Below are 276538 nucleotides of genomic sequence, written 5' to 3' on the forward strand. Positions count from 1 at the left end.
CTCTCTCTCTCTCTCGTTGAGATTATTCTTTTGAGATCTTTGTGTGTCTTCCTGCCTTTTCTACTATCGGTATTGATTAAGTTTATCCTTGTTTTTTATTTTCTTAATGCTTGTTAGGTAGGATTGTTTATCACAGAGCTTAGAGTAATGGCTCCTGCTAAAGGTACCTCATTTCTCATGGAACTGATATATTTTGTATAATACCCAGAAAAGGAAGGAAAAAAAGAATGTGGGTTTCATAGCTTTCTCATTCTTCTAATTTTCTTTTTCTTTATTGGTATTGGTTCTTTTGATTGTTCAAGTGTTTGATGTTTGAATGCTAGGCTTGATTGGTTGGGCAATTTCATATCTCCCTATAGATTACTCGTCCAAAAGGAGGATTTTTTCTCTTCTTCTCCCAAAAACTATGCCCTCTCTCAACCCAGACCCCTGTTTGCCTCTTATTCTCCGTGTCTCACCCTTATTTTTGGGGCTGCCTCTTAGCTTGTTGTTCTGATTTTGGCTAGATCTCCCACCTTTAGACCATTGTTGTATGTGTTCTTGATGAGGTTTGGTGGTAGATCTTGGTAAATCTCCTTCGGATCTATTTTCTGTGGAGGTGTAGCTGTTTGATCTAGGTAGGTCTAGGTATATCTTCCATCATATGGTATTGTGGGATCGTTAGTTCCATCATAGGTAGAAGGAAGTTTTTTATTAGGGTAATTTACATGTGGCAAGGCTTGACTGGTTATTTGAAATTGGTACCATGTACCTTTCGCACCTGATAGGACTCCAAAAGGTTGAATACTCATATAAAACCACATTATCTCCCCTCGCGTTTCTCTCTGTCTCTCTCCTCCCTTCGTTTCCTAACCCGAGCCGCAACACTGCCTTTCTTCATGTCTTTCTCTCTTTCTCTTTCTCTTTCTCTCTCTCTCTCTCTCTCTCTCTCTCTCTCTCTCTCGCTGAGATTATTCTTTTGAGATCTTTGTGTGTCTTCATGCCTTTTCTACTATGGGTATTGATTAAGTTCATCGTTTGTTGGAGAGGAAAATTTCGGGTATTCCAACAAGTAATCTCGTAATCAATGTTGAGAAGCCGGACACCATCTTCGATTGCCATCAGTGAAGGAGAGGGGTACCTGTAAGAATACACTCCGACGCTCAAGTCAGTATGAGTACAATCGTAGGAGAGTTTAGAATATTGTACCTCATTTTCTCCACTCCTCGGGATGTTGTGTTAATTGGCCTTTTATAGGCAGTGGAGTCTTGGGCTCCAACTCCCACATTCCACATTTTTCTCCATGACTCAGGATAATGGATGTCATGTTACTTGATTTTCTCCATTCCCCCAAGTTTAGGATGCATGAGTAATGGGTTATTGCTTATGGAGTAAAATTTGCTCCCACACATGCCCTTTTTTCTCTCTTCAGTCACTGTTTGTTCTCGGGTGTGGAGAGAGAAAATGTTCATTGTGGGAATTCGTTCCATGTGAGATTTCAAGAGGTGTCAAGTAATATAATAAATACATTTGTTAACTAATGAACATGAGGAAATATAAATTTTGGAATTTAGAAGCAAACAAAGTTTGTTACCTTTTGACCACAATTAAGCAAAGATTCCTGAGTAAAGCATCACGTTGAGAAATTATTGATCCACAAGTCCTTGAGTTGTGATATGTATCGTCAAATTTGGTGAACTTTGGTTGGGATCGGCAAAGGATCCAATTGATTAGGATCAACTAAGGATCCGATTGATGGGCTCCAGAAGATTGATAACTTCGAGATGATGTAAGGATTGGCATGGATCCGATTAATTGCCTTAAGGGGATTGGTAACCCCAGGGTGATGTAGGGATCGGCATGGACTCAATTGATTGCCCTTAGAGGATTGGTAACCTTAGGGTGATGTTGGGATCGGCATGGATCCAATTGATTTCCCTTAGGGGATTGGTAACCCCACGGTGATGTAGGGATCAACATGGACCCAATTGATCGCCCCAAGAGGATTGGTAACCTCAGGGTGATGTGGGGATCAACATGGATCCAATTGATTGCCCCAAGGGGGATGGTAACCCCTAAGGTGATGTAGAGATCTTCATGGATTCAATTGATTGTCTCTAGAGGATTGGTAACCTCAAGGTGATGTTGGGATCAACATGGATCCAATTGATTGCCCTCAGGGGATTGGTAACCCCCAGGGTGATGTAGGGATCGACATGGACCCAATTGATTGCCCCAAGAGGATTGGTAACCTCAGGGTGATGTTGGGATCATCATGGATCAAATTGATTGCCCCAAGGGGGGTGGTAACCCTGAGGTGATGTAGGGATTAGCATGGACCCAATTAATCGCCCCTTGAGGATTGGTAACCTCAGGGTGATTTTGAGATCAGCATAGATCCAATTGATTGCCCTCAAGGGATTGGTAACCCCCCGGGTGATGTAGGGATGGCATGGACCCAATTAATCACCCGATTCGCCTTAAGAGGATTGGTAACCTCAGGATGATGTTGGGAACAACATGGATCCAATTGATTGCCCCCAGGGGATTGGTAACCCTGAGGTGATGTAGGGATCAGCATGGACCCAATTAATCGCCCCTAGAGGATTGGTAACCTCAAGGTGATTTTGAGATCAGCATAGATCCAATTGATTGCCCTTAAGGGATTGGTAACCCCCCGGGTGATGTAGGGATGGCATGGACCCAATTAATCACCCGATTCGCCTTAAGAGGATTGGTAACCTCAGGATGATGTTGGGAACAACATGGATCCAATTGATTGCCCCAAGGGGATTGGTAACCCCTGGGTGATGTAGGGACCGGCATGGACCCAATCGATTGCCCCAAGAGGATTGGTAACCTCAGGGTGATGTTGGGATCGACATGGATCCAATTGATTGTCCACTGGGGATTGGTAACCCCCGGGGTGATGTAGGGATCGACATGGACCCAATTGATCGCCCCAAGAGGATTGGTAACCTCAAGGTAATGTTGGGATCAGCATGGATCCAATTGATTTTCACCAGAGGATTGGTAACCTCCGGGTGATGTAGGGATCGGCATGGACCCAATTGATTGCCCCAAGAGGATTGGTAACCTCAGGGTGATGTTGGGATCGGCATGAATCCAATTGAATGTCTCCAGGGGATTGGTAACCCCCGGGTGATGTAAGGATTTGCATGGACCCAATTGATTGCCTCAAGAGGATTGGTAATCTTAAGGTTATTAGGAGAATGTATTTGTTCAATTTATAATTTGAATTATCTAAGCACTCTTAGGCTTACCTTCTCATTCTTAATGATAGGACTCCATATCATGTATCCCGAAAGGACATGTCATCTCCTCCATGCTGGATAAACACCAAGAAATTAATACAATTAATCGGACAGATTACAAATCAGTTTTTTATTTGTTTAATTTATTTTACATGTGGCAAGGCTTGACTGGTTATTTGAAATTGGTGCCATGTACCTTCCTAACCCTAGCTGCAACACTGCCTCTCTTCATGTCTCTCTCTCTCTCTCTCTCTCTCTCTCTCTCTCTCTCTCTCTCGCTGAGATTATTATTTTGAGATCTTTGTGTGTCTTCCTACCTTTTCTACTATCGGTATTGATTAAGTTTATCCTTGTTTTCTATTTTTTTTTTAATGCTTGTCAGGTAGGATTGTTTATCACAGAGCTTAGAGTAATGACTCCTGCTAAAGGTACCTCATTTCTCATGGAACTGATATATTTTGTATAATACCCAGAAAAGGAAGAAAAAAAAGAATGTGGGTTTCATAGCTTTCTTGTTCTTCTAATTTTCTTTTTGTTTATTGGTATTAGTTCTTTTGATTGTTCAAGTGTTTGATGTTTGAATGTTGGGCTTGATTGGTTGGGCAATTTCATATCTCCCTATAGAAAACTCGTCCAAAAGGAGGCTTTTTTCTCTTCTTCTCCCAAAAACTATGCCCTCTCTCAACCTAGACCCATGTCTGCCTCTTATTCTCCGTGTCTCACCCTTATTTTTTGGGGCTGCCTCTTAGCTTGTTGTTATGATTTTGGCTAGATCTCCCACCTTTGGACCATTGTTGTATGTGTTCTTGATGAGGTTTGGTGGTAGATCTTGGTAGATCTCCTTTGGATCTATTTTCTGTGGAGGTGTAGTTGTTGGATCTAGGTAGGTCTAGGTAGATCTTCCATCATATGGTATTGTGGGATCATGAGTTCCATCATAGGTAGAAGGAAGTTTTTTATTAGGGTAATTTACATGTGGCAAGGCTTGACTGGTTATTTGAAATTGGTACCTTGTACCTTCCGCACCTGATAGGACTCCAAAAGGTTGAATACTCATATAAAACCATATTCTCTCTCCCTCACATTTCTCTCTATCTCTCTCCTCCCTTCATTTCCTAACCCTAGCCGCAACACTGCCTTTCTTCATGTCTCTCTCTCTCTCTCTTTCTCTCTCTCTCTCGCTGAGATTATTCTGTTGAGATCTTTGTGTGTCTTCATGCCTTTTCTACTATCGGTATTGATTAAGTTTATCTTTTGTTGAAGCGGAAAATTTCGGGTATTCCAACAAGTAATCTCGTAATCAATGTGGAGAAGCCGGACACCATCTTCGATTGCCATCAGTGAAGGAGGGGGTACCTGTAAGAATACACTCCGACGCTCAAGTCAGTATGAGTATAATCACATGAGAGTTTAGAATATTGTACCTCATTTTCTCCTCGCCTCGGGATGTTGTGTTAATTGGCCTTTTATAGGCAATGGAGTCTTGAGCTCCAACTCCCACATTCCTCATTTTTCTCCATGACTTAGGATAATGGATGTCATGTTACTTAATTTTCTCCATTCCCCCAAGTTTAGTATGCATGAGTAGTGGGTTATTGCTTATGGAGTAAAATTTGCTCCCACACATGCCCCTTTTTCTCTCTTCAGACACAGTTTGTTCTCGGGTGTGGAGAGAGAAAATATTCATTGTGGGAATTCGTTCCATGTGAGATTTCAAGAGGTGTCAAGTAATATAATAAATACATTTGTTAACTAAGGAACATGAGGAAATATAAATTTTGGAATTTAGAAGCAAACTAAGTTTGTTACCTTTTGACCACGGTTAAGCAAAGATTCATGAGTAAAGCATCGCCTTGAGAAATCATTGATCCACAAGTCCTTAAGTTGTGATATGTATTGTCAAATTTGGTGAACTTTGGTTGGGATCGGCAAAGGATTCAATTGATTAGGATCAACTAAGGATCCGATTGATGGGCTATAGAAGATTGATAACTTCGAGATGATGTAAGGATTGGCATGGATCAGATTGATGGTTCCTAGAGGATTGATAACCCTAGGGTGATGTAGGGATCGACATGGACCCAATTGTTCGCCCTCAGAGGATTGGTAACCTCGGGGTGATGTTGGGATCGGCATGGATCCAATTAATTGAAACTAGGGGATTGGTAACCCCAGGGTAATGTAGGGATCAACATGGACCCAATTGATCACTCCAGAGGATTGGTAACCTCATGGTGATGTTGGGATCGACATGGATTCAATTGATTGCCCTAAGGAGATTGGTAACCCCTGGGTTGATGTAGGGATCGGCATGGACCCAATTGATCGCCCCTAGAGGATTGGTAACCTCAAGGTGATGTTGGGATCAGAATGGATCCAATTAATTGCCCTCAGGGGATTGGTAACCCCCGGGTGATGTAGAGATCAGAATGGACCCAATTGATTGCCGCAAGAGGATTGGTAACCTCAGGGTGATGTTGGGATCGGCATGGATCCAATTGATTGCCTCCAGGGGATTGGTAACCCCCGGGGTGATGTAGGGATCGGCATGGACCCAATTGATTGCCCCAAGAGGATTGGTAACCTCAGGGTGATGTTGGGATCGGCATGAATCCAATAATATGTTTAGGTATTGATATGAACCAAAATAGTTTGTGGAGTTCTGAGGCATACCGTATTCGTTGTGCTTTGATAATGACTAAGTCGTCGTCCAAGCACCAGCTCGTGGAGTGTCTTGGCTTTGGCACACACTTCTCCTTATCTTCGATTTATCATCAACTTACTTAGTTGATTTTTGTTGGCCTTTGAAATATAATTTGGATATGCTTCCTGTTTGCAAACCTTGTTTGACATTCTCATTACACCTGCCTATGTCACGCTGAGTTTCAAATCGTATAAACATATTTTTGTCAATTATCAAAATCATATATCGTGGTGACTAAAGAGGCATAGAATACAATTTTCTTAGATTTGTAATTAGTTTTCATGCAAATTGGAAAATGACCTTAGGGTTAACCAAATGAATATAAAAATGAGACATTTAAAATGTCTTCCACGAGATGAACAATTAATTTTTGCTGGACTCAAATTGGGTGCATAAGCACCTCATGAATTTACGATTATCATTGCATTAGTGTAGAAAAACATTACATTAATTAAGAATTTCAAGAAATATAATAGTTGAGCTAGTCCATACATGTAGAAGCTAACTATACATAACTTCAATGATAGACTTAAGCAATAATATACATAGCGGAGGGAGTAAACCATTGCATTGGCAAATATTTGGCAGAAGTTGTTGTTCACATAGCTAACGTCATATAGAAGTCTTTTAAAAAGAAACACAGTCAGAGTAAAGCGTATCTCGACTTGGAGACCAGCCAAGTTACTTGCACTAGGCATATGTAAAAATCGTTTCACTTCTTACTGTAGCAATTAGTAGAATTCAATTTAACTATAATTTTATTTAGGCAAAAGCCAAGTTAATTGACTAGATGCATAGTCTTTGAACATCTTTCAATGAATATAAAGGTTCCGAATCATGTTAAACTGCACCTGACATAGGCATCTAATTGGTATGCACATAAGTAAATAATAAAACATGTCTGTTAATGACCATTAGAAATATGTGAAATCGTATTATGTGAAAGTCAAAGTGGATGGGTTTAGATTTCTTATCTTGCTTTGAGAGATGTTGAGTGAGTGGCTTGCATCGGTTATAGTAGTGGCATGATTTTCCTTCCTTTTGGGTCTGCATCAATAAGAACTAGTTTTGCAGATACTCAATAAGATTATCAAGCAATGCCGCATCAGAATTGGTGGGGTATGTTCAATTGCAATATATATGCGCAGGGTTTAGAAGAAATAATATAGTAAATTAGAGTCAAAAGCTAATACTTGATCGAGTAGGCAACCAAATATCTTGTTTTTCATTTTTTTTTTTGGACGAAAGGCAACCAAATATCTTAGGAAGTCTTAGGCAAGACAATAGGCACATATATATTCTATTAAATTCAACTAGAAGTCCCAAAGTCATTAGCATATGCTGGAACTACATAAGAATGGCACAATTTAACTAAAAAGCTAGAAAACAGGAAATAAAAAAGGCAAAAATAAATCCAAACTGAAATACATATGCGTAGCCAAAAAGAGTGTTGCTAAATGTTTGGGCTATCCCACTTGAATTGGACTTATCGGAAAAACTGAACAAGAGGTAACTATGAGAAAGAACTCCAATTGTGATTTAAACAACCCACAATAAAAGCAACTTTGTCGTACAGTATGCATCTAGTTTCCTAGACGTAACATACATTTTCCATGCTTATATATATAATTTTAATTTGTGGATCATAAAAAGAGAAAAGCAAAAATTCTCTGCTTGGGGTTCAGCCCGTTGACCCTAGCTAAGTTACTGTCTGCAAAGCAATAAATATAGGATGGTCCTATGATGAAAGAACGACGGACTTCGTGCCTGTGCCTATAAGCATATTCTTCTTAAGCATACAAGCATTACCCTAAAGCAAATATAAAAGGCATATGAAATCAAATTCTTTCATAATGAAATGGTGTGGTTACTCCAATGCAGTGTAGTAAATCACATAAAATTGATTAAGCTTGAACGTCTAATGCAATATGCATTTGTAGGATGCATTCAGATTTCAAAGAAACAGATTTTATGCACCATGTAAATTAATGGCTCAACGTGTTTCTCTTTTTGTCAAAGAGGAACTAAGAAGTCCATTTAATTCTAAACTGATCAAAATGAATGAGATGGTGCTTATCTGTGTAGTATAAATTTGGCATTCTGGCTCCTCATTTTCAAGAGATGCAGTTTATTCTGCTGCTATTCCTCTCCCTTTGAGTTTCCCTGTTCTCCTGGCGTCTTTGTTCGTTTAGAAATCACAACACCCCATTGTAGTCGGACAAGTGTGCACATATGAGGACAACATTTCAACCAACAATTGCATCATGTATTTTGAGATAATAAAGGATCTAAGCAGCCAAAACATGTTAATTGTGTCCCGGTTTTTGGTAGAGAATCAAGTGAGATACAAAAAGATATCATTTGAAGCATTTAACCGCTTGCCCCCATCTCATCACAACGAAAGAATTGGGTTGTCATGAGTATGACCGTGAGAATGACAATTGAGTATACTCTTGTGATGATTAATGTTTTTTGAGATAATAGTAGAGAGATTAAAATTTGGCACCCACAATATATTTCACTATGTCGATACTTCAAAGCATGCGCATACATACATCATTTCTCCTTGTCATGATTTATGTCAATTTTCTATGCGCCCACCCCCCTCCCAACAATTCAATCCGTTTGTTACATGATGCAATAAGCAATCTTAATAAAAGACTTTGATAATGCCCACATAAAACTTCAAGAGTGTACAAAGAAGTGCAATCATAGAATGCAATATTTTCATCCATCGTTAAATTGTGAGAGATAAAGAGTTAGAAATTCTTCTCTTATTGGAGGAGTCAACTGTTGTATAGCACGGGTGAGCCTTCAATTATAAAATGTCCCTAGCTCCTTAATATGGCTTTTTGTATGGTTCCCACAGACGGCGCCAATTGTTGGAGCAGAAAATTTCGGGTATTCCAACAAGTAATCTCGTAATTAAAGTTGAGAAGCCGGACACCATCTTCTATTGCCATCAGTGAAGGAGGGGGTACCTGCAAGAATACACTCTGATGCTCAAGTCAGTATGAGTATAATCGCAGGAAAGTTTAGAATATTGTACCTCATTTTCTCCTCTCCTTGGGATGTTGTGTTTATTGGCTTTTTATAGGCAGTGGAGTTTTGGGCTCCAACTCTCACATTCCTCATTTTTCTCCATGACTCAGGATAATGGATGTCATGTTACTTGATTTTCTCCATTCCCCCAAGTTTAGGATGCATGAGTAGTGGGTTATTGCTTATGGAGTAAAATTTGCTCATGTTTGTGCCTAATAAATCACGGCCAAGAACTGACCGAAGGAGCCCCTTTTCTCGACCCTAACCCTTGCTCGTGAGGTTAAAATGCGGCGTTTCGCCAAGATGTCTGGCCTTCCTAAAAAAGCAAAGGAAAAGTTGTGAAGGCATGATCATCTCGGCCTTGATTATAGGCCGAGGCCGAAGCCGAACAAAATCACGCCCAAAGGCACTAAGGTCAGATCATCAAGTGGCAGCAGGGTCCCACGCTTCATGTAATGAAGCAATGCCTCTGTTTATGGTAGCAAACCCACTGACCACGAATAAGCATTTAATGCACGAGGGAATGTGGGAAGTGATTGAAGTCAAGATTTGGTGACAGGAATCAGAGTGATTAGACGCAGACATTCTCACAAGAATTCTTGCAGTTTGAGAGATTGGGTCACCAACTATCAGAAACAATAAATGCGTCTCCACGGCCAGAAGCGCAGAACCCACGATCGGGGCGGCGGCAGAGATTCACCGGGATTTATAGGGTCACACCACCATACTTCACGATCCCAAATGTCGATTGGACAACCCACTTGCTCTAATCAGGCTCCACCATGCAGATTTTTAGCCTCGATTACTCCTCCAAGAACTCTTCCTGTAAATACAAGGCTCAAGCTACATTCACAGGGTTCAAACACCAAACAAAAGCCTCCCACGAAGCAAATTATATTTTCCTGTAATGCACTTTCAATATCTTTACTTGCTTTCCTAGGAGTAGTGTTAGTTTGTAAAGAAAATTCATTCATCAATATATCATACGACCCTTGATTTTCAAGGCGCCGGAGCACCATCTCTGTTACTCATTCATTCACCCCATATATCATACGACTGCCGCTCACTGAGCAGCGCGCCGGAGCACCGCCCAAAACCCACCATCAGCACCACCCCTAAACGGCCTTGTAGCTCAGGCTGTGAACCTTGCAGCCGAGATCAGTTCCTCTCTCGGCTACAATCGTTTGATTAGAAGATGAGTTCAAACAGGCGCACCACTTGACCATTCTATCCACATCAACATCTCGACGCACGGTAGACCGTGCTGGCACGCCCGCGCACAACCGCACCGCATCCAAAAGCAGGAAGCCATGCGTTAACGTACATCCCCTCGGCCCGGAACCCCAGGCCGTGAGATCTGCGCAGCCGACAGCTCCCACATCCTTGTTTTCTGTTTTCTTAATGTTTGTCAGGTAGGATTGTTTATCACAGAGCTTAGAGTAATGGCTCCTACTAAAGGTACCTAATTTCTCATGGAACTGATATATTTTGTATAATACCCAGAAAAGGAAGAAAAAAAAGAATGTGGGTTTCATAGCTTTCTCATTCTTCTAATTTTCTTTTTGTTTATTGGTATTGGTTCTTTTGATTGTTCAACTTTTTTAAGTGATCCAAAGAATGTTTGTTTAGTTAGTCTAGTCTAGTCTTCTAATATCGCAGGCAATTTTCCCGAGAAACAAACGCCAAGTAAGACTGAGCAACTCCGAGAAAGTCCGTGATAATTGAAACCTAAGATGAAGCACTATGAAGGAAGGTACGAAGGGAACAGAGAGGATGCTGACAACTATGGCGATGGGGGTTCCTCTCCCTGACTTCATGCTACCAACCATGGTGGTACCAACGATTGCAGTGATTCCAAATCACAGGTACACCAAGAGTTGCAAAAGTATGCGATTACTGACTTCTTATTTTCTTCTGATTACATCAAATGAAGATTGCTATGAAGGGGCTCCGTTTATGAGGGTGTTTTAGGGTTTATGTTGGGTTAGCTGGACTGGTTAGGGTTCTTTGTATAAATTTAATTGTGTTGGTTGTGTCTGTATGTGTGTGATCTGCTTGTTTTCTGCTATGAATCTGGGCCTTTTAGTTTTGAGATATTTAGTTATATACCCATTCTTAGCACTAAAACTATAAATAAACCATACACCATTTAATTTCTATAAACAAACCCAAAAAAAACCCAAAAAATGATAGTTGGCCCTATTGAATTTAATTTTGATTATTAAATTACTTTGATGCCCTATTGAGTGTTTTTGGCTTTTTTATGAGGTTTTTGGGTTGGGTTTGTTTGAAGAATTCAATGGCAATTTTGTAATTTAAAAAAAGTTAAAAGCTTTTTTGTTATGTTGTAAATGGGCTTTGGGTGTGTTTTTAAAGTCTATTTCATATGAGGATTTTTTATAATTTGGGCTCCTATATTGGATATAATAGTGAATCTCCCTCTAGGTTTTAGTTTTTTTTATATATTTTATGGAAATACTCCTTTGGATAGTGAATATTGGGATTTTCTAGGATTATGCATTATAATGTATTCCATTGTATCTTAGATAATAGCACTTGAACTTCCCCTTTTTTTTTGTAAAGGATAATAAACTCCTTTCCTTACTTCTGATAAAATATTTATTTCCATATCTTTCTGAAAATGGTGTATATTAGCCTCATTTCATCAGTTATTTTAAGTCACAGTGATCTGACGGTCTCTTTTGCAGCATGGCTCTCGTGACTATGAGAGAGACTATTCAAAGAGTAGAGAAAAGGAAAGAGAAAAGGGGCGTGATAAGGATAAGGACAGGGACAGAGATAGAGATAGGAGGAGAAGCAAGGACAAAGATAGGGAAAGGGACAGAGATAGGAATAGGGAATAGGGACCGAGATAGAGAAAGAGAAAGGTCTCGAGACAGGGATCATGATCATCATAGGGACCGCCACAGGGATCGCGAGAGAAGTGAGCGGAGGAGAGGAGGACGATGTCGATGATGATCACTACCGTGTCCGGGGCTCTGATAGGTATGAATTTTTTTTAGCTAGTTATTCACCTGTAAAATGAATGTATGAATTAATCAGGGGAAGCTTGTCTGTTTTTTAAATTTCTTTATTCTAGAAACAAATCCTTTGAATTCTTGCGTTCTTATTTCTGTTATTATTATTATTATTTATGAATTGATTTTACAGGCGGAGGGATTATGACAGAGACAGGGAGGATAGGCATAGGCGCAAGTCTCGGTCTCGTTTGAGGGGTAGATCTGAGCACAAATCCAGATTGAGTTCACATTCTCGTTCACGGTCAAAAATGTAGTTATTTGAGAGATTAGTATGTGAATGTGGCTCATAATATGCGTTTGAATCACTTTCTTAAGGGCTCTAACTCCTGTAGCAAATCCTATATTTGGATTAAACACTTTGTTGACCTGAGTTATTTTCATTCAATTTTTTTTGCCTTACTCAGGTCTCTTTATTGACCAAATTATTGTTAGTCATTTTTTTTGGTTACATTGGAGGAAAGAAACCCCACTGGGGTTCGATCCTGGGTGCCACGGGGGGAAGGGGGAATCCACCACCACTGTGGTGGGAACCCATTGGCTTATTGTTAGTCATTTTGTTTGCTTGTCCTCTTTATTCATACTATTTGACTATGTAGGATCTAGCTGCATGGATTTAATTAGGAAAATGAACTTTGATGGCATACATAAATACCTATTATCCATGTTGGCTTAAATTTGTAGGTCATGATCAATTTAGGGTTTAAGGTTTAGGGTCTTGTATTAGTTTCAGTCTTAGAACTTAAAGGTCCGATTGAAATGAGATCTAATTCATCATTTGGCATAACAAATCAACAATGAACACTGAAGCACTCAAATTAATATTCAATGCATTTTCCATAACAAACATTCAAGACGGATCGGAAATATACATAGAATAATTCAATAACAGGTCAGAATTAAACAATTCAAAAAATGAGAGCTCAAAAATCGAAATGTCTCAGAGTCGGAATTAAACAATTTGAAAAATGAGAGCTCATAAATCGAAATGTTTAGAGTCAGGAAATTAACCCTAAACCCTAAACTATTCTTCACTTTATTTTAATTTCCTGATTCTGAGACATTTCGATTTCTGAGCTCTTATTTTTCAAATTGTTTAATTCCGAATCTGAGACATTTCGATTTCTGATCTCTCATTTTTCGAATTGTTTAATTCCGACCTGTTATTGAATTATTCTATGTATATTTCCAATCCGTCTTGAATGTTTGTTATGGAAAATGCATTGAATATTGATTTGAGTGCTTCAGTGTTCATTTTTGATTTGTTATGCCAAATGATGAATTAGATCTCATTTCAGTCGGACCTTTAACTTCTAAGACTGAAACTAATACAAGACCCTAAACCTTAAACCCCAAATTGATCATGACCTACAAATTTAAGCCACCACGGATAATAGATATTTATGTACGTCATCAAAGTTCCTTTTCCTAATTAAATCCATGCAGCTAGATCCTACATAGTCAAATAGTATGAATAAAGAGGACAAGCAAACAAAATGACTAACAATAATTTGGTCAATTAAGAGACCTGAGTAAGGCAAAAAAAATTGAATGAAAATAACTCAGGTCAACAAAGTGTTTAATCCAAATATAGGATTTGCTACAGGAGTTAGGAGCCCTTAAGAAAGTGATTCAAACGCATTTTATGAGCCACATTCACATACTAATCTCTCAAATAACTACCCTTTTGACCGTGAACGAGAATGTGAACTCAATCTGGATTAAAAATAAAATAAAATAAGAGCTAAGTAAGATTATATATATATGTTCTGGAAATCACAATGTTCTCTTCGTAAGATTATATATATGTTTTGGTTTTCCAGAACTATTAAAACCTGAACCCAATGGGAACTGTAGCAATTGCACTGTAAAAATGGAGCACATCTAGATAGGTAAGTAGGGGAGCTTAGGCGTAAGTCAATAGTTGCATCGTTAATGAGGTCTTTTTTTTCTTTTTGAAAGGCTTTAATGAGTAATTCTAAAGTTGCGTAATTTATTAATTTTTTTGTAGTGAAGAAATTTACTAGCTATTTGTATGTATGTAACCTTGATTTCTGTTTGTATGTGTTTTCGTGAAGCTTAACTTGGTGTGTTTCACTTGTATTTGTATGCACTTCACCCTTATCTCAATTTGTTCATATTTTCCCTTTTAAACAGACCAGTGGACGATTCCAAGGAAGCAAAGATTTCAAGTGCGGAAGTACCATGTCAATGTAATGAACTAAATAATAGCCAAATACAAATGGGCGTTGTTGGCAAAGACTTTATAGTTTTTAACTTCCTAATGAAATGCAGTTATGCGCAGCGATGGAGGCTTCCCCGAGTCCAATACCCCAACATGGTATAATCAAATCAAAGGCCGTGTCCATAAAGCCTATAAAGCTGGCTCCATCACGGGGTTATGTTAAGAACTTAAGATGGCTCATACCATGATTTGTGGATTTCATTTTATTATTATTATTATTATTTTGCCAAAGATTTTTCTTATTTGTTTATAGCATATGATTTGGATCATGATTTTTCTATTTGGTTGTTAAATTTACATTGTATATGTAATGTTTCAAGAATTTTCTATTTACGGCCCATTGATAACCATTTTAATTTTAGTTTTTAGTGTTCATTTTTTGTGCTAGAATATAGAGGAAAAAGAGGGAATGAAAGTGAGAATGAGAAATCAATTAATTTTCTTCTTTCTTATCCTTATAAATTTTGCCATGTGTGAACTTAACGGCCTAAACGAACAATTTGACCTTATCAAGTCATCTAAATTTAATTTCCTATATTTCAATTCACTTAGTAGAAATGGCAGTCCTGATCTCTTGGACCACAAGAGTCCAAGAAATTGTGGTCATATCCAATGGTTCAAAAAAGTTTCTTAAAAGGAATGCAAGAGTGAGTGAACCATTGAATTTACATCCAACGGTGAGTGACCACAATTGATATATACTAATATAGGAGGCTGAGCTTCTTCAATATACAACTTTCATGGTTAAATGCATACAAATGAGAGAAGGAATAACGGATTGTATATGTACTCAATCAAGATCCGATTCTTTAAATCATTCTCACTACATGCTGATCAGTAAATGCAGCAATTGTTGCAACTAAAACAAAATAAGCAGCTGCAGCATAGAGTAAACTTGGAACAGTTGGTTTTTTTTTTCTTCCTGGTATATATAGAATATATGAGTGGCTATAAGCTTAATGAAAGTTGAATAATTTTTGACATCTCAACTTAAATTAGATTGTTGCTATTACTTTCATATGGGACTGGGAAACGGTTGAGAAGGTCAACTGACATGGAGGATGAGAATAGCGTTGCAATGGTGGATGTAGCACTTGCTACCCGCAAACGATAAGAAATCATCAATCTTGCTTCCAGCTTATTTTGGTTGCAGATGTGATTTTCTCTTCCTGGTATTTTCGGTTATGATACCCTAAAATGTATGTTATAGATGATAGGCTATCAGCCCATGAGGCTTATATATGTTCTCTGAATTGAGGCCAGTCCAGCTGACTTGTTAATGGCAGGTCATCTAGTTGATATTTTTATAAAACTTCCTTTGCACCAATGGATTTGTGCTGGACTTGATGAGGTCTGAAGAGTAGGGGCAGGTAAGAAATTTTGAATTCAAAACTCTTCAGTGAATTTTGCTTGCCAAGGATTTCCTGACTAGATTTTCTTACTGATGAAAACAATAGAGTGAATTTTCTCTTGCATTGAAGTATACCTGAGGAGGAAATTCCCAATTTTCTCTTGCAGTGAATTTTCCTTCACCCATAATCAGCTTGTAGTCCTCCGGACAGCTTTATAATTTCATTTCATGGTTCTTAGGGCATTCATATGAGTAATCATGCTTTTGTTGTGATGTGTGACCATAGCAAACCTAACAGATCGAACTTGACTACATTGTTAGTGATGTCTGCATAAAGATTCAGATAGATTCATTCAGTAACAAAATTCAAAGCAATAGTGCGTCCCCTGCAAATGCAGAGGAATTAGAAAGATCGAACTTGACTACATTTCTAGTGATGATCTTATCTTTTGAAAAGCTTATTAGGTTATACAGAACTACATAGTAAAATAGCTTACCTTAACAATGTGAGCTATAAGAAAAGCCACCCAGACATACACAAGCATCGATAACTCCTTCCAGTAAATGTTGTGTGATATAGGTACCTGGACAGAGTTGTTCACAAATTCAATAAGACAGAATCTGAAACAACTTCAAAATTGCAGATAACCAAGAACTTGGAACTGACCTGCTCATCTTGCAATGAAACCATCTGCAACAAAGGAGATGTCCGCTTTAGAGTTTTCTTTTAGTTCATATTAGTGCATAATCTCTAAACTTGGTCTACATAATCTCTAGATGTAGTTTTCATGCTAAGTAGCGAGACAGATCTTCGACAACCTAAGCAAGCAGCCAATATTTACCTTCCAAAACTCAGTCTCTGATCCCCAACCACAGTCTGAAATTATTTTCTCAGCCACCATAACAATGATCGAAGGACGATAAGCAATATCAAATTTTTTCATTACAAATGTAATGACCTTTGTCCAAAATTAAAATGTAATGACCTTTGGTTATTTTGGTTATTCTGAAGTGTTCCTTCTCCGTCAAGAAACTGATTATTCAATTCAATATTTAAGTTGGGTTGGGTTCCAATTGAAGGTCAATCTAATTGGATTTGAAATTTTAAAAAACCAGTTCATATTGATATGGAATCAGATTGAATTCTAATATTCAATGGTTACAAACAACCAAGTGTTGACTGTTGACCAGGTGTTTAAATTAGTGCATTTCGTACTTCACAAGTCAATCTGGAAACCTTTGAACTTCAAAAATTCACAAACTAAAGCATCTTAAACACCAAGAAACACTAAAATTCACAACACAATCAGAGAAAGCAAAAGAGCAAGGTTTTCTCAATTATAAAATAGAATTAGTTAATTCAATATGAAGATCAACTACGAACATAAATAACTCAACAACCCAAGAATGTTATCGCATCTCCAAAGGACTGAAGCCTTGATCTATAGCGAGGAAGCATGTTTAAAAAAAAAAAAATTAAAAAACCTCAAGCAAGTTAACTTAAGGTTAACATCGGTTCTGGAAAATAAAACATAAAACATAAAATTGATGATGTGTTATATGTTAAGTGGTTAGACTATTTGAGTGGCTGAGATTTCCTAAATGTAGAGGCTCGGGATCCACTGGTGGAGTAGATCTTTTTATTTGCCTAGCACACGCAGAATTAGTTACGTGATAAACTCTATTGCTTACACAACTCGAATTAGCAGTATTTTTCCTTTTCTGTCTCATACTTCTTGTAATAAAAATTCATTGTTTCAGGTGAAGGAAAACGAATAAAGTTAATGCTCAGCCTCATAGCTATTTGTTTTATCAGTATCTCGGCTGCCATAGTGTTCGCTTGCACAGACTGCGATCTAACCAAAAGGGTAAGAGAATGAGGTCATCAAGGGATAAAAGAGTTCAAGAATGAGATGCTGTCAATTTCCAAAATCCAACATAAAAATCTTGTGAGGATCATGGCCTGCTCCGTCCAGGATGATGAGAAGTTACTAATTTACGAGTTCATGCCAAACGGAAGCTTGGATACTCTTCTATTCAGTTAGTTTCATTGCTCTTTGTTACCTATTGATGGACAACTTTTTCATTGTGAAGTGCACGGGATTGGGATGTATTAATGACATTACTGTTATATTTTGAATTCCAAATTCCAATGCCAGGAGGAGCAGTGCTTGATTGGGGTCGACGCTTCAAGATTATTCAGGGTGTTGCTAGAGGGCTTCTTTATCTCCACCATGATTCCTGTTTGAAGGTAATACATAGAGATTTGAAGGTCAGTAACATTCTCTTGGATGAGAACATGAACCCAAAACTTTCAGATTTTGGATTGGCATGTATCGTTTAAGGCATGTAGAGTCTAGTAAATACTCACAAGGTTGTAGGAACAATCTAAGCATCATCTCTTTCTTTTCCAATTCTCGGAAATCTTCTTTAAAAGTTAAATCCTTGAACACACTGTCACTCATATCTGAATAAATGGGCTAGGCGGGCGCTGGCGCCTAGAAGAAAGAAAAGGCCATTTTGGAACTCCAAGGTCTGGGACGAGATGACGATGGTGCTATGAGGAGAGAGAGAGAGAGAGAGAGAGAGAGAGAGAGAGAGAGAGAGAGAGAGAGAGAGAGAGAGACGACGATGAGATTGAAGAAGAAGAGAGGTTGCGTGTTATGTTTGAGTTAATGAAATTATGACTTTCCCCTTTAAAAAAAATTAAATATATTAGAAAATAAACAATACATGATTTTTGCACCATTTAGATGAACTCCACAAAATTAGCTCCAACGGCCTTGCCGCCTTCTGTCTGCCTCTCTTGCGTCCGAAAAAATGATTCCACATTAGAGAACTTCTAAACATCGTTGAATTTCAATAGAAGCGTCCCCTTTACTGTACATGGGTCGCTTCTAACTAGAGCCAGATCATTAACACTGAAGATGATCACCACCCTATCAGAATCAGAGACTTGCTGACCATGGGAATCAAAATTTGTCCTTTCACTTTTCACAAAAGGAACCTTTTAGGCTTCTGTTTCCCAGTTCAACTTGCTGCCCCTATCCAAATGAACTCTTAACAAAGCTTCTTGGTCAATTTGGGGGTGCATATGATACAAGTGACAAAGCTTTCTGCATATTGTTATCATCGCTGCTCATGACTGGAAATTCAGTTGAAAAAGTATGGAGATTCCAGAACCTGTTGCAAGTCAAAGTCGCCTCTTTCTGGGAGTGGAGGAAAAATCAATGCTGGATATGATGCTTGGAAACTTTCAAGCAACGTGGAAGAGGCAGAGCTATCAAGATATCAATGGAAATAAACAAATAGTTTAATTCAGGTCTACATATAAAATGTGTGTAAAGCAACTTTCTAAATGCAAGTTCTCAAACAATCAGAAGCAGTTTGACCATTTCATTATATCATAAAGTAAAAATTAGGGAGAAGCTGAATACAGTATTTCAATGCAAAAGTTTTCTACAATGAAGACGCATTCGTAAGTTCTTAAACTTCATCTTGAAACCTTGTGAGGAGTCGTTGTGTCAAATACAAGTCTTTCCACCCAACTTGCTTTTGAACAAGCCAGAGAAAGATCTGAATTTATGAGGAGACCCAATTTCAGGAAGGGAAACAGGACGTAGTTCACTTACATTTTCAAGTATCAGCATGCTATAAAGCTCCACAAATTTTTCCCAAAGTATCTCGTTCATTTGGTCCACATCACATGCATGAGTCCAGAAGGAATCATGCACCCCTGCAAGCATATTTTAACACATATGTGAGACTTCAAACATACTTCAATATGTAAGTGAGAACTAAAACCAACATACTTCAAAAGAGACCTTGTTTTGATGAATCTATGCCCTCTAATCCTCTAAGTACAGAGCACTTCAGCAGGGTGTAGGTTCCAATATCTTCTGACAAAAGTTCAAAAGTTTAGGAAAAATTGTCTTCTTCCAATTTTTTTTTGGGGTCAGTGTCTTATCCTCATATTTGAAAACCATTACACTGAAATTTTGGTTTTGAGCATGTATTTTACATCAATGACTAACAATATATTTCAAGCCCAGTCTAATGCAGAGTTACAGACTAGACTACTGAGACAAACCTGCAAAACGTAGGCCAGTGTCCCTGCAGGCAAGAGCTATCATTATCATGTGTGAACCCGTCAAGAGAGTGTACAAAATGTGGAGGAAATGCAGTTCTCCGTTTTCTAACATCTACCTGGAGTAGGAGAATAAATCAAATCTATAGCAATTCATAAAAGAAAAGGCAAAAGAAGATTTGTAAGCTTACTGAGTTACTCTCCCGTTGCAAAGCTAAAAAAGTGATGTTCTTATCTGCAACTCCAGGGGAAGAATAGTTAATAAATTGTCACTACAATATTAAAAAAATAAGACTGTAGCACCATGTAAGGGGTTGTCTTCTAGCAATATGGAAATAAACCATGATCCTAAGCTTTAAATAGAAGAACTCTAAAACAACCCTATCCACATTAACCTCTAAAAAAGGGTCTCCTACTTCCAATGAAAATTACTGATAAAGAAAATTGACATAAAATATTAGAGTATCGAAATTATGATAGAAGAGCATGTTGGTTATCATCTGAGCCCACCTTTACAGAAACACAACGCCAAAATCAGTGTATTTCACGGAGAGTGAACAGCAAACAGTTTAAAGAAAGTCAAACAAATCCAATCCCGATGATCATCCAATGAGCAAAGTAAGCCCCTTTTGTCCGGGAAAACCATGAATTCTAAGTCCAAGATCATGACTTCAAACCAAAAACCTGTTAGCGTTTGTCATATGTTGAATTAGTCTACTAGCTCATTAATGAATTAGTTTGTTTAGTCATTAATGGGATTGGTAGAATTAGGTTAGGAGCCTACCTTAATTTAGGGAAGAATGGTTTGGTTGCCTAATTTGGTAGGCTTGACCTTGGGAATTCAAAGGTTGGGAGCTCAAGGTATTTTGTCTTACTTGTACTTCCACTTGTATAAATATGCTTGCTTGTAATAAAAAGAAGAATCAATGAAAACTGAATACAAGTTGAAAACCAGAAAATTATCTTCTCTCATTTTCATATTCTCTTATATTTTCATATCCTAACTTCTCATGTTTTGGCATGGTATCAGAGCCTAATGGCTAATCCTTAAGATCCTCTACCAAATTGAGAGTCGTTGGCGTATCTTCATGTTACTGTAAATTCTCTTGTTTCTCCTCTCCTCTATAATCAACATATTTTTCTTTCTACCTTAGCCTTTTTCGCAGCTTCTTTTGTCACTGCATTTTTTTTCCTTCATTTTCTTTCCCTTCCAGTATTAAAATAAAAATAAAAATTGTCATTACCTTGTTTCTGCTAAATTTCCTCTCTGTCATCTGTATGAGCAATAAGCCCCTGGGCCATGATGGCCTGATCTGTTTCCTTTGGGCAGTACGTCCCTTGATCACCATGATCCCTGTCCTCCGTGAGCTTTGTCACCGCTCACCGAGCCGTCGCCTTCCTCCGTGAGCCTCGTCACCGCTCGCCGAGCCTTCTCCAGCCGACCTTTGTCTCTGTCGTGCCGTGCTTCTCTGTCGTTGGTCCCTTTGCACAATCGTTGGTCCCTTAACTGGTGTTGTTGCTCTCTTGCACATGTGCTGACTCTCTCTTTGTATTGCCGGCACTGTCCCGGCTCCTTAGCTTGCCTGTATCGCTCATGCAGCTCTGCTCAACTCTCTGTCTATCTCCTCATATCCCTATCTCTCTCTCTGTATCTCTGTATCTCTGTATCTCTCCATTTTTCTGAGCAAAATACTTGCTCTCTTCTCTGCTGCACACTTTGGACGCCTGCCTGCCTGCCCTCTGTTGCCACACGTGATGTTCCTTTTGACACAATTTCTTTCACTTGTTTTTTCGTTCCAAGTATGGCTTTTTCCCACTTGATAAATGGGTTTCACTTCTCTTTATATTTTAAAATTGTTTTCTCACACCTCACACCACTTCTTCTGACTGCCCACAACTCTCTCACGTGCACCCTCACTTTTTCTTTCTCTGAACTTCCCTTTGTTTATCAAAAACTTGTGCTCCCTTATGTTTCTCCTCTTTCTTTTACAAAGGTTCTATATATTATTAAATAGCACTTTTTTGTCTCTCTTTTTTGGTGGGTTCCTTTTTTGTTTGTTTGTTTCTTATCACATATTGCCTTTCTTCATCATTTCCTCTTGTGCCCACGTGATAGGTGTCTTGCTTGTTCCCAAACATTCCATTTTCTTAATACTACTATTCTCTTTTTTATGGTTTCTTTTCTCACCACCAATCCCATACTTCTTATTTTATTCCCTTTTATTTCCTTAAATTATTTCTTCCACTCTATTTCCATACCATTTTTTGGGGTATATTTCTTCCCCCTCTGTTACCCACGTGAAGGGTGTTCTCTCCTCATCCCTTTGTTCTCATGCACATCATATTTGTGTGGGTAAAGTTTCTCTGCCTACTCATTTCTCCATTAAATATATATATGAAAAAGAAAAAAAAATTTGCCACCTCTTCTCTTCATTTTTATTTCTTCTTTCTTTTTGGGTTGTTGCAGACTCCTCTCCATCTTTTATTCCTTTCCTCCAGTTGTCAGCTGCCCATCTCCATTCCACCTTTCCTTGCATTTGTTTCTGCCACGAGACTGCCATGTTTGAATCTCTTTACTATTATTTCATTTTCTCTTCTTTCAAATCTCGACCCTCTACCAGTGTCAGATTTGAGGGGGAGATAGATGCAACTTTATTTGGGTGCTGCAACTTTATTGTCATTACCGGTGTTGCTTTCTCCAAATCTCGACTCTCATACGTCGTCGGATTTGAAGGGGAGTGACATTGCTGCTCATCTATTCCGCTGCAATTCTGTTACCTATCTGCCATGACTGATTCTTCTACATCTGAGCTTCAGTCAGCTTCTGTTTCTCAAGTGCCACTGCTTTTATGGTTCTGACAACCCCTTCTCTTCAGGGGGAGAGGAGGAGTGAAGAGAAGTTGTGTCTGCAATAATGGAAGTATTTGTGATGCTGCTAGTGTTGTTGTTGCTGCCTACTATATTGCTCTTGCTGGTGCCAGTGTCTTAGATTTCTCTCACTGGTGCCAGTGCCACTGATCATATGGCTCCATCGACCCCTTCTCTTCAGGGGGAGAGGGGGAGTGAAGAGAAGTTGCCTCTGCTGTTGTTACTGCCACAGTTGTCTGCCCTGCCTTGTCTTGCTGGTGCCAGTGCCTTATATTGCTCTTGCTGGTACCAGTGTTGCTCTTGCTGCTGTCAGTGTTGTTGTCTCTTGTTGAGGACAGTGTTGTTGTTGCTTCTACCGTGTTCTTGCCTTTACCGGTGTGTTTCCGATGTGGTCATGCCCGTTGTCCTTTGCCTTTGCTTGGGTTTGGTTTGCCTTGCCTTTTCTTGGGTTTGGTTTGCCTTGCCTTTGCCTTTGTCGTGCCTTGCCTTATCTTTAGGGTTTTGTTGTCCTATCTGGCCTTTATTTGCCTTACCTTGCCTTACCCTTTCTTTTTAGGGTTTGGTTTTACCTTGACGTGTTCACAGGGTTTTTGTGTCCTTGCCGTGTTCACAGGGTTTCTGTGTCCTTTACCTTACCTTTGCCGTGTTCACAGGGTTTCTGTGTCCTTGCCGTGTTCACAGGGTTTCTGTGTCCTTTACCTTACCTTTGCTGTGTTCACAGGGTTTCTGTGTTCTTACCGTGTTCACAGGGTTTCTGTGTTCTTTGCTTTGCCTTTGCCTTATTCGCATGGTTTATGTGATCTACCGACCAACCGGCTGCACTTGGATTTGGTGTTGCCACCGACAGACCGAAATGATTAACTTCAATGTGGCCTTTGCTCCACGTGTGGCCCACCATGTAGTGGTCCCACGTGAGGGGGCATGTTGAAGTGGATTGACATTTTATTAAGAAGAAGCTCGATGCAGACATATTAATGAAGGAAGTCTCTTGTTATAGCTTTCCACAACTCTCTTGGCAAGTTGGGCATTGGTGATATCTATGCACCAACTTGAGGGGGAGTGTTAGCATTTGTCATATGTTGAATTAGTCTACTAGCTCATTAATGAATTAGTTTGTTTAGTCATTAATGGGATTGGTAGAATTAGGTTAGGAGCCTACCTTAATTTAGGGAAGAATGGTTTGGTTGCCTAATTTGGTAGGCTTGACCTTGGGAATTCAAAGGTTGGGAGCTCAAGGTATTTTGTCTTACTTGTACTTCCACTTGTATAAATATGCTTGCTTGTAATAAAAAGAAGAATCAATGAAAACTGAATACAAGTTGAAAACCAGAAAATTATCTTCTCTCATTTTCATATTCTCTTATATTTTCATATCCTAACTTCTCATGTTTTGGCAAAACCCACATCCAAGATTATAAGCACACTAACATTTGTTGAATTGATTACTAATTTACTAGTACATGAAATTTATTTGTTACCAACTTGCCAGAAACACAGTATTGGGAGAAAGAATTTAACTTTTAGCTGTGAGGATAGAGAACAACGAGCTTACCAGAAGAAGAGGTGCGGGGTGTGATGAAAACCCTACATTTTGGGGCCTTCTGGAAATAATGATAAAAGAGGTGGATGGTTCAAGGGTGTGATAGAAATGTAAGTAAAAAACTGGGCCTGAGAAAGAAATGTCAAAAGAGGTTCCTTTGGGATTTACTTAGGGTTGAAAGGGGCCAAAGGTGCAAGCTTGGAAGCTGGACCATGATCCTTTACTATCCACGAGGCCTTAATAAACCATCATTTCTCACTACCAGAAAATAAAAAATAAAAAAGGAAAAACAAAAAACAAAAAAGAGTCTAGTCAAGGAGGAAGAAAGAAAGGTGAAAGCAATGGCTGGATCTTAAAAAAAGCAGAAAAACAAATTATACAAAATTTCAAGAGTCTTCAACTTCAACTCACATGGCTACAATTATCTCATCCACATTAAACACAAAGTACAGAAAATAAAAGTTGAAGAAAAGGGGCCAAAAGGGCTGAATTGGTCAAGAAAGGAAGTTGCTGCACGTATTTGTCCAATCGTTTTTGCACAGTACTTTTAAAAGTAGTTAATGATTTTAGGATAGGATATTACTAACTGTTTATACAGTTAGCTACCTTGCTTGCTGATGAACTGCTAGAATTGACAGGTTTTGAGAAATATTTGGCAACCTCCGCAACTACCTTAATGCTGCTTATTGTAGCATTTTTTACCCAAAAGAAAGCAAAATATGACAGCTTGCTGTACTAAATACTGCTGGGAGAGGAACTAGGAAGCTTCATATTTCATCATCTTCTGTTCTTGTACTCGTTGTCTATCTTGAATGTTTTTAACCGAAGCCTTTTCCAGCTACAAGACTAGGACGGCTAAGACAACAAAACAATTGAATTTACCATTCCATTCCAAATTGAGTATAAAGAGAATTTACTGCATTATTGCTTGATTTGTTCTAATGATGACACTCACAAACGTGGGCTCCACATTCAACTCATAGTTATAAGACATCCTGTTGCGGAAATGTCCTCATACTTTGACAGTATTAATTCCTCTCGGTTCCGTTCCTTCAAGTGCTTCTTGTACAAGCAAAGTAATGTCCTTTTCTGGTCTCTAATCTTAATCCTATCCTATTCTTCCCGTCATTTTCCTCGGCACCCCACCCCACCACACCTGGTGCTTGCTGCTGCTTCCCAGCATGCTAGAGTTGGCAAAGATGAAATATAGGCAATAAGGACTATAATTTCAGACACTCTCGGAGTATGGTATACGTTTGTGATTTGGCCCACAAGTATTCACTAAATTCGACGGTTTTATTTAATGTTGAGGCTAATAAAATCCAAAACTTCTTTCTTATCTTAACCAAGTTCAGCCCTTTTTATTGCACCACGCATCCTTTAAGTAATGGCCTTCATTCTGCACGCCAATTTTTACCTTCTATATCTCAATTCACTCTTCTTCGATTTTCTGCTTTTATATCCCTTTTTTATTTTAAAAGAAAAAATCTTTTTGAAAATATCCACCAGAACTCTCATTTGAAACGTTATTTGGCTCTACCGTCACCAAAAGTTTGACAAGACCATTCTATATTGCTAAACTTAAAGAATAAGTTATGATTTTTCGTCACCCAATTTATTTTCGGTCAAAATTATCGTTGTCAAATTGTAAAACGCGTTAGATAAATAGGAATGTTTCTATTTTCTTCATGTAATGCTATCTTATTGGACAACCTAGTAATCATATAACTTTAATAAGCTCATAACCGTAAGAGCCAAGTACAAGTCAATCTCATAATATGATTCTCCAAAGATATATTAACTCCAATGGCTAATGAGTCGAAGTTTGGCATTTGGGCTTTTCTTTAGTGAATATTTGAAGTTAAATTCTGTAATTAAATTGGCTAAAGGTTGTTGTTGACAATGATTATGTAAGCAAGTCACATGGTTGACAAATCAGAGTTACAGGGATGCATGCATACATAAATAATGCATATGCATCTCTATTTGAATGAATGCAAATTCCCCCACCACCCTTTCCTTTTTTCAAGGCCAACCAAGAACCAGCCAATTCTTTTTGGCCAACTATAAAATTCCAACCCCACCTAAGCAAATACCCAAAAACCAAAAGGCCTCAAATGCAAAGCAACAAAACCAAAATTGATTAAACAATTAGAAACACTGTTCCAGCCTTGTGAAGATTCGAATCTTGCCCCACGAACATTCGAAAACAAAATGCGCATCTGACGGCTAGAAATCCCCCCTAACCCAAAAATTCCAAAGCATAATTCTAGCATCCAAACACCAATATAGCTCCTCCACGGATTTGCCAACTCGGACTCGCTAACACACAACTTCACAAATCACATACCACCAAAAAAATCGTTGCTAATAACTTATAACTTCCCTTTATTCCTTCTCTGTCTCTCTGTCTCTCCCCTGTCTCTCCTGGACCAACTTTCTCCTCCGCACCGGAAAAACCCGATTCCGGTGGCGGGAAAGACAATTCGACCGTTGGGCTCAACTGGCTTTTTTATTCGAGTCTTTTTGGTGTCTTGTTGTGATTATGATGTCGGTGGCGTCTCCGCGAAAGTCAATAACAGAGAAGGTGTTTGAGAGGGTTGGGGGATATTCATACCTGAGCTACCTCAAGAACAACAGCGGCCACCTCAAGAACAACAGTAGCAGTCACAGTCTGAGGTTTGACGATGAAAGTGACGACGATTACTACGAGGATGGGACTATGGAGCTGGTGCAGATTGGAGCTGAGAGGACCAAGAACGTCTTGATTCTCATGAGTGACACAGGTGGTGGCCACCGGGCTTCTGCCGAGGCCATACGCGATGCCTTTCGTATGGAGTTTGGCGATGAATACAGAGTAATTGCTTAATTGGGTTCTTCATTTTCTCTTCAGAGTTTTATTGGGCTCCTTGATTTCGTCTTTGTCATTCATTTCTATTGATTTTCCTTCTGATATAATGCTTTTGGTTTGAAACTGTTGAACCTCTTGACTTTTTGTTCTTTAAGTTTTTGCCTTTTCTTCTTTGAAATATCTGCATACGTCTATAATATTTTATGATTAAGTTAATCTTTCCAAAACCATATTAATCCAATTCGTACGAATTCCGAAATTTAATCAAAAGTGTTCTTGTGCTCCTGTAAATTCCTTATTTGACAAGTTCTTTATTCGAACATGTTTCAGATATTTGTGAAGGATGTTTGGAAAGAGTACACCGGTTGGCCGCTAAATGACATGGAGAGGTCATACAAATTCATGGTGAAACATGTGCAACTGTGGAAGGTCGCATTTCACAGCACCTCTCCTCGATGGATACACAGTGTCTATCTTGCTGCTATTGCAGCCTACTATGCCAAGTAAACTCTCTTACCTCCTCCCACTTTTCATTTTCAATTCAATGAACCCCATACACAATTTTGCAAGTGATTGTTTGTAGCCTGCAAGCAGAGCTGTAGTTTCGTCATAATTAAAGTTTGATAAAGCATGATGTTATATCATGACATTACTTTGAGGTATTATTAGTTGTAATCAATTTGAAGGATCCTTTTACCACTTTCACTTATGCTTTTCGTTTTTATCTTTTCTTCTTTAAAATGATTTTTTTTATCATCCACTTGTCTCCTAATCAATCGTTAGAGATTAAAAATAATTATCGCTCTAGGTGGAGAACTGATTCTATTGACTTAGAAAGTTCTAGTTTACTGGGATTTGCTAAGTACTAAGTAAGTAGTGCTGTGTTTTAAATTGAAGGGAGGTGGAGGCTGGTCTCATGGAGTACAAGCCAGATATTATAATCAGTGTACATCCTTTGATGCAACATATTCCTCTGTGGGTTCTCAAATGGCAAGGCCTTCAGAAGAAAGTGATTTTTGTGACAGTTATCACAGATCTCAACACCTGCCATCCTACATGGTCAGTTTGATAAGGCCAATCAGAGTTTCCAATTTATGCATGCTTATTAGTCATAGGCAACCATACAATATTCTCCTAACATGGATATAGTATCCAGGTTTCATCCTGGGGTGAATAGGTGCTACTGCCCATCACAGGAGGTAGCTAAAAGGGCTTTATTAGATGGTCTTGAAGATTCTCAAATACGTGTTTTTGGCTTGCCGATCCGGCCCACGTTTGCCCGTGCAGTTCTCTCCAAGGTGCGTTGCATGTCTGAGATTTTGTTTGTATGTAGGGTTCAATGTGCTTGGTTACTGAATTTGCTTAATGGTGCCCTTTCTCCCCCTCTAATTCTTGGTTGCATAGGATCAACTCAGAGAAGAACTTGAAATGGACCCCGACTTGCCTGCGGTTTTGCTGATGGGAGGTGGTGAAGGAATGGGACCAGTAAAGGAAACTGGAAGGGCTCTGGGAGAAACACTCTTTGATAAGGAACTTGGAAAACCAATTGGGCAGTTGATCATCATATGTGGGCGTAATAAAAACCTCGCCTCTACACTCCAGACCGATGAATGGAAGATTCCAGTAAAGGTAAAACTTTGACACGTTTACATTGGGGGCAAATACATTTTTCTTTTGAAACTTCTGTTAACATGTTTTGCCTTTTCCAATTTGCAGGTTAGAGGGTTTGAGACCCAAATGGAAAAATGGATGGGAGCTTGTGATTGCATCATAACAAAGGCTGGACCTGGCACAATAGCAGAGGCATTGATCAGGGGGCTTCCTATCATCCTCAATGACTACATTCCAGGACAAGTTAGTGACCATTTTCTTTTTCACTCTTCAATTTGATTACATGTAACCATTTTCAACTTTTCCATTAACCTTTCCACTTCAATTGCCAACCCCAGGAAAAGGGCAATGTGCCTTATGTGGTAGACAATGGGGCTGGTGTGTTCACCAGAAGTTCCAAGGAAACAGCCAGGATTGTGGCTGAATGGTTCAGCACCAAAACAGATGAACTCAAAATGATGTCTGAGAATGCACTTAAACTGGCACAACCCGAGGCTGTTTTCGACATTGTTAAGGACATCCATGATCTTGCCTGCCAACGAGGTCCTCTTGCAAACATCCCTTACATGCTGACATCGTCGTTTACAAGTTTAATCTAAATGAATAACGTACCTCTGTCTTCCTCTATTAATTACTGGGGTTTTCCCACTAGAATGCCATGTACAGGTTCGAAATAGTTCTAATATTTATCATTCTTTGGCCTCAGAGGCTTGTAGCCCGCAAATGGTTGTAAATTATTGTAGACAAGCTCTGGTGTTTCGAAGGTTTGTTTTTGTTTTGTTTTAGAATATTGAAAGTAGATATCCATAGGATGACCATGCCAAAGTTGACGACGTTGTAAATTCTCAAGTTGCAATGTTATGATTTTTCTTTTGCTTCAAGGCAAACGATAGTTCAAAGACAAAGACACATGCCAAAACTCATCTGCCTTGGAAGCAAACTTGTCCATGTAACTTTCCCTTGGCTTTTTACCATTCGGCACTTTGAAACAAAGTTTGTTGCAACCCATGTGGCAAATAGCACGCAAAAATAATTAGTCGTCGTCAACACGAAATTATAGTGATTTGAGAGTCGTTGTTTTGAAGTTTGGCATACATAATTAGACAGGGTGGCTAGCTTGCCCTGGTGGTCCACCTCCAGCTCCAACATTTGATCATCCATCTCAGCTATGTTGTCTTCTTTTGGTTGACAGTTGGATCCGATATGAAAATGAGAAAATGTTGGATCATTCATCTCTTTTTTAGTTTGACTAAAATCTTAGTGGACAACATAATCACCATCAGATATTATTTTATACAATTTTCAGGGAGAACAAGTCTTCGCAGGATTATATAACAATATTAAAAATAAAAACAAATCATACGTAAGATATATGCTAAAACAAAGACTTGCAAAACAGGGACAACATAGAAATTTTTGTAGGCAAATTAGGGTTGGGCATTCAAACCGGTAACCCGGTCAAACCGCCCAAACCAAATCGATGGTTTGGGTTGGTTTGGTTTTTTTTCAATATTTTTTTGGTCATCGATTTGAATCTAAACTAAACCGAAATATATAATTCGGTGTACGGTTTAACCAAATCAAACGGATGGTATTAAAAAAATATTATATATAATACATAGTTTCCCTCTTTTTTTTTCCTCCTTCTTCTCCATCTCTCCCTCTTTTTCTTCTTCTCCTCTTCATCTCTCCCTCTCTCCATCGCTTTTATTTCCTCTCTCTCTCTCTCTGAAAGCCAAAAAACCCAAACCGAACCAAACCAACCCAATAAATCCGGTTAACCGAAATGATCGGTTTTCATTAATCATGATTTGATTTCAGTTTTCAAAGTAACCAAACCGAGGCTTACGATTCGGTATTCGGGTTGAGTCCAAAACTGAACCAACCCAAATCGAGCCCACCCCTAAGGCAAACAATGACACAACAGCAGAAAGCTGATTATATCACAAGTTCACAACAGAGCAGATGCAGATGCTTTTTTTCACAATCTAGGTATCTGGGCCACTTGAGTTATACTGAATAAATGGGCTTTGTTTGGGTCAAACGAAAATCCCCAGAACAAATGGGCTTTTTAATGTACGTGAAAACTGAATTAAATAAGTAAAGAAAAATAGAAAATCAGGGAGCGACTTTGATGTGCTTTGACGGTTAAGATGGGAGTTAAGCTTACTCTCGCAAGCGAGGTATCACCTTAGAGGATCCAACTCCTTCCACCCACCGCACCACCATGGCTATTCTCTGAACTTCCTCTCATCTCTGAAAGCTACGACATTTCCGAAACTTGGCTTGTATTACAAAGGATTGTTGGATCAGGTACTGACTTTACAACCCAATATTTATTCCTTTGATATAATCTTTGATTTTCATTTTCTTGGTACTTTGCTCTCTTTCAATTGCAGTCGCATCATATGCTTTCTTATTTGGTTGTTCTTCGATTTTTCATGATGTGTTCACCTAAGCTTTATGTAATTGGCTTGATTGCTTGAATTGGGATATGGGTTTACTAAGTTGGTATTTTTATTCAATATTTTTCTTCCATTTTTTAACATTGTTTCCATGGCCTCCCTCTGCAGAGACCCAATTGGTTTTTTGGAAACAAGTTTTCGTTTTGAGCTTGCAGTTGTCGAGATAGGTTGTCGTTTGACGTAGAAAGATGGTAAAGCTTCAAGCTTTTCGTAATTTTATCTTTTATGCTCATCTTTTTGATATATTGTTGAGGAACATTGGCTGCTAATCGTCAAATTTTTTGCTTTTATTTTATGCTTACTACTTTAATAATACTACTGAGGAGAGAGAATTAAATGTTAGTGAAAGGTGTTGGTTAAAACAACTACTTGACAAGTATGGTGACAGGTTTATCACTCTAGTTTTGTGGACGAGGAAGGAATTACTAAAGCTTGTGGGTGCCCTCTATTGCCTTTGAAAAGCCATATAAAGGGTCCTGCTCCAGTTTCAGACCAAGGTTTTATATGTGCACATTTACACTTTTAGTAGCTTGTAATACTAGCTGTTTTAAAATTGTTCCATTCTTGTTAAATTCTTTTTGATATGAGGAATATTACTCTGTGCAGATAGGACTGATATTGTTGATGAAGCAATTACATTCTTCCGCGCTAATGTTTTCTTTAGAAACTTTGATGTTAAGAGCTCGGCCGATAAGCTGCTCATTTATCTGACATTCTACATTAATGTGGCTTTGAAGAGACTTGAGGGTTGTAGAACTTTGGCTGAAGGAACCAAGGCCATTATTAATTTGGGCCTGGAAAAAGTTCCTGTGCCTGGAGAGCCAAGTTTCCCTTTCCCAGGCCTGTTTCCTCTTCCTCAATCCCCGCAGGAAGCAGGTGAAGCTCCTTCTTATCTGTATAATTACTGAAATAGATTTTGCTGTTAGATTTTTACTCAAAAGCTGGTGAAGGGAATTACTCTAAAATGAAAGTTACCCTGGTTTGTGATAAAGTTACTCTTGATGTCCCCTTTGACAGTTCCGCTTCATGGATATTGTTGAACATCAAAGTCAACTTGATTTTAGAATATTCCAGCAGTTAACATTTCAAACAAGCGCTATCATTGCTTGCTTTCAGTCATTGAGAGATGACAGGTGTTTGAGTTTCTGAGCATTTGACCTCGACACATACCTTTATATTTCTTGGCATGCTTCCCAGGTCATGGAGTATCCCTTTATTTCTTCCACAGATGTTCTTGACTGACTAACTTGGTGCTAGACTATCAATTCCGCATAAATCATGGAATAGACCCTCCACGGGGAATGCTTTGGTTAGAAATTTCACATCTTTTCACTCTGATGTGGAGAACTTTTAATTACTAACGTGTGTTTGCTTTTGAGAGAGCATCTTATTAAAATTGTTGAGATTATGGTTAGATCTTTAGTTTTTATGTTCGTCATGACATCCCTCAATTCCATGTAGAACATCCATTGGTTCTTCCATACATGGATTTTATTTTCCTTTTTTTATCTTTTTAAACTCAGTGCTATACTATCAGTTCTCCTTGAATTTATTGTCTATTCAGTTTCTCTGCACAGAAATCGCTTTGCATACATGAATTTGATTGCTAAGTTGACATAATTCTTACTGAGTTAGCATCTTTACAGGATTGTTGAGTTAAAATTTGGGTTTTGTTCTTCCATATGATATACTGACAGCTTCAGACCTTTAATGATATCATCTTCTCATATGTTTGAAAATATTGAATGCAGAATTGCTGAGGAATTATTTGAAGCAGATAAGGGAGGAAGCAAGTGGGAGATTATTAAGTGTTGCTTATAGACCTAACGGGACGCCCAATAAGTGGTGGCTGGCATTTGCCAAAAGGAAATTTATGAACATCATTCTTCAATCATGATCATGAATAGCTGTAAACTAGATTTTCCGATCAGTAGTCTAGTGATATTGAGCCACCGGAATAATTTGCAAATTGTTAATCATTCTGCACATAATAACAGAACAGCATAAGACCAAGACCATCACAATGGTTGCTTGCTTCAATGACTCACTACATTCTGTAAATTTTTTTTTCTATCGTTCATTACGAAATATGAAATAATTCCTCCCTTCTCCTCCTATTTTCGTTTTCTATCAAGGATTCAGACGTAATGTTAATGTTAATCAAAGTTTGCCCTTCAATGCAAAGACCTTCCTCAATCAAGTTGTCAAGTGCTTGGATCTGTGTGTTCCTGTAATTGCTTGCAGGAGCAGGAAACTTGATTTTGCTGGGAAGTAAGTACTATGTATGTATGGGAAAGTTTTGCATGTATTGATTCAGTTCAGTTTACATATGAAGCATTAATTAATATGTTGATTAAGTTTAAATGTGGTTGATTTATCAACAAATTAAGACACACAGAATTAATAAAGCTTTCCGTCCTCTAATTTGCCCATACGTTGATGGAAAGTGTCCTATTCTGTCTGTGTCCGCCATGCCATCCATGCATGCATGCACGATGTGTAACATGTTCATGCTGCTAACCCTTTTTCACAACTCTGGCGGGTATCGACGGTTAGATTATATATGAATGATTGAGATGCATCTCTCATCTCACCACCTTTTCTGCATTTTAACCAAACCAAACCACCGGGCTAAAGAGATAAAGACATAACATGATTCAATGCTTTTCCTTTTTTTTGAGTTAGATTAATGCTTTTTTATAAATAAATAAAAAATAAAAGAAATCCACTTTAGCCTTTTTAACTGTACCAACCGCAGATAAGAAACAAAAAAGAAAAGAAAAAAGCCAGATGCAGAGCCATAAAAACCATTCCATATTTGACAAAAATAAATAAAAATTACAAGGCAATAAAGAAAAAGTAATTGCTTTTGCTTGCTTTCGGTTTCTCTCCATTTTTCCTGAATTTCTTCCCTCTTTTTTCGATCAAACAAAAAATTAAAAACAATCAACTCAAAAAATTAAAAATTCTTGTTTATTTTTTAAAATAATTTACATTATTTTTCCTTTTTCTTCTACTTGTAACTAAAGCCAAGAAGCTGAACAACATACTACAACAGAGCCAGTACCCCTCATCCCTCCATGGTCTCTCACTCCCATTTCCTTTAATCTCGGCCGTTGATCTCTCCCATCCATGACCCTTATGTCCTTTAAGCCTAGGGTTTCCACCATCAATCTCACCCCAATCTCCGCCACGACCACCATCATCGCCGTCCATGTCGTCGATGGCCAAGATCACTCGCACTAGTCAACAGATCAACGGCCATATTTTGCCCCACCCCTGTCCCCACCTGGCCGAGTTCCGGGCCAAGAACGGCTCCAAGCCCTTCCGAGCATTACAGGACTGTCTCCGAGTCAAGCCGCCGGGTGGCCGAGCTTCCATCCGCCGCGATCCCAAGGAGTTACCGCGCTGCGGCACTTGCGGCGAGTCCGCGCGTCCGAGGCTCTACGCCTGCATCACGTGCGCCGCTGTGCACTGTCACGTGCCTTCCGGACCCTCCCATGCGGCTGCTCACGCCTATTTGATGCCTCCGGGTCACGAGATCGCCGTCGACGTGGATCGAGCCGAGCTCTTCTGCTGTGCCTGCAGGGACCAAGTCTATGACCGCGACTTCGACGCAGCAGTCGTCCTGGCTCAGACCGCCGCGTCGACCCTGACCTCCTCGGACACGTCAGCGATCCAACAGTACGCGCCGGAGAATCTCCGGAAACGACGCCGTATCGATTACAAGCCGTGGATTCCGGATCTGAGAGAGAAATACTTGGTGGAGAAGAATTCGAGTCCTTTGAACGGCGACGTCTCGGGTTTGCCTTGGGGATTGCGCGGGCTCAACAATTTGGGAAACACGTGTTTTATGAACTCGGTTCTTCAGGCATTGCTCCATACGCCGCCGTTGCGGAACTACTTCCTCAGTGATCGGCACAACCGCTACTTTTGCCAGAAGAAGAGCAATGCCGATAATACCAGTAAGAAAACTGCCGCCAATAATAATGAAAGTGGCGGGAACAAGAGTGCTGCGCGCATGTGCTTGGCTTGCGACATGGACGCCGCATTCTCGGCTGTTTTTTCAGGGGATCGGACGCCCTATAGCCCTGCAAAGTTCTTGTACAGGTTTGTAATCGGTACAAATCTCATTTTTAGTTACAAACCTCATTTTTAGTGACAACGTGGGTACTAGCAATTAATGTAGGGATTTCATGTTTTTTTCCTTGTTTTGGATAGAATTATTACTTTTTCTCACCTTGGTTTTGTTTTGCTGTTGGCTTTTCTTTTTCGTAATTTTTACTGATTTGCTATTGTGGTAATACTGTAGTTGGTGGCAGTATGCGGCGAATTTGGCAAGTTATGAACAGCAGGATGCGCATGAGTTCTTCATTTCTATGCTTGATGGGATTCATGAGAAGGTGGATAAGGATCCACGGAAACCTGAGAGCCAAGGTTAATTCTTTCTTAATCTGAAACTGTTCTCCTAGGCACCAAACCCGGCCTGATCGTAACTATTTTCATGCAATGTTTTATGTGCATATGCTACTTCAAATTCTTGGGAGATGCAATTAGTGGTTAATGTGATTACGAACTATGTGGGATATTCTCGCATTTCGTGAGTATTGTTGTGCTCATCTCTTGTCTTTAGAGTCCAAGTGACGTGTCTGGTTAACTATAGAATTTTCTACTATGTGTGAGGACACGTAGCTTTGAGTTCTGCGTATACACATATGGAATGTGAATTAATAGGGTCCTTTGTCTATAATTCTCCCTGGAAGCATCTCTAGTTGAATTCACATTGGATTTTTGTTGGAGTTGATTGTTTGCTAAGAGTTTTTGAAGTTAGTTATTTTGAGATACATTAGAATAGTGTAATGCCTTTTTGGGGGCAAAAAGATTTTATTGGATTATCTAGTTTTACTATTGGATCACTGCCTGTAGCTCCTCAGAGATACTGTAATCCTAAGAAATTGTTAGCTCTAATTTGGTACTTCTTAGAAGTCGTAATCACTCTTCGTTAGCCAGCTTGGGAATTGTCTAAGTGGCAACATTGTGGTAAACAAGTAGTGCAAACCCTTCAATGGCTTAAGAGCACGTTATGTCATACTTTTCTATTATATCAGAAAATTCGCTGATGGATCTTTACAAGATGAAGCACGACAAAAGTTGGTGCTAGGTGAATTCTGCGAGACAACTAACTTAAGAGTTCCTAATGAGTAGTTAACTCCCAACTTCTGTATTTTTTGTCATTTCTTTTAAATTAAGATGATTCCAAATACTGTTGAAGATTAAAGGTGACTTTAACATCTAAATGCAGGGTGGGTCTAGGTATCTGGTTTGTTGCCCTAGGTGTTGACAAGTGCTCACAGATTTAGGGCTAATTTTCAACCTCTACCTGCTGGCTTGATGGCGTTATCCGCTTCACCCAGTAAGTCAACTTTCACTTAGCTTTCTTGGGTTTATCTAGGGTGTTCTCTTTTTTCGTAAGTTTCATTTAACTTAACCTTTTTGCCATGTTTAGGGTCTAATTACAAAAAAGGATCCCAAACCAGAAAATCCAAAGATTCTCTTAGGTTCACAGCCAGCCTAATTTTTCTCATCAATCCTCTGGGCACTCCAATTATTTACATCAGAATTCTTTCAGCCATCTTATTGTTTTGGCCAAAATGTTGAATTTGATCTACCTGTTTATTGGCATAGGTTATTATCTGGTGTCATCTATCCTTCTTTCGTCTTGGCGACTGTTTTGTTGCTTTTGTATTTCGACTTGTCTCAGTCTTTTGGCAAGCTAATTTCTTGCTGTGACTCAGGTAGTTTCCTAATAGAATTTTTCATTTGCAACCTTTAGGCAGTAAGAAGGGGTTCTATGAGATGGTAACCTAGGATTCCATTGCAGTACATGCATGTAGTTGAGTGTAATCTGGGACGTATATAGTATAGAGGCTGACAGTTAATGTTATGTTAATGTTTGTCTGATAGAGATAGATTCCTAATTAGCATGAAAATATTCAACAAAAGTGTTTCCAGACATCGGAGATTGCTTGATATGTGTCTTCACCTGTATCTGCATAACTTATACTATGCCTATTATATATATATATATATATTAATTAAAATTAAAATATCATTCTAATGAATCTTCATTTCTTTTGTAGTGCAGGCAATGGAGATTGTTGTGTTGCTCATAGAGTTTTTTCTGGTATCTTGCGATCTGATGTTATGTGCATGGCCTGTGGTTTTACGTCTACAACATATGACCCATGTGTGGACATCTCACTGGATTTGGAACCTAACCAAGGAGGTTCTGCAAAGACAATGTCCACGAAGTCAAGTTATTCTTGCAATGGCGAGGCAGATTGCATGAATTCCAGCCAAAACTGTGGGGTATCTACCCTTATGGGATGCTTGGACCGTTTTACACGACCTGAGAGATTGGGCTCTGACCAGAAATTTTTTTGCCAGCAGTGTCAGGTGAGGCAGGAGTCTCTCAAGCAAATGTCAATAAGAAAGCTACCTTTGGTTTCTTGCTTCCATATAAAAAGATTTGAGCATTCTTCAGTGAGGAAGATGTCAAGGAAGGTTGACCGTTATTTGCAGTTTCCATTTTCGCTAGACATGGCACCTTATCTGTCATCTTCCATCTTGAGGAGTAGATTTGGAAATAGGATTTTGCCATTTGGAGGGAATGACCCAATTGCTTCAAACGAATTATGCTCAGAGTTTGAATTGTTTGCTGTGGTCACTCACACAGGCAAGCTAGATGCAGGCCATTATGTAACTTACTTGCGATTAAGTAATCAATGGTACAAGTGCGACGATGCTTGGATCACACAAGTTAATGAGAATATTGTGAGGGCAGCACAAGGCTACATGATGTTTTATGTACAGAAAATGCTATTTTACAAGGCAAGCGAGAAACGGGGTCCTGCATGATACGCTGGTGAGAGAAGTTAGTGATGAAATTTTGCTGCTTGAGCCGAAAGATGGAAAAATAAAAAAGAGGACAAATATTGAAATGGAATTCATGGCCAGTGCCAGTCTTGTTTGCCGACAAAACAAATTTGAAGGAATTGCTTTTGGCGTTGGTTAAAAAGAGGTGAGTAGCTCACCGTGTGCTCAGAGCTCACGGAGGACACCTCCCATCCAGGTGGTTGGTAAGTGGTAATTCCTGATTCTCAGATGGGGCATAATGAGCCTGAATTTTTGGGGCTGTCTTGCATTTGGGAAATATGATCCATGATAGATATTGGACCCATTCAAGTATTTGTGAAGGTTGATTCTATATATTAGAAGGGAAGGCACCAGTCTCGTTATTTGAATCATATACAAACTAGAAAAATAAAAAAATATTAACAAAGAATCTTTTTATTTGGGTAAATCTAAAACTTTTGTTGAAACAAAAACTATGATTAGGTTTAGGGATTCCGTATGTGAATGTAGAGGCTTGGGATTCCGTAGCTGATATCAATTAAATTGCCATATGACATGGAATTTTTGGGTCAGTCTTGCATTTAGGTGTGCTTGGAGGTACCGTATAGCTGTGGTGGTCTTTTAATTCTGTCTTACGTGGCGTTTCCATTCCATATCCATAGCAGAAAATCCGATCTAAGCTGGTAAATAATAATATATTTATTTAGTTCCTTTTTGAAAAAATGTATATATTTATTTATGGGTCTTACTATGGGCCGCCGTTTGAAATATTTGGGCTTTATTATGGGCCGCCATTTTAATATTTGTGCCGCCATTCAAATGTTTGGGCCTCAAACCTTCTCGAAGACGGAGACGGACTGACCCTTTTGTAGTTTGGTTCTTTTACTAAAACAGAGCTAACAAGATAAGAAAGAAGGTTAAAACCAACACATTGTCTTTTTACTACGATTCCAAAAGTGAGGAGATCATCAATCAATTGGGTTTTTGAATTACGTGGAAATCAGGCAGTGAGACACTGAAATTGGATTTTGCCGTCTAAAGCAAAAAGACACAATAATTATTCGATGAGAGGTGGGAGTTGGGGAGATAGATACCCATTTTTCCAAAGCTCCCAATTCACAACTCAGTATGGCTGGCTTTCTTCTTCCCGCTGAGGCAGCATCATCATCATCAGCCCCCAATGAGCTCCAACAAATGCAAATTGAAGAGCCCCCACCATCACAATTCATTGTGAAAGAAAGTGCTTTTGGCTCTGTGGAGTCTTCTCCTCCATTAGTTCAGATTCCCATCGTTGATGTCAGTCTGGTCTTCAGCTCGCAAGATGAACTAGAGAAGCTAAAGAACGCTCTCAGCTCATGGGGATGCTTCCAGGTAGGTAACTAAATAATGCTCTCACTCTCAGCTCAAATTCCAGGCATAGCATATCAAATACATGCTTCTTTGATCAACGAATTTTGACAGGCAATTGGACATGGGATTTCAAGCTCATTTCTAGATAAGGTGCGCGAAGCAGCAGAACACTTCTTCTCACTTCCAATGGAAGAGAAGCACAAGTGCTTTCGAGCAGTTAAGGAAGCTGAAGGATATGGGAGTGACTTGATAGTTTCCGATAAGCAAATTCTCGACTGGTCCAATCGCCTCTTTCTAATGGTATTTCCGGAAAATCAAAGAAGGCTCAATCTTTGGCCAGAAATGCCAAATGATTTTGGGTAAATCTAAATATCTTCACTCAGTTCTTCCTTTTCATATGATCATATATATGATCTAGTTATTTACTGAGCCTTGATTCATTATTTTGTTGCAGAGAGATCTTGATTGAATACGCTACAAAGATAAGGTCTTTAATGGATCTCTGCTTTAAGGCCATGGCAAAGTCACTGCAACTGGAAGAGGACATCTTCCTGAAGCATTTTGGAGACCAAGCTGTGGTGCAAGCAAGATATAACTTCTACCCACCTTGTCCTAGATCAGATTTGGTTCTTGGCCTCAAATCTCATTCAGATAAATCAGGGGTCACTATCCTCTTGCAGGATCAACAAGTTGAAGGCCTTCAGCTTTTCAAAGATGGTACATGGTTCAGAGTTCCTATAATACCCCAGGCTCTTATTGTCAATCTAGGTGATCAAATGGAGGTACTTATTGTAGCCTATCAAAATTTGATCTTTGTTTTTTTACTACAAGCGATAGGGGTGGGGGATTTCTCTCATCCACATAACTATGATGTCATAAGAATTCGAACCTGAGACCTTTGGTCTACAAGTCAAGCACTTTTTCCACTAGCATATCAAAATTTGATCTTTGTTTAATTACTTCTACAACAAGTTTTAGTATGTTTGGTTTTTATTTTTATTTTTATTTATTTTTCTTATTTTGCAGATAATGAGTAATGGAATATTCAAGAGCCCACTGCACAGAGTCACAACAAACACAGAAAGGATGAGGGTATCTGTGGCCATGCTTATTGAGCCAGCAGCTGAACAAGAGATTGGTCCAGTGGATGACTTGGTGGATGAGAAAAGACCAAGACTCTATCAGAATGTGAAGAATTATGGTGCTTTTAACTATCATTGTTATCAGAAAGGGTTGGTAGCTCTTGATGCAGTGAAAATGTAATTCTCCTTTATTGTTCCTCTATCCAGCACATAACATTGATGTTCACTTCAAAAAATAAAAATAAACATTATGGATATGGATATCTGGCTGGCTGCCCGTATCTGCAAAAATGTTTGAAATGGCTTCAAGGAAATAAGGATAGAGTTTCTCTAGCATACTTTTCCAGTCTCTTTCTTGTTCTTCCTTTTTATCAAAAGGTAACTATTTATTAGCTTCAGGTAAAAGAAAGATAGAGAGTGAAGAACAATTAGATTTTGACTGTTTCAAGTGCAATCTCCCCTCTCTGATAGCATTCATAGTTGATACGACCATAATTCTTGACATTTTTGTATAACCTTGGCTTTGTTTCGTCGTCTATCAAGTGTTCCACAGGACCAATCTCAGTTTCAGGATCTGGTTCATTAAACAAAGCAACAGATAACCTCATCCTCTCTGTATTTGTCACCACCCTGTGCATTGGGCTCTTGTATATACCATTACTCATAATCTGCATCAATTCATTCATTTTATTTTATTTTAATGAAAAAGAAAGAAAATTAATTAGTCTAGTTGATTAAACTCGTACCTGCATCTGATCACCAAGGTTAAGAACAAGAGCATGAGGAACAATGGGGACTCTAACCCATTTACCATCTATCAAAACTTGAAGACCTTCCACATCTCTGTCTTGCAAGAGAACTGTCATGCCAGACCTATCTGTATGAGGCTTGACACCGAGAACCAGATCGGATCTCGAGCACGGCGGATAGAAGTTGAATCTTGCTTGCAGCAGGGATTGGTCTCCAAACAGCTGCTTTGCAAAGCTATCCTCTTCTAAATCCAAAGACTTTGCCATGGCCTTGAACACAACCCCCATCATCAACTTTATCTTCGTTGCATATTCGTGTAACATCTCTCTACACATAGAGATTTACTTATTCATTAATCCAATGATTTAACCAACTAGCTAGCTAGTAAAAGCAAAATCTAATTTATTACAGATTAATGAATGCATTATTATATGTCAAGGTTTACCCAAAATCATTTGGATTTTGTGGCCAAAGATGAAGCTTTCTTTGGTCTTGTGGGAAGACTCTGAGAGTGAGACGGTAGGACCAATCGAGAACTTGCTTCTCCGACACTATGACATCATTCCCATATCCTTCGGAGCTGCCATCGAGTGCTCGGGAGTATTTTTGCTTCTCTTCTACTGGAAGTGCAAAGAATTGTTTTGCAGCTTCACGTACCTTGTCAAGAAGTGAATCTGATATCCCATGACCTATTGCCTGGAATTCATTAACCCAACATTATATACATGTAGTAGTTCCAATTCCAAACAATAGTTTCAGCTTAAAAAGGTGAACTAAAAACTAAAACAGATTCAACAATTCTTTGCACTTAAACATACATAATCTCTGTGTGTGTGTGTGTGTATATATATATATATTACCTGGAAGCATCCTGCTGAGCTGAGAGCTGTTCTAAGTTTCTGTAGCTCATGATTCTCTGCTTGTTCAGAAAATTCAAGTGATGATGGGGAGAAGAGACTGATATCAATGATGGGAATTTGATCAGCTAATGGTGGGGAAGACTCTATGCATCCAAAACTGCTTTCTTTGACAATATATTCAGGCGGTGGTTGATCACCATTGATGGACATTTCTTGGACACTCATGGCGGCCATCTTGTCTCTCTGATATTAAATCCAGTGAGCTTGTGCTGCATATATAAGCTTTTTCTAAACCAGAATTTCTTCCACAGCATTGATGCATTGCATTAGGGGCCATGAAAAATGTAATATTTAATTTATTTGGTCCCCTCTACGACGGCAGAACAACTTTACTTCTCTGTTTTTTAGGTAACTTGGAGGAGAAAGACGAACAATTCCAGCAACTTGGCCTTCTCATTGCATATTTTATTCACCACATTTTCCATGGGGAGGTCATGACACGATAATATATAATTATCTATGCATCGTCACAGCAAACAACAACTAAGCAAATCCCTCATATTTATATAGATTTATGAAATTGAAATATCAAATGTGTCAAGCTCTAAAGTCCAAAACAAATCCTCAGTTTGACAACTTTGCAGGAAACTAAAAAAATAAAAAATAAAAATCATAAAAATAGGAATAGCTTTGTAAATATGTGAACGCTCTTAGAAAAAGAAAAATCAGAAAATAGCAAAATTGAGTATATATACCTCCCCAAAAGATAATAGCAGCATCATTACCCCAGCCCAAATCATTCATTTTTCACTCCTTGTAGGACACCCAACCCAAGTGACCTAGTCCTATAAACCATAAACATAACAATCAGCGTACATATTCACATCATATCGTCAATAAATTAATCAAATGAATACTTAAGACATGTAACTCGAGTGGTTAAGAGCAGTTACTTATGTACTTAAATTGTAACATCCCTCTCCCAATGTCGTCTATACCGGTATACGACCAGTATGGTACTGACATGAAAGTCAACCGAAAACACCAGTTGCTGCAGGCCCTCATGAGTCATGACCCACTACCACTAGCTGGGCTCAGACGGATTGACCAGGCTCAAGTTCAAGCTGGGCTGGGCTGAGTTTCAGTATTGTTGGACCTCTCAAACTCCTCTCCTCTTTATGTCCCAAAGTCATGGGAATTGGGACCCAATGTTGTGGGTGGGTCCCACTAAAATATTACAAAAATATCAAAATTCAATTCAAACTATAATTCTGAGCCACAAACCCAATCTGTTTCGTGGCGCAAAAATGCCCCCAATAGGCAGCAGCAGTAGCTCCTTTCCACACTTCTCTTCTTCGACTCCACAACATTAACCACCAAATTTTCAGAACAAAATCAATTTCCACTTTCCTTGTTCACTTTTTAGTTACAGTTACGGAACACACAGATACGTACACAAAAATGGCGAAACTCACACTCAGAGCTGAGAGCTCGTGCTTATTTTCACCCACCACAAGCTCACAGTCGCAGCCCTCATCCTTCGTCTCCTCATTCCGACGACGTCGTTTGCTTTGCTTCCCTCCAAAGCATAACTTGGAATTCAGAGTCTTCTGCAGCATTAAAGAGAGAGAAAGCATCAAAGAAACTAAGAGAGTGAATGGAGTCCCCGTCGATAAGGTCCAACGGGAGGGTTCGGGTTCTGAGGGTGATTCGGGTCTGGAAAGCGGGTCTGGGGAAGTGGGTTTTGATTGGGATTGGCCTCCGTGGAAGAACATACCTCGCAGATACAAACTCATCGGCACCACTTCGCTTGCCTTCGTTATCTGTAACATGGATAAGGTAGTACTGGCTCTGCTCCTAGCTTTGTTATTATTTCTCTCGCTGACCCAAATTCAACGAACAAGTACTGGTCTTGAATTTTCAGCTTAAACTTTGATGCACTTATGGTTGATAAGGATTTTTCTGCAAAGTTACAAGTGGACCCAGTTTTTGGGTTGTGGTTTACTGCAAATTTATGCATTCTGGTTTCAAACGACATATTTTGGCGTGTAACCCTCCAATTCCTTCAATATCGTTTTCTCATACTAAAAAGAGCTCTGAGTTTTGTTCCTTTTCCAAGTAGGATTGATTAAGTTTGTTTTTTTGTTTATTTAATTTGCAGGTGAACTTGAGTATTGCTATAATTCCAATGTCGCATCAGTTGGGTTGGAGTTCGTCCGAGGCTGGATTGGTTCAATCTTCGTTCTTTTGGGGCTATGCGTTGAGTCAGTTGCCTGGGGGTTGGCTTGCCAAGATATTTGGTGGGAGGTTTGTTTATTAAAGCTTCAATAGTCGTTTTTAGCATGTTTCTTATTTATCTGTACTTACAATTTTGCAGCATGGGTCAATCATGCACAATTTTTCCTGCTACGACTAGAACTACTATAGTTAGTCTTAGTACTAACCATTTTAGAAGAATTTTAAGAAATGCATGTTCATTGATCTTTTGGCTTGGACAGACATGCCACACTCATCTAGTGTTTTTTTTTTTAATGCAGAAAAGTTCTTCAGATTGGAGTATTAACTTGGTCATTGGCCACAGCACTTGTCCCTCTTGTTGCTGGATTTACACCTGGTTTAATTGTTTCTAGAATTTTGGTATGCTAACCTACTGCCAATTCTACTTATGCTTCAGCGTTCTTAAGTGTTTTGTTTTTGTTTTAATTTTGGAACTCTTTGTTATCTGTAGTGTGTTTGATATTGTGTTAAATGTTCATCTTACTTACTATGATCTTTTCTTTCAAGTAAAGGTAGGTATTGGAGAAGGCGTTTCCCCATCCGCTGCAACTGACCTTATTGCCAGGCATGTATGACATTCATATGTTACAATCAGGGTGCACACAATATTGATACACTATATTGTATGATTTAATTGGAATAGTAGTATTCTGCTTGTTCTACTATGTTTTCTTATATAGATAATTTGGCTTATATTTTGGGCTTTCTATGGGCATTTTATTCTCGTTAGTGATGTAGTTTTTCAAATAATTCTTGAATTTACTGGCTATGATGGCTAATAACCAGATTTTTATTCCTTTTTTATGCTTGACTATTATAGAACTATTACTGTATTGGTTGGTTGTTGGAAGCTAGATTATAAAAACTATTTATTCCTGGTCTTATAGTAAGACTCAGTCTCTCCAAAGTTAAATGTGCGGCAGCCTTTTAACATTTGATGTTAAATACTATTGAAATGGAGTCTTTCATTGTATTTAATAGAACTTTCCTTTCCAGTTTCTGGAGACTTTTCATGTTGTGTTTAGTTTGGTCCATCATAGATTCATTGTTGTTGTTAATTAAGCATTCTTTACTTCGATTTCAGTTTTATCTAGTGGATCCTATTTCTTTCAGTTTGAGAACCTTATGGTTTAAACAATCTTTTACCTCATGCAGGTCAATACCTTTGGAAGAGCGCTCACGGGCTGTAGCATTTGTCTTTGGTGGTTTGAGTGTAGGAAGTGTTGCAGGGTATGTTGAATATAACTTTAAGTAGACTGGGAGTCTTTTTTATATTGAAATAACATTAAAGCGATTGAAATACAAAAAGTACCGGATGTGATTTTCCTAACATATTCTAGAATATTTATTTGAAAGTAATAACTTACGTTGATGTGTGATTGGAAAGTTATAGCACTGAGAATTTTTTGATTTTCTTAAGTTTCATTATTTGATTGCAAAGGCCTATTTTTTTAATGTTTTCCAAAGATTTTATTTTTTTCAAATATGAAAAGGGAAAATTCAAATCTGAATACAACATGAAGGATTTTTTAATTTTTGGTGTCATCCTATTGAAAGCCATTTGCAATTTTGGACTTCTTGCAGGCTTCTTCTGGCTCCGCCCCTTATCCAAAATCTTGGCTGGGAATCTGTATTTTACATATTTTCCCTTTTGGGGATTGGTTGGTAAGTAGCTGTCTAAAACTCTCAGAATTAATGTCTATTATTTTTTATGAAGAATTAATTCCATTAACTTCTAGTAGATTGTGAGAACTTGATTATTTCTACAATATCAATATGCTAAGAAATTGGTTCGTTTTCTCACCAAAAAGAAAAGAACAGAAAAATGAAGAAAGCAAAGATTCTTGCTTTTGCTGCCTGCTGAAAAAGAAATAATACAATATTCCATTTTCTTTTTCGGGTTTTCTGCCAAGTATCAATCATCCTTCGTAATTAATTATAAAAGAACTTACTTGGCCAATTCAACATGGGTACTTCTTATATTTTAGTTTTAATATATATATATATGTTACTGTGAAGCACTGAAGTCTGACTTTATGCTTATGTTCTTCCCAATATATATCTTGAAGGTACGTGGGGTTTCAGTTTCTTGAAGGACAAGCCTCATGGGTGGGTGAATCAATTCCACGTGAGCATTTTATCCCTTTCTTCATCATCCTTGTTACTTTTTTCTCATGTAAAACATGTGCAGTTGACTAGTTAATAATTACTCATCCGAACACAAAGTTGACTGGATTATAAGAACTCAATTTAGTATTAAGGGTCTGTTTCTTGTTTTGGGAATTATGAGAAATCTTCATAATACTCATTATTTTACTGCTTAATGAACCTTTGATACTTAATAAAGGCACCACTATTGCGTCTGCCTCCACCACCATACCGTTTCTCTCCCATTGTACTTCTGCCACTTAATTGTCTGTTGCTCTGATGCTAGTATTATTTTGCTAGTGTGTGAGCAATCTCAATTACCATGATCACTACCATTTCCCAAGATCTATGCACCATTCTATCACTGTGTATTCCTATGTCGTGCACATATTTTTTTCCCAATGCATCCCAGTACAGTTGACTCTGACAAGACTTTGTTTCTATTCATAAAATGCATACTTCACAAGAAAGTTTGTCCTAGATGTTGATAGTGATTTGTCAGCGCTTCAAACCATGCATAGAGTGGTAACTAGTACCCTTTACCAAATATTGTTGGAAAGGGCATCAATTTTCCAAACATGTGTTTGTGCCTTATTTTCACATACTAAATCTCTTGCATAGTCATGATTCTTTATTCTCTTAAAACCCTTGATAGGGTCCCAGTCAACAGATATGAAGAAAACATGGAGTACTAAAGAATTGGGTGACTCATTGAAGGTATGAATCTTTTTGTGATGTTTATTTTTGACTTAGGGCAATGCTAGTGACCCAGTTAGTCAGGCAAGGTTCCGAGTATGAAAATTTAGTCAAAATAGTGATGGGTTTAAGCTGAATATTATTCAGTGTTTAGAGTGCCTGCCGCTAATGCTGCACATGTTTAACCTTCTCACTGTTAGAAGTCAGTGTTCTGTTGTACTATCTAGGTAACTTTCATGTGCTGTGTATGATCTTGACCGTTTGTGCTGAGCTTGGGTTGTTTTGCTTCTAATATTTCTTGTAGCCAATGCCTGCTTGCATTAGTGGAATGCCAGGTCAAGCTTGTTATTAATGAGCATATAAATGCGTCTTTGGTGAAAATCAAAATGTATGAAGTGATGAATTTTGAATTTAACATATTGTTGTTGATAGACTTTTTCAGAAAACAACAGAAATCTTTGAATTCACAACATTGCTTTATGTCTTATTCCTAACATATGGCTATTACTGTATGGGACATTGGTTTCTTACTTGCTTTCATTTAATAGGATGTGCCATGGAAGGAATTTTTCCGAAATCAAGCTGTATGGGCAATGATATATGCTCATTTTTGTGGAAGTTGGGGTCATTATACTTGCCTAGCATGGCTTCCCACCTATTTCAGGTAATTTGTGCAGACGTTTAACTGTGTTCAAATAGTTATAGGTATGATTTTCCTTTTTCATGAATTTAACTCTTTAATATTCCAGACCTTTGTGATTATTTGGGAGAGTTGAAAACTATTTTGAGCAACTATTTTGTAGCTGCGTCATAACTTCTCTTTTTCTTTTCTTTTTTCCCATTGAACTGTAACTTTCATATGTACAAGGTATACGGATTTAAATTTTGTGTATTCATGTTATCGTGAAAAAGCTAAAATTTCAATTAACTTGCTATGCAGTGAGGAGCTGAACCTGAATTTGACAGAAGCTGCGTGGGTAAGTCTAAAAAGTACACCACTTTTTGATTCGTAGCAACTCAAGAAAGAATTAGTAATGCTTCCCATATTGTGTCATACACTTCGATTTCGCTTATAAGAGGTGTCACCTCAATCTATTAGCCAGTAAATTTCCATAGTTTATTCACTTGGGTGTTTGTTTTAGCATGGTAACTTGAGAATTCTATCCACTGTTGTCAAATAGAAAAAATAATGAAAAAATGGAATTATTAGAAAGAAAAGACAATGGGAATGACAATCATTAGTACATACATCATAAGCATTAAGTTTCCACGTAAGGTATTATCTATTTAGAAATATCATCTACCTCTCTGTGACTGAAGGCGCACCAAGATTCAGTTGTATGATAGCAAGGGCTTTATGTTTGTTTCAGGTCTCTATCCTTCCCCCATTGGCTTCAATCTTTGTGACGAGCATTGCCTCGCAATTTGCTGATAACTTGATTTCTAGTGGAGTTCAAACCACTACGGTACGATGATATTATAAACCACTACTTTGTTGTATATAATGGTATCAGAAAAAGTCCAATTTAGTGGAAAAATTTTGGGTTTGTACTTAAAGACAAAAATTCCTCAACAGAGAAGTTAGTGGATGTGTTTTCTTTTGGTTGTTTATTTAATTGCTATTTTACATGTGAAATACATGACAAGCTTACTGCTTCCATTATCATGCCATGACTTGCTATTAACTGAAATTTTATTCAAGATAATGTTTGCACTGAGTTTCATTCTTAATGTTTCTGGTGACCTTGTTTTCTACATGTAGGTCCGAAAAATTTGCCAAACAATTGCCTTTTTATCTCCTGCAGCTTGCATGACTCTTTCCTCTCTTGATCTAGGATTGCCCCATTGGGAAGTTGTGGGGATTCTAACTGGTGGTTTAGCCCTCTCAAGCTTTGCCTTGTCAGGTACAGAACAATCCAAACTGAGGCTTGATTCTGGAGGAGGGTGATTAGAATCATTTTAATCTCCTACAGTTTAAACTCTTAATACAATCATCAAACGTGCAGGATTGTATTGTACCCATCAAGACATGTCACCCGAATATGCAAGCATACTTCTGGTATGTAAATCTACAAGCACTTAAGTTTTTATTTGCGTGCTGGAAGATGCTACGAAACATCCTATTTTCCGAAGTAGGCATGATAGATATTTTTTATTTTAGGATTAGTAGAGATGTGCATCTTCATTTTGGTGTGAAAAGTGGGTGGTGCAAGTTTGTATTTTTTTCATCTTAGACATGCATGGTTGTGTTCAGTGGTCCGACTCATTTTCATTTTAGTGTGAAAGGTGGGTGGTGGAAGTTTGTCTTTTTCATTGTAAAATTTACTCGTGAGTCTTGAACTAAAAGCTGTATACAATGCATCTACTTTTAACTTGGGATATGTGGGATGTCATTAAAAACTATGTGTAGGCATTTTCTTGAAAATCAAACTAAATGTACCCATATTTCTTAAAATTCAATTGTAAATATTTTCCACACAGGGTATTACCAACACTGTTGGGGCCGTACCTGGAATAATAGGTGTTGCCCTCACTGGCTATCTTCTTGATTCAACTCATTCGTGGAGTGTAAGTAGCCTCTGTCATTACTTGTTTACCTTTTGTCACTATCCATAGCTTACATCCTTCATTTGTTTACCTTCATGATGTTTATGTCTTAATACTCTTCCGCATTATGCAGATTTCATTGTTCATTCCATCGATATTTTTCTACCTGACTGGTACAGTAATTTGGTTGGTGTTTGCCAGCAGTAAGCCTCAAACCTTTTCAAAGACAGACTGACCTTTTTGTAGTTTGGTGGTCTTCTTTTATCTTTTCTTCTCTCTTGAATGAAGCTTCCAAATTGAGGGAATCTTCATTCAATGTATCACTAGTTTCATCTGTGGGAGGAAATTAACTTGGTATTCCCCATTTGGTTCATTCTATACGTCTAGAAGGAAAGCTATACATGTATGTAATCTTCCTTGTAATACAATTTTTTTTTTGTAATCAGATAAATTGTACAGCCGTTTAAGGTGTCACAACTTCACATCGTATAATATGTTTCGAAAGGTCAAAAGTTTGTCGTACCCATATCACCATTTGTACATTTTTTTCCTAGAAGTATCCTGAAGTCTCCCTCTCCAAAAGCATACTCAGGATAGTTTTTCTGAGCGTTCTTTTTAGTCTTTCTGGGCTGAAGGGTAGAGAGAATTTGGCATTTTCAACCTTATTTAAAGTTTTCAAGCTTAAAGTTTCCTCACAGAAAGAATGCAGGCAAGTATTCTTTGCTGAATTCCTGAGATGTTCTGTCCTCATTTGGAAAAAAGAAATAAAATAAAAGGTGGATGATGAAATTGAATTGTACTCTCCTCTACCTCTTATTTAAGGAATCAAGCACTATATGATACCAGTTAGAGCACATATAGCACTGCCTACCTGCAAGCAGGCAGAACAACATATGGTATGTGAGCAAATACAATTGAAGATGGACCAACCAAAATTGGTTCTGATGAATTTACATATACAGGGTCTAAGTTAGGTATGATCCCAGATGAATTTAAGGTCAAAGCATTTCCATTTAGCAGCATGGTTTGGCTTTGTAAATTTCCATCCTTTGCTGTTAGATGGTATTCTTCTCTTACTGTTTCACTTCTCAAACCCTGATGGAACTTCAGGTGTGCTCTATGAGACTTGTGAGATTTGTGTTTATGTCGCAAAGTCCAGGAATTGTTGAAGGCAACTCTTGCCTCCACCGTCGTCGTGTTTTGTAGGTTGATCAATAGTACTGTAATCCCTTTCTGCAGCCCAAAATTGTGATCAGCTCAGTAAACGAAGAATGTTTGAATGTTGTCTTTCTTTATATGCAAGTTGTGGCATAAATAGACTTACAGATTGTTTTGCACAGTGTGCGTAAGCACGTATCTTTTTCGGTCCAGAAAAGCTGGTTGCCAGTACATTTCTTCCCATTAATCGGTGCCAAAGAAGAGCACTGGTATGGAGAAAGCCAGGATAAAGCAGCAGAAGTGTTAAAATACTGTCTAATATTTGAGAATTTAGCTTCTAAGGTAAGTATGATCGGTATGTATGTAGTGACCTACCTGTAGTAGTCTGGATTGGGTTCGTAGGTAGTGGTGTTGAGTAAACCATAGTTTCCACCAATCAATGTCTGTCTGCAGTACGTTTTGGTATCATAAGCTGCTGACATAGCAAGCTGATCTAAATACCTGTTTGTAACATCCAAGATATGATTCTTGTTAGAAATTGAAGAAGAGAGGAGAGGACCAAAGAAGATGCTCATGAGTTGTCATAGCCAAGTTACCAGAAACTAAATACAAATGAATTGCTGACAAGATGACGGCCACTGTTGTAAGCACCTCCTGCCTCCCCAACCCATGCAGCTGCTGAAGTTGCAGAACTCTTTAGGATGTTACGGAGGTCGCTAAATGTGCTAGCAATACCGTCGAGATAGGATGGATCAAGAATCTTTTCAATAAGGTGTTGATCAACCCCTGAGAACACAGAATGAAGATTTCTTTTATCAGTATGAAGTTGCGAATTCAAAAGGAAAAAGTAGAAACTTTCAAAATCTGTTTGTTCAATCGATGATACCTGGCCCTAGATTATATATATGGTGGGTGACCACGTCCAAGGATGTGGTTGTTTTATCTGTATAGTCTTTGAACCACTTTGCATCAAAGAATCCTCCAGGTGATAGGATTAGTGGCTTTGGTTCAACACCCTTGTATATATCGTGTATTATCTTTTGCAGAGAAGCTGTATCAGAGACGTATTGACTCGCTCCGATTGTTGTTCCAATTCCATGTCCACACAATTCATTCCCTGAACACCATTGAAATGCATTCAGTTTGTCTAGATAAGCAGGGTCAAAATTTATAACGACAATAAAATTTTCAGTGTTGTTATCTTACCAAGCTCCCAACCATGTACTGTGTAGTTCTTTTTAACACTGTAACGGATGAAAGACTCAGAATTTTTGTAGTCCCAAGCTCCAGTTGCAGTACCATTAGAATGTATTGTTCGTCCAGTGAGAGCATTTAATCCAAAGATAATCTTGGCCCTGGAGAGAGCGTACATGTGATAATGTTAGGTGCTCTTCAATCTGAAGAAAATCTAAAAGTTAAATGAAGAAGAAAAAAGAAGAGATTATATTTACCCAGATTTCTGAAAAAAGGAGTTTAATTCATCCCATCTGTTCATGGGCAAGCACCCCGGAGTAAAACCAAACATCTCTGTGGTGCTTTTTTGAAAAGGAACACAGCGTTGCTTATTGTCTGGTGTAGCATATATGACCTTATCTTGCAAGGTACCCCCCAATCTAAGTTTCAAGGGTGAGAAAGCTGCAAAATCAGCACAAGTAAGTAAGTTTTACGCTCTTATTTATTATACATGTATTGAATCGAAACAATCAGATATCAAGGAAGGAATTCTTACCCTTCACAGCATTTAATAAGATACTGCTGCTTAGATTCTGCACAATAATGATCAAATAAACATCAGAAAGCATTTTCTACAAAGAAAGTATCAATTTATTTCAATACAACAGTATTGAGAAAAAGAGAGACAGAGAGAGAGAGAGAGAGAATACAAATCTCAAAAACATAAAAAGGATTTTTGATTTCAGAGTATTTGCAACTGGGAAACATACCAATGACAGACAAATCTCAAAAACATATAAGCATCTGAAAGTGGAAAAGGAAAATAGAAAGAACAAATGTACGTATGTTAGATTCTAGAGAGAAACATTAATGTATATATGTATACCAGATTGAGGAAAGAAGCACGACCCCAGCTGCATGTCCCATAGTCACATTTCTCAGGAGGCCACCAATCCAAAGTTGCACAAATAAAATCATCATCAATTTTACCAATGGCATCTTTGCCACTAACGTGGACAGTGCCTTCAATACTTCCTCCTCCGAAGCCCTGTGAATTTACAGAATGAATGAAGCTGAAAGCAGAGAAACAGACCCAGAAACACAACCCCATTTGCCAGAAATGAGAACCCATTTTCCAGAATCAACCAGTTCATACACAAAAGGGGTTAATGTGCAAGATCTCAGTCTCTCTCTCTCTCTCTCTCTCTGTGTTTGTATCTATATATAAATGGGTGAGGAACCCATGAAAAGTGAAGAGCTGAGATTACTGCAGAGTTTCTGTTTGGCCTTCGGACGCAAATGGCCAGAATGGGTGGGGGGAGGTGTTGTAAGTAATAATAATAATAACAAGTGAATGAGATAATAATAATAAGATCATTCAAACAACAGTTAAAAGAGAAATTTATTTGCTATAATTATGTACGTGTACAAACAAACGGAGACTACATATAGAAAGAAAAAGAAGAAAGAAAAAAAAAACACACACGTGATACTTGGACGTCAGAAATGAACATGGGTCCTTTCCTCTTTGACCATGGCCTATGCCTACGGAGCTATTATAACATTATTGTTATCATCTAATCCATCATTAAGTTTTGTTTTTAGATAAAGCATAAAAATAAAGCATGGAATTGCCACTTGCAAGTGGGCCGTGGGTTTGCTTTCCACAATGGCAAGTTGGCAACTGCAAGCAAAGATTGGCTGGCCAGTCGGTCGGATAAATCAGAAAAAGATTGCCAGGTTTTGCTGTTTGACAGAAACCCACTTGGTCTCTTGGTTTTGGAATCTTAACGCGCACTTCGCTCCCACTGTCGTAAAAATGTAGTTTGACAACATAGTATCGTATTCGTATGCATGTCTGAATGTCTGAATGTCTGTCCCGGAAAAAAATATACAGTTATTTATACCAAAAAGGAAAAGAAAAAAAAAACACTGTGCACAATTTTATGAAAAGATTCACAACAATTATGCTACCTTGCGCAATATCAGGGCGAGTTGTATTAAAATACGATTTATGATTATTTAATTTCTCACCCCTTTAACTTTCATCTTTTTTTTCCTTTTGCTCCTTATGTTTTTCAATCAATTACCGAATCGCAGCATTGAATTACGACGACAACACAAAATGAGATAAGGTATTTTGTTGGGTAAGCAAAACATGAGAATCGAAGATGTTACAGGCTACCAAGTACCAAAGAGTTTGTTGAGTCAATCAAATCAAAGTGTCAATATGAATGTGCATGGGATGGTCCAAGTTCAACCATTTGTTTGGTCATTGAGTATAAAATAAGACTCCCACATAACCCCTTACCTCCTTCATATTTTTAACATGTTAATTAATTAATAAGCATATTCTTCCTTTCTTACCCTCGTTTCGTTAATGTCAATGGGATCAGGTGAGTTTCTTCACCCAAAACAGAACCACCAAACCTAATCCATTGGATGGTATATCAGATTTTGTGGACTTTTTTTTAAACATTATTCCCTTTTTTTCTTATTTGGAATTGAATCTTTCATCTGCTGACAACTAGTCTACATCATCACTGTCATTCCATATTGGATTGTTTTTAAATTAAGCAAAAGATCAGATCATATTATTATTTTGTAAACTTTATGTGAATAAGCAAATCTCTTTTATTTTCGGCGAATCATTATTTCCTTGACAAAAAAGAAAAGTTTTTGTGTATAAGTGAGTTAGCGATGAGGACCATTATCTCAAGTCCCTATCATGACTATGTGCTCTCTCTCTTTTTCTTTCCTTTAACTCATTAAGGAAAGAGAATATCATCAAAATCCTCTCCAAGGAAAGGTCCTTATCACTGCAGGCTAGCTAGTCTCACCCAAAATCATCAGGCAAGACAAAATGGGGGTCCAAAAACAAAATATGGGGTTGTTTTAACATGTGATTAGGTTGATCATGATGAACACCACCTTCTAAATGTATGATCCGTCCAAATGCTTGTCTTTCATGCATGATGCGTGTTCTGTTTTGAAATTGGAATATTATCAATGTTATGAAGCAAGCAATTACGAATGCATATGCCAAACAGCATAAAGTGGCCTGATCCGAAGTTGGTTCGATCGTCTGAGTAAAGGAAAGAACAAATAAAAGATAAGTTTAGTTAAGAATTTATTGATTATATGCCAACTCTAGATCTCTTTCCAGCTGCAATACTACTAGCTGCTGCATGTTCTTGTTCAGCAATGGAGGGAATTAAGTGGAAACACAACTTCATTGGGCCTGCTACAATTTCATAATCATTGACTGCTGCAAAAGCAAACCTATTCTATACATTGTTAGGGCGGTCTTGTAGCTAAAGTCTTCACAGAGAAGCACCAACCAGTAAGGATGGGGTACTGTAAGTAAAACCCCGACTCTATATAGAGCATAATTTTCTCACACTTTTGGGTTAGCAAGATAATATCCGAAAGAAATTTGAATGGAGTTAACGGCAAGGGGGAAATTGACTATTTATATATAATTTGTGTCTTTAATTTTCCAAATAAATAGTTTAAGTTGTGAATTCTCAATGGAGGAAATAGGGCAGTTTATTATATTATACAATAGATACATAGGTGGTAAGTATATGTCCAATTGCTCCTCTAATTTTCTTTCCGAAAGTCAGCCAAGTCCAATCTCTCGGCATCCCCAGGCCCAGCCCATCTGAAGTAAAGTCAACCGAGTCCAAGCCCAAAAAGCAGACACCAGGCCTAACCCAAAGCATGATTGATGGGCCATAAGACCCATTGACTCATAAGTCAAACTCAAAACGTATAAGATGCGTTCGTCCAGTGGATATCTAAGCTGTTGAAATTGCCGAAATGCTGAGACGAAAACCGACCAAGATCCAACTCAAAATCGAAGACAAAGAGGAACTCGAAGAAGCTCGCAAGCGCTCCGCCTCCGCCTCCGCCTCCACTACCACCGCGGCTACTGCTCTCCTCCACCACCTCGACCGCCCTAAAGACCCCTCCTCCAAAACGCACCGCATCGGCCTCCCTTCTAATTGAAAGTTACGCACCCCAAACACCAAAATATAACTCGCCGTATTATGTCTCACATTCTCAAACCTCTAATGGAGGTTGAGGTCAAGCTTAGGCTCCCAGACGCCGCCGCCCACCGCCAAGTCACCACCCTACTCGCGCCGTTCCACGTCAGCACACACCGGCAAGAGAATCTCTTCTTCGACGGCTCCAAAGCCGAGCTCTCGGCGCGCCGAGCCGTCCTCCGCCTCCGCTTCTCGGACCGAGCCCCTCTGTGCGCCGTGACCCTCAAGGCGCGAGCCGTATTGGTCGACGGCGTCAGCCGAGTCGAGGAGGACGAGGAGGAGCTCGACCACTCGATCGGCCGAGCCTGCGCTGACCAGCCGGATAAGCTGATGTCGGCGGAGTCTAGGGTTTTGACTAGGGTAAGAGAGGAATTTGGGGTTTTGGGGTTTGTGGGGTTGGGAGGGTTCAGGAATGTGAGGGATGTGTATGATTGGAAAGGCTTGAAATTAGAGGTGGATGAGACGAAGTATGAGTTTGGTACTTGTTATGAGATTGAGTGTGAGAGTGCTGACCCTGAAGGGGTCAAGAAGCTGCTTGAGGGCTTCTTGAAGGAAAATGGGGTTCAGTATTCCTATTCGGAAACGTCAAAGTTTGCGATTTTTCGAGCTGGCAAGCTGCCCCTTAGTGAGTGAATGTGGTAAGTTTTGCGATAGAGTGTTTGGATTTTTGTTTCTCTATGGAATGTTTTTTTTATGTGATCGTACAATGAGGGCTTTTGAGGATTTTGATCGCATCAAAAATCAGTTTCTGCTTTTTTATTTACTTTGTGGTAGAATTATGTGTTTGGATGTTTTATTGTTGTCATGGAATGTTTCTTTTCAAGTGATTTGGAAATGCGGGGCATAAGAGAATTTGGATTGCCTTCACTTTTGATTTTATTCTTGTTGGGCGAACTCTGTTAATTTGGATTATGTTGCAGTGTTTTCTTTGATGGATTTGGTTTTTTTCGTTTGCTTGTTTCATTGTCAGATTGGTTTAGAATTGATGTAGTTGCATTTACGATGAAAAAGTTTTGAGGTGATTTTCCTAGTTGTATATCCCATATGACTGAATAAGCATACTTTCAGCTCTTTAAAATGCTGCTATGGCCTTGTGAGAAGATTTCATATCTTGTTGCTTTTTCCTTGTTTTCAGTTTTACGACAAGAATGATCCTTTAATGTTGAGTTTTTAAGATTATTTCAAACAAGAAGAGAGGTGACCGTGTTACTTGGTTTATACTTCTGCGTCATCAGTCAGGCCTTTGCCAAGTCTTCATTTGCACCCTTGAACCCAGTTATTGATTCTATAATTGTCATTAAAATCATCATCACCTTTGATCATTGTCGTTTACTTGATCCAAATAAGTTTTTTTTTCCTTCTGGTTTATAGCCATTTGTTTAAGTTTCTCAGTTTGATTCATGAGTCATCATTCATCTCATTTATAGCTCGGTTAACCTTCTTTGGTTTTATATGTGTTTAGTTCCTCCTCAGTAGTTCCACTTTTGTCATTTGGTTGGTCAGTGTGCAGTTTTTGGCATCCTCAAATATATCTAATGAACAGATTTTGTTGCCATTGTCATTATTACGGTGTGTTTCTCATTCATGGCATTGCAACCATGTTCTGTCTCTTTTAAGCTTAAAAATTTGATGGTTGAATGCAAATTCGTGTTGAAATGAAAAGCAATAATTCCATATTACCTTACCGTCCTATGTGGTTGTTGAAGGAGCACAATTGGAGCCTTTACAAAGTGGGAGAAATGCTGTGATGAAGGAAGCAAGGATGAAAGTCAGAATCCCTCGAGACCAGTGATTTCTTCTTCTTCTCCAATCCAAGCTTTGTAGTTTCTCATTTTATTCTCGTAAAACTCCGTTAATTTCTTTAATTCCCGTTGTTTGTAATGAATTGCAATAATGTCATATTATATTTTACCATATGACTGAAAGTGCTTCTGTTTGTTCATTGAAAATGGGAGGCCCCATGCCTCAACTCAACGCTTTTGTTTTTTTCTTGATATCATGGGGCACAGTTTCAACGAAAAGGAAAATGGGTACGAACAGATGCGGGATTAGTTCATAACTTGAAAGGTTTGGTTGGAAAACGCAAGGGCGAGATCACCCATCACATTCACATCCATGATCTTAACCATCTTTCAATTGAAATCGTGCCCTTGTGTTCTTATCTTACCAAGCTCCCAACCATGTACTGTGTAGTTCTTTCCGAGATAACACAAGAAGAACCAAAACAGTTGGGTTCTAGGCATCATATCAAATTAAACCTGAAGATTCCCAACTTCATATAAATTGATCCGTCCATGTGAACATAACTCATTAGAAAAATAGCTGTTTAACACAACATACGAAGATTCTCTCAATACTACATCAAACAGGTATACCATAGATAATCAATAACACTAGAGGTTCATTCAGAACGATGATTGTAAATTCTACCCTGACCAAACTGACAAGCTAAATTCTGCCTCACTACTCCATAACACTCCTGCACGAAATCGGAAGGAACACAAGGGCAAAGGATAAGGACTCCTATTCTCACTTCCGCCTTTTTGCAGGTGGCTGTGGAACCTCTTCCTCTTCATCCTCATCTTCTTCCTCTCCATCCTCATCTTCATCATCATCACCATCGTCATCTTCGTCGTCATCATCCTCATCATCATCATCGCTTCCTCCATTGCCATTGGCTTCAGGATCATCCTCAGGATCCCCCCCTTCATCTTCCCCTTCTTCACCTGAGAAGTCCTCGTCTCCTCCCTCCTCATCATCCTGGTCATTCACATCATCATCATCTTCGTCGTCGTCTTCGTCATCCTCTGTATCGCTAGCATCTTTGTTTTCCGCACAAGGTTTTTTCAATTTGAGAAGTTCTTCAAAAGGAAACCTGCAGACGGAAGCAAAACTCACCCACTTAATTGAATGTTACCTAAAAAACCAATAGTGCAAGTACTGGATGAGCACAATTAGAACTTTATTACCTTCTTCCAGTGACAGCAGTCAATTTTGATGCCATATTGATATCATTTATCACCGACCCAGTCTGAAACAACGTTAACTAGTGTTGGTGAACAGAGTATACAAAGAGACAACGTAACAAATAAGACAGTTCATTCCTTTTCATATTTAATCCAATAGAGACCCAATCCCAACAAGAGAGGCTTCCAAATACATTTCAGTTAGGGATACAAGAGAGTATAAAGTAAAATTTCATTAGTTGCTCTCAACAAAATATATACCATACAGAGCCCTGTCGATGAAAATGGAATCCAAAAGGGCATTTAACATACAGCCGATAATGCTGCAGACAACGGCCAGCAAAGCAAAACAAGTTCTCAAAATATACTTTATAACTTATCAACAATACCAAATCTGGTCGACAACAAAATTAAAACCCCCCAACACAAGGCCTACATCACTCAATAAAGTGATAAATGAAACAAACTTTAGCCACATGCTCAGTACTAAAACTACCAAATATTCTGTCAATGCAAAATCCGATGCTACAGCCCACCCACAATTACATTTTACACGATATGAAGGACGGAGAGTGCTCATTTGTTATCTTAGAAGCAGAAATGGCAACACCATATCTGCAATGTCTGTGCAAATTTCTTTGCTGCAATCTTCTGTTCTCATGCAGGGTTCTATTATGTCCTTTTTGTTACCTACAGCTCTAAGATTAAAAGAAGGAAAATGAATTATGGCCACTCAACGTATTAATGCAACCACAGAAAATCGCATAGTTTATGAACTTAAAGAAACCAGGGCACATGGAAAAGATTAAGAAAGGTATTGTATGCTCAAAAAACTATCAACCAAGAGCATTAGGACCTCTAAAGAAAACGTCAAGAAATTTGTAACCATCAGTTGTACATCAAAGCATTTGAATATAGTATCTACACAGGTTTTTAAACAAGCAAGAAGAAACCAAAGCCATTTTAACACGATGTTACATTTACGCAAGAATAAAACAAAAGGATTCACAAGAAAACCAACATTTCCTAGCACCTGTATAAATAAGTACAGGCTTCAGAAGAAACAATACTGCATGCCGCACAAACAAAGATTAAAATCATGAAAATTGTCACAAATCAAATTAGAAATCTAAAAAATTCCAACAAGTTCTAGTTCACAAGCAATGAAAGGAAAAATAGCTAGCAGAAAAGGTTAGTACTTCACATTCTACAAACTCTCACAGTAAACGTCCTAACCAAAGCAAGCATTTCTCTCCCCAAACAACCTAATTCACACAAGTGTCAAATTTCAGTCCTTCAACTTATCAAAAATTAATTTTTCAAACTTCAAAACAGTAGTAATAGTAAGACAAAGGCCAACTTCCGAAACATAAATTCAGTAATAAAGAGATGCACGGTATTAAGATTTCAAACTCCAAAAACACAACAAAAGCATGAAACTTTAAAACTTCAATCGATGTCACAATTTGCCACCCAAACTAAATTTGACAGAGAGAGAGAGAGAGAGAGAGAGATGCTATATACCGCCAAAAGCAGCAGAGCAAGAGAGTTGTGAGCAACAAGAACAGTGTTGACCAGCATTGCTTCCAAAAGAGATCCTTCCCACATGCTCTTTTTCTCAGAGGCGTACAAGCCCATCTTCGTTGCTGCAAAAAGAAGCTCAAAATACACTAAAAAATAGACACACAAAAAATCAGAGCAAAAATTGCACAAAGAGAAAGAGAGTGTGTGCTTGTGTGAGGGAAAGAGGGACAGTGTTTTGAAGGGTTTTCTGGGTTTGGGGCAAAAGGTTTGGTCCAGTTAACTTAGGATGAATGAATCCACTGGGGTTTGGTCCGATTAGGGTTTTTGTCACTGGATTTGCTACTGCCACATTAAACTCTTTGCTTCCACGGCTGATAATATATTTTAAGAGGAATGCTATTCACAATCGCTCTAAAGCGATTCTCACGACACTTGCTAGACACGTGTACACGTGTTCCCAATGTATTCTCCTTTTTATTTTTTTATTCTTCTCTCTTTCTTTCTCTCGGTTGCCTCGCGCTCTCTCTTATCTCTCTTCTTCTTCTCTCCGTCTCCCTCCCTCTCTTTCTTTTTTTAATTTTCTTTCTCTTTCTTCTTCTACTTTTGTCTCTCTTTTATTCTTCTTCTTCTTCTTCTTAGTCTCCGTATCTCTCTCTGTGTAAATTTGGTTAAATGCCAGATGCCAAATACTGGAGGCAGAGATTTGAGAGGGAGGGATTATAGAAACCCCCAAAATTTCATAACCCAGAAAGGTTCACAACCCCCAATTTTTTTTCCGATAGTGCGAATATGGCCAAAGAAGAAAACTGGCGGAGAGAAAGTAGGAAAAAAAAAAAAAAAAAAAAGAGGAGAGAGAATAAGGGGGAATTCGGAAGAAAAAGAGAACAGAGAGATAAGAGATAAGGAAATAAAGAGGAAGATTTGTGTTTAGTTGTTCTCTGGGCTTAAGCCCCTTTGTTAAGAAGGAGAAGAAGCAAGAGGAGGAGAGAAGAGAGGGAGAGAGATACAGATAGAAGTAGAAGAAGAAAGAGAAAGAAAATTAAAAAAAGAAAGAGAGGGAGGGAGACGGAGAGAAGAAGAAGAGAGATAAGAGAGAGCGCGAGGCAACCGAGAGAAATAAAGAGAGAAGAATAAAAAAATAAAAAGGAGAATACATTGGGAACGCGTGTACACGTGTCTAGCAAGTGTCGTGAGAATCGCTTTAGAGCGATTGTGAATAGCATTCCTCATATTTTAATTATGTTGAATAATTGCTGATTAGTATATTATATTGACTCGTTCGGTACTGTGAAGGTCGTGGAAGTAGTGAAAACTGTTGTGGTTATAGTACATTTGTGCGTGTTTTTTTTTCTTTCTCGATTTGACTTTTAAGTTTTGAAGTAATTGGAAAGCTTTCTCTTTGGATCTAGTGTTAGAAACCAAACGTCATTGGCCAAAAGCAGGATTCGCTGCTTCTCGGACCAAATGTCATTGGTCTAATTCAAATTCAAAAATTGCTTTTATAAATCCCTAGTATTTCTTCTAATGAAGCAAACTAATCCACCTGCAGAAGAGGAGAGAAGAAGAGTGTTTCTTTGATATTTATTTATTTATTATTTAGAGAAGCTAGCTCAAGGGAATATTACAACTAATAATAATAAAATTATTCCAACTATGAATTTAATTTAATTTTTTTTATGAAAAAAAGTTTGGAGAGAGATTGGTTACTCTCACCATTAGTGTCAGGACATACCCACAATCTTGAGCCAAAATGACTTACGCGTGGCATCCAACTGCCACTAGTATGAATTTATGTTGAAAATTACAGATCGCGCATCAACTAGAACTGCTGACAACGAAATTCGAACATCGGTGACGCTAATTATGAATTTATTTATATAATTAGTTGAGATCACTTTCTACAAAAGGTGGTGAATTGTTTGATTTTATTACTTTTCAGGAGACCTATTACTTTTTTTTTTTTTTTGGTCTTAAACCATGAGGTGGTCCTGGATGGGCCCCAACTATGGGTGGCACCTTTAAGCCTTAACCACAACCCAGACTAATCCCCACTCACACCGGGTCGGCCCATAAGGGGTAAAGTGTTGGCCAAAGTGGTGACTCCATACGAGAGCAGGGATCGAACCCCTGACCTCTCTTAAGGAATGAAAGTGCCGAACCACTCATACCAACCACCTTGGTTGAGACCTATTACTTTAATAGGTCCAACTACATAAATATTTTCTCTGGCATTATAAAAAAAAAAAAAAAAACCTACATAAATATGTTCCAAATTTGCAAAGATTTTATAACGGGCTTGGATCTATTATTGTGCAGAATTATGTGGACGTAGGCCCATTTTCAGGGTTGGGTTTCTTTTTGTACCTATCGGCCCAACAGAAAACATAACACGCTATAGCGGCTCGAGGGAATATTACCGATGGAGGTAGTCCATTCATTCATGTCTTCCGGCTAACATGTAATGTAGATGAACCTATCTTCCACCAAAATGTGAAAAATAAAAGTGCATGAAATGAAACTCTCAAGTGGGGACGTCTTTGCTTTGTACGTAGTTTGTGCGAGTCCATTATATATATATCTTGTTGTGTTTATAGTAAATTAAGAATTCTATACCCAGCATTTAGCACTTAGATGAGGCCATATTTCTTCGTATTGATTTTAAAATGTGAAAATGGCCTTGTATGGCAGTTTGGAGCAATTGCTCCTATACTGCTTTCGAGTCCTAATATACGTGTAGTGCGTAGTCGTGAAAATGAAGATAAGAACGTGGGGCCCATTACCAAAGTGAGAAAATGTGGTGCTTTCATTTTGGTACGTGATTTCAGATTAAAGATACAATCTTCACTCTTCTTGTTGTTTTGTCTCGTTTGTACTAAAAAAAGGAAAGCCAAACAAAGCCTTAAGAAATATTGGAATTTGCCTACTGACAATCCATAGGCAATTTCTTTGGCTTCTTCTCTCCCCTCTCTCTCCCACCACCCAAGTCAACACGGCCGGCTACGCAGAAAAACCCTAGAACCTCAAATAAATTTCCAACCCTGAATTTATTTATTAATTCTATATTAGAGGTCAACGAACCAAAACCCCCAATGTATTAATCGCGTACAGCAAAAGAAAAGAAGAATAACTCCAGCTCCGCCGGTCGTGTTGCTCGATTTTTTCGTGTGATTGCTGTCCTAGAAATGTCGTCGGAGATCGAGGTCGTCGAGGACGAGGTCCAAACCCGTGATCACGAATCTGCGGGTGCCGCCTCAGCCAATTCAACGAACAATGGCGACGCCAATGGGATTGGGGAAGAGAGTCTGCGAAACGACGTGTACACGGCCGCTGCGTACGGGGATTTGGAGAAGCTTCAGAGATTGGTGGAGTGTGAAGGTTGCTCTGTTTCCGAGACCGATGGACTCGGCTACTATGCCCTCCAGTGGGCCGCTCTGAACAACCGCACTGCCGCTGCACAGTATATTATTGAGGTCCTTTATTTACTCTACACCTATTTCATTTTTTTTCTTCCCATGGAGCATGGTGAAAAGGGTTTGCTTCGTTTGATGCGTTTGTGAATTGTGCTTAAATTGCATATCAAAATTTGAGATTTATTATTGATTAGTGGCATTACAGTTAAACTTTGTGTTACTTAGTTAACTGAAAATGCCAACTTATGCTCAGACTGCTTCTCTTCTGTTTTAAAAATTAAAAAAAAAAAAAGGAAAAAGATAACGAGAAATGCTGTATTATCATTAAGCATTTTGCTATTGGTTTTTGTTGATGTCATTAATGATTTTTGTTGTTTTCCTTAAGACAAATTTTAATCCAGGATAAGTGTATTTGTATAACTAGTTTGTGTATAACTAGTTTGTTATTTGGTTTTGTTAAATGCCAGCACGGAGGAGATGTGAATGCCACAGATCATACGGGGCAAACAGCATTACACTGGAGTGCAGTGCGGGGTGCAATCCAGGTTGCAGAGCTATTACTCCAAGAGGGTGCTCGGGTAAATGCAGCCGATATGTATGGCTATCAGGTCAGTTTTACTTTTAGGTCCCCTTCACAATTCTAACCGACCCTGCTTAAGGGAATGTTATGGTTTTGTTGACTACAGATATTGGGAGAAAAAATTGGGATGCAAAATTTGTGCATAACCATCTGTCTTCATATCTGCGTGTTTGTATAAGCTATTTTAAGTACAATATCTGCATTGGACTTTCATGCCATTATTCCGTAAACTAAAGATTTTGAGGCCAGGTTTAATTTGAATATTTTAAGTCAAATTAAACACTAGCAATCAGTAATTAATGATTTCCTTCGAGTATGGTTACTGAAAGGTATATACTGATACAACAATGAGTTTAGTATTTGATTGGAAGTGGATAAGTAAATGACAGTACTTGTTTTAAATTATAGGTTCATGGTTTAGTAAGATCTTTTTACCCCATTTTGGCTGATTATTTGGCTGAAAGAGCCTGAAGCATATGTATTGTACTGATCAAATTTGATATGACCACAGACTACACATGTTGCAGCTCAATATGGTCAGACTGCTTTCTTGTACCATATTGTTTCAAAATGGAATGCTGACCCTGATGTGCCTGATAATGATGGGAGAAGCCCTTTACATTGGTAAGTGAGAATATTATCTTTGTATTGTTTGTTATACCAAATTTCTTTCCTATGGTTTGAGAGTGATTGTTGAAATTTTCACCCATTTCTAGTCAAAGCATGGTTTTCATAATCTTGTTTTCATTGTGTGAAAGTAAATCTAGTTTTTCTGATATATTACTTATGGTCTAGTTTTTACTGATCACATAGCTTGGTTTTTTTATTTTTGGGGTCTCTATATGGCCATTTTCAATATAATTGTGACACTTATTGACTGACACCAAGCTGTTCTCTTGAAACCCTCAATGTCAAACACAATTGATGACATTTATTTAATTTGAAATGCGCACTTCTGCAATGGGACATACATTGATGTTTCTTGCTACAGTTTTGTGCGGTAGATTATATTCTGGGAATGTTTTAGTGTGAAATTTTGTATGTATGTCCATTGGTCGTGATTATTTAGTTAAAGACTTGTGCTGTTTGCTCTGTTTACCTTCCTCTGTTCCTATGGGCAAAAGCTGGTTCAGCCAGTTTCATCTACTTTCCTACTCTTTTCCAACGATAAGTTCTATTTTTCTACATAAATAACTGTACTATATTTTTGCTTATAATATGTATATTTTATTTGACTTTTTGTTTGTTTTGCTTTTGTGTTTAGGGCTGCTTATAAAGGTTTTGCTGATTGTATACGGCTTCTTTTATTTCTGGATGCATATAAAGGACGGCAAGATAAAGAGGGTAAGTACCACCTGTCTTCCATTATCATATGACTGTACGGATTCCAAAATCTTTCACTTATTATGCATGATTATTAATTTATCTTCATTTTGTGTGATTTCAGGTTGCACTCCTTTGCATTGGGCTGCTATCAGGGGTAACTTGGAGGCATGCACAGTGTTGGTACAGGCTGGGAAGAAGGAGGACTTAATGGTTACAGATAACACCGGCCTTACACCCGCACAACTTGCTGCTGATAAGAATCACAGACAAGTTGCTTTTTTCCTTGTAGGTGTTCCATAACCAAAACACTTTTAACATTGGTTAGTGATGTTACTTATTTGTTTGTTCAATGAATTGAGGACTTTAGTTGTCGTGCTGTGTAATGATGTGATGTGATAAGTCATTTTTGTTTCAATTGATTCTTTTCTATTCCTCTTATGTTTTGAAAGAATTCCTTGGTAATATCTAACAAGTGGATACTATCAGTTTTGTTGCTTCCTTTGTTCCCAATATGGCATTTCTGTTTATAGACTTACCTGGAAGTCCCTAGAATAACTTTTTTCCGAGTTTGGTGCTTGTTTCAGGTTTGAGCCTTACATATAAAATTTGTATAATAGAACTCATAAATGAAAGAATGGAAAGAACTGACCATGCTCTGATAACGTGATTTTGTAGGGGAATGCTAGAAGGCTGCTTGACAAACGTTGTGACGGGAACAGTCATCTTGGACAAGTTTCAAAATTAGGACTTGCACCAGTACTTTGGTGTATAATATTTGTGCTCGTGGTGACCTATACTCATTCTGTCATCATGGGTATCTACCCTGAGCTCTATTTGAAACTTCCTTATGTGTCCTTAATGTCATGACTATACAATACTTACAATGCCTCCTCCTCCCCTGTCCAATTTGGTTGCAGCACCAAATCTGCCAAAGTTAACAGCTGGATCAGTTTTTGTTGCATGGCTTGGAGTTTTCTTTGCAACTTCTGGGCTTGTAATGTTTTATAGGTGTAGCAGGTATGACTTTGAGTATTTGTGAGTTCTTTGATGTTAATTGCCGACTTTATCAGCTGGACTGGCCATCATGTTGGAAATAATTAGCTTTCTTAGAACGCAGCTGGTTCACATATATTGTGAAGTATATCGTATTTAGTTATTATAAATAGAGTTCGTAGTCCAATATGTGATCTGTATCTTTCTTATATATGATTATCAGCGTGGTTTGGTCTAAGCCTGTATTTGGTGGGCTGCATGTTTCATTTTCTCCTTTTTTCATGTATCCTATGAACTGGTGGTATTTATAGTTCTAACATTGATATATTTTCCCTCCAATAAAGACAACTTAAAATCAGATTGGTATATGATCCATTATTGTTGCCACTTTTTGGCTCCTTATGTGTTATTGGTTTAACATACTAGAACTGTTCAGCACTCTCAGATAATCAGACTTGTGGAAATGTGATGTTTATGATGATTAAGCTGGCTGTAGACTAACATACACCTACTAAATTAGATATAGCCAACTTCAATAATGGAAAATATATATTTTTTTTAATAAGTCATTTTTTGTTTTGTGCATGCACATGTTGTTTCATGAATGCATACATAGGTTTTATGGTACAGTCTAGAGCAATGTCAATTAATTAAATGTTTCATTGATTTTTTAAAATTGTTCTTATTGCAGCAAGGATCCAGGTTACATCCGAATGAATATCCATGATTCACAAAATATGAAAGATGATGTTCGTACCATTCTTTTCTTTTTCTTCTCTTTTTGCCCAAACTCTTTCCACATATTATTGTTTTTTTTTTTTTTTGGGTCTGAACCACGAGGTGGTCCTGGATGGGCCCCAACTATGGGTGGCACCTTTAAGCCTTAATCACAACCTAGACTAATCCCCGCTCACACCGGATCGGCCCATAAGGGGTAAAGTGTTGGCCAAAGTGGTGACTCCATATGAGAGCGGGGATCGAACCCCTGACCTCTCTTAAGGAATGAGAGTGTCGAACTACTCACACCAACCACCTTGGTTACATATTATTGTTTTTAATTAATGATATAGTGCATCTTTGGCCGTTCCCCTTTTGATTTTTTTTCAAGTTAAGGCCTATTGTTATAACTCTCATATAGAAGATGAGAATCATAATGTGCTCTTGACTAAAAATTTCTAAAAGTTATGTTAACATGTTAATAATTTATTTGCCATCTTTTACCAGGAACCTCTGTTGAAGATTGAGATAAATAACCCTGCCTTGCTAGCTGGTAATTGGTCTCAGCTCTGTGCAACGTGCAAGGTGCCATTGACTGCTGACTTTAGTAACATATATATGACCCTCATATTTAGTTATTGAACGCATTTGTCTAACTTGACTTGCTGGCATTGACATCAGATTGTCAGGCCTCTTCGTGCAAAGCACTGTTCCACTTGTGATCGTTGTGTTGAACAATTTGACCACCATTGCCCTTGGGTATCCAATTGCATTGGCAAGGTACATTGACATTGATAAGCTGTGGAGTTCTGAATTTAGTTTTTCAATATCACCCAACTTTTCATGTTCTGATTAGTTTAATCCTTTTCTTTTCTTTTCATGTTATACAGAAAAACAAATGGGATTTCTTTGCTTTCCTTGTTCTGGAAGTTTTGGCAATGGTATTCACTGGAGGGGTTACTCTTACGAGTATGTTCCTCTGATTCTAATTTTTTTAAGTTTCTTGGGCCATAAGTTCGTGTGTGTGTGCACGTGTGCTTTAACCTGCTAAAAAAAAATAATTTCTTCTTGCAGGAGTTTTGAGTGATCCAGTCAGTCCATCTTCTTTTGGAGCATGGATTAATTATGTCACCACTAATCATGTTGGTGCTCTTTCATTTTTTATCATGGATTTCTTCCTCTTTTTCGGTGTGGCAGTTTTGACTGTTGTACAAGCTTCTCAGGTAAGTCTTTTCTTTTATTGATTTGCTCAATAAAAAAAGGGATTAAATAATAGAAAAAATTGTTATGATCAGCAAAGTAAATATTTCTAAACTTTGTTCAGTAAATTAAATATCTCCCAAAAACAGTGAAAGAAGTTACCTACTTCATGCTCTATGTAAAGAGTGCCTTAGCACACTAGTTATTCAGGCAATAATTCTATTTATGGAAACTTTCCATTCATTTGTAATGAAAATGAAGTTTCCTGATGAATTTTCGAGATAGACTAATTCATCAAACCAGACTTTAATATTGTTGCATATTTTCTTCCTTCAGTTTTGTGTTGTGATCTGGTGCTACCTTTCAGCCTCTGCAATCCTATGTTAAGGAAATATGTGTATATATATTTTTTAATCTACAAGGGTTTTGTAAAAATTTAGTTTGTATTCTGCGACATTGGATTTTGTTATTAGATCCATAATCTTTCTCTTGTTACAGATATCACGAAATATTACAACTAATGAAATGGCAAACGCGATGCGCTATAACTACCTTAGAGGTCCAGGTGGTCGGTTCAGAAATCCATATGATCATGGGATCAGGAAGAACTGTTCGGATTTCTTGATCAAAGGTTACAACGAAGATGTGGAATACATTGAAGAATCAGCTCGTGATGAGGAGGAGGGTATTGGAATGAGGCATATGCTGAAGAACTCAAACGTGCAAAATGGTGATGCCTATTCTCACCACACAAATGGCAATAGTCAGGTTGCAATGAATGTAAATTCTAATTCAACATCACATCATGGTCATGCTCATTCTGCCCAGTGCAGCCATAATAATCATGGGAAAACAAAAAGTGATAACGTTCCGTTAGGCTTAGGTCTTGGCCTTGGACGGAACACTGCCCGATCTGTTGTAGCTTCATGATAGTAAATTAAATTTTATGGCCAGAGTGTAGCTGAAGATGCGTTGTGTATTATAATCATACTTGTACTTCAGCTTTTTGTAATTTGATTGATTGTCGCTCCTCCTTATAAAGAAGTTGCACGAAATTTGTTTAAAATGATCCTTTCCATGAGTTATGCTATAGCTGTAGCCTGTAAGATTGAATTTGATTAACCTCATTTGCCTTGTGAATATTGAGTGCGTCATACTTTTAAGATGTTGGTTGGTGAATTAAAAGAGAGCTCTATTTGTTTATTTTGGCTATCATAATCAACACAACACTGCTGTTATAAATCATGATTCGTTTTTATTCAGATCTTGATATTATTACTCCAAAATATCGTCGTGCACTCATTTTTTTCTTTTTGCAAGGGCATAAGTGCATGCATGATGAGGCTTCTTTATTTTTCTCTCGAGTCTCGACCCTTGGTTGATTAATTAATTAACGTAAAATAATAATACTCAAATCAAATGCATCTCCCAAACCGCACTATTCCACCAACCAAATGCTCACATCGCCAATCTAAAACTAGAAGTTGATTATATAATTCCGCAACTTGTTTCTTTCTTGCAAGCTTCTTTATTGTTACAACCATCATTATTATTTCTATGATTCTTCCAATTGTTTCTTGCAAATTGGGGTCCAACAGCATAAACATTTCTTGCAAGATAAAATCTTCATTTCTTCGTCATCATTTCATTTATGTTGAGGCCCTCCTATCCTATAATATTCAACCACCAACATCAAAATCCATCATTCCCCGCCAATATAATAAATATAATACAAACCAATAACTTTTTTTTAAAGACCTTTTTTATTGGGATGAGCGATGACATATTAAATTCACACACACATCACGGATGTTATGACTCGAACTCATAACCTTTCCTTAAGAAATAATTACTCCAAATCACTACACTAATGAGTCTTTTGCAATAACCAATAACTTTCAAAACAAGGATAGGTGGCATAAGTTAAAAGAGAAATAAGGATTAAAGTGGAAGCCCACCCCCCACAAGGGAGGTGGAGTACGCATGAAACCAAACCAACTTGATTTTATTCCCAAAGCTCACTGATGCAAAAGACTAAACCGAAACGGCGGCCTCTTGGTTAAAGTTCCTTTTCGAGAAATTTGGCCCATTGTTCCTTTACTAATTAATTATTAATTATTCCACGCGGCAATACCTTGCTTTTCCCGCCGGTGAAAAAAAGAAGAATCTAGTGGGGTCGGACCGTCGTAGCGGGACCCACAGTAGCCGCCCATGACCGCATGGCGTGTCTCTCTATCTCTGTTAACTTATTACGTCTCATTTTCTTATCTCATTCATTTTTCATTCCAGGCTAAAAGCCTAAAGCTACTCGCGAGTAGGGAGAGTCTGACTCTGCCGCGCGAAAAGCCACGTGGCGAAGATCAGATGGGGGTTCGTCTCTCTCAACCTCACCTCACTCACTCTCTCTCTCTCCTTCTATTTTCCCATCCTTGTCCTTCCAAGTCGTAATTCCTAACCTCCACTTTATTGCTATTTCAGTTTCAATCCCTCTCTGGCTCTTCTCCTTGATCGTTGAATTATTGGGTGAGACTTGTGTTTCTTTTCCCTTGTAAGTTGTATTGATTATCAATAAGTGATCGCTACAGTTTAGCTGATGCTATTACACTCTCTGTTTCTATTTGTTATCCGAGAATTATGACTTATTGTGCTAAGTTGCTAACTACCAAACTGAAACAAACCAAGAGTAAAGTTTTGAATTATCATCATACTTATTTGATTGAATTTGTTCGTAAAGTTGATTTATGATGCCGGTAATTTTCCTTTTTCTTCTTCTTCTTCTTCTTTTTATTAATGAAAAAGTATACTGAAAGTATTTATTTTTCTCTTACCACTGGCTCTGGCTGGACTGGATAGTTCATCCCCATAGCTATGTGACCATGCCATGACGAGCTCTTGTGATTTTCCCAACATCTTATGTTCAGTTCAGGGTTTGTTTTTGTTTGGTTGTTTTGGTATGACAAGTTAATTTCCAATGTGGGAAAATGAATCGCTATTCTCAACAGTTTGCTAGATATTGCTTCTTTCGTTTGGCTGCTATTTAGCGTGTTCCACATATGTATGCTTCAATTGTTTAACATACAAATAATGTTGCTTGTTTGTTTTTTTTCCTTCCAGGACCGAGTAGAGTTCATGCCCATGAACCTCTATTATGGAATGGGCCGCAATAATATTATTTTGCTGCGTATTTCATGAGATTAAGTTATCAATTCAGTACAAATAGATGATGGGGGGAATTTGTTCGAGGAAGAGAAACCAACCAGTCATCGAAGATGGCATCCATAGAGCCGCGGCTGGAAGAAGTGGCAGTTCAAAATGGCTGGGACCTTCATCTTTGCGACCTACTGTAGAACAGTCTTCAGGAGGAGCAGGCATTTGCCCATCTCTCTTGGAATTATGCATTTGTAAAATATGCCAGGTACTTGCTTTTTGTGGCACATGTAAGCTTGAGCTTGTGTGTGTTACGTGTGGCAAGAATTATATACGCATTAATTTTCAGGTCCTCGTTTATTTATGCCTGCTGTTACATATGCATCTCTGTTACAGGACATTGAAAAATACAGTTCGCTTTCAATGCTACCAAGGGATGTTAGCCAACAGATCTTCAACGAATTGGTCTCCTCCCATTCTCTTACTGAAGTTTCTCTTAAAGCTTTTAGGGATTGCGCTCTCGAGGTAATGTGCTAGTGGGTGGTTGAAATTTGGAATTTGGAAATTTGGAAAGGCTTTGTCTTTATCTAGAATTTTCTTTTGTAATTGCAGGATATTGGTTTGGGTGAATTCCCTGATGTGAAAGACAGTTGGATGGATGTCATCTCTTCACAAGGTTCATCATTACTTTCTGTTGATCTTTCTAGTTCTCAGGTGACAGATTCTGGATTGGCTCTTCTCAAAGACTGCTCAAACCTCCAAGCATTAACTTATAATTACTGTGACCATGTGTCAGAACGTGGACTTAAACACATAAGTGGTAAAATCTCTGTTTTTTATTTGTTTTATCTTGGCTATTTTTGCACTCAACCATTGTTCACTGTTGTTGTTTATAATGTGCTTTATTTTCCCATTAATGATATGGTTTGTTTCTGGGGATTATAAGTTATTTAATTTGATCTTATGGTCCAACTTTTTTGTTGTCTTTGATGATCTGATTGTTAATTCAATAGGCTCTTAGTTTATAGTATACTGGAATCACATGCAGTTTTGTATTCATGCCTTTCTTCTCTATTTTGAACTATTTTTACTTGAATAGTCTTTTGTATCAGTTAAACTTTCCAAATTAACTTTTTAGTTGGATGATGTAAATGCTTATTCTGACCTTGCTCTGCAGGTCTGTCGAACCTGAAATCTTTGAGTTTTAAAAGGAGCAGTGCAATAAGTGCTGAAGGGATGCGTGCCTTCTCCGGCTTATTTAACTTGGAAAAGTTGGACCTGGAGAGGTGTCAAGAAATTCATGGTGGATTTGTTCATCTTAAAGGTACCCTGCTTAAAAATGAATTATGTTATCTAATTAGATGGAACTTGTCACCTTAGTCTCAATCATCAAGGCATGAAGCTAAGTGACATGGCATTGCTGTTCATATGTTTTTCCATTGCTGGGAAGCTTCAAAAACTCCTTGATGATTTTTGGCTATCTCTTTTATGGGTATGAGAATAAGTGAGTAGGGTAAACTAACTAATTGAGGTTATGGCCTTCTTTTTCATTGTTATGAATTTACAATTTAGTGGTTAATAGTAGCTATATGAAAATAGTGATTCATTGATTTCGGGTGTAACACATTAGAGTTATATTTTTTGCAGATTTGATGAAGCTAAAGTCTCTTAATGTTAGATGTTGTAATTGCATCACGGATTCTGATTTGAAGACCATCTCAGGTATTTTATCTCAAAATCATTGTACTCTTTTATGATATAACTAAAATATGATTTTTTAATGACAGAAATGTAGTCCTCTAGAATCTCCTCAGAGTATCCTTGACACTTAATGTTTGATTCGATCAAAAAACACTTAATGTTTGATGTACACTTGAAGGAACCTAACATTGACTGATCATGTTACTGATCGTATTGTCTAATGTCCTGCTATCTCCAATTCTTGTTCAATGTTCCCAATAAGGTTCAGATTGATTGTTTGGAAAAAGGAAGCTGCAAAAGCTGTTTCATTTTCAAGGATTTTCCTTGTAGATTGAATTTTGTTTGGGATTAATTTTGTTTTCTTGCTTAATTGCATAATATCAGTTTGGATCAGCACATTTTGACACTCGTATTTTCATATTTCTCAGGGCTTACTGAACTGAATGAGTTGCAGTTATCCAACTGTAACATTACTGATACTGGTGTTTCTTATTTGAAAGGTATTTTATAGTTGGTGTCATGTTGATGCACCAATAAATTCTGCTGCTCTCTCCTTAATTTTGTGTTTCTTATTTGTGTGTTTGTGGTAGATGCACACACATACCTCAAAAAATACCTTATATATAATTCGAAGAATAGGATGGTGACAACTACTTACATCATAACTATAATAGAGAGGGAATCTAACTTTGATGAATCAGTACCATCTGAGCTGACGCTATACAGCTGCAGTAACAATTCCTGCTCCTTTTAAGATTATATCTCCTTTATCATTAGGTTTGTGCTAAGAAACCAAGAAAGGAAAAAATCTTATATAAAAAAGGAATGTTGCTATGAGAGGGCAAGGAGATCGGCCAATGAGAGACTGGCAATCCCATTTGACATTTTCATACTGATTTATGCTTTTCTTTAGTCTATCAATTTTCTGGACTATTTGGGTTTATCTGCCATATTGCTTGTTTATCAGTAGTTTGTGAAGCTTAGTTGATTGGTCTTCGTTTGTGCATGGCAGGCTTGCACAAGCTTAGAATGCTGAATTTAGAAGGATGCAATGTTATTACTGCCTCATGTCTGGAGTCTATTTCAGGTTTGCTTTCTCTTTGTTGTTTTGTGTTTTCTAATGATTGTGTTAACAACATTGATAGTTGTCCTTAAGACTGCTATAGCATTCGAAACAAAAGATTCACTTTAATATTTCTAAAAAAGTGTGCACAACTGTGGGTATACATGTCAACAAACTTCTTAAAGGTCTGTATGGCACAATTTTTGTACTGTTATTTTAGGAGAATACGGGCATCCTATGTTTTGTTAAAATTATTTGTTTCTGGTGCAGCTCTTGTTGCCCTGTCTTACTTAAATCTCAACAGATGCGAACTATCTGATGAAGGATGCGATAAGCTTTTGGGTGAGTGACAATAGGGTTTGTGACCACATGGATCTGGTTATTTGTTTAACAAGTTGCTCAATTTTTTATATTTTTTACTGGCTGAGTTCTTGGTAATCTTGACTTTGCCACACTAACCATATTTGGTTAACAGATTTACTCAATTTTTGTAATTTTTATGTGGTTGAATAGTTGGTAACCTTGACTTTGCTGCATTAACTATGTTTCTACAGGACTTATGAACTTGAAGGTTTTGAGCTTTGGATTCAACAATATCACAGATGCATGTTTGATGCATCTAAAAGGTTCTCTCTCTCTCTCTCTCTCTCTCTCTCTCTCCTGACATCTTATTTTCATCTGCAAGACACAAGGATATTAGTTTGCATTCTGGGGAAGTTTATATCAATTTTTCCCGGTGTTATTTCCACTTTTTCCGCTGAGGTGAAAAGGGGTATTCTGACCTGTGCAGCTAGAATAGTAACCTCAAAAAACAAAAGGGTATTTTGTTTAGAGTTGAAGATTCACCTTAAAAACTATATTTTGGAAGTTAGAGCTTATTAGCAGTATATAATTTTTGTTATGATCGGGAGACTACCATCTTGTGCTATAGTTTTGTTGGATTAGATCAATAGTTGCAAGTTCCTCTATGCAAGATCATACTCTTGTACATATTTCACTGAACTGTTCTGTATATTGTATTTTCTGGTCGCAGCTGACCTGAATGCAAGAGATACATTTGTTTTCAACTTTCTGATAGTAGTAGTACTAGTCATAAATTTGACTTATACCTGGTAACGCTTCTATCAGGTTTAACGAATTTGGAGAGCTTGAACCTGGATTCCTGTAAGATAGGTGATGAGGGGCTTGCTAATTTGGCAGGTTTGCATTTCTGATTCTACCATTTTTTCGTTTTGGATTGCAGTAATATGGTTTGCATGGGCTGGGTTCTTTTCCAATATTTTTAGGTGGTATGGAAGTGGGACATGGTGCTTCATTCATAACTAGCATATGTATTTTCACAAGCGCTAAAAATGTACGAGGATGGAAGATTGTTACCCTAACTATTTGCAATTGCATGCATTTGACAAATCTGAGCGTGTCTTCTTTTCTCAGTTTAAATTGATAGTTTTGCATGCATTTTCATTTTGATTCTGTTCTCTTTTCTGAACTCACAGTAGGGCTGCTTGTGAAAGGTTAATATCCAGGGTGTAGTTCAATGTGTTCATTAGATTCCCAACCCTTATATTTAACCAAGCAGCTAAAAAGATTGCAATAACGTGTTCATATTTCCAATTTGGGTTACTTTAAACTGTGGTCCTGATTTTTGAAATAATCTAACTGGATAATCAGTTCAAAGATCAGGATTTGGAATACAAGTTTTGTTGGGAAGTTTGTGAATGACTTTGCTTTATTTTCTATAGAACCTATCTGATTTTATGGTGTTCTTTTTATATGAAGGTCTGACACTCTTGAAGAACTTGGAGCTATCTGATACTGAAGTTGGAAGCAATGGGCTTCGTCATCTCTCAGGTGAGGACCCTGCCCACAGTTGGCTGTTTTTATTATTTGAATGTTATATATTTACACAAGGTCTATAACAACCCATCATCCCGTCTATAGCTTCTAACATATGTATTGGTCATTTAATTTAAATGATTTTTATTTGGGAGGATTGTCATTTTTTGCAGTTTATCCAGTTTAGAATACTTCGTTGTCTATTTATTGTTCTGCAGTTTATTTGGTGCATGTTCCTCATTACTGTGTTTTTAATGCATTAGTTGAGTTGGTTGGTTGTTGTCACTTCCAGGTTTGACAAATCTCCAAAATTTGAACTTGTCGTTCACCCAAGTAACTGACAGTGGCTTGAAAAAGTTATCTGGACTGACATCTCTCAAATCAATTAATCTGGACGCTCGGCAGATTACTGATGCTGGACTTGCAGTTATTACAAGTAAGGATTTTTGTGTGTTTTAGTTGTACTATTCCTTTGAATGCTAAACTTTTCTATAATTGGTTTGGCTATGCGCTACTCTGGACTCGCAATCACTAAATTTAAGCCAAGATGTCATGAGGTCTACTTTGTATATTCATGTGGGATAGGCTTACGCTTCCAGGGAGGCAATGCACGTTCCTTTTGTGTCATTCATCTTTTAGCCCTAGCTTATGATTGAAGCATTGAGTTCCACTCAAATCAATATTCTTCTAAAGAAAAAACTTTATAGACATTTCTCATACATTTGTAATCACATGTTTTAGCTTCACTCCCTTCATGTGTGTTTGTTGATGCCTGAACCCTTTTGTCCCATGCGTTGCTGATACAGGTCTTACAGGATTGACACACCTCGACCTTTTTGGTGCACGCATTTCGGATTCTGGAGCAAACTGTTTAAAATGTATGCTATAAGATTTGCACTATGATCTTCATTTATTTATATAAGGAAACTCTACTCATTTCTTGGTCTAGTAATTTAACTTTTCTCTGGATTACTCTCCAACACTGAGGGCAGTTGAGAAGCCTGAGCTTCTTATGTGGGTATTACACGCTTGAGGAAGTAATCATTTTGATTACTCTTAGATTTTTCACATTATAGTACATGCATGACATTTGCTCCTTTTTAGAAAAAAAAATGAAATATTTTTGTTTCATTCATTACATGCTTTCCCCCATCATGAGATGGACTGTGGAATAGAATGGGGAATTTGATTTTACATTTTAACTTCTGCAACTTAGCAGTAATTTTCTCGTTCTAAAGTTCATACCTTTCTATGTGTTTTCTTTTTCTTTTCTTTCTTTTGTGAAAACAGACTTCAAGAATCTTCAATCTCTTGAAATATGTGGTGGAGGACTGACTGATGCTGGTGTAAAGAATATCAAAGATCTTGTCGGTCTGACATGGCTAAATTTGTCACAGAACTGCAACTTGACGGATAAATCCTTGGAATTGATTTCTGGTATTTTTGGCTTCTCTTTTCTGGTTTTCTTCTCCTAGAGCTGTTGTCATATAGAAACGGTATCATTAAGTCATCCTAAGTTTGATTTTCTTCTCCTAGAGCATTTGGTGCATTGCGTCAGGGATCTTTTGTCGCAACTCTAACCAGATTCAGCCCCTCAGAGCCTCCCTTATGACTCAAAGAAGATTTTCTTTACGATCAAAACTTAACATTCTATTTTTGATTCATCGTCTAACCTTTTTCTTATCTGTGAAAATGCAGGACTGACTGCATTGGTGTCATTGAATGTTTCAAATTCTCGCATTACAAACGAGGGGTTGCAGTATTTAAAGCCATTGAATAATTTACGTTCACTGACCTTGGAGTCTTGCAAGGTGACTGCATCTGAAATCAGGAAGCTTCAGTCTGCTGCCCTGCCTAATCTGGTCAGCTTTCGGCCAGTATAGATGGGTTGGATGGTTTACAAGAGAAGATACTATGTAAATAGCCTTGCTATCTGCTTGGATAGCTCTGTGTACAGGTAAATAACTCCTTGTGGAAAGATCAGAGGGGCCAAGATTTCATGATGGAAAAACCATTTTGATAAATGTATAGATGGCCTGCCTGTATCTGGATGGATATTTTGTTAGCTTCCAACTTTGAATCTATTTCACATAAGAATGTATATAAGGATTGTATCTATGTTAATTAAAACCATATTGTGCCGTAACTGAATGGAAAACTATGGTTGAGTTGAGTTTATATTTCTTGAAATGAACCTCGATGAGAATTGTTACATACGAGTATGCCAAGTTCATATATACGAAGGTGTATGAAAGCAAGAGGTATATTTTGTTAGGGGCGCGAATTGGGTTGGATTGGAACTTCTGAGCATCATTCAAGCATGTTTCTATCCTCGCAATTATGTTTATAAAAGCAATTTTCCATTGCAAACAGCCGCACAAATGAAACCAATCAACCTCTCAAATAGTGTGCAAATGGTTTTTTTTTTTTTTTTTAATGCTATAAATATTATACTTTAATCTAATCTAAATTATGAGGGGATTTGAACTCGGGTGCCTGTGTTTGGGTCGCACAAACTAGTCTTAATATCAATATTAATATTCTCGATTTACTAAAATAATACATCACCAATCTTCAGAGCACAAATTTACTAATAACAAGTAACATTATGCAGATTACAAGTACAGAATGATGGGAGAAAGTAATTAAGCAGCTGGTGAAAACTCTTTCTCAATCGGATACAGTGGCAGGCAAGGCAGTAAAAGAGTTAAAAACCCACTTCTCTAATCCTGAGTCTTTCATCTAATAATGTCACAACAAACCCAACTTCACGAGAGAGAGCATGAAGAGTGTGATTGCCAAATTCCAATTCAATTCAATTCAACTTGAGGGTTTGCCCAAAATGAAGCGTCTCTTCAAACAGATGCCCAAGGATTTAATAGACTTGGTGGGCTTTTTTTTGGTCCCGCGCTTCCCCTTGCATCTCTTTTCCACTAGTCCCTGCTGTGAAACACACCCATAGGCTATACATCATCAGAAACCACAAGGACTAACAAAAACTAGTCTAAAAGACATGCAGAATTTGATTCATGGCTTGGCATTAATAAATAAAAAGATTTCACATACATCACCTTTGTTTTTAGACGAGGGAAAAATATCAAGCAAAGCTGCAGCATGCTTCGCTTATATTTAGTGAAGGAATCAACAAAGACAAATGTTCCTCTTCTTTTCCACTCATTTTCTTTAATAATTGATAATTCTAAAGCAACTTGATTAGGGACAATGAAAGATGGTAAAGTTACCTACCTGGCACACTGTTTCTTCTTCTTCTTCTTCTCCTCCTCCTTTAGGTTCGTTATCCTCACAATCTCTGAGTCATAAAATCATATTAATAACTAAGCAGATTGAATTTAGTACAAGGGGAAGAAGAAGAAGAAATTAAAGAGAAACATGAATTCAAGGAAGGAACTTACAGAGAGAAGCTGAAACCGTTGTAGAATTCTGACTCGCCCTTGACCTCCACATTATAAACAGTTGAATGCAAGGTCTTGATGATGCAGCTTCCTTCTCCTTCATCAACAATTCGGAAAGTGGTGATCATCACGACATTGGTAGTCAACGGCAGTCTGGACAAGACAAAAGTCCAAGTTTCCCAAATGAACCATACACTCTGTGCAATATGCATATTCTCTATATGACGTATAATACTCTTCCTAGTATTTCAAACCCTCTAGTGTCAAGGGTTTGCTTGTAGAATACGTACTAGAATCGAAGGAGACCTTTGTAACCATCCCAAACCTGAAGGAGGATAGAGCATACATGTTATCTCCTACAACCAAATACGGATCCAGAGATCCTCATCATTCTTCTTATCCAAAAACTTGGTTACAGGATGAAGCACTGGAGGTGGGTCTTGACCCTGACCTCGAATTGATCCTCCTGGTCTTCCCCCCATAATTGCTCCTGATCCTTGTTGGATTTTCACTTGGTATAACACACCGAGATATGGTTTTTAAAAAGATTACACCAATATGAACACAGATAATTTATATTCTGTGTACCCCTGCTGCTCCGAACGAGACAACCCTTCCATGTGCAAGCTGGACAACATGCTCTTTGTTTCTAAGGATAAAAGGCAAAGCAGACTAAAATACCAACGGATCGGGGAAAAATGAATCCACAGAAGAAAAATATATATCCGTTAGGGTTTCGGGGAATTCAGTATTGGTCTTTTTAGAACTTTTCCTACTGAGGGGAGGCAATAATATATTAAACTCACACACATAATATACAAAATACAAAAACAGTCACCCAATTTTGCGGCATATGAATTTTGCCTTTTTTATTTTTCTTGTAGGAGGAGGGCATTCCTTTTGTTAAGAAAAGGTTCAGCATTGATAAAAAGCTGGAACCTTAACTCAAAGAGCTAACATAAATGAACAAAGAGTTACGTATTAATTATTGTCTTCTTTTCTTCCAGGAGGTTAATTCATCTGGGATTAATTCTTCACTACATGAAAGCACAGCTCGTGCCATCAACTTCCCAAGCCAACCATGGTACAACAATCCCCTTGAACCAAGCCCTCCAAATAACCAGTAGTTGGAGGTTCGGTTTTCGCCTACAATGTCATTGACACAACCCAAAAGGGGAAGTGAGCCATGAGGAGTGAGTGGTGGCATTGCCCTCAGGCCAGCCCTGGCTCCAGCAAAGCTCCAATCCTTTAGAGCAGGAAAAATGGCACATGCCTTCGGCAGAAGCTCGTTAAGGGCTTCCGTGGCTTCATCTGCACATACATTTGGTGATGAGTTTCTTGATTTCCATTCCCATGTTGAGCCCATATATAAATTTCGAGGACCTTGCACAGCAAGCCAAGCATCTGACAATATCGAGGGGCCAAGACTTGGATACTCCTCTCTTCAAACACAGAACTTTACAATATGAGTTTCGTAGATACAGAATTAGGCCATTCAGATACCAAACTATAAAGGACAAAAGAAAAAACAGAAATGTCAAATGAGTGATGGCATTTTAACTCCTTTACTAAAGCCTGTTTTATACAAATATAATGCAGAGAAGAACTTTACCCTAAATGATCAGGAAGCTGAAGATGTGCAACGACACCTCTGCATGTCCTCAAAGGAAGTCTCCCACAGAGCTCAGGAAGCAAGTCTGCTTTCGCACCTAGACATACTATTACTGCCTGGTATTCCCCTAACATCAACTGTAATCAGCCACTAACTAAACATGAAAAGATAACTGCTCAGAAATTACTGAACAATCAAAGTTACTAAATAAAAAGTTAGTGTTTTAAGACACTAACAACATGGGCCTAACTAGAGATTGAAATAATGGTAGGGTCATTACCTTCTAGGTCTAGGAGTTTGTGGACAGAACTCTTGTGCAAATGTAATTCTTTTACTCCAAAGCCATCAGAATATATTTCCTTCACCAAATTTTGACATGCTAAGAAGAGTGCCTGGAAAAATAACCATGAGAACAAGAAATTAACACAAACAAAAAGAAAACATTTGTTACTAAAAAGATAGGAGGGGAGAGTGGTCAGGGGCATAAATATCCAGACCTGTAAATAGCGTTGAGGATGAATATTAACAGCTTCAGGCATATAAAATGAGGTGTTGAAAGGTACACATATACTGGGTAGAAGATTTTGGGCAGCATCGTTGTCAATGGTTTCTATTCTGCAACTGGCAAGGCAATTCTGGGCATTCTAATGACATAAAACAAAATATACTAGGATCATAAAGAGGTCGAAAATCAAGTGTTGAAGCTGTTGTGCTAGTAGAATGATGAGGGAGAATTACATCTTTCAACAACATCAAGTTCTTCATGCGCAGGGCTGGTCTCAAGATGCCCCTGAAGAGAACAAATACAAGACATGCCTATTATCTAAACTAATGCGAAGATAAAGAGTGAAAGAAAACCTTTCAAGATGTTAGACAGACTAAAATGCATAAGCCCCTCCCCCCCACCCCACAAATGCTGCAAGTAGAACACAACCAAAGATTTCAACTTTACTTTCAAAGTTTCCATAATTCAATTCAATTTACAAATATTCCTTTTTGTAATGGACGAAAATCCAATGGAAATTTGAGACCCAATGTCAACATAACAAACATGAATAAAATGCAAACCTTCTTCTAACAATTGGCAATGGGTCGTCTTCATTAGGATTTTGAGCAGCAGAAGCTGCTGCTGCTTCGGCAACGCTCAAAAGGTTTAAAGATTCATTCCAGCAGTCGGCAGCACGCCATAGAAGCTTGGCTTTAGGGGAATAAGGATGAAGAAGGCCTCCTGAAACGCCCGATGCACCTCCTCCGATTCCAACTTCATCGTAAATGTCGATGCGTATACGCGAGTCTTTCGGACTCTGCTTTAACAAGTGCCACGCAACTGAGAGGCCGGCGAAGCCAGCACCAAGCACCGCGTACCTCACAAAACTCGGGCCAAGACTCGGAGGACGCTGCCGCTGAGTCAGAGAAACCGACGCGGAGGACCCAACCGAACAAGAATAACAAGAAAATGGTAATGTGGTTCCTCTGGTACTGTGTACACCATGACCCATCCTCCCTCCTCCAATTCCTCTAATACTCGGCTTCCTCTGGATTTCGAATGGTGTCCACTTCCTCCGTTATGCCTGCTATAACTATTACTGCGCGCAGCTTACCCCTTCTCTTTTCTTTTCATTTGTTTTTTTTTTTTGGGGGGGTTTTTATTTTTCTTTCCCCATTTTTGGGGCCTTTTTCTCTGTCCATTTTCTCATTACGAAACACATACCACTTTTGGTGGTGGGTGGAACTAAACTGAACCATTTCAGTACAAATCAATAAGTCATGACTGTTTGGTATGCTAAGATTGAAAAGTCAACCTATAACCCAAGTTTAACGAAATTGAAGTTTCAATTGGAGGAAACATGGCTCACGCATTTGACAAGGTGCTCCAATGCTTATGATAGTGTAAACTATTTAGAAGATGAATGTCAGAATTCGGATTTTGGAGGCACCCAAAATTTCAAATTTGTATAGCACTAGAAAATAGTTCAAGTTGCTCCTGTCATTTCACATCATATAAGTTGACGACACTAGTGCACAGCTAATTTAAGGCCCCATTTCTCATTAAAATTACACCAGCAATAGATAATTGTCCTGTAATAGCTCACTGTTTATGAAAAAGGTTAGAAAAATATTACAAATACTTTTATGCTTTACGTAAAATAAGACGTCTTTCTCGCTTGTATTCAACTTCATCCCTCTGGTGCATAATTATAAGAGCTCTTCTCACCTGCCATAATAACAATGATATCAATGAATGCACCAATACAGACTTTATAATTCGATCATAAGAAAAGATGCGGTTTGAAGCAAATGAACACCCATACGATTGCTTCTGCCCATTAGTTTCTTAATAATGGTCTGTTCAGCTAAAACAGTGGTTCTTCCGGTGTCCATTGTTTCTTGTTCCACAATCACAACATTGTCATTAATTTTATTCGAAGAAATAATTCAAATTGAAAAGCACCAAACGTGAAGGAAGTATAAACAGTAGAGACATTATTGGGTACGAAAATCATTTTCTAGAAACAGTCACTGTTGTTCTAAAGAATCAGATTTTCCAAATTTGTTGTTCGTGTACGGAGGCAACTGTAATGGATATTTAATTAAATGACTACTTACAATAGATTCATTCATCCCCATTCTTGTGAGCTCATCAATCAGCTTTCTCTCTGATATGTGGTTCCCAATGCCTACTCTTCTCCTTATCTGAGTTTCAGCTTGCTGTTTAAGGGAGAAAAAAAAGATTAAGCACGCATGGAAAAAAGAAAGAGAAAGATAACAGAGCGAATGACAATCTCTTATTAGTTATTTTATTATTTTGTTCTAGGATTGATGGCAGTGACACAGTTTCTACTAACCTTAATTTCGTTTGCCATCTCAGCAGTAAGATTGACTTGTTGATTTATTCCAGACTTTGCTGCATCCATTGTGGACACGGTAAATAGTCTTATTGCTTCCTTAACATTATCCTCAGTAGCAACATGGCACCTGAACCATAATTACGGAAACAGAGGTGGTTCAATAATAAAAACAGATGCAGTACCACTCTAAATTTGACATAGTAGCGTTTTTATTATTACAGCTCTAGTCCCCATTTTCCTGTTATTAAACATTCCAAACTGGAAATTCTAAGCACCAATCAATATCACTAAATACTTACAGTTTCATTTTTGCAAGGGCCTCACTCAATCTCACAATAGCTTCCAGCTGCCTTACAGTGATTGGTATTGCAGCAGCCTCCCCGGTTTCATTTGCTTGCTGTCTCATGTCCTATAAGAAAATTCACGAAGATGATGGGATTCCCAAAAATCCTTTAGCTATATGTATTTCTTTGAGCACCATATGTGCATTTCTGGTATGCCATCTGCTCAAGAATTTTGAATGCCAATCGCCCCAATAGTATAAGCTAACAGCAAGAGTACCTGTCTGATTTTCACATAATTATCCTGCAGCTTCTTGGATGCAGGTTCTGATAAACGGGGGTGACATTCAGTACGACAATATTGTATGTATCTGCACATGTTACAATGAAAAAGATTCAGCATCTTGTCAATATTTCAATTGCATCATTGTGCAAAGAATGTATGACCAGGTGCTTAACACTATATACCTCTTCAGCCAATTCTCTTCTTTAGAAACTACCCTATTGTCACCCAGAGCTGCCCCAGCAGACGCATGAACCTTTATGATATGACTTGCTATAATCTGTCATTGAAAAGCAGAATCAAGTTGATGCACCTACTAAATGAGCATTTTTTAATAGGTAACTCAATATTTATATTGATGAAAAGACCGTACAATCAAAGTGGACTATACAACCCTCTACCTACAATAAGCAGAAAAAATATAGCACAATAACTGACAAAACACAGTCAACCCAACATCAAAGAGAAAGGGTCCACCCAAACTGCAATCAAACTAAGACACTGCAAGGAGAAAGAAAGGGCAGTTACTAAATGCAGATGAAACCAAAGCACAAAGTGAGGACCAAAATCTAGCCTTGTCCCATATACACACACAAGACTCCCCAACCTTGCCTTTGATAATTATGTTATTATTTTCCAACCAAAACATCACCAGCACACTGCGTCTCCACAAAATATTTGCCTTCTCGACAAAACCTTTCCCTTCTAACCATCCAACTCCATGGGCATTTGAAGGTCAAACAAGAATATAATACTATGTCTTTGGCTTGCATTTAAGTTGTACGTCATCAAACCTGAACCTTCAACACCAACTTTGGACTAACCATTGCCAGGTCCAAGTAACCGATCATTATCGTATTCAACCATAATTTATAATTAGTACTAAGACATTCAAAGATAAAAGAACATGTTAGGTGTTGACATGCCACAAAGAAAAAACAATTGCATTCCCTTTCTGGAGAAAAAATGCCTCAACATTAAACCACTTTAACCTAGCAAGATCATTATAAATACCTTATCCTGACTGTACATCCTGATATCTTTAACAATGAAGATCAAGTCAAATCTAGAAAGAATCGTTGTCTGCAAATCTATGTTATCCTGTGCAGTCTGAAAGAAGGCAAATGTGTAAATTAATTCTCAATAGGAAGTCACAAGTTGCATTTTAAACTCTTAAAAGAGATAAACCAGGATGATAATGGACCTTAAGATCATCATAACGTCCAGATGGAGGGTTAGCAGCTGCAAGCACAGAGGTTCTAGAATTAAGAACAGTTGTTATTCCTGCTTTGGCAATGGATATGGTTTGCTGCTCCATGGCTTCATGAATAGCAACCCTAAGCCACATTAATGTAAGCTCTTAGAATTCCATATATAAAAAAAGTGAAGCACATCAAGATCTATATCTAGTCTGCATTACCTATCCTCCGATCTCATTTTGTCAAACTCATCAATGCAGACAACACCCCCATCTGCCAAAACCATGGCTCCTCCTTCAAGATAGAACTCACGCTGGGTTGCACAGATAAATTGAAATTAGAGAAGTTTTCATACCAAAGGAAAAAGGACAACTGCCTAATCAATAAGATAACAATGGCACTTATATGTACAACCCAAAGAAGATCGAAACTTACAGAACTGCTATCCCTGATCACCGAAGCTGTAAGACCAGCAGCTGATGACCCTTTTCCTGAAGTATACACAGCTATAGGAGCTGTCTTCTCGACAAACTTGAGAAACTTCACAAATGAGTTGAAATCAAATCAGCATGTGTCATTTGGGGCAATGGAAGAAGAGCATAAACTATCTTCATTAAATTTTCATGTGGCTAGGAAAAACAGGTCTCAAATTAGCTAGAGATACTTTTCCACTAAAATGAAGGATAAGAGAAGATCAGAAAGTTCACAGTGTTCTCTAGGACTTGTATATTTATTTCCACTTAGCTTGTGGAAAAATAAAATAAATTTAACAGAACCAACCTGTGATTTAGCAGTAGATGGATCCCCCAAAAGTAAGACATTGATATCACCTCTTAGCTTCACACCATCAGGCAAATTCTGTTTACAGACAAATTCGTCGGTTGGTTGTTACCATTGGTAAATCACACAAGTACTAAAAGACCAAAATTCAGGATATACCTTTCTAGATCCCCCAAACATAAGACAAGCCACGGCCTTCTTTACGTCATCATGACCAAATATAGAGGGAGCAATCTTTGAGCATATACTTGTATAGACATCAGGTTCTGCAGCAAACTTTTTGAATTCTTCTATCTGAAAACATATGAAAAATGGAAAGACAACCATGCCATGGAATCAAATCCTTCATTTATCAGGGACATTGTGCTCTTCAAACATCACAATGAGTTCGACCAATACCTCTTCTTGTGTAAAAGAAGCGGGACCTCGAGAGTTGGCATCATTTGCTTCTTCTATTCCTACCACTCTGATGTAAGGCTGCCTAACAGCAACTGCTCCTTTGTGGCTATATAGAACCAAATAAATTGAGCATTAAAAATTAGCAGTGAAGAGTACTATACAAAGACACTGAAATATTCATCTCAAGTTATAACAATTCTCACGATGTGGAAGAATTGGAAGCTTGATAGATGCTATAAATGCCCATGATGGTTAATCTTGTGCCAGGCACAATTGTCTGAACAAGATGGCGGTCCACAGACAGAAGTATATTTCTCGGAAGCTCTCCAGTAGGTACATCCTTCAGTAACCAAGGAAAAAAAAATCATTAATTAAATTAAGACCCCGCAATTCAATTTAAACTTCTTTTGCTCATTAAATTAAGATCATCACCTCTGGGTTCTCTTGCAATTTTAAGGTTTGCTGATCAACATACTTGCTCTTGTCAGGAACCACAACCCATGGATCAAGGGGACAAGGTTCTTCTCCAGGCTAAGAAAATTCCAACCCTTTTATTAAATTTCAAACTAGAAAAGAAAACAATGCAAAACAAAAAAAACCAGAAAAGCAGGAAGAAATAAACAAGGATAATAAACCTGAGGAATATGGTTACAAGAGCGAGGGACAATTGCCCCACCAAGGCCTGGCCGACAAGGTACTCTCTGCACATTTTTACAGTTTTTACACATCACAATCACATAAGTCGCCTTTGCCTTGACCCTTGAAGCAGCTATAGTGATCCCGGCAACCTTGACAAGTTTCGATATACATTGTGCCTGCACATCAGCAATGGTTAAAGAAAAAAGAGAGAAATCATCACCTAACCTCAATAAATCCCTACAAAAGCTCAAATTCTCATTCCCCGTAGTCGAAAGAAAATAAGTTTTTATCTTCAACATTCTGATTAAACAAGGATTGATTAGTTCTAAACTTTCATTTTCCCTAGTCTTCCCAAACTTTCTCATCAACCAAACAGAAAACACAAAAAGCCAATCAAACAACAAGGAAGAAAATTCAAACCCCAAGCCGGCGCATTGAAGCTGGGTCTTCTTTGGAGGTCAGCAAAATCTGAACATCCTCAGGCACCCGTTCCTCCAATTGCCCTTCGTTTCCGGGCACTTTCGTCTTCAAATTCGCCAAAACCTGACCCGCTGCGTTCTCAAACTACAAAATCACACGAAAGGAAAAAAAAAAGGGAAATTGAAAAAACGAAACAAAAATAAATCAAACAAAAAGGGGCTAATCAGCTGAGATTGGTTCGGTTTGGTAACCAGAGGCAAGTAATCAGCGGGAGAATTGCGGAGCTTTGCAACGAGGTCGGCATCGAAGGCGTCGAGGTCTTCAATGTCGACAAGCAGGTATTTAGGGTTGTGAAGGAGGCTCTCTCTGTACGAAAACACATTCTTCTGGGTCTCGAAGCTGCGTATGAATTCCTTGAATTTCTGCAGAGCCGAGTGGCGGGTGGCGGCTGCCTCATTGCTTCCGGGGTCTCCGCTGTCGCCGCCGAGCGACTGCGCTTGGTCGCTGTAGTAGATCGCTCCTTCGTCCCACCCTGACATATCTCTGCTCTTCTTTCAGCTCTCAACAATGTAAACTTCCACTTTCTCTGTCTAAATGCAGTATGTATTGCCTTTAGGGCAATGGAGGGATGGAGTATCTTTTTGGCGGGAAGGATTGGCGGGAAATTTGTGGTGGGGTGAGTTGGCAGTAGCACGTGACTTTTATAATACCCGTCGGATCAAGATATATGACTGTTAAAATGACTGTAGACAGGGTGTAATATTTTGGCGAAGTCAAAATAATGTTGTGTAGTTCTATGATTCGTAATTCGTGTCATACGTTCCAATTAAGTTTTGCTACATATTTTTATTGTTGTATTGTTCACAAAAATTGAATAAATAAATAAATGCCAGTTTAATTATGAGCTTGATTAGGCAGTAATTATCTTGTACATTGGTTCTGCTGGGATATTTATAGGAGTCCTTTGCCTTCCGCACACAATGAGTCTCTATAGTAATAATCACTCATAATTAGCATACGTGTATGCATGTAGATATGAATATATGTTTGTACAAATGTTCTCTTGTCGAGTGTATGGAAACGTTCTATATATATGAAAATGTGGTATATGTATGAAAATGTTCTCGCTATATATGTATGAAAATGTTCTCTTGCCAAACACTCTGGCTCGTTGTGTTGTCACGTTGTCAATCTGAATCATTAATTTCACATAATTAATGATTAAGATTGACAATTTGACAACATAACGTGCCATATTGATTGGCAGAAGAACATTTTCACATATGCATATATAGACGCACACATGCACTTTTTCTAGAATCAGGCATCTATCTTCGTGTTCAGCACACAACTCACAATCATCAACAAAAACAAAAATTGTTCTCTGGGTTCCAGTCTCCAGGGCAAAAGATTGTGACCATTTTAGTCACTACTACTTATGTACCCTCCGTTTCTCAAGTACCAAAGTGCCCCTTCTGCTGCATGCTCTGCTGCTGCCTTCTTGTTCCCATGAGGTGATCCAAAACACTCTAATATCATATCTGGAGCTTCTTCTATCTTTACTACAACCTTGAAGGTGAACCTGTAAAGGGTTTGAATTGAGTGTATAAGAAAACAGTATAGAAGTTAACTGCAAATTTTTCACTTGAAAAAAGATCTTACTACCAGTAACAACCCTAAACCCGAAAATACACACACCTTAGTATTATCGCTATAATATGATAGACTTACAATTTTAAGTGGCTTGGTCCTTCTTCATTGCAGCATTCAAACAAAGGCGGTTCCCAATAGTTAGCAGCACAGATTTCATACAAACGAGCTCTTGCTGTTGCTTCGTGTGACCCACCTGGAAGATTTTCTGAGAGTAAGAAAATTTGAAAAATACTCCATACTTGATACCCTACTAATACAAGAAACATTAACAGTACCTCTGGCTTGTGAGTTAGCATCACAGCTGGGATTTCCCCTGGTCTCACTTGGTTGTATTTTGACTGCTTCAAATGAAGGTGGGGGTTGCAGTACAGGTTTAATGCAGGAGGAGTCACCATTTCTTTCTTCTTTGATATGCATTTTGGAATTAAAATTTCTGCGGCTAGGTTCTTGTACATTTAATTTGTCAAATCCAATCACATCAGGAAGCACAACATCTATTGGTGTCTCGTCATATCCGATAAGTTTAGCTTCCATCTCATTGCTTGACTTTAAGACTTCCTCCAAAGATTTTGTCTTGGGTATATTTCCTTGAGCCTGCAATTCCAATAAATGAGCCCCAAAATTAGAAGTTAATCACATCAAATCTAAGTGAAATAAGTATTGTATCCCCCCAAAAAAGGGAGATTGTCTGCTTATCCTAGTATCGTAAGTCACAATGTTCAATATAAAAGGTCATACTTATGTGTATTTAAAACGTACTATATATTATAAATAAGGTATTGGGACAATCGATGAGGCAGTCCTTTATGTTTATGGCTTCGTCTCAGAACTTAACAGTTCTAGCAAAAGAAAGTATCTTCAGAGACAAAACAGCAGGTCTAAACAAGATAATCACTATAAAAATAAAAATCAAAGGCGTCCCAAATCACAAAAGGAAGCCAATAATGAGGTACCATCAAAGATGGAGCAGTACATCAAAACGTTGGTGCAATAAGATGAAAACAATTTCATTATGTGAAATTTCTGCTTGCTCATTATGTGCATGATAAAAGTGGGGTAATATTTTCGAACCCAAACTCAGATGGCCCTATGCAAATAGAAGGCATCCCTCATAACATGGGTGGGCTGGAACCAAGGTGAGCCACCTGGGTCCGTCTCTTGGTTAGACACAATATAATCAATGTAGAATGAAGAACACAAAGCATACAGTTTTACCTTCAACTTGGCGAAAATCAGTTTTGCACAAATTCTAATAGCATCCTTTTTGTTCAAGCCAGTTGAGGAAGCAGTTGCACAAACATTATTCCCCTCCACTGTTGCCTGAATTGAATATGTTTTACCCTTCTTTGATGGTAAAAACCGAAGATCCCATGTATGAGCCTGGCAAAGTTCCCGTAGTTCCCTAATAGGACTAAGCTGCAAGCTGGAAAAGCTCATGATTGGTTTCAGAAAGGATAACATTATCTCCCAAACACGATTCAAATTGAACCCTGTATCAAGAAGAATTGCACCCAGACAGGACTCCACCAAGTCGCCCAGAGCCTGAAGCATTAATTTTAATCATTAAAGATTCAGATGAAGAATTATTACTAATTCAAAGGCATGCTTCAATTCATCTAAACAAAGGAGAAAAAAAATCCAGAGGTATGCTTCTTCCCGCCACTCAAAATGAAAGGATATAAACAACTTTATTTACAAAGTTTCCTGTTAGTAGACCATACTATATGAAAGAGGATGGCACTGGAAAAAAATAAATAAATTATATTTTCCAAGCATGACACTTTAATGTTGATGGTGTACATTTTATGACTCCATGTTATTGATTGCATATACAGGAAATATCACCTAAAAATAAAAAATGCATTGGATGGAAGTTTTCCTTTTTAATTATTGTAATAGACTTGGCATGGCATGGGTTTACTTCTGAAAATTAGTAACATGGAAGTCTGAATGCATACCTTTGGACATTTTGGCCCATCAAGAAGACCCCTTTCTGATGCAGGGGTGTCAATGAAGTCCACATAAACTTTTATAGCCTCTGAAAGGCTACTGGAATCACAGATAAGAAATTTGTGGAAGGACCGATCTACTGCAACATTAGCAAAGGCTTTATTATTCACAGATACTGATCTCAAATCTGTCAATTGACCAGGCTTCAACTTTGGATAAACTGAATACAGGTATGAGGTGATCAAGTAATCCAAGACGGCATCTCCAAGAAACTCCAATCTCTGATCAAAACCATCAATGCAAAGCAGATTGAAGCGGGCATAATATGAATTGTTACAAGTGCAGGCTAGTATGACAAGGTTATTAAGCAGATAGGAAAATGTTTATGTTCCACAACCACAACTGAAGCAAAAATGACTATAGAGGGCATACCTGATAGCAGCCTCCTCCATGCTTGTTGTAAGAAGGATGTACAAATGCCTGTAAGAGCAAACCTTTGTGGACAAACTGATACCCTAATGAATTTTCAAGGGCAGCAATGTCCATGCAAGCAGATAGTGGGATGTATCTAGTGCTTGCTATGCATACTTCGGTAACTTGTGATGGTTCAAAGTCTACTTGTATGCCAATCCATCTAAGAAATGCAGTTGCAGCTTTAAAGCCACTGTCAACTACGAATGCTCCAATAAGGGATTCAACAACATCAGCAATGGTTTTCTTATACAACCAATGGTGACCCTTACTACATCTGACCTCACTAGAATTTGTGTGATTTACACTACATAAACCTTGAGAATCAATAGCTCCTATTGTCTCCTTCCCACAAATTCTTGGGCAAGGACGGCCTAAAGCAAAGAACTGAGAGGGTTCAAATGACTGATCCCGTATGTATACCTGAAAAAAAGAGCAATGCACTATAATTGAAGAAAAATAAAAAACCCTTAAATGCAAAAAGTGCTTTGTTTTTCACTGAATGATCTCAATGTGAGTGTAGAACATTTAGCATAGGTAAGAGGAAGCAAATTTGCCAAAGATTTTTCAAATTAAACAAGTTGGGAGGTCCCTGAACCAGAGAGAGGACAGCATTAGGCAGAAATAAAACACTTCCATGTCAAACTCCTTTATTTGTACAGATGATCATTACTTCCACAGAATAGTCCTAACAATTTAATTCACGTATTTATTTCTTAAGCACTTCGGAGATAGCATGTTTGTCACCTATCATCCCGGTTGGAATGAGACCATGAGCATTAGCATCAAAGGGTTGATTTTATTTGTAGTTATCAATTTCAGACCCCATATAGAAACATTCAAAGATCACTAATTGTTAAAAAATCGCTAAAAGATAATTAGAAATTAAAGTATAAAGTAATTACAGAATATCAAGCAGAGGCAGAAGCATACAAAACCAAAAATATTTTGCAAATTAAAAAGATCATAGATAAACGAAATTTAGAAAATAAGAATCATTTCCAAAAATAAAATAAAATAAAATCATACCTGCAAGTTGCTTCTTGTGGCTAGCTTGAATAAATTGGAATTGTTTACCACATTAGAACGTTTCCTTGTTAGTCCACCTTCATCAAGGGAATTGTGCAAAAGGAAAAAGTGTCGTCCAACTGCAAACTTGAGGAAAGCATCACCAAGTATTTCAAGCCTTTCAAGGGAAAATCGCTCCTGGCACTTCTCCGTTGTGAGTGCTTCTAGAACCTTGTATGAAGATTCAACGCCGCAGGATTCAGATTAGTCATTTGAAGATTTGGGTAGTGCAATGGCCAAATTAGACCAATAAAGTATTTATCAAAGCCAAAACTCCAAATAATATTACAGAGAAAGGCCTTACTCTCTCAGCAGTAACCTCAGCTCCCTCCGGGAAAGAAACAGATAATACATGCTTCAGTTCGATGGCAACAAGCAAGTTTTCTAGACGGTGCATGATTGATGGTAACAAAGATATTGAACTCCCGATATCTTTTGAAAAGCCTAATACCTTCAACTCGCAAAGCTCAGGAGGCAAGTCAATAAAATACTCATCTAGTTGTTGAGGTCCTGTTTTGATAACATTAAAAACTTCAATATTATTACTTAAGTGGAAAACACTCACAAACACAAACAAATGCAATAAACATTCAGATGAGTCCAAAGTCAAACAAAAGGCCATTCATTATAATTGATATTCTCATGGGAAAGGAAAAAGGGAAGGAATAAAATTAGGAACCTAAGCTGGAATGAAAGTACTTCAGCCTATTGAAGTTGAAGATTATAATCATATATGTGTTTCTTGTAAGCACATAAATATCTTCATTCTATGATGCACATTAGTATTTAGTAATACTCAATTCACATCAAGGCCATATTTCTTCACAAACAACATAAATTACATACTGAATCACTTTCCACTCTTTCTTTTTGGAAATTCTGTTACTGTTCTATAGATAACCATAGTTTTTTCTCCTCTAACATTAAAAAACACAACTTTACTGCATCATTCAGCATAACATGTATACGCATGAGAATATGTATGCATGTATAGATGTAAGTATGTATGCATGATTAGTATGACAAAAATGAAGCAATCTACAAGGCAACACTTCAAATTACCTGAATCTTCTTGCTTTCGGTTGTGTAGCAAATTGTGCAAACAGAAAAGTGGTTTGGCATGCAGAAGCTGTTGCTCAGGGTATTTAAGATGAATGTGAAACCTGTTTGGAACATTTAAGCAAAATTCCCATGATTAATAAATGAGAAGTAAAATCTGTAAAAAGTATAGCGCATTAACGTAAGATGGATGCCAAAATTCATGTATAAAATCCCTTCAAATTCTTTCCAATAACCAGAAATATATGGAACAAGGTAATATAACATTGCTCAGAATGAATTCATGCTGACATTAATGGATTCAAGGGGACAGAAAATCAGTTACCTACTTTTTAATTAAATGATCCACATAGCTTAAAGTGCCTGAGTCTTTATATGGGCTGTAGGCATTCCTTTCTTGAACAACATCAGTGATGAAATAAAATGTACTCTTATATGGGGCATAGACTAAACTATTCTTAACATCACTTATGCTTTTGAAACCTGATGCAAGTCGTATATCCGAAGGATGACTTTTCCTGCCCAAAGCATCTCCTGGAGCCCTGAAAACTGGAGATGATAAACATTTTTTGATAGTCCTCCAATCTATGCTTGCTATCTTATAATTGTTACCCAAAATTACAGGAAGCAACAGGTAGAATGTAGATGAGCTTGATCGACTAAAATCATGCTTTCCCAATGGAACAAACTCAGAAACAAATTCTGTCCGGTCAAGAACAAGCTTGAGGAACATTTCTTGAAAATTTTGTGCCAGCAATATCTGCAAAAAAGAAATTCAGAATGGTGAGAGAGAGACAAAAGCAAAAATATTATTTTTCTGAAAGTAACTGTCTACCTCATCTTTGCCAAATTCTGCAAATCCAGATGGGACTAACTCAGTCATAACAGATCTACTATGAGCCAGATGAAGATCAAGTTCCATTGTTTCAGCTTCTACTGGTAGGGGTGCCTTGACAAATAGACAGAAGCTTTTATAGATCCTATCCTCAGGAACAGGGTTAAATTTTAGATAATACGAGCTGAGGGAAACATGATCCTCCAAATTACTCCATGGCTCTTTTAGAGCAGCAGGAACTAGCATTTCATGCAGTTCTGCTCGTGAATCCTCATCTGGCATAAATGGAGACAAAGGGAATTGAATTAAAAATAATAATAAAAGAAACCTGTGAGAATGTGAAGGTGAAAATGTCCCACATTCTCACAAAACAAAAGTCTTAAAAGTGAGTTGACGTTCAACCTTCGGTACTGTCAGAATCAGAAGAGTCTAGCATCAACTCCTCCACATTTGGATTGCTTTGCTGTGGTAAGAGATAGTCACTTAAGGCACCCAATTTATGCAATTCTTCAATGGCTTTTAGACAAGCATCCTTTTTGGCATCTTCCATTGAAGATTGTTGTGTACTGACAATTTGATGAATTGGAGCATTGGAAGGTAAAATTATATGACAAACAGTTCCCCCTAAATCATCAAGAAAAAAGAATTTTGGATTGGGATCAAAGTACCTGCAACAAGAAATACATCTCAACTCAAATTTATAATTATACAAGTTTTACACAGCTTTTCAAGTGAATGAAGTCATAGCCTATTTAGGAAATGGACAAAAGCAAATAAAAGGGACCAATTCAGCAACGAGGGCATACTCATCACGTGGAAGCTTTGAGCAATACTGGTGTAATAACGAGATGCTATATCCAGAACTGATGGAAGCACCAGATGAATCGACTTTATAAATCCTATCCTCTGAACCAATAAATGTCTCGCTGGATGTTCTGATAGCAATTTCCATGTTCATTTTATCTTCATCTTTTCTGAACTTTTCTATTAAATCTAACTCCTTCTGGTTGCCACTGCAACATAAAAAATAACAGTTACTCTGACTTAGAAAGGAAAAGGAACGAAAAGAATGGGCTAACATAAAACATACGCTTTAGAAAAGCACCTGTTTACCAAAAATGCATATTCAGATTGAGGCATCCGTGCACGACCTCGTGATTGTATAAAGCTAGCAACAGTTTCTGGAAGATCAAATCGTATCACAAGGCAGCAAGTCTGAATATCTAGTCCTTCTTCACCAACTTTAGTTGCAATCAATAGATTCAACTGTCAAATCAACAAACTAAAGGAATTAGATCCAGTCTCAGTCTGCAGAGGATCATATTATGTATATATAATTTATGGTTAACATAAAAATATTAACCATTACCTCTCCAGATCGGAACTTATCAAGAATGATGTTCATCTTCTTCCTTGACATACTCATCAATCGAGAGTGGACTCCTACAAGGAAATCACACTTCCAAGATGCAAGAAACTTTAGGCGTTGTAGTATGTATGACAAGGAACTCGCAGTAACAATCCTATTTACAAAAATTATGCATTTCATATTTTGTTGCAACCTGAAAAAAGGAAAAAATATATTTTAATTAAAAAGTTACTAACTACCACACATATGGTCAAGGATTTAAGGCAACGGAAGATTAGAGTAAGAGTAGATGTCTTAGTGAGCACGAAACCAATGATAAATAGTATGATATTTAGGGTCAGATGAAAAGTGATGACTGCATTCAGATTTTCCATGGTGCCATGCTTAAGTTTTTTGGGATTCTCAAAACCTTGGTATCAACCGCATGCTTCTCAGAAACTGCTTAAATGTTTCATTATCTTTCATGTGAAAGTCACAATGACAGAATTGTCATGGAAGACAGAGATGCTATCATAAATACCAACCTGAAGGATGAAAGAATTCCAATCAGACGTAAGAGCTTTCTTGAGAAAAATGGTTCCTTTAAAATCTCTACACAAGATAGATCAGCTGCAATGGCATCTATAGGAACGAAGAAAATAAAATTTCATTGTTAATATTACTATAAAAAAAATGTTGTTTCACAAATCAAACGTTGTTTCATTAATGATTATCGATCAAAATATAAAATGAAGTACAGTGAAAGTAGTGATCCACAGATAATTAGAACCACACAATACAATTGTATAAGGTTACACACTAGATTACCTCTCAAACAGTCAGTAGCAAGGATATCGTCAGCCTGAGTCAGATAATTAACACATACAGTATCATCACCATTATTTCCTTCCTCCTCCATTAGTTCATTCCGTTCAAAGTGGTCGCCATTCAGAAGAATATGACTAGCCTTCAAAAGGGAAACAAAAAAAGAAGGAAAGAGAATATAATTTTAAAATATTAAAAAATACAAAAAAATCTATTAAGAAAATACCAAATACAGTATTACTAATAAATATTCTCCTTTCTTGTGAGTAAAACTGACAGGAAGGAAAAAATAATTAGAGAAACCAATAAAAACATTATATTTAAGTTCCTTACTTTCAATGCTCCCCAAAGGCCAAGACTTTCCAAGCAAAATAGTATACTATCATGCATTCTGTTCAACAGTTTCTTTGCACTTCTTAGACTTTGGTAGTCATTCGTCTTCTTACTAAGTTCTTCTATACACTGTCAATGACAAAGCAAGAACCACGATAGAAAACAAAAACTTTGTGAACAAGTAAAAGTCAGTCTAGAACCAAAATAAATGTCAAAACAACATACCTGCCGTTTGATCTGCTCAAGCTTAGTACAATAAGAGGTATAGTGACTGGACGTGTTCCTTATAACAGGACCATAATCGTACACCATGATAACAGGAGAAGAGACAAAATAATCTAATTCTTCCTTATCTTCAACTGTATAAACCTACAAAATAAGGGCGAAGTTATGGATTAGCTATGAGAATCACAAGCACCAGAATCGTAACAGCAATAGTGCATGCCCAGCCACTGAAGAAAGCCAGCCCAAAGAGAATTTGGTTCCAAACTAATGAGCCACTTCTAGGGCATGTCTTGATATTTTGATCAGTCAATTATGCTATCCGTGATACTCAGTTATAAAAGCATTGGAATATGTACTGATGGAGAGACATTTAACTAAGAAATTTTAGTGCTATAGAGATTCTTTCATATTAACAGGCCAGTGCTTCCATTCTCTTGAACCTTTAGTCCAAAAAGGCTAAGCAGTTTTCAAAATGTTTACTGCTAATATTTTGTGACTGAAGGCATAGAATTCCCGATGTAGGATTCTATACTCTCAACAAGCTATAAAGAGAGTCATTGTTAACAAACTAGAGCTTAAAACCTGAATAGAAAGCCTTGGCATGGCAAGGATCATAATCAAGACCTTGTAAATATGTCAAACAAGAATACAGCCGTATGTTCCACAGGTCCTTGTAAACTAGATGGGTACTCCGGAGACACTATTTCTAGAATTACTTCAAAGAAAATAAAAGACAAGGATTCTAACCCATAAATATCTCAAATTTAAAAATTTCCACAACCCACCTTAGCATCAAGTAAACTTTCAAGACTATTGATGCTTTTTGATAAATTTGCTTGACTCGAAGCACCTGAAAGAGTAAACATGCATGTAAATATTGGGAAATTAAAAGACAAGTCTCACTCAAAAAAAAAAAAATCATTAGCATTCTAAAAATGATCAACAATGACTAGAAAACACACAAAATAAAGGATAATCATCAACCAGCAAGGCAGGAATCCAGGAGGTATGCCATAGAACAAGAAAATCAGTATAATAAAATACCATCTCCTTATAGATTCCTGGATGAAGCTTCTATTAGATCTTTCAACAACCTTTACTTCATTTGTTTGTGTATATCTAGCTATATTTGGACACAAAAGCAGCAAATGGACCGTAAAACAACAGTAAACCTCTTCCCCTCCCAATCCTAATGATGGGTGAAATGGACAAACCAAAAGATTTTAGCAGCTGCCTAGCTTATAATCATCTCCCAGCTGTAATGTTTACCTCTGGATTCATTGCTTGAGGTATTTAATCAAATTCTTATAAAAAATTAAATTATAAACTCGTTAAATTAAATTTTTACAGAATATATACCCACATTGAATCATCCAAGAATGTAAGTACTACCATTTCCCAGGAGATGATTTAAATACTTCATAACCGTATATAAACCAATAAAAAAGAAGTTTATTTGTACGAACCCATGCTATATTAAAGAAGTATACAAAAATGTTTCCAATTTCCTTTAATGATAGAAGGGACTCTAACCACCTCTTTGAAGTTCCTATATGGCATGGCATCTGGTTTAAGACAAAGATACTTCAGTTCCACACAAGTTAGGGTATGAATGACATGTAATCTCACTGGAACACTTGTAGCAGGCACGTAAGGATGTTACAATTATTTATGCCTGATAAATTCTAAATTGATATGATGACAGAACTGACCATTGTGATCAGCATGGGGTAAACGTTCATAGGGTACAACATTTATAACTTTGAACGAAAATTACCTTTCCCTACAACCGGAGACGCAGTCATGCCAAATATACGGGGAAGTTTGGTGTCATCAGTTTTGTAGAACAACTGTGGACAAAATTTGTTAAGGTACCACATGTCAACAAATCAAACTAAGTCTCATAAAATGCAGATTAGGATTTGTGTTGTACAGGTAGTGGAAGTGTTTGAGAACTCTTTACTTTCATAATTTCTGCATAGGGATGGTTGCTTTGGACTTGAGCGTGATGACACTCATCAAAAATCAACAATGCAATTGACTCCATCTTAATGAAACAGTGATATAAGTTACGTAGCAGTATTTCAGGGGTCATAACAAGAACCTGCACAAAGAAATCAACACAAATGAAAATATAATTCTAATTGATCGAGAATTGTGAGAGCTGTATCAAAACTGGTAGAAAGAAGAATTATAAATAGTTTTCACAAAGCTAGAAAATTCTATACATTCTAAACAATGCAGAAATTTTAGAAAATTCTAATTGCTTAAAGTAAATTCCACTTGGTAACTTGATAGGAAGCGGATGATATCTCACTCATCTTGGCCTTCTCTAAGTTGATCTAATAGCACTAATATCTGAAAGGAAAAGATGTAGTAGTATACATATATCTGGCCATGTGAGTGTGGAATTACAGACACATGCAACATCAACTTTAAATCTATTAGAGGGTGAAAAATTCCTTGTGTGAGGAAAATATAAATAATTATAAATTTTCAGATCAATCAACTAACATTATTACCTCATATTGTTCCATCTCTTTCTCCCAATCTCGATGATTCTTAAATTGGTTAGAGCTTCCACAATAGATCCCAACCTTGAAATCAAGGGAATCTTCTATAACTCTGGCTTGCTGCAATTTTTTAATAAATGAATAAACCATGTAGTGATGGAAATCAAAATGTACATGTTTTCTCACTAACATTGTAATTTCTACCAAGAAAAATAAGGGTATATCAAAAGATTCATACAAATGTAAACTTGTTAATCTGTGCCAGGCCTTGATTGAATCACCATACAGAAATAGCATTATTAGCATTAAGAAGTCATGGGAAGATAATAGCAAGAACATACAGTTTAGATTGGAAGGACTCACACAAGTATTTTTGTGCGTGTCTAATATAATAAAAATCAAATACTTTTTCATTGCGAGGTATTATTGAATAGTGATGTGGTGAGTTTGACAAAACACACCATGGAACTCTTTACAAAATAGCTTCTTCTGAGTTAGCACGGAACGCGACTGTTAAAATCCAAACCCAGTTAGTCCAACTGCTATAAGAGTCAAGTCTCCAGGGCACACCTCTATATTGTTTCGGAATAAACCACTAACCACCAGTTAGCTACAAGTTGCATCTCAAAGACTCAAACTTAAAGGTAACCAAATATTGCAACGAAAAATATATTATCGAGTTGTACAGAATAGAAAGGGTAGAAGAGCATATCACCTGTTGAACCAGAGCCACTGTGGGCGCAAGAAATATGCATTTGTTCTTTTCAGGTTTGCGTATCAAGTGGCCCAACTCGTATATAAGCAAGACCGCTATGTGGGTCTTCCCACAACCAGTCCCTAGATATACAATTATATTCTCCTCTAAAGCTCTCTTGCATAGCTCCAATTGATACCTTTAAAATGAAAAATTAGAAGAACTATAATTAGAAACAAAAACATATGGGAAAAAAATAATAATAATAAACCTAGAAAACAGCGTCTTGATATTCAAGTTCAAAATCAAACATAAAACCCAGCATTTCATTCATGCTTTCTGATAAGAAGCATTTGGTTTATGTCATTGGTAAAGAAAACTTCTCACAACAAAAAAAACAAAAAACCACATCTTACAGAAACACGAGTGATAAGTCTAATGGGAGCATTACTTTTCCGTAACTAAAACTCAATATCTCAGATTTTCCTACGTTCACCTTTATTTTCCTCCACATTTCACAAGAGCAAAACAGAGAAAAAGTAATGTGCACAAAAATAAATGAAATGAAAGAAAATGCAGGAATAGCGAAAAAAAAAAAAGAAGCAAAATCAAGTTAACAATGTAGTGGAGAGAGGAGCCAATCATACTTTCTGGCGACCTTCCTCGGGTCCTTGTCTGACTTCAGAGCTCCAGCACCCGATTCAACCCGATCATCATCAGCCCCAGAAGAGGCACGCTGATCAGACGGTGAAGAAGTAGAACCAGCGTCGTCCATGCTACTGGCGGTGAGAGGATCGGCTTCGCAGTTAGGCGTTGAACTTGAGCGTTGGCCGAAGCAGTGCGTGAGGCTCTGAGAGAGTGTTGTTTCTTGTTGCGATCAGGTTGCGTGTGCGCTGTGTGCTTGTGATTCGGTGTGTTCGTACTTCGTAGCGTAGGCAACCTCTGCTGCTGCTGCTGCTTGCGAAGGGCGTTGGTTTTGGTTGCCTCTACTTTTCTTTTCTTTTTTTTTCGGTTACAAGGAGACCTTTACTTTTCATTTTTGCCTTGACTAAGCACAACTTTGAGTGGGTCCGGGTCTGCACTGCACTCTGGATTATGATTTTTTGTATTAGAGAGCTGACTAATAGACTTGCTAAGTCTAATCGTATCACTCTCCTCCCGGGTTTTCTTGCATTTTCAAAATTGCTTGTGATAAGATCCTATAAATAATCAAGTGAAGAACAAATGCTTTGCCTTAAGCATAGAAATTCTTTTGCATACTACTAGGGTAAAGAATGTATCTTTTTGTATTAACAAATGCTTGCCTTAGCATAGAAATTCTTTTGCATACTATAAGGGTAAAGAATATATCGTTTACAACCTAATTAGCAAGTGACACGATAAATGTTAACACATGAGAGGACGAATGTCAAGTGAAAATAAGGAATCTTTTGTAATAATTGATCACCTAACTTAAATAGCACGTGAAAGGGTGAAGTGTAACTCCTTTGCATACTATAAAAAGTAAAGAATATATCGTTTGTAATAACTGATCACCTAATTAGCACATGATACGATAAATGTTAACACGTTTGAGGACAAATGCGAAGTGAAAATAAGGTATCTTTTGTATATATTGATCACCTAAACATCAACCAACACGTGAGAAAAAAAGGTATATATAATAATTCATCACACTTAACTTACATGACGTACATTTATCATCTCATATGATAGCGTACTTGATATTGTTTTATTGTAAGTTGTAACTTGATATCGTAATTTTTATTAATTTGTAATGCAATTTCATAATAGTTTGATAACATGACCAACACGTATGAGAGTGAATGAATAATAAGGACATCGTATATATTCTTTATTTTTTGTCAAGGACATCGTATATATTCATGTTAGTCGTTAATTTAACATATGCACCTAATTTGCATCATTATTTTCTTCCATTGACACCAAAATATACATGATGTTAATTATGGATTATAAATCTATATTGATGATTGATGTTACATATCACAATATATATATATATATGTATTCCAAAAGTCATGTGTGAAAGAAGTCCATGCAATTTCTTAGCCATTCACATATAACCTTGAAAAGATAAATACTTTTAAATTAAAAACTAGTTTGATCATGATGAATAATTTAAAATGACTTGATGGTCGCTCCAAATTCCAACGACTTTGCAAATTATCTCAGTTATTTTTCTTTAGTTGGGTCGGGTACTAGTTTGGGCTTGGGTCTGGGCTTTGCTTTGACTAGTGACGCTTTCCATGGGCTAGCATTTACCATGTTGCCTCCTGCTTTTGGGCTGTTATGGATTAAACATTTTGCCGGCAAACAAGGTTTTGCTTCAGCAACAGAGCATCATGAGCGTGCCCACAGCCACACCCACAGTTGCCTTCACCACCCCTCCAAACTACGCCGCCAGGCTGGCCCGCCTCCTCGCCCTCAAAGGCTTCAACCCCATCTCCTCTCCCACGCTCATCGTCCAGTCCACCCCATCCACCATCTCCGCTCTCAAACCCTACCTCTCGCCACCCCCTTCCCTCGACCTCTTCTCCGCCATCGCCTTCCCTTCACGCACCGCAATCACCTCCCTTTCCGCCGCCGCCGCCGACATCAATCACCCTCTCCTGTCGCCGCACGGCGATGCATTCATTATCGCTGCGCTGGGCAAGGACGCCGAGCTCATGAACGACAACTTCATCCATAAGCTCAGTTCAAATCCTAACCGGGTTAGAATTTTAGTCCCTCCTACTGCGACTCCGAGCGGCTTAGTTGAAGCGCTAGGAGACGGACGCAATCGGAGGGTGTTGTGTCCAGTCCCGGTCGTGGTGGGACTGGTTGAGCCTCCTGTGGTCCCTGATTTTCTCCGAGACTTGGAGGCCAAGCGTTGGGTTCCGGTTAGGGTTAATGCGTACGAGACGCAGTGGGCCGGGCCGTGGTGCGCTAAGCAAGTGGTGGAGACGATTGAGGAGGGAGCGTTGGATGCGATGGTGTTCACGAGCACTGCGGAGGTGGAGGGCTTACTGAAGAGCTTCAAGGAGTTTGGGTTGGATTGGGAGATTGCCAAGAAGAGATGTCCCAAGATGTTGGTTGCGGCCCACGGGCCCATCACGGCGGCTGGGGCCCACATGCTTGGGGTTAGGGTTGATTTGGTGAGCTCTCAATTTGATAGCTTTCAAGTAGACCTGGCAATATTGCACACGACCCGTTGACACGACACGAATTCGCACGAAATTATCAGTATTTGGGTTGAGCTTAATGGGTCGGGTTGAAAACGGGTGAACCCGTTAGCCACCCGTTAAGCTAACGGGTCGTGTTGGGTCGAAAACGGGTGAACCCGTTACACCCGTTAGGGAGGTTAGTTTTGTAATTTTGCAAAATTTCTTTTCTTTTCTTCTTCACCTTTTCCTCTTTTTTTTGGGTGAGTTCACCTTTTCCGCTTTAGCTTTCTCTTTCCGTGTCCTTTTCTTCTTTCCTTTTTTTCCTTTTCTTCTTCCTCTCCTTTTTTTCTTCTCTTCTTCTCTCCACTCAACAGACTCCTCCAGCTCTTCCTCTCCTTTTTTTTCTTCTTCTCTTCTTCTCTGCTTCTCTCCACTCAGCAGACTCCGTCAGCCCAGCCACTAGAGTCCACCAACGAGCCCAGCCACCAGAGTCAGCCAGGGAATAAGGAGGAGGTATCTGGGTCGAGTTCCACAGATTGAATTTTCTTTTTCCTCAGTTTCTGTTGTTGTTGGGTTTTATTATATTTGTGAGAGAGATATATACTATTTTGGGGTGAGAAGATTGAAATGTAAAGGGAAAGAGGGAAGAAAGGTTAGGGTTGGGGTTTGGGGGAAAAAGGACAGAGAAAGTGTTGGCTAGCTGGGTAGAGAAGCTGTGCTTTGATGTTTTTTTTTTTTTTTTTTTTTTTTTTTTTTTTTTTTTTTTTTTCTGGTTTATTCTTAACGGGTTAACGGGTCGTGTCGGATATTCGCGAATTGTAACGGGTCGTGTTTGGGTCTAATATTTGTCACCCGTTAACTTAACGGGTCGTGTTCGTGTCAACCCGTTAAGAAAACGGGTTGACCCGTTAACGACCCGGAACCCGCTAAAACGACCCGTTTGCCAGTTCTACTTTCAAGGCGTCGTTGATGCTTTACACACTGAGATTTCAAGGCTGAGTTAGATTTGAAGCAAAAGTCTCATGGAAAAAGATTTTGCATGTAACAGTGTAATGTTAATGTGAAACAACAGCTTCTGTTAACTTAACACCAAGGGCTATGGAAATTGGAAAAACACAACAAACTTATACTATTATTATATTATATTTATATGCCATTATTAATATTAAAATTAATATTATACAGCCAAAAACATTTCTAATGCTTATGATAGAAACAAGCTAGAGAACAACAAATTTACTACAAACAGAAACAGCCCACTCCCTCAGTTAAGTACTTCATCTTGTATATATATATATATATATATCTTTGTTTTTAATTGGTAATATGCATCTAAAATCATAATCCTGCTGCTGCTGCTTCAAAAGTCGGGTTATTTTTCTTGTTGCTTTTCCACTCTGATAAAAGCTTTAAGGTATTCTCCATTGATGGCCGATCAGATGGCCTACTCCTAGTGCAAAGTGTAGCAACCTCGAGTACCAGTTTTATCTCCTCTCGCACTGGAACGTTGGTACCAACTTCATTCTCATTGTAAATTTCTCTCAGAACAACTTCTCTTGACTTGCTCTGTATGCTTGCTCCTGAATTCGTCAACCTGCCATTGCTTAAAATTTCCAGCATGATCTCCCCAAAGCTGTATACATCCCTGTATAGCTCCTCTTTTGTGGCATTATTGGTATCACCTGTTCAAACATTTACAAAGAAAGTTTTCAACAACTGCTTTTGGGTCCAAACAAAAGAAGAAAATGAATAATGATAGAGGCTAATCGCAAAAGAAATCAAGGTGTTCAGATAATTCTCTTTCACAGCTTCTAGATTTGCTAGTCTTCATTGTATCAGGTGACTGACTCTACTTTTATGCACATCACAATCTTTTTTGTTAGGACTTGAGTTCCAGAGGGTTAAATACTTAAGGTTGCTCAGGTATATATATTGTCTACTTTGGTTATGGAACTGGTAATGGAAGGCCTTAAATTATATGTTTGGCATGGCAGGGTAAAACTTTTTGAAGACAACTATCACATAATTGATGATCTCTACTACACGAAAGAACACATTTTGTTATGCATACCTGTATCCCTTTTGGAAGTTGCTGCTGCAAATGAACCTTTGTTCAACTCGAGCAGATGCTTGAACCCGAATTCTGTCAACTGAGGTTCCATATTTTCATCAAACACTATATTACTCGACCTCAAGTCTCCATGAGCAATTGCAGGATAACAGTCATGGTGAAGGAAGCATAATCCCTTTGCGATGCTGATCACAATTTTGTACTTGGCTGCCCATTCCCTTTTCACTCTTATCTTTTCAGCCAAGTTTCCACTGGGGGTGTAATCGTACAAGAGATAAGCCAGATGCTTGTTGTAGCAAAATCCGAGCAATCGAGCTAGATTCTTATGCCTTGCATTCCCTATTTGGGTAATAAATTCCAACATAACTCCCGTTCTCTTTGCTTCCCATTCAATCTTCTTCACTGAAACTGTGATTCCTGTGGGCAGAACTGCTTTGCATGCTGAAGCTGACAATGGAGGCAGCGCATCCATGGATTCTCTAGAACTGAAGCTCATCAATACATCATTTGCTGTGAATTGAGGAAGTCCAGCAAATGAGATCATCTTCCATTGGCTTTTGCTGCCTCTTTGGATATAAATTATCCCCAGAATTGATAGAGTAATGAACATAATTACACCTGCACACAGTAGCATGACCCATATAAGCTTCCCGGCGCCTCTGCTTCCAAATATCGCCACCGAACTCGGACATGGTCTCAGAGGTTTTCCACATAGCTTTGGATTTCCAATGAATGCGCTACTTCCCATTGCTCTTAATAGCTTTGCAGAGGGAATGGTTCCAGAAATATCATTGAAAGACACATTTAGAAGTAATAAGCTCGAAGAAGAACCAAACTTGGTAGGTATTGGTCCATTGAAACTATTATGTGACAGGTCTAGGACACCAAGGGTAGGAACACCTGCAAGCTCCTCAGGTATATGACCTGATAAATTATTGTTAGCTAAAGCAAACCTCTCAAGAGCCTGGCAGTTAGAAACACTTTCTGGAACAGTTCCTTCTACACTGTTCATGCTCAGTTCAACAACAGATATGGATTTGCAGTTTTGGAATGGGGGAAGATAGCCAATGATACCACATGAAGATGCAGAAAAATTCTGAAGAAGTGGCGAAGACCATATTTGTGCAGGAATTGTGCCCCCTAATTCTGGATTATTAGAAACATTGAAGTACTCAAGCTTGGGAGCTTGTGATATATCTATTGGAATCCCACCAGTAAGCTTGTTCCCAGATAAGTCAACATATGTGATATCAGGAAGACGGCTAAATTTCAAAGGGATCTCACCTGAGAATGAGTTATCTTCAAGTCGAAGACGAACAAGAGAAGAACAATTGGAAAGAGATGTGGAAAGACCGCCTGTAAAATTGTTTGAAAAGAGCATCAACTTAAATAGCACACCTTGCAAACAGATATCTGGTGGAATGCTGCCATTGAAGTTGTTTGTAGAGACATCCACCCACTTGAGGTTTGAGTTCCTGCCCAAGCTCTGTGGAAGGTTCCCAGTGAAGAAATTGTTCCATATAAGAAGAGTCTCTAGTGACGGAAGCTCTGCAATTCCTTCAGGAACTGTGCCACTCATGTCATTGTAAAAAAGACTGAGCAGTCTAAGGCTCTTCAACTCTAAAAGGCTCTCGGGGATAGGCCCAGAAAGCAGATTATCAGAAAGATCCAAGCTTGTGAGAGGCCCGATTTTGCTAAATTCCCCTGGTAGCAAACCACTGAGCTGGTTTCTGAAGAGAAAAAGTGACTCAAGCTTGGTGAGATTGCCAAGTTCCCTTGGTATTGAGCCGGAGAGGTTTGCATAAGCAATATCAAGATACTGAAGCTCACTCATGTTGCCCAATTGCGACGGGATGCTTCCCTGATAAAAATTGTAGCCAATCTCCACATGGGTAACTGTTTTGAGCTTGCCCAGTTCTGGCGGTATGCTTCCACTGATCATATTCCCTGCAAGATGAAGAAACTCCAGGCTCTTGAAAGAACCATATTCTGATGGGATTGGTCCCTTGAAATAACTTCCAGCTAAATTGAGGACCTTGAGATGTGGAATCTGTGAAACCTCAGTAGGCAATGACCCTGAAAAGCTGTTGCTAAAGGCATCAAGCACAACCAAGTTTCCAAGACCCGAGACTCCACCAGGAAAGTGACCAGAAAAGTTGTTTCTGCTAATGTCCAAGCTTCTCAGACTGGTGAGGTTGAAAATTCCCACAGGGAGCTGGCCAGAGAATGAGTTGTAACTGAGGTTGAGATCAACAAGCTCAGTGAAGACGTTAAATTGCTTTCCAGAAATTGCACCACCAAGCATCTTCATTGACAGGTCTAAACCAGTAACAGTGGAGTTCTTGTTACATTTGACACCAGACCAAGAACATGCGTAGATTTTCCCAGATGGGTTATTTCCGGAAGGCACAAACCAGTCTTCCAAACTACCATGGTCATCTACAAGCTCAGATTTTAAGCTCAGAAGGGTGTCTGAGTAGAGATCAGCTGCTGAAACCGCCACAAAGAACATCAAAGGGACAAGCAGAAGATTTAAGTAGAAGAAGCAATGAAAAATCTCCATCGGAACTCGCAGTGGAGATGAGAGAGGGACAATTTTAGAGACCCAAAGAAAGAAAAATGTGTCAGATTATTATAAGGTATCCGTTTGTTTTGGTGAGACTTTAGCGAGAGATGCATGGGAACTAGCGAAAGGAGGTGGGCTCAACAAAGAAAGGGAATGGTGACTGGCTGATATACTTTTGATTAGTTGAAATGAGAATATAATAATTAAATTGTATATTGGGTTGCTTTTGGGAGCAAAAGGGGACCTCTATTTGCTTTGGGTTTATTTGGATGGTGTTGGCCATTAAGAATAAAGCTTTCATCTCACAGGAAGGCAGGGAATCTCTTTTTCCCACTGGAAAGAATCCAATAAGAGAGCAGAGAGCAGAGAGCAGAGAGCAGTGACTTGAATTCTGAATTGGTATTTGCGCACCGTGGGACATAAGTTCACAGGAAGAGAGGATCAATCAATATATGTATCGAAAATAGTAAAGGTGTATTGTGTGTGTACAGTCTCTTTCGGCTGGATGGCTTCTTCAAGCAAATTGCTCCTCATCCTCACTATTATATTATAACAAGATATGTATTCTTTGGTAATTATTAAAAGACTACTCTGTTTAGGCCTAATAAGTAACCACCACCTTCGTGATGTTCAGGTACAAAGTTTCACTCAAAAAAGGTTCCTAGTGCAACTTGAGGAGATGATTCATTAGTTAATTCGAACGACAGATAAATCATAATACGTGATTAATTGTTTAATTTATTATTTTAAGACTATCAACTGTTCTTTGATTGTGATTCTTATAAGATAATCTTCTCAGTAATGATGGTCCATAATGCATGTTTATTACCTTTTGCTGTTTCCTTGCAATAATGGCTGTCACCTACAGTGTTCATGGTGCACATCAGCACAAGGGTGAGCACAAGAAACACTCTCATGCAAGGATATCACTTTAACACAATGACATGCTGGATATCTTTTTCACATATCATTATGTTATTGGCCGGATATAACAAAATAATGTTATCTCGGTTACAAGTAAGTTTTTCTAGGTGGGCACAATAAATAATTTCTAAGCTTTGAGAAAAATATGAACAATACATACATTAGGGAGGGACACAATTTCAAAGCTAAAAAAAAAAAAAAAAAATTTATATGCAGCCAAATCAGCTTCAAGGTAATAACTTGTTGTTAATGAGATTGTAATAAGTACAAGAATTGATAAATATGATTGAGGATATTTGAAATGACAGTGGCAGGTGCTGAGGAGCAGTGAGTGCAGGGGGAAAGGGAAGGTAAAGGAGTAAAGACAAGGTTGCTGTTCAATAAAAGAAGTCACCTTTTTCTTGATTTATTATGAGCAGAGCCTTTTGTGTTCCTTGAGGGAAGGACATTCACAAAAGGGTTTCGCCCATTCTTGAATCTTGACCTTAACAGTGAATTCCAGGGATGAGAGTTCGTGTGGGTGGGTGCATGCGTGCGTGTTTTCTTGAACCTTTTTGCTATATGTTTTCTAAAATTGAACGATTTTATTGAGCAGTAAGTAAGCTGTGGCCTCTATGGCAGTGGCCTCCCAGGAGGTTATATTACAGTGGAATCATTTTGCCTTTGTTAAGTATGTAGGGATGGATTAGTTAGCTTAGGGGTATTGAAACCCTTCAAACAAAACCAGATCTTTGTTGTTGGATCATGATGGAGGTAAAATTGAGATAGGTTTCCTTAAGCACGCATCATGTACGTGTACATCCTTATGGGTGGAAAAAAACTATGCATGGGTGGCTTTGTGATGAAATGGGTCAACATCTACTTTTAGGTTAAAACGTGTGATGCCCAGAAGAAAAGCAAATAGAGGAAAGTAAGACTGCTAAAAAGCATTAGAGTTTTTAGAATTAATGTATTAAAAGTGTATAAAGGACCAGAAAAGCCTGTCTTATTATTATCAGTACAGAAACAGAAGCACTTATTTTGGTTTAATAAAAAATGGAAAAATCTAGGGCCATACATACAAAGTACAAACATACATGTCATGCAAATCTCTGTTGATTCAAAGGAAACAGTGCCAATTGGTAATTCAAGTTTTGGGTTTACCATTATCACGGCTCACGAGACCAGAGGGGCCTGCAAGCAAGCAATGGTTCACTAACTTCACACACAGAGCTACCCTGACAATTAATTCCCTCACGAAATCTCGTGACTCTCTTAAATGTAAACCTGCTGCTATGCCATATAATGCCATGTATAAACACTTGCACTTTTTTAAGTACTGCATCTGCTCTGCTGCAAGACATTGCACATTTTGTCATGTTCCTATTTCACTTTGCCGCTTGCTAGTGGTGGCTCTGTGATAAAAGTGGCAACAACCGTCCTTTAAGAATCTATGGTTCTTTTTGGCCCAAGTAAAAGTGATGGTATAAATGAGTGATCAAAACATGGTATCTCGTGTTTTAGCCCAGAAGATGATGCAATGGTGTTGAATGTAGATAAAAAAACAAAAACAAAAAAAACTAGCCGAAGAAGTTTCCACCCGACAGGGTAGGTTTGAAATTGAAGAGCAAACTTCACTATTTCAAGTTTCAACCTCTGCTTTGATTTGAATTGGATTTGCGTTTGTCCGTGTGCTGAGAACATCACATCTTTTTATTTTGGAAAGTAATTTACCCGAATTGGATTCCCATTAGAGTCAAAAAGTGTAGGAGCTTATTATATTTGATCTGATACCTCCCTTCATCCAATCGTATACATGAAGTACAATTAAAAATTTATTAAACCTAGATTTTCTCAGAAATTCTGTTTTACCCCATTCTTCATATGTGGGGCAAGATTCCCACTGACCACCTTGCTTTGAAATGAGATATGGTGTACATGAAGTTAGTTGGGTCTAATTTAGGGAGGGAGACTTTCGTGCAACAAGGATAGTATTTTTTGCTATTTTCAGTTAATAGCGCAATGACACACTGGATAACTTTTTCACATATCATTGCATTATTGACTGAAAATAGCAAAATAATGTTATCCCATTACAAGAAAGGTTTTTTTGTTAATTTAGAGATTAAAATAGGGGAAACATTTAGTCAAAATATTAGTGGTGCAGAAACTAATAAGCAAAATGGGATTAACATTTTGCCATTTTGCTAAAAAAAAAGGCATCAATCAATCAATCATGCATAAAGTATTGTATAATACATAAAAGAAAAGAAAAGCAAAGATAGAGTGGGTGGAGTTAATAAAGTGATTGAAGAAAGGGGCCCTCTTCATCCCTCCATGATCTAACTCTATAACACTCATCCATCTTTCAATTATAGTAGTTTTCACTTGTGCTTTTGATTGTTAGTAATAACCCTTAAACCTGTCTTAAGCGTTACATCAACACCATCAGCATAATCCCCCTACTTAGATTTAACATCATTCAGGATTTCGTGAAAAAAAATAGACAAGGGAATGCCAGAGTAATTGTATAACCTTCACATATACGACTCTCAATCACCAAAAGTAACGTTCCGTAACAATAATAAACTCTCTGACAATAACACTTTCCAGAAAGCTAAGGGAGAGGAGTTTTGATGTATGTGTTTTCAGCCTATATATATACATGGTTGCAATTTACTTGTTTGCGCCTCTATTTTTTTTTCACTGCATCTTTTAGCACACAAAGCTTAGAATCTTATATTATACGTACAGCATATTTGGGAATAATTGAAATATCATTTTGTTAAGTACATCTTCTGCAAGACCAGTTTTGTATGCATCAAAATGAAATGGAAGAAATCAAGTATAACAGCCTATATACTGACAGAGTATGAACTCAAGTTTGGTCCTTGAAAGTTGAAACTGCAGACGGAATTTGGATAAAGAAAACAAGTGGAAGAAATGGTCTTCCATCTTTGTATTACTTCATATTTCATGTGATAACAGTCAATTATTGTTTCATTCTACAGTAGACCAAAATCCCGGTGACTCTTACAAAAAAATGAGGAAAAAGAAAACAACCCCGTTGAAGCAATAGCTCATGACAAAGGTCGTAAAAATGACTAAAGAATGTTGATACAACATCAAACCTCCAAACGGACAGCAGAGTCGAGCTTCAAACGATTTAGTCGAACAGTCCCAAGAATGTACTCGGGCAACTCCGCCTCCTCTTTTGCCTGCAAGCAAAGTATGTGTTTATCACATGCAACCAGGTTACATCAATATTTTTGCTATGCTCTGTTTTTTATGATATATTTTTGCAATGTTACTAGAAGCTCTCTTTATCCATCCTTCTCCCTATTGGATATACCTCTCTCTCTCTCTCTCTCTCTCTCTCTCTCTCTCCACACAGACACACATGCATGTCTATGGGTGAAAGTACAAATTGTATATGACCAATACTTAGCTCTCTTCAACAAGTTCAGAACACGTTCACACCAAAAGAAGACCAAAAGTTGATATAAGGAAAACTGTACCCAAGAATGCAACAATCATAAAGACACAAACCTCTATCAAAATGGCAAGGTCAACCACTATGCTCGTGACATATCCTAGGACAAGTCCGATGACACTCCTTGCTACAGATGATGATCCAATATCCACATCAATCTGAAAAGTTGAAGTAGTTTGTTTCATTAAAAAAATAAAAAAACAAGCAGAATATAGCAGGCCAATCATTAGAGATGCCCCATAAGCAATCAAGAAAGGTTAAAATGCTTGAAATAACAGTTTTAGTTCTACACTGTCAAGTAAGTCTCTGCTTGTATCATAGAAAAATTGCTTTAGGAAAAAGCCACTCATAGATTTGTTATTGCTACAAATAGTTATATAGATTCTTTGAAAGTTTGTTCAGTTACTAAACTTCTCAAACTAGAAAAAACTCAAAAATAATTTTACAGTTGACTGAAAGTTGAGGAACACATCAGGATCCTCAAATAGAGGGAACTGCACAATAATATGATAAAATTACCTCTAGAAAGTTGTCTTGTCTGAAATATTTGCAAGTCACAGCTTTCCCCAATAGGCAAGCTTTTGTTCCAACAGCACGCTTGACCATCCAATATCCCTGTAACAGTAGACAACCATTAGCTACTCTTTTCCATCAAACGTAGAACACCCACGCGCCTATGCATACTTTAGAGTTAAAGCATAACATACCTCAACGATACTAGGAATTAACTTAAATCGTGCATCACGAAACATGTCACTCCCATCCACAAATTGAGCAAACAAAGAACCTGGCTTTGCAGGTCTGTCAGAAGCATAGTAAAGTGCCAAACTATAGTTTGGTTTTGCGGGAACCTGAAACAGAAAAACGACATATCATAAAGATAGTATGTGGGCAGTTCACTTATCAACATAGTTCAACGTATATCTCTCATTATCTTCTAAACCTAGCATTATTGGTCAAGTATCAGACATATATCAAATATGAGACAAGATTGGGACTACTTGTTGTCTGCACTTCTGTAAATGACAAACAGTCATCCCATTTCCTAGCAAGGGAATGGTTTGGGAGGAATTCATATACATACCTGGAGATTAATGACAAGTACAAATGGAAGCTTCTTTCCAGCCTGTGACTGAAATCAAGAAGGGTATGCTTAGACAGAAATCAGAAATGAACTTTCAAATTAACAAGTTACTTTATCAATATAAAAGCAATTCGAACATGAAAAACTAACTCTACCTGAAGAGGACTCCGTGGATGGAGTGCAATCCTATCTAAGCTTTTATCAACTTTGAACCAATCTACTGCTATGAGCTTGAGAAGGGGATCTCCTCCCATTACCTGGAAAGAGTGAGTCAGCAATGAGCATAAGAAGATGACCGGAAGTCATCGAATTTTGTGCTGAATGTTCCAAGGAAAAAAAAGGGAAACTAAACCAAAATCCATATACTGATCGAATGTACAAAAACAGTGCAAGTTCTCAGTCAAATTAGTTCAAGGCAGAGTACAGCCCACCTTGGAATTGTCCTTAAGGTAGTTCTTTCCCCTGATCATAAATCCCGTACCGCTTGGACATGTCCAACAATTTGTGTCACCCTCATCCTTCCCATTGCGCAATGAACCATGGCATTGGCTTGGATCAATCATGACAGGAGCCACTTCAGAATCCAGTTCCTTATTAGCATCTGCAGCTGTATCCAGAATGACCTATACTTGAGCACTGATAATTTTTTAAAAAGGGTAAACAATAATGACAAACCAGTCTTTGAATGTATTCATGTCTTTTGGTTCTTAAATAAGTAAAAAAATTTATAAAAAAGAAAGCAAAAAGAAGGGACACCATTCTAGTACGCAGGAAGGCTACATAAGATGGCTTCACTCTTGAAACTGATGATAATAATTTAGGGTAGCATAATAGATCAATGCACAATTAAAAGTACTTAGAAGTGAGCAAACCTGAGGTTCGCTTCAAGGCCAAGTTCAATTTTGAATCCTGCAAAGTATAGAGGGTGGCTATTAATATCTGGAATTCAAATAATATCTCAATACAAATGTGAGATGCAATAAATTGGACCACGAATAGTGTTCCATTCCAAGATGAAGAAAACCAGAAAAGGAAAACCTTGTTGTCAAGTTCTTCGTCAGAAGATGAAGAGTCCGCAGACATTGCATCATAAAACTCATCCTTGACTTCTGACTCCTCAAATTCAGCATTGGAAACGGAAACTTCAGATAGTTTTGATTGGATAACTGTAGTAGAAGATTCAAATTTGAGTGCAGGATTTGCTCCAATATATTCCTTAAGACCTGAACGATTACAAAAACAAAAGAAACATAACTGCCTTTACAATAAACATTTTACGAAATACTTGAGATATCTCATGTTATATGGTTTTGGAAACCAGTTTAAGGGTAGGTAGGTTGAGTTACAGTTCTCACATCAAGGGTTTTTTTTATAGCATAGAACACTCGGATCATAAATTCAAAACAAAACAGAAAAATATAGATAATTAATGTCCCAACCTCCCACTTGGCACAATAATGCATAAGGTACACTCTTTTCAAACTTTGAGCAGTGATTTTTCTTCCATCTGCACCAGCCCGCAGAATTTATCTCTAACATTTGAGTGACAAGACATCTTGGAGTATTTGAACCCATGGATGTGTTCAAATTTCTAATCTCCCAAGTAGATGCTGCGATACAAATTAAAAACATAAAAAGAACACCAACTTAATGAAGAAACAGAGACTTTCTGATAGCAGAAATTGAGCTTCATTGACGAGAACAAAAAAAAAAACAAGCATCATCAGATTTGGGAAAACAAATGTTATCAAGTGCTACAAATCTGTGCTAGCAAGCCAGTCAATTCATCCTAAAATTTGCAAGGGTTTTATAAAACCACAGCAAGTGGTACAAATCTTTGATATCAAGCTTCACTAATTATCAATTTCTTCTGTAAAGCAGATAAAATCTCTTACGATTTATTTTTGTACGACGATATCCAGATATTGGAGGCTTCTTCTTATGAACAGCTGGGAAATGCAAGATTGCTGCATTAAGATTAACAAAAGATATCAGCAAAATAGGAAGGCAAAAGCCATGTTTTCTTGAGGACAAAAATGAAGCAAGCGATAGTTAAGCTCTACTCCCTACTTCACAAAGTGAAATTATACTCAGATTGATAATGCTGAAATTTATATAGTCTTACTATATGTTCCGTCTTGTCCGCAAAACCATTGCCTAGAAAAGATAAAATCTCTTTTCGAATGCCACCTGTATAACATGTTGAGTAACAAATGAAAACCTCACGATGATGAAACAATAAACAGAATGCAGACTGACTTTATTATGTTAAGAAGCCATGTTCTATTAACTAATGCATTGCAAAATTTCCACTATATATAAAACATTAAATAAGGGCTTGATCAGTAAAATTAAGATGAAGGTATTTTCTCAAAGATTAAAGAGAGGTAGTCACGTCTAACATCATTACCGAGTAAGATACCTAGGATCAAATGTCCCATAGACAACATCCAGGTGCCCATCATAAGAATCTAACAACTCCAAGTCACCTGTCAGCATATCCCACCTGAAAAGAAAATTATTAGACAGAGAAAATTTGTATAGTGATATATTTATTATGTTAAGACAACTTACTCATATCTCTGATGTCGCTCAAGGTTTAAAAGCACTTCGAAAGCAGTATCTGCACTTGCATCGATGACAGCAACAGCCTTGACAATAACACCTTTACCACTCTACCAACAGTGGAATTAATAAAGCATGAGATGATGCTGAGAATGTGATGCATTCTCTTACACGCGCGTACAAACAAACACACAGATGCTCACACACACATACAGAAAAATGCATGTATCTATCTACAACGAGATACCTCAGAGTTAGCAACATCTTCAAATATTCTAACACCTGAAACCAAAAACAACACACGCATGAAGAAAATAAATCAGAAGATTGCATGGTTCACTGAAATCACCAAAATGCAGTCCTAAAAATTCAGTAAGAGAAAGAGATAACTATTCTTTGCCTGCTGATGTCTATCAAGTGAATAGTAAGAGAAGAATACCATTAATTGTTCGCACGCATTTCCACTCATAAGCTTCAATTGCATCATTAATATCTCTTTCGAAGTATCCATCTGTACTACCATTTGCACCCAAGCTTGAGGACTGGCACAAAAGCGTCTCTGGTCCTGTAATACAAAGATATTTTTTTTTTAATTAATAGAGAACTAGTATTATATGTCTCAACTCTCAAATTTGAAGACAAAAATGGATGCTTATGATTATGCGTTTAATAAACATGTAAAAGAACTTATGTAAGAACATAAGCAACCGATATAACCAAGCACCCAAAAAGACTATTTTTAAACCAGATTGTATAGTGGTAAGTGTCGCAAATATGCTAACTTCGTCACTTTAACAAAAAAATTATTTCACTAACATAAATTTCAATAAATATGTCAATTCAATGACCCATGACCAATGAACTTTGGGACCCTGATTGTAGACATTAAAAAATAAGCCATTTACATACCACCTTACCTTGTCCAATTCTTATCAGCTTTTTCAATCCACTTGCATAGCGCCTTACTCTAGGTCGATGGACATCGAGATTGAGCCTTCAATATTAAAAGAGCAAGAAAAAAAGGTCATTTAAAAAGAATATGATATGCACATTGAAGAGAATCAAATTAATTGACTTAATGATACGCCTGTGTGGTAGGTATAAATGTGGAATGCAAGCATACAGATTCCATCATCATATGGAATCCAACAATAAAAACGTGGGTCCTAATCAACATGGCTAATATGAATTACTATGCACGTGTATCACCAATCCAGGAATTGTAAGCGTACTCGGTCTCCATGTTCAGTTTGTTTCTGGCACTACCTCCTCTTGTCAGCTCGAACTCAGCCTGTAATCAGAAGCAGAGTTCCAGTGTATTAAACACAACAATGAACTGGAAACATGCAATTCTCAATCGCATTCGGAACTACATTTTCAACATTTGGAAAATAAAGTACCGGCTCTGTCACAAGGACGACGGTAAATGTTCAATTCGCAAGGTAAGAACACTCTCTACAAGGATAAGTGCCGCCTAGATTTTATACTTTTTTTTTTCTATGTTAGACATGGAATTTTGGTAGGAAACTTGACGTACCTGTTGCTTGGCTTGATCAAAGGCCTCCAGCCATTTTTGGGCTTCTCCAGCCGTAGCACAAGCAATCTTCAGAAACCAATTAATTGTCAACCATCTCATCAAATAAGAGAAAGGAAACCCAAATGTAATGTGTAAAAAGAATCATTTCAACAAGCCTAGGAATATCACAGGGTATGAGAAATGGCTCAAAACTATTAGTACAAACACTTGCCAAGATCACCAATTCAGTATTTGAAAATTCACAAAAGTAACTCTATACAATTCATTCGCATCATTTCTTGTAAACTGGAAACAATGACATTCGCATTCTAGCAGTAGCTGCAAAAATGAATATTTAATATGGCGCCAAAACTTACTTCTCCCTTCTTTGATTCATCCAATCGATTGAAAAACCGTAGAACGTAAACATCCTGCAAAAAGAGAGAAACAAGCATCCACAGCAACTTGAAAATGCTCCATATTAATTAATAAATTCAATGGTTGCATTGTATAGAATCACTTAAAAGTTAAATATAAATTTACCCCATAGTAGACCTTTCGACGCCCAACCTCCTCCAGCATAAGTGTAGGCCCAACAACGCCCCTCCGAATGGGTTTCTGGCCGACACAGAGCAAATATTTACAAACAAGGAAATTGAAAAAGAAAATGGAATTGGTAATTAATTAAGTAAGAAGGAATTGAATTAGGCTTACAATGCCGGGATTCTCGTGAGGGTCACGCTTGTACATCTCGACATACTTGCCGCGGATGAAGAGGAAGCGGAGGTGACAATACTCGTGGCCGATGGAGTTGACGCCCAAATGATAAACCCAACCAAAATATTCAAATGTGGAGGACCCTCTCTGATCTTCTCCTCCTCCTCCTCCTCCACCTCCTCCTCCTCCCAGTAATCCGCTCATCGTGCTCACCTCGGACCGTTCGCTCCCCACCTTCTTTAACGTCGACGGCGACGACGACGACGACGACGGAGACGGTAACGCATCCATCGTGGTCAAAAGCTAGCCTAGCCTACTAGGAGGCAGAGGCAGGGGAAGCTATATATTAATTAATTGGGAGCTGCTTAGCTTTGTACGATCGATCCTTCTCTCAGGGAAACGATCGGGGGAGGTCCGAGAGGAGCGAGAGAGAGAGAGAGATCATGGAGGGAGGGAGAGGGAGAGGGAGAGGGGAGGAAGATGATGATCACTCTCCCACTGCTTTCTTGCAATTCTGTATTTGCTATCTTTGAGTTTCTACTTTCTATATTTTCCAACTTATAATTAACCAGCGGGAAAATCGGTGTGGCCTTCCTTCTTATATGTAATTCGTTTCTTCTAGCAGGCGTGGGGGGACCGTACGTTTACGTTGTTGGTGTTGTGGGCTCCACTTCAGATTGATGGAGGGGGGTCAACATGCAGAATTTGGCAGTACACTGTACACGGACTTGCTACGTAAATTAATAAACGAAACGCGTCGTATTTATATTTGTATCCCCTTGTAATTAACAAAATACGGAATTAAAATACATTATGAACTTAATTACCCAAATAAGCTAATCTTCCAAATAAAAAAGTGCATTAATAACCAACCCTCTAAAACAAGTACAACGAGCTTTGATTTGGAACTTCCCTAGCCTCTAAATCTAATAATGGATGATGATGATAAGTAAATATTTCTTTTGGAAGGACGACAGGGACAAATTATGTATTTTGTTGCTAACTTTGTTTCCCTTTAGATGGTTTTTTCATGTAGCAATTTGGCATTACTGCTTCTGCATGGGAAAAATAACTCGTATGGTTTTAATTCTTTTTTGTTTTAATACATGGCATGTTAGGATGCCTAATTGAATGGTTTAAACGGGAAGGGATTGGGATCAAGTCATGTGCAATATAGCTTTGCCCCATCCCTCTCGGGCGGGTGAGATTCTTACAGTTCATTATTTTTCCATGACCTTTTGCCTTGTAGTTGTAGGCGCCCATCCATCCTCATCCAGCAAAGTTTAGATACAAGGAAGTTCCAAACATGGATCCTTCTAATTCAAGTAAACCAATTCCCAGGACCACTCAACATCAAACTAAAACACTTTTCATTCGTTCAGGTCAATGTAGAGTCACTTCCACATTGCTCTTTTCAACTCTCAGAAGACGTTTAGATTCTCTAACATCAGATGATCAAGTTCATCTTCAATGGGTTCCGTACACTAGCCAATTGAGAAACAAGAACTTTAGGTGCACCAACCATATCAAAACTAAAAGCTCACAACATTTAATACATTGATAAGCCAATTCTCACCCAACATAGTTCATAGAACTTACTGCTACCAAACCTTATGACAAACATAAATCCGGAATTTCAACAAAATGCCAACGAACCATCCCTGACAGAATTACATTACCCTTCAGTTGGATTTCCTCCTTGGTCCACATCATATTCATCATCGTCATCATCCTCATCCTCATCCACGTCCTCATCCTCATCATCATCATATATGCTGTTCCGATGAAGCCTATTGACTTCACTATTTGCATCCTCTTCACTACGAAATTCCAGTCCATACTTCGTGTCTCGGTGTTTAACCAAAAGCCAGCGCAGCAATCTATCTTCCTTGTTCAAGTAATGCAGCTCCTTGTTGATGTTAGGTGTAGCCATCATCGTCATTTGCATTAGTTGACCCTATACCATATACCAAATTGATTTATAATAAAATTTTATCTGGTCAAAATGAGATAAGAATTTTTTTGTATTCAGAAAGAAATAACAACTAGACAACCTACGGAGATAGAAAAAGGACAGAATCCTATGAAAGTATCCATGATTTTGCGATACATTGTCCTTTCTAATTTCAAGGTATGAAATACAAATTAATTATGTATATCAGCAGGAAGCTTCAGTGGCATCATCGTGACCCTAAAGTTATAGCAAAATAGCATCTAACAAGTTCACTTTGAAAACATCCGCAAATGCAATGCAATAAACAATAGGCTTGCTCTCACATTGCAAAATGAAACAATTCAAAACAACTAAAAGAGGCCTGAAATCTAAGTTACAATAACAACTATTTCAATAAAACTTACTAGGTTGCAGAAAAAAACAAACCCACCTGATAATATCTGCCATCAAGCTTCTTAACACCATAGCCCAACTGAACAGTGCCAAATGACTTCATGTCAGTAAGAACTCCATTTCTTCTGTAAACATGTTTGCTTACTCTAGCAACCAAGTCCATCAGAGCCTCCTTCCTTACATGGGGTTTCACCAGAAGCATACAATCATACAGAGGCATTTCTTTCTCTTTTCCTTTTGTGCAGCTCAACTGGCTTTTTAAAACTGTACGCATATACACAAATACCATTAACAGAAATCCAAGGCCAACAAATTATAAACCCTAAATCAATGAAAAAATGAACTTCCAACAATGTTGTATAATTTATAAATTATATTCACAGTTAAAATTGAAGTTTATTAACCAAAATCATAATTATTTTGAATTATAAATTAATACCAAAATCATGCAAAATAAAAGGATATATAAATTATAAAGTACCATAATTGATATAAAACATGGGGAAAAACGAAAAAGTTAAGCATAATACTTGAAATGAAAGGCCTCTAAGTCTTAACTCTTCCTCCTCTCCATATCCCTCCGAGCGGGTCGCGGCCTGGTGGTGGTGGTCTTTCGTGAGAGAGAGAGAGAGAGAGAGGGAGGGAGACGGCTCAGAGGAGAGAGAGGCAGCGTGCGGGTTTTCTTTAAAGTCAGGAAATTTTTTTTTTTTTAAAAAGAACCCGACCCGCCTAGGCGGTGTCCTCCCGCCTAGAGTCCACATAGGGGGTGTAGTCCCGCCTAGAGCCGCATAGGCGGTGTCCTCCCGCCTAGAGTCCGCATAGGCGGTGTACTCCCGCCTAGAGCCCGCCTAGGCCGCCTAGGAGCCTAGGCGCCGCCTTTTCGAACACTCACTGGTCCCTTAGGCACCAAATAAAGATGAAAGTTGAATATTTTCAGCAACCCCTTGAAAATATAAATAAAAAGGACTAATGTAAACAAATTAGCATATACATAATCACAACCACCACAACCCATACCCAACGTCAACAAATCCCAAAACATGACAACCCTAAATCCCCAAAATAACAGCCCTAATTAGACTCAGACGAAGTTACAGGGAAAATAAAACTAATTTATATCATGGCTGATAAAGCAAACAGAAAATGAACCAAGAATTGGAAAATTAAAATCCAAGAATGAGTCAATTGCGTCCAAAAGTTAAAATCCAAGGGGAAAGGCGCGGGGAAGGAGCTCAGTACCTTGTAGTCTTTCTTAGGGGACTGAGAAAGCTTCAAAGAGCGCCCGCCCAGACGGAGGAGAAGGCGAAGGCGAACAGGCCGATAAAAATGGAGTTAATATCATTCTCTGTGATCTCTAAATCTGGGCCGTAAATTATGAACAAACGGATGAAAATGGGCCACGTTCCCCAAACATTTTCACCTAAGGCCAGCCCGATCCAATTTATTGATGGATCAACGATCTCACCAGGCCTAACCTCACCCGTTGAAGAGGTTGTGGATGTATAATAGCAGAAGAGCACGTGGTTGGCACGTGTACACCAAAAGGCCTGCCTCAGCCTCGTTCGGGGTTCAAATCGATCCGTTCGTAGGCCGGACCTCAAACCAGGCGGTTTCAGACTCAAACCGTCAAAACAATTGAAAAAAGAGAAGGCCCAAACAGCCCAACGAAAGTCTGTTGACAAAGGCAACACGTGTTGATAAGAACAAGCGCTACAGCCATTCACTTGAAGACACGTGGTTTGTCGGTCCCTTTCTCGGCATCTAAGGTCCTTGCCATACATATCATTTTCCCATCTATCGTACCAAATTTACAAAAGGTTACCATCGTAATTTTAAAAAGAGAAAGTGCAACGTGGTAATTGAATAATGGTAAAACTGCAAAACCAAGTTGGTCAAATTTCACCAAGCGGGTAAAGCCTAGCCTACTCACGCGCCTTAGACGGTTCCAAACCTCACGCCACGTCACGTGAATTATCGAAACCTCTCTATAAATACACACACACACACATGGTATGCAAAATATAGGCATTCCTTCTACTAAAACAAATTTCCAGAAAGCAAAACAGGAGCGTCAGAAGTATATTATTTTCTTTTTTCATTTTCATTCTCTATTCTCTCTCTTCTCCTCAGGGAAAATGGGGACGGCGTTTCTTCGCTCCCAGGATTGCCTTCGAGGGCGGTTTCGCCACGAAGCCCTAACCCTAACCCCTCGCTCCGGATCACGCCGAAGCCCTAATTTTTCTAACCCGAACCCTAATCCCAGCCCCAACTATGGCTCTAACGCTAATCTTCATCAATCTCGCCGCCGGAAGAGAAGTCCGATGGGATTCCAATCCAATCAACATGATCGCGCTCGAGATCGGTACTCTGATCGCGCCATGGTTGCGAAGGTCCCGGCCAAAAACCTGGTGATGGGCCAGGTCAAGATCCTGAGGCGCGGGGAGGCCTTGAGCCCGGAGAAGAACAACCGAGGACTCGGAGTTGTTTCCGGCGATGCTGGCAAGCCGAGGGCAAAGATCGAAGATGTTCCAGATTTGGTACTGGGATCGACGGACCGTTTGGGCCCCGACCCGGAGACCGTGCAGAAGCAGATTAAGGTTGCAGAATTCAAGGTCATGGATGCGATTTACGCTGGATCGAGCGCCTTCTACGCGTCTCCACCTCCGAGCTCAGTGCCTTTGCCTGCTTTTTTGGGAAGGAACGGCACGGCGACGAGCGATCTGCGTCGGTTGCTGCGACTCGATTCGGTGTGACCACTCGGCGGCATTCGATGGCTGGAAAGCAGGGGAAAGGGTCTGGCTTGGCAATCTGGCAGTAGGGGTGCTTGAATCGATTGATAGATGATGAATACGAGAGATAGTTGAAAATTGTTCGGTTTGTCTCAATTGCTTCCTTTATTTTTTCAAGAGGAAAGTTATATTGAGTGCTAGCAAATGATAGTGTGTTGCTAAGTTTCTTAATATGAAAGAAGAAGAAGAAAAGGAGTAAGTAGTAGGAAGTTTGAGTCTTGCTTTGTATATCCTCAAGTAGGAGTAAATGTGTGTGAGTTTATGGGCTCGTAGAAGTTAAAATGATGTAATTGGAGTCTGCGTCTGTTTCGTCTTCTATTCCCACTATAATGTTAGTAGTGTGTACTCATAACTCATCAAGAACAAGATAATGTGTGTTGGAATAAAATCTTAGATTTGTACTGCTTAATGTTGCTGGCAATCATTTTGTCATGTTTTGCAAGTTCTCTCTCCCGCCGTTGGTTTGAATGCTTATCTTTGTTGTTGTTGATGCCAAGCCTCTGGTGCTGATGGTGGGAAATGGGATTCGAAGTTTTTCTTGTTAGAATTGGTTTTGGGAATAATATAGGTGCCCTGCCACTACAACAAGGCTGCTGCAGTTTCATTTCTTGTTGGTAAATAAAAGAATCTGTTAAAACGAAAACCTCAGGCTCACACAAGAAGACAGCAGCACTGCAAGGCACAAGGCTCAATCCTGTGATCAAATAAGAAATGGACGTTTTTATTTTTGAAGGGTTGCTTTCTTGCTTGCATGCTGCAGTCAACACAAGAGATTGATCTGGGGCTGAGAATCCTGAGATCATATAAATAAAGGCATAGATATTGATTTGATACTGCTGCTGACTTAATTGTAAGGGTGGTCATGTGCTTGCTTCATTTACATCCGCTACACTCTAAAACATGTCACACTGTTGAGTTGTTTGGCCTAGGACTAATAGAGCTATCAACTTCAGGATATTCAGGCACTATCCTCTTCCAGAACCAGTGCTTTCTCCACATCAGTATCATCTCTTCAATAGGAATTCCTTTGGTTTCAGGCAGGAACACGTAAACAAACACCGTCATCACAGTAATCCACCCAGCAAAGAAGAGAAAGATCCCGAATTTTAACGCACATAGGAGGGCAAGAAAAGACTGTGCTATGATGAAGGTGAACAGAAGGTTCACAGCCACTGTAACGCTTTGTCCGGCTGATCGGGTTTCCAGTGGGAATATCTCGCTTGGCACTGTCCAGCCGAGCGGACCCCATGACCATCCGAAAGCTACCACGAAGAGGCAGATCACTGCCACCACCAATACTGAGAATCCTTTTGATAGCTCTTGATTCTCACCTAACTTGACCCCCAAGATTATGGCGACTATGACCTGTTTCACATTCAAGAGGAGAGAATATTAAGTGTTTAGGAAGCCTTCTAGAAATCCAAAGGAAAGAAGGAATTTTAATCAGTTGTTAGTGTTTATGAAGAGAGATCAATTTTACCTGGCATATAATCATTATTATTCCACCACTAATGAGCAAAACTCTTCGACCGAGCTTGTCAACTATTGCAATAGATACCAGTGTAGATGAAACAAGAACTGCTCCAGTTAAAGCAGAGGAGTAGAGAGCAGCATTTCCCCCAAACCCCATACTTTGAAACAACACTGGAGCATAGAAGAGGATTGAATTTATGCCTGTGAGGATCTGGAATGTTGGCATGAAGATTGCCATAACCAGTTGAGGCCTGTTCCTTCTCTCCAGGATGTTTCTGAAAGGGTGCTTTATTGCACTAGCAAACTCACTTGCATCTAACATGTCCTGAAACTCTGCCCTGACATTTTCAGTTCCTCTGATTCTCTCCAGAAGTTTTCGTCCTTCTTCTTTACTTCCTCGTTCAATTAAGCTATTTGGTGTCTCAGGAAGAAATATTCCTCCCACTGTCATTACTATAGCAGGTACTATAGCCAGGCCTAGAGAGAGCCTCCAACCCCATGGTTCGAGCTTTTGTGTTCCGTAGTTTACCATGTTCGCTATGAAGATTCCTAGCGTAGTTGCCAACTGAAACATCATGTTTAAGCCTCCTCGAAGATGAGTCGGCGCCATCTCTGATAGATATAGTGGAATAGCCTTTTAAGACACAAGAAGGAGGCAGAAAAAATCAGTTTTATTTTAACATTGAGGGTGCTTAACCATACAGTTGGTTATATTCTGATTCATCTACAGTCTATGGTCAATAAATTGTTGCCAGAAAGAAGTCATTGTCTCTTCTGTAAATTAGATACCTTTGAGTCCTTAATTAATATTCTCACATTCGTGCTTCTCACCCTGTCATTTGGCTCATGTGGTAGGCCTTAAAGGAAAACAAATTTACATTCGGTAGTGATTAAGGGTAAGCGAAGTGTGATACCTGATTTCCAAATCCGATACCAACACCAAGCATGATCCGACCCAAGAGAAGCATGGCCAAATTGGCAGCTGCAGCATTTAGAGTTGCTCCAACAAGGAAACTGATTCCACCACAGATTATACTTCTGCGCCGTCCATAGTTTCTTGTAACTGGAGAAGCCACCAAAGATGCAACTAAACCGGCGAGGTACAGAGAAGAGGTGAATGCTGCAAGACCTTGGTTGTCGTACTTGCAGTAGTTGTTTTCATGTGCAAGCATTTTTTGTTTGTACACCGTTTTGAAGAATTTATGAAGAAATCCATCCATTGAGGTAACCCCACCTATTGATTGTTAACCAACATTTTAAATGAAATCTTCAGTAAGACTATCCCCTCAATATTTCACACGCATTCAGTTACAAATTAATGCTAAAGTTCCAATACTTTGTGATAGCTTCATTTTCTGCTGATTGATTCATTCATGACCATCAAAAAGTAGAGTAAATTCACATGAATCAATCTGCTGATAGACTAACCATGACATTTTTCATACTTTCTAAATTCTTATATTATATTAGAGCAAAAAGTAGCAGAAATCAGGAATTGCAATCTAGATCTCGGTGGAGCAGCCTCTGGAAACACTGCATGTTCTACATATATAATTCAGTTTCTATTCTGTTGTTTCTGGTTTCAATGATAATTAATCTCATCACCATTTGTTGCATGTTAAACTTGTATTTCTCTGTTTCTCAACCAGATTTCTTAACCAGGGAAAAGTGATGCATATTTTTCTCCCTTCTCTTTTTTAGCCAGCCAGATATGCAGAATTTATAATACCAGGTATAAAAGCAGAACTTTTCAACATTAACTTTGCTTTCGTGTCATCATTCTATACCTGTACGTCTTGGTTGATTACCTCATCAAAGCCAAAAAAGGCCCAGAATCTAAAGAAAAGAGATTGCAGGTGGGTGGGTGCGGTGAGGAAATGAAAAGGTTACCTGAAATTCCGATATCATAACCGAAAAGTGAGCCGCCAACGGCAGCAACAATGCAGGCAACGATAACATAAGCGGTGAGCTTGCCTTGGTACTGCTCTGCTCTCTCCTTGGCCACGCCGGCTGGAGCAAAAGACCCACCTGCCATTTCCAAACAGAGAGGAGCTGCTTCTGAAACTTCACCAATTTCTCTGAGATTCTGATCTGATGGTACAACACACAGAAACAACGTTTTCAACCTTGTGAAATGAAATGAATGGATATGATGAGCCTGCCTCACTTGGGTTTGGTTCGGGTTTTTTATATCAAAATCCCAGTTGACTGAAATGAAAATGAAATCCCCACTTGGCTCTCTGAATAGGACAGAAGTAATGTCCCGTAGTGTTGAGCTTAGAAAATGAAGAAAAGAAACTTTATTTATGTTTATGTGTGTAAGCAAAGAAAGAGGAAACTACATCTTACTGTCCTTTTGTTTTCTTTTTTTGTTTCGGGAGCGATATTCACTGCCTTGTAAAGTCATACTCATGTCATGTGGTCACTGGAGTGCGGAAGTAATGTGGGGAAGAGTGAATAGCTCCCCTTTTTTTGTTGCAATGTTATAACTTATTATAATGGTCGACATATCTAATTCTTACCTTAACCTGGATTTTTTTAAAGATCTAGCCATAAATTTTCCATTTTGGTTGATTTTACATTGTAACTGTACCGTACGGTTTATCCTTTCCTTATCCCAAGTGGATGAGACATTCATTTATGGTAAAGCAACCAACAGATCCCTTCACAGAAGGAAATGCAATTCCTTGAATATTTACATTTGGATTTTGAGTTTATTATTTCCTTGTGTGTGGATAGCCCTGTTGTGGTGCATGAATAAAAAGAAAGAGTGTTGAATTGAATCGGTGATGTAAGGCCGTATCTACAATATTCAAGAATGAAATCAGGAAAACTAGAACACAGAGAGAGAGAGAGAGAGAGAGAGAGAGAGAGAGAGAGAGAGAGAGAGGTCTCAATTCACTTTTATGATGATGATGATGAGTCAAAATGTGGATGGTCTTTTTTGTTGAATTGTAGCCTCCACTGTCCACTTTGGTGGGCTGGGCAGATTGTTGCATGCTTTTGGTTTCATATTTGATCCAGAATCTCAGATGATGTCTGCTCTGTTTGGAGTTGGGTGAGTGAGACAATATGTATGGTATAGTCTTAGTCTTACTTTTGCAAGCCTTTAGCCATTCCGCAATTATATTAGCACAAAAGTTTGATGCTTTGGATCACACACAAAAAGGGCAAAGGAAAGGTGCTGGATTTTAGTAAGATAATCTTCTTCTTTTTTATATATTAATATTCTGGATTTTAGTAATTCTTGTAATTTAAGATGAGCAGCTGGCTGTGAACCCCTTGAATGATTGTTGGTTAGTTTGCCTCTAGAATGATTGTTGGGGAATATCCCAATCAATATTTCTTTCTTTCTAGTATTGCAGGCAAATCTGACTGATGACGTGTCCCAGAAAACGCAAAAAGGTGGTGTAAGTTAGGCTCTTTTTATAAAAGAAACTGCAGAAGTTTTCCTCCTCATATTCAATAGCATCAAAGTTAGGCTTAGGATAGATGAACTTCCCAAAGTGGAGGGTATCTTTTCTCAATATAAACAAGTAAATAAAACAAGGGTTTAAAAAGACAAGTCGCAGCAACTCATTCAAGGCTGAGTGAGTGGATTCTATAAACATCAAGATGATTGTACAATTTGTCATCTCAGTCTTATCAACAAATACCAAGAAAAGCAAAAGGCATTTTCCCATCTCATTTTATTTTGTTTATTGATTACGTTTACCATTTGATTATGAATCGAAAAGAAATGAGAGAGAGGTTAGGCTGTCACTCAAATTTATAATTAGCAAGAGTTATTTATGCTTATACTAAAAAAATATCAGTATTCTATGCATATGAGGTTGCGTGCTGCGGTGATCCTATCTTATGGTCCAACTAACCTAGGTGGTGTCTTTTCGTGGATCAACTACTAATTCCACAACAAAGTCACACTAATTTATTTAATATTAAATTTATTAGATATTAATAATCAGAAAGGTTGAATTTTGTGTGATTTTTCTGCGGTTCTCTCTTATCCTCAAACGCATTAATAACAATAAGCATAAATTTCTCAACCAGATCATTTCATTGGAAAGGTTTGATTACATTTTGTTTCTCTTCTCTATATACCCCTGCTTTAAGCTTCCATGATGCCTAGAAGCAAACTCCCCAATTGACTGACAGAAAGCATTTTAAAAGGTGTAGGATTCATCCTTGTTGGCTAATATACTAACATGTGATGCAGACTACATATGTACTGCTTTTAGTTTCCACTCAAAATATACCACTTAAGAATCCCCTGCAATTTGAAAAGGAAAGAAATAGTTAAAATAGCATACCAGAGCGTTGTAGCTACAAACACTTCTGTAAGTTGAAGGTTTCTTACCAGAATCCCAAGGCTTTCTTACTCTCATTTCTGCAAAAGTTGATTGAGATGGAATCATTCAGTCAGGGAAGTGCTGGTCTATCAATTTTAAGGAATGAAACAAAGATAAGGGCAAGTGATTTCATGAAAACAAATTATCCTTAGTGAGAGTTTACCTAGGCTTTCCTTCGAAAGCATCATTCACTTCATCGGCACTTGGCTTTGCAGGAAATGTAGACAAGATAACATACTTCTCTTTCCCAGAAGGGTCATCCACCCTCTTGTACAGTTCGTAACGATATGGATAAGACATCCTAAGACATGAGGTGAAAAGTGTTGAGTGCACTTAGAAATGTCTGTTCATAACATTTCAGGCGTGGCATAGTGGAGTAGCAAGTCACACTAAGCTTACCTGAGAGCACCCATAATTGGATATTGGGTTCCTGCATAATAGAGAAGCCGAAACAAATAGCAATTTTCGAATGATGAAGCATACTCCAATCTCTTGTCGCGCCCCATGGTCTTTAAAAGGAAACACAGTCAAGAAATTGATTGGTTTCTATCAAGTTAATTGAAGTCACTAGTTCTTGACTTACTTGCATGATTCCACTCGAAGCAGGCAAATCCTGAAATTTAAAAAACTCCATCAATACATCCATTTAAAAACAAGAAATTGCATAGTGTTGCTTAATGTTTTCTGCAAATCCATAATATGATACCAGAAAAGACCCTAGATTGGTCAGTGTACTACTCATAAGCCATAACTTCAAAGCGAAACAATTTCACGATTTTTAATTAGATTTCCTTCACAAAGTTTTAAGTAATGAGGAAAGGGAATAAATGTGGATATCACTAAACTGTAACTGCAAATCATTTTATCAAGGTGTAGCATAGAAACTAAACCTTGAGCCTGGGATTGATAAGAATTACTGGTCGGTCCCCAGCAGCATCAGTCATAGCTCTTAGATCCTGTAAATTTAATAAAAGGGCTCTTATCACAACAGAAAGGTAGAAATAAAGCATGTCAAGTACAATTGTTCTCTCCAACTACAATAGTGGAACATTCAATCATCAAGATGCTTACATCGATAATACAATTCCCAACAGCATTTTGAGGAGCTACTAAGATAAACAGGTCATCTTGCTCATCAACCTCTTTGCCACCTGCACTTGACAAAAGAGAGACTAAGGGTATGGATATCATAATCATGTCCTGTAGAACATATTTGGAAAAAAGGTGAATTTTCATGTTAAGTGGAGCAACTAGCAGACAAGGACTGAATCTCCAATGCATCAATCATTGATTTGGAGAAGAGTTGTGTTAATGAGTTATACACATCATCACGAATTCATAATGGAAGGAGCATTATTCCAAATGTCTCAAGGCATTTGGAGGACCAATATCTAGAGATGCAGTAAAATGAACATCAACTGTCGAGCTGACAAATGCATGACATTTCTGTACCTATAGAACCAATATTGATAAACGTCCCCATAGCCTCATATTCACCCCAGTCCATGAACTCCAAGATTTTTCGAGTACCAGCAAGCTGTAATGGCATTCCAGCAAGAGCGCCTTCCCCCATAGAGCCTTGAACACAAACCTGACAAGCAAAATTTTGGATGACTCCTGGAAGAGCTTACATTATCATTGGCCACAAATCTAAATCAGTAGCAACCAGGACTAAATTACCTTGACATGTTTCCCATCATCGGCAAATGAAAGAGCAAGAGATCGAACAAGTTCCATTAAGGTACCTATTCGATAAACATCCTGTGCATCAAAGATATGGTTAACTCCAAACAGATTTAGGAATACTAAGGTAAATGTACCTTACCATTTCTGGGTTCAGCTCTGGAATATTAATCTCCACCTGCCAATTTTCAAAGACTGATTAAGATAAATAATAGAGTTATCGAAACGGAAGATGATAGTAAAATAAGACTGTAAATGATTTTGTGTAACATAGTGGATGATGTCTCCAGATTAACCAGACACCTAAGTCCTGACTGAAATAATTGTAATCCCCTGTTTACCAAGGTTATTTGATGTCAGTCAAGGGGTCTCAAGAACTACAGCATCTCGCCTGACAGTGCAGTAGCCAAAAAGAAATAAAATGCCCAAGAAAGAGATGATATGGTAAGGCTACGAGTTTGTCCACTGCTCCGAAACTATATTAGACGATATGTTCTAAGTTCTAAGTAGGAAGACAAATTTCGTCTTACTAAATTAAGAATAATTCCCTATGATAAATGGTTGAGAATGTACAGGAGCATCTCACAACCCAGCTTGAAAATAGGTTACAAAATCAACAGAGATTTGTATATGTAACAAGCACAGTTCACCTTGGTACTTGAAGTTGCCTTAACATGCCTTACCAGGCCCAATGGTTTATATCCATGATCACCTATGCATTATAATTTATAAGTAGAAATGACCAATAAGAAACCTTTAGTCGAGTTCTTCCATCATTTATTGCTCTTTGGGTGGCCTGCAGCACATCCTCATAGAAATATTTCCTGATGTCTCTAGAATGTGGAATGTTATTCAATTTAGTAGGAATTCCCCTCCAATTATCCTGTAAAATTGCAAAAGAAAAATTAGAAAGGAACTATAACAAATTATTTATCTGGATTAAAGATGACTGATTCTATAACTAAACTTATACCTGGACTGAAGTTGACTGATTTGATTTCCCTGGAAAATGGAAAATTCTTAAAATCATCATGCACAGTAATTTAGAAAACTCATTTAGGAACAAGTAACGTCACCAAAAATAGATTAAGACTCTCTTACAAAATCAATAGAGAAATAAGCTGCACACATTCTGAAAGAAACTCAGCTCCATATAAGTATTAATCACTTAAGTTAGGACAAACTCATATAATGAGCTTCAGGTCCTGAACAGACTTACCTAATTTCATCTTCATTTCTTTATCTTTCTGCACTTGTGACAGTATAGAGTCTATTACTTCAAAAACTACTTCCTTAGGATGGTTCCCATCGATCTGTGGTTTCAAGAGCTATAGTGTAAAATATGAAGTCCTCTACACAGATTCATATAAAGAAATCGGAAAAGGAAAAATGATAACACTATATCACTAAACACTCACCTTTTTCATTATGTGGGAGTAAGTGGTTGAGATTGCATCTGCATTTTGCTTGTATATTTCAAGGCGTGACTTCACCTAAATGGAAAACGGAATGAAGTCAAAAGCTTCTGAGGCCCTATTTGATGGAATTCACCTAATCTGAACTTAGTATATTATATATCCTTTCATACTAATACTATACACATCCTAATGGATTTTATCTGCTCCAAAGTATTGCCACATCACATATAAAGGAAGAATGGACAATATGTCAAGTTACATGTGCATATTAGAAAATCACTTACAAGTTACATATGTTTATGAGAAATCACTTTGAATACCAAAGTAGGACAGAAATTCATGATGTCAAACCATACCTTTTCCTCGGTGTCATCAGGACGGGTAATAAGTCTTGCTTTAATTTCCTCCGTCTCTGGAGGGAAACTTTTAAGATGGTAAATCTTCCCTGTAACTGGATCTAGCCTTCTTCCAATACATCTGTCGATTAGAATTTCATCAGGAACCTGAGTATTAAGAAATAACGACTATGTAAAGATCAATTCTGTTTGTACAAAGTTTGTATGGATGCAATTGAGATGACTAAGGGGAAAAACTTCTTAAAAATACACATGCATGAAACTACTTTTTAGCAAAGTTATAATTTCCTTCCCAAATGTCACTCACCAAAAGACACCCAACCGTATTTGTCAAAACTAAGACATTATGAGTTGGAATTAAATGAAACAGCTAACATACATCATAAGGAATTCAGTAGAAGTAGAAAGCTTCCATTATATACAAGACTCACATACATCTAATACAATGTAAACATCTGGTATTATCTTCAAACTTTGCAGGCTTTGTGCTTGGTTAAAACTTCGGGGGTAGCCATCTAGAAGCCACCCGCTTTCTTTTGCGTCTTCCCGTGATAATCGTGCTGTGACCATCTACAAAGCAAGTGTTTTCGATATGATTACCAACTATTTGATAAGGGAAACATACACCATGTAAGATTTTGAGTCATGAGTTGATAGAATACCGCAGTCACGACTTCATCAGGGACCAGACGGCCAGCATTCATGAACTCTTTGGCTTTGTTTCCAATTTCTGTCCCAGATGACACTTCAGCTCTTAGAAGGTCCCCCGTTGATACGTGTACCAATCCAAACTGAAGAACCAAGAGAAAGAAAGAACTCATCAGTCATAGAAAACGGGCTATCCATTCCAAACACACACAGCAGGCCCTTCTATATATAATCTTAACTCATAAACAATGAACAAGTAACTTATATCTATTAAAATGGTTACCTTGCGGACAATCAATTCACACTGAGTTCCTTTGCCTGATGCCGGTGCACCGGATATCATCACCTTCAGAGGCTCTTTTAAAGAACAGTTGAGTTTCAGTCCCTGTCAAAAACAGAACAGAAAGTGTACAATTAATATTCTTGTTTAATTATAAAACAAGAAGAAGAAATTGACATCAAGCACAAGGTTCATATCTGTTTTTCTTTTCTTTTCTTATACATTGGATTTGTAGGTAATCCTCAAATGGGCATTGCTGTAGAGTCGCAGAGAGCAGAGACGATGAGAAGATGGGTCAAGCGATACAGAGGAAGAAGAAAAAGAAGAAGAGGAAAAAGGAGAAAAAGGAAATAGCGAGGGAGAATATAAACTGGAGGAGTGAACTGGAGAAAGTGAGGTGGGCAACATTCTTCTGCTCTCACTGTGTATGAAAGAGAGAGAAAGAGGAGAGAGAGTTTTGGGTAGAAGTTTAAGCAATGGGGTAAAGGCAGGCCAACAAGTTTAAGCGGCTGATGCTAACGGAAAAACAGACACCACGAGTTATGTTTTCTCTATTGGAAAGGCTGTCTTTTTGGTGGCTTTTGACAGTTTTGTCCTGCTGGCCATTTATATGATAGGGGCCTCTCTCTCTCTTTTGGGGGGCAAGGCAAGGCAAGTGTCACGGCCCGCATGTTGGAGGTTCAACCCAACAACTATTGGGCCCTTCTAGAAGATTCATTTGTGAAGGTCAAGCCCAACAAGAGAAGCTCAAGGCCCGGCCCGTCGGATGGATCATTCTAGATCCCTTTACTTAATGTCTAGATTCAATGTATCTATAAAGTTAGGTAGCAACGATTCTAGACCGTTAGATTGTTTCGATCCTAGCCCTCCATTTTAGGGTTTGGTGAGCTAGGACCTCTATATAAGGAGGGTTCCTCATTAGGAATCCTCACCTCACAACTTGTAAAGCATAGTAGCAATACAAGCAAATATTCTCCCAAACTCTCTCAAGTGTCCTTAAGTGTTCTTGAGCGTTCTTATCGTTCTTGCTCTTGTTCTTGTGTTCTTGCTTGGTTCGATCTTAGTTTGCAGGAAGGAAGGCTGACTTAGCTTGTTCGGAGAGGCGATCAAGTCTAAGGCCGCACGGAAGGAAGACTTCAAGAGTCATCCCGTGACAGTTGGTATCAGAGCTGAAGCTCGAATCATTCGAAGAAACATGTCGAAGAGCGAATCCGATATAGATTGTGATACATCCAAGGTGAATATGGAGCGTGGGGGCAAATCAAAAAGGGAACGATCTAGAGATGTCGTAGCCACGATGGAGAAGCGGCTTTCTAAGATGGAGAATGCCGTGAACGAGTTTGATCAGAGACTCGAGGAGGACGTCCTTACGAAGGTGGGTTTCGAAGCTTTTGTGGAAGAGCTTCAAGGCCAATTCCAGGGAGCCCTCAACTCCGCGCTAGACATGATGAAGCTAGATGTCCAAACCAAGCTGGATCACTTCTTGGCGGAGCTTACTGCGCTTCGTGATGAGGTGAAGGATGTGAAGGGAGATTGGGCCTTGTGCAAGGAAGCTGTCCTGAACAAGACTCGGACTCCGAAGGAACCAAAGGTGTTAGATTCCTTCAAACCCAAAGCTTTCAATGGGAAGAGGGAAGCGAAGGAGCTAGACACATTCTTGTGGAATATCGAAAGGTATTTCAAGTATCTGAAGATGGACGATGATGAGTCCAGAATCACTACGGCAACATTATTTCTCACCGACAACGCTCTCATGTGGTGGCGTCGTCGATCCATGGAAATCGACCAAGGTACGTTTACACTAGATACCTGGGATGCATTTAAAAAGGATATTATGCTGCATTTCTATCCAGAGAATGCCAAGTATGAGGCAAAGGAGAAGCTGAGATGGCTAAAGCAGACGGGGAGCGTGAAAGACTATGTCACCACGTTCACCAACCTGTTGTTCGAGGTGCCAACCATGACAGATGAAGACAAGCTCATGTACTTCATGAGTGGCCTACAGAATTGGGCCAAACTAGAGTTGCAAAGGAGACATGTCCAAACCCTGTCAGAGGCAATTGCTGCAGCCGAGTCTCTTGTGGAGTTCAAGAAGACAGATCAAGGTGACTCAAAGTTCAAAGGCAAGAAAAGTAGCAGTGGATCCGGTGGGGGAGATAACAAGCCGAAGGAGGGTAGCAAGTCGGGAGATAAGTCCGACAGTCACAAGCCATTTGCGAAGAAGAATGACAAAAGTGACAAGGGGAAGGACAAGTCGAAGCTAGCTTGCTACTTGTGCGACGGACCGCACATGATGCGGGATTGCCCACAAAAGAAAGCCTTGAATGCCATGAACCAGGAGAAGGAAGAGGAGGCCAACAGGGAAGCAGGGATGGGAGCCATTCACCGCTTCAATGCCCTACAAGCCAAAGTCCCCAAGCCACAGGTTCAAGCCAAAGGCGTGATGTATGTCGATGCCATGGTGGATGGCAAGACAACCCGTTGTCTAGTGGATACGGGTGCTTCTCACAACTTCATGTCAGTGCGGGAAGCAAAGAGACTTGGGTGCCGGGTCTCAAAGGAAGCAGGCAGTATGAAGACGGTGAATTCAACTGCTAAGCCAATTGATGGAGTAGCTCGTGGTGTGGAGCTGCACATTGCCACTTGGAAGGGAGTAGCCGACTTCTCCGTGATCTCGATGGATGACTACGATGTCGTGCTTGGAATGGAGTTCATGGACAAGGTAAAGGCATTTCCCATTCCATTTTACAATACTATGTGCATAGCACAGGAGGGAGCAATACCATGCATGGTGCCGGTGATGAGGCAACAAGGAGAGTCGAAGCTCTTGTCAGCCATGCAGTTTTCCAAAGCTTGGAAGAAGGGCGAAGAGACGTTCCTTGCGACTGTAAGGATTGAGGCAGTTGAGAAGGAAGTCCAACCAGTCCCTAGAGCTGTAGAAGCAGTCCTTAAAGAGTTTGCGGATGTCATGCCAAAGGAGCTGCCCAACACTCTACCACCTAGGAGAGAGGTGGATCATACCATAGAGTTGGAACCGGGTGCCAAGCCCCCTGCCAAAGCGCCATACCGGATGGCACCTCCTGAGTTGGAGGAATTGAGGAAGCAGTTGAAGCAGTTGTTGGACGCTGGTTACATCCAACCGTCCAAGGCCCCTTATGGTGCCCCAGTTCTTTTCCAGAAGAAGAGGGAAGGAACACTGAGGTTGTGCATCGACTACAGGGCGCTAAACAAGGTGACCATCAAAAACAAGTATCCAATCCCTTTGATTGCAGATTTGTTTGATCAGTTGGGAGGAGCTAGGTACTTCACCAAGTTGGACCTGCGCTCGGGATACTATCAAGTGAGGATCGCACCGGGAGATGAACCGAAGACCGCATGTGTGACAAGATATGGGTCTTATGAGTTCCTCGTCATGCCGTTCGGCCTGACTAACGCCCCTGCTACTTTTTGCACTCTAATGAACAAGGTATTCCATCCTTTCTTGGACAAATTTGTTGTGGTTTACATCGATGATATTGTGGTGTACAGCAATTCTCTAGAAGAACACCTCGAGCACTTGCAGAAGGTGTTCAAAGTTCTGAGGGAGAACCAGCTATATGTGAAGAAGGAGAAATGCTCATTTGCCCAAGATGAGGTGGAGTTCCTTGGTCACAAGATACGGGGTGGACAATTGCTCATGGAGGAGGGCAAGGTGCGAGCCATTCAAGAATGGGAACCACCAACCAAGGTACCTGAGTTGCGGTCTTTCCTTGGATTAGTCAACTACTATCGCAGATTCATCAAGGGATATTCAGCCATTGCCGCCCCCTTGACGGATTTGCTGAAGAAGAACAAGACGTGGCTGTGGACGCCACTATGCCAACGTGCCTTTGACAACTTGAAGAAGGCACTTATGGAGGAACCAGTGCTGAGACTTCCTGATCTTAGCCAAGCTTTTGAGGTACACACTGATGCATCAGATTTTGCTATTGGTGGTGTACTCATGCAGGATGGACATCCATTGGCTTTCGAGAGTAGGAAGCTCAATGACACCGAGCGGAGGTATACCGTTCAAGAGAAGGAGATGACAGCCGTAGTGCACTGCTTGCGAGTTTGGAGGCACTACCTACTTGGTTCTCAGTTCATGGTCAAGACTGACAATGTTGCCACAAGCTACTTTCAGTCCCAACCGAAGTTGTCACCCAAGCAGGCTAGGTGGCAAGACTTCTTGGCCGAGTTCGACTACAAACTGGAGTACAAGCAAGGGAAGACAAATGTCGTTGCTGATGCCTTAAGCAGGAAGGCCGCACTTGCAGCTGTTGTACAACCACAGAGCTCTCTCATGCAGAGGATACGAGAGGGCTTGTTGCATGACCCCCAAGCCAAAAGTCTACTAGAGCTTGTCAAAGATGGGAAGACAAGAAGATTTTGGCTCGATGATGGTGTTCTATATGCAACAGGGAAGAGAATCTATGTTCCAAGGTGGGACAATTTGAGGCGAGAGCTACTAAAGGAGTGTCACGACTCGAAGTGGGCGGGACATCCAGGCACCCATCGAACTTTGGCGTTGATGAGTGAAGCTTACTACTGGCCACAGATGCGGGAAGATGTAGACTCGTTCGTGCGGACTTGCCTTGTATGCCAACAAGACAAGACCTTGCAGAAGCAGCCGGGTGGGTTGCTAGAGCCACTTCCTGTTCCAACCAGACCATGGGAGAGTATTTCCATGGACTTCATTGTGTGTCTACCCAAGTCAGAAGGGTGTGGCTCTATTTTGGTGGTGGTCGACAGGTTCACCAAGTATGCTACCTTCATCCCCGCACCGACGGATTGCAAAGCGGAGGAAGCCGCACGCTTATTTATGAAGCATGTGGTGAAGTATTGGGGGGTCCCAAAGAGTATTATCAGTGACCGTGACACTCGCTTCACTGGTAAGCTCTGGACGGAGCTATTCAAGCTACTTGGCTCACAACTGAACTTCTCTACCAGCTTTCACCCACAGACAGATGGCCAGACGGAGCGGGTGAATGCACTGTTGGAGTTATACTTACGGCACTATGTGAGTGCTAACCAACGAGATTGGGCAAAGTTGTTGGATGTTGCTCAGTTCTCGTACAATTTGCAGCGGTCAGAGTCGACAGGGTCAAGTCCTTTTGAGTTGGCAACGGGACAACAACCTATGACTCCAAGCACAGTGGTGTCAGGCTACACGGGGAGTAGCCCTGCTGCATACAAGACGGCCAAGGACTGGCAGGTGACTAATGAGCTTGCTCGGGCTCAATTAGAGAAGGCAACTCGGAAGATGAAGAAATGGGCGGACAAGCATCGGCGTGATGTTGTATTCCAACCAGGTGACCTGGTTTTTGTGAAGCTCAACCCCTCTCAACACAAGTCCACTAGAAAGGTACACAAGGCGTTGTTGAGGAGATATGAGGGCCCATTTCCTATCCTCCGAACCGTGGGAAGAGCTGCTTACCGTGTGGAACTACCGCAACGACTGAAGATTCATCCGGTGTTTCATGTGAGCAATCTCAAGCCCTACCATGCCGACCCCGAGGAGCCAAGTCGTGGGGAGTCTCAACGAGCTCCGCCTTTGATGGTGACTTCATTTGACAGGGAAGTTGAGTGCATCATGGCCAAGCGAGAGGTGCGAAGCAAGGGTGTACCGAGGTACTTTGAGTACTTTGTCAAATGGAAGGGCCTGCCAGAGTCCGAAGGAAATTGGGAGAAAGGGGAGTCCTTATGGCAGTACAAGGACTACATCGAAGCATTCGAACGAGACGGGACAACCTCGACGACGAGGACGTCGCCAGATTAGGTGGGGGAGGATGTCACGGCCCGCATGTTGGAGGTTCAACCCAACAACTATTGGGCCCTTCTAGAAGATTCATTTGTGAAGGTCAAGCCCAACAAGAGAAGCTCAAGGCCCGGCCCGTCGGATGGATCATTCTAGATCCCTTTACTTAATGTCTAGATTCAATGTATCTATAAAGTTAGGTAGCAACGATTCTAGACCGTTAGATTGTTTCGATCCTAGCCCTCCATTTTAGGGTTTGGTGAGCTAGGACCTCTATATAAGGAGGGTTCCTCATTAGGAATCCTCACCTCACAACTTGTAAAGCATAGTAGCAATACAAGCAAATATTCTCCCAAACTCTCTCAAGTGTCCTTAAGTGTTCTTGAGCGTTCTTATCGTTCTTGCTCTTGTTCTTGTGTTCTTGCTTGGTTCGATCTTAGTTTGCAGGAAGGAAGGCTGACTTAGCTTGTTCGGAGAGGCGATCAAGTCTAAGGCCGCACGGAAGGAAGACTTCAAGAGTCATCCCGTGACACAAGGCAAGGCAAGGCCTGTTCTATCTGCCTTGCGTTTTTGTTGAAGATCGAGGCTTTGTAACCGAGGGAAGCCCTCTCTTCAATTAGAAAGAACAGCTAGCTGTTGTTGGTATCTCTACAAAAAGTCTGAATTTTGGGGTCATCACTTCATTTTCTTCCATTTCAATTATGTTTAATCGGTTCTTATCAAATATCATTAAGCTACTAAAAATATAAAAAAAAATTCCTCATGTCGATTGATTCTTCCTACTCAAGCATTGGCTATAACTGGTTAGAACTTCAGTTGGTTTATCGTTGTATCTGTGTCCTCCATGGTTGAACATGTTTAAGGGAAAAATAGAAATTGCACTATGATGCAGCAACTTGGCCATGAGGGGTCCAGTACAGAGACATTGGTGCTCTAATTCATACGAATAGCCTGGCAGATATGCGCCCAGGGAAGAAAAATCAGACGCATGACACATAAACAAAACCACTAGAATGCCACAAAATGTAGAAATAATAATAATAAACAGCTTTTGCATTCTAAAAACCATACAAACCAATCGAGTACAGAATGATACGACTCTCCTATCCGCCAGAATGCAAATAAACTACGGTATCAAAGCTATAACCCATGATGTCCATCTATTAAAGAATTTAGCAAAACCAGACGAATTATTGTTATTACAATGAACAAAGTTCCCTAACACAACAAAATGAAAAAGTAACACATGAGAACATCTGTAGAGTTTGCATTCTTTCTTCCCTTAATGATATCATTCACTGCTACTCTTTAAAGTGCCAATCTTTGAGCCGCTAAAGTTCTTCAGTCCAGCTTCACTGAAGAGAACAGGTAGTGCACGAACCAGAATGACGAAAGGAATCCAACTGTGCCTGTCGCAAGCATGATGGCCACCACCATGAAGAGCGAGTACCCCAAGTAAAGCGTGGCTGAGACAGGTCCACTCAGGCTCTTAAGATCAAATACAAGGTAGTTTATGGAGTACAAGAAAATGTATATGGCAACCGAACCAGAAGCAAAGAAGGACTTCCACCACCATTTCCAGTCCTCCACACAAAGATGCATGTAGGTTAGAACTAGAGAAACCTCAGCACAAACCACAACAAGAAGGATCAATACGATGAAGAGAAACCCAAACACATAATAAACACGGCCCATCCAAATGCTAGACATGATAAAGAAGAGCTCAATGAATAGGGTGCCAAACGGAAGAGTGCCAGCCCCAAGAACCAACAGCCAGGATGGGTATTTCTGTGCCGGGATTTCTCTAGGAATCTGATTGGTTCGTACTGGGTACTCAATGTGAGGTGCCTTGGCCCCAAGGTATCCACCAATGAGGGTAAGGGGAACAGAGATGCAGAACCAGAGCAAAAGGAGAATAACAAATAGAGAAAATGGAATGGCTCCTGTGCTGTGACTACCCCACAATAGGAAATTCAGAGTGGTCAGAATCAAAAAGGCAATTCCAGGGAAGAAACAAGCAACCTTCCATGAGACTGAAACCCATCCCTTGTGATCTCCACAACCAATTGTCCTCCAAAGACGAACAGCAACATAACCAGCTGCAATACCAAGGATCATATAAAAAAATAGCATACCTGTAATAAGTGTCCCTCGAGAAGCTGGTGACATGAACCCAAGGGCAGCAAACAATATGGTCACCACTGCCATCCCGAGGATCTGAACCCCATCACCAACCATTATACACAACAGGGAAGCATTGCTTGGAGCACGGAAAACATCTCCAACAACAAGCTTCCAGCCAGACAACTCCTCATTCATCTGTGCTTGAGCCTCTTTGTCAAGCTCTTCATAACGAGTAAGATCCCTCCGAACAGTCCTCAAGAAGATCACAAGGACAATACCAGCAAGGAAAGTGATCACCATCAGAGAATTGAGAATAGAGAACCAATGGACTTTGGATCCCTCCATCTTCAAATAAGCATCCCACCGCGAGGGCCACTTGATGTCACTCTCCTCAAATTCAACCTCATATGTGAAGACAATTGGCTGCTTTTCATTAACGGGCATTGCCACAGTGGTGGGATCACATTTAATAGGAGCAGGGTACTTTTCATATATTTTCGACTTCTTCACAGAGTCTGCATTATGCATGAAACTGCAAGGTATCACCTCAAATCCTACAATAATATACCCGGGCACATCTGAATCTGATTTGGCAACTGTTGGGATGACCTCCGCCCCATCACCAGTACCCATCACACGTGCTACATTGGGTTCCTCGTACTTATGAACAAGTACTTTGAACTTCAAATGATTAAACACATAGTACACATCCTTAACCTTAATTCCTACTGGATACCCAGTCCACCGCAACACAAAGCCCTCCTTCTTGGTATACCGGATCGCAGGCAAATTATCGAGAATCAAATTGACCTGATACATCTCATCAATCCTCTTCTTCAAGAGATTAAACTGATCTCCCGACAATGGACCCGTGTGACACAAGAAGATCTCAGACTCATTGGTGTACATCTTAAACCGATATGGAGAGTTCTCAATGCGGTCTCCCATGAGGAGCTCACCGAGATTCTCAGCACTGTCCTTAACCCCATCTTGGGGCTGACAAAAGGGCAAACTGTAATAGCTAAAGGGTATTTCTGTATCAATGGAGGTCAGAGAGTTCACTTTCACCCCTAAGGTGTCCCCGACAACGTACTTGTGAGGGTAACTACCCGGAAGGTACCACCCATATCCCGATTGAAATATCAAGAAAATGGTCAGAACCCAGGTCCTAAGTCGATGAGAAAATTCCATTCTTCAAGGTTTATGTCAGATCTGGGAGACCCAGAAGAGAAAATGAGCAAAATTAAACCAAAATTTAGCAGTCTCTATATGGGTTTTCAAATTCAAGGAAGATTCGGTTACAAAATCTAATCAGACTATAACAGCCACTGCATTAGAGATCCAGCAATAACCATACAAATAGCAAAATAACTTGTTTTGTTTCTTTTTCTTTTTCTTTCAAATGAAGTGAGGATCTAACTGACCTTTAGCAGAGTGTCAGACATGGACAACCCAGAGAAGACGTCTCTGAGTGAAGCAGCAGAGATCTTCGAGCTCCGGAAATCTGCTGGGTTTGGGATTTTAGGAAGGAAAGGGCCAAATAGGAGTGAGGATTGGGGCGCAATGCAAATAGACAATCAATATATGGTTGGTCTTTCTTCGAGAGAGCGCCACCGTTTTGGCCTTTTTTCTGGATGGATCCTAAATGCCACAAAATGTCTGAAATGCCAGATCTGATCTCGCCTCAAGTCGCATTTGCTTGATTTACCATTTTCATTAATTCGTGTCCTTTTCCGAGAATTGCTATTTTGCCTAATTGCCTGCCTGGAGGCTGGATTAGACTTTTATTTATTTATTATTTAAGAACGTTGTTGTTAAGTCATTAACAAGGCGGTTAAAGAGTACATGAATAAAATAAAAGAAAAAAGCCATTTTCATAAATTTTGGGATGAAACAAAATTGTGGTTTTTCTTTTTCTTTTCGTATCATAAAAATTTCGTGAAGTTATTGATAAGCTTAATATTAGCACTACAACATATACAATCAAATCATCTTGAAGTATGCTATGGTCAGTCATCTACATATAAATATTAATAAAATTTAATAAGCTTTTGAAACTGCGCAATTTCTTTCTTTACATAACACTCATTGTACGTAAGTATATAACTTTTATTAGTCGCTATAATATTCATGATAGTATCTATTTCCCTATTATCATCATAATATGCTATAACATCCCCCTTATTATTATTATTTTTTGGTCTGAACCACGAGGTGGTTCTGGATGGGCCCCAACTATGGGTGGTACCTTTAAGCCTTAACCACAACCCAGACTAATCCCCGCTCACACCGGGTCGGCCCGTAAGAGGTAAAGTGTTGGCCAAAGTGGTGACTTCATACGATAGCAGGGATTGAACCCCTGATCTCTCTTAAGGAATGAGAGTGTCAAACCACTCACACCAACCACCTTGGTTTATAACATCCCCTTTTTACTCCTTAATCAAGCATGCTTTTTGACTAACTTTTATTGCTTCGGAATCAATTTGAAAAGATAAAAAAGCAAGATGCCAAACTTAGATTTCAATTAGAAGCTGAGGGGGGAAAATTCTAAAACAATCATGAAAATGTCAGGAAGTCACGGCGGAAAATCTTATTTAACCTATTTTTCTTCTCTTTTTTCCACAAGTCATATTGACTTCTTCAATCACTACTGTTACACGATATAAAATGCGTATCTCTGCCGTCGATCCATTGTTTAATTTTTAATTTTTTGAGACAGTGGATCAAATTATTTTTAATCTGGCAATATGGGAAGTAAAGACAAATAAGGCTCAAGATCGAACAATATAGTAAGTATATCTTAAATGATTCCAGTAATCACACATTAACATACGTGCTACTCACTACTCACTACTCACTAGTCGCAAATCCCTACCACGATTCACGACTATGATAACCCCCCAAGGATCGTTTAATAATTTCTCGTTGTTTAGTAGAAAATCTTATTGATTAGGGATAGCAAAACAATGATATCTCCATTACAAGTAAGTTTTTCTCTTTAAAAGGAGACTCGTGTTGTATTTGTGATTGAATCACCTTCCAATGTTTAACACAATCTTCCCTCACATTTTGTCAAAATAGAAAGCGGATGTTCTTCCATGACCATGTGTATATCTCAGAAGACAAGGCCATGTGAGAAAATCAGCCTTGAGGAAGACCTTTATTAACTTTGCTGCAAATCGCAACAAGGCTTCAAAGTCACGAATAAAGACAGAAAGAAACCGAGCACACGTTTTCTTTTCAATGACAAAAGTAGAACGTACAGACAGATCTATGGTGTGAGTAAAAGACAACTAATAAGTTAACATAATGGTAACACATGTATGTGCAGAATTAGCAGAACTACAAGGAAAAACGAAATTGAAATTGAAATTAAAATTAGCTTAGCAATTTCAGCAACACATAATATCTTAACTTGAGGCACCTAATCCCCTCGATTTTGGTAGCCTGACTGCAGCCAGAGGGTTGACGATGCCTTGTGAATCTTTCCCCAAACCCATGCCTTCAACAAAACCCATCTTTGCCATCATCTTTGATCCAAATCCTCTGGTATGTTTTTCAAAAGATCCAACTCCCTGAGGTTGAGAAACTCTTTGAGATTGAGCTTTGTGTTTCACTGGATTACTCTTTACTGGGGTTTTATTTACTCGAAGGTCAACGGTGTTGGAAAATTCCACACCCAACCCAAGTGATTTAGGCCGTTGGATCACTTCAATGGGCTCTGCCATACCTTGTCCATCTTTTCCTAATCCACCACCTTCAATAAATCCCATTTTAGCCAACATTTTTGATCCAAAACCCTTAGTGTGTACTTCAAACGAATGAAACTCAGCTGCTTCAGCACCCTTATTTTTAGAACTTGGGTCTATTGAATCAACAGTTGTGCTCTCAGTCGCTGATTGCATCACGCCACTTGACACAAATGATACCGGTTGATTGGCATATGAATCCATTTTTCCACCAAGTTTCTGTTCATAGGCTCTGCCACTGCCACGCTTGGCTGCGATCTTCGGTGTCTTTCTTTGAGTGTAATGTTTAGATTCTGGTGGCTTCAAATCAATTCCTTTTCCAATTTTCTTTGACCTGCTTTTGTCTCCACGGGGCTCAACAACAGAAAAATCAGCATCCTCCATGTCAGCTCCAATCAGCTGAAATACAGAAAATAATCACTCAATTTTGCTGCACATATATATATAGAGGCAACATATAATTATAACTATGAAATCTAATGAACCTTTTCAAGACGAAGTCTATCACTTGCTGATGGCATGCCTGTGTGTTGTGTCCGCATCACTGTTACAAATCTGGGAAAAGAAAAAACATCAATACCATGTTTTCCTTTTGTAGAAAACAAAAGGAAATTATGTACCTCTTCTTGCCAGATCCTTGGCAGGAACTCCTCAGGCGATAAATTGCTGCTAATCGTTGCACCTAAAATATCAAAAGCACTATCTATCAAAGAAAGACTTTGATGGACGCTCCTTCAAGGGATTTTTAAGCACACGCAAAAATGGCTACAGAACTTAGGTTAAACCCTAACTTTCATTTGTTATATTGCAGTCAAGAATCTGAGACATGGTAACAAAAATTTAGGCTTCAAGCTAACAAGAAATCTCTAAATTTCAATGCTTTGGAATGAGTTTTGTGTGTGTGTGTGTGTGTGTGTGTGTGTGTGTGTGTGAGAGAGAGAGAGAGAGATTAAACCAATTTCAATTTCAACAAAAGTAACAAAATTAAGCACCTCAAACAATGTTCCACTAAATAAAATTCCTATATGATCCATGCGAGCAAAAGTGCAAAAATTGAAACTGCAAGGATTTACAAATTGCAACTTAAAAGATAAATTAAAATAATGTACCTGGGCACAATCCCGGGAATGCATAGGTTGAAAAGAAAACATATCCACTCCATCCAAAACAATCTGCTCTATTTTCTACAATAGAAAAGAACAAAGCTGTTAGATAGTGTGTGGTTGCTAGAATGAATAACAAAAATGAAATAGAATCAAAATAAGAAAGGAACATAGAGAGTTAAAAGATCACCAAGGAATGTAATTGGTACTATCCAAGGTTCATTCCTGTTAACCAGACACTACCTAATCTCTTTCAGAGAGTCAAATGTTTAGAACCCGCATGGACAGCTCTATTTATATTCACAATCTAACTAAAACGCATTACACCATATATGCTAAATGAGTATACTAATCCGTACACAATTTCACTGAAAAAAAAATAAAAAATTTACCAAATTGATTTGCTCAAGATCAAGACCTCGCCGTAGCATTCTCTCCCTACGCTTCACAGCAATCATTTCTTTACGATGTTTCTTTTTCGTACCTGAATGGAAAGTTAGAACAATAAATAGTATGAGGCGAAAGCATGAAGGACAATCCACCAAAAAAATTACGATGTTTCTTTTTCGTTCCTGAACGCAAAGTTAGAACAATGAATAGTATGAGGTGAAAGCATGAAGGACAATCCTCAAAAAAATTACAATATCATAGAGGAATCCTGTCTCTGATGCACAAAAGGTCCTCAGATATTTATTACCCCAGGGTAGATGAGCAAATTTTCCCACACAGTCATTCAATGGAGATCCTAACTATCTACTTTTTATCAAATTCCATCTCAAAAAGGATACTAGGACTGCTAGAAATTATGGAATATAAGAGCAAACGTCAGAGACATATTAACTTGGCGCTCAAAGAGAGCCATATCACATCCCCTTCATGGAAAAGACGCATGTTAACCAAGTTAAATATATGAAAGCAAAACTTATAGAGATAAGCATATCTTAGCAATCTTATACCAGGAAAATGTCTTGAGAATTTACTCCTTTGAGCTTCTGAAGGCCAAGATTGAGGAAACCTAGCGACGGGCTTCTTTTTTGCAAAAACAGTTCTCGGATCCTTTACAAGCATTAGGTCATCTATAGCCAAAGACTTAGCATGTCTTTCTGTCACATTGTATTTCTTCTGTGAATGGACCTTCCTCCTACCATATTCTCTAGATGTATCCTGAAGAGCAATTCCGCCCAACTTCTGTAAAGTCTCATCAAATCCACTCTTCAAAGAGCTGTTCTTATCCGGATCATCCAATTCCTGTCCTACCAACCATTTGGAACTTAAAATGCTGTCACTCCCACCAATTCCCTCCAAATAATCTTCTGCAACCTCGTCATCTATATCTGAATCACTATCAGACGTGTCTTCAGAATCTTCACTTTCAGAGGATCCAAGTATTCCTCCTGGCTCAGAAGAGCCTGAGCTTCCTTCATACGGTGAGTCTCCATTTTCATCTTCTTCACTTTCTTCATCAGAAATATCTTGGGTGTATAATTTCATGCCTCCAATTGACAAAAATCCTGAGTTTTTCATAGGAGACATGTCTGTTGGCAGCTCTTCAGCCATCTCATCGCCAACTTCACAATCCATCCCTTCATTGACATCCATATCTTTCTCAGAAGACAACGAATCAAAACAGGAATCTTCTGGCTCTTCCATTTGCTTTGACGAAGCTTCAATACCACTTGCAGTTCCCTCAAGTTCATCATAGAACCCCAACCCTCTATGAGAGCTTTCACCTAACACAAAACTTGAACCGTATTGATATGTAAATTTCACTTCGTGGGGACTTGAAGCTACTGTCTGGTCCACATGAGCTAAAATTTGGGTATTCTTGAAATCAACTAAAACCAAAGGGCAGGACTCGTCCATACTTTTACCTACATCATTGCCCTCATGCAGTCCTGGATGCAAACCCTCCTGTTCACCATCAAAGCATATTGAAACCAAGTCCATTAACAAAATGAAAGACAGGAAAATCAGTTTCAATCTCATAATAGTCTCCCTCTAAACATAAATTTAGCTCGTTTGCTCTCTGACATTGCTGAGGTTGCATCCTGACAGCTAAAAATGTATTTAACAAGATAAACTGTAAAAGAAATGTTTAAAAGAAGAAGAAATAGGACACACCTGACGTTCAACGGAAGGGTACTGATATCCTATAGCATTAACATTAGATTTCCGAGACTCACTTTTAGAACCAGAAGCTACTTTTGCTCCCGATTTTGAGGCAGATGTGTTATTCAAACTCGGATTTTTCCCTGAAATTCAAAACCAAAACGAAATCCAAAACAGAAGCACAGAGGAAATCGAATCAGAACAAATGGGAAAATAGAAGCAATTACAAGTCCAATCTCTTAAATCCCTGTTTGGTCGCTCAGAAAAATTTAGGAAGCAACAAAAACGAATAAAAAAAAACTAAGAACTTTTTCCAATCTGGGACGGTAATATGAAATCAATTCTTACCCAGTTCATCAAAACAAACAAATTTTGGCTATCTGATGTAAGAATCTTCAGTTCAATATAGGTTAAATATGAATCAAAACTTTCATTTTCCATCTCACTTTCCTTTGTTTTTCCCGGGAATCAATTAGCAAAGTATGATCATTGATAGAGATAAAGGAAGGACCTCGAAGAGAGGTTTGAGGGGATGACCAATCAGATAAAACACCACCATTCACAAACAGAGCTCCTCGAGCATTGGATTTTGATGAAGATGACGACGATGTTCTTCTGCTGCTACAAGTTACTTTGTTGTTATCATTGGTGTTGGGTCTTCTTCTTCCTCTTCCTCCCGCCATAGCTGCGCGTTTTGCCTCTACAGAGAAACGGAAACTCAGACGATATATGATCAGTTGGAGCTTTTGATACACAGAGAAGGGTCTTCTGGATCTCGATGGTCGCAGGCAAAGCCCATGCGTGCGTCTCTATCTGGACCGTTGAGGAGATCAAACCAGTCGATGACTTGTAGAATCAAGCAGTAGAATATGCTTAATAGAAACCATGAGGCGTGCCAGAAAAATGGTCCAATCTTACCAGCAAGGCAAAAAGGTCCGAGCCCAAATTCAAGTGGGCCTGTACTGACTAATTCAATCTGCGAACTGTTCTTGGATTTAAAGGGCTGCAATCTTCTCCTGTACGTGTTGGCCCGAAGCAGTACTCGGCTTTTTCTTTACCCTTATTTTAAAAAATAAAAATAAAAACAAACAAAACTGAAATTGAAGTATATTATTATTGTTTTTTTTTTTCTCATACAAGTGATAATCTAAACAACTCTGATTTAATTAAATTTACAAAGAAAGGAGGCGGCACACTATCCTGCCGAACTGTAACTGTATTGTTATTTAGGCGTGTATCTCATCCGATCATGCTGCCATAATGGGCAGTGGACCATAGCCTAGCTGGATAGATACAAAGGCGTATATACGTAACACAAAGTTGGTAGTTGATTGATGATGAGGTGTAAAAGAAAAATGGGGTCTTCTCCTCCCTTTGATTTGATGATTAGTTGGTTATTATTAGTTTGTTAATACTTAATATTGTATGTTTAGGGTTGCTGGTTGTGGTTGCCAATTAATGGTGTAAAGACTAATGATGAGCAGAGGCAGTTGGAAGAAGAAAACCGATGAATTAAATAGACGTGAACTCCAAGTGGGGCATTACTAGATTCATATTGATATTGGTACTAGATATTTTTATAAATTTATTATTACACGATAGACGGCCCGAAAACCTCCCCTCTACAAATGCAATGTTTGCCAACTTTATTAACTACAAAGTTTTTTCACTAGGCTGAATGACTGACAGGTGGCAACTTCACTCTGCAATATCATTGTTCAATGTTGACTTTGCTAGCAACTGGGGTGTTTATTATGTCACATCTAATTTGTAGGCAGGACAGGCCCAATTACTCTAGAGGAGGCAGAAAAACTTGTATAAAATTGGGATAGTGATGTTTTTCTATTCTCGGTGGTTAATTATATTTTGTCATGTGAAAAAATTATTACATATTGTAATTGACCGAATATAACAAAATATTGCTATCCCAGTTTCTTATATGTGTTTCTACTAAGGAGGGGCTCCCCATGGCTCTCTCACATGGGTTGCTTCCAATCTCACGTGATATGACAGAAACAATTCGTCCATATGTTGCCGCTGCTGCATGCTACTTGGTTTCTAGACTAGATCCGATCCCAAATTCTAGTGAATTTGTATTAATAATTAGATGAATATTAATATACATTACTGTCTATAATTAATGAAAGTTGGCTGGCTCCTAATCCCAACAAGCAAACGAAAACTCATTTTACAGTTTTGCATGCTACAACACTTGTTAGGTGTTGTTGGTTGAGAATCTGGAACGAAAGCAGGCACCAAAATGTTAAAATGCGTGAATATATCTGCTTTAATTCTTCACAAGCCACCATTTCATTTCTTCATTTTCAAGCTACATTAATATATCCTGAATTAATATTATGAGTTTTGTATTTGTTGGTAACTTGAGACCACTAATTTCTCTCCTAACTTTTGGTAGACACATGGACAAGTGCATGCCAAGCCTCGTGGACGTGTACCGAGTCTATTAACCGACCAAAACACACGGCTTCAACGCTTAATTTACTGCCGCATTGCCGATAAATTGTACATACATACATAGACAGCAAACCCAAAAGCTGACAACCAACTTTTGTCTTGGCACCGAAACCTTGTAGTTTTTCACTATATAACTACCAGACAGCCATATTCTATAAATGCCCACCTCTCTTCCTAATAACCCCTAAAAACTTCTTTTTTTTAGAGGGTGGTGCACAACATTATTGTTTTGCCATTGTGACCTGTTCCAAATCAAGACCACCGCATGGCCGCCACGGGAGCCGCCGCGGACGGGCTATTCCGGTGTGTTTACGAGGGGTGCATCGCAGGGTCTGATATAGGGGTGGAGAGGAGGCCTTACCACCGCAACTGCGGGTGCGCGCTACATAACAAGTCACGTAACAAACAATGTACGCACGGAGGGCCGAAGTGCAAGAAGGTGTCATATCCAATGAGGCGGGCTTGGAGCGAGGGCTCTTTGGCATTGGTGGCTGCTTCTTCTGCTCACTCCTCACCCTCTTCTTCACCTGCTCAGCATCATCATGTGGTGGCGGTGGGGAGGCAGCAGCAGCAGCATCCTCAATTGGGTACTTTGTGTGATGATGATCCGGAGGAGGAAGAAGATGAGAATATTCTTTTCTTCAAGGTTTGATATGTACTAGTCTATATATGATGATGAGTACTAAATACTACTACTCTTTTGATCCTCGTTACAAATAAGTACATACACTCTGTTCTAATAACTATTGGAGCCCAGTTTGACAGATTTCACAATCAAGTTTTGTAATTATGAATCTAATTTTTCAGTACTTTCTAGATTTTTGGTGGATCCTCCTCTTGTTCCTCCATCTTCATGATTCAAAACCAAAATTGGGGATTTGGGTGATAATATTCCATTGGAACCAGTGCCATGAACATATAAAAATGTAGACATGTATATGCCTGCCTCGGATCGGATGGGATCTTTGATCAGGTTTTTCTGGAGTTTCCTGGATCCAAGATTAAATTGCAGTGGAGTTAGGTAGCAGAAAGAAAAGAAAGGCTAGAGTAGTGGTCCAGTCCAGTCCAGGTTGTAAATCGTAATAATCAGCCTTTGAGTGTGTGTGTTTAGCAAATAATCAAATAAAAAGCCAATAAAATTATAGAATACAAATGGTGCAGCGACAGCCACACACGTATTCTTGGCTGGATGGCTCATTTGGCCGGCTACTACCATGTTCAATCAACGCGTTCCATTCCATCCATAACGACTTTTACCAAAAAGAAACAGAGGAAAATAAAAGGCAAACAGAAGAAATGAAATTGGCATCCATGTTCTGATGTCCATGTGTGGTCTCAATCACCCTGTCGTTTCAGAATTCGTTTTCAAAGTCTTCATTGAAGCTGCCTTGGTTGGTGGTGGTACGGTGGTACCACATGGAATGGAAGAGAGAGAGAGAGAGAGAGAAGGACAAAATGTCACATGACATAAAAACAATGAAAAAAAGAATGAACAATAATAATATACACAGCTTCTCCAATTGCAGGGGTCTTTGTAATAAACTGTCTGTGTGTACCAAGAAAATGGTACGTTGAAGATACAAACTAGAAATCAGGTGGTGCCAAATATAGTTCTTGGTTCCAAAGATCGGAGTCACAGGTGCTGCCAAAACAAAACTGAAACAAGTAGTGAGCAAAGGAAACATCATAGACAAAGGCGTCAAATACATGATCCAACATAGAAAGGTGGAGAACACAAAGACAAGGGAGAGGAGAGGACTATTTCATTTTGTTGACTGCAATGTAATCCCTAATTCATTACCATTACCAGCAAAATATATATTCATATTCAATTCCTGCATGTTTGGAATGCGAATGTTAATATAGGAGAGGATCTAATCTAAGTCCTTTTAAGTAAAGCCAAAAGGTGCTCATGGGAAGTACCAAATAGCCATGCCAATGCCATTTGTTTCTGCATCAAATTCAATATAAACAGCATGCTATTCACAGCCTCAGATGACAACAGAACAGAAACTAGAGGGAAAATGCAGGGACAATCCAACAACTTGTAAGAAAAAACAACAGATTATAACTATTGAATCCCCTGGAACACTTCATCTCAGTGACAGAAGAAAATTACAAATTATTTCCCACATGTTTATCTTGAAGTGATACGAATGAAGAGTCAACTTACGCAACATAGAAACTACAAAGTGGGCCAATTTCGATAACTAATGATATCTCTAGCCATGTTGGGGCTAAACTCAAATTTTCACCTTACAAAAGATAACTATTCATGTGTTGCCCAACTCAAACTGTTTTTTCCTCCAACCATACAGACTCACTGTAGCTTTATTAAATTGTTTAAGAATGATTAACCCTAATTTAACCAATTTGAAAACTCCAATTATAAAAAAGAGAGTCTAAATATCATGTAACATAATATGACATACATAAAAACTATCAACCATCAAATAATAGAAAGATGTAGACTTTGCTATAAATCAATGGAAAACTTGGGATGGGATGAATCTGCAACTGAAAGTTAATGGGAATTAGTTTGGGCTTGCCCAATTTCATGGGGCCCACTTTCTGTCATGATAATCTTTCCTTCGTGGGTGTTGTTTTTGGAGCCTAGGTCCTATTTTATCAGGGGATAGGAGATAGGTGGAAGAGGTTGTAACTGGGCCAGGCTAGGCTAGGCTAGGCTAGCCTGACTCAAATGTTATGGGCTTGAGCTGGGCCAAGTTAAGCTTTAAAAAGAAGAGACAAAATAATGGATCAGTTTGGGTTGGGATTTTTTAGATAATTCAAAGCCTAGGCCGGTTCCATGAGCTATGCCTGAGCAAACCCGTCAAGTCGAGCGGGGCCAAATGGGTCTTTTTATTAAAAAAAAATCTTTTAATTTATTTATGTATTTCTATGTTTATCACCCTTTTATTGTATTGTAGACTTTGTCGCAATTCTCACTGGACAATTTATTCCTATTCAAATACCAACACAATATATCAGAAACAAAAAACCCATTCATCTGAGCAATTTCCTGAATATCCTAATATTATAAGGAGGGTGTATTCAATTAGGATTTTAATAGATTGTTTTGAAGCTTAAAAGTCCAGTGGTATTCAATTCAGATTTTTAAGTAATGAATAAAAGTCTGGTGGTATTCAATTCAGATTTTAAAATAGATTGTTTTGAAGCTTAAAAATCTAGTGGTATTCAATTAGGATTTTTAAGTACTAAATACAAGTCTGGTGGTATTGAAAAGCTTATTAATTTTGAAGTATTTCATTAAATGGTGTATTCTATGAGACTTTTGAGTAGGTGATATAAATACCAAGCCCCATAAAAAATCTCATCATTCTATGCCTGATTCTCACTTCTTTCTATTTTTCTATTTTTCTATCTCTTCTCTGTTTTTCTTTTATGTGAGACCTTGCTACCTTTGCGTGGCTGCCACCCCCCAGCAATCCACTGCCAAACCCCATGAGAACCTTGATTACATTACTTGAATTAAAACAACAATAAGAAATAAGAATAATTATTGAATTACTTTGTGGAGCATAGAGAAAAAAGTGAACCTCCTATGGAAGAAGACGAAGAGGGTGATGTGGGTATCTGAGACAGTGGGGTATCATGCCCACCAAGTGTTCGACTTGAGGTGGTGGCTGGAGCTGTGTGGTGGGTACTTTGGCTTGGACTGGGTTTTTTTTTTTGTTTTTGTTTTTCTTCTTTGATTTTGCAGATTTGGGTGTTCCTTAGTTCTATCCTGGATCCATACATTTCTGGGGACAGTCAATTGGTTTGGTCGACTTGGGTGGTCTTGCTGGAACTTTTGTGGTTCTTGGAGTCGACAAGCTAGCTGTGCGGATTTGTTTTTCATTATAGTTGCAGTTTCTTATTGTATTATTTTGCTTGTGAGAGTTAATGGTAGTTTTGCATTTGTAATTGAGTGCTCAGGTGATGAGTGGTGTTCTTGCATGTTATGTCTAGGCTCTCAGTATCTTTAACGTATTCGTTCTGACCATGTGTTCAAGCTTGTATAGAAATATAAGTAAAATCATGTAATTGTAATCTATTAAAATCATAAGTAAAATCCTAAGTGAATTAAAATCATAAGTAAAATCATGTAATTGCAATCTAGTAAAACCATGAGTAAAATCATATAATTACAAATCCGGCTGAAATCCATTACATTAAAATCATGTAATTATAATCTATTAAAATCTCAATTGAATTAGAAACAAACAAACAAACAATATATGATAAGTTGATAAACATAACATCAATACTGAATTATCATAATATTAGAAGACCATAAACTTCCAATTGACGAATCGGGCCTATCTTCAAACATCTGGAGAGCACTTACAACCATCTCCATGATCTACAGGTAAGGGCACTCCCACAGCTGAGGGGAAGCCCTGGCAAGTGGGGGCCAAGCAACCAAAATCAGCTCCAACACAACAGTTTCAGTCCAGACAAATAGTGGGCTTTAGCAACCTGGGCAAGTTCATGGGCAAATTCAGCCCAAGTTGCTGTCTGAGCAAAATAACACAATACTGACGTCATAATGACATCAACAACAAAAAAATAAACCAAAAATTCCAGAAATATTTTTTTTAAATATAAATACCTAGTCATATTCTTAACTTCCCACAACAAAAACTCTATACAAATTAATCTCCTCATATCTCATGTGAATAGTAAATGCTCTTGCTCTTACCCTTTGGGGTGGAAACAAAAAAGACATGAACTACCACTATTCACGTGAATAATGACAGACCTTGCCTTGCCCTTGCCCTTCGGAATGTAGGTGCTCTAAGGCCCAATCAACTGAGAGGACACTCTAGTCCAAACCTAGTCCACTAACTAATGGGCTGGATCAGCCCATGACCCACACCAAATTGGGCTGAGCTTTTTCTTAATGGGCTAAACGGGCCCCATCGGCCCATGAGGCCATGTGCCAAATGATGACCGGAAGTTGCTCTAAGGTCGGGTCGGTTGTCCACCAGAGCTGTGATCAGCTGCTGCAGTCTTATCGAAATCTTTATTTTTGCTCATTTTCTCGTATTCGGCATGGCTATTTACCTCAACACAATAGTTGCTAAGACGAGAAAATGGCTGTTGAGATGAGATGCTGATACTGAGAGGAGAGGAGAGAGAGAAGGGGGCAGGGGCAATGTTGTGATTCTCAAACACGCGTGGGTTCACGCGTGCAAACGTGAAAAAATAAGTATGGATAGACAAAAGTACCCTTGTTTCTTTTTTCTTGTCAATATTTGCGAATTGGCCCCAGGGTCGTATCTTGAAAATAATTGCCTATTGAGGACAATATTTGATTTAAATTAAAGTTTTAGAAGGTGTCTCACGTGCTCTACTAACAGTAACAGACGCTTGTTCCTTTCCTTCTGTTTATCATCTCTCTCCCACTTCCTTGCTTGGTTCTTCTTCTTCTGATGGTTGCTTGGCATGTTTTGAACCCTGGTCTGGTGGGGAACTTATAATATTTCTAGATTTGCAAAACAAAAAGAAGAATTCCAGTTAAGCCTGATCAGTGAAAGCAGCACCATTAATAGAAATCTGAATGTATATCTAGTTTTAGTTCTGTAGGGCTTGAATTGCAGTACTTTCTTTTGAGTATCTGCTGTTTGTTTGTTTGTTTATATAAGAAACTCAGTTGTTGTGTGAGATCTTGTATATTAATGTATGAAGCTATAACTCCACTGACAAAGATATCACATTTGAAACTCAACCTTGATGAAATACGGGGAAATATCAAACACTTTGCATGCAGATGCAGTCATATGTATTCATCAATTCAAAGTTCCTCTACGACTTGATGCTAAACGGTAATGAAAAGGGTAAGCAAATGTGCAAATTTTAATGCAAGAAAGAACCATACATCGATGAAAACTTGACAGACAAAACAAAATTGAAGTAGAAACTAAAGATCCACCATCTCAACTCCAAGTGGTGTAAACTAATATAATAATTAATTAAGCACAAAACCATATTAGGTTTCCACATGAGTGATTAGTGGGTCGTTTACTTGCCGTACTTGTATAACTAACAAAAAAGTGATGCTTGACTCAGACCGTTGTTAGTTAGTTTGTTGCATAGATTAAGCCACCAACCCCCTGCATAATTAATAATAAATAAATAAGAAAGAGCAGCACATACTTCTAATAACTAGTTAGGTAAATAACGTCTTCCGGATCAATCTATGCTAAAAAAAGCCCCTCTCTCTCTCTCTCTCTCTCTCTCTGTTGAAAAACTAGGGCCCTGTTTACAAAGTTGAACAGTCGTCCTAGAAAGAAACGTTCTCTTTCTTACTTTGGCAAGAACCCCTTTTACTCAATAAAATTGTCTCGAGCTGAACAAGAGTACGTAACTGGGAGCAATAGCACAAAGATTTTTCTTGATTTCTCCCACCCCCATTTATCATACATTGATGATGGATCCCCCTCTTCTATAAATATAAATGTTTTTGAAAAGCATGCAAAAGTTTCAAGCAGTCAAACACAACAAATACACTTAGCTACACAGCTTACCTTACACACAAATTAATACAAGAGATTGAAAGAGAAGAGAATGACTAGGGCAGGAGTTGCTGGGATGATGTTTCAGTGTGCATTTGAAGGAAGCCTGTCAATGCAGGACACTGAAATTGAGCGAAGGCCATACCATAAGAACTGCACTTGTGCTCTGCACAAGTTTAAGGGGGGTGCTTGCTCCAACGCTTGTCAAAGGAACATTTCCTTCCCAAAGAAACATTCATGGAGTGATGGTTCCTTGTGCATGCAGGCGTCATCAACTTCCAAATTCTCCTCCCCTCTTGTCGGCAACATGTCCATGTCCACTTCCACATCTACAGGAAACAGAGAAAGTGTGAACGGGGAATTCATAATTCGGCCTTGTCACATAGACGGTAGATATGGAGACACCTTTCAGAGGCTAGCTTTGATTATACAATGATGATTAAGGGTGAGTTAAAAGATATTAAAAGGTTAATTAGGAAGTGAGAAGCAATTTTAATTGTGAATAGTTTCTCATGATCTTATTCTTGTCCTTAATTAGTACTTTGATTTTGATTTTGAGGAAAATATTGTGGGTTAGTTTGTTATTTTCTTCTTCCTTCTTAAATTCTACAGAGTACATATTCTTGCTGTAATTAAACGTTATTGTCATCTTTCTTCAATACAACTGAAACTGCATACAAGAGACTTATTCAAGTGCTTCAGAGTCTGACTGTTTGAGTTCATAATTACATCGCAGAGCTACAAGTCATTAGTATTTGAGCCAAGCAAAATGGTTCTGTTTTGTTCGGTTCTGTTTTTTTTTTTTTTTTTTTTTTTTTCATTTGAAAGTTGCAAAGATCAAATCTCTAAAATAGGGCAACAGCAAAAACAGCAAAGAAAGTTCTTAGCCAATTGAAATACATGTATGTATTGGGAAAAATGCAGGCAGGAGTTATTTGAAGTCTCTAGAGTTCTATACACAAATGTAGTCAAAAACAAGAAGAGGAAAACTAGTTCCCTATTATTTTCTTTCCTTCAAAAACAAGAAGAGATAGAAACAAGAGAAGACGTCAATGAAGAAACAGAGGTAAGCGAAGGTGAAAAGTAAATAAAATTCAAACAACTTTTCAAATAATTTTTCATTTTCTTTCACAGCTTTCTCTCGGAAAAGTCTTCACGTCTCATTCATAACATTTTACTTGCATCTTCTGATTACCGACTAAAAAAGAAAAAAGCCAAAAAGAATTCAGAGTAGAATAAAATTCTGTCCGTTCTTAATATGGAAGTGAGACATAAAGCCAAGAATGAGCAGTCAAACAGGTAAAATGGGCAAGTATCCTTGGACGCACCAAATGCATTTTAATTAGTACTCTCTCTGGAGTGTAAATGTGCTGCTAAAACGGACAGAAAGGCAATGTGGAAATGAAATCCCATTTGTCTCTGTCACAAAACTAAGTGAGAAAATGATGCTCACTTTTATAATCTGCATTTTCCAATTTCAGTAATTCTTCTGCTACAAAGCAGCTCACAGCAATAAAAGATGAAATTGCAAGATTATGCATGCCAGAATAACACAATCTAGAAGGAATGCCTACAAATTATGCAGTCATATGTACATGACAATACTCCTTTGCAATTTCATTTTAACATCTGCTGTATGTTTAAATAATAATGATCAGTTGGATCTTGTATGAAGCTATAACCAATGCAAAGCTCCTCTAGGACTTGATGCTAAATAATGAAATTAAGGGTATGCAAATATGCAATGGAAAGAACAATAAACTCTAGTAAAAACCAAAGATTCATTGTCTCAACTCTAAGTGGTTGAATCGAATATAATAATATTGAAAGAGCACAAAACTATGTTAGTTAGGTTTCCACACGAGTGATTTGTAGGTCCCTTGTTTTGCATAACGAAAAATGAGGCTTGACTCAGACCTATGTTAGTTATTGGCATGGTGTTAACCGCCAAGCATATGAATGAGCAGCCTTTCTAACTAGTTAGCTAAATAACGTCCGCTGCGGATCAATCTATGCTAACAGCCTGAAACTCAACTAACTAATACTTAATTAGATACCGAAGCCAAGCCGATAACCAAAAAGCCAAGTCGAGCACTTCTCTCCTCTCTCTCTCTCTCTCTCTCTCTCTCTCTCTCTCTCTCTCTCTCTCTCTCTCTCTCTCTATGTGGAAAACACTAGGGTCCTGTCCTGTTCACAAAGCTGAACTGCCCTAGAAGAAAACGCTTGCCTTGCTCTGCTTTCCACTTTGGCAAGAATCCCATTACTAATTAAGCTTGTCTCCAGTGGGAGCAATAGCACAAAGATACTTTCTTGATTTCCCCCACACATAATTATCATACATTAATCCCCTCTTCTATATAAATGCTTTAGATAGCATGCAAAAGTTCAACACACTCAAACACAACACACAATTTCCATACAAAACACACTTAGCTACACTTGCTCACGGCCAGCCTTAACATAAAATACTTTAGAGACTCAGAGAAGAGAAAAGAAAGGAGAATGACTAGCGCAGGAGTTGCTGGGATGATGTTTCAGTGTGTCTTTGAAGGAAGCCTGTCAATGCGGGACACTGAAATTGAGCGAAGGCCTTACCATAAGAACTGCAGTTGTGCTCTGCACAAGTCCAAGGGGGGTGCTTGCTCCAATGCTTGTCAAAGGAACATTTCCTTTCCCAAGAAACAGTCATGGAGTGATGGTTCCTTGTGCATGCAGGCAGCAGCTTCTTCCAAATTCTCTTCTCCTCTCGCAGACGACATGTCCATGTCCACTTCTACATCCACAGGAAACAGAGGAAGTGTGAATGAGGTTCTTAAGTCTGCCTTGTCACATAGACAATAGACAGAGGTTTTCAGATGATATCTTAATCATACGACTATGATTACAGGTGAGTTAGAAGAGATTAAAAGGTTAATTAGGAAGTGAGAAGCAATTTTAATTGTGAATAGCTTCTCATGAGCTTATTATTGTCCTTAATTAGTACTCCAGCACTAGTACTCAAAGACCAAATTGGTTTTGAAGAAATTGGTGCTTGTGGGTTAGTTTATTATTTCTTCTACCTTCATCATCCATGTAAATTCTACTGTAATTAAACTTTGTCCCATTTCTCTCTTTAATACCACTGAAACTGCGTACATGCAAACAGACATTCAAGTACCAAAGAGTCTGACAGTCTACATTCCACAATTTATACCTGGCTCTAGAAGTCATTTATTTTCTTCCCTTTGGTAGATAGCTTAGAAGTCATTAGTATTTTCAGCCAAGGAAACTTTGTTTTGTTGTTCCTTCTTAAAAACAATCTAGCTTTCCTATCGTTCCGAAAAAATTTCTATGAAGATTATCGTTTATTAGTTTTCCATAGGGCAGCAACAGAAAAGGCATAGAATTTCTTAGGCAGGTCAACTACATATGTGAATGGACCAAATGCAGGCATGAGCTATTTAAATTCTCTAGGACATTGATAATGCTATATGCAAATAGAGGCAAAACTAGAAGAAGAAAAAGAGTTTCCTTTTCTTTTCTGCAAGAATTGCTACCTAGGCTATGCTACAAAGAAGATCAATGGTGGTACTGACGAAAGATACCTCTTTCTCTCTCTCAGAGGCATAGATACCATCAAATGGAGAAGGTAGATTCTTCTGATCACTTCGACAAAGTTTTTATTTTAGTTTTATGTTTTCTCTCTCTAACTAAAGGAGGGAGAGAGAGAGAGAGAGAGAGAGACGAGAGTTAGAGAGAAGATGTCAACGAATAAAAAAGAGGTAAGAGAAGATGAAAAGTAAATAGAATAAAAACAAAAGATTTCTTTTATTTTCATTTTTATTCTCATTTTGTGTACTATTTCACATCTTTCTCTCGGAAAAGTCCTCAACGGAGGCGTAGAAAATGCCACCATCTCTCACATTGTGAATATAGGACCCTCAACCATTGTGAGTTTCGACAGAAAAAGAAGTCATATGCTCTGTTTTTCTTCTAGGATGCCGGAAAAAAGACCTTGAAGGGTGTATCACTTGTGTCTGTGCGGAAACAGATTAGCAGAGCTTTTTGGACAATACCAAATGGTCCAAACAAAGATATCATGCCATGGATAAACTCCTTAATCGCTTAGCCAAAATGAGAGTGATCAAGACAAGTGAAAAGCCACATCTGGGTGGGATGAAAATTGAAAAATAAAAAATTATCATGGTCAACCATAAAGCAACTGATCAGTGAACAACTAACTGTGCAAAAATACAAGATACACAACAGCTCTCCAGCGTTCAGAAATATAAGTTGTATTGTCTGCAAGTTATATGTGCTAGGGGTAGAAAATGCCAACGTTTAATCAATTTTCTAACCAATTCAAAGTTCCTAAACTTTTAGACAACCATTAGTCCCAAAAGTTAGGACACGCAAATTCACGTGCACCATACAAACTAATAATAAGGAAATGGGGAATAGCAACTGAACTTAGGACTACTTGCAAAGTATGTGATACCATTTCAAAAGCTTAAGGTGTTGGACAAATAATGTATATCAAACTTGCAGCAAGCAAATATGCAATGCAAGAACAAATGATGAAAACTTGAAAAACAAAATTGGAGTAAAAACTAAAGATCCAACATCTCAACTCTAACTGGAGCAAACTAATATAATAATAAAATCACAAAATCATATTATGTTTCGACGTGAGTTGATTTAGATTAGTGGGGACGTCGTTTACTTGCATAACGAAAAAATGATGCTTGACTCATACATTTGTTAATTAATTAGCTGCATAGATTTAGCCGTCGTCAAGCATGTATAATTAATAATCAAATGACTCTGAGCAGCCTTTTTATAACTAATTAGGTAAATAACGTCTTGCGGATCAATCTATGCTTAAAAGCCTCAAACCCCACTAATACTTAGATACCAAGGCCAAGCCATGAAACAAAAAGCCAAGTCTATGACATGCGTGTGCAAAAACTAAGGTCCTGTTCACAAAGTTTAACTACCCTAGAAAGAAACGTTCGTCTTAGTCTCCTTACTTTGGCAAGAATCCCATGCTAAACTTGTCTCGAGTTCACCAAGAGTACGTGGGAACAATAATAGCACAACTATTTTTCTTGATTTCCCCCACACCATTTTTCATAACTTGTATATAAATGCTTTAGAAAGCATGCAAAAGTTTCAACACACTCAAACACAACACAAAATTTCCATACACAAACACACTTAGCTACACTTGCTCACAGCCAGCCTTAACATAAAATACCTAAGAGACTCATAGAAGAGAAAAGAAAAGAGAATGACTAGCGCAGGAGTTGCTGGGATGATGTTCCAGTGTGTGTTTGAAGGAAGCCTGTCAACGCGGGACACCGAAATTGAGCGAAGGCCTTACCATAAGAACTGCAGTTGTGCTCTGCACAAGTCCAAGGGGGGTGCTTGCTCCAATGCTTGTCAAAGGAACATTTCCTTTCCCAAGAAACATTCATGGAGTGATGGTTCCTTGTGCATGCAGGCAACAGCTTCTTCCAAATTCTCTTCTCCTCTCATAGACAACATCTCCCCGTCCACTTCCACATCCACAGGAAACAGAGGAAGTGTTAATGGTGTTCAAAATCCGGCCTCATCACATAGACAATAGACACACCTTTCAGAGTCTAGATTGATACGACGATTACAGGTGAGTTAGAAGAAATTAAAAAGATTAATTAGGAAGTGAGAATCAATTTTAATTGTTAGTTTCTCATGCACTAGTTACTCAAGATCAAATTGATTTTGAGGAATTATTTCTTCCACCACAGTCCATGTAAAATTCTACTGAGTACATATTCCTCCTGTAATTGAACATTGTCCCATTTCTCTCAGATTTGAATACAATTGTCTGAAACTGCAACATGCCCTTCTCTTCCCCATTCTACACTCTACTATTTCTTTACATAACATTCTAGATTCTATACAATCTTCAAATATACAATTAATGTATGTTGTGAACATCGTTTCAGCTCTAGAACAGTACAAGTCAACAGCATTTTTTAGCCAAGCAAAATTGTTTTGTTTTGGTTTCCATTTGAACTTTTTTTTTTTTCTAGTGCCCCTTGTGTTGCAACAAAGTTGCCAATATCAAATTCATCATTAGTTAGCGTGCATAGATACCATCAAACGAAGAAGATAGAATCTCCTGATCACTTCGATAAAGTTTTTCTTGTTGTTTCATGTTTTCTAACTAAAACAGACGTAAGAGAAGATGTCAATAAAAAATTAAAAAAAACAGAGGTAAGAGAAGAAATATTAAATTATTTTTATTTTCATTTAAAAAATACTTTGTACATTCTTTCACATCTTTCCCTCGAAAAAGTCTTCAATGGAGGCGGAGACAATGCAACCATCTCTTACATTGTGAGTTTCACATTGTTTTCGCAGTGTTTTTACATCTTTGATCCCCTTTCCTTTCTCACTTCCTTTTTCAATCAAAATAATAAAAATTAAAATGTCATATGCTCTATTTTTCTTCTTCTAGGATACCAGAAAAAAAAAATCTTTTGTTTCAGATTATGTCACTTGTGTCTGTATACCGTTTGCAAGGACAATATGTCTCTATAAAAGAAGACATTTTCTGATTACCAAAAAAAAAGGAAAAAGACAGTTGAATGAAATTCTATTTGCTCTTAATATGGAAATGAGACAAAAGGCTAAGGCAGATTACCTCTAAAAAAGAATGAAATTGATCAGTCAAACATGACAAGTATCCTTGGACACACCAAATACAAATCAATTTGTGCAGAATGTTGGTTAAACGCACAGAAGGGCAATGTGGGAAAATGAGAAAATGATGCTCACTTTTATAATATGCATTCCCAACAGCACTTCCTTCCTTCCAATTTAAATTTTATTCTGCAACAAGAAACAATGAAATTGCAAGATCATATCAGAATATGTGGCTACTCAGTTGGATATTGTATCAAACTATAAGTTCTAGCTTGACAAAGATATCAATTCAGAAGTCAGCCTTAGTGGCAACTGGGGAAATCTCAGTTGCACGTACGAAACTATATGTGCTAGGAGTACCAAATGCCAAAGCTGGATTTAATTCTCTAACTAATTCAACTATTAGACAACCACTTGCTCTGATAACTTAAAATGCCAAGACGTGCAAATCCGTCATGCATGCGAAGAGAGAGACAAACATATAGGTGCAGCTCCACCGTGCACCTTAGAAACCAACAAAGAGGTGAGAAACTTGGAAAGCAAATATGCAAAGCAAGAACATTGGATGAAAACTTGACAAACCAACTTACAGTAAAAAGTAAAGATTCATCATCTCACCTCTAACTGGAGAAAACTAATATAATAATGAAAGCACAAAATCATGTTAAGTTTGCAAGTCAGTGATTGGTATAACGAAAAGTGATGCTTGACCCAGACATATGTATGTTAGTTGCATAGTGTTAACCGCCAAGATTTCCTTATAATAAAAGGAGCAGCCTTTCTAACTAGTTAGGTAAATAACGTCTCTGCGGATCAATCTAAGCTAACAATAAACCGCACCAATATTATACTTATTTTAGATACCAAAGCCGAGCCGCAAAACAAAAAGCCAAGTCGAGCATTTCATTTTTCTCTGTCTGTCTCATTCTGTGGGAAAATTAGAGCCCTGTTCACAAAGATGAACTTTCCCTAGAAGAAAACGCTTGTCTTGCTCTTCTTTCCACTTTGGCAAGAATCCCATTACTAATTAAACTTGTCTCGAGTTCAACAAGGGTACGTCAAGGCAATAGCACAAAGATACTTTCTTGATTTCCCCCACGCCTAATTTATCATACATTACTCCCCTTTTCTATATAAATGCTTTAGAAAGCATGCGAAAGTTTCAATACACTCAAACACACCACACAATTGCCATACACAGCACACTTAGCTACACTTGCTCACAGCCAGCCATAACATAAAATAGTTAAGAGATTCAGAGAAGAGAAAAGAATAGAATGACTAGCGCAGGAGTTGCCGGGATGATGTTTCAGTGTGTTTTTGAAGGAAGCCTGTCAATGAGAGACACCGAAATTGAGCGAAGGCCTTACCACAAGAGCTGCAGTTGTGCTCTGCACAAGTCCCAGGGGGGTGCTTGCTCCAATGCTTGTCAAAGGAACATTTCCTTTCCCAAGAAACAGTCATGGAGTGATGGTTCCTTGTGCATGCAGGCAGCAGCTTCTTCCAAATTCTCTTCTCCTCTAGTCGGCGACATGTCCACGTCCAGTTCCACATCCACAGGAAACAGAGGAAGTGTGAATGGTGTTCAAAATCCGGCCTTGTCACATGGACAATAGAAAGAGACCTTTCAAAGGCTAGCTATGATTATACGATGATTACGGGTGAGTTAGAAGAAACTAATTAGGAAATGAGAAGCAATTTTAATTGTTAAGTTTCTCATGATTTTATTCTTGTCCTTTAATTAGTACTACTACTCCAGCATTAGTACTCAAGATCAAGTTGATTTCGAGGAAATATTGGTGCTTGTGGGTTAGTTTATGAATTTCCTCTTCCTTCTTCCTCCATGTAAATTCTACAGTACATATTTTCTTCAATACAACTGAAACTGCTACGTTACCTACACCAGACTTATTCAAGCATTAATTTCATTGCACAAAATTTCTAAGATGAAGACCATTGTTAATTAGTCTTACATTGGGTAACAACAAAAAGAGCATAGCATTTCCTAGGCAATGATCAACTGCATGTATGTATGGACAAAATGCAGGCATTAGTCATTTGAACTTTCTAGATTCTATATAAAGAATAGAGGCAAAACAAGGAGAAGAAACAGATTCTCCTTTCTTTTCTTTTCTTTTCCCATATATTTTTAGTTTATGCACAATAATTGCTAACAACTCTACAAAGATGATCGATGGTGGCAATTGATGCTCTAGCATTCTGATGAAAGGTACCTCTCTCTCTCTCTCTCTCTCTCTCTTAGATACCATCAAGAGGAGAAAGTAGTTTCTCTTGATCACTTCGATGAAGTTTTTATTTTTATTTTATGTTTCCTAACTAAAGGAGAGAGGGAGAAGAGAGATAGAAACGAGAGTTTTGAGAAGATTTCAATTATACAGGCCTCCTTTCCAGTTATGTATTTCTCTCAACACAACTAGTGCAAGACCTTTGTGGGAGCAAATATTTTCGTCTCCAATCACAGCACGCCACGTGGAAAAGAAGATTATCCCTTAAACTAATTAATTAAACAAATTTATTTGTCTAATTAATTAATAGGGATAATATCTTAATTATAAGATATTATCTTTATTTAATAAGATAATATCATTAATTTGAATATTATCCTAATAAGGGGATAATATATTAATTATAGGATATTATCTTATAATTAATGAGATAATATCATTAATTTAGATATAAATTCCTAAAAATAAATTTTTTAAAGATTAATTAACCTAAACATACTAAGTTTATATTCATTTTTTTCAAAAAATCTCTCCCGACGAAATTTCGTCAGCATAAGTAACTTTCGTCGGAAGATATCTAATCCGACAAATTTTTGTCGGCATAGACTTGTCCTGACGAAATTTCGTCAGGAGGGATGTTTTGTTTTTAATTGTGAAAATATAAAATTAGTTTCTTTACTTTTGTTTTTAGGCCAACTTCTTTAGTTTAATATATGTCATTAAGTAATATCTTAGCCTTTTTCATTTCGGTATGTATTATTTGATTTTTTTTCTTAAAAATAGTATAGCCGTGCGGCTATACTAATTTGGACACGTGGCACCTAATCCCAAGGAGGGTCATCCTTATATTTATACATACTTGGTTTTTTATTTTCTTTTTTGTTAAAATAGTATAGCCGACCGGCTATACTCTGTGTTATTGGTGTTTCTTCCAAAATAGTATAGCCGTGCGGCCGTACTCAAAATTATAATATTTTAAATTTCGCCCTTTTAAGTAGCATAATATGGATCTCTCTTTTTTAATTACTTGGATTAGTAGTTATGTTTTGAGTTATTATTTACTTAGTGAATATTAATGGAAAAAAATATAGAAAAATAAAATTACTATTTATTAAGTAATATAATTCACGAAGTTAATGAAAGTATTTGATACTAATTACTTACTAAAGAAATAATAATTAAAATAGAATTACTAATTTAACTAATTAGATAATGCATGATATTATTTAATTACTAAAAATACATTTTTTAAAGATTAATTAACCTAAACATACTAAGTTTATATTCATTTTTAAAAAAAAATCTCTCCCGACGAAATTTTGTCGGCATAAGTAACTTTCGTCGGGAGATGTCTAATTGTAGGCATAGACCTGTCCCGACGAAATTTCGTCGGGAGAGATGTTTTGTTTTTATTTTTGTTTTTAATTGTGAAAATATAAAATTAGTTTCTTTACTTTTGTTTTTTGGCCAACTTCTTTAGTTTAATATATGTCATTAAGTAATATCTTAGCCTTTTTCATTTCGGTATGTATTGTTTGAATTTTTTTCTTAAAAATAGTATAGCCGTGCGGCTATACTAATTTTGACACGTGGCGCCTAATCCCAAGGAGGGTCATCCTTATATTTATACATGCCTGGTTTTTATTTTCTTTCTTGTTAAAATAGCTGTGTTATTGGTGTTTCTTCCAAAATAGTATAGCCGTGCGGCTGTACCCAAAATTATAATATTTTAAAGTTTCGTCCTTTTGAGTAGCATAATATGGATCTCTCTTTTTTAATTACTTGGATTAGTAGTTATGTTTTGAGTTATTATTCACTTAGTGAATATTAATGGAAAAAAAATACAGAAAAATAGAATTACTATTTATTAAGTAATATAATTCACGAAGTTAATGAAAGTATTTGATACTAATTACTTAGTAAAGAAATAATAATTAAAATAGAATTAAATTATTAGATAAGCCATGACATTATTTAATTACTAAAAATACATTTTTTAAAGATTAATTAACCTAAACATACTAAGTTTATATTCATTTTTTTAAAAAAATCTCTCCCGACGAGATTTCGTCGGCATAAGTAACTTTCGTCGGGAGATGTCTAATGCGATAAATTGTTGTCGGCATAGACTTGTCCCAACGAAATTTCGTCGGGAGAGATGTTTTGTTTTTAATTGTGAAAATATAAAATTAGTTTCTTTACTTTTGTTTTTTGGCCAACTTCTTTAGTTTAATATATGTCATTAAGTAATATCTTAGCCTTTTTCATTTCGGTATGTATTATTTGATTTTTTTCTTAAAAATAATATAGCCGTGCGGCTATACTAATTTGGACACGTGGCACCTAATCCCAAGGAGGGTCATCCTTATATTTATACATACTTGGTTTTTTATTTTCTGTTTTGTTAAAACAGTATAGCCGACCGGCTATACTCTGTGTTATTGGTGTTTCTTCCAAAATAGTATAGCCGTGCGGCCGTACTCAAAATTATAATATTTTAAATTTCGCCCTTTTAAGTAGCATAATATGGATCTCTCTTTTTTAATTACTTGGATCTCTCTTTTAAGTAGCATAATAAATATATTAGTACAGCCGGCCGGCTATACTCTGTGTTTTTAATTTTTAGAAAAAAGTAGAATTGTGTTGACACGTGGCGCCTAATGATCGGGGTCCTCTTTTTTTATATATAAAATAGTACAGCCGCACGGCTATACGCAGTTTTGTAAATGTTTTTGAAAAAAGTATAGCCGCGCGGCTAAACTAGTTTACGAACCCTTTAAGTAGCATAATATGTATTTCTCCTTTTTAATTACTTTGATTAGTAATTATGTTTTAGTTATTATTTACTTAGTGAATATTAAAGGAAAAAAAGAAAAAGAAAAAGAAAAATTGAATTACTATTTATTAAGTAATATAATTCATGAAATTAATTAAAATATTTAATACTAATTAAATAAATAATAATGAAAATATAATTACTAATTTAACTAATTAAATCAGTCAAATCTGTTATTTAATTTCTAAAAATAAAATTTTGAAAAATTAATTAACCTAGACATCCTACTTTTATATTTAATTTTTTTTAAAAGACCTCTCCCGACGAAATTTTGTCGGCACAAGTCTATTGGACCTCTCCCGACAAAATTTCGTCGGCATAGGTTATTTTGTCGGGAGAAACCTAATCCGACAACTATTTGCCGGCATAGACATATGCCGACGAAATTTCGTCGGGAGAAGAGTTTATGTTATTTTTTAAATTTCTTTTAAAAAATATGTAAAATTAGTGTCTTTAAAATATAGTCTTATGTATATACATATGTATGTCCGTATTTTTCAATAATACATTCGTATTCTATACACGTCTACTATTTTTTAAAAAGCACACGTACAATAGTCGTATTGTACATGCACATACGTATTTCTAATGCTTAATACACATATTTTTTTACAAATGTTTTAGTAATTCTCACAAAGTTCACGTATTATACAAATAATTCTCACATATTATTAAATACGAATAACATATGTTATAAAAATTATACTAAAATATTATATAGTGACTTATTAATATCTACTTTGGATATGTTGAAACTAGCAAATTAATATCTATAAAGTACAAGCTAATGAAACTTGGAGGGTCCTCTTTTCTTTTTTTAATTTATATATATTAAATAGTATAGATAGACCTTTTGGAATAGTATAGCCGTGCGGCAATATTACGAATTTTTTTTTCTTCCAAAAATAATATAGTGACACGTGGCGTCCAATCGCTGGAGGGTCCTTTAAAAGAAATAAAATAAAATAAATTAGTACAGCCGGCCGGCTATACTCTGTGTTTTTAATTTTTAGAAAAAAGTAGAATTGTATTGACACGTGGCGCCTAATGATTGGGGTCCTCTTTTTTTTTATATATAAAATAGTACAGCCGCACGGCTATACGCAGTTTTATAAATGTTTTTGAAAAAAGTATAGCCGCGCGGCTATACTATTTTACGAACCCTTTAAGTAGCATAATATGTATTTCTCCTTTTTAATTACTTTGATTAGTAATTATGTTTTAGTTATTATTTACTTAGTGAATATTAAAGGAGAAAAAGAAAAAGAAAAATTGAATTACTATTTATTAAGTAATATAATTCATGAAATTAATTAACTTTCGTCGGCATAAGTAACTTTCGTCGGGAGATGTCTAATCCGACAAATATTTGCCGGCATAGAACTGTCCCGAAGAAATGTCGTCTGGAGAGATGTTTTGTTTTTATTTTTGTTTTTAATTGTGAAAATATAAAATTAGTTTCTTTACTTTTGTTTTTTGGCCAACTTCTTTAGTTTAATATATGTCATTAAGTAATATCTTAGCCTTTTTCATTTCGGTATGTATTATTTGATTTTTTTCTTAAAAATAGTATAGCCGTGCGGCTATACTAATTTTGACACGTCGCGCCTAATCCCAAGGAGGGTCATCCTTATATTTATACATGCCTGGTTTTTGTTTTCTTTCTTGTTAAAATAGTATAGCCGACCGGCCATACTCTGTGTTATTGGTGTTTCTTCCAAAATAGTATAGCCGTTCGGCTGTACCCAAAATTATAATATTTTAAAGTTTCGTCCTTTTGAGTAGCATAATATGGATCTCTCTTTTTTAATTACTTGGATTAGTAGTTATGTTTTGATTTATTATTCACTTAGTGAATATTAATGGAAAAAAAATACCGAGAAATAGAATTACTATTTATTAAGTAATATAATTCACGAAGTTAATGAAAGTATTTGATACTAATTACTTACTAAAGAAATCATAATTAAAATAGAATTACTAATTTAACTAATTAGATAAGCCATGACATTATTTAATTACTAAAAATACATTTTTTTAAAGATTAATTAACCTAAACAAACTAAGTTTATAATCATTTTAAAAAAAAAATCTCTCCCGACGAGATGAAAATATAAAATTAGTTTCTTTACTTTTGTTTTTTGGCCAACTTCTTTAGTTTAATATATGTCATTAAGTAATATCTTAGCCTTTTTCATTTCGGTATGTATTATTTGATTTTTTTCTTAAAAATAGTATAGCCGTGCGGCTATACTATTTTGGACACGTGGCACCTAATCCCAAGGAGGGTCATCCTTATATTTATACATACTTGGTTTTTTATTTTCTTTTTTGTTAAAATAGTATAGCCGCCCGGCTATACTCTGTGTTATTGGTGTTTTTCCAAAATAGTATAGCCGTGCGGCCGTACTCAAAATTATAATATTTTAAATTTCGCCCTTTTAAGTAGCATAATATGGATCTCTCTTTTTTAATTACTTGGATTAGTAGTTATGTTTTGAGTTATTATTCACTTAGTGAATATTAATGGAAAAAAATACAGAAAAATAGAATTACTATTTATTAAGTAATATAATTCACGAAGTTAATGAAAGTATTTGATACTAATTACTTACTAAAGAAATAATAATTAAAATAGAATTACTAATTTAACTACTTAGATAAGCCATGACATTATTTAGTTACTAAAAATACATTTTTTAAAGATTAATTAACCTAAACATACTAAGTTTATATTCATTTTTTTTTTAAAAATCTCTCCCGACGAGATTTCGTCGGCATAAGTAACTTTCGTCGGGAGATGTCTAATGCGATAAATTGTTGTCGGCATAGACTTGTCCCAACGAAATTTCGTCGGGAGAGATGTTTTGTTTTTAATTGTGAAAATATAAAATTAGTTTCTTTACTTTTGTTTTTTGGCCAACTTCTTTAGTTTAATATATGTCATTAAGTAATATCTTAGCCTTTTTCATTTCGGTATGTATTATTTGATTTTTTTCTTAAAAATAGTATAGCCGTGCGGCTATACTAATTTGGACACGTGGCACCTAATCCCAAGGAGGGTCATCCTTATATTTATACATACTTGGTTTTTTATTTTCTTTTTTGTTAAAATAGTATAGCCGACCGGCTATACTCTGTGTTATTGGTGTTTCTTCCAAAATAGTATAGCCGTTCGGCGGTACTCAAAATTATAATATTTTAAATTTCGCCCTTTTAAGTAGCATAATATGGATCTCTCTTTTTTAATTACTTGGATTAGTAGTTATGTTTTGAGTTATTATTTACTTAGTGAATATTAATGGAAAAAAAATATAGAAAAATAGAATTACTATTTATTAAGTAATATAATTCACGAAGTTACTGAAAGTATTTGATACTAATTACTTACTAAAGAAATAATAATTAAAATAGAATTACTAATTTAACTAATTAGATAAGGCATGATATTATTTAATTACTAAAAATACATTTTTTTTAAAGATTAATTAACCTAAACATACTAAGTTTATATTCATTTTTAAAAAAAAATCTCTCCCGACGAAATTTTGTCGGCATAAGTAACTTTCGTCGGGAGATGTCTAATTCGACAACTTTTTGCCGGCATAGACCTGTCCCGACGAAATTTCGTCGGGAGAGATGTTTTGTTTTTATTTTTGTTTTTAATTGTGAAAATATAAAATTAGTTTCTTTACCTTTGTTTTTTGGCCAAGTTCTTTAGTTTAATATATGTCATTAAGTAATATCTTAGCCTTTTTCATTTCGGTATGTATTGTTTGATTTTTTTCTTAAAAATAGTATAGCCGTGCGGCTATACTAATTTTGACACGTGGCGCCTAATCCCAAGGAGGGTCATCCTTATATTTATACATGCCTGGTTTTTATTTTCTTTCTTGTTAAAATAGTATAGCCGACCGGCTATACTCTGTGTTATTGGTGTTTCTTCCAAAATTGTATAGCCGTGTGGCTGTACTCAAAATTATAATATTTTAAAGTTTTGCCCTTTTAAGTAGCATAATATGGATCTCTCTTTTTTAATTACTTGGATTAGTAGTTATGTTTTGAGTTATTATTTACTTAGTGAGTATTAATGGAAAAAAATATAGAGAAATAGAATTACTATTTATTAAGTAATATAATTCATGAAATTAATTAAAATATTTCATACTAATTAAATAAATAATAATGAAAATATAATTACTAATTTAACTAATTAAATCAGTCAAATCTGTTATTTAATTTCTAAAAATAAAATTTTGAAAAATTAATTAACCTAGACATCCTAATTTTATATTTAATTTTTTTTAAAAGACCTCTCCCGACGAAATTTTGTCGGCACAAGTCTATTGGACCTCTCCCGACAAAATTTCGTCGGCATAGGTTATTTTGTCGGGAGAAACCTAATCCGACAACTATTTGCCGGCATAGACATATGCCGACGAAATTTCGTCGGGAGAAGTGTTTATGTTATTTTTTAAATTTCTTTTAAAAAATATGTAAAATTAGTGTCTTTAAAATATAGTCTTATGTATATAGATATGTATGTCCGTATTTTTCAATAATACATTCGTATTCTATACACGTCTACTATTTTTTAAAAAGCACACGTACAATAGTCGTATTGTACATGCACATACGTATTTCTAATGCTTAATACACATATTTTTTTACAAATGTTTTAGTAATTCTCACAAAGTTCACGTATTAGACAAATAATTCTCACATATTATTAAATACGAATAACATATGTTATAAAAATTATACTAAAATATTATATAGTGACTTATTAATATCTACTTTGGATATGTTGAAACTAGCAAATTAATATCTATAAAGTACAAGCTAATGAAACTTGGAGGGTCCTCTTTTCTTTTTTTAATTTATATATATTAAATAGTATAGATAGACCTTTTGGAATAGTATAGCCGTGCGGCAATATTACGAATTTTTTTTTCTTCCAAAAATAATATAGTGACACGTGGCGTCCAATCGCTGGAGGGTCCTTTAAAAAAAATAAAATAAAATAAATTAGTACAGCCGGCCGGCTATACTCTGTGTTTTTAATTTTTAGAAAAAAGTAGAATTGTATTGACACGTGGCGCCTAATGATTGGGGTCCCCTTTTTTTTATATATAAAATAGTACAGCCGCACGGCTATACGCAGTTTTATAAATGTTTTTGAAAAGAGTATAGCCGCGCGGCTATACTATTTTACGAACCCTTTAAGTAGCATAATATGTATTTCTCCTTTTTAATTACTTTGATTAGTAATTATGTTTTAGTTATTATTTACTTAGTGAATATTAAAGGAAAAAAAGAAAAAGAAAAATTGAATTACTATTTATTAAGTAATATAATTCATGAAATTAATTAAAATATTTCATACTAATTAAATAAATAATAATGAAAATATAATTACTAATTTAACTAATTAAATCAGTCAAATCTGTTATTTAATTTCTAAAAATAAAATTTTGAAAAATTAATTAACCTAGACATCCTAATTTTATATTTAATTTTTTTTAAAAGACCTCTCCCGACGAAATTTTGTCGGCACAAGTCTATTGGACCTCTCCCGACAAAATTTCGTCGGCATAGGTTATTTTGTCGGGAGAAACCTAATCCGACAACTATTTGCCGGCATAGACATATGCCGACGAAATTTCGTCGGGAGAAGTGTTTATGTTATTTTTTAAATTTCTTTTAAAAAATATGTAAAATTAGTGTCTTTAAAATATAGTCTTATGTATATAGATATGTATGTCCGTATTTTTCAATAATACATTCGTATTCTATACACGTCTACTATTTTTTAAAAAGCACACGTACAATAGTCGTATTGTACATGCACATACGTATTTCTAATGCTTAATACACATATTTTTTTACAAATGTTTTAGTAATTCTCACAAAGTTCACGTATTAGACAAATAATTCTCACATATTATTAAATACGAATAACATATGTTATAAAAATTATACTAAAATATTATATAGTGACTTATTAATATCTACTTTGGATATGTTGAAACTAGCAAATTAATATCTATAAAGTACAAGCTAATGAAACTTGGAGGGTCCTCTTTTCTTTTTTTAATTTATATATATTAAATAGTATAGATAGACCTTTTGGAATAGTATAGCCGTGCGGCAATATTACGAATTTTTTTTTCTTCCAAAAATAATATAGTGACACGTGGCGTCCAATCGCTGGAGGGTCCTTTAAAAAAAATAAAATAAAATAAATTAGTACAGCCGGCCGGCTATACTCTGTGTTTTTAATTTTTAGAAAAAAGTAGAATTGTATTGACACGTGGCGCCTAATGATTGGGGTCCCCTTTTTTTTATATATAAAATAGTACAGCCGCACGGCTATACGCAGTTTTATAAATGTTTTTGAAAAGAGTATAGCCGCGCGGCTATACTATTTTACGAACCCTTTAAGTAGCATAATATGTATTTCTCCTTTTTAATTACTTTGATTAGTAATTATGTTTTAGTTATTATTTACTTAGTGAATATTAAAGGAAAAAAAGAAAAAGAAAAATTGAATTACTATTTATTAAGTAATATAATTCATGAAATTAATTAAAATATTTCATACTAATTAAATAAATAATAATGAAAATATAATTACTAATTTAACTAATTAAATCAGTCAAATCTGTTATTTAATTTCTAAAAATAAAATTTTGAAAAATTAATTAACCTAGACATCCTAATTTTATATTTAATTTTTTTTAAAAGACCTCTCCCGACGAAATTTTGTCGGCACAAGTCTATTGGACCTCTCCCGACAAAATTTCGTCGGCATAGGTTATTTTGTCGGGAGAAACCTAATCCGACAACTATTTGCCGGCATAGACATATGCCGACGAAATTTCGTCGGGAGAAGTGTTTATGTTATTTTTTAAATTTCTTTTAAAAAATATGTAAAATTAGTGTCTTTAAAATATAGTCTTATGTATATAGATATGTATGTCCGTATTTTTCAATAATACATTCGTATTCTATACACGTCTACTATTTTTTAAAAAGCACACGTACAATAGTCGTATTGTACATGCACATACGTATTTCTAATGCTTAATACACATATTTTTTTACAAATGTTTTAGTAATTCTCACAAAGTTCACGTATTAGACAAATAATTCTCACATATTATTAAATACGAATAACATATGTTATAAAAATTATACTAAAATATTATATAGTGACTTATTAATATCTACTTTGGATATGTTGAAACTAGCAAATTAATATCTATAAAGTACAAGCTAATGAAACTTGGAGGGTCCTCTTTTCTTTTTTTAATTTATATATATTAAATAGTATAGATAGACCTTTTGGAATAGTATAGCCGTGCGGCAATATTACGAATTTTTTTTTCTTCCAAAAATAATATAGTGACACGTGGCGTCCAATCGCTGGAGGGTCCTTTAAAAAAATAAAAATAAAATAAATTAGTACAGCCGGCCGGCTATACTCTGTGTTTTTAATTTTTAGAAAAAAGTAGAATTGTATTGACACGTGGCGCCTAATGATTGGGGTCCCCTTTTTTTTATATATAAAATAGTACAGCCGCACGGCTATACGCAGTTTTATAAATGTTTTTGAAAAGAGTATAGCCGCGCGGCTATACTATTTTACGAACCCTTTAAGTAGCATAATATGTATTTCTCCTTTTTAATTACTTTGATTAGTAATTATGTTTTAGTTATTATTTACTTAGTGAATATTAAAGGAAAAAAAGAAAAAGAAAAATTGAATTACTATTTATTAAGTAATATAATTCATGAAATTAATTAAAATATTTCATACTAATTAAATAAATAATAATGAAAATATAATTACTAATTTAACTAATTAAATCAGTCAAATCTGTTATTTAATTTCTAAAAATAAAATTTTGAAAAATTAATTAACCTAGACATCCTAATTTTATATTTAATTTTTTTTAAAAGACCTCTCCCGACGAAATTTTGTCGGCACAAGTCTATTGGACCTCTCCCGACAAAATTTCGTCGGCATAGGTTATTTTGTCGGGAGAAACCTAATCCGACAACTATTTGCCGGCATAGACATATGCCGACGAAATTTCGTCGGGAGAAGTGTTTATGTTATTTTTTAAATTTCTTTTAAAAAATATGTAAAATTAGTGTCTTTAAAATATAGTCTTATGTATATAGATATGTATGTCCGTATTTTTCAATAATACATTCGTATTCTATACACGTCTACTATTTTTTAAAAAGCACACGTACAATAGTCGTATTGTACATGCACATACGTATTTCTAATGCTTAATACACATATTTTTTTACAAATGTTTTAGTAATTCTCACAAAGTTCACGTATTAGACAAATAATTCTCACATATTATTAAATACGAATAACATATGTTATAAAAATTATACTAAAATATTATATAGTGACTTATTAATATCTACTTTGGATATGTTGAAACTAGCAAATTAATATCTATAAAGTACAAGCTAATGAAACTTGGAGGGTCCTCTTTTCTTTTTTTAATTTATATATATTAAATAGTATAGATAGACCTTTTGGAATAGTATAGCCGTGCGGCAATATTACGAATTTTTTTTTCTTCCAAAAATAATATAGTGACACGTGGCGTCCAATCGCTGGAGGGTCCTTTAAAAAAAATAAAATAAAATAAATTAGTACAGCCGGCCGGCTATACTCTGTGTTTTTAATTTTTAGAAAAAAGTAGAATTGTATTGACACGTGGCGCCTAATGATTGGGGTCCCCTTTTTTTTATATATAAAATAGTACAGCCGCACGGCTATACGCAGTTTTATAAATGTTTTTGAAAAGAGTATAGCCGCGCGGCTATACTATTTTACGAACCCTTTAAGTAGCATAATATGTATTTCTCCTTTTTAATTACTTTGATTAGTAATTATGTTTTAGTTATTATTTACTTAGTGAATATTAAAGGAAAAAAAGAAAAAGAAAAATTGAATTACTATTTATTAAGTAATATAATTCATGAAATTAATTAAAATATTTCATACTAATTAAATAAATAATAATGAAAATATAATTACTAATTTAACTAATTAAATCAGTCAAATCTGTTATTTAATTTCTAAAAATAAAATTTTGAAAAATTAATTAACCTAGACATCCTAATTTTATATTTAATTTTTTTTAAAAGACCTCTCCCGACGAAATTTTGTCGGCACAAGTCTATTGGACCTCTCCCGACAAAATTTCGTCGGCATAGGTTATTTTGTCGGGAGAAACCTAATCCGACAACTATTTGCCGGCATAGACATATGCCGACGAAATTTCGTCGGGAGAAGTGTTTATGTTATTTTTTAAATTTCTTTTAAAAAATATGTAAAATTAGTGTCTTTAAAATATAGTCTTATGTATATAGATATGTATGTCCGTATTTTTCAATAATACATTCGTATTCTATACACGTCTACTATTTTTTAAAAAGCACACGTACAATAGTCGTATTGTACATGCACATACGTATTTCTAATGCTTAATACACATATTTTTTTACAAATGTTTTAGTAATTCTCACAAAGTTCACGTATTAGACAAATAATTCTCACATATTATTAAATACGAATAACATATGTTATAAAAATTATACTAAAATATTATATAGTGACTTATTAATATCTACTTTGGATATGTTGAAACTAGCAAATTAATATCTATAAAGTACAAGCTAATGAAACTTGGAGGGTCCTCTTTTCTTTTTTTAATTTATATATATTAAATAGTATAGATAGACCTTTTGGAATAGTATAGCCGTGCGGCAATATTACGAATTTTTTTTTCTTCCAAAAATAATATAGTGACACGTGGCGTCCAATCGCTGGAGGGTCCTTTAAAAAAAATAAAATAAAATAAATTAGTACAGCCGGCCGGCTATACTCTGTGTTTTTAATTTTTAGAAAAAAGTAGAATTGTATTGACACGTGGCGCCTAATGATTGGGGTCCCCTTTTTTTTATATATAAAATAGTACAGCCGCACGGCTATACGCAGTTTTATAAATGTTTTTGAAAAGAGTATAGCCGCGCGGCTATACTATTTTACGAACCCTTTAAGTAGCATAATATGTATTTCTCCTTTTTAATTACTTTGATTAGTAATTATGTTTTAGTTATTATTTACTTAGTGAATATTAAAGGAAAAAAAGAAAAAGAAAAATTGAATTACTATTTATTAAGTAATATAATTCATGAAATTAATTAAAATATTTCATACTAATTAAATAAATAATAATGAAAATATAATTACTAATTTAACTAATTAAATCAGTCAAATCTGTTATTTAATTTCTAAAAATAAAATTTTGAAAAATTAATTAACCTAGACATCCTAATTTTATATTTAATTTTTTTTAAAAGACCTCTCCCGACGAAATTTTGTCGGCACAAGTCTATTGGACCTCTCCCGACAAAATTTCGTCGGCATAGGTTATTTTGTCGGGAGAAACCTAATCCGACAACTATTTGCCGGCATAGACATATGCCGACGAAATTTCGTCGGGAGAAGTGTTTATGTTATTTTTTAAATTTCTTTTAAAAAATATGTAAAATTAGTGTCTTTAAAATATAGTCTTATGTATATAGATATGTATGTCCGTATTTTTCAATAATACATTCGTATTCTATACACGTCTACTATTTTTTAAAAAGCACACGTACAATAGTCGTATTGTACATGCACATACGTATTTCTAATGCTTAATACACATATTTTTTTACAAATGTTTTAGTAATTCTCACAAAGTTCACGTATTAGACAAATAATTCTCACATATTATTAAATACGAATAACATATGTTATAAAAATTATACTAAAATATTATATAGTGACTTATTAATATCTACTTTGGATATGTTGAAACTAGCAAATTAATATCTATAAAGTACAAGCTAATGAAACTTGGAGGGTCCTCTTTTCTTTTTTTAATTTATATATATTAAATAGTATAGATAGACCTTTTGGAATAGTATAGCCGTGCGGCAATATTACGAATTTTTTTTTCTTCCAAAAATAATATAGTGACACGTGGCGTCCAATCGCTGGAGGGTCCTTTAAAAAAAATAAAATAAAATAAATTAGTACAGCCGGCCGGCTATACTCTGTGTTTTTAATTTTTAGAAAAAAGTAGAATTGTATTGACACGTGGCGCCTAATGATTGGGGTCCCCTTTTTTTTATATATAAAATAGTACAGCCGCACGGCTATACGCAGTTTTATAAATGTTTTTGAAAAGAGTATAGCCGCGCGGCTATACTATTTTACGAACCCTTTAAGTAGCATAATATGTATTTCTCCTTTTTAATTACTTTGATTAGTAATTATGTTTTAGTTATTATTTACTTAGTGAATATTAAAGGAAAAAAAGAAAAAGAAAAATTGAATTACTATTTATTAAGTAATATAATTCATGAAATTAATTAAAATATTTCATACTAATTAAATAAATAATAATGAAAATATAATTACTAATTTAACTAATTAAATCAGTCAAATCTGTTATTTAATTTCTAAAAATAAAATTTTGAAAAATTAATTAACCTAGACATCCTAATTTTATATTTAATTTTTTTTAAAAGACCTCTCCCGACGAAATTTTGTCGGCACAAGTCTATTGGACCTCTCCCGACAAAATTTCGTCGGCATAGGTTATTTTGTCGGGAGAAACCTAATCCGACAACTATTTGCCGGCATAGACATATGCCGACGAAATTTCGTCGGGAGAAGTGTTTATGTTATTTTTTAAATTTCTTTTAAAAAATATGTAAAATTAGTGTCTTTAAAATATAGTCTTATGTATATAGATATGTATGTCCGTATTTTTCAATAATACATTCGTATTCTATACACGTCTACTATTTTTTAAAAAGCACACGTACAATAGTCGTATTGTACATGCACATACGTATTTCTAATGCTTAATACACATATTTTTTTACAAATGTTTTAGTAATTCTCACAAAGTTCACGTATTAGACAAATAATTCTCACATATTATTAAATACGAATAACATATGTTATAAAAATTATACTAAAATATTATATAGTGACTTATTAATATCTACTTTGGATATGTTGAAACTAGCAAATTAATATCTATAAAGTACAAGCTAATGAAACTTGGAGGGTCCTCTTTTCTTTTTTTAATTTATATATATTAAATAGTATAGATAGACCTTTTGGAATAGTATAGCCGTGCGGCAATATTACGAATTTTTTTTTCTTCCAAAAATAATATAGTGACACGTGGCGTCCAATCGCTGGAGGGTCCTTTAAAAAAAATAAAATAAAATAAATTAGTACAGCCGGCCGGCTATACTCTGTGTTTTTAATTTTTAGAAAAAAGTAGAATTGTATTGACACGTGGCGCCTAATGATTGGGGTCCCCTTTTTTTTATATATAAAATAGTACAGCCGCACGGCTATACGCAGTTTTATAAATGTTTTTGAAAAGAGTATAGCCGCGCGGCTATACTATTTTACGAACCCTTTAAGTAGCATAATATGTATTTCTCCTTTTTAATTACTTTGATTAGTAATTATGTTTTAGTTATTATTTACTTAGTGAATATTAAAGGAAAAAAAGAAAAAGAAAAATTGAATTACTATTTATTAAGTAATATAATTCATGAAATTAATTAAAATATTTCATACTAATTAAATAAATAATAATGAAAATATAATTACTAATTTAACTAATTAAATCAGTCAAATCTGTTATTTAATTTCTAAAAATAAAATTTTGAAAAATTAATTAACCTAGACATCCTAATTTTATATTTAATTTTTTTTAAAAGACCTCTCCCGACGAAATTTTGTCGGCACAAGTCTATTGGACCTCTCCCGACAAAATTTCGTCGGCATAGGTTATTTTGTCGGGAGAAACCTAATCCGACAACTATTTGCCGGCATAGACATATGCCGACGAAATTTCGTCGGGAGAAGTGTTTATGTTATTTTTTAAATTTCTTTTAAAAAATATGTAAAATTAGTGTCTTTAAAATATAGTCTTATGTATATAGATATGTATGTCCGTATTTTTCAATAATACATTCGTATTCTATACACGTCTACTATTTTTTAAAAAGCACACGTACAATAGTCGTATTGTACATGCACATACGTATTTCTAATGCTTAATACACATATTTTTTTACAAATGTTTTAGTAATTCTCACAAAGTTCACGTATTAGACAAATAATTCTCACATATTATTAAATACGAATAACATATGTTATAAAAATTATACTAAAATATTATATAGTGACTTATTAATATCTACTTTGGATATGTTGAAACTAGCAAATTAATATCTATAAAGTACAAGCTAATGAAACTTGGAGGGTCCTCTTTTCTTTTTTTAATTTATATATATTAAATAGTATAGATAGACCTTTTGGAATAGTATAGCCGTGCGGCAATATTACGAATTTTTTTTTCTTCCAAAAATAATATAGTGACACGTGGCGTCCAATCGCTGGAGGGTCCTTTAAAAAAAATAAAATAAAATAAATTAGTACAGCCGGCCGGCTATACTCTGTGTTTTTAATTTTTAGAAAAAAGTAGAATTGTATTGACACGTGGCGCCTAATGATTGGGGTCCCCTTTTTTTTATATATAAAATAGTACAGCCGCACGGCTATACGCAGTTTTATAAATGTTTTTGAAAAGAGTATAGCCGCGCGGCTATACTATTTTACGAACCCTTTAAGTAGCATAATATGTATTTCTCCTTTTTAATTACTTTGATTAGTAATTATGTTTTAGTTATTATTTACTTAGTGAATATTAAAGGAAAAAAAGAAAAAGAAAAATTGAATTACTATTTATTAAGTAATATAATTCATGAAATTAATTAAAATATTTCATACTAATTAAATAAATAATAATGAAAATATAATTACTAATTTAACTAATTAAATCAGTCAAATCTGTTATTTAATTTCTAAAAATAAAATTTTGAAAAATTAATTAACCTAGACATCCTAATTTTATATTTAATTTTTTTTAAAAGACCTCTCCCGACGAAATTTTGTCGGCACAAGTCTATTGGACCTCTCCCGACAAAATTTCGTCGGCATAGGTTATTTTGTCGGGAGAAACCTAATCCGACAACTATTTGCCGGCATAGACATATGCCGACGAAATTTCGTCGGGAGAAGTGTTTATGTTATTTTTTAAATTTCTTTTAAAAAATATGTAAAATTAGTGTCTTTAAAATATAGTCTTATGTATATAGATATGTATGTCCGTATTTTTCAATAATACATTCGTATTCTATACACGTCTACTATTTTTTAAAAAGCACACGTACAATAGTCGTATTGTACATGCACATACGTATTTCTAATGCTTAATACACATATTTTTTTACAAATGTTTTAGTAATTCTCACAAAGTTCACGTATTAGACAAATAATTCTCACATATTATTAAATACGAATAACATATGTTATAAAAATTATACTAAAATATTATATAGTGACTTATTAATATCTACTTTGGATATGTTGAAACTAGCAAATTAATATCTATAAAGTACAAGCTAATGAAACTTGGAGGGTCCTCTTTTCTTTTTTTAATTTATATATATTAAATAGTATAGATAGACCTTTTGGAATAGTATAGCCGTGCGGCAATATTACGAATTTTTTTTTCTTCCAAAAATAATATAGTGACACGTGGCGTCCAATCGCTGGAGGGTCCTTTAAAAAAATAAAAATAAAATAAATTAGTACAGCCGGCCGGCTATACTCTGTGTTTTTAATTTTTAGAAAAAAGTAGAATTGTATTGACACGTGGCGCCTAATGATTGGGGTCCCCTTTTTTTTATATATAAAATAGTACAGCCGCACGGCTATACGCAGTTTTATAAATGTTTTTGAAAAGAGTATAGCCGCGCGGCTATACTATTTTACGAACCCTTTAAGTAGCATAATATGTATTTCTCCTTTTTAATTACTTTGATTAGTAATTATGTTTTAGTTATTATTTACTTAGTGAATATTAAAGGAAAAAAAGAAAAAGAAAAATTGAATTACTATTTATTAAGTAATATAATTCATGAAATTAATTAAAATATTTCATACTAATTAAATAAATAATAATGAAAATATAATTACTAATTTAACTAATTAAATCAGTCAAATCTGTTATTTAATTTCTAAAAATAAAATTTTGAAAAATTAATTAACCTAGACATCCTAATTTTATATTTAATTTTTTTTAAAAGACCTCTCCCGACGAAATTTTGTCGGCACAAGTCTATTGGACCTCTCCCGACAAAATTTCGTCGGCATAGGTTATTTTGTCGGGAGAAACCTAATCCGACAACTATTTGCCGGCATAGACATATGCCGACGAAATTTCGTCGGGAGAAGTGTTTATGTTATTTTTTAAATTTCTTTTAAAAAATATGTAAAATTAGTGTCTTTAAAATATAGTCTTATGTATATAGATATGTATGTCCGTATTTTTCAATAATACATTCGTATTCTATACACGTCTACTATTTTTTAAAAAGCACACGTACAATAGTCGTATTGTACATGCACATACGTATTTCTAATGCTTAATACACATATTTTTTTACAAATGTTTTAGTAATTCTCACAAAGTTCACGTATTAGACAAATAATTCTCACATATTATTAAATACGAATAACATATGTTATAAAAATTATACTAAAATATTATATAGTGACTTATTAATATCTACTTTGGATATGTTGAAACTAGCAAATTAATATCTATAAAGTACAAGCTAATGAAACTTGGAGGGTCCTCTTTTCTTTTTTTAATTTATATATATTAAATAGTATAGATAGACCTTTTGGAATAGTATAGCCGTGCGGCAATATTACGAATTTTTTTTTCTTCCAAAAATAATATAGTGACACGTGGCGTCCAATCGCTGGAGGGTCCTTTAAAAAAAATAAAATAAAATAAATTAGTACAGCCGGCCGGCTATACTCTGTGTTTTTAATTTTTAGAAAAAAGTAGAATTGTATTGACACGTGGCGCCTAATGATTGGGGTCCCCTTTTTTTTATATATAAAATAGTACAGCCGCACGGCTATACGCAGTTTTATAAATGTTTTTGAAAAGAGTATAGCCGCGCGGCTATACTATTTTACGAACCCTTTAAGTAGCATAATATGTATTTCTCCTTTTTAATTACTTTGATTAGTAATTATGTTTTAGTTATTATTTACTTAGTGAATATTAAAGGAAAAAAAGAAAAAGAAAAATTGAATTACTATTTATTAAGTAATATAATTCATGAAATTAATTAAAATATTTCATACTAATTAAATAAATAATAATGAAAATATAATTACTAATTTAACTAATTAAATCAGTCAAATCTGTTATTTAATTTCTAAAAATAAAATTTTGAAAAATTAATTAACCTAGACATCCTAATTTTATATTTAATTTTTTTTAAAAGACCTCTCCCGACGAAATTTTGTCGGCACAAGTCTATTGGACCTCTCCCGACAAAATTTCGTCGGCATAGGTTATTTTGTCGGGAGAAACCTAATCCGACAACTATTTGCCGGCATAGACATATGCCGACGAAATTTCGTCGGGAGAAGTGTTTATGTTATTTTTTAAATTTCTTTTAAAAAATATGTAAAATTAGTGTCTTTAAAATATAGTCTTATGTATATAGATATGTATGTCCGTATTTTTCAATAATACATTCGTATTCTATACACGTCTACTATTTTTTAAAAAGCACACGTACAATAGTCGTATTGTACATGCACATACGTATTTCTAATGCTTAATACACATATTTTTTTACAAATGTTTTAGTAATTCTCACAAAGTTCACGTATTAGACAAATAATTCTCACATATTATTAAATACGAATAACATATGTTATAAAAATTATACTAAAATATTATATAGTGACTTATTAATATCTACTTTGGATATGTTGAAACTAGCAAATTAATATCTATAAAGTACAAGCTAATGAAACTTGGAGGGTCCTCTTTTCTTTTTTTAATTTATATATATTAAATAGTATAGATAGACCTTTTGGAATAGTATAGCCGTGCGGCAATATTACGAATTTTTTTTTCTTCCAAAAATAATATAGTGACACGTGGCGTCCAATCGCTGGAGGGTCCTTTAAAAAAAATAAAATAAAATAAATTAGTACAGCCGGCCGGCTATACTCTGTGTTTTTAATTTTTAGAAAAAAGTAGAATTGTATTGACACGTGGCGCCTAATGATTGGGGTCCCCTTTTTTTTATATATAAAATAGTACAGCCGCACGGCTATACGCAGTTTTATAAATGTTTTTGAAAAGAGTATAGCCGCGCGGCTATACTATTTTACGAACCCTTTAAGTAGCATAATATGTATTTCTCCTTTTTAATTACTTTGATTAGTAATTATGTTTTAGTTATTATTTACTTAGTGAATATTAAAGGAAAAAAAGAAAAAGAAAAATTGAATTACTATTTATTAAGTAATATAATTCATGAAATTAATTAAAATATTTCATACTAATTAAATAAATAATAATGAAAATATAATTACTAATTTAACTAATTAAATCAGTCAAATCTGTTATTTAATTTCTAAAAATAAAATTTTGAAAAATTAATTAACCTAGACATCCTAATTTTATATTTAATTTTTTTTAAAAGACCTCTCCCGACGAAATTTTGTCGGCACAAGTCTATTGGACCTCTCCCGACAAAATTTCGTCGGCATAGGTTATTTTGTCGGGAGAAACCTAATCCGACAACTATTTGCCGGCATAGACATATGCCGACGAAATTTCGTCGGGAGAAGTGTTTATGTTATTTTTTAAATTTCTTTTAAAAAATATGTAAAATTAGTGTCTTTAAAATATAGTCTTATGTATATAGATATGTATGTCCGTATTTTTCAATAATACATTCGTATTCTATACACGTCTACTATTTTTTAAAAAGCACACGTACAATAGTCGTATTGTACATGCACATACGTATTTCTAATGCTTAATACACATATTTTTTTACAAATGTTTTAGTAATTCTCACAAAGTTCACGTATTAGACAAATAATTCTCACATATTATTAAATACGAATAACATATGTTATAAAAATTATACTAAAATATTATATAGTGACTTATTAATATCTACTTTGGATATGTTGAAACTAGCAAATTAATATCTATAAAGTACAAGCTAATGAAACTTGGAGGGTCCTCTTTTCTTTTTTTAATTTATATATATTAAATAGTATAGATAGACCTTTTGGAATAGTATAGCCGTGCGGCAATATTACGAATTTTTTTTTCTTCCAAAAATAATATAGTGACACGTGGCGTCCAATCGCTGGAGGGTCCTTTAAAAAAAATAAAATAAAATAAATTAGTACAGCCGGCCGGCTATACTCTGTGTTTTTAATTTTTAGAAAAAAGTAGAATTGTATTGACACGTGGCGCCTAATGATTGGGGTCCCCTTTTTTTTATATATAAAATAGTACAGCCGCACGGCTATACGCAGTTTTATAAATGTTTTTGAAAAGAGTATAGCCGCGCGGCTATACTATTTTACGAACCCTTTAAGTAGCATAATATGTATTTCTCCTTTTTAATTACTTTGATTAGTAATTATGTTTTAGTTATTATTTACTTAGTGAATATTAAAGGAAAAAAAGAAAAAGAAAAATTGAATTACTATTTATTAAGTAATATAATTCATGAAATTAATTAAAATATTTCATACTAATTAAATAAATAATAATGAAAATATAATTACTAATTTAACTAATTAAATCAGTCAAATCTGTTATTTAATTTCTAAAAATAAAATTTTGAAAAATTAATTAACCTAGACATCCTAATTTTATATTTAATTTTTTTTAAAAGACCTCTCCCGACGAAATTTTGTCGGCACAAGTCTATTGGACCTCTCCCGACAAAATTTCGTCGGCATAGGTTATTTTGTCGGGAGAAACCTAATCCGACAACTATTTGCCGGCATAGACATATGCCGACGAAATTTCGTCGGGAGAAGTGTTTATGTTATTTTTTAAATTTCTTTTAAAAAATATGTAAAATTAGTGTCTTTAAAATATAGTCTTATGTATATAGATATGTATGTCCGTATTTTTCAATAATACATTCGTATTCTATACACGTCTACTATTTTTTTAAAAGCACACGTACAATAGTCGTATTGTACATGCACATACGTATTTCTAATGCTTAATACACATATTTTTTTACAAATGTTTTAGTAATTCTCACAAAGTTCACGTATTAGACAAATAATTCTCACATATTATTAAATACGAATAACATATGTTATAAAAATTATACTAAAATATTATATAGTGACTTATTAATATCTACTTTGGATATGTTGAAACTAGCAAATTAATATCTATAAAGTACAAGCTAATGAAACTTGGAGGGTCCTCTTTTCTTTTTTTAATTTATATATATTAAATAGTATAGATAGACCTTTTGGAATAGTATAGCCGTGCGGCAATATTACGAATTTTTTTTTCTTCCAAAAATAATATAGTGACACGTGGCGTCCAATCGCTGGAGGGTCCTTTAAAAAAAATAAAATAAAATAAATTAGTACAGCCGGCCGGCTATACTCTGTGTTTTTAATTTTTAGAAAAAAGTAGAATTGTATTGACACGTGGCGCCTAATGATTGGGGTCCCCTTTTTTTTATATATAAAATAGTACAGCCGCACGGCTATACGCAGTTTTATAAATGTTTTTGAAAAGAGTATAGCCGCGCGGCTATACTATTTTACGAACCCTTTAAGTAGCATAATATGTATTTCTCCTTTTTAATTACTTTGATTAGTAATTATGTTTTAGTTATTATTTACTTAGTGAATATTAAAGGAAAAAAAGAAAAAGAAAAATTGAATTACTATTTATTAAGTAATATAATTCATGAAATTAATTAAAATATTTCATACTAATTAAATAAATAATAATGAAAATATAATTACTAATTTAACTAATTAAATCAGTCAAATCTGTTATTTAATTTCTAAAAATAAAATTTTGAAAAATTAATTAACCTAGACATCCTAATTTTATATTTAATTTTTTTTAAAAGACCTCTCCCGACGAAATTTTGTCGGCACAAGTCTATTGGACCTCTCCCGACAAAATTTCGTCGGCATAGGTTATTTTGTCGGGAGAAACCTAATCCGACAACTATTTGCCGGCATAGACATATGCCGACGAAATTTCGTCGGGAGAAGTGTTTATGTTATTTTTTAAATTTCTTTTAAAAAATATGTAAAATTAGTGTCTTTAAAATATAGTCTTATGTATATAGATATGTATGTCCGTATTTTTCAATAATACATTCGTATTCTATACACGTCTACTATTTTTTAAAAAGCACACGTACAATAGTCGTATTGTACATGCACATACGTATTTCTAATGCTTAATACACATATTTTTTTACAAATGTTTTAGTAATTCTCACAAAGTTCACGTATTAGACAAATAATTCTCACATATTATTAAATACGAATAACATATGTTATAAAAATTATACTAAAATATTATATAGTGACTTATTAATATCTACTTTGGATATGTTGAAACTAGCAAATTAATATCTATAAAGTACAAGCTAATGAAACTTGGAGGGTCCTCTTTTCTTTTTTTAATTTATATATATTAAATAGTATAGATAGACCTTTTGGAATAGTATAGCCGTGCGGCAATATTACGAATTTTTTTTTCTTCCAAAAATAATATAGTGACACGTGGCGTCCAATCGCTGGAGGGTCCTTTAAAAAAAAAAAAATAAAATAAATTAGTACAGCCGGCCGGCTATACTCTGTGTTTTTAATTTTTAGAAAAAAGTAGAATTGTATTGACACGTGGCGCCTAATGATTGGGGTCCCCTTTTTTTTATATATAAAATAGTACAGCCGCACGGCTATACGCAGTTTTATAAATGTTTTTGAAAAGAGTATAGCCGCGCGGCTATACTATTTTACGAACCCTTTAAGTAGCATAATATGTATTTCTCCTTTTTAATTACTTTGATTAGTAATTATGTTTTAGTTATTATTTACTTAGTGAATATTAAAGGAAAAAAAGAAAAAGAAAAATTGAATTACTATTTATTAAGTAATATAATTCATGAAATTAATTAAAATATTTCATACTAATTAAATAAATAATAATGAAAATATAATTACTAATTTAACTAATTAAATCAGTCAAATCTGTTATTTAATTTCTAAAAATAAAATTTTGAAAAATTAATTAACCTAGACATCCTAATTTTATATTTAATTTTTTTTAAAAGACCTCTCCCGACGAAATTTTGTCGGCACAAGTCTATTGGACCTCTCCCGACAAAATTTCGTCGGCATAGGTTATTTTGTCGGGAGAAACCTAATCCGACAACTATTTGCCGGCATAGACATATGCCGACGAAATTTCGTCGGGAGAAGTGTTTATGTTATTTTTTAAATTTCTTTTAAAAAATATGTAAAATTAGTGTCTTTAAAATATAGTCTTATGTATATAGATATGTATGTCCGTATTTTTCAATAATACATTCGTATTCTATACACGTCTACTATTTTTTAAAAAGCACACGTACAATAGTCGTATTGTACATGCACATACGTATTTCTAATGCTTAATACACATATTTTTTTACAAATGTTTTAGTAATTCTCACAAAGTTCACGTATTAGACAAATAATTCTCACATATTATTAAATACGAATAACATATGTTATAAAAATTATACTAAAATATTATATAGTGACTTATTAATATCTACTTTGGATATGTTGAAACTAGCAAATTAATATCTATAAAGTACAAGCTAATGAAACTTGGAGGGTCCTCTTTTCTTTTTTTAATTTATATATATTAAATAGTATAGATAGACCTTTTGGAATAGTATAGCCGTGCGGCAATATTACGAATTTTTTTTTCTTCCAAAAATAATATAGTGACACGTGGCGTCCAATCGCTGGAGGGTCCTTTAAAAAAAATAAAATAAAATAAATTAGTACAGCCGGCCGGCTATACTCTGTGTTTTTAATTTTTAGAAAAAAGTAGAATTGTATTGACACGTGGCGCCTAATGATTGGGGTCCCCTTTTTTTTATATATAAAATAGTACAGCCGCACGGCTATACGCAGTTTTATAAATGTTTTTGAAAAGAGTATAGCCGCGCGGCTATACTATTTTACGAACCCTTTAAGTAGCATAATATGTATTTCTCCTTTTTAATTACTTTGATTAGTAATTATGTTTTAGTTATTATTTACTTAGTGAATATTAAAGGAAAAAAAGAAAAAGAAAAATTGAATTACTATTTATTAAGTAATATAATTCATGAAATTAATTAAAATATTTCATACTAATTAAATAAATAATAATGAAAATATAATTACTAATTTAACTAATTAAATCAGTCAAATCTGTTATTTAATTTCTAAAAATAAAATTTTGAAAAATTAATTAACCTAGACATCCTAATTTTATATTTAATTTTTTTTAAAAGACCTCTCCCGACGAAATTTTGTCGGCACAAGTCTATTGGACCTCTCCCGACAAAATTTCGTCGGCATAGGTTATTTTGTCGGGAGAAACCTAATCCGACAACTATTTGCCGGCATAGACATATGCCGACGAAATTTCGTCGGGAGAAGTGTTTATGTTATTTTTTAAATTTCTTTTAAAAAATATGTAAAATTAGTGTCTTTAAAATATAGTCTTATGTATATAGATATGTATGTCCGTATTTTTCAATAATACATTCGTATTCTATACACGTCTACTATTTTTTAAAAAGCACACGTACAATAGTCGTATTGTACATGCACATACGTATTTCTAATGCTTAATACACATATTTTTTTACAAATGTTTTAGTAATTCTCACAAAGTTCACGTATTAGACAAATAATTCTCACATATTATTAAATACGAATAACATATGTTATAAAAATTATACTAAAATATTATATAGTGACTTATTAATATCTACTTTGGATATGTTGAAACTAGCAAATTAATATCTATAAAGTACAAGCTAATGAAACTTGGAGGGTCCTCTTTTCTTTTTTTAATTTATATATATTAAATAGTATAGATAGACCTTTTGGAATAGTATAGCCGTGCGGCAATATTACGAATTTTTTTTTCTTCCAAAAATAATATAGTGACACGTGGCGTCCAATCGCTGGAGGGTCCTTTAAAAAAAATAAAATAAAATAAATTAGTACAGCCGGCCGGCTATACTCTGTGTTTTTAATTTTTAGAAAAAAGTAGAATTGTATTGACACGTGGCGCCTAATGATTGGGGTCCCCTTTTTTTTATATATAAAATAGTACAGCCGCACGGCTATACGCAGTTTTATAAATGTTTTTGAAAAGAGTATAGCCGCGCGGCTATACTATTTTACGAACCCTTTAAGTAGCATAATATGTATTTCTCCTTTTTAATTACTTTGATTAGTAATTATGTTTTAGTTATTATTTACTTAGTGAATATTAAAGGAAAAAAAGAAAAAGAAAAATTGAATTACTATTTATTAAGTAATATAATTCATGAAATTAATTAAAATATTTCATACTAATTAAATAAATAATAATGAAAATATAATTACTAATTTAACTAATTAAATCAGTCAAATCTGTTATTTAATTTCTAAAAATAAAATTTTGAAAAATTAATTAACCTAGACATCCTAATTTTATATTTAATTTTTTTTAAAAGACCTCTCCCGACGAAATTTTGTCGGCACAAGTCTATTGGACCTCTCCCGACAAAATTTCGTCGGCATAGGTTATTTTGTCGGGAGAAACCTAATCCGACAACTATTTGCCGGCATAGACATATGCCGACGAAATTTCGTCGGGAGAAGTGTTTATGTTATTTTTTAAATTTCTTTTAAAAAATATGTAAAATTAGTGTCTTTAAAATATAGTCTTATGTATATAGATATGTATGTCCGTATTTTTCAATAATACATTCGTATTCTATACACGTCTACTATTTTTTAAAAAGCACACGTACAATAGTCGTATTGTACATGCACATACGTATTTCTAATGCTTAATACACATATTTTTTTACAAATGTTTTAGTAATTCTCACAAAGTTCACGTATTAGACAAATAATTCTCACATATTATTAAATACGAATAACATATGTTATAAAAATTATACTAAAATATTATATAGTGACTTATTAATATCTACTTTGGATATGTTGAAACTAGCAAATTAATATCTATAAAGTACAAGCTAATGAAACTTGGAGGGTCCTCTTTTCTTTTTTTAATTTATATATATTAAATAGTATAGATAGACCTTTTGGAATAGTATAGCCGTGCGGCAATATTACGAATTTTTTTTTCTTCCAAAAATAATATAGTGACACGTGGCGTCCAATCGCTGGAGGGTCCTTTAAAAAAAAAAAAATAAAATAAATTAGTACAGCCGGCCGGCTATACTCTGTGTTTTTAATTTTTAGAAAAAAGTAGAATTGTATTGACACGTGGCGCCTAATGATTGGGGTCCCCTTTTTTTTATATATAAAATAGTACAGCCGCACGGCTATACGCAGTTTTATAAATGTTTTTGAAAAGAGTATAGCCGCGCGGCTATACTATTTTACGAACCCTTTAAGTAGCATAATATGTATTTCTCCTTTTTAATTACTTTGATTAGTAATTATGTTTTAGTTATTATTTACTTAGTGAATATTAAAGGAAAAAAAGAAAAAGAAAAATTGAATTACTATTTATTAAGTAATATAATTCATGAAATTAATTAAAATATTTCATACTAATTAAATAAATAATAATGAAAATATAATTACTAATTTAACTAATTAAATCAGTCAAATCTGTTATTTAATTTCTAAAAATAAAATTTTGAAAAATTAATTAACCTAGACATCCTAATTTTATATTTAATTTTTTTTAAAAGACCTCTCCCGACGAAATTTTGTCGGCACAAGTCTATTGGACCTCTCCCGACAAAATTTCGTCGGCATAGGTTATTTTGTCGGGAGAAACCTAATCCGACAACTATTTGCCGGCATAGACATATGCCGACGAAATTTCGTCGGGAGAAGTGTTTATGTTATTTTTTAAATTTCTTTTAAAAAATATGTAAAATTAGTGTCTTTAAAATATAGTCTTATGTATATAGATATGTATGTCCGTATTTTTCAATAATACATTCGTATTCTATACACGTCTACTATTTTTTAAAAAGCACACGTACAATAGTCGTATTGTACATGCACATACGTATTTCTAATGCTTAATACACATATTTTTTTACAAATGTTTTAGTAATTCTCACAAAGTTCACGTATTAGACAAATAATTCTCACATATTATTAAATACGAATAACATATGTTATAAAAATTATACTAAAATATTATATAGTGACTTATTAATATCTACTTTGGATATGTTGAAACTAGCAAATTAATATCTATAAAGTACAAGCTAATGAAACTTGGAGGGTCCTCTTTTCTTTTTTTAATTTATATATATTAAATAGTATAGATAGACCTTTTGGAATAGTATAGCCGTGCGGCAATATTACGAATTTTTTTTTCTTCCAAAAATAATATAGTGACACGTGGCGTCCAATCGCTGGAGGGTCCTTTAAAAAAAAAAAAAATAAATAAATTAGTACAGCCGGCCGGCTATACTCTGTGTTTTTAATTTTTAGAAAAAAGTAGAATTGTATTGACACGTGGCGCCTAATGATTGGGGTCCCCTTTTTTTTATATATAAAATAGTACAGCCGCACGGCTATACGCAGTTTTATAAATGTTTTTGAAAAGAGTATAGCCGCGCGGCTATACTATTTTACGAACCCTTTAAGTAGCATAATATGTATTTCTCCTTTTTAATTACTTTGATTAGTAATTATGTTTTAGTTATTATTTACTTAGTGAATATTAAAGGAAAAAAAGAAAAAGAAAAATTGAATTACTATTTATTAAGTAATATAATTCATGAAATTAATTAAAATATTTCATACTAATTAAATAAATAATAATGAAAATATAATTACTAATTTAACTAATTAAATCAGTCAAATCTGTTATTTAATTTCTAAAAATAAAATTTTGAAAAATTAATTAACCTAGACATCCTAATTTTATATTTAATTTTTTTTAAAAGACCTCTCCCGACGAAATTTTGTCGGCACAAGTCTATTGGACCTCTCCCGACAAAATTTCGTCGGCATAGGTTATTTTGTCGGGAGAAACCTAATCCGACAACTATTTGCCGGCATAGACATATGCCGACGAAATTTCGTCGGGAGAAGTGTTTATGTTATTTTTTAAATTTCTTTTAAAAAATATGTAAAATTAGTGTCTTTAAAATATAGTCTTATGTATATAGATATGTATGTCCGTATTTTTCAATAATACATTCGTATTCTATACACGTCTACTATTTTTTAAAAAGCACACGTACAATAGTCGTATTGTACATGCACATACGTATTTCTAATGCTTAATACACATATTTTTTTACAAATGTTTTAGTAATTCTCACAAAGTTCACGTATTAGACAAATAATTCTCACATATTATTAAATACGAATAACATATGTTATAAAAATTATACTAAAATATTATATAGTGACTTATTAATATCTACTTTGGATATGTTGAAACTAGCAAATTAATATCTATAAAGTACAAGCTAATGAAACTTGGAGGGTCCTCTTTTCTTTTTTTAATTTATATATATTAAATAGTATAGATAGACCTTTTGGAATAGTATAGCCGTGCGGCAATATTACGAATTCTTTTTTCTTCCAAAAATAATATAGTGACACGTGGCGTCCAATCGCTGGAGGGTCCTTTAAAAAAAATAAAATAAAATAAATTAGTACAGCCGGCCGGCTATACTCTGTGTTTTTAATTTTTAGAAAAAAGTAGAATTGTATTGACACGTGGCGCCTAATGATTGGGGTCCCCTTTTTTTTATATATAAAATAGTACAGCCGCACGGCTATACGCAGTTTTATAAATGTTTTTGAAAAGAGTATAGCCGCGCGGCTATACTATTTTACGAACCCTTTAAGTAGCATAATATGTATTTCTCCTTTTTAATTACTTTGATTAGTAATTATGTTTTAGTTATTATTTACTTAGTGAATATTAAAGGAAAAAAAGAAAAAGAAAAATTGAATTACTATTTATTAAGTAATATAATTCATGAAATTAATTAAAATATTTCATACTAATTAAATAAATAATAATGAAAATATAATTACTAATTTAACTAATTAAATCAGTCAAATCTGTTATTTAATTTCTAAAAATAAAATTTTGAAAAATTAATTAACCTAGACATCCTAATTTTATATTTAATTTTTTTTAAAAGACCTCTCCCGACGAAATTTTGTCGGCACAAGTCTATTGGACCTCTCCCGACAAAATTTCGTCGGCATAGGTTATTTTGTCGGGAGAAACCTAATCCGACAACTATTTGCCGGCATAGACATATGCCGACGAAATTTCGTCGGGAGAAGTGTTTATGTTATTTTTTAAATTTCTTTTAAAAAATATGTAAAATTAGTGTCTTTAAAATATAGTCTTATGTATATAGATATGTATGTCCGTATTTTTCAATAATACATTCGTATTCTATACACGTCTACTATTTTTTAAAAAGCACACGTACAATAGTCGTATTGTACATGCACATACGTATTTCTAATGCTTAATACACATATTTTTTTACAAATGTTTTAGTAATTCTCACAAAGTTCACGTATTAGACAAATAATTCTCACATATTATTAAATACGAATAACATATGTTATAAAAATTATACTAAAATATTATATAGTGACTTATTAATATCTACTTTGGATATGTTGAAACTAGCAAATTAATATCTATAAAGTACAAGCTAATGAAACTTGGAGGGTCCTCTTTTCTTTTTTTAATTTATATATATTAAATAGTATAGATAGACCTTTTGGAATAGTATAGCCGTGCGGCAATATTACGAATTTTTTTTTCTTCCAAAAATAATATAGTGACACGTGGCGTCCAATCGCTGGAGGGTCCTTTAAAAAAAATAAAATAAAATAAATTAGTACAGCCGGCCGGCTATACTCTGTGTTTTTAATTTTTAGAAAAAAGTAGAATTGTATTGACACGTGGCGCCTAATGATTGGGGTCCCCTTTTTTTTATATATAAAATAGTACAGCCGCACGGCTATACGCAGTTTTATAAATGTTTTTGAAAAGAGTATAGCCGCGCGGCTATACTATTTTACGAACCCTTTAAGTAGCATAATATGTATTTCTCCTTTTTAATTACTTTGATTAGTAATTATGTTTTAGTTATTATTTACTTAGTGAATATTAAAGGAAAAAAAGAAAAAGAAAAATTGAATTACTATTTATTAAGTAATATAATTCATGAAATTAATTAAAATATTTCATACTAATTAAATAAATAATAATGAAAATATAATTACTAATTTAACTAATTAAATCAGTCAAATATGTTATTTAATTTCTAAAAATAAAATTTTGAAAAATTAATTAACCTAGACATCCTAATTTTATATTTAATTTTTTTTAAAAGACCTCTCCCGACGAAATTTTGTCGGCACAAGTCTATTGGACCTCTCCCGACAAAATTTCGTCGGCATAGGTTATTTTGTCGGGACAAACCTAATCCGACAACTATTTGCCGGCATAGACCTATGCCGACGAAATTTCGTCGGGAGAAGTGTTTATGTTATTTTTTAAATTTCTTTTAAAAAATATGTAAAATTAGTGTCTTTAAAATATAGTCTTATGTATATACATATGTATGTCCGTATTTTTCAATAATACATTCGTATTCTATACACGTCTACTATTTTTTAAAAAGCACACGTACAATAGTCGTATTGTACATGCACATACGTATTTCTAATGCTTAATACACATATTTTGTTACAAATGTTTTCGTAATTCTCACAAAGTTCACGTATTAGACAAATAATTCTCACATATTATTAAATACGAATAACATATGTTATAAAAATTATACTAAAATATTATATAGTGACTTATTAATATCTACTTTGGATATGTTGAAACTAGCAAATTAATATCTATAAAGTACAAGCTAATGAAACTTGGAGGGTCCTCTTTTCTTTTTTTAATTTATATATATTAAATAGTATAGATAGACCTTTTGGAATAGTATAGCCGTGCGGCAATATTACGATTTTTTTTTTCTTCCAAAAATAATATAGTGACACGTGGCGTCCAATCGCTAGAGGGTCCTTTAAAAAAAATAAAATAAAATAAATTAGTACAGCCGGCCGGCTATACTCTGTGTTTTTAATTTTTAGAAAAAAGTAGAATTGTATTGACACGTGGCGCCTAATGATTGGGGTCCCCTTTTTTTTATATATAAAATAGTACAGCCGCACGGCTATACGCAGTTTTATAAATGTTTTTGAAAAGAGTATAGCCGCGCGGCTATACTATTTTACGAACCCTTTAAGTAGCATAATATGTATTTCTCCTTTTTAATTACTTTGATTAGTAATTATGTTTTAGTTATTATTTACTTAGTGAATATTAAAGGAAAAAAAGAAAAAGAAAAATTGAATTACTATTTATTAAGTAATATAATTCATGAAATTAATTAAAATATTTCATACTAATTAAATAAATAATAATGAAAATATAATTACTAATTTAACTAATTAAATCAGTCAAATCTGTTATTTAATTTCTAAAAATAAAATTTTGAAAAATTAATTAACCTAGACATCCTAATTTTATATTTAATTTTTTTTAAAAGACCTCTCCCGACGAAATTTTGTCGGCACAAGTCTATTGGACCTCTCCCGACAAAATTTCGTCGGCATAGGTTATTTTGTCGGGAGAAACCTAATCCGACAACTATTTGCCGGCATAGACATATGCCGACGAAATTTCGTCGGGAGAAGTGTTTATGTTATTTTTTAAATTTCTTTTAAAAAATATGTAAAATTAGTGTCTTTAAAATATAGTCTTATGTATATAGATATGTATGTCCGTATTTTTCAATAATACATTCGTATTCTATACACGTCTACTATTTTTTAAAAAGCACACGTACAATAGTCGTATTGTACATGCACATACGTATTTCTAATGCTTAATACACATATTTTTTTACAAATGTTTTAGTAATTCTCACAAAGTTCACGTATTAGACAAATAATTCTCACATATTATTAAATACGAATAACATATGTTATAAAAATTATACTAAAATATTATATAGTGACTTATTAATATCTACTTTGGATATGTTGAAACTAGCAAATTAATATCTATAAAGTACAAGCTAATGAAACTTGGAGGGTCCTCTTTTCTTTTTTTAATTTATATATATTAAATAGTATAGATAGACCTTTTGGAATAGTATAGCCGTGCGGCAATATTACGAATTTTTTTTTCTTCCAAAAATAATATAGTGACACGTGGCGTCCAATCGCTGGAGGGTCCTTTAAAAAAAATAAAATAAAATAAATTAGTACAGCCGGCCGGCTATACTCTGTGTTTTTAATTTTTAGAAAAAAGTAGAATTGTATTGACACGTGGCGCCTAATGATTGGGGTCCCCTTTTTTTTATATATAAAATAGTACAGCCGCACGGCTATACGCAGTTTTATAAATGTTTTTGAAAAGAGTATAGCCGCGCGGCTATACTATTTTACGAACCCTTTAAGTAGCATAATATGTATTTCTCCTTTTTAATTACTTTGATTAGTAATTATGTTTTAGTTATTATTTACTTAGTGAATATTAAAGGAAAAAAAGAAAAAGAAAAATTGAATTACTATTTATTAAGTAATATAATTCATGAAATTAATTAAAATATTTCATACTAATTAAATAAATAATAATGAAAATATAATTACTAATTTAACTAATTAAATCAGTCAAATCTGTTATTTAATTTCTAAAAATAAAATTTTGAAAAATTAATTAACCTAGACATCCTAATTTTATATTTAATTTTTTTTAAAAGACCTCTCCCGACGAAATTTTGTCGGCACAAGTCTATTGGACCTCTCCCGACAAAATTTCGTCGGCATAGGTTATTTTGTCGGGACAAACCTAATCCGACAACTATTTGCCGGCATAGACCTATGCCGACGAAATTTCGTCGGGAGAAGTGTTTATGTTATTTTTTAAATTTCTTTTAAAAAATATGTAAAATTAGTGTCTTTAAAATATAGTCTTATGTATATACATATGTATGTCCGTATTTTTCAATAATACATTCGTATTCTATACACGTCTACTATTTTTTAAAAAGCACACGTACAATAGTCGTATTGTACATGCACATACGTATTTCTAATGCTTAATACACATATTTTTTTACAAATGTTTTAGTAATTCTCACAAAGTTCACGTATTAGACAAATAATTCTCACATATTATTAAATACGAATAACATATGTTATAAAAATTATACTAAAATATTATATAGTGACTTATTAATATCTACTTTGGATATGTTGAAACTAGCAAATTAATATCTATAAAGTACAAGCTAATGAAACTTGGAGGGTCCTCTTTTCTTTTTTTAATTTATATATATTAAATAGTATAGATAGACCTTTTGGAATAGTATAGCCGTGCGGCAATATTACGAATTTTTTTTTCTTCCAAAAATAATATAGTGACACGTGGCGTCCAATCGCTGGAGGGTCCTTTAAAAAAAATAAAATAAAATAAATTAGTACAGCCGGCCGGCTATACTCTGTGTTTTTAATTTTTAGAAAAAAGTAGAATTGTATTGACACGTGGCGCCTAATGATTGGGGTCCTCTTTTTTTTATATATAAAATAGTACAGCCGCACGGCTATACGCAGTTTTATAAATGTTTTTGAAAAAAGTATAGCCGCGCGGCTATACTATTTTACGAACCCTTTAAGTAGCATAATATGTATTTCTCCTTTTTAATTACTTTGATTAGTAATTATGTTTTAGTTATTATTTACTTAGTGAATATTAAAGGAAAAAAAGAAAAAGAAAAATTGAATGACTATTTATTAAGTAATATAATTCATGAAATTAATTAAAATATTTCATACTAATTAAATAAATAATAATGAAAATATAATTACTAATTTAACTAATTAAATCAGTCAAATATGTTATTTAATTTCTAAAAATAAAATTTTGAAAAATTAATTAACCTAGACATCCTAATTTTATATTTAATTTTTTTTAAAAGACCTCTCCCGACGAAATTTTGTCGGCACAAGTCTATTGGACCTCTCCCGACAAAATTTCGTCGGCATAGGTTATTTTGTCGGGACAAACCTAATCCGACAACTATTTGCCGGCATAGACCTATGCCGACGAAATTTCGTCGGGAGAAGTGTTTATGTTATTTTTTAAATTTCTTTTAAAAAATATGTAAAATTAGTGTCTTTAAAATATAGTCTTATGTATATACATATGTATGTCCGTATTTTTCAATAATACATTCGTATTCTATACACGTCTACTATTTTTTAAAAAGCACACGTACAATAGTCGTATTGTACATGCACATACGTATTTCTAATGCTTAATACACATATTTTTTTACAAATGTTTTCGTAATTCTCACAAAGTTCACGTATTAGACAAATAATTCTCACATATTATTAAATACGAATAACATATGTTATAAAAATTATACTAAAATATTATATAGTGACTTATTAATATCTACTTTGGATATGTTGAAACTAGCAAATTAATATCTATAAAGTACAAGCTAATGAAACTTGGAGGGTCCTCTTTTCTTTTTTTAATTTATATATATTAAATAGTATAGATAGACCTTTTGGAATAGTATAGCCGTGCGGCAATATTACGATTTTTTTTTTCTTCCAAAAATAATATAGTGACACGTGGCGTCCAATCGCTGGAGGGTCCTTTAAAAAAAATAAAATAAAATAAATTAGTACAGCCGGCCGGCTATACTCTGTGTTTTTAATTTTTAGAAAAAAGTAGAATTGTATTGACACGTGGCGCCTAATGATTGGGGTCCTCTTTTTTTTATATATAAAATAGTACAGCCGCACGGCTATACGCAGTTTTATAAATGTTTTTGAAAAAAGTATAGCCGCGCGGCTATACTATTTTACGAACCCTTTAAGTAGCATAATATGTATTTCTCCTTTTTAATTACTTTGATTAGTAATTATGTTTTAGTTATTATTTACTTAGTGAATATTAAAGGAAAAAAAGAAAAAGAAAAATTGAATGACTATTTATTAAGTAATATAATTCATGAAATTAATTAACTTTCGTCGGCATAAGTAACTTTCGTCGGGAGATGTCTAGTCCGACAAATATTTGCCAGCATAGAACTGTCCCGACGAAATGTCGTCTGGAGAGATGTTTTGTTTTTATTTTTGTTTTTAATTGTGAAAATATAAAATTAGTTTCTTTACTTTTGTTTTTTGGCCAACTTCTTTAGTTTAATATATGTCATTAAGTAATATCTTAGCCTTTTTCATTTCGGTATGTATTATTTGATTTTTTTCTTAAAAATAGTATAGCCGTGCGGCTATACTAATTTTGACACGTGGCGCCTAATCCCAAGGAGGGTCATCCTTATATTTATACATGCCTGGTTTTTGTTTTCTTTCTTGTTAAAATAGTATAGCCGACCGGCCATACTCTGTGTTATTGGTGTTTCTTCCGAAATAGTATAGCCGTGCGGCTGTACCCAAAATTATAATATTTTAAAGTTTCGTCCTTTTGAGTAGCATAATATGGATCTCTCTTTTTTAATTACTTGGATTAGTAGTTATGTTTTGATTTATTATTCACTTAGTGAATATTAATGGAAAAAAATACCGAAAAATAGAATTACTATTTATTAAGTAATATAATTCACGAAGTTAATGAAAGTATTTGATACTAATTACTTACTAAAGAAATCATAATTAAAATAGAATTACTAATTTAACTAATTAGATAAGCCATGACATTATTTAATTACTAAAAATACATTTTTTTAAAGATTAATTAACCTAAACAAACTAAGTTTATATTCATTTTAAAAAAAAAATCTCTCCCGACGAGATGAAAATATAAAATTAGTTTCTTTACTTTTGTTTTTTGGCCAACTTCTTTAGTTTAATATATGTCATTAAGTAATATCTTAGCCTTTTTCATTTCGGTATGTATTATTTGATTTTTTTCTTAAAAATAGTATAGCCGTGCGGCTATACTATTTTGGACACGTGGCACCTAATCCCAAGGAGGGTCATCCTTATATTTATACATACTTGGTTTTTTATTTTCTTTTTTGTTAAAATAGTATAGCCGACCGGCTATACTCTGTGTTATTGGTGTTTCTTCCAAAATAGTATAGCCGTGCGGCCGTACTCAAAATTATAATATTTTAAATTTCGCCCTTTTAAGTAGCATAATATGGATCTCTCTTTTTTAATTACTTGGATTAGTAGTTATGTTTTGAGTTATTATTCACTTAGTGAATATTAATGGAAAAAAATACAGAAAAATAGAATTACTATTTATTAAGTAATATAATTCACGAAGTTAATGAAAGTATTTGATACTAATTACTTACTAAAGAAATAATAATTAAAATAGAATTACTAATTTAACTACTTAGATAAGCCATGACATTATTTAATTACTAAAAATACATTTTTTAAAGATTAATTAACCTAAACATACTAAGTTTATATTCATTTTTTTTTAAAAAATCTCTCCCGACGAGATTTCGTCGGCATAAGTAACTTTCGTCGGGAGATGTCTAATGCGATAAATTGTTGTCGGCATAGACTTGTCCCAACGAAATTTCATCGGGAGAGATGTTTTGTTTTTAATTGTGAAAATATAAAATTAGTTTCTTTACTTTTGTTTTTTGGCCAACTTCTTTAGTTTAATATATGTCATTAAGTAATATCTTAGCCTTTTTCATTTTGGTATGTATTATTTGATTTTTTTCTTAAAAATAGTATAGCCGTGCGGCTATACTAATTTGGACACGTGGCACCTAATCCCAAGGAGGGTCATCCTTATACTTATACATACTTGGTTTTTTATTTTCTTTTTTGTTAAAATAGTATAGCCGACCGGCTATACTCTGTGTTATTGGTGTTTCTTCCAAAATAGTATAGCCGTGCGGCGGTACTCAAAATTATAATATTTTAAATTTCGCCCTTTTAAATAGCATAATATGGATCTCTCTTTTTTAATTACTTGGATTAGTAGTTATGTTTTGAGTTATTATTTACTTAGTGAATATTAATGGAAAAAAAATATAGAAAAATAGAATTACTATTTATTAAGTAATATAATTCACGAAGTTACTGAAAGTATTTGATACTAATTACTTACTAAAGAAATAATAATTAAAATAGAATTACTAATTTAACTAATTAGATAAGGCATGATATTATTTAATTACTAAAAATACATTTTTTTAAAGATTAATTAACCTAAACATACTAAGTTTATATTCATTTTTAAAAAAAAATCTCTCCCGACGAAATTTTGTCGGCATAAGTAACTTTCGTCGGGAGATGTCTAATCCGACAACTTTTTGCCGGCATAGACCTGTCCCGACGAAATTTCGTCGGGAGAGATGTTTTGTTTTTATTTTTGTTTTTAATTGTGAAAATATAAAATTAGTTTCTTTACCTTTGTTTTTTGGCCAACTTCTTTAGTTTAATATATGTCATTAAGTAATATCTTAGCCTTTTTCATTTCGGTATGTATTGTTTGATTTTTTTCTTAAAAATAGTATAGCCGTGCGGCTATACTAATTTTGACACGTGGCGCCTAATCCCAAGGAGGGTCATCCTTATATTTATACATGCCTGGTTTTTATTTTCTTTCTTGTTAAAATAGTATAGCCGACCGGCTATACTCTGTGTTATTGGTGTTTCTTCCAAAATTGTATAGCCGTGCGGCTGTACTCAAAATTATAATATTTTAAAGTTTTGCCCTTTTAAGTAGCATAATATGGATCTCTCTTTTTTAATTACTTGGATTAGTAGTTATGTTTTGAGTTATTATTTACTTAGTGAGTATTAATGGAAAAAAATATAGAAAAATAGAATTACTATTTATTAAGTAATATAATTCACGAAGTTAATGAAAGTATTTGATACTAATTACTTACTAAAGAAATAATAATTAAAATAGAATTACTAATTTAACTAATTAGATAAGGCATGATATTATTTAATTACTAAAAATACGTTTTTTAAAGATTAATTAACCTAAACATACTAAGTTTATATTAATTTTTTTTTAAAACATCTCTCCCAACGAAATTTCGTCGGCATAAGTAACTTTCGTCAGGAGATGTCTAATCCGACAAATTTTTGTCGGCATAGACTTGTCCCGACGAAATTTCGTCGGGAGAGATGTTTTGTTTTTAATTGTGAAAATATAAAATTAGTTTCTTTACTTTTGTTTTTTGGCCAACTTTTTTAGTTTAATATATGTCATTAAGTAATATCTTAGCCTTTTTCATTTCGGTATGTATTATTTGATTTTTTTCTTAAAAATAGTATTGCCGTTCGGCTATACTAATTTTGACACGTGGCGCCTAATCCCAAGTAGGGTCATTCTTATATTTATACATACTTGGTTTTTTATTTTCTTTTTTAGTAAAGGGCAAAACTGACATTTCACTATTGCTAAGCTATAGTCTATGAACAGTGAATTCGTGAACTCAGTTTTAGTATATATATAATTTTAAAAAAACAGATGTAAGAGAAGATGAAAAGTAAATAGAACCAAAACGAAATTATTTTTTATTTTAAAAATCATTTCCCTCGAGAAAAGTCATCAATGGAGGCGGGTACAATGCGACCACGTCTTGCATTGTTTTTGTAAGTGTGAGACTCATTACAATACTGCCACCTCTTGCACAAGTTGGGTGAACGTGAAACCCAGAAACACCATGGTACTCCTGCGAAATGTCATATGCCATGCTTTTCTTCTAGGATACCAGAAACAATCTTATTATGTTTCAGATTATGTCACTAACTTGTGTCTGCAGAACAGATTAACATTTGCCTCAGTTGTATCTCCAATGAGGTTATAGCTACTACACAAAGATATCAAATTGAAAAGTCAACCTTAATGGAAAATATAGGTGCAATCTGTTGCTTCATGTATAGTTATATGTGCTAGTAGTACAAAATGCAAAAGTTTAATCTAAATTCTCTAACTAATTCAAAGTTCTTAGTATTAGACAAGCACAATTGGAAAGAGACAAACATATAAGTGCAGCCCCATACGTCATTGCAAACCAACAAAGAAGTGGAGAACATGGGTAGAACTTAGGATCACTTGCAAAGAATCGTTTGATACCATGTTAGACAATCAGTGATCCCACAAGTTTAATGTGTTGTGTAATAGATCAACACTGTATGCCAAACTTGCAACATAAAAGTTTATGCTAAATTGATGAAAAGGGTAAGCAGTTATGCAATGCGAGAGCAATTGATGGAAACTTCACAAACAAAATTGGAGGAAAAACTAAAGATCCATCATCTCAACTCTGAGTGGTTGAATAACGGAAAAGTGATGCTTGACACAGACCTATGTTACTTAGTGGCATAGAATTAACCGCCAATCATGCTTAACAATAAAATAAACAGAGCTTCTAATAACTAGTTAGGTAAGTAACGTCTTGCGGATCAATCTATGCTAACAACCTGAAACCCCACCAAAGACTTGGATACCAAAGCCAAGCCACAAAAGAAAAGGCCAAGTCGACCACTTCTCCTTTTTGTCTTTCTTTCTACCTTGTTTTAGTCTCCTCCCTACTTTGGCAAGAATCCCATGCTAAACTTGTTCGAGTTCAACAAGGGTACGTGGGAGCAATAGCACAAAGATATTTTCTTGATTTCCCCCACACCTAATTTATCATACATTAATCCCCTCTTCTATATAAATGCTTTAGAAAGCATGCACAAGTTTCAACACACTCAAACACAACACACTTAGCTACACATCCCACACTGCTGCTCGCAGCCTTCTACGCAAATTAATACAAGAGATTCAAGGGAACAGAGAAGAAAAGAGAATGACTACAGCAGGAGTTTCTGGGATGATGTTTCAGAGTGTGTTTGAAGGAAGCCTATCAATGCAGGACATGGAAGTTGAGCGAAGGCCATACCATAAAAACTGCACTTGTGCGCTTCACAAATCCAAGGGGGGTGTTTGCTCCAATGCTTGTCCTCAAAAAAGGAACATTTCCTTTCCAAAGAAACTGTCATGGACCGACGGTTCCCTGTGCATGCAGGCAGCATCCACTTCCACATGCACTGGAAATAGAGGAAGTGTGGCTGGGGGTTCATAGTTCGGCCTTGTCACATAGACGATAGATAGACACCTTTCAGAGACTAGCTTCATTCGATGATTACGGGTGAGTTGGAAGAAATTAATTAGGAAGTGAGAAGCAATTTTAATTGTTAAAGTTTCTCATGATCTTATTCTTGTCCATAATTAGTACTACTCCAAAACTAGTACTCAACATCAAGTAGATGTTGAGGAAATATTGGTGCTTGTGGGTTAGTTTCTTCTTCTTCTTCTTTCATCCAAATGTAAATTCTGCAGAGTTTATATTCCTCCTGTAATTAAACGTTGTCACATTTCTCTCTTTAATACAATGCAACTCAAACTGCATACATACAACGGACTGTCGAAGTTCACATGTTCTTCTCTTCCTGATTCTACACTCTACTCTTTTAACATTCTTTCTGCTTGGCAGTCTATGCCTCTACAACCTCTACAACATTATTAGCATTTGAATCAAGCAAATTTTGTTTTGTTTTGTTCTTTTTAAAAATTCTAGCTTACATTGTATTTCACACAGATTTCAAGATGAAGATTATTATTGTTAATTAGATTTACATAGGGAAACAACAAATAAAGCATGGCATTGCTTAGGCAATTCAACTACACGCATGTATCATGTATGGACAAAATGCAGGCATGAGTTATTTAAATTTTTAAGCGATTTATAATTCTATATAAAATATAGTCAAAACAAGGAGAAGAAAGCAGTTTCCTTTCCTTTTCTTTCTTTCAAATATTTTTAGTTTAATGGACAAGAATTTCTAACTACGATACAAAGAAGATCGATGGTGGCAATTGATGTTGTAGCATTCTGATACAAGGTACCCCTCTCTCTCTCTCTCATGCATAGATTCAATCAACTGGAGAGTGTTCGATGAAGTTTTTATCTTTGTTTTATGTTTTCTAATTAAAAGGAGAGACAGAGACAGAGACAGAGACATAGGTAAAAAATGTTTATAAAAAATAAAAATAAAGCAGGGGAGAGAGAATATGAAATATAACTAGAACTAAACAAAACAAGACAAAAAATTATTTAAAAGCAAATTTGTGAGTGTAGGACCTACAAGTAATTGTTATACATTGTATCTGTAAGTGGTGGGCTACTCCTATACCTGTCTAGAAGTTCTTCCAATGCAGTTCTACTGTGGCCATCTCTCACCAAACCAGTTAACTATATAGCAAGGCAGATTGATAAACCAGAATGCACAGTGATTGAATCACAAATGAAATCGTACAAGGATCTACTACTGGATAGCATCACTACGTAGGTGGGTTTGAGCTTTCTGCAGATTTTAAACATTTCGGATTTACCTGCATGAAACACTCAGTAAGCCAAACACATTGTTACCATTGACATCCTTTCACATATCACACATAATGCAATGTTAAAAATTCTTTCACAAATGCAAATGGCATGCCATCGTCTCTGTTGCCTGTCTCGTTAGGTCAATAGATCTTTGATTTTTGGCCAATACCAAACGTAGAGCAGGCCATGGATTTTTACAAACCAGTTTATGACAACTTAATTACTGCTTACTCAAAGAGAGTGAAGATAAGTGAAAGCCTTAAGTAGGTGTGGTGGTCAACCATAAAGCAACTGAGAGGACAACCTAAATCTGTGCAAAATACAAGATACACGACAGCCCTGCTTGCTTCATATGCCAACTAAATGCATAATTTAGTATATTCCAACCTTGAGTTGAACTTTCAAACAGGTTCAAAGTTTTTACCTTAATTCAGATAAGTGAGAATTATAACTGAAATTTGGGAGAGGTGCACTTACTGATCTCAAAGTACAGAGGCACAAAAATATTCAATTTCATTGTACAAAGCAACATAACATTTGGCGTCTCGAAAACAAATATCATATCATAACATTGATTCTCAGAATAAACAGAAGCTGCTTGCTCACGAGCTCATAAAACTACAAGTTTATTACTACTAATCAGAATTCTGGTACGGCCTTGCTGCTACCAAAGCATGACCCTGTATTTCTCTGTGTTTTTTCTTTTCTCATTTTTAAGCCCAAAAAAAACAGAAAAATTTATTTTAAAAAACCATTAGAAATGTCCTGAAGAGACGAGAGGGGCCTTCTACTCAACAGCATGATTCTTCTTGTGAAAAAGCCGAAGTTATACTCCATTTTCTATGTTCTCCTAAAATGAGCAGTGGGGTATTCCACTCGAATTAAGTAACAGAATGATCTTCACCAAAAACAAGAGAGAGAGAGAGAGAGAGAGAGAGAGAGAGAGAGAGAGAGAGAGAGAGAGGACACTACTAAAACCAAAATGATGTTGCATAGAAACAGTCACAACATAATTGGTAACAAGATTGGTTAAAAGACGTTATTACGGAGAATACTATGCTAAAACTCCACAATTACAACGACTGCTAAAGCCAATCTATTTGTCTTGACTCTCTTAACTTAAGTCCCTACATTGAGAAGCTGAATTTCTCAAACACAATTGGCTTCTTGCCTAACTACCTTGACAAGAACACATGAAGACAAAGCCAAAAAGAACAATGTTTTTTTTGCAAGAACCACCACCATAGCAAACTTCTCTTGAGTTCAACGTGCCTACAGTAAACCTCTCTTGAGTTCAACGGGACCATCCTTGTTCTATACAAATATGTAACAAAAGCACTTCCAAAAAAAGTAAATGTAAAAAACAGCAAGCAGGATTTAAAAGAAAAGTAAATCACACATATGCTCGCTTGCACTTGCACATAAAGCTTAGGAAAGAAGAGAAGTAGGAGGGAGGAATGGCCACCAGAATAGCTGCGATGAAAAATTATAATCCCAATACCTGATGATACATAAAGTCTCAATGAAAAAAAAAAGCATCTCATCATAATTTCTTCTTCTGAGAATGGAACCGGGCAAAATTCACCTTCATTTCCTTTTGACGACACCCCTCTGCCATACAAAGATATCCAGGTCATCCTACTGGCACAAGGAGTTTCAGTTTAAACAAAGGCATGATTCCAATCTAATAAGTTACAAAGATTTGTTTCTGGTGAAGCAAACAAGGGGTACGTAGTTAACTTAATTCACAACTTCGTACATAGAATGAGTTTCAAAGCCAAACCAAGACCAAGCAACGTTCTACTCTGATTTCTAAGTTGAACGCAATCTGTCTCTTTCCTCAAAGGACTGAATCACATAGAAGGTTTCAGAAGAGAAAAATATAAATAAAACTAACAACATAACTATAAAAACCCTATCAAACAAGTTAAAAACGTTAACAGTCTCCAAAATCCAACAGTAGCTTCAATACCATGCCAAACAGACAAAATCCAAGTCGAGGAACCCTTACGCGCCAGTTGCTGTAGTTCCTAGAACTTGATGTGAAATATGCAGTGCAAGGACTATCGATGGAAACTTGACAAACAAGAGATCCACCATCTCAACACTAAATGGTGCAATTTAATATAATAATGAAAGCACACAACCATATTAGAATTCCCCGTGAGTGATTAGTGGGTCGTTTACTTGTATAACGAAAAGTTATGCTTGACTCAGACCTTTGTTAGTTTGTTGCATAGATTTAGCCACCAACCCTGCACAATAATATAATAAAATGAGCAGCCTTTCTGACTTGTTAGCTAAATAACGCCTCTGTGTATCAATCTATGCTAAGCCAAGCCAACAATAAATCCGACCAATACTTATTAGATACCAAAGCCGAGCCGCAAAAGATAAAGCCAAGTCGAGTTCAAAGCTGAACTGCCCTAGAAAAAAACTCTTGTCTTGCTCTTTTTCCACTTTGGCAAGAATACCATACTAAACTACATGGGAACAATAATAGCACAAACATTTTTCTTGATTTCCCCCACACCCCATTTATCATAACTTGTATATAAATGTTTTAGAAAGCATGCAAAAGTTTCAACATACAGCCATACACAAACACTTGGCTACTCTTTGCTCACAGCCAGCCTTAACATAAAATAGTTAAGAGATTCGGAGAAGAGAAAAGAATAGAATGACTAGTGCAGGAGTTGCTGGGATGATGTTTCAGTGTGTGTTTGAAGGAAGCCTCTCAATGCGGGACTCTGAAATTGAGCGAAGGCCTTACCATAAGAACTGCAGTTGCGCTCTGCACAGGTCGGAGGGGGGTGTTTGCACCAATGCTTGTCAAAGGAGCATTTCCTTTCCCAAGAAACAGTCATGGAGTGACGGTTCCTTGTGCATGCAGGCACCAGCTTCTTCCAAGTTTTCTTCTCCTCTAGTAGACGACATGTCCACGTCCACAGGAAACAGAGGAAGTGTGAATGGGATTCATAATTCTGCCTTCTCACATAGACAATAGACGGAGGTTTTTAGAGGCTAGCTCGATTATACGGTGATTACCGGTGAGTTTGAAGAAATTGAAAGGTTAGTTATTAGGAAGTGAGAAGCAATTTTAATTGTGAAGTTTCTCATGATCTTATTCTTGCTCCAGCCCAAGTACTCAAACATCAAATTGATTCTGATGAAATATTGGTGCTTTGTGGGGATAGTTTCTTGATTTCTTCTACCTTCATCCAAGTGTAAATTCTACTGAGTACATATTCCTCCTGTAATTAAACATTATTGTCACCTTTCTTCAATACAACCGAAAATACCAGTTAAAATAGCGGCCCATAAGTGAAACGCTGTGTTTCACTAAACCTATATCTTCACCTTTTTTTCGACGAACCCTAACCTCACTTATCTCTCCTCTCTCCTCTCTCCTCTCTCCTCCTCCATCACCTCCCATCTCTCTCTGCCTCCATCGTCTCTCATCTTTCTTTGCCTCCATCATCTCCTCTTGTGCGCCCTTGAAATAAGGCGAGCCCAGCAGCAACTACAAAGAAAAGAAGAAAAATTCAAAGATACCTCTGACGAGTAGAGAAGAAGCCGTCGCCGCAAGTGGTGAACTCGCGGCGGTGTTCTCCAGCCTTGCGCCTAGGAGCCGCCTAGCGCCTAGGCGCTGCCTGGGCGATTTTTCAGAGTTTCTTCTTATTTTTTTGTGGTGAGGGGTGAAGAGATAAGAAAAAATTGTAAAAAGGGCATGAAAGATGAAAAAAAAATTAATAAAATAGAAACAAAAAATTATTTTTAATTTTACTCAACAATCATTTGATATTAATTTGTCCTTACCAGCCCTTAAATGTCATATGAATCATCGGATTTTTGACTGGCATTGGCCTAATAATAAGAGTAGAACGGAATTGTTTCTGTTCTTAATATGGAGGAGACATAAAGCCAAGGCAGAACCAAGCTGGTGGGTGTTGAGTTTTCTGCATATTTTTAACATAAAGCCAACTCACACAGTTTCAAGAGTAACAACACCCTATGTATGAGCCCTAATCATACCAATAGTGTGTTATATTGAATCTAGAAAGAACGGCTTCAAAGGAAAAACACATCAGTTGGCCAGACTTACAGTAAAAAGGGAGTGAAGTGAAGACAAGTGAAAGAGAATGGAGCGTCAAGCTAACAACACCCTTCTTGACATGGAGTCTCTCATCTTGCATTGCATGAGAGAAAAAATTATAGACACAGAGCACATAGATGCAATGCAGCCACACCATGCACCTTGCAAATCAATAATGAGGTGAAAATGGAGATTGGGAGTTTTGAACCCTAAAGCAACTATTAATATCACCAACCTAAATCTGTGGAAAATACAAGATACATATACATGACAGTCCTGCTTTATATGCGAACTAAATGTATAATTTTAAAGTATAAAATTCCAACTTTTGGTTCAATTTTAAAAGGACAATGCTTGGCTCCTGACATATCAGGAGCCATTCCTCCTCATACAAGATGTGGCCTTCTAAAAAAATGACACCTGTGTTTTTTTTTTTTTTCACTGACCCTCCCTCTCTCTTCTCACCCACTCTCCTTTCCTCCCCAAGCTCTCTCTTCTTCTCTCATCTCCCCATCTCTGTCTCTTCCCATGTTTCTTTTTTTTTTTTGTCTCACCCACTCTCCCCAGCTCTCTCTTCTCTTCCCATGTTTCTTTTTTGTTCTTTTTTTTTTCACCGATTCTACCTCTCTCTCTTCTCACCCACTCTCCTCTCCTCCCCCAGCTCTCTCTTCTCTCTTCTCCCCATCTCTGTCTCTTCCCCTGCAACTCTTTAGAAGAAATTTTCAGCCCCTTTCTCTTCCCATCGCTGCTCCTCCATCATCATCACCCAAACACTATGTATTGATTTCTCTCCTTTTTAATTTTATTGAGTTATTTATTTGGGAGTTTTGGAAATTTTGGAAATGGTGGAAGAAAGAGATGGAGAGAAGAGAGAAGAGAGAACACGGGAGGAGAGGAGAGAGAAAGAGAGTCTGTAAAAATAAAAATAAATAAATAAATAAAAAAAGACAGGTGCCATTTTTTTAGAAAGCCACATCTTGTATGGAGGAGGAACGGCTCTTGATATATCAGGAGCCAAGCATTGTCCATTTTAAAATAGGTTTTAACTACTTAGAGCATCCACAGTGGGGGGGTGTATATGGGGGTGTATGTTAAATATACACCCCGAGTCATCGGAATTGTCTCCAACGGTGAGATGTAAATGTATGTAAATATACATCACCACTATGGGGATGTAAAATAAAATGTATATTTACATCCATTTTTACATCCCTTGCAGGCGGGACCCACCCGAGAAAAGAGAACAAAAATGAAGAAAAGTCAATATAAAAGGCTGGGACCCACGGCTACACCCCCGAATTTACACCCCCCTACTGGAGCAAAAAACATATTTACACCCCTCGGAGGTGTAAAGGGGATGTAAAAGTGGCTTTACACCCCCGAATTTACACCCCCCAACTGTGGATGCTCTTACATTACTTCAGATACATATCTAAGTACATACATGAGAACTATAATTGGAGCTTGTGCGAAGTTCACTTTCAGATCTTGGTCAATTTACATTACCAAAAGGGTAAAGGGTCTAAAACCCCCCTGGACTATTTGGCTTGTCGAGATGTCCACCCTGAAAAAAATTTCAGCCAATTTAGCCTTCGTATTAAATTTAATCGCCAATTTCACCCCCGCCGTTAGGTTTTCCCAATTCCATCCAAATGGCCGTCCAAAAAAGAATAAAATAATCTTTTTAAAACACAAGTTGAATAAAATATTAATAAAAATAAAAAAACCAACAAAAACTTTTCTTTTTCTCTCTCTAGAACCTCTGTTTCCCTTCTTCCCGATCAAACCCAATCCCCTCCAATTCGTCCATCTTCGTCTTCAGCTCGTTGATATAAGAAACGGCGTCGGATAGCAGCGACGCCTTGTCCATTCTCGACACGTTGGGGACCACCGCCCGCAGCGCGTAGAACCGTTGGGGACCATTGTCGAAGTCCGAGTAGTCTGGCTTCGGGTTCGAGTTTGGATCCGGGTACAGACCCGTTCCCGGGTTTCCACCCTTCCTCTTCATCATCGTCAAGTCCAGCGCCACTTCCTTCTTGTCGTCCTCCTCTTCTTCTATGCCGGCGATGATTCCGATATCGGCGAAAGAGAAGTTTCGGTTTATGAAGTCAATGGGGGATCTGGTTTCCAGGTCTGCTACCGAGCAGATGAAGTCCGACCCGAATAACGACTTGGCCTGCTGGACCAGGCTCCAGTTTTCTCTGATCGAATCTGAAGAACCGATTTCGAGAACGCCGGTGGGGGTTGGGATGCGGACCAGGGTTTGAAAGCCATGCATTTGGGCCTCTTTGGCTCTGTCGCAGTTGTAGAATTGGAGCTCATGGGCGCCAGTGAGCCACACCACAGAGCCGGAGCTGAAGGGCCCTCAAGTGAAAGGCCGAAAGGAGCTTGCAGTCTCCACAGTCTCCAATGAAGAGCCACAGCCTAAGGGCCCTCTGTACAATGAAATTGCCAGTATAGCCGGGCGGCTATACCTTTAAATATATTACATTACATTTTCCTTATTTTCTTAATGCATTACCTTGTAAAATGTCAAATTTACCCTTATATTTGACAGGCATTTGGATGGAATTGGGGAAAACCTAACGGCAGGGGTGAAATTGGCGATTAAATTTAATACGAAGGCTAAATTGGCTGAAAAAAATTTTCAGGGTGGACATTTCGACAAGCCAAATAGTCCAGGGGGGTTTTCAACCCTTTACCCTTACCAAAAATAAGGTGAAACTCCTAGTCCATGTAAAAAAGCCACAAAATTCTGTTTGCTGAAGGGAGCATAGTCCTGTTAGTTGACTTTTTCACTGTCTTTGGCCTCTAAACTCGTGAAGTCTGAAGATACAATACAAGTAATATGAAAAAGCAAATACAAAACAAAACGAATTGTAAATCTGGCTGTTGGTTTAGTTAATGAATGCCAACTAGTGGAAATAAATACATATTTATTCACTCATCTGTAGATTATATTCCCTATGTATAGGTAATGACAGATTTGTATATGTAGAGTTGCTTTGTGGTCGACTAATGATGCAGAGTCCAAGGTGACCCTCCACCTTCTTGATCCGTTCACCATTGCCATTTCTGAATAATTTTGAATTTAGGATACTTTTTTTGTGAAGGTCTGTCCTTAATATCCCCTTAATGGCTACCACCAACAGCGCTAGCGTGAGTTTGAAGCTTCTGATTGACACAAAAACAAGACAGTTGCATTTGACCAAGAAGCTTTGTTAAGAGTCCATTTGGATACCCCCAAATTGACCAAGAAGCTTTGTTAAGAGTTCATTTGGATAGGGGCAGCAAGTTGAACGGGGAAACAGAAGCCTGAAAGGTTCCTTTTGTGAAAAGCGAAAGGACAAATTTTAATTCCCATGGTCAGCAAGTCTGTGATTCTGATAGGGTGGTGATCATCTTCACTGTTAATGATCTGTCTCTATTTTAGAATTCAAAGATGTTTAGAAGTTCTCTAATGTGGAACCATTTTTTCGGTTTTCCCAAATTTTTTATAGAATTAGTATAGCCGCGGCTGTACTATTTTAAAAACAATAAAAAAGGGGTCTAGCCGTTCGGCTATACTATTTATATTTAAAAAAAACCCGCCACGTGTCAAAATAAGTATAGCCGGGCGGCTATACTATTTTTTAATCATTAATAAAACCGAGTAAGGCCGATCGGCTATACTTATTATTTTTTTGGGTTATTTGCAGCAATGGTCCCTCAACTATACCCCAAGTTACACTTTGGTCACTCAACTCAAATATTAGTTGCAGAGGTCACTCAATTAGGTATTTTGTTGCACCGTTAGTCCTACCGTCAAGTCTGTTACTTTTTCGGTTTAAAATGATGACGTGGCAAGCATCTCTTAGATTATTGATGGGCAAATGTGACTTTTCAGTTAAGATTATTTGTAGCAATGATCCCTCAACTATTCTCGGAGTTACATTTTGGTCACTCAATTAGGTGTTGTATTGCGCCATTAGTCCCTACCGTTAGAGAGACTTGACGGTAAGACTAACGGTGCAACAAAACACCTAATTGAGTGACTTCTGCAACTAATATTTGAGTTAAGTGACCAAAGTGTAACTTGGGGTATAGTTGAGGGACCATTACTGCGAATAATCCTATTTTTTTTTTAAACGAGTATAACCGAACGGCTATACTATTTATATATTAAAAAAACCCTGCGTAGCGATTAGGCGCCTACGTGTCAAAATACGTATAGCCGTTCGGCTATACTATTTTTAAAAAAACAAAAAAAGGAGTATAGCCGCTCGGCTATACAATTTATATATATAAAAAGAGATCCGCCTAGCAATAGGCGCCACGTGTCGGAATTAGGATAGCCGAGCGGCTATACTATTTTAAAAAAAATCAAAAACCGGGTATAGCCGCTCGGCTACACTATTTATAAAAAAAGGGACCCGAAATCGAGAAGAATGAACGATTTCTTTTAAATTTTTGCCTTTTAATGTCACAACTTCTGCATTAATAATGTGATGCTTTCGTCTAGAAAGTTGCTGCTAGCTGTTGTGGCTTGCATCAAAACTGGAGGAATGCCCTAAAAAAGCCTGGCAGGTTATCATTGTTTTCCACAGGATGGAATGTAGGAGGGAGAACCTACCCATTACCTCTTGAGCCTTTGGATCCATATTCAAAGGTTAGAGCTCATATAATCCACATCATACTAAAGTCATTGCCTTCCATTATCATGATTTTGAGCCAAAAGCATTCTATGGTTTATCTCTGTCTTCTTTCTTTCCAGAAATGTTCGGACTTGAAGATGGAGTTGAGTAAAGCAGAAAGACTTATTTTAAAGGAGATGGGTTTCATCAAGTTCAAGACATCTCTCTTTTTCTCCTAAACTTCAACGGAACTGAAAATACTTTGGGGTTTGTATGTTGACAGAAAATGTAAAAGTGAGCAACATTGAGACTAGTTAAGGATAAGCATGACTCTTTTAACACGTTAGGTGTTTTTATATAAACTTGTCTGTGTAGGAAATGCTAACAATATAGGAAAGAAGTCCTAATTACAATAGGAACTATACAAAGAGGAAAGTAAATAAACTTTGAATATAAAAATGGAAACTAAAATTACCTGCTCACAGAGGGAAACATCTCTATATAAAGTCCCACAACTCAATTGGATAATCCCATAACTTGCAAAGCTTTCTTTTTGAGATTCTTGAAACTTCAAATCAATCGCTCTTTAGTTTTCGTTGTTAAGTCTTGTGCATTCAATCTCTCACTCATGGAGAAATCAAAATCATCCCTTCATGCTCACGCTAACGGAGGTCTCACCACTGTTCTTTCTATTGATGGAGGTGGAATAAGAGGGATTATTCCAGGAGTTATGCTTGCATTCCTAGAGTCTACGCTTCAGGTAAAAAATCAAAACTAAAACTCTATTATGAGCAATTTATAATATCAAATTTTGTTCACCAAACAATATTTCTTTCATTAAAATATGAGCCCGGTCTGCATTTTGTCACCAAGTGCTCCAAAATTTCATCATACCACATTACCACTGCATGCATGCCGCTATGTACATATATATTGCGTTATTTTGCAGTTAATTTATTAGTGGTCACTTCTATCGAATGTGCACGTATAGCAGTAAAGTCCACATTGATAAGATCCTTAGTTTGTTAATGTCTCTGCCGACATGTTCATCATCACTCAGTAATTTTCAAACATTTCGGCTCCATTGCATTGCCTCGGGGCGCATTGGCGCAGAAATCCTAGCTTATAGATGGTTGCTTAACTTTAAGTACAGGGAAGATAAATAATGGCGATCAAATTCCACCATGTATAGTGCCACAATGACATCCTACACCAAATATTATCTGAAACCTACTGTAATAATGTGGTAAGATCGATCTTATACGTTGTGGTGACGTTTTCTAACACAACATATGGCATTCATATGTTATGGAGTGTATAGTGTAGATAAATAAATACGCATATTATAATATGATTAAACTAGTCATGTCATTACTTAGTGCTATACCTAACTATCATGTTTATTTCATTACTCACAATTTGATATTAGTGTGTTTATCATACTTTTTTTTTCTGTAATCTAATACGACTAATTTTTGCTTTACTTGTTTGCTATATGCAGAAGATAGATGGTGATCATGTAAGGCTTGTAGATTATCTTGATTGGGTTGTAGGGACGAGCACAGGTGGCCTTATGGCGTCCATGCTTAGTACCCCAAATAAAAATAATCGTCCCTTATATGCTGCTAATGATATCGTCCCTTTTTATCGCCAACACTGCCCTAAGATCTTCCCCCAACCCAGGTATGTATAGTTAATTGTTGACAGAGAGTCTTGTACTACGTACCTTTTATATGCATAACGAGTAACAATAATTAATTTTGATTCCTTGTACAGCAGCTCTCGCATCGGCAAAATCATACATTATTTGAAATGTTTAGTAGGGCCCAAATATAATGGGAAGTATTTACGTAAGCTGTTGAAGGAAATACTAGGAGACAAACATTTGCATGACATGTTGACTAATGTTGCTATCCCAACTACTGATATAAAGCAAGGATGTGCAGTTATTTTCTCCAGCCATAAGGTTTGTTTATTAATTATCTCCTAATTCGAACACATATGTGTATATAATTTAATTCTTGGTTTTTCTCTTTTTGTAAATAATTCTTGATTTTGTGTATATATGTTGGTGATCATGATTTCAGTTGAAAAAGGATCCCAGCCTAGATGCTTTGATGTCGGATATATGTGTTGGAACTTCAGCAGCCCCAGCTTACCTTCCACCTCATCAATTTAATTCCACAACTTCAACAGGCAAATCAAGAGAATTCAATCTCATTGATGGTGGAATTGCTGCCAATAACCCGGTAATATTGATGTGACCCAATTTCAAATACTTAATTTGCATTTGAATAATTCATATATATGATCATTAATTAATTTTTTACCTTTTTTTTTTTTTGGGGGGGTAGGCTATGGTTGGTATAACCGAAGCGGAAACAGATATGCACGAGGGCAACACTGGCATCCATGAGCGGGTCTTACTTATATCACTGGGGACTGGTATGACATCTGAGAAGAAGTACGATGCCAAAAAAGCAGCTTGTTGGGGTGCTCTGGATTGGCTGATCGGAAAAGATCGTTCGGCTCCACTGGTGGATCTTCTTATGAGAGTAAATAGTGACGTGAATGAGTACCTCAGTCGTTCCTTTTTTAAAGCTCTTCAGTCTAATGGCAATTACCTCCGAATTCAGGTAACACAATAAAATTGAGATAAATGTCAAGTGGTCGTTTATTTGTTTTTATGTTATGTATATGTACACAGAATCAAAATACATGCGCCTAAATTATGTACAAGACAAACTAAGCATGGAATTGGAAATGAATGCAGGACGATACACTAAGTGGAACATTGGCTTCTGTGGATATTGCCACAGAAGAAAACTTGAATGATCTTGTAAAAGTTGGAGAGGCATTGTTGAAGAAACCCGTTTCAAGATTGAATTTTGGTACTGGTAAACTCGAGCCTGTTCATCCTGAGGTTACAAATGAAGAGGCTCTCGTGAGGTACAAATTTGCTCTTTTATTCTCATTACGTTGTGTAAATTCAATAAATTATCATACTGATTACTTTTGTTTTGTCCATTAATTTGCATGATCATGTAGGATGGCGAAAATTCTCTCTGAGGAGAGGGCTCGGAGGAAGAGACTGGTCGTTCACGAAAATGCTGCTCTGCTCTCACATAAGTCCTTGTAGTTATGTTTTTCGTTAAGAGAAATAAATAGCTCAATCATTTTTATTTATTTATTATTTCATGTAATTCAGTTCTGAAACTTATTTCTCCCAATGTTATGTATATATTTGTAACTGGGAAATTATTCAATTTATTCATGACGTGGCCAATGAAAGCAGCTTGAGTTGTTAAGTTTTCTTCTTCATTATGTTGTTGGAGTTTGTGTGCACTGATAAAGCACTATGAAATTAAAAACAAAAAACAAAAAGCACTTTGAAATTAATCCTTAGTAATGAACAGATCCTTGAGATTGAACTACTGCATCTGCAAAGAAGAACGAACCTATGATGTAGATGGATGGCTTGCTGCATGAAAAAACTTGGACCTATTTGGATAACTTTTAACGAACGACTTTATCTTGTTGACCTATAGAAGAAGCCTACAAGGGGTATTCGAAATCATGTCTCATTTCAGGGTCCTATTTGGATAACTTTACACATGAGTTATGTTTTTGCAGGATCATCAACAATTCTCCTTATGTCCTTCATTCTAAAAAACAAGAAGACAATTATGAGGCAACTGTAAACAACGAGTCGAATGAAAGCGATAAACTTTCACTTTTACCATTCCCTTCACGTTTAGGATACTTTTCTCCTAGGTCAGTTAATCAAGGATCTTGTTGAGGGGATATTAGGGTTTATATATATACCTTAGGTTCTTGCCTACGCAATTACCAATTCATTGACTGGCTATATATACCAAAATCATGAAAAATAAAAGGATATATAAATTATATATTAAAAAAATAGTATAATATATTTTTTTGATTTTAAATATTAAAATATTTATTTGTTATTTGTTATTTATTAGTGGTTACTTTAGCGAGATTTCATAATGCAAAATCCATTTAATGTGTTGTATTTTCTGAAGCCCAGGCCCTTCTCTCTCGCATAGGCCCTTTTCTAAACCCTAAACATAACACGCAACCTCTTTTCTTCTTCAATCTCATCGTCATCTCTCTCTCTCTCTCTCGCTTCATAGCACCATCGTCATCTCGTCCCAGACCTTGGAGTTCCAAAATGGCCTTTTCTTTCTTCTAGGCGCCAGCGCCCGCCTAGACCGCCTAGCTCCCGCCTAGCGCTCGCCTAGGCCGCCTAGACCGCCTAGCTCCCGCCTAGCGCCTGCCTAGGCCATTTATTCAGATATGAGTGACAGTGTGTTCAAGGATTTAACTTTTAAAGAAGATTTCCGAGAATTGGAAAAGAAAGAGATGATGCTTACATTGTTCCTACAACCTTGTGAGTATTTGCTAGACTCTGCGTGCCTTAAACGATATGTGCCAATCCAAAATCTGAAAGTTTTGGGTTCATGTTCTTATCCAAGAGAATGTTACTGACCTTCAAATCTCTATGTATTACCTTCAAACAGGAATCATGGTGGAGATAAAGAAGCCCTCTAGCAACACCCTGAATAATCTTGAAGCGTCGACCCCAATCAAGCACTGCTCCTCCTGGCATTGGAATTTGGAATTCAAAATATAACAGTAATGTCATTAATACATCCCAATCCCGTGCACTTCACAATGAAAAAATTGACCATCACTAGGTAACAAAGAGCAGTTGGTAACATTTAGAGATAGTTGCTACCGCTTATACCAACATAGGCTTAATTATTTGAATCTGTCAAATGATATGAGTACATATGCTATGACTATTAGAAGTATATTACATTTTCTACAGAATATACACTCCCAATAATCTTATCAGATATTCTTCTGAGTTCTGGCTGGTACAGCAACAAAAGGTTTAATGAAAGGCATATAAACATGGAAGAAAGAGACAATGATGAAGAAGGTAAGATTTTCACACAACTATCCGGATCCCCTGGGCTATCAATGAGTAGGGTCTGTTACCAATGTACTAACAAGGAATTTGAGGTTTCACATGACTTTCAGGAAACAGAAAAGCAGTTGGAATTGGAGTCCAAACGTGGCGGTGAGTGTATATATAGACCAAGTTTAGAGATTATGCACTAATATGAACTAAAAGAAAACTCTAAAGCGCACATCTCCTTTGTTGCAGATGGTTTCATTGCAAGATGAGCAGGTCAGTTCCAAGTTCTTGGTTATCTGCTATTTTGAAGTTGTTTCAGATTGTGTCTTATTGAATTTGTGAACAACTCTGTCCAGGTACCTATATCACACCACATTTACGGGAAGGAGTTACCGATGCTTGTGTATGTCTCGGTGGCTTTTCTTATTGTTTACATTGTTAAGGTAAGTTATTTTACTATGTAGTTCTGTATAACTAAATAAGCTTTTCAAAAGATAAGATCATCACTAGAAATGTAGTCAAGTTCGATCTTTCTAATTCCTCTACATTTTGTACACTCTCTTGACGGGTTCACACATGATGATGATAGCTCTTGCCTGCAGGGACGCTGGCCTACGTTTTGCAAGTTTGTCTCAGTAGTCTAGTCTGTAACTTTGCATTAGACTGGGCTTGAAATATACTGTTAGTCATTGATGTAAAATACATGCTCAAAACCAAAAGTTCAGTGTAATGGTTTTCAAATATTAGGATAAGACACTGACCCCCAAAAAAAATTGGAAGAAGACAATTTTTCCTAAACTTTTGAACTTCTGTCAGAAGATATTGGAACCTACACCCTGCTGAAGTGCTCTGTACTTAGAGGATTAGAGGGCATAGATTCATAAAAACAAAGTCTCTTTTGAAGTATGTTTGAAGTATGTTTGAAGTCTCACATATGTGTTAAAATATGCTTGCAGGGGTGCATGATTCCTTCTGGACTCATGCATGTGATGTGGACCAAATGAACGAGATACTTCGGGAAAAATTTGTGGAGCTTTATAGCATGCTGATAAAATGTAAGTGAACTACGTCCTGTTTCCCTTCCTGAAATTGGGTCTCCTCATAAATTCAGATCTTTCTATGGCTTGTTCAAAAGCAAGTTGGGTGGAAAGACTTGTATTTGACACAATGATTTCTCAAGGCTACTTAAGTTCGTTTTGATATCTCCTCACTAGGTTTCAAGATGAAGTTTAAGAACTTACGAATGCATCTTCATTGTAGAAAACTTTTGCATTGAAAGACTGTATTCAGCTTCTCCCTAATTTTTACTTTATGATATAATGAAATGGTCAAACTGCTTCTGATTGTTTGAGAACTTGCATTTAGAAAGTTGCTTTACACACATTTTATATGTAGACCTGAATTAAACTATTTGTTTATTTCCATTGATATCTTGATAGCTCTGCCTCTTCCCCATTGCTATACTCGGTTTTCTAATTTTTTAAAAGAAATAGTATAGCCGGTTGGCTAAACTCGAGTTTTTAATTTTTTTTAAAGAAATGGTATAGCCGTGCGGCTATACTCGGTTTTTTAAAAAAAATTTTAAACGAAATAGTACAGCCGAACTGCTATACTCGGTTTTCTAAATTTTTTTTTTAAAGAAATAGCATAGCCGGTTGGCTATACTCGGTTTTTCTAATTTTTTTTAAAGAAATAGTCTAGCCGAACGGCTATACTCGGTTTTTTCAATTTTATTAAACAAATGTTATAGCCGGACGGCTATACTCTAATTTTCTATTTTTTTTAAGAAATAATATAGCCGCGCTGCTATTGGTTTTTTCAAATTTTTTTAAAAGAAATAGTATAGCCGGCCGGCCATACTCGGGTTTTCTAAATTTTTTAAAGGCATAGTATAGCCGTTCGGCTATACTCGGTTTTTTCAAATTTTTTAAAAAGAAATCGTATAGCCGCGTATAGCCGCGCGGCTATACTCGGTTTTTAAATTTTATTTAAAAGAAATCTCCAATTGCAAGACCCTGAAGTTGTAGCCATTAGATTTTTAAGAAAACATTCAGCCCATGGCACGCTCAAGAGGCATATAGCCACTGCACAATCAATTGAGAACTGACAAAATTGGTTCTTTGGTTATAGTCTTGAGAAAAATTATACCATAAAAGTTAAATCTAAAGGTCATGTAATGCAACTAATTTTTAGTTAATTATGAACACAAACAGAAGGGAATTGGAGTCAGTTAAAATTGCAGGGTTGTAAATTGAAATGTTGGTACACCTTCTTTATTTTTCTGCAATTTCATTCTAGCACTAACCGATCCTAACACCTACCCCTAACGTTTAGAGCGAACTCGCGGCGGTGTTCTCCTGCCTAGTGCCTAGGAGCACCTAGGAGCCGCCTAGGTCGATTTTTCAGAGTTTCTTCTTCTTCTTTTTGTGGTGAGGGGTGAAGAGATAAGAAAACATGTAAAATGGGCATGAAAGATGATAAAAAATTAATAAAATAAAAACAATTTTTTTTTTTAAATTTTACTCAACAATCATTTGATATTAATTTGTCCTTACCAGCCCTTAAATTTCATATGAATCATCGGATTTTTGACTGGCATTGGCCTAATGCATGAAAGCACTTGTGATAATAAGAGTAGAACGGAATTGTTTCTGTTCTTAATATGGAGGAGACATAAAGCCAAGGCCGAACCAAGCTGGTGGGTGTTGAGTTTTCTGCATATTTTTAACATAAAGCCAACTCACACAATTGCAAGAGTAACAACACCCTATGTATGAGCCCTAATCATACCAAGAGTGTGTTATATCGAATCTAGAAAGAATGGCCTCAAAGGAAAAACACAACAGTTGGCCAGACTTACAGTAAAAAGGGAGTGAAGTGAAGACAAGTGAAAGAGAATGGGGCATCAAGCTAACAACACCCTTCTTAACATGGAGTCTCTCATCTTGCATTGCTTGACAGAGAAAATTATAGACAGAGCGCATATAGATGCAATGCAGCCACACCATGCACCTTGCAAATCAATAGTGAAGTGAAAATGGAAATTTGGGAGTTTTGAACCCTAAAGCAACTGACAACATCACCAACCTAAGTCTGTGGAAAATACAAGATACATATACATGACAGTCCTGCTTTATATGCGATTTAAAGTATAAAATTCCAATTTTTGGTTCAATTTTAAAATAGGTTTTAACTACTTACATTACTTCAGATACAGATCTAAGTACATACATGAGAACTATATATAATTGGAGCTTGTGAGAAGTTCACTTATATATAAGTACATACAAAACAAGACAGTTGCATTGTGTTACCAACATATCACAAAAAATAAAGCCAACCATTTTAAAATTCATTGTACAAACCAACACGACACATGGAGTCTCGACGCACAGAATGCATTGCAAATATCAGCACATTGTTTCTCAAAATAAACGGAAGCAACTTTACGTACAAGGTCATCAAGATAACAAAGCCTGCATATAGAAATGACCATGAAACTGATGAAAGCAGTAAAACAAGTATTCACACTGGTATTAGATTTCTTTTACCAACAAATTTATGGTATTGAAGTGGTTATTAGTTATTACCAATGAGTTCTCTGGTATGGCCTGTCAAATTAGGAGGAGATATTGAAGGTTGAGAAGAGATAGTGGAGAGTGTAGAGAATTTGGAAGCTATGCATATTTTCTGATTTCAACTTACTTTCATTCTATTACACATCAAAGCATATATACATGTAATAACCCTAAAACATTCCATGAAACATTCCATGAAACATTCCCCTTAAGACAAGGATTACATTGCTCAAGAAAAGTAATCCCTAAAACAAGGAAAGGTGGTAGACAAGGAAACATGCCTAACTATGACTTGCCTAACTATGACTTGCCTAACTTAACTAACATTGTCAACACTCCCCCTCAAGTTGGTGCATAGATGTCACCAATGCCCAACTTGATCAGTGAATTGTGGAATACTCTGCTAGAAACTGCTTTTGTCAATATATCGGCCAGTTGATCTTCGAACTTGACAAACGGAAGTTGGATTTCTTTGTTGTCAAGTTTCTGTCTAATGAAGTGTCGATCCACTTCAACATGTTTAGTGCGATCATGTTGAACTGGATTGTGTGCAATGGATATTGCAGCCTTGTTATCACACTGTAGATGCATTCCTAATGTAGGTGCATATCCAATTTCTGTAAGCAATTTCCTCAACCAAAGGAGTTCGCAAATTCCTTTGGTCATTCCTCTGAATTCGGCTTCTGCACTAGACAAAGCAACGACATTCTGTTTCTTGCTCCTCCAAGTAACCAAGTTACCTCCCACAAATGTGAAGTACCCTGATGTTGATCGTCTATCAGTAACATTTCCTGCCCAATCTGCATCTGTATAGCCATTGATATTCAGATGACCATTTTTGGTGAACAGAAGTCCTTTTCCTGGTGCTGACTTCAAATATTTCAAAATCCGAAAAACCGCATCCATATGATCTTCACTTGGACAATGCATAAACTGGCTAGCAACACTTACAGCATACGCGATGTCAGGTCGGGTATGGGACAGGTAGATCAATCGTCCCACTAATCTTTGATATCGTTCCTTGTTAGTGGGTGCTTGATTGGGATATTCCCCAAGGTGGTGATTCTGAACAATTGGAGTGTCCACAGGTTTGCAATCTAACATTCCTGTTTCGGCCAATAAATCTAGAACATACTTCCTTTGTGAGAGAAATATGCCTTGCTTTGATCGAGCAACTTCAATCCCCAAGAAGTACTTGAGGCCACCAAGGTTCTTCATTTCAAACTCCTTTGCCAAACATGTTTGGAGTCGAGAAATTTCTTGCGTATCATTTCCAGTAATAATCATATCATCGACATAAATGATTAGAGCAGTTACCTTTCCTCCCTTGTGCTTTAAGAACAGAGTATGATCAGAATTACTCTGCTTAAAACCATAATTCCTCATTGCCAATGTAAAACGCCCAAACCATGCCCGGGGAGACTGCTTCAATCCATATAATGCCTTTCGTAATCTACATACCACATTAGCATGAGTGGATGTAACATATCCTGGTGGGATATCCATGTAGACTTCTTCTGTGAGTTCTCCATGGAGAAAGGCATTCTTGACATCAAATTGGTGGAGAGACCAATCAAGATTTGCTGCAATAGACAATAGCACTCGAACGGTGTTAAGCTTTGCAACAGGGGCAAAGGTTTCGTCGTAGTCAATACCATATGTTTGTGTGTATCCCTTTGCCACAAGCCGTGCTTTGTAACGTTCAATTGACCCATCAGCCTTATATTTCAAAGTATAAACCCATCTGCATCCGACAGTCCTCTTACCTTGAGGTAAAGTCTCCAGTGTCCATGTGTGATTTTTCTCCAGAGCATGCATCTCTTCCGTCATTGCTTGAAACCATTTTGGATCCTTCAAGGCCTCACTCACTTTGGTTGGAATATGAATTGCGGATAACTGGTGTACAAAGCCTTGGAGGGGTGCAGATAACTTTTCAGCAGAAACATAATTTGCAATGGGATACTTGGATGCCTTGCCATTATCCGGCGAATACCGAATTTGTGGTTTTCCATGATTCTGTCGAACAGGTAATTGATATCGAACAATTTCATCAACTAAAGCAGTAGATGTAATAGAATCACTTACCTCAGGAGTATTCTCAGGAGATTGATCAGAGGGTACTGAGATGTGAGGGGGGTCTTCATCAGTCTCGTTGGCAAAATAGGAAGAAATATCATGTTCTCGGCGGGCTGGCGACCGGTCGCTGAGTTCCTGGCGACCGGTCGCTTTTGGCAGAGTTGAAATTTCAGCTTCAGGACTTGATGGCGACCGGTCGCTGGGCTCCTGGCGACCGGTCGCGTTTGGCAGAGTTGAATTTTCAGCTTCAGGACTTGATGGCGACCGGTCGCTGGGCTCCTGGCGACCGGTCGTGTTTGGCAGAGTTGAAATGTCTGCTTCAGGACTTGATGGCGACCGGTCGCTTTTGGCAGAGTTGAAATTTCTGCTTCAGTACTTGATGGCGACCGGTCGCTGGGTTCTTGGCGACCGGTCGCTTGGCTCCGATTCTGAAACGCAACTTCATTGCTTTGGTTTGTTTTGCTCTAATCTTCAGGTCCTTGAATTTCCAAAGCCTCCTTGTTCATCGGATCATGAAAGAACATCTCAGACTCCATAAAGGTGACATCCAAAGTGACATACATACGACGGCTGGAGGGGTGATAACACCGATATCCTTTCTGATGAGCGGCATAGCCTACGAAAAAACATCTAAGAGCACATGGATCAAGTTTGCCACGTTGATTCTTATGGAGGTGGACGAATGCCACACAACCAAAGACTCGGGGCGGAAGCATCTGAACGGAGGGCAAGGGCCCTTGTTGGGCAAGTGCTTGTAATGGAGTCCGGAAGTCTAAAACTTTGGATGGCATTCGGTTGATGAGATAGACTGCGGTAACTATAGCATCATCCCAATGGTGGCGAGGAACATGAGCTCCAATCAAAAGGGCTCGTGCTGTTTCAAGGAGGTGTCGGTTTTTTCGTTCCGCAACACCATTCTGTTGGGGAGTTTGAGGACAAGTGGTTTCATGGATGATGCCATGCATTTGGAAGTAGTTCTGAAAATCATGGTTGATATATTCACCTCCATTGTCAGAACGAAGGACTTGAATCTTGGTAGAGAATTGAGTTTCAATTTGCTTGTGAAATGACTGAAATATAGGGAATACATCAGTTTTATTTTTCATCATGAAGAGCCAAGTCATGCGGGTACAATCATCCACAAAAATGATAAACCATCGGAAGCCCGAAGTTGTAGAGATAGGCGAAGGACCCCAAACATCAGAATGTATCAAAGCAAATGGAGTAACACTTTTATTTGTACTTAATGGATAAGAGGCTCTGTGACTCTTGGCTAAGATACACGTATCACATTGGAAATCAGTAGTACATGAAACTGAAAACAAATATGGAAATAGATGTCTCATATAGCCAAAAGACGGATGCCCCAAACGTCGGTGCCATAGCCAAAGTTGTCGATCCTTCCAAGTTGATGAGTGCTTCACACTATGTGCCTTTCCCATACTGAAATCATCCACATAGTACAACCCCCTTCTCTTAGTACCACGACCAATGATCTCCTTGGTGAGAATATCCTGAAATAAACAGAAGTTGGGATACATGAGTACACAACAATTTAGTTGCTCAGTAGCTTGGCCAACAGACATCAATTTATTAGACAATGATGGAACAAGTAAAGTATTTTGAAGAGAAAGGGATGGAGAGAGGCCAATAGTTCCAGCACCGATTACAGGAGAGGTAACACCATTTGCGTTGGCAATACTTGTTCGTTGTGGTGTGGTTGTACTTAGAAAATCGGTTGGATCAAACGTCATATGATCTGTGGCTCCTGAATCAATAATCCAACCTGTGGAGTCACTTGTATATGAAGTATGAAATACATATCCACAGTTACCTGAGTCACTGAAAGATGACCCGTTCTTTTCTGGTGCTGAGGTAGACTCCTCATGAGGAATTAACGTTATCGGAGGATCCGTGGTGACAAGGGCAACACGACTCGTGGCAAATTTACGAGCCTTAAGACCCTCCCACCACTCTGGATAGCCATGTAATTTAAAACAGGTTTCTCGAGTGTGCTTTGGATTCCCACAGTGAGTGCAACCATTTCCATCTATGGGAGCCTTGGGTCGAGAAGGTGGAGTAGTCTTGTTGGCAGCGGTCTGTGGCTGGAGTGGAGTGGTTGGACTTGGGCGAGAGGGTCGGTATGTTCCTTTTGCTGCCAGCCCTACTCCGGTTGGTGTTGGAGCTCCTAACATCACAGCTTGTCGGATATCTTCTCTTCGAACATGAGCATAGGCTTGCTCCACTGTAGGTAATGGGCTCATTTGGAGCACATCACTTCGGGCTTTGTCAAGTCGATCATCCAAACCATCCAAGAAGATATAAACTCGATCTTCTTGGATGATATCATAGTATTTCTTGATATCCAACTCACACTTCATCTCATTTGGACGACGAAAATCGATTTCTCGCCATAAGCCTTGGAGATCATTGTAGTAAGTTTCAATCGAGCCTCCCCCTTGTCGCATACGGGAGATTCTCCTCTTAAGATCATACACCTGGGAGGTGTCAGTGCCATCAAAGTAAGTTGTGGCTATTGCATCCCATACTCCTTTGGCCGTCGGGAATCTAATGAAGTTGCCAATCAACCTTGGCTCCATGGAGTTGATTAGCCACCCTTTCACAATGGCATTTTCTGTCCGCCATCGGTTGAATGTAGAGTCTGTCGGAGAAGGAGCTGGGAATTCACCAGTGAGATATCCCAGCTTGTCTTTGCCAGCAACATACATCTCAATAACTTGAGACCATAAGGCATAGTTGGAGCCATCCAATTTAATGCCAATTTGTGCAGAAGAGGTTTCATAGGAAATCGTCGGAGTCGGGGTCGTAGTTGATGTCGATGATTGTGTCTTCATCAACTCAGCCATTTGAGCAGCAAATTCTGTGAAGGTAGGTTGATAAGGAGTAGCCGGATCGGTGGTACTACTTTCAGTGGGAAAGAAATCGTTTTCCCCCATGATAGCAGCAACAATTCGAGACTAGAGTCAGCAAGATCGCTGCTCTGATACCATGTCAAATTAGGAGGAGATATTGAAGGTTGAGAAGAGATAGTGGAGAGTGTAGAGAATTTGGAAGCTATGCATATTTTCTGATTTCAACTTACTTTCATTCTATTACACATCAAAGCATATATACATGTAATAATCCTAAAACATTCCATGAAACATTCCCCTTAAGACAAGGATTACATTGCTCAAGAAAAGTAATCCCTAAAACAAGGAAAGGTGGTAGACAAGGAAACATGCCTAACTATGACTTGCCTAACTATGACTTGCCTAACTTAACTAACATTGTCAACATGGCCTTGGTACTAACAAAGCATGACACAAAAGAATATGTAAGAGAGCCATTGAGCCCATCATTGTTAACATCTGATGAAAAGGGTCAAATTAGAAAGTACTAGTGGGCCCTTATACTCGTATCAAGCAACGCCATGATTCTTGTTGTAAAAAAGCCAAAGTTCAACACTATATTTTATGTCCTAAGATGACTATTATTCTACCGGTATTAGGTAACAGAGAGAGAGAGAGAGCGAGAGAGGACAGTGACACCTTGCTAGAAACCGAGATGGTGATTCATAGCAAACAACAGAATTGGTAACGAGATTAGTTAGAAGACGTTATTATGGAGAAAACTATGTTAAAATCCCACAGTTCCAACGATCGCTAAAGCAAGATAATTTATTTGTCCTGGCCTTCTCTCTCCCATTCCCATGTGTGTGTATGGGCAAAACTTAAGGCCCCACATTGAGAAGCTGATTTTCTAAAGAAAAAACAATTGCCTTGTTGCATAACTACTTTGACAAGGCCACGTGAAAACAAAAGCTAAAAAGAATAATGCTTTTGCAAGAATTTACCATAGCAAACTTCTCCTGAGCTCAATGAGGTAACGAAACTAACAAAAATTCTCTTCTTGGTTACTCCAACACTTCCGTGAAGATATACCATCTTTGCTCTATATAAATATGTAACAGAAAGCACTTTCAAAAAAACGTATGTAGCAGAAAGCAAGCAAAAAATTTAAGAAATTTAATTCACACATACACACCCGCACTCAAACCTTTACAAAGAAAGCTTAGGAGAAAAAGAGAGGTAGGAGAAATGGCCACTGGAATAGCTGCCATGATGCTTCGAAGTGTCATTGAAGTAAGTATATCAATGCATGATATGGAGATTGAGCATAGGCCATACCATCGCAATTGCAGTTGTGCACTGCACAAGTTGAAGAGTATTTGCTCCAATGCTTGCCCTCCTCAACAAAGGAATATTTCATTCCCCAAGAAAAAGCCTCCGTCTTCTAAGTGGCTCATCACTATGTGGAACAAAGAAGACCCGAATGCGCCATGTCATGTAGAGGACAAAGTTTAGAGAGCTTGAAACAGGAGAGCAAAAAGAAAAAGGTCAGGAAACTGCGATTTAGCTGTTTCTCTCTCTCCTCCTCTCCCCACCCCTTCTCTTTCTTCTTGTAAACATCATGTCCCACTTTCATTTACTCTTTATGACACAAATTGCACACAAAAGATACCAATATATGTTGGGCTCAAATGCCCTTTTGTTGCGTAGAAAGTGTCTCTCATCTCAGACGTACTTCTGAATATCTGTTATATCTCCACAAGCTCCGCCTTTATCTTCCTCATCCTCCTTTAAGAACCATTCATCAAACGGAACAAGGAACTCAGTCTCCTCTGTTTCACCTATTACGATCTCTCTTTTAAATGTAGACAGGCCAGGCGTGGGGTTAGAGGTTCAACTCCTACACTGACAAAGACAAAGGAGGATTGGGGGATGGTGGGGAGGTATATGTTTCACAAAGCACGTACTCTACACACACAAATAGACACATAGATGATGCAGGATCCTAGCTGATATTACTAGCTACATCTATACAGCTACAGTCAACAGACTTTACAGACTACACCAAGTTGGTGAGCCATAATACGAACCAAACAGATTATAATTTAGGAACAGGAAAGAATATCACTCATCCATCTTGATATTGAAAGCTCTTCTCTTGAGGGCCATGGCAGCCTATGTTGCAAGGATACAGATAGGGGTATGCCATATTCGTCGATACGCCAAAACTCCCCACCTCTTCTTTCCGATGCGTACAGCGTCCATCCTAGCCAAAAAGGGCTAAGTTTTAGCCATATTAAATTATTAAGTTAATTGTTTTCCTATCTTTACTAGGATTTAGTTAAATACGGGCGATTAAAATAGAGTGCTGCTAAATGAACCCTAAAATTAATTGAGTACACCATACTACCAAACTACTTATTGAATTACTAATTTATCCTAATATAAAATGACCAAAAAGGATATATTAAATTGTGAAAAAAATATATAATTTTAATAAGTACACCCTACTCACCATATTCAACATTAATCAAACGTAGAGAAGTTTTCATACAGCAAACAACCCAGTGAGCACTGACAGAGGCGCAATTGCATATTTGCAAGTAGGATGGCTGGAATAAAAGAGAATGAAAAATTCCAAAAGAATGACCACAACATTGAGCAAGTCTCCGGTCTGAAACACATTGTGGATGAAGCCAAGCAACATCAAAATGTGAAGTAACTAGTCCTAGTAAATTTGTAACTTTCTTGGACTAGCGGCGAGTGCCATATGGAACTACCAACTGTTCTTTTATAGTGGTTTTACATAGAATTTCTTTAGACACAGCAAGATATTGCTGGGATTTAAAAATCCATAATTTTGTGTCCTTAAAAATGGTAGGTCATAGTAGATATCCCCCGGAGAAATATTTATTATGATATTCAGAATTATAACATGAACATGGGTGCTTATTGGGAAATTAATTATAGATATGTGTGATGTTGAAGAGTTATACAGAGTATTAGAGTTGTGTGATAGAGTGTATTAGGGTTTACTATGGGTATTTTTGGTACTTAAATAGGGTGTACATAGTTAAGTTTATATTTTGATGAAAATATTAGGGTGTACTTAGATGATAGGTGTACTCAGTTAATTTTAGGGTTCGTTTAGCACCACTCTTAAAATAATATAAATAACACAAACTGATATTGCATCTATCATGGTTTTATTAAATGCGTGTAACCAAATTATATGCATTTTGAGAACAATTAAAAACGCACAGCACAGTTTGCTCCTTAAAAAATGGATTTGCTCTCTCAAAAAAAAAAAGAAAAAAAAAGAAAAAAGGTTTATTCCTCTAAACATGCGTTCGCTCTTCTCTTCTTCCTCGCGCAGCAGCGCAGCTTCTTCCAAAAAAAAAACCTATGATTGTATCCATAAGCATAAGTATCATCAAACTATTCAAATCAAACAAGTCAACAGAACCCAAATTTGTGTCTCTACTTCCACTGCAACAGTTGCCCATAACGGAAGAAGTACATAATTGCAGTGGAATTAGAGACACAAATTTAGGTTCTGTTGACTTGTTTGATTTGAATAGGATTGTGTTGGAGTTCGATGATACTTATGCTTATATGGAGTCTGAGGATACAAGCAAAGGTTTTTTGGAAGCAGAATTGGCAGTATAACACGTTGCAAAGAATGATAATGAAGTTTTGACAATTCGCGAGGAGCAACAGCTCTTGTACGGGAACAATGTAACTTGTCCAACTCCTCAGTCATGTCCCAGTGCAACAAATAGGGGTTCCTTTGACATGATGAGCACTTGTTTCTCTCCAGTTGTGCAATCTCAGTCATCTTCCAGTCTAAAGCTGCCGCTTGGTCCTGCCATCCCAGATTCCATGTCACAATGCAAGTCCGGTAAGGATTCTCTTGAAGCGGATTTATTTTATTTCATTTAAGCAGAATTTAATGGTTGATTTTTTTTTTTATTGTTCTTGACTGTCTGGTGGATCTCTTGAATTGGATTTATTTGTTTTCAAAATCAAAAGATTTTCTTGAACTTCTCCTGAATTGTTCTTGACATATGATTGTGATTGATATTTCATCAACGAGAACAATTATACTATAACGCATAATTATAAGATATAATTATATCATACAAAGATCATAAGATTATAGAAAAACAGAGTAAGCTATTTGAGTTAGAGTGATCAAGATTCTAGAATACCCTACCGTGACAGATATAGCTTCTGGAATATCAGCTTCTGTTGCCATTAATCTGCAGATAGTGGATTCTGAGGCGCATGAAGGAACTTTGTTTTTATCCAAACTCCAAAAGCTAGCTCAAACTTTGGAGCTTTTAAGTTGAATTGAATCCACGGATGCAGCTAGAAAGCTTTTTATGTCTGCCTTTGTTGCTGCTGCTGCTGACTATCTTTGCAGCTTTTGAGTTAAGTGTTTTTTATCATTAGATATCTGTATTAATCTGTTGATGGTTATATTAGCAAAAGCAGCAGCCACAGGAACTGACAAAATTGCCACTTTTTATATGCTAATATGCAATGTATGGATGAGTTGGCCACTAATGCAATGGTTGGCAGCAAAGCATGTCATTCTTTCTCATTTCTACCTGCCAGAATGTAGGAGCAAGATGAATGTTAAAGTACCCATTTTAATTATCTTCTACACAAGATAAAAGGAGAAACAAGAAAGCCAAAATAAATATCCCAGGCCTCTGCACATGTTTCACGGGAATCCTATTCAAATTAACTGAACTCATTCTTGATTCTCCTACGAATAAATCATTAGTTCAACACTCAATATATGCTTCATCATATGAACACATACATAGGCTTGAGAAAGAATCATACATTTAGCTCCCTGTTTCAGTACAAAGGGAATCTCCTAGCACTAAGGAAGCTTTGACAGTTAAGCAACCAACGGGGGTAGTCTGCCGGCGAAAGGCTGGCCTGACACACGGCAACCTTTTGGTATTAGTTGGTGAGTGCTTATTTTTATTTCTTTGCATTGTTCATCTCTATATCTGCACTGCCTATTCTTTGCATTGTATTCATCATATCCAATGCAATACTATTGGGCAAAAGAAAATTTGAAGGAATAGATCATTTAAGCACACACATAAGCACAAACTTGAAAACAAAGAACAATGACAGATTTGTATAGGGGATCAAGGAAACATGCACCTCTCTGTGTCTGTCTCTCTCTCTCTATGTATATATACACACACAAACACATCTCAACAAACTTTTCTTCCTCTATTAATATGTCCCTCAAGATGGAAAGACTGATATGCTTCCTCTTTTTTCTCTTTTTTATAGGATATGATTCCTCTTTGGTATACACCTTTTCTATTTACCTCAAGTTTTTGACAGAGACACAGCCATGCCATCCCATCCCATCCAGATTGACTTTTCTTCTTCATAAATGGCACCATTTTGACAAATGGTAGGAAATCCTCTAGCAGCGTCATTTCGTACATACAGATTATATGGTGATATAGCCCACACCGCCCACTCTAACATATGTACTACAACATCAAAACACCTTCAAGTTTGGGCATTGGAAGAAGGATCTCTTTCTTTTCAATTTGGTAAGGAAGCAGAGCAACTCCTACTTTGTGATATACCCAGCCAGCAGAATACTTGGGAGGAAGCAGGAAGCCCAGCAACTTTTTCTCTTTCTTTTTTTCTCCTGTGTTTTAGTTTGTGGGCGAAAATAAGAAAAGGTGACCTAAAAGGCTAGAATTCTGCATCATTCACTACATTTCAGCAAGTATAGAGCAATGCTCTGGACCAGGTTGCTACTAAGCTTACTCAAAATTAACCAAATGGTAAATATGAAGATTACGAAACCAAATTTACTTTTCAAATTTCCTTGCAGAGCCGAAACAGAACAGTTACCCCAAATTTAATCAGGCCATCCCATCCCATAGCATGATAGCAGAAATGAAAACACAACTGCCCTATCTTCACACACACAGATTACATAAACAGTGACTAACAGGCAAATTATCTTCACAGATGATCAAACAAATAATACTATCATTTCAAAACAACATGCGGATTGATTCAAGTGCCAAAATTAGGGGAGAGATTCAGAGTTGTACCTTTTTATTGAACTCAAAGAACCCATGCCAGCCAAAGCTTCCTACTTGCGAAAAGAAAATTTACAATGTACTTCAACATAATAAATAATAAATAAATAAACCATAATTTTACGACCTTATTTAATTATCCAAAAGTAGGCCCCACCATCCCCCTCCGTGGCTGGCTATCTGTCTCTCTGTCTCTCTGTCTCTCTGTCTCCTCCAAAGCCCCAAATCAAAAGCATGCCCAATCCAATCCAACCCAACCAACCGGAGCCTAATGGGCTACTCTGTGACTACACCATCCGGTCTGCCACCCATTCTCTCCAACCACCACCACCCCCCGAACCCGAACCCGAAGTCCATTACACACTTGACCCGACGCTCCCTCCTCCTCTACGCACCACTCTCCCTCACCCTCCAGCCACCACCATCGTCCGCTGCAGCATCTCTTCCGCCACCCGACACCACCATTACCGACCGCGTCTTCATGGACTTCAGCCTCTGTCCCACCTACTTCCGCCCCTTATCCTCACCCGACTCAAAACCCGAACTCTGCCCCGACTCGCTCCCGCTGGGCCGGCTCGTCCTCGGCCTGTACGGCCACCACGTCCCCCTCACCGTCTCCAACTTCAAGTCCATGTGCACCTCCTCCGCCTACAAGGGCACTCTCGTCCACAAGCTTTTCCCCGGCCAATTCTTCCTCGCCGGCCACCAAGGCGACAAGCCCGGCGACGTCCGCCGCCCCACGGGTCTCGCCCGAAATACCGAGACCGTCGATTCCAAGGCCTTTGCTCTGACCCATTCCCGCCCCGGCCTCCTCTCCCTCAACCTCTCCGAGAACGACGACGAAGACGACATCAAGCTCGACCCGGATTACCGAAACGTCGAGTTCTTGATCACCTCTGGGCCCGGCCCATGCCCCGACCTCGATTTCAAGAACATCGTCTTCGGCTCAGTGCTCGAAGGTTTACTCTTTCTGCAAGATTTGATTTTTATTATTTTCAAAATTTGAGCTTGGTTAGTTAAATTTGTGTTTTGGTTTTGGTTATGAAGGTTTGGATGTTGTGACGGCCATTGCTGCTATACCTACATACAGACCATCTGAGAAAATACAGCAATTCAACGATTTTGCAGAATTTCTTGGGGATGAGAGAGCGATGAATGCTCGGGCTTTGTGGAACAAGCCTCTGAAAACAGTGTATATCAGTGACTGTGGTGAGCTTAAAGTGGCAAAGCCTTCCCTTTCTCCTCCTAGTCTTCCTTAATTGCATCATATATATACATACATATATATATATATATCTGTTATTATTGTGCGCCGATTCAATGATTTTGTTGAGAGCCTTGTAATTGTATGTAAATCTTCTTCTGCAAAGATTTTGGAATGAGCACATTACATGCTTCATGCATTTGATGCATGAAAATTGTGTTATATTACTGGACTTGCATCTTTTAGTGGCAGAAAATGATGTTCAATCTGATCCCAGTGAAACCAATTTAAGGATTTACAGACCTCTTTTGATGCATATAATGCAAGCTGTACAGCTTACAGAGAGCATGAGTGTGTGATACTCTAATCTATATTTACATTTTGTGGCACAATCTCAAGGTTAGATGATAGATCAACTCAAGGGAAAACTCACAAATCATGTGGAGGATAGTCATTCTATAGTGAGGGACTTATATATATGACCCTTAGTTAAGGTCTTATCTGTTAACCGTTGAATCAGGCTAATCAATTTGATTCAACGGCTAACCAATTTGATCTAACGGTTAAGAGAGAGGTCATCACCTAAGGGCCATATATAAAGCTCTCACTATAGAATTCTTGGTGAGAGGATAAGCGAGAACATAGGTTGTGATCTGAGCTCAATTGATTTGATAATACCAGTTATGTTAAGGTGTTGGTTTGTTTAAGGAGAAGATAAGTGCAATTAAGATAGAAAAACCTTGGAGTTGGACCATGAACTCCTCCTCATTTCATATTCATAGAGTAGCAGTGAATATTTGTCCACCCACCAGAATAAGAATTGGACTCAGAATTTGATATGTTTCAGTTTTTATGGACCTAACTTTGCTCAGTTGCAGCAGAGTGAGTGATAGAGGAAGGATGAAATGTAAGTTGGGCTTTTCCTTGAACTTTGTCTGGGCCTAGCTCTGTTCTGTTCCTGTTGAGAGATAGATACTTGGCTGGCAAAGAATTTAGAAAAAGTGGAAAAGAAAGAGAGTGGAGTGTTGTGCTATGTATGTATGTAGTTGATGATGCAGTGCAGTGCAGGGATAAGATCCAAGATTACCATTAGGGGGGTGGGGCCACTGATTCATTTAACCTTTGGATGCATCCCATCCATCCATCCATCTCTAAGTCTGTAGACTGTAGTACCACTGCTGACTTGTGCATGCATGGGCATGGGCATGGGCATGGGCATGGGCATGGGCATGGGCATGGGCATGGGCATGAGCATGGGCATGGGCATGGGCATGAGCATGGGCATGAGCGGAGCCCTTGTTTCTTTTCTTCCCCAAAAGAAAAGTTACAAAACAAAACATACAACCAGGAGATGTGACCTTTTCTCCCCCTTCATCGGGTCATTGCCCAAAGAATCGAAATCAAATCAACTTCTCATTACACTTTTAACATTTCCACAAATTTGTTTCATTAACCAAAAGTTTAATCCTCAGAGCTCATTAACCAAATTAGATAATAAATACTAGTTTGAAACTAGCACGAGTCAATTTCAGGAAACCAACTACAGTATATATTACCATTATACAGAGAACTTGGATCAGCGCCACATTGACATTGGGACCCACAGTTGCAGACCCAAAGCATAAAACGACGAAGAGGAACCCCCTTTTCTTTCCTTTTCTTTTCTTCCGGGCATTTACGTAGTAGAACATGTCATAGATAATAGTAGCCTCTCTCCATATAGGTATAGGGTGGGGACCACGTACAGGCGAGCGTGAAGGGCCTGCTCATTTGCTGTTTGTGAGTGACTTCAGCCGCCAGCGCCTCTCTCTCCTCTCTCCTCTCTCCTCTCCAATCTACGACTGTGGAGTCGTCTCTCATGAGTGACTCTATTCGCATTTGCAACGGGCAGGTGGTCCCCATCTTCCCCCTGCTTTTTTACAGCTGTACGAACAGGATTCTCTGACAGTGGCGTGTATTCCCAAGTGGTCCATGAAACCTACTGCGGACACGTGTGCTTGTACGGGTCTGAGGTCGCTGTGCTTCGGTAGGGACAACTGACGACTGTCTGACGAGGAACACAAAAGGAAACGTCATTCCGAGTTTGGTAAACTGTCTCCGCTGTAATCACCAGTGCCCATATAAGAGAGAAAGAGAGAAAGAAAGAAAGAAGGAAGGAAAATCTAACGACTTCCGCCACATCTGTCAACCAATGCAAACTGTGTTCCTTTCCTTGCATTCATCCATACATCAAAATAAATATTAAGACAGTTAATGAAAGAGCTTTGATCATTATGTATTAATCACGATGATTTCTCACGAGAAGGATTAAATGATGTGCGGTTATTAAACATCATATATATGAGTTTACATGAGAGCAGAGCAGAGCAGAGCAGAGCAGGTAAATAGATAGATTTGTTATGAATATTTTATTGAGCGGTGTCTTGCTATTTTGTCTTTGTCCTGTAAAGCTATCTTGTTTGAGAGCGTAACCCAAGGGTTAAAGGAGAAAAGTAGCTTCTGACAAAATTAAAAAATAAAGGAGAAAAGTTGCTTCCTCCTCCTCCCTACTTTTCCTTCCTCTCTCTCAACCATTTTAAAATAATATTATTTTATATAAAACGATTTCATTGTCGACTGCTGTGCTGTCCTTCCTACATATGAAGGGGGTGGTGGAAACTTGTCTCAAAATCATGTAAGAAACTTCTTGCAACACTACAAAATCTAACTTATATATATATTATATGCCTCCAAAATATTGGTACGTCAGATATCCCAAGGGGTAAAGTATGGAGCAATTAACAATCACAATGACCAAAATGCCACCAAACGGTCCAAAACATTTCTATAAGTTTTTTCCATCAAATCTTCACCGTTGGATGCTTTCTATACATCAAATGGCTACTTGCTACGACTACTGCAAGTCTACAACACATTACAATTTACAATCATCAATAAATCCATCAATGTTTGTCTTATTTACTGGCAACTGCAACTCCCAATTACTTCGCCACGTGGTACTCTATCTCACCGTCAAAACATCCTCCTCGGTCCTTGCGTCACCCATCCATCACTCAACAAAGTCGTCTTCTCCCAAAAAAAGAGCTTCTGCACTCCTTTAATTGCTTAATCAAGCATTCAAGTTTCAAACTTTTAACAGCACCACTTTCTCTCCAACTCAAAACAACACAAATTTTTTTTTTTTTCCTACCTCTCTCTCTCTCTCTCTCTCTCTCTCTCTTTCAGCTCCAAAAACTGCTTTTTTCCGAACCACGTTTTCTTCTATGTACTGAAACTTAAAGCTCTCTCTGCGTTTTTTTTACAATTTAATTGCAAAGACCAAAATAATGGCGTTTCATCATCATCATCATCACCAGCAGCAGCAAAACCCTCCAGAAATGGCGTTCCACTCCTTCGCCTCGGACCAGCCGCCGCTCTCCGGAGCTCCGACGTGGCTCAACAACGCCGCGTTTCGACAACAGAACAGCTTCCTCCACGACGCGCGAAACGACGACGTCGTCATATCACCGTCGGGGAAGAGCAGCAACTGCAGCGGCCGGAACCGGAGAGAGATAAGCGGCTACGACGGCGAAGAGGAGGAAGAAGACGAACTGGAGTGCGAGAGCGCGAGGTTCAAAGCGGACTTAGTGGGCCACCCTCTGTACGAGCAGCTTGTATCGGCTCACGTCTCGTGCTTGAGGATCGCCACCCCCGTCGATCAGCTGCCGAGGATCGACGAGCAGCTCGTGCAGTCGCAGCGCGTGGTGGATAAGTACTCTGCGCTTCGAGCCAATGGGGATGTCCAAGTCATGGATGAGAAAGAACTTGATTTATTCATGGTTAGTTTGTTTAAATTAAATCTCTTTCAACACTGAATTTTTCATTTCCTATGATGTTTTTTTTCTTGTGTTGTTGTTGAAAGTCTAAAACTTTATTTATTTCGGGTCTCGATATTTTAGTGGGAAAGTGCAAATTTGGTTGATCAAAATAATAATCAGAGTGTCATGTAATTAGTTTCAGTGGCAACGAAGAATCCTGTTGTTCAATTCTCCAATTATTCAACTTTACAAGTGCTTTGGAGAATCTTTTACTCTTTAATTAATTTGTGTCATATTTCCCCCACTTACTAGTTTTGATTAGTGACATGCCACGGAATTAGAATCTGTTCTGCAAATAAGTATCGAGTCTTGTTGATGTAAATGGTTTAGTCTGCTAAGATTAAATTGTTTTTTATATTTTTCTCTTTCTCACCTTCCCTTGTTGTCTTTGTTCATTCTGCTACTGTAGACAAACTATGTTCTACTGCTATGCTCCTTCAAAGAACAATTGCAGCAACATGTCCGAGTTCATGCCATGGAAGCAGTGATGGCTTGTTGGGAGCTCGATCAATCTCTACAAAGCTTAACAGGTCATTTCTATTTCTTTTTATATTTCTACATGTACAGCAGATAACTGGCTTAAGTTTACGAATGGTTTATAACTGAACAGCTCGAGATGCATTCACAGGTGTGTCCACGGGTGAAGGCACCGGTGCTACAATGTCCGACGACGATGACCAGGTCGACAGTGACATCAACTCGTATGATGGAAGCCTGGACGGGCCTGACACCATGGGATTCGGTCCTCTCGTTCCGACTGAGAGTGAGAGGTCCTTAATGGAGCGTGTAAGGCAAGAATTGAAGCATGAACTGAAACAGGTATATGAACTACAAGACTTGCAAAGCATGTATAATAATATATTTGCCAGATGGGATATAGAAATGTAGCTAATAACATCTGCTTCTCAGGGTTACAAGGAAAAGATTGTAGACATTAGGGAGGAAATTCTACGCAAGAGAAGAGCAGGTAAACTGCCAGGTGACACCACTTCTGTCCTAAAATCTTGGTGGCAATCACATTCCAAGTGGCCTTACCCTACGGTGAGTTTCAACTTTGATAAATCCCCTTGTAGCTTTCTGTTTAGCAAATTATTTCTTTTAAAAATGGCTATTAAAACCGTCTTTCGCTTGGAATAGGAGGAAGACAAAGCCAGGTTGGTGCAGGAAACAGGCTTGCAATTGAAACAGATCAATAACTGGTTCATAAATCAAAGAAAAAGGAATTGGCACAGTAACATTTCCTCAACTTCTGTTTTGAAGAGCAAACGCAAGAGGTAGGATTGTATTTCCTTAACATATATGGTCGTTTTGTTCGCATAAGTTTTGCTTTCATGAACTTTATATAAATTTTTTTTTTTTCATTTGTAATTTGGAAAAAAAGTAATGCAGGTGACGTCAGCAGCCAACGATTGAAGTAAATGTGTGTGACACTTAACAAGTCCTCAACTTATGGAAAAAAGAAAAAAGAAAGTCTAGCATCAGTGAGAGAGCAAATATTTGGCCACACCGAAACAGGCCGCAAGGAACTTCGTATTTCTGATACAGTAAAAGGTTAGACCAGAAAATGAAGGGCATCCTGATGTCTGATGTACCATCTCATAAAACTTTACGCATATGTAACACGAAAAACTCGAACCAGGTAGCCTTTTTGTACCACGTTTATGCGGATCTAGCTAGATATAGAATTTTTGTATACTAAGCGTTTCTAAATTAAACGTTTGCTTTCTATATAATTTCTAATTTCTATGGATGAGAATGGCTACTACAAAGACAGTTGTCTATAGCAGTTTATGGATGTTTTGATGTGTTACATCCTGTAGAAATTTGATATCAGTAGTTTTGATGTGTTACATCCTGTAGAAATTTGGTATCAGTAGTTTTGAGTGAATCGCGGCAAACAACACTAGTTGTGTGCCGCTTTCCATTACGAATTCTGGGTGGTGAAGTTTGTTTATCACAAGCGCCTTGCTTCCTTGTGAGTTTTAGAATTTTGCAGTGTAGTTTTCCAAAAGCCTTAATGTGAAATTGAAATTTTAAGGCAAAAGTACAACAAAAAAACAGACTTGATTTTGGTATGATTCATAACAGCGCACAATTAACTTATCAAAGAAGGAAACAAGAGAACACAAACGACACCCAATCTAACGTTTGGATTCAATAAAAGCTGATTCAAGGGTGGTTTCATGAACCGGCCTGCCAATGGAACCATGCTCATTGGACAAAGGAGCGGCAAACCTTACTGCGAAATCAAGAGCAGCATCATTTCCTTCTCTAGCAACACCCCCATCAAAATTGAGAGCATAACTATGAAGATCATACTGAAACCTAGTATTCTTTTTCTTTTGTTTCTTGGACAACCTGTTGTTTTGTTTTCGCTTCATAGTCTTGCAATATCCAGCAATCTTTCTGATGAAGGTCTTCCACTTGGAGCCGTCCAATACTTGAGTAGACTCCTTAGCCTTGTTCAATTTCTTCCTCCACCAACATGTCGTCTCCTTGTGCCATCCACCTTGCTGCAGCAAGTATTTACGTTCATAATCGTTGTTGTGGTTTTGCCGCCATGTACATGATGTGAACCCAAAGAGGCCAAAACAACCACCAACACCGCAAGGAGGAGAAGAAGAAGAAGCATCCTGGTCTTGATGATAGTCATCCAAGTCTTCTCCTTCATCACGTTCATACTCGTAGATCGAAGTGTGGTTCATGATCAAGGTTGGTTTGTGTTCATTGTTACTAGCCATCGCCATAATCATTAAGCAGAGAGAAAGAGAGAATGTAATCTAGGGTGAAAGACTCGGAATGGAAAGGTCTTAAATAATAGGGGAAGCGATAGAGGAGAGTTCCAAAAGGGAAACAAAAATGAGGAAATATCAAAGAAAGAAAAGAACTTGGTGCTAAAACTTGTTGCTCATCGCGCTTAAACCTTGCTAGTGAAGAAATAGAATTCCGAAATAAAACAAAACAAGGAATTGTTGTGGTATGGGATGCAATAAGGTTTGACTAGTGGTGTGACCGGCTCAGTTGCTACGTGGTGTCGTAATGGGAAACAATATTTGACAAGGAAAGCCCAAACGTAGCGATCGAAACGCGTCCGGAATTTTTGGGCTTCGGCTTTCATTAATTAATACCCACAAAAAATAAAATAAAAACACAACATACGCACACGTCTTACTGTAGGACGACCTGTTTCTTATTTGAACAGTTGATTAATAGATTCCATAAGAAATTTATTTCCTGGTTCTGGTTCTTATCTCAAGGAACGAAACGATCATGTCCAAATGTTTGTTCATGTACCTTGTTAAGCATAACCCATGAAACCAACCAACTTCGCTCCTTTGTCTGTTATGGTACGCAACAGCAGACTATGTCTGTTATGGTACGCAACAGTAGACTATGGGAAATATTGAAAGTTGCTTCCTACCTAATCCAATCCAATCCAAAATGATGAAGCCAACGCAAAAAATGCATACAAACCAATCCAATCCTCGTGCTTGTATTGACGTGTCAAAACGTGATAGAAAACACTTGATTCAAAGGCAAACCTAACTGAGTTGACACTTCTATAAGATGTAAATATTTCTGTAGAGCAATGAAACGGCTTCTTCCCCTATCACATTAAAACAAGACACATTAGTTATCTTCCAACAGCCTCAAACACACACCCAAATAAAGGCCCATGGGATGATGGGAGAGACATCTATGATGATGCAACTTTACTGATATATCATTTTTGAATCTGAGGCTGTGTAGAGGGGGGTTGCTGCGGTTGGCTTTGTCCTTTAGGAGGAATCTTTGCGGTCATAGCACGTAATTCGTTTGCAATTTCAGTGAAGTTCAGCCTCTCAGTTGGCTCCGAAGACCAGCATCTCTCCATCAGTGATTTCCATTCTGGATCACAAGAGTCTGGGACTGGTGGCCGCAATGTATTGCTCACAATACCTCCTGCATTATATTATGAAGAACTGGCTATCGGCATCTCTAAATCCGAGTAAAATCTTAAAAGGACTGAGCATGTTTTACAAGTGACAAGTTAATTAAGCAGTAGAAGATCACCTATGATAGCACCGTAGTGCAAATCTGCATATGGTTCGTCTCCAGTGAGGAGCTCCCACAACACAATACCAAAAGAAAACACGTCTACCTAGTGTGTACCCAAAAAAACCATGGGTAAATAACTAAACAATAAAAACAGGTTTAAGAGAGATTCACAATCATTTGAGATGATCTAGAAGAAATTAAAAAAGAAAATACAAACCTTCTCAGAAACAAGGCTACTGCCACCATTCAACAGTTCTGGTGCCATCCATGGAAGTGTTCCCCGCACACCACCGGAGATCAGTGTATGACATTTCACTTTAGATAGGCCCAAGTCACCAACCTGGCATCAGAAGCAGATGGTAAACTCAATCTTATAAACAGTTCAACCAAATACAGAGCATGTCACACTGGATCAATGTTTTGAACTGCATATCGCCAATACAGTGATACTGCTGAAAATAAAAGCATATCAACAAAAAGAGGCACATTATAACATATGAGAAATCAAGTGAAGTAGGCCAAGCTCGACTCATTCCCATCCAGACAAAGCTTTATCATCTAATTAAGTTCTACAACAAAAAGAGAGAAGAAAAAAAACATAGCCGAAACTTGGTACGATAATTCAAAGAGTAATTCTATTTAAAGTTTAAAGGCGGAAAAGTGCTCTATTTTTGCTCTTGTTCAGCTCACAAGAAGCATTAATTTTCCTTTAGTTTTCAACAACAAATGCATGCTCTCGAAAATGATACTGCATTTTAAAAAGATTGTGGCTTATTATACGAAAAGAAAGATCACATCAACCACAGAACGGACCACAATGAGAATGACCAACATTCCAATCACTTACCTTGCATATTGGGCGGTGTGGATCTCGAAGATTGACAAGTAAGTTGTCACTTTTCAAATCAAAGTGTACTATATTCTTTTCATGCAGGTACTCCATCCCAAATGCCACATCCATTGCAATCAAGAGACGCTTGCGCTTGTCCAGACTCCTGCTAAAATAAATTCTGCGTCACCTTTTATCCAATTGGAAATTACATACCAACTAGTCAACTACTGCATTCATTCTAATTTCATCAAATTAATGCAAGGAAAAAAAAAAAGCCAAACAAACACATTACTTCTCATTCTTTTGCAAGGCATTTCTGAGAGAGCCATTAACCATATACTCTGTCACTGTTGCCACAGAACCTCCCGGCCCATCAAGCACAACGCCATAGAAAGCTACCACATTGGGGTGGTGCAAATCAGCAAGTTTGATGGCCTCATTCCAGAAATCTTCTCTCTGATTGAATACAAAATCTCTCTGATTATGTAAGTGAGGTATTAATAAACAAAAATTAATAGCTTTTGGAATCTAGTGCAAAAGACAAACCATGCGCTCTTGTTCTGAAGGCTTCCCAGCAAAACACCTATCATTTATTCTTTTAATTGCAACATCAGTGCCCCTCCATTTCCCATGGTAAACAGTACCAAAAGTTCCAGAACCCAATTCTCTCAGCTCTTCAAGGTCACTGTTCTTTATAATCTACCAAAAGAGTAGAAACGGGTCAATGGTACAAGTTAACATCACAATTTCAGAATAAGGAAAAATAGAAAACCAAATTTTCACCTGCAATCGGCCTCGGCTATCTGATACTGGAAAACCAAGATTTGCCTTATCTCCGAATTTGGTCTTGACATCCTGAAATAGAAAATGGAAATTAGGAGAGTCCAACAAATGTTTGAAAGTGTGTGCGTGTGTGTGTGTGTGAGAGAGAGAGAGAGAGAAACTAGTACACACACAACCAATGAAAATGCTCAAACATGCACATAGATGGCTTCTTAAATACCTCAACTTTTGCTCTGTTTTGCATGCCTGCAGTATTGTTTTGAACATCTTCATCTTGATCGGATTGATAAGCATACTCATCTTTATCATGTAAGTCAGGATTTGACGGCGAAGATGACTGAAAAACACAGGCAGCTACTCCCTCAGCAACAGCTTGAAGTTCTTGCTTTATTTGTTCCTCGGCTGATCCTATGACAAAGAAACAAAACAACATTCTAATTAAGTAATTAACTTAATACTAAAGTAAAAATAAATCAACATTTAACTAACCTTTGGAAGACTGGGCAGGCTCTGAACTAAGATCCCTGTTCAAATTGCCCAGTGACTGCTGACCCCCATCATCCATTCGCATTTCTGTAAATGGTTCTTTTCTCAATTGTATTTTGGTTGGTTTAGGAGGCAAATGAGTATCGTGGTGCAAAGTCCAAGGATCCTGATTGCTGAACAGTGAGTTTGAGGATTCCTGGGGAACAGCATCATTTGAGGTCACACCGTCCACATCATTAGGTACCATCTTGGACTGCAATCTTAAGTTCTCATCCTTCCATTCAGCAGGAGGTTGAATTCCATTAGTTATATGGGTAGAAACAACAGGGTTGCCATAGTTAAATTCATAAGCATCCTGAGGATGGAATCCAACTCTTGATTGTGGGTAAGATTCAGGATTTCCCCACATAGATGGCTGTGCCGCCTCAAAGAATTCTACAGGCTGCGAATTATACCCATGTGAGACTTCGGCAGGGGAAGAAGCCACTACTTCGGTTGGTTTAAAGTGACTCCTGCCAACAGTGTTATCTAGAGTCACCTCCCTACCCCCAACTTGTGGTGCTTTATGGTCAAAGCTGTCTTCCACTCTAGGCGTATCAATGGGGGACTTCCCATGCTCATTATTAACATAAACCTCAGTGGGGCTTATCCTGAGGGTCTCCATTCTCCCGTCAATTTGTCCTGGATGATCATATGCAATGCAAGTGTCTACATTGTCTTCTTTTGGAATAACTCCAGGAAATTTGTTGGGGTATGCAGTTGGAGATTCATGAACCAGGCATTCTGAAGTTTGTACAGGTGTGCCTCCAACAAGAGGTACATCTTGATTAAAAGGATCATTAACTAAATTTTCCTGTTTAACCTGGTACTGGAATGGCGCAGAATGTTGTTGAACAGCATCATCTTGACAACGCTGAGGAATAGCGACCATGAATGCACTATTTGGTGACTGTATGTCACCTCCTCTCCTGATAACACCATGGGGAGCTGAAATCATTGGAAGATCAACTTGTGGAAGATTCATTCTCTCATTTTCACGAGTTCCCTCAGAAATCTGCGAGATCCCAGTCACCTCTGAATGAGATGTTCCAACAAGAGGATCTACTTGACCTTGGACCCTGAGTCGAGCCTCAACTCCTTGCCCAAAATTACATTCTGCTAATGCTCCACTTACCATAACCATGTTCATTGGTTGAGCCCGCAAATTGTCCTCCAGGCGGGGACTATGAAAAGTTGAATTTGAATCAGATACTGGGCTTCCACCACTGTCTCTATGAACCTGTACCAAAGTATCAGAATGTGCATGAGGCAATGCTCTCTGACACATATAACAGTCCTCCAACCTTTGGGATTTCTCAGGATACATTACCTGTTGGTGGGATACCAAACCATCATGAAAAATCACATGCTCTGGTGGTGGAACCTGATGCCAGCCATAAGCACCTCCTACCACTGGTGATGAGACCTGAACCTGATAGGAATTATAGCTTTGCTCAGTAGGAAACTGGACTACCCTGGGACCAAAGGTGCTCTCATCTACATAATGATCTAACCGAGTCTGCTGGGGTTGCATCAATGGCTGAAGCACATTTGGTCTTATATTAACATGAGAAGATGAGGGAGTCATTGTCATGTGCACTGCAGGAATGAAGTGATGTTGGGTGATGCCAGCAACACTATCACAGAATTGCTGTTGGGTATATACAGGACTAGCAGTCCCCAATAGGTGAGCATTTGGGAAACCCATCTGAGGAGGAAGCTGGAGATGATCTGCTCGGTTCATAACTTCTTGGCGATGACCAACATAAGTTTGCAGATAAGGAGCAGTGGATGGAATGCCAATTCCAGGTTGCTGCAACCCCACTTGCTGCTGTGATACTGTAACAGGAACAGACCTTTCTAACTCACACTCAGGCTGAGAAGGTGATGTTTGGGGAGGCGCAGACTTAACCACAGGAATGCCCAATGGAACTGTAGAAACTTCAGAATAAACTGCAGGGTTAGGATCCACAATCACCAATCTTGTACTAGTATCATGAGAAGTAGCTGAATCCCCTTTAGGCGATAATTTGCCTGCTGATGGAGGTCCAGTAGTGTCACCCTGACCAGGAATTGAGCTATCAACAATATCAGTTCCACTAAAATCAGAATTCTGTGTTGAAGTAGCACTTGTCATACTCTCCTTCCTCATGATACCACCACCGACCCCATCCATAATCCCATTGACAGCATCAACATATCTTTGCTCACTATTATGTAAATCCCCGAATTGTACAACACTAGATGGATCAACTTCTGAAGCAGAAAACAAAAACACCCTCAGTTTTGCTGACCCATCTGGAGATCGCTCAACCAACTTCCCATACTCATCCTTCATATTGTCAAGATCATCAGCACATGAAACTGACACCAGTGCATCGAGATCCTCATCAGGGAGCTGATATTTAATAACCACAGATTGCCCATATGTATCCAACATCTTCTGCACTAGCTCACTGAAGCTCACATCTCTCCGAACACTAATAATCCTTGTCTGCCCTCCAACGTATCTCAACATTCCATCACTTGGTCTGGGCAAAATCTTTCCCCAAAAGCTGCACAGAAGCTTGACTTTCTTCCCTGACACAGAATCATCTCCACCATCGTCGCTTGCTTGATCAGTTCCATTGCCACCAACCCGATTGCCCAAATTGGCATTATTACCATACCCAGATGTCAAATCATTCCCAGTTTGATTAGCAACATTACCACTGTCCTTATTTCCCAAATTGGGATTATAACCAAATCTAACTGCCATATCATTAACACCATGATCCAAACCATTGCCCCCAACCCAATTAGACATATTAAAATTACAGACAGAAGGCCCAGAAGCAGTTGTTGTAGTAGAAGAGCTTACAAGATCAACAGCATTGCCGCCAAGCCGACCGCCCAAATTAGGACTGTAACCAATTCCAACAGCAACGGCAGGGTTCATCCCTGGATGCCCCACCGGCACAGGGATGCGAGGGCGCCATGTGGGCACCCCAGACATGGCATTTCCATACCCTACGCCAACAAGCCCAGCCTCCGCGACAGATGATGGGTAAAAGACAGGTATCGAACTAGGGCTATTAACTTCAAGAGCCAGGTTGGGGAAAAGTCCATCAGGGTTTCGTCCAGTTGTAGTAGCGAGCGCAATGCGGGGCTCATCAGCCGCAGTTCGAGCTACGTTTAACGGTCTTAACTCTTTGGGAAACGAATTTTGATCAAACGCCATATCTACAACAATAAAGATTTCAATTAAGGGTCTGCAAATCAATCGTAAATAAGAGAACGTAGAATCAAATACGATCAAGCTAAGGCCTTTTCTTCTGGATTACAATAAAGCTACGGTCTTTTCTCCAGGATTTTCTAATTCAAGTATTGAATTTCTTTAATAATCTGGTATAAACCCCAGCCAGATTGCACCAAACTAGAATAATATTTCACAACTTTCTAACGAAAACAGGGCAAAACAATGAAAAGAAAATTGAGAAAAGACAGAGACAGAGACGGAGAGATAAGTACCAGATTGGAACGGCGTTTGAGAGAGAGTGGAAGAGATAAGATGCAGAAGAGGAAAGAGACAGAGAAAGCCTGAGTCGGTGGAGTGCAGTTCCAAACTCCAAGGAAATCAAAGCTCAGTGGCAAACGTCACAAACAGCACCTCGATTCAGGGTTTTGTTGAATCTTCTTCCTCGACACTTTCATTCTCTAAAAATCTGGTCTTTTATTGTATTTGTTCATCTTTGAATATTTTCCGGATGGATATTATTTTTCTCAGGAAAAATGAATGAAACAGAAAGTGTGTTTTGTGTAGAGAATGGCAGTGGGCTTAAGAAAAGTTTATTGTTTTGGGTTGGAGTCTTGGAGAAGAGAGGAGGTGATGTGGAGGGGGAGGGCGCACGTGGATGCCTTCATGCAATATCACGAGTCAAAAAAGTACATCATCATGCGTGTGTGTTTGTTGGAAACTTGGGAGGGAGGATTTGATTCTGTGAGATGGTGACAAGTTTGCAGAGAATGGGACTTTTCTAAGGTTAAGGTAGTGTTGTTTGTGATATATATTTCCTAAAGGAGAGGATCATATCAATATCCAGTTAACGGGCAAGTGAGATAAGACAAAAACAAAAGTAGAAACTTTCTTCAAATCCACATTAAATTAAACTCCACACTACACCTATTATTTAATGCCATTTTTTACAATCAAATTATTTATAAACCGAAATTCAATTGTGGTTTAATTTTCTTTTACTGCAATTATGGCATGATATCAGATCATAACTCCACACAGATGGTTGATCTTTATTGTTGATGGCCCGATCGTCATCAATCTGAAGAGTTAATTATATTGATGGCATTATTATCTTTTACCAATATATCCTCTGAGGTTATAGGTTCGATTTTTCCTTTCTTGTATTACTTTGTATGAAATAATCTTAATAATAATAATATAGATAGTAAACAAGGGAGTAGTGCCGTTAGAAATTGGAAAAGGTAAAATACAATTGCTTACGAGTCTATGTTGAAGCATAACATCTCCAATTCTGCCAATTTCCATTGTTACACGAAAGATGAACGAAGCTTAGAGGTATGCATGTACCCTTTTATTTTCTTGAGTAATTTTACTTATATTCTTCATAGAGAATTCTTCTTGAGGGGTAATTGTAAGTAGTTGTTGCCATGAATCCTTAGAGGAAGGGAACCAAGTTGTGGTGGGTACCCTCCCCATGTTCTTGGAGTATGAAATAAGTTGGTTCTAGTTGGAATAGGGAAACTTCGCCATGAAGTATAATGAGCCGACACTTGTCTAATTTCTTTCTTGGATTATTATATCCGATATCGTTTTGGCTTCATCTTTTTGTTCTGGTCTAATTTCTAAATCCCAAGAGAATAATTCGATTACTTGTTCAATTGTGACGTGTTCTTAGTGGCCCCACAGTTCATGGCGGGAGGGAATATGAGGCAAAAAGTTTGATAAATTTATACCACCATGAGGTGCTCTTTTTACTTTCTTGGGTGAGGTCGGTCCAATATATACTTCGCTTGATATTTTGTTGTTTGAAAAGAAAACAAAGCATAAAAAGGTAAACCAAAACGTCAATACGTACGCGGTTTGGAAGAAAGGGTGTTTGATTGATTGACTCAAAGTCAAGAAAGGTGATAACAAAATAAAAATCCAACGTTTACTTTTTCTTATCTTATTGTTGGGCAAAGGTTTTAGTAAGTTAACCGTTTTGAGCTACTAGTTTGTGTTTCATAACTTACAGACATCATTCGTGTTGTGTGCATAACATCATCATTAGATTACCATCTGATTCATGTCATGAGTCTCTTTTATTGTTTACTATAACAATCACCACCTTGTTGGTAAACAAACTTAAAGCATGATTAAATATAAATATTCACACTGAAAGATCAAACTAATTAAGGTCGGTTATTATTTTTTTAAATTATAAATACAGTACGTACGTCCACATCATGCGCTATATCTTTCTGGTATCGAAAGTCAAGTGAAAGGAAAGTACAAGGAGGTTCAGGTTGACTGGACTATACCCATTGATTGATGGATGTAGATATATAGTAGATAAGCCTACACCAGTTATAACTAATATTATGTGTTGCTCTTGCTGGTGTGGTGGTGGGGTTAAGTGTCCTTCCTGCAGTAAGCAATGATGCCTGCTTGCTGGTGTGTGTGAGATGCGAAATAACTGGGATATCTCAACTTTCTTTTGCATTGCTTTTCTTTCTAACATGGCCAATTCCCAATTGGCTTCAGTTTTTTTTAAAATAAAGACGATGCTTGTTTTTGTTTCACTTGTAAGTTGTATTTTACTAGGTTAATTAGCAATTTGGGAAGGAAGGTCATGGGTCATGACATGATCCCAATCGCAGTACCTCGTCTCACTGAAATGTTCCATTTGAGAGTCTTACGATTAATTACAAAGTTATATTTGGATATGAACCCTCTTATTATAAAAGCTGGCTGCAGTTGGGAATAGACAATAATAAATGTATACCCATCAGGGAGAGTCTGGTTTTGTGCAACCATGCAGGCCATCATCTTAATAATTTCAGTATGGGCAGTAGCCATTTTGGACCAGTTCTGGCCATGCTCATTAAATTTCAAGGCCCAGGCTTACAATAAATATATGATGATCTTGCTCTGGTCGGGGTGGCCCATACTCTTGCAATGCATGCTATACCTCGGAACTTTTGTAAATCGACTAATTGATGACTTAACAAGATTCTACGAATTTAATTATTATTTGAAATTAATCTCAAGATGATCAAATTATAACTTTGTCCTTCTCAAAAGAACTAAAACCATGCAAAATTACCGTAACCGTAGCAATAATTACATTTAATGAACAGACCAAAATTTGTGTCTGTTCACGTAAATATATATACATGATGAATAATTACATTTAATGAACCTAATTAATTATTGATAAACAATTGATGAATAAAATGAATTAATGAACCTGAGGCCCGCGCGAGAGATGATGATTAACTACAAGCAGTTATTTCCTTAGAGGCAGACGGAGAAGCGGCGGAGTCCTGCGAGGTTCGGGGCGGCGAGGGCGGCAACCGGGCCGAGAAGCTCCTGAAGGGATAGTCCTCGATGTTCGCCTCCTCGTGATCAAAATTGAGGGCGTAGCTGAGGGCGTCGTATTTGAAGTCGGCTGAGGCCGAGTGCCTCCGCGCAGTGTGGCTCCGTCCCATACGCCCGATCAAGCTCTTGCACTTGTCCTTCAATTCCGCGAACTCGTAATGGCTGTTGTGATGGCCGTGATGGTGAGGGTGGTGATTGTGGTGGTGGTGGTGGTGGTGATGGCTAGAGCGGGACTTGCTGGAGGAGGAGAAGGAGGAGTTGCGGACGAGGCTGACGTTGGCGGAGTGGGCGTGGGGGGTGGTGGGGGCGGTGATGGAGTGGTGGTGCGGCGTCGTTTTGGGGAAGCACGGAATGATACAGAGGGAGGAGCGGAGTTTTTGCTTGAGGGAGGATGGGGAGCAGGGCTCATGCTCGTTCAGGGGCTCCATCATTTTTCCCAGTTTGAGTTTGAGGCTGCTTTTGCATGAAACTTGTTGAGAGGGAGGGAAAGAGATCTTGTGTAGGGTTGGGAGGCGGAGCCTCGTGGGATCGAAATGACGGATGAGGACACGGGGGTTTCGGGGTTTTCAGGGAATCGTGGGGACGTGAGGCCCCGGATTTCTTGGGATGCTCTTGGGGTTTTCGGTCTTTTAATCCGATTGGACCTCAGAATCGGAATTCAATTCAATATTCAGAGGTTGTCGCTTTTTCAGGTGCTTTAATTTTACTTTTCTTTCCTTCTTTGGTTCTCCTTGGATTTTGGAGAGAATGAGGATGGGCCCATAATCTCCTAGTGAAATATTCAAAGTCCATTTGCATGAGATATGGGCTGGGCTGTAGTGTAATTGGGGAGTGATGGTCTTAAAATTGGAATGTGGGCTCACAGACTATCCACAACAGGTCTATGTTATGGGAGTGTGTTGAGGGTTCAATCCAGCAGTCCAATAATTAATCTGAAACCTAGTAAGGACCCCTCGTTATAACCCGTCATTCATTACATTCTTTCTAATATGAGTTGGTAGGATCCTTAAAATCCTGGTAATAATGTTACCACTTGGTAGCTCACATGATATAGGAATCTTTGTAATGTACAATTTACCCAACTCATATTAAATTAGTGTAATCTTAGTAATGTAAAATAGTGTTATCCCCGTTTCGTTTCAGGAAGTCTTTCTCCTAATTGAGAGAAGAGAAGAGAAGAGAAGAGGAGAGGAGAGGTGGTTTGGTTTGGTTGGTCACGTGGTGGGTCACCCTCTGAGTCAGCGGCAGAACCTCATTTGACCCCGCTTGGCGTGGAGTCTTGGACACATCGTATGCTTTTGGACCAAAAAAATTAAAAAACAGTTTGTATGATTTGCCATTAAGTTGCACTGCAGCTTCCTCACCCTTTCCATTCCCTTTCTCAATTCTCACACACTTTCTCTCTCTCTGACCTTCTTTCTCTCTCATAATCTTTTTACTTACTTTTTTAAGATCTAACTCACATTTATAATTGAGAGAGCAAGAGAGAGCAGAAGAGGATTGATGCAGATTGTTTATGCAGCCATCAATGGTATGGACCCACTCTTGTCTTGTCTGCCACCGCCATCTTCATTTCACTCTGATTATTCTCATCATTCACTACTCTATTCTTCTTCTTAAAGCTTTGCTTGTATTATTGCTCTTCTGTCTTATAATCTCCTCTTCCTTAAATCATATTACAGGATCATATTGGAAGACATAGACATGGATCATTTGTAAGACAAATATAAGCACTTGCTTTCTTTTGTTTTAATTTTGAGCTGCCTAGGTAGCTAGCTAGCTAGCTAGCTGCAATGGCTGGGATGCTTCCTGGTGTGGAATGCGCTCGAAGGAGACGAGTCCATCAAAGCGGCGAGTCACCGGGCGTGGGCACACATGGCTGGACCAGGCGCTCCTCTTTTTGTTTGTATGCCGGCAACCATGAAACTCACCATACCTCCACCTCTTCCCTGGTAATTATCTGCCTTATGCCCTCTGCCACACAATATAACAAATTATGTTACAAACCAACTATATATATTTCTTAACTTTTCTTGATTGTTTTAAAGCAAAGAAGCATATTGAACCAATCATACATGGATGAGAAACTGGGAGTGGAAGCCCGAGAAGCCAAAGGGAGATTAGATGAAAGACTCAGAACACAAAGAAAATCAGAACCCAATAAAAGGTAATTAAGAACAAATTGCCAATATATATGTTCTTGCTAGCTAGCTAACATAACATGTGTTGTTGATTATCTTATCTATGTGTTTTACATGTTTTGTTGTATGCTGAATTCAGGCATAGTGTTCATAGAGAAGAAGAGATATGTGTGGATGGTGGAAGATCTATGATTCTTCTCGGAGAATTGCAGAAACAAGTGTTTGGAACAAAGAAGAGCGGGTCAAAGAGGTTCAGCTGGGCCAAGTTGAGCTGGAAGGCCTCAGACCAAGATGAGTGTGCTGTCTGCCTGGAAAGATTCAGGCCAGGTGAGACCCTGGTGCACCTGCCCTGTGCACACAGGTTCCATTCTGGCTGTATGGTTCCATGGCTACAGAACAATGCCCATTGCCCCTGTTGCAGAATGGGGATTGTCTCCCAGTAAAAATCTCTTTTGTACTATTGGTAAAAATGGAAATTGTAATCTAGATAAAGCTTTTCCAGTTATGGTTATAGAGTTGGTCTGAGCAATTAGCTTGTATCTAATCTACTATATCTTTGTTTTTCTTTGGTTGAAGTCTTTGATTCCCCCAATCATGTTAAAAACTTAAAGTTAATTAGAAGCTGCAACATTTTGTTAGGCCCATATAATTCCTCCATTTGCATGAGAAAGGGAGGGAGAGAGCTTCTTGTCATCTTCCATCCTTCATCCTTGAAGGATGGAAAATAGACAAAAGTTATTTTGTTTGACTAGGCTTTAATTTGTGAAACAAGCAAGTGGATGAATCAAATTGCACAAGAGATCACTGTCAATCCATTGTTTTCCCCCACCCTAAAATTGAATACCTGATGAGAAGATGCACCACTCACTTATCATGTGGGCAGTGGGCCAAGAACAGGTTCATTATTTTATGGGACAATCTTTGCTGTCTTGTCTTGGTCGACCTTTTTTTTTTTTTAGTGGAAATTATTTGTGGTCGTACTAATCAAATGATATATCTTGGCTGTAAATTATGGGAATGGTAGATGAGATTGTTATAAACAATTGCAACATTATATGATACTTTGAAGATGGAATGTCATTTTCAAGATTGGGATAGTAAACAACCTGGCATTGCTAACTAGGATTCCATCCAAATTTGGCTAAACTTTTCTTCTTTTCTTCCCAAACCCACCTTTCCTTTTTTTGTTCCTTTCACTGGCTAGCTGGAGTTCACTACAGATTAGATTAGATCCTAATCTTTTGTCTTGATTATTAATGGAGAGATGATTAGTTGATTTTTAAGATAGGCTTTGATTATTTGTTCATTCTTTTTTTCTTTTGATTGGAGTGGAGTGTGAGTAATACAAGAGTCCAAAACGTTTGAAAAAAGTTTTCACATTTGATGTGGCTCAGACATAGCCTTTGGTAGCAAGAAAAAAGGATACCTAGTTTACCTGTCTGGTTTTTAAAGAGCCATATAATACAAGTTTTGTTTAAAAAATAACTCATTTTACACAGCCAGCCTTAAAAAGTTCAGAAAACTACCATATTTTAGATTATCTCAAGATAATGCCATAATCGAAAATTGAGTTGATATGTGACTTAATATGGAGGTTGAGATGATGGTACAAAATTTCGAGATCTCAAATAACACTTCGACCTAATTCTTGTCATGTCAAGTTCAAAACAAGTTAGTTTCTAAATTTGAAGAATTAAAATGTCTATTTTTCAAATTTTTAGGAATAAAAGAAGGTGAGTTTGCACATATCTCCCCTACCAAAGGCTAAGCCTAAGAATGTCAAGGCACCTTTTGTAGGGGAAGAAAACAGTCTATTATTTACACAATGTTCAAAGAGATACATCAAAATTTAAAATTCATTGCCAAGGGAAACGTAGCAAAACCGACGACGTTTCATTATTTTGCCACCATGTGATTTTACCTTTTTAGGCTCTCCGCAACGGCTAGTTCCTAGTGACCGTTTCCCGTCTCCCCAAATTCAAAATCTGAAATCGACCTCTAACCCACCATCAGCTTCACAGTGTGTTTCACTATACAAAAAACAACACCCACAAGCCAAAATCAAAATCACAGCTCTGGCAATTTGCAGAAACATTCGATCTCGCTTCAACCCATTTGGCAATTCAAATCAAGATCCCAGAATTTCAAGAATGGTGTATTCATACGCACCCACATACTACTCTACTCTCCATGACTCGGTGACCAACTTATGCAAGACCATTCTTCCTTTCAGCTTCAAGAAACGGCGTTTGCCGGCTGCAGAGCACAAGCTTTCAAAGCTGCAATCAGACAATCTCAAATGGCAGCAAGACTCTTTCCACCAGATGTTAAATTTGATGGGTCTTCATAAAGAAGGCATTTTGGCTGAGACTGAGGTCTCAGCTTTCCGCTCGCATTTGCTTGACACCCTAATTGCCTCTCCCACTGAGCGTGAACAACCGGCTATATTGAGAGATAAGTTGCTATTCTTGCAGGTAAACCAGTCTTCCCTTTTTTTTCTTCTTCTTCTTCATTTTCCTTTCTTTCATTGTGTTTTCTAAGTAACCAAATGGAGCTTTAAATCTTTAGGAACTCTTGTATGCAAAATGCATATCTGAAGATGAGTACCATTCTTCGAAGAGGCCATTGCTGCAACGATTAGCAGTACAGGGAGCTGAGATTGAGGCCAGAGATGTAATTGTTGCAGGGCTACCACCAAAGGACCCAAAGGAGAATACAGATCAAGAGCAGTGGTCTGTCATTGACTTAAAGGATGAGAAATGCTTGCTAAACAAAGACAAAGATAAGTCGAATTCGAAGAACAAATCGAAGCATGGCTCTGCAATGAAGCAAATTAAAGGAGCAGCTTCAGTTTTGGGCTTTGTATCACCGTACAAACAGGGGAAAAGCAGAGAAGAAAGAAGCATATTCGATTTGCCCGAGTCGTCGAAAGTCTCTTCCTCTAGCTCTTCGAAGCATGAATTAGGATATCATTACAAAGAAAATGAGGCAAGGTCGATTCTCATGCCAGAAAGCTTGCCACAGGAGCCGGTGAAAGAAAGTGGCAGCTCAGATAGAACAAGGAGGAAACCCTTTAAGAATCTGTTTCAGAGAGAGGGACATGGTGTTGGAGGTGGAGGTGGTGATCAGGGTCATGAAAATGAACAAACACCTTCCAAATCAGCCAAAAAGCAATGGGGTTTTGATGGATTCAAGAAATGGAAGAGAAGTGACTCGGAGGATGAGACAACTCCTTTGCCTCTTAATGAAAGATCGGATAGTGAGGTTCACTTGAAGCTTGTCTCAAGCCCCATGGGTGAAGGGCCGGACACTAAGCTTATAAAAAGGAAGCTGCTTTCAGATGGTTCTCCTTCTGATTTCTTCATTGATAAGGTAGCAAATCGTTATTTCAATTTCTTATTCTTTGGGATAATATTTGAAGCTTGAGCTGAAACTGAACTTGGTCACTTTGTTCTTAATATGAAGGTTTTAGGGGAGAAGATAAAAAAGGAGCTGTCAAGAATTCAGACAGAGCTTTGCACTTCAAATCCAAATCTTAAATTTTCGTAAGCCTCTTCTATTATCTGGCATTTGGTGACTATTTAGTATGTGCATTGTATTGAAAAGCAATCTTTCTTTCACAAATATAATCAGGAATGACCAAATTGAAGCGATTTCCACCAAGCTTCCCGTGGACAAGGCAGACCTGAAGAAGTTCTTTCCCAAGTGAGCAAACCCTCTCTCTTTTTATGCTGTAATCCTTCAGTGTTTGAGCATATAATCAGCTAAAACCATCACACTTACACTTCTTATTTATTTATTTACTCTTTTATTTTCGATGTTTAAGGTCATGGTGTGATCGGTATGGAGATGTTGTTTTGGATGTGGTGAAAAAAGAATTCAAGGACCATGTTGGGGAGATGGAGAGCTTGAGAAATGCTGCCAGAGAGAAACATGGCATGAACTCAGCTCGATGGACGACATTCCAAGACGACGAGGAGAATTGTCACCCGAATCTCTTTGCTCCCGGAGATCATCCACACAATACTTCAAAGTTCCATGAAACCAATCCTTTCTGTGATGATCACACTCCTAGTGATGGAAGGAAGCTGAGATCTAAACCAGCTTTTACCCAAGACCACCAGAATCCCTTTTGGATCCCAGGGCATGGCTATTGATGAGGACAGACATATATTTTGGGTTTAATCCCTTTTATAAGAGTATTGGTATTATCAGTTTATTGGTGTATTTATTTTGATTGTCAAATTGCTGAATGTGTATGAACTTTGAGAGAAGATCTCTGTTCTCCAAGTAATTCAAACTCTATGTTTGACTTGTAAATGTAGGGAATGTAACATCCTCCTGTTGTTCGGAATTTGATTTGCTCCTGGGGTTTACCTTTTTCTAAATTAGATATATATCAGCAATCCAACTCTATTTTATCTACTAATTTAACTCTTTGCTGCATGCTAAAGGGCCTTGATACAAATACCAAAGATGTGTTTGATAGATGCACATTCATACAATTTATCTCATTTTCTGCATCTCTATACAAGTACAACAAAGCCGCGTCATGAGAAAAAGATGCTACAATATTGTGGATCGTGGAAAATTCAGATACAAGTTAGTGTTGGAGGACAGATAACATGTCATTGTAAAAGCGAAGAACCATCATAACTATTTACATCACTATGTACAATTATATCAAACAGAAGATATCTCCGAGTTAGAGACGGAACAGTCAGTGACGACACCCTCACGAACATCTCCTCGGCAAAGTGGACAAACGCTGTAAGAGGGAAGAAAGAGGCAGTAGGGAGAGAACAGAAAGACTTTCAGTATGAAACAAGGGAAATGAAGGACAATCATTAGAAAGTGGTGGGGGGCAATGACAATACCCGTGTATCTCTTTGAGCCACTTATCAACACATGACATGTGATACTCATGATGGCAAGGAAGAACTCGAATTTTGTCCCCTTCCTCATACTCAGCAAGGCATATGTAACACCTATCAATTATTAACTCACCATGATCAAACATATGCATCATACTCACTGTTGATGAAATGAACAAAGGCCGTGAAAAACTGAATCCCACAAATCAGAAAACACTCAGCAACACCAAACCCCACAACCAAGAGAAAAATAGGCATAAATTAAATAAAACTTACTGTGCAACATCATCCCCAGACTTTAATGTGTCAACCTTTGTGTGACTCTTAAGAGGAAAAGAGTCGACAACAGATGCTGGGGCAGGGACTGAGACCATAGATAGTGAAAGTGACACAGGTTGGCGATGAATTTCATCCAAAACCTGCACGTCATACATTACAACAAAATTATGTTTAGATAGTGATAGTGAATGATTGCATGCAGCTAAAAGCCATCCAAGAGGCCTCAAAATGAATAATATACCAAACTCAGACCTAATTTAATTAAGTTTTAGCCCCAAAACAGGAGAAAATTACATAATTAGGTAATGCGGGGATAATTAACAGCTGCCCCAGGTAAAAAGCGAACAAAACAAAAAGCAAGAACTTATTTTATAAATACCCTCCTCACTCACAGTATAACCACCAATGGTTCTTTTTACAAATCCGATCTACCAAACAAGATTCCGGGGGCCACCAGAGGATTTTAGCTCTAAAAACAAAAGCACATACAAGACAAGAATACCATAACATGGAACTCATGGATCTTAAACTGTTTGAATTAGTATAGGTCAAGACCCAAGTAATTTTAGGACAATATGAGAAGACACAATCATGACAAGGAAAGAAAACTAAAACAGAGAAAATGACCTCAAATAGAGCTTCAGCAAGCATGACAATTCTTGATATACTTGCCCGAGTACTAGACTCTTCGGTCAAGAATGAGCCACATGAGCACATGCCACGAGGGTGGATTCCTGTAGGACAAGAGGTATTACGCTGACCATTGTCATCAAGGCCAACACGAAGTCTTTCCCAGACCTACAAAGAAGAGTCATGCCGATGCAAATCAATAAAAGTCATTGAGAGAACCCAGAAAAAATAAGAGCTGTTACAATTCATAGATTCTTCTGCCCCATAAAAACATTTGGATAAACATTTAATGAAGGAAATATTAAAGTACCGTTAATGAACGACAAGTGAGTAAACAAATAAATGAACATGCATATACCGTTGATACCCAAAGGAGCCAAAAATCTCCTGAATGAATGGAACCAAAGAGTCCAAAAAGCCCTAATTTCATATCCAAGTTAAGCCACATAAAAAACTTTTAATGTCTAAAAGATCACCTCGGATCTAGAATGCCGTCGTCGTTCACTCGAGTTGGGAATTCTATTGCCCTGGTAACCAGAATCAGCTCCAATCCCATCATCAAAAAAATCACCACTCAAACCAAGTAGCCATCTGTCATGAAATCCTAGATCCTCAGTATCATCAGTAGATAAAAGAATTGTTGGAGAATCAATAAACCTTCTGGAACTGCGTCTTGAAAATGCATCCCAGAATAGTCGTCTGCCATTCCTTCTGGCCTCACGATTACTTGCATCAGCATTGCTTCTAGACAAAAGGTTGGAAGAAATACTCATGACATCAACATGAAGTATACTTCCATCTTCCTCGCCTTGTTCCCTATTGGACACAAGGAATCCTAAACCAGAAGGTATTGCCTCTCGAAGGGAATCATTTCCAAGTGAGTGAAAAGACGATGGTGTTTCAGAAACACGAGCAGATTCCGTATCAGCATTAGAACTATGGGCAGCCATTACTTCAGCCACATGATTCTCAACAGACACTTCAGTAGAGCGAGAATTCCGAATCCCCTGTGGAGAGGAACTACTTGGACGCATAACCTCAGGACAGGTCTGAGATACATTCTTGTCTGCTGAATTACCAATGCCATTGACTGCATCCATATTAGCGGAACAATTCACAGAGACTGGGTCTGAAGATTGTTGTTCTTTAAACGAAGTACTAGCTGTAGTACTATTATCCCTACAAGATTCATCATGACTATAATCGGCGCTTACCTGATGAGGAGATATCAGTTCTTTGCTTTTGGACAAGCACTTCCCCTGGTTACTTGTATGAACACTGCTTAAACCATCTTCAAAATAAGTATTCTGACTGGCTGCAACAGAGCTCTCAGATGATGATCCAATTTCAATAATGGGGCAGGTGAACCGTGCCCCTGTACTGGAGACCAACGAAGTTCCCTCGGTGGAGTTCCGAACTTGATTAATATCCAGATTACGTTGCTCTGCATATTTCACAAGACACTCTGCTGGATGATCTTCCATCTGCCGGAAAAACAACTAAACAAATCAGTCTCTTTCCATAATCTATAACTACCAAGTACAAAACTAACGCCACAAAATAATTAGAAATATAGCTTATATCTACTAACTGAATCATGAAATGTTTAAGGATTCAGGTAGAAAAACTCGGAACCCTCAATTAAATGACCCGATGAACTAAATCCCCATTTTTCAACAAGAGCATCACAACGATAATGGGGACAATATTTGCGTTTACAGGTAAATGATAAGTCAAAGAATAATTACGATATTACCGAGCACGAGGCCAACCTTCTGCATCAGCTGGCCAAATCGCATATCATTTTTCTTCGATTGCAAATTGAATTTGAGGATAATAAAACCCCAAAACAACTTATTTTAAAGAAAAATGCTTAAAAGGCTTTTAAACTTGCACTGGTTTGTTTCATGATTATGATATAGGTATCTATATTTTGCACCAGATGATGAAATCCCAAATCATCGAAAAACCAATAAAAATCGAATTTTGCATTCAAAAAGGTCGAAATGACGAGAAATCCAAAAATGGGTATTGGAAATTGAATTAAAGACATCAAATTTAGCGGACGACGATGAAGAAGAATAAGAAGAAGGTACCTCGTAAGTAGAACGTGAGGAGGAGCCACCGCAGACGAAAGAGGAGAGTATGGAACGATTGGTGGTGCGATTGACTCGGGCCCGTGATGGGCGGGACCCCAGTCGACTACTACTCGAACCCATTTTAGAGATTAGAGAGAGAACGCTTGAGAGTTAAGAAGTGGAGGAGGAGGATGTCGTTGATGATAATTGAAGCACACCAGCTGAGATAGAGAGAGAGAGACTCAGAGAAAGCTTTCTTTCTTTATTTCAAATTCAATTATTTTGTGGACTTCCGTATCATTGCGGTAAAGACTTTTTTAATATTTCTTTTGCTGGAAAAAAGACTTTTAATCTTGAAACGACTGTAATATCAAAGACAACATTTTTGTGTGTCTTATTTCACGACCAAAATTTTAAACAGATCATTTTACTGGTCTTTTTATAATAAAAAAATATTGCATAAATATTCATGATATTTTTAAATTCCAAAATTTGAACCAAGTAACGCAAAAACCAAAAAGATAACTAACTGAAAAATGTTGTAAAACAAACTTGTTTGTACAATATCTGACCCTCCACTCATCCAATGACACGTGGATTAGAGAAACTCCCCAAGTGCCCAAGGCTCCGAACAATCAGCATCGGCTACCGATGATATTGCCTCAAAGCAGCAAACGGTTGTTACAGACCCAGCATTGTCTACAATCGGTATCACCTACCGATTCTGCAGAATCAACCTCGAAGCACCCGCCCGAAATATCTAAGGACTCGTGTCAACCTCATAGGGCCCTCCCACGAGTCCCACATCGAAATTAAGTACCAAGAGCATACAAAATGCCCTCTATAAATAGGTCCCTTCACTACAATATAGGGATAAGACTTTTCAGCTTGACTTTTATACTAATATATTGTCAACAGCAAAAACTCTTAGAAAACAAACTTACTTCGGCATCGGAGGGTCTTAGGCTGGTTCCACACTGGTTCCATAGACCTTACGAGTCTTGGCTTCCTTCTATTCAGGATCTGCATCCAAGGACAGGAAGGATCACCATCTAGCACTCAATCGATCTCTAAAGATCGTCCACATCACTTGTAAGTTGCACTCATCTCTATCTGTTCAAGTTTTAGTGCCAACAAAACTAAACTTATCTAGTGTGGTTAGAAAACACTCTTTTAACACTTGAGGAAGATTACAGCAATTGCCGATGATATAACTAGTAAATATGTTCCTCTTCGCCTCAGATGAGTTACGCTTACTTGTTTTTTAGTACAAGTAAATGTGGAAAAATTGGCTGAAAACATAACATGAAATATTTGAGTCTGAAAATATTAAGGATCCACCAAACGAGTCATAGGTTTTTGGGCTGAAGTCAACTTCATAGTATGATTGGGCTCCCGAGCTCGTTGGAATTGTATACTGGGCCAAGCTTGATCCATCAAGTTTTTGGGCCTTACTCGTCGAGTTTTGGCCCCAAGACATTGAAAATTAAAAAAAGAAAAAGGAATTTTTAAAGCCGAGCCATGGCATGCCATGTGCACAATAATAATTGAAGCATAGTACAGATTGTGAGAGATGGGGGTAGTACGTGGTTTGTTTTTGGTCGAAGGGAGGGTTACGTGGTTGGTTGGAGGTTGGCAGTTGGAAGTTGGAATTTATATACGTCTGAATCTGGCAGGGGAGTCTGTGGATACATGACATGATCGATTATAGCCATGTAATTTGTAAATCAAAAATTGGGTGGAAGAAATAAAGTAGAAAAGTAGTTTGGGTTATGACTGATCGATCTGAAGTTGGTAGGAATTGAATTGTAGCTAGGAAAAGGATGATGCATGAGACTAGTAGCTGATGAAGATGAATGACACGTTTGCCCTCTACAGAAGAAGCACCATGCTGCCCTAGCTCAGCTTTAGCTTTTTATTTCATTTATAGCCACTACCTACTTCTACTTGTGTGTGCATAAAGAAAGAGCAAAAGCACTTTACTCACTATAAAATCCAAATCCAATTCTTAATCTTAATCAGTTTTATAGAGATCGAGAAATATGCCAGACCATCCACCACCACCGCAGGGGCACCGGCATGGTCATCCAGGTCCTCCTGGTCAACCTCCTCCTCCGGCGCAAGGCGGCCATGGCCCTCCTCCTCCTCAGCCAGGACCCCCTTCGCGTCCCCCTGGCCCTCCTGAACCACACAAACCACATCCACATGATCCCCATCATGATCATGGCCACCACCACCACCACCCATGAATCTTCATCTAATATGCATGCATGCTAGCTATATATATAGCTTGTTAAGTAGGTGTTGTAAGAATATTAATTATATATGGAATTTCTAGGTTTAACTAGCTTGCTCTCATCTCATCTCATGATCATGCATTGTAATGACATTATCGGCTCTAGCCAGCTAAGAAATCACTATCACTGTGTGTTTATGTACCAAAAAAAGGATGCTGATTATGCATCTAAAATAATAATGAGATGACTGATCTTGTGGGTTTTCCTTTCACTTTTGTTTGGTAATAACTGACAGTTTTTACTTTGTTTTACACCCAAATTCTTTTCCCAAGAAAGAACTTGCAAAGCAGAGCAGACCAAAAATTAGGGATGGTAAAAATCCCGGGCGGGTACTCGTCGGGTCTCTGACTTTAATGGGGGAGATTTCAGAGTCAAACGGTTATCGGGTACGGGGATTCCCGAACTTGAAAAATTCCCGACGGGTATGGGGAGGGGATGGTATTGGCGTCCCCATCCTTGAACCTGACCCAAAAATATATATATTTATATTTAAATAAATAAATATATAATTATAATATTCATGTTTAACTCTAAGTTAACCTCCCTCTCCTATTTCTTCATAATCTTCTTTGGAATTTTATATTGATGTGATTTTAAATAGTTGAGTTGAACTTTATAGTTAATTTGGATGTGTTGAATGATAATTAATATGAAACTTAATGTGAAAATGTATGATAAATATTTTGTATGCAAAAAAAATCGGGGATTCTGGGTGTGTATGCGGAATAATCCCCCAACGGGAATGGGGATTCCCCGAAACCTATTAAATGGGAATGATTTTGAGGACGGGGGCTGGGATGAAGAGCAATGATGGGGATGGTATTGTCCTACCCGACCCGTTACCATCCCTACCAAAAATGCTTAGTGTAGGGGCTTTTTCGTTTCGGCAGCTACTGATGGGCTTGTGCTGCTATAAAGAACTGAATGTATGAAATTGCCTCTTGAGTCTGAGTTCAAGAATCAGACCCCAAGAGTGTTTCGAAAGGGTAGTTGAGCCTTGGGAAACACCTTGTTCTTCTTCACCAATGAAACCAACAGTCAAAGATAAATTCTTAGTTTGGCATGAGAAGCTTGTGGCATGGGAGCAAAGTAGTCATGAGTTTAGCACTTAAAGAGAGAAAGTTGTGAGTTCCTGGGAGAAAAAGGGGGTGTTAAGGTAAGAGAAGAAGGGTCTGCATAAAGGTTTGGCTAAGAATAAGGGAAAGAGAGAGGAATTGGTGGCTTGAGTGTTTTTCCGGCAGCTTGACAGAGGCTCTGTCAAGTGTTAGAACAGTCTGCCAGAAGAGGGAAAATGGGGAAAAAGGATGAATAGAGCATGAATTTGTTGGGTTTTGCAAGTGAGAGATGAAGCTTGCTCTCTGGATATGGGTTGTAAGAATGAGAGAGGATGCTTACTCTCTTGATGTGGTTGGTTTGATGGGTAGGAGATGGGCCTTTGTATAGGCGCTGGAAGCCATTCTTTTTCGAGAAACACTAATGGTTTCTATCCATTTTGGCCAAGCTTTTTCCTTCCTTTTTCCTCCCTTCCTTTGACTTATCTTATCATGGTAAAAATCCCCTCTGCCTAATCTCACAAAATCAGGGATTTTTGAGAGCTCAATGCTCTTCCCGCGGCTGCCTCAGTGGAGAATTCCTATTCCCAGCCATCTCCCTCCTTTCTTTCCTTCCTTATTCCATGGCCAAGTCTGATGAGGGAAAGGAAATGGGTATGCACGCTGGTTTGAAGGGTGTTTTGCTCAAGTATCCTTTGGTTTTTTGGATGGATTGTGTTGGGAATTGTCTTTGGCCATGTGCTGGAGATTCCCAGTAGCATGCATACATAGGCAGCTTTGGCTTTTGTCAAGGCTTTTGTCTCCAGCCATGTGCTGGAGATTGCAGATATTTTCTACTTGGTTGCTTGGGCTTTCCTAAGGTGATGGGTTAGCCAATTAAGAGAATGGGCTAATCTTCTTAGGTAATAGGTTATTTTATCAAAATGATGGGCTAATTTTCCTAGAGTAGTTGGGCTGGTTTTTCTAGAGTATTGGGCTTTTTTCTCTCTTTTATGCTTACCCACATATTTGGGCTCAAGAAATGGGCTTGAGTTTCGGGGCTCCCTAGCAGCCCAAAACTTCCATTTCTCGGCTCATCAATGGGCCTCATGAAAACTCGTAACCATCCATACCACAACCCGCTCAGCAAGCCCCAGGCATTCGCGTGGCTTGAGTCCACTTAAGCTTGTAACGTGACATGTTGCTTATTTGCTTGGCGTGGCAGGTGTGCAAGCGTATATGACGAACTCTTGCGTACCCAAATTGGGTATTTTCCCAAGTTAGGTGTCTTGCTGGACTAGAAATATATTTGGGCTCAGCCTTGGATTTTTTGGGCCTCAACACTTAGCAAAGCCAAAAGGCCTGACCTGCACCCAGGACGAAACTAACAAGGCAATCCACAGAGGACAGCATGATAATTATTCTTCTTTTATAATTTGATCTTTGACTTCATAAATGAATATGTCTTAATTAACTACTGCAAGTGAACAAAAGAAGTGCATAACACGGTGGTGCTAATTGCTCACCCCAGGTTCATTGAGTTTTTGAAGTATGAATATATATGTTGTTCTCCTATGCGGACGTTCGGAGGTTATTACTGTACAAACGTTATTGTAAATAGACAAAAACTGTTAAGATATCTAATTATGTCCAATAAAATCAACGAACACAGTACTTCAAGAAAGTACTAAAATAGCATTATTGTTTAATTGAGTGGTCAAATAAATTCAAATTCAAGTGATGTTATGCATAAATGATCTTTGAATGAATACTTAAAAAATAGATGGTTAGGCTAATTAGGATAATTGAAATATAATGCAGGATATGTCTTACGAAGTGTCCCTCAAATAAGCCTATTTGAGAAATCTCTTAACTGAAGCTTTGTGTATATACATGTGTATATATATAGTGCCAAGAAATAAAAAGATGTATGCATAGTATATATAATCCTAATTTTTGCGACCTATATAGAAAAGTTAAAGATGTAGGTATACGCATATGATGATGTTATCCTAATTCAGAAGCTTTTCTTTCTAAAATAAAAGTGGGGCCGTTGGAGGTCGTTTTCCACTCCAAGCGGGTTTTGCCGACGCCTTTTCCAATTTCCTTAAAATTACAGACTTGTACTTTTATCTTTAACAAGAGTCATCAATACATTATTACCAAACAATTTGTTTGTTTTATCTTGAAAAAGATGTAATTAATAATAACACAGCATGGCCCTTTCTTTTCCTTATGTTATTGTAAAGGAAAAATTACTAGATTGTTTGAGCTAACTAAATTTATTTGTTTTACCCCTCTAAATGTTATTGTAATTACTAACCCAAAAAATACTAAATTTATTTTGTCCTCTTTTAAGTAGCTAGATGGATGGGATAGAATTATATATAAGTAATAGGAAATATCTTCTTTCTTTCTTTTTTTATGTGGCACCTATTTACGATGATGAAAATCATCTAGCTAGTGATGATGTGGACATTGCTTTGTCTTTGTACTGCCGACAATGGAAAATGCTAGGTTTACCACATTTTTCATACCATATGTGTACCACTTTTTTAAAGAGATGGGTCCCATTATATTGGTAGGCTCCACCTTTATTAGAGATGTGGTATACATGTGGTATGAAAAATGTGGTAAGCCTAGCATTACCCAAAATATTGCACTATAAAAGCCACTGCTTTCTTCAACAATTCGCCACATCAACATTCAACTACTCAACAAGTAAGAACCAACACACCAAGAGTAGGAGTCTCTCTGCAACTGCAACAACCAATTCAAGAAGATGCACCGCCCAGGAGCCGACCCTCATGAACATGGCCATGGAACTCCAGGCGGAGGTCCAGGAGGCGGAGGTCCAGGCGGTCCAGGAGGCCAAGGCCAAGGCCAAGGCGGTCCAGGAGGCCAAGGCGGCGGAGGTCCAGGAGGCCAAGGCGGTGGCGGTCCAGGAGGACAGGGCGGAGGAGGTCCAGGAGGACAGGGCGGAGGCGGTCCAGGAGGACAAGGCGGAGGCGGTCCAGGAGGCAAAGGTGGTGGTCCAGGGGGGCACGGTGGCCGCTGATAAGTTAATGATGAAGGGCGACAAGACTTGTGGTGTACTACTAGCTAGTAGCACGTAGTCTATACATGATGATATAATTAAGTTGATGATGAGCGTAATTAGCTGATAATGATAATGTTGTGTTTGTTATGAATTAGTAATGTTTTTCTAGTTAGTTTTGCTAATCATGTTGGGTGAGATCCTTCCCTTCCCCGGCCATCTCCAGTCGCTCAGTTTCAGCTAGCTGGAGAAGAGGAGGGTGGTTTATGTAATACTAATGTATGATGCATGCATATGACAATAAAATGAAGAGCACCACTTTATTATGATATGTTGCCCTTGTATTCGTTTTAGTCTTGTTGTTTTTACTTTCACTTTTGTTTGGTGTAACCGACAGTTTTTACACCAAATTCTTTTCTCTTGTGTTTTTGAATAAGTTAAGAACAAGGAAAGAACTTGCAAAGCAGAGCAGACCAAAAATGCTTGCAAAGCCAAAAGGCCCGACCTGCACCCAGGACCAAACAGACCCTAGCTATATTCAATATTAATATAGCACAACAACTAATTAACTAAAAACCAAATTAAAAAGGCAATCCACAGAGGACATCATGATAATTATTCTTATTTTATAATATGATCTTTTAATTACTTCATAAATGAATGTCTTAATTAACTACTGCAGCACTTTACCCTGCACAACATTATTTATTCACTTGCACTTAAAAGTGTAATTCTTCTCTCATTCGAATGTCTGTACGTCATTATTATGCGGACATTATTATAAATATAGAGCAAAGTAAGGAAGTATATTAAAAAATACATGACGTCCACACAATAATAGCGTCCGGACATCCGCATATGAGAATTTCTCTTTATATATTTATATATTGCCAAGAAAATGAAAGATATATTGTCCTAATTTGTGTGACCTATATATGAAAGCAGTAGGTATACACAAGATTTTATTGGATAAGGAATACACGTGATGTTGTGGTTGGTTGGTGGTGTTGTTGTATCCTAATTAAGAAGCATGACCACACAAAATGAAATTTGATAAAACCAAACAAAAAAATTTCGCGTGATACGCATGTAACATGTTTCAGATGGACAGTAAATGTTCTTGTAATAATTTCTGTATTCATTCCCCAAAAAAACTAAATTTATTTTGTCCTCTTTAGTTATTTTATAGTAGCTAGATGGATAAGATAGAATTATATATAATTAATAGACTAGGAAATATCTTTTATATGTGGCAGTGGCACCTATTTACGATGATGAAAAGCATCTAGCATGTGGACATTGCTTTGTGCCGACAATAATATTGCATTATAAAATCACACTGCTTTCTTCAACAATTCGCCACATCAACATTCCCAACTCGACAAGTAAGAATCAACATCAAGATAGTCTCTCCGCAACTGCAACAACCAATTGAAGATGCACCGCCCCGGCCACCATGATCATGGCCATGGACCTGGCGGCGGTCCAGGAGGACCAGGCGGACCAGGCGGCGGTCCGGGAGGACCAGGTGGACCAGGCTCCCATGGACCTCCAGGCGGCGGTCTAGGAGGACCGGGAGGACCAGGTGGCGGTCCAGGAGGACTGGGCGGCGGTTGGGGAGGACCAGGCGGCGGTGGCCCAGGAGGACCAGGAGGCGGTGGCCCAGGAGGACCAGGCGGGGGCGGTCCAGGAGGACCAGGCGGCGGCGGTCCAGGAGGACCGGGCGGGGGTTGGGGAGGTCCAGGTGGCGGTGGTCCAGGAGGCCCAGGAGGCGGTGGTCCAGGAGGACCAGGCGGCGGTGGCCCAGGAGGACCAGGAGGCGGTGGCCCAGGGGGACGAGGCGGCGGCGGTCCAGGGGGACATGGTCGCTAGTGGTGTACTAGCTAGTAGTACGTAGTCTATATATGATGATATAACTAAGTTGATGATGAGCGTAATTAGTTAATAATGATGATGTTGTGCTTGTTATTAATTTCTAGTTAGTTTTGGTAATCATGTTGAGTGAGATCCTTCCATTCCCCGGCCATCTCCAGTGGCTCAGTTCAGCTAGCTGGAGAAGATAAGGGCGGTTCATGTCATACTAGTAGTACTGTATGATGCATGTAATATATAACAATAAAATGAAGAGAACCACTTTATTATGATATGATTATGTTTATTATATACTACCGATTGATATGTTTATCTTTATTCTTCATATATACATTTAAAACGGATATTTGATTTAGGGTGGTGTTAAACGAATCCTAAAATTAACTGAATATACTTTAATATTGAAATGAAAATGTAAAGTTAATTAAGGATATCTTATTTAACTATAAAAAATACTCATGATATACCTTAATACACCATATCACACAACACCAAACTCATTCGAGAGCTAGCTGCTGCATTTCTGTGTCACACAGACTTGGTGATATAAAGATATCAATGGGGGATTTCCTGTGATCGTAAGAGAAATTTTTATGTTACTCTTTTAAGGTTGCTAAATTCGTTAGAGAGAAGCAGGGTATATTTGGACAGATATGATCAGATTACCAGTGCAAGTTTCAGCTGATCAAAGCTTTGCAGTTTCGGCTTAACTAGCCTTTGATTAAAGGGCCTTCTACAGCTTCTTTTTCATTTTTCTGATTTGTAATAATTTGTGAAGAACATGGTGTAATTAGCTAACTCTTTATTGGGTTTGAATGAGTCGTAGTGAAGCCAAGTTGTATTGTTTTCTATTTTGAGTCCGGAGGCTTTGAAGTTGATACTGGTATGATTTGCCGATGGTTCGTTGATTCATCAGTCGATTAAATTTTCAGATGAAGCAAATTGTTACCAAAGCTTCTTCTATTACCCAAAAAGCAAAGAATGGTTTGGAAACTGACACAATGGTAATGGTAGGGTGTACTTATTAAAATTACATTTGTTTCACAATCAATATATCTTTTTTGGTTATTTTATATTAGAATAAATTGGTAATTCAATAAATAGTTTGGTAGTAGAGTGCACTAAGTTAATTTTAGGGTTCGTTTAAGAGTACCCTTGATTTATTGGCTCGTTTAGATTACAAATTTTGAGGAAATTAAGGTAAAATGGTATAGCAAAGAAGATACATATTTGAGGTGAAGATGAAGAGTGGCATGAAGAACCAATTTGTTGTCAATCAAGATTCAAATAAGAACTTTTATGTGATACTTTTTCAAATTATGATCACCTAAAAGCCGTTGTCCATATATGTAGATTGCAGAGCCATTGGAGAGAGGACTTGCAGAGGACATTGAGAATGGTGTTGTAAGCATTGATTGGTCTCGGAAGGATATAGGCAATTTCTTCCAGACTAGTTATGAGTTTGGGATGTTCTAGCTGCACGGTCCATATGGGCATTATTATGTTTACAAAGTTTTTATTATCCTTGGTACCTTTTTAATCCTAACATAACTTTATGTATCTTCTATACAAAGTTTCCTTTATTCATTTACCCTTTCTCCTTCCTTTACTTGAATTGAATTCTAGTTATACATTCCATGCCTTGCATGATTTTGTTTGACACAAGGGTATATGTGCAGTGCAGGGACCTAACATTCTATTAGACGATACACTTTCAACTGAAGTTGAGAAAAGCTTGCTGAATGCTGTGAAGGATTCGATTGTTCAAGGTTATTTGAAATGAATTCTTGTTCTTTTGCCCGATATTGTTGTCTCAGTGTACTGCTTACTTACCATAATGTTATGAGTGGGGAGCTCTACTTAGATTTTCTGATTGATTTCTGATGTTGTTGTTTCAGATACAAACACCAATCGACTACTGTATTTCTGCAATCTAAACTTTTCTAGCTCGCAGGCGTTGACGTTCCTCAACCTGGGACCCCTGCTTATATTGTTAAGGTAACTTTGTTTATGTAGAGTTCCAATTTCATTCTGTTGGTTCT

The 276538-nt window shown here is 37.1% G+C and overlaps 36 protein-coding genes and 1 long non-coding RNA gene across 64 annotated transcripts; 17 read left to right on the top strand and 20 right to left on the bottom strand.

The window, feature by feature from the left end:
* The first annotated feature begins 11594 nt into the window (after positions 1–11594).
* On the top strand, positions 11595–14644 carry LOC110752640 (uncharacterized). 6 transcript variants are annotated; one of them, XR_015837036.1, is made up of 4 exons: positions 11645–12006; positions 12172–13930; positions 14196–14251; positions 14334–14644. XR_015837036.1 is itself a non-coding variant. In XM_088255907.1 (4 exons), exons 1-4 carry the CDS (start codon positions 11906–11908, stop codon positions 14469–14471), a joined length of 405 nt encoding a protein of 134 aa, XP_088112033.1. In that variant the 5' UTR covers positions 11694–11905; the 3' UTR covers positions 14472–14644. The 6 variants fall into 6 exon arrangements, 2 of the variants coding, with proteins under 2 accessions (XP_088112033.1, XP_021809035.2); XR_015837034.1 differs by having other exon boundaries at positions 11646–12006; positions 12172–13786; positions 13862–13930; positions 14196–14644; XM_088255907.1 differs by having other exon boundaries at positions 11694–12006; positions 12172–12291; positions 14344–14644.
* Positions 14645–18329: 3685 nt separating this feature from the next.
* On the bottom strand, positions 18330–24639 carry LOC110752577 (DNA-directed RNA polymerase 1A-like). 3 transcript variants are annotated; one of them, XM_021953260.2, is made up of 7 exons: positions 23990–24135; positions 20232–20405; positions 19913–19956; positions 19725–19840; positions 19459–19533; positions 19267–19370; positions 18330–18914 (listed from the first exon to the last, which is right to left on the bottom strand). In XM_021953260.2, the coding sequence occupies exons 4-7, from the start codon at positions 19834–19836 to the stop codon at positions 18891–18893; spliced, it is 315 nt and encodes a 104-aa protein (XP_021808952.2). In that variant the 5' UTR covers positions 19837–19840; positions 19913–19956; positions 20232–20405; positions 23990–24135; the 3' UTR covers positions 18330–18890. The 3 variants fall into 3 exon arrangements, with proteins under 3 accessions (XP_021808952.2, XP_021808951.2, XP_088100934.1); XM_021953259.2 differs by lacking the exons at positions 20232–20405; positions 23990–24135 and adding an exon at positions 24142–24639; XM_088244808.1 differs by lacking the exons at positions 20232–20405; positions 23990–24135 and adding an exon at positions 24142–24619 and having other exon boundaries at positions 19459–19530.
* Positions 24640–26245: 1606 nt separating this feature from the next.
* Positions 26246–29472, top strand: MGD2 (monogalactosyldiacylglycerol synthase 2). Its single transcript, XM_021953395.2, has 7 exons — positions 26246–26986; positions 27311–27483; positions 27878–28039; positions 28137–28278; positions 28385–28609; positions 28697–28834; positions 28930–29472. Exons 1-7 carry the CDS (start codon positions 26675–26677, stop codon positions 29188–29190), a joined length of 1413 nt encoding a protein of 470 aa, XP_021809087.1. The 5' UTR covers positions 26246–26674; the 3' UTR covers positions 29191–29472.
* A 1237-nt stretch (positions 29473–30709) lies between these two features.
* Positions 30710–33171, top strand: ARPC3 (actin-related protein C3). Of its 3 annotated transcripts, XR_002526008.2 has the most exons (6): positions 30710–30904; positions 31165–31247; positions 31445–31553; positions 31663–31932; positions 32254–32365; positions 32808–33008. XR_002526008.2 is itself a non-coding variant. In XM_021953242.2 (5 exons), exons 2-5 carry the CDS (start codon positions 31245–31247, stop codon positions 32094–32096), a joined length of 405 nt encoding a protein of 134 aa, XP_021808934.1. In that variant the 5' UTR covers positions 30711–30904; positions 31165–31244; the 3' UTR covers positions 32097–32247. The 3 variants fall into 3 exon arrangements, 2 of the variants coding, with proteins under 2 accessions (XP_021808934.1, XP_021808933.1); XM_021953242.2 differs by lacking the exons at positions 32254–32365; positions 32808–33008 and adding an exon at positions 32074–32247 and having other exon boundaries at positions 30711–30904; XM_021953241.2 differs by lacking the exon at positions 32254–32365 and having other exon boundaries at positions 30714–30904; positions 32808–33171.
* Positions 33172–33975: 804 nt separating this feature from the next.
* LOC110752579 (ubiquitin C-terminal hydrolase 22-like) lies at positions 33976–38419 on the top strand. Its single transcript, XM_088244123.1, has 3 exons — positions 33976–35166; positions 35369–35493; positions 37202–38419. Exons 1-3 carry the CDS (start codon positions 34271–34273, stop codon positions 37972–37974), a joined length of 1794 nt encoding a protein of 597 aa, XP_088100249.1. The 5' UTR covers positions 33976–34270; the 3' UTR covers positions 37975–38419.
* A 151-nt stretch (positions 38420–38570) lies between these two features.
* On the top strand, positions 38571–40739 carry LOC110752581 (protein SRG1). The gene is made up of 4 exons (XM_021953262.2): positions 38571–39342; positions 39433–39680; positions 39776–40103; positions 40348–40739. The coding sequence occupies exons 1-4, from the start codon at positions 39100–39102 to the stop codon at positions 40582–40584; spliced, it is 1056 nt and encodes a 351-aa protein (XP_021808954.1). The 5' UTR covers positions 38571–39099; the 3' UTR covers positions 40585–40739.
* On the bottom strand, positions 39084–42447 carry LOC110752582 (protein LATERAL BRANCHING OXIDOREDUCTASE 1-like). The gene is made up of 4 exons (XM_021953263.2): positions 42014–42447; positions 41599–41849; positions 41150–41480; positions 39084–41071 (listed from the first exon to the last, which is right to left on the bottom strand). The coding sequence occupies exons 1-4, from the start codon at positions 42245–42247 to the stop codon at positions 40832–40834; spliced, it is 1056 nt and encodes a 351-aa protein (XP_021808955.1). The 5' UTR covers positions 42248–42447; the 3' UTR covers positions 39084–40831.
* An 849-nt stretch (positions 42448–43296) lies between these two features.
* Positions 43297–50207, top strand: PHT4;5 (phosphate transporter 4;5). The gene is made up of 15 exons (XM_088244125.1): positions 43297–43852; positions 44175–44320; positions 44551–44650; positions 44803–44855; positions 45446–45520; positions 45875–45955; positions 46360–46418; positions 47094–47155; positions 47683–47798; positions 48075–48111; positions 48505–48600; positions 48897–49038; positions 49141–49193; positions 49616–49702; positions 49815–50207. The coding sequence occupies exons 1-15, from the start codon at positions 43475–43477 to the stop codon at positions 49914–49916; spliced, it is 1587 nt and encodes a 528-aa protein (XP_088100251.1). The 5' UTR covers positions 43297–43474; the 3' UTR covers positions 49917–50207.
* A 258-nt stretch (positions 50208–50465) lies between these two features.
* On the bottom strand, positions 50466–53516 carry GUS3 (glucuronidase 3). The gene is made up of 9 exons (XM_021953279.2): positions 52899–53516; positions 52569–52605; positions 52291–52474; positions 52046–52194; positions 51726–51956; positions 51436–51625; positions 51215–51340; positions 51006–51105; positions 50466–50914 (listed from the first exon to the last, which is right to left on the bottom strand). Exons 1-9 carry the CDS (start codon positions 53142–53144, stop codon positions 50549–50551), a joined length of 1629 nt encoding a protein of 542 aa, XP_021808971.1. The 5' UTR covers positions 53145–53516; the 3' UTR covers positions 50466–50548.
* A 2279-nt stretch (positions 53517–55795) lies between these two features.
* On the top strand, positions 55796–57977 carry LOC110752659 (adenylate cyclase). Its single transcript, XM_021953364.2, has 2 exons — positions 55796–56699; positions 57768–57977. The coding sequence occupies exon 1, from the start codon at positions 56065–56067 to the stop codon at positions 56692–56694; it is 630 nt and encodes a 209-aa protein (XP_021809056.2). The 5' UTR covers positions 55796–56064; the 3' UTR covers positions 56695–56699; positions 57768–57977.
* Positions 57978–58313: 336 nt separating this feature from the next.
* On the bottom strand, positions 58314–61581 carry LOC110752658 (uncharacterized). Of its 2 annotated transcripts, none has more exons than XM_021953361.2 (3): positions 60552–61581; positions 59031–59092; positions 58314–58936 (listed from the first exon to the last, which is right to left on the bottom strand). In XM_021953361.2, exons 1-3 carry the CDS (start codon positions 60663–60665, stop codon positions 58591–58593), a joined length of 522 nt encoding a protein of 173 aa, XP_021809053.1. In that variant the 5' UTR covers positions 60666–61581; the 3' UTR covers positions 58314–58590. The 2 variants fall into 2 exon arrangements, with proteins under 2 accessions (XP_021809053.1, XP_088100159.1); XM_088244033.1 differs by having other exon boundaries at positions 59034–59092; positions 60552–61578.
* Positions 61582–63399: 1818 nt separating this feature from the next.
* Positions 63400–69899, top strand: TIP1 (Ankyrin repeat family protein with DHHC zinc finger domain-containing protein). The gene is made up of 13 exons (XM_088244202.1): positions 63400–64021; positions 64429–64569; positions 65053–65165; positions 65806–65885; positions 65989–66152; positions 66543–66681; positions 66785–66884; positions 67552–67609; positions 68085–68162; positions 68259–68357; positions 68468–68546; positions 68652–68800; positions 69276–69899. The coding sequence occupies exons 1-13, from the start codon at positions 63734–63736 to the stop codon at positions 69705–69707; spliced, it is 1920 nt and encodes a 639-aa protein (XP_088100328.1). The 5' UTR covers positions 63400–63733; the 3' UTR covers positions 69708–69899.
* Positions 69900–71065: 1166 nt separating this feature from the next.
* LOC110752612 (uncharacterized) lies at positions 71066–78702 on the top strand. Of its 5 annotated transcripts, none has more exons than XM_021953307.2 (17): positions 71066–71147; positions 71256–71300; positions 71892–72192; positions 72321–72449; positions 72537–72744; positions 73102–73248; positions 73572–73646; positions 74054–74125; positions 74638–74712; positions 74959–75030; positions 75243–75314; positions 75817–75888; positions 76468–76539; positions 76817–76960; positions 77331–77402; positions 77815–77961; positions 78223–78702. In XM_021953307.2, the coding sequence occupies exons 3-17, from the start codon at positions 71998–72000 to the stop codon at positions 78405–78407; spliced, it is 1737 nt and encodes a 578-aa protein (XP_021808999.1). In that variant the 5' UTR covers positions 71066–71147; positions 71256–71300; positions 71892–71997; the 3' UTR covers positions 78408–78702. The 5 variants fall into 5 exon arrangements, with proteins under 5 accessions (XP_021808999.1, XP_021809000.1, XP_021808998.1 ...); XM_021953308.2 differs by having other exon boundaries at positions 71131–71147; positions 71256–71325; XM_021953306.2 differs by lacking the exon at positions 71066–71147 and having other exon boundaries at positions 71154–71300.
* A 2168-nt stretch (positions 78703–80870) lies between these two features.
* LOC110752566 (FAD-dependent oxidoreductase family protein) lies at positions 80871–83288 on the bottom strand. Its single transcript, XM_021953247.2, has 6 exons — positions 82618–83288; positions 82288–82339; positions 82047–82193; positions 81830–81941; positions 81550–81676; positions 80871–81379 (listed from the first exon to the last, which is right to left on the bottom strand). Exons 1-6 carry the CDS (start codon positions 83046–83048, stop codon positions 80923–80925), a joined length of 1326 nt encoding a protein of 441 aa, XP_021808939.1. The 5' UTR covers positions 83049–83288; the 3' UTR covers positions 80871–80922.
* Positions 83289–83576: 288 nt separating this feature from the next.
* On the bottom strand, positions 83577–88999 carry MCM5 (Minichromosome maintenance (MCM2/3/5) family protein). Its single transcript, XM_021953382.2, has 18 exons — positions 88651–88999; positions 88400–88543; positions 87976–88155; positions 87773–87871; positions 87544–87680; positions 87341–87446; positions 87101–87235; positions 86942–87019; positions 86597–86701; positions 86383–86474; positions 86167–86299; positions 85977–86072; positions 85148–85242; positions 84960–85050; positions 84698–84807; positions 84396–84525; positions 84157–84258; positions 83577–83764 (listed from the first exon to the last, which is right to left on the bottom strand). The coding sequence occupies exons 1-18, from the start codon at positions 88936–88938 to the stop codon at positions 83681–83683; spliced, it is 2205 nt and encodes a 734-aa protein (XP_021809074.2). The 5' UTR covers positions 88939–88999; the 3' UTR covers positions 83577–83680.
* Positions 89000–89408: 409 nt separating this feature from the next.
* Positions 89409–102533, bottom strand: DCL4 (dicer-like 4). Of its 2 annotated transcripts, none has more exons than XM_021953390.2 (25): positions 102021–102533; positions 101395–101572; positions 100689–100799; positions 100130–100270; positions 99944–100016; positions 98952–99016; positions 98167–98310; positions 97942–98070; positions 97612–97750; positions 97329–97425; positions 96805–96997; positions 96541–96701; positions 96242–96448; positions 95838–96103; positions 95436–95710; positions 94930–95360; positions 94604–94704; positions 93846–94051; positions 93503–93712; positions 92435–92896; positions 92011–92283; positions 91268–91594; positions 90328–90646; positions 90131–90245; positions 89409–89981 (listed from the first exon to the last, which is right to left on the bottom strand). In XM_021953390.2, exons 1-25 carry the CDS (start codon positions 102146–102148, stop codon positions 89822–89824), a joined length of 4911 nt encoding a protein of 1636 aa, XP_021809082.2. In that variant the 5' UTR covers positions 102149–102533; the 3' UTR covers positions 89409–89821. The 2 variants fall into 2 exon arrangements, with proteins under 2 accessions (XP_021809082.2, XP_088112146.1); XM_088256020.1 differs by having other exon boundaries at positions 90131–90257.
* Positions 102534–103717: 1184 nt separating this feature from the next.
* Positions 103718–105627, top strand: LOC148293421 (uncharacterized). Its single transcript, XM_088244180.1, has 2 exons — positions 103718–104558; positions 105488–105627. The coding sequence occupies exons 1-2, from the start codon at positions 103740–103742 to the stop codon at positions 105542–105544; spliced, it is 876 nt and encodes a 291-aa protein (XP_088100306.1). The 5' UTR covers positions 103718–103739; the 3' UTR covers positions 105545–105627.
* Positions 105628–105650: 23 nt separating this feature from the next.
* MOL1 (Leucine-rich repeat transmembrane protein kinase family protein) lies at positions 105651–109174 on the bottom strand. The gene is made up of 2 exons (XM_021953338.2): positions 106612–109174; positions 105651–106222 (listed from the first exon to the last, which is right to left on the bottom strand). Exons 1-2 carry the CDS (start codon positions 109172–109174, stop codon positions 105879–105881), a joined length of 2907 nt encoding a protein of 968 aa, XP_021809030.1. The 3' UTR covers positions 105651–105878.
* A 3822-nt stretch (positions 109175–112996) lies between these two features.
* Positions 112997–120031, bottom strand: LOC110752621 (ENHANCED DISEASE RESISTANCE protein (DUF1336)). Of its 2 annotated transcripts, none has more exons than XM_021953323.2 (22): positions 119453–120031; positions 119282–119356; positions 119116–119169; positions 118760–118825; positions 118455–118513; positions 118140–118216; positions 117662–117787; positions 117470–117504; positions 117232–117332; positions 117080–117163; positions 116783–116847; positions 116553–116624; positions 116097–116267; positions 115696–115880; positions 115530–115566; positions 115089–115264; positions 114813–114914; positions 114658–114705; positions 114281–114424; positions 114093–114188; positions 113630–113731; positions 112997–113298 (listed from the first exon to the last, which is right to left on the bottom strand). In XM_021953323.2, exons 1-22 carry the CDS (start codon positions 119744–119746, stop codon positions 113206–113208), a joined length of 2262 nt encoding a protein of 753 aa, XP_021809015.1. In that variant the 5' UTR covers positions 119747–120031; the 3' UTR covers positions 112997–113205. The 2 variants fall into 2 exon arrangements, with proteins under 2 accessions (XP_021809015.1, XP_021809014.1); XM_021953322.2 differs by having other exon boundaries at positions 117068–117163; positions 119453–120030.
* A 950-nt stretch (positions 120032–120981) lies between these two features.
* LOC110752624 (uncharacterized) lies at positions 120982–123199 on the bottom strand. 2 transcript variants are annotated; one of them, XM_088255822.1, is made up of 4 exons: positions 123042–123167; positions 122333–122700; positions 121840–122066; positions 120982–121412 (listed from the first exon to the last, which is right to left on the bottom strand). In XM_088255822.1, exons 3-4 carry the CDS (start codon positions 122020–122022, stop codon positions 121131–121133), a joined length of 465 nt encoding a protein of 154 aa, XP_088111948.1. In that variant the 5' UTR covers positions 122023–122066; positions 122333–122700; positions 123042–123167; the 3' UTR covers positions 120982–121130. The 2 variants fall into 2 exon arrangements, with proteins under 2 accessions (XP_088111948.1, XP_021809018.2); XM_021953326.2 differs by lacking the exon at positions 122333–122700 and having other exon boundaries at positions 123042–123199.
* Positions 123200–123824: 625 nt separating this feature from the next.
* On the top strand, positions 123825–125000 carry LOC110752639 (uncharacterized). The gene has a single exon (XM_021953342.2). The coding sequence runs from the start codon at positions 123938–123940 to the stop codon at positions 124553–124555; it is 618 nt and encodes a 205-aa protein (XP_021809034.1). The 5' UTR covers positions 123825–123937; the 3' UTR covers positions 124556–125000.
* A 390-nt stretch (positions 125001–125390) lies between these two features.
* Positions 125391–128235, bottom strand: STP7 (sugar transporter protein 7). The gene is made up of 4 exons (XM_021953325.2): positions 127955–128235; positions 126979–127298; positions 126072–126698; positions 125391–125956 (listed from the first exon to the last, which is right to left on the bottom strand). The coding sequence occupies exons 1-4, from the start codon at positions 128097–128099 to the stop codon at positions 125495–125497; spliced, it is 1554 nt and encodes a 517-aa protein (XP_021809017.2). The 5' UTR covers positions 128100–128235; the 3' UTR covers positions 125391–125494.
* Positions 128236–130098: 1863 nt separating this feature from the next.
* On the bottom strand, positions 130099–135367 carry LOC110752618 (adenylate kinase family protein). 4 transcript variants are annotated; one of them, XR_015836979.1, is made up of 19 exons: positions 135021–135367; positions 134802–134903; positions 134533–134661; positions 134306–134440; positions 133871–134017; positions 133515–133589; positions 133316–133424; positions 133070–133098; positions 132851–132979; positions 132239–132274; positions 132094–132174; positions 131866–132004; positions 131485–131564; positions 131304–131369; positions 130997–131026; positions 130813–130922; positions 130577–130714; positions 130422–130499; positions 130099–130334 (listed from the first exon to the last, which is right to left on the bottom strand). XR_015836979.1 is itself a non-coding variant. In XM_021953316.2 (19 exons), the coding sequence occupies exons 1-19, from the start codon at positions 135204–135206 to the stop codon at positions 130310–130312; spliced, it is 1776 nt and encodes a 591-aa protein (XP_021809008.1). In that variant the 5' UTR covers positions 135207–135363; the 3' UTR covers positions 130099–130309. The 4 variants fall into 4 exon arrangements, 3 of the variants coding, with proteins under 3 accessions (XP_021809008.1, XP_021809009.1, XP_021809010.1); XM_021953316.2 differs by having other exon boundaries at positions 130422–130451; positions 135021–135363; XM_021953317.2 differs by having other exon boundaries at positions 130422–130451; positions 133316–133409; positions 135021–135360.
* Positions 135368–141598: 6231 nt separating this feature from the next.
* On the bottom strand, positions 141599–144434 carry LOC110752617 (Endomembrane protein 70 protein family). Its single transcript, XM_021953315.2, has 2 exons — positions 144123–144434; positions 141599–143910 (listed from the first exon to the last, which is right to left on the bottom strand). Exon 2 carries the CDS (start codon positions 143887–143889, stop codon positions 141916–141918), a length of 1974 nt encoding a protein of 657 aa, XP_021809007.1. The 5' UTR covers positions 143890–143910; positions 144123–144434; the 3' UTR covers positions 141599–141915.
* A 1543-nt stretch (positions 144435–145977) lies between these two features.
* Positions 145978–150510, bottom strand: LOC110752613 (D111/G-patch domain-containing protein). Its single transcript, XM_021953311.2, has 8 exons — positions 150171–150510; positions 149672–149802; positions 148507–149461; positions 147943–148034; positions 147557–147631; positions 147068–147129; positions 146933–147002; positions 145978–146846 (listed from the first exon to the last, which is right to left on the bottom strand). The coding sequence occupies exons 1-8, from the start codon at positions 150340–150342 to the stop codon at positions 146109–146111; spliced, it is 2295 nt and encodes a 764-aa protein (XP_021809003.1). The 5' UTR covers positions 150343–150510; the 3' UTR covers positions 145978–146108.
* A 1720-nt stretch (positions 150511–152230) lies between these two features.
* LOC148293422 (uncharacterized) lies at positions 152231–152963 on the top strand. The gene has a single exon (XM_088255849.1). It carries the CDS (start codon positions 152400–152402, stop codon positions 152784–152786), a length of 387 nt encoding a protein of 128 aa, XP_088111975.1. The 5' UTR covers positions 152231–152399; the 3' UTR covers positions 152787–152963.
* Positions 152964–216008: 63045 nt separating this feature from the next.
* On the bottom strand, positions 216009–217328 carry LOC110762265 (transcription factor bHLH14-like). The gene is made up of 2 exons (XM_088244708.1): positions 217303–217328; positions 216009–216609 (listed from the first exon to the last, which is right to left on the bottom strand). The coding sequence occupies exons 1-2, from the start codon at positions 217326–217328 to the stop codon at positions 216009–216011; spliced, it is 627 nt and encodes a 208-aa protein (XP_088100834.1).
* A 2168-nt stretch (positions 217329–219496) lies between these two features.
* LOC110752638 (patatin-like protein 1) lies at positions 219497–224820 on the top strand. The gene is made up of 12 exons (XM_088244709.1): positions 219497–219628; positions 220370–220551; positions 220648–220834; positions 220956–221117; positions 221223–221504; positions 221642–221817; positions 221917–222003; positions 222502–222642; positions 223779–223887; positions 224066–224089; positions 224173–224259; positions 224773–224820. The coding sequence occupies exons 1-12, from the start codon at positions 219497–219499 to the stop codon at positions 224818–224820; spliced, it is 1617 nt and encodes a 538-aa protein (XP_088100835.1).
* An 11159-nt stretch (positions 224821–235979) lies between these two features.
* Positions 235980–238597, bottom strand: LOC110752606 (uncharacterized). The gene is made up of 3 exons (XR_002526012.2): positions 238433–238597; positions 236539–236935; positions 235980–236187 (listed from the first exon to the last, which is right to left on the bottom strand). It is a non-coding gene; the product is annotated as an uncharacterized LOC110752606 (long non-coding RNA).
* Positions 238598–238612: 15 nt separating this feature from the next.
* LOC110752604 (Cyclophilin-like peptidyl-prolyl cis-trans isomerase family protein) lies at positions 238613–239864 on the top strand. Its single transcript, XM_021953296.2, has 2 exons — positions 238613–239379; positions 239468–239864. The coding sequence occupies exons 1-2, from the start codon at positions 238692–238694 to the stop codon at positions 239677–239679; spliced, it is 900 nt and encodes a 299-aa protein (XP_021808988.1). The 5' UTR covers positions 238613–238691; the 3' UTR covers positions 239680–239864.
* Positions 239865–242702: 2838 nt separating this feature from the next.
* LOC110752602 (homeobox protein knotted-1-like 3) lies at positions 242703–245231 on the top strand. 3 transcript variants are annotated; one of them, XM_021953294.2, is made up of 6 exons: positions 242703–243442; positions 243891–244011; positions 244092–244300; positions 244391–244522; positions 244619–244755; positions 244871–245231. In XM_021953294.2, exons 1-6 carry the CDS (start codon positions 242951–242953, stop codon positions 244872–244874), a joined length of 1095 nt encoding a protein of 364 aa, XP_021808986.1. In that variant the 5' UTR covers positions 242703–242950; the 3' UTR covers positions 244875–245231. The 3 variants fall into 3 exon arrangements, with proteins under 3 accessions (XP_021808986.1, XP_021808984.1, XP_021808985.1); XM_021953292.2 differs by having other exon boundaries at positions 242706–243442; positions 244863–245231; XM_021953293.2 differs by having other exon boundaries at positions 242709–243442; positions 244110–244300; positions 244863–245231.
* A 295-nt stretch (positions 245232–245526) lies between these two features.
* On the bottom strand, positions 245527–246549 carry LOC110752605 (uncharacterized). Its single transcript, XM_021953297.2, has one exon. The coding sequence runs from the start codon at positions 246232–246234 to the stop codon at positions 245623–245625; it is 612 nt and encodes a 203-aa protein (XP_021808989.1). The 5' UTR covers positions 246235–246549; the 3' UTR covers positions 245527–245622.
* A 395-nt stretch (positions 246550–246944) lies between these two features.
* LOC110752601 (kinase superfamily with octicosapeptide/Phox/Bem1p domain-containing protein) lies at positions 246945–253643 on the bottom strand. Of its 4 annotated transcripts, none has more exons than XM_088244056.1 (11): positions 253170–253643; positions 249624–252881; positions 249355–249542; positions 249135–249206; positions 248898–249050; positions 248644–248807; positions 248367–248514; positions 247737–247859; positions 247535–247622; positions 247199–247423; positions 246945–247088 (listed from the first exon to the last, which is right to left on the bottom strand). In XM_088244056.1, exons 2-10 carry the CDS (start codon positions 252877–252879, stop codon positions 247206–247208), a joined length of 4410 nt encoding a protein of 1469 aa, XP_088100182.1. In that variant the 5' UTR covers positions 252880–252881; positions 253170–253643; the 3' UTR covers positions 246945–247088; positions 247199–247205. The 4 variants fall into 4 exon arrangements, with proteins under 4 accessions (XP_088100182.1, XP_021808982.2, XP_021808983.2 ...); XM_021953290.2 differs by having other exon boundaries at positions 247177–247423; XM_021953291.2 differs by having other exon boundaries at positions 246945–247423; positions 249624–250899; positions 250990–252881; positions 253170–253642.
* Positions 253644–255903: 2260 nt separating this feature from the next.
* Positions 255904–256955, bottom strand: LOC110752684 (uncharacterized). The gene has a single exon (XM_021953399.2). It carries the CDS (start codon positions 256686–256688, stop codon positions 256152–256154), a length of 537 nt encoding a protein of 178 aa, XP_021809091.1. The 5' UTR covers positions 256689–256955; the 3' UTR covers positions 255904–256151.
* Positions 256956–257615: 660 nt separating this feature from the next.
* LOC110752672 (RING/U-box superfamily protein) lies at positions 257616–258973 on the top strand. Of its 2 annotated transcripts, XM_021953384.2 has the most exons (4): positions 257616–257788; positions 257940–258209; positions 258306–258424; positions 258538–258973. In XM_021953384.2, the coding sequence occupies exons 2-4, from the start codon at positions 258051–258053 to the stop codon at positions 258839–258841; spliced, it is 582 nt and encodes a 193-aa protein (XP_021809076.2). In that variant the 5' UTR covers positions 257616–257788; positions 257940–258050; the 3' UTR covers positions 258842–258973. The 2 variants fall into 2 exon arrangements, with proteins under 2 accessions (XP_021809076.2, XP_088112031.1); XM_088255905.1 differs by lacking the exon at positions 257616–257788 and having other exon boundaries at positions 257864–258209.
* Positions 258974–260305: 1332 nt separating this feature from the next.
* Positions 260306–262791, top strand: LOC110752567 (uncharacterized). The gene is made up of 5 exons (XM_021953248.2): positions 260306–260872; positions 260967–261770; positions 261864–261943; positions 262032–262103; positions 262225–262791. Exons 1-5 carry the CDS (start codon positions 260549–260551, stop codon positions 262553–262555), a joined length of 1611 nt encoding a protein of 536 aa, XP_021808940.1. The 5' UTR covers positions 260306–260548; the 3' UTR covers positions 262556–262791.
* A 160-nt stretch (positions 262792–262951) lies between these two features.
* On the bottom strand, positions 262952–266556 carry LOC110752631 (uncharacterized). 2 transcript variants are annotated; one of them, XM_088243946.1, is made up of 6 exons: positions 266278–266556; positions 264658–265665; positions 264224–264349; positions 263549–263691; positions 263276–263386; positions 262952–263166 (listed from the first exon to the last, which is right to left on the bottom strand). In XM_088243946.1, exons 1-6 carry the CDS (start codon positions 266398–266400, stop codon positions 263082–263084), a joined length of 1596 nt encoding a protein of 531 aa, XP_088100072.1. In that variant the 5' UTR covers positions 266401–266556; the 3' UTR covers positions 262952–263081. The 2 variants fall into 2 exon arrangements, with proteins under 2 accessions (XP_088100072.1, XP_021809029.1); XM_021953337.2 differs by having other exon boundaries at positions 264179–264349; positions 266278–266553.
* Positions 266557–276538: the final 9982 nt, after the last annotated feature.

The sequence above is a fragment of the Prunus avium genome, chromosome 7 (assembly GCF_965620075.1).
Source record: "Prunus avium chromosome 7, drPruAviu1.hap1.1, whole genome shotgun sequence".
NCBI lineage: Eukaryota > Viridiplantae > Streptophyta > Magnoliopsida > Rosales > Rosaceae > Prunus > Prunus avium.

Excerpts from the sequence above, each read along its gene's own strand:
- LOC110752684 (XM_021953399.2), bottom strand. The coding sequence starts at position 256,688 with ATGATGGAGCCCCTGAACGAGCATGAGCCCTGCTCCCCATCCTCCCTC.
- LOC110752567 (XM_021953248.2), top strand. The coding sequence starts at position 260,549 with ATGGTGTATTCATACGCACCCACATACTACTCTACTCTCCATGACTCG. Across the intron at positions 260,873-260,966 it reads ATAAGTTGCTATTCTTGCAG|GAACTCTTGTATGCAAAATG; the intron begins GTAAACCAGTCT and ends TTAAATCTTTAG. Across the intron at positions 261,944-262,031 it reads AATCCAAATCTTAAATTTTC|GAATGACCAAATTGAAGCGA; the intron begins GTAAGCCTCTTC and ends AAATATAATCAG.
- LOC110752579 (XM_088244123.1), top strand. The coding sequence starts at position 34,271 with ATGTCGTCGATGGCCAAGATCACTCGCACTAGTCAACAGATCAACGGC. Across the intron at positions 35,167-35,368 it reads CCTGCAAAGTTCTTGTACAG|TTGGTGGCAGTATGCGGCGA; the intron begins GTTTGTAATCGG and ends GTAATACTGTAG. Across the intron at positions 35,494-37,201 it reads ACGGAAACCTGAGAGCCAAG|GCAATGGAGATTGTTGTGTT; the intron begins GTTAATTCTTTC and ends TTTGTAGTGCAG.
- LOC110752602 (XM_021953292.2), top strand. The coding sequence starts at position 242,951 with ATGGCGTTTCATCATCATCATCATCACCAGCAGCAGCAAAACCCTCCA. Across the intron at positions 244,301-244,390 it reads TGAAGCATGAACTGAAACAG|GGTTACAAGGAAAAGATTGT; the intron begins GTATATGAACTA and ends TCTGCTTCTCAG. Across the intron at positions 244,523-244,618 it reads CCAAGTGGCCTTACCCTACG|GAGGAAGACAAAGCCAGGTT; the intron begins GTGAGTTTCAAC and ends CGCTTGGAATAG.
- LOC110762265 (XM_088244708.1), bottom strand. The coding sequence starts at position 217,328 with ATGGCAATGGTGAACGGATCAAGAAG. Across the intron at positions 216,610-217,302 it reads ATGGTGAACGGATCAAGAAG|CTCCGGCTCTGTGGTGTGGC; the intron begins GTGGAGGGTCAC and ends AGGGCCCTTCAG.
- LOC148293422 (XM_088255849.1), top strand. The coding sequence starts at position 152,400 with ATGGCCGCCACGGGAGCCGCCGCGGACGGGCTATTCCGGTGTGTTTAC.
- LOC110752613 (XM_021953311.2), bottom strand. The coding sequence starts at position 150,342 with ATGGCGGGAGGAAGAGGAAGAAGAAGACCCAACACCAATGATAACAAC. Across the intron at positions 148,035-148,506 it reads ATTCTCAAGACATTTTCCTG|GTACGAAAAAGAAACATCGT; the intron begins GTATAAGATTGC and ends CTTTCCATTCAG. Across the intron at positions 147,632-147,942 it reads ATCTTGAGCAAATCAATTTG|AAAATAGAGCAGATTGTTTT; the intron begins GTAAATTTTTTA and ends TTTCTATTGTAG.
- LOC110752612 (XM_021953307.2), top strand. The coding sequence starts at position 71,998 with ATGATGGGGGGAATTTGTTCGAGGAAGAGAAACCAACCAGTCATCGAA. Across the intron at positions 75,889-76,467 it reads GGGGCTTGCTAATTTGGCAG|GTCTGACACTCTTGAAGAAC; the intron begins GTTTGCATTTCT and ends TTTTATATGAAG. Across the intron at positions 76,540-76,816 it reads TGGGCTTCGTCATCTCTCAG|GTTTGACAAATCTCCAAAAT; the intron begins GTGAGGACCCTG and ends TGTCACTTCCAG.
- LOC110752658 (XM_021953361.2), bottom strand. The coding sequence starts at position 60,665 with ATGGGCTTGTACGCCTCTGAGAAAAAGAGCATGTGGGAAGGATCTCTT. Across the intron at positions 59,093-60,551 it reads TTGCTCTGCTGCTTTTGGCG|ACTGGGTCGGTGATAAATGA; the intron begins GTATATAGCATC and ends ACGTTGTTTCAG. Across the intron at positions 58,937-59,030 it reads ACTGCTGTCACTGGAAGAAG|GTTTCCTTTTGAAGAACTTC; the intron begins GTAATAAAGTTC and ends TTCCGTCTGCAG.
- LOC110752566 (XM_021953247.2), bottom strand. The coding sequence starts at position 83,048 with ATGGGTCATGGTGTACACAGTACCAGAGGAACCACATTACCATTTTCT. Across the intron at positions 82,340-82,617 it reads TTGCCAATTGTTAGAAGAAG|GGGCATCTTGAGACCAGCCC; the intron begins GTTTGCATTTTA and ends TGTTCTCTTCAG. Across the intron at positions 81,942-82,046 it reads ATCCTCAACGCTATTTACAG|GCACTCTTCTTAGCATGTCA; the intron begins GTCTGGATATTT and ends TTATTTTTCCAG.
- LOC110752617 (XM_021953315.2), bottom strand. The coding sequence starts at position 143,889 with ATGGAATTTTCTCATCGACTTAGGACCTGGGTTCTGACCATTTTCTTG.
- LOC110752631 (XM_021953337.2), bottom strand. The coding sequence starts at position 266,400 with ATGGGTTCGAGTAGTAGTCGACTGGGGTCCCGCCCATCACGGGCCCGA. Across the intron at positions 264,350-264,657 it reads GACGGCATTCTAGATCCGAG|GTCTGGGAAAGACTTCGTGT; the intron begins GTGATCTTTTAG and ends TCTTCTTTGTAG. Across the intron at positions 263,387-263,548 it reads TCTGGGGATGATGTTGCACA|GTGTTACATATGCCTTGCTG; the intron begins GTAAGTTTTATT and ends AATAATTGATAG.
- TIP1 (XM_088244202.1), top strand. The coding sequence starts at position 63,734 with ATGTCGTCGGAGATCGAGGTCGTCGAGGACGAGGTCCAAACCCGTGAT. Across the intron at positions 67,610-68,084 it reads CACAAAATATGAAAGATGAT|GAACCTCTGTTGAAGATTGA; the intron begins GTTCGTACCATT and ends ATCTTTTACCAG. Across the intron at positions 68,801-69,275 it reads CTGTTGTACAAGCTTCTCAG|ATATCACGAAATATTACAAC; the intron begins GTAAGTCTTTTC and ends CTCTTGTTACAG.
- LOC110752640 (XM_088255907.1), top strand. The coding sequence starts at position 11,906 with ATGATCATCATAGGGACCGCCACAGGGATCGCGAGAGAAGTGAGCGGA. Across the intron at positions 12,007-12,171 it reads CGTGTCCGGGGCTCTGATAG|GCGGAGGGATTATGACAGAG; the intron begins GTATGAATTTTT and ends TTGATTTTACAG. Across the intron at positions 12,292-14,195 it reads TCTCGTTCACGGTCAAAAAT|ACCAGTGGACGATTCCAAGG; the intron begins GTAGTTATTTGA and ends CCTTTTAAACAG.
- LOC110752582 (XM_021953263.2), bottom strand. The coding sequence starts at position 42,247 with ATGGCCGCCATGAGTGTCCAAGAAATGTCCATCAATGGTGATCAACCA. Across the intron at positions 41,850-42,013 it reads GCTCAGCAGGATGCTTCCAG|GCAATAGGTCATGGGATATC; the intron begins GTAATATATATA and ends AATGAATTCCAG. Across the intron at positions 41,481-41,598 it reads CAAAATCCAAATGATTTTGG|AGAGATGTTACACGAATATG; the intron begins GTAAACCTTGAC and ends CTCTATGTGTAG.
- LOC110752601 (XM_088244056.1), bottom strand. The coding sequence starts at position 252,879 with ATGGCGTTTGATCAAAATTCGTTTCCCAAAGAGTTAAGACCGTTAAAC. Across the intron at positions 249,207-249,354 it reads AAAACAGAGCAAAAGTTGAG|GATGTCAAGACCAAATTCGG; the intron begins GTATTTAAGAAG and ends TTTCTATTTCAG. Across the intron at positions 247,424-247,534 it reads GCACTACGGTGCTATCATAG|GAGGTATTGTGAGCAATACA; the intron begins GTGATCTTCTAC and ends AATATAATGCAG.
- DCL4 (XM_088256020.1), bottom strand. The coding sequence starts at position 102,148 with ATGGACGACGCTGGTTCTACTTCTTCACCGTCTGATCAGCGTGCCTCT. Across the intron at positions 98,311-98,951 it reads AAAGTTTACTTGATGCTAAG|GTTTATACAGTTGAAGATAA; the intron begins GTGGGTTGTGGA and ends CTTATTTTGTAG. Across the intron at positions 95,361-95,435 it reads CAGAATTTGGCAAAGATGAG|ATATTGCTGGCACAAAATTT; the intron begins GTAGACAGTTAC and ends TCTTTTTTGCAG.
- LOC110752672 (XM_021953384.2), top strand. The coding sequence starts at position 258,051 with ATGGCTGGGATGCTTCCTGGTGTGGAATGCGCTCGAAGGAGACGAGTC. Across the intron at positions 258,210-258,305 it reads ATACCTCCACCTCTTCCCTG|CAAAGAAGCATATTGAACCA; the intron begins GTAATTATCTGC and ends ATTGTTTTAAAG. Across the intron at positions 258,425-258,537 it reads AAATCAGAACCCAATAAAAG|GCATAGTGTTCATAGAGAAG; the intron begins GTAATTAAGAAC and ends TGCTGAATTCAG.
- STP7 (XM_021953325.2), bottom strand. The coding sequence starts at position 128,099 with ATGGCAGGTGGGTCTTTTGCTCCAGCCGGCGTGGCCAAGGAGAGAGCA. Across the intron at positions 127,299-127,954 it reads TTATGATATCGGAATTTCAG|GTGGGGTTACCTCAATGGAT; the intron begins GTAACCTTTTCA and ends AACAATCAATAG. Across the intron at positions 126,699-126,978 it reads GTATCGGATTTGGAAATCAG|GCTATTCCACTATATCTATC; the intron begins GTATCACACTTC and ends GTGTCTTAAAAG.
- LOC110752581 (XM_021953262.2), top strand. The coding sequence starts at position 39,100 with ATGGCTGGCTTTCTTCTTCCCGCTGAGGCAGCATCATCATCATCAGCC. Across the intron at positions 39,343-39,432 it reads GCTCATGGGGATGCTTCCAG|GCAATTGGACATGGGATTTC; the intron begins GTAGGTAACTAA and ends GAATTTTGACAG. Across the intron at positions 39,681-39,775 it reads GAAATGCCAAATGATTTTGG|AGAGATCTTGATTGAATACG; the intron begins GTAAATCTAAAT and ends ATTTTGTTGCAG.
- LOC110752639 (XM_021953342.2), top strand. The coding sequence starts at position 123,938 with ATGGGGACGGCGTTTCTTCGCTCCCAGGATTGCCTTCGAGGGCGGTTT.
- MCM5 (XM_021953382.2), bottom strand. The coding sequence starts at position 88,938 with ATGTCAGGGTGGGACGAAGGAGCGATCTACTACAGCGACCAAGCGCAG. Across the intron at positions 87,236-87,340 it reads CTTCTTTTACACAAGAAGAG|ATAGAAGAATTCAAAAAGTT; the intron begins GTATTGGTCGAA and ends ATATGTTTTCAG. Across the intron at positions 84,526-84,697 it reads GCCCTTGCAAAAATGAAACT|GTGCCATGTTGCTACTGAGG; the intron begins GTAAGTATTTAG and ends ATTATGGTTCAG.
- LOC110752605 (XM_021953297.2), bottom strand. The coding sequence starts at position 246,234 with ATGATTATGGCGATGGCTAGTAACAATGAACACAAACCAACCTTGATC.
- LOC110752621 (XM_021953322.2), bottom strand. The coding sequence starts at position 119,746 with ATGGATGCGTTACCGTCTCCGTCGTCGTCGTCGTCGTCGCCGTCGACG. Across the intron at positions 118,514-118,759 it reads TTGATCAAGCCAAGCAACAG|GCTGAGTTCGAGCTGACAAG; the intron begins GTACGTCAAGTT and ends TTCTGATTACAG. Across the intron at positions 117,333-117,469 it reads AAGATGTTGCTAACTCTGAG|AGTGGTAAAGGTGTTATTGT; the intron begins GTATCTCGTTGT and ends CACTGTTGGTAG.
- LOC110752624 (XM_021953326.2), bottom strand. The coding sequence starts at position 122,022 with ATGCCTCTGTATGATTGTATGCTTCTGGTGAAACCCCATGTAAGGAAG. Across the intron at positions 121,413-121,839 it reads TTGATGGCAGATATTATCAG|GGTCAACTAATGCAAATGAC; the intron begins GTGGGTTTGTTT and ends TATATGGTATAG.
- LOC110752604 (XM_021953296.2), top strand. The coding sequence starts at position 238,692 with ATGGGCTACTCTGTGACTACACCATCCGGTCTGCCACCCATTCTCTCC. Across the intron at positions 239,380-239,467 it reads CTTCGGCTCAGTGCTCGAAG|GTTTGGATGTTGTGACGGCC; the intron begins GTTTACTCTTTC and ends TTGGTTATGAAG.
- LOC110752659 (XM_021953364.2), top strand. The coding sequence starts at position 56,065 with ATGTCTCACATTCTCAAACCTCTAATGGAGGTTGAGGTCAAGCTTAGG.
- LOC148293421 (XM_088244180.1), top strand. The coding sequence starts at position 103,740 with ATGAGCGTGCCCACAGCCACACCCACAGTTGCCTTCACCACCCCTCCA. Across the intron at positions 104,559-105,487 it reads CTCAATTTGATAGCTTTCAA|TTCTACTTTCAAGGCGTCGT; the intron begins GTAGACCTGGCA and ends CCCGTTTGCCAG.
- MGD2 (XM_021953395.2), top strand. The coding sequence starts at position 26,675 with ATGATGTCGGTGGCGTCTCCGCGAAAGTCAATAACAGAGAAGGTGTTT. Across the intron at positions 28,279-28,384 it reads CCCGTGCAGTTCTCTCCAAG|GATCAACTCAGAGAAGAACT; the intron begins GTGCGTTGCATG and ends TTGGTTGCATAG. Across the intron at positions 28,835-28,929 it reads ATGACTACATTCCAGGACAA|GAAAAGGGCAATGTGCCTTA; the intron begins GTTAGTGACCAT and ends TGCCAACCCCAG.
- ARPC3 (XM_021953241.2), top strand. Across the intron at positions 31,554-31,662 it reads TGCTCCAGTTTCAGACCAAG|ATAGGACTGATATTGTTGAT; the intron begins GTTTTATATGTG and ends TACTCTGTGCAG. Across the intron at positions 31,933-32,807 it reads TCAATCCCCGCAGGAAGCAG|AATTGCTGAGGAATTATTTG; the intron begins GTGAAGCTCCTT and ends TATTGAATGCAG.
- GUS3 (XM_021953279.2), bottom strand. The coding sequence starts at position 53,144 with ATGGGTTCTCATTTCTGGCAAATGGGGTTGTGTTTCTGGGTCTGTTTC. Across the intron at positions 52,195-52,290 it reads TCCTTTTTTCAGAAATCTGG|GGCCAAGATTATCTTTGGAT; the intron begins GTAAATATAATC and ends CGCTCTCTCCAG. Across the intron at positions 51,957-52,045 it reads AGTACATGGTTGGGAGCTTG|GGAATGAATTGTGTGGACAT; the intron begins GTAAGATAACAA and ends AATGGTGTTCAG.
- MOL1 (XM_021953338.2), bottom strand. The coding sequence starts at position 109,174 with ATGGAGATTTTTCATTGCTTCTTCTACTTAAATCTTCTGCTTGTCCCT. Across the intron at positions 106,223-106,611 it reads AACTTCCAAAAGGGATACAG|GTGATACCAATAATGCCACA; the intron begins GTATGCATAACA and ends ATGTTTGAACAG.
- LOC110752618 (XM_021953316.2), bottom strand. The coding sequence starts at position 135,206 with ATGTTGCCCACCTCACTTTCTCCAGTTCACTCCTCCAGTTTATATTCT. Across the intron at positions 132,980-133,069 it reads ATCAGTCAACTTCAGTCCAG|GATAATTGGAGGGGAATTCC; the intron begins GTATAAGTTTAG and ends GCAATTTTACAG. Across the intron at positions 132,005-132,093 it reads ATGATGGGAAACATGTCAAG|GTTTGTGTTCAAGGCTCTAT; the intron begins GTAATTTAGTCC and ends TTTGCTTGTCAG.
- LOC110752577 (XM_021953259.2), bottom strand. The coding sequence starts at position 19,836 with ATGTTAGAAAACGGAGAACTGCATTTCCTCCACATTTTGTACACTCTC. Across the intron at positions 19,371-19,458 it reads CATAGATTCATCAAAACAAG|GGGTGCATGATTCCTTCTGG; the intron begins GTCTCTTTTGAA and ends ATATGCTTGCAG. Across the intron at positions 18,915-19,266 it reads GCATGCTGATACTTGAAAAT|CTCTGCCTCTTCCACGTTGC; the intron begins GTAAGTGAACTA and ends ATATCTTGATAG.
- LOC110752638 (XM_088244709.1), top strand. The coding sequence starts at position 219,497 with ATGGAGAAATCAAAATCATCCCTTCATGCTCACGCTAACGGAGGTCTC. Across the intron at positions 220,835-220,955 it reads TTATTTTCTCCAGCCATAAG|TTGAAAAAGGATCCCAGCCT; the intron begins GTTTGTTTATTA and ends TCATGATTTCAG. Across the intron at positions 223,888-224,065 it reads CTGGGCTATCAATGAGTAGG|ATGGTTTCATTGCAAGATGA; the intron begins GTCTGTTACCAA and ends CCTTTGTTGCAG.